The 204,965-nt window shown below is 48.4% G+C and overlaps 5 protein-coding genes, 2 long non-coding RNA genes and 1 other non-coding gene across 14 annotated transcripts; 5 read left to right on the forward strand and 3 right to left on the reverse strand.

Moving 5' to 3' along the window:
- Positions 1–4,852: 4,852 nt before the first annotated feature.
- On the forward strand, positions 4,853–64,460 carry CASTOR2 (cytosolic arginine sensor for mTORC1 subunit 2). The gene is made up of 9 exons (XM_036826114.1): positions 4,853–5,182; positions 41,291–41,361; positions 51,150–51,343; positions 52,033–52,165; positions 52,712–52,835; positions 53,565–53,675; positions 54,155–54,237; positions 58,503–58,597; positions 58,678–64,460. The coding sequence occupies exons 1-9, from the start codon at positions 5,070–5,072 to the stop codon at positions 58,741–58,743; spliced, it is 990 nt and encodes a 329-aa protein (XP_036682009.1). The 5' UTR covers positions 4,853–5,069; the 3' UTR covers positions 58,744–64,460.
- LOC118880918 (40S ribosomal protein S26-like) lies at positions 23,994–24,467 on the forward strand. Its single transcript, XM_036825114.1, has one exon. The coding sequence runs from the start codon at positions 23,994–23,996 to the stop codon at positions 24,465–24,467; it is 474 nt and encodes a 157-aa protein (XP_036681009.1).
- On the reverse strand, positions 60,574–106,559 carry RCC1L (RCC1 like). 3 transcript variants are annotated; one of them, XM_036826111.1, is made up of 11 exons: positions 106,192–106,559; positions 95,830–95,959; positions 91,647–91,775; positions 90,732–90,798; positions 90,137–90,188; positions 88,339–88,423; positions 85,630–85,811; positions 82,651–82,738; positions 81,636–81,809; positions 79,160–79,245; positions 60,574–65,041 (listed from the first exon to the last, which is right to left on the reverse strand). In XM_036826111.1, exons 1-11 carry the CDS (start codon positions 106,504–106,506, stop codon positions 65,003–65,005), a joined length of 1,347 nt encoding a protein of 448 aa, XP_036682006.1. In that variant the 5' UTR covers positions 106,507–106,559; the 3' UTR covers positions 60,574–65,002. The 3 variants fall into 3 exon arrangements, with proteins under 3 accessions (XP_036682006.1, XP_036682005.1, XP_036682008.1); XM_036826110.1 differs by lacking the exon at positions 60,574–65,041 and adding an exon at positions 72,312–73,112; XM_036826113.1 differs by lacking the exon at positions 60,574–65,041 and adding an exon at positions 76,257–76,297.
- On the forward strand, positions 73,074–77,582 carry LOC118881319. The gene is made up of 4 exons (XR_005016500.1): positions 73,074–73,195; positions 74,161–75,434; positions 76,691–77,161; positions 77,499–77,582. It is a non-coding gene; the product is annotated as an uncharacterized LOC118881319 (long non-coding RNA).
- Positions 106,560–107,775: 1,216 nt separating the features above from the next.
- LOC118881758 lies at positions 107,776–118,715 on the reverse strand. 2 transcript variants are annotated; one of them, XR_005016599.1, is made up of 4 exons: positions 118,442–118,715; positions 115,829–115,960; positions 112,108–112,192; positions 107,776–108,052 (listed from the first exon to the last, which is right to left on the reverse strand). It is a non-coding gene; the product is annotated as an uncharacterized LOC118881758 (long non-coding RNA). The 2 variants fall into 2 exon arrangements; XR_005016597.1 differs by lacking the exon at positions 107,776–108,052 and adding an exon at positions 109,944–110,175 and having other exon boundaries at positions 118,442–118,710.
- Positions 118,716–119,647: 932 nt separating this feature from the next.
- On the forward strand, positions 119,648–175,382 carry LOC118881757 (general transcription factor II-I repeat domain-containing protein 2). Of its 3 annotated transcripts, XM_036826958.1 has the most exons (17): positions 119,648–120,028; positions 124,200–124,268; positions 128,007–128,110; positions 136,887–137,025; positions 147,197–147,316; positions 148,866–149,049; positions 149,200–149,228; positions 150,653–150,707; positions 151,021–151,064; positions 154,944–155,021; positions 163,993–164,049; positions 166,606–166,668; positions 167,969–168,046; positions 168,974–169,057; positions 170,599–170,782; positions 171,115–171,143; positions 173,263–175,382. In XM_036826958.1, exons 3-17 carry the CDS (start codon positions 128,012–128,014, stop codon positions 174,864–174,866), a joined length of 2,847 nt encoding a protein of 948 aa, XP_036682853.1. In that variant the 5' UTR covers positions 119,648–120,028; positions 124,200–124,268; positions 128,007–128,011; the 3' UTR covers positions 174,867–175,382. The 3 variants fall into 3 exon arrangements, with proteins under 3 accessions (XP_036682853.1, XP_036682854.1, XP_036682852.1); XM_036826957.1 differs by lacking the exon at positions 124,200–124,268 and having other exon boundaries at positions 119,650–120,028; positions 173,263–175,074; XM_036826959.1 differs by lacking the exons at positions 124,200–124,268; positions 168,974–169,057.
- On the forward strand, positions 131,327–131,399 carry TRNAE-UUC. Its single transcript has one exon. It is a non-coding gene; the product is annotated as a tRNA-Glu (tRNA).
- Positions 175,383–182,306: 6,924 nt separating the features above from the next.
- On the reverse strand, positions 182,307–196,916 carry NCF1 (neutrophil cytosolic factor 1). Of its 2 annotated transcripts, none has more exons than XM_036825986.1 (11): positions 196,817–196,916; positions 192,399–192,479; positions 189,787–189,862; positions 189,470–189,635; positions 188,380–188,435; positions 186,495–186,617; positions 185,885–185,992; positions 184,921–185,038; positions 183,502–183,606; positions 182,790–182,935; positions 182,307–182,577 (listed from the first exon to the last, which is right to left on the reverse strand). In XM_036825986.1, exons 1-11 carry the CDS (start codon positions 196,886–196,888, stop codon positions 182,450–182,452), a joined length of 1,179 nt encoding a protein of 392 aa, XP_036681881.1. In that variant the 5' UTR covers positions 196,889–196,916; the 3' UTR covers positions 182,307–182,449. The 2 variants fall into 2 exon arrangements, with proteins under 2 accessions (XP_036681881.1, XP_036681880.1); XM_036825985.1 differs by having other exon boundaries at positions 182,350–182,580; positions 196,817–196,912.
- Between the last annotated feature and the right edge of the window lie 8,049 nt (positions 196,917–204,965).

Raw genomic sequence — 204,965 nt, forward strand, 5'->3', positions numbered from 1 at the left:
CCACATTGGAGAGGGTGGGTCTAGGAGGCAGGAAGTCTCCTTCCCTTCACATTAAGACCATCTATGGAGGATCTGAGCTTGGTTTTCTTAAGAGAGCCATGGTCGCTGAAAGAGTTACAGGTGGTAGGGCCACAGCATAGAACAGCTACCTTGGCAACACGAGGAGGATGGAATGGACATTAGGAGGCCACTGTAACAATCTAGGACGTGGGAACATGATGGTCAAGGTGAAGAGACAGGCTGGGTTACAGAGGTGTGCAGTAAACAAAATCATTAAGACTTGGTGACTGATTAGATGGGGGAGTGGGGAAGCAAGAGGTATCAATTATCCTGACCAGGATAATTCCCTGGTCAGCTCTCCCCTGTCCCCCACCCCCTCATCACCACCACCAACCAGGGTGATTCTAGAATATTCCAATAATCTATTGCTATTTAAATGCAGTGGTTTAGAACAACAATAATTATTTTATTATTATCTCTCATGAGAGGCTGATTGGGCTCAGCTGAGCGGTTCTTGCTCAGGATCTCTCATTTGTGTCAGGTGAAGGCTTCTTCCCAGGTCTGGTGGTGATGCTGGCTGTCAGCTGAAACCTCAGCTGGGGCTGCTGGCTGGAATACTGCTATGGGCCAAACTGTGCCCACCACTCCTCAAAATTCATATGTTGAAGTCCTAACCCCCACTACCTCAGAATATGATTGTATTTGGCAATAGGGTCTTTAAAGAGGTAATTAAGTTAAAATGAGGTCATTAGGGTGGGCTCTAATCATTATTACTGGTGTCCTCATAAGAGGAGGAGATTAGGACACAGATACACACACAGAGAGAAGACCACGTGAGGACACAGGGAGAAGGTGGCCATCTACAAGCCAAGGAGAGGGGTTTCAGAAGGAACCAACCCTGCCAACACCTGGATCTCGAACTTCTAGCCCCCGGAATTGTGAGGCAGTAAGTTTCTGTTGTTTAATTCCCCAGTCTGTGTTACTTTGTTACGCAGCCCTAACAAACCAAAACAAATTTCCACTTGTGATCTGTCCACGTGGCCCATGCTTCCTCACAGCATGACAGAGGCGTTCAGAGAGTGAATGTCCCAAGAGGACCAGATGGAAACAGGATCAGCAGCTATGACCGAGTTTCAGAAGTCACAGGTGTTGTTTCCTCTGTGGTCACAGGCCTGCTCAGATTCAAGAGGAGGGAACATTGACCCACCTCTTGATGGGTTGATGATCAATGTCACGTTGCCAGGAGAGCACGCAGAATAAAAAATCTTGTTGCGACCATCTTGGAAATCACAACATGCCATATCAGGCTGGTAACTTTAGGGATTGGCGATGATGTCATCAACCAAGACAGAGACTACAGGAGGAAGAGGAAAAGGGCTGGGGTGCGTTAGATGATGAGGTAAGGTGTGAACAGGTTAGGCTGGTTAAGCCTGTGAACCTTTAGGTGGATGTCACCAACGACTAGGAAGTTAGATATGTGAGTCAGGGCCTCCGGAACATGTTCTGAGCTAGAACTGTCAATTTGCGGGCCCTCAAAATATTAGAAGCCAGAGACTGAGTCCACCCACAGAGTGAGAGAAGATGAGGGTTGAGGGAATGTATCAGCTAGGTATTTCTGCATAACAAACGATTCCAAATCTTAGTGGCTAAAAACAACTGCAGTTGACCCTTGAGCAAGGAGGGGATTAGGAATGATGACCCTCCTTGCAGTTGAAAATCTGTTTATAATTTATAGATGGCCCTCCATATACGTGGCTCCTCCATATCCACGGCTCCACAACCACAGATGCAACCAATCGTGGATCTTGCAGCACTCCATTATCCACTATCAAAAAAAACAGTGTTGGGCTTCCCTGGTGGCACAGTGGTTGAGAATCTGCCTGCCAATGCAGGGGACACGGGTTCGAGCCCTGGTCTGGGAAGATCCCACATGCCGCGGAGCAACTAGGCCCGTGAGCCACAACTACTGAACCTGCGCGTCTGGAGCTTGTGCTCTGCAACAAGAGAGGCCGCGACAATGAGAGGCCCACGCACCATAACGAAGAGCGGCCCCCGCTCGCCGCAACTAGAGAGAAAGCCCTCGCACAGAAACGAAGACCCAACACAGCCAAAACTAAATAAATAAATTAAAAAAAAAAAAAAACGTTGTATAAGTGGACCCGAGGAGTTTAAACCCACGTTGTTCAAGGGTCAGCTGTATTTATTATTCTTCTATAGGTTGGTTGGGTAGCTCCTCTTCTGGTTTCACCTGGCTCATTCATGGGGCTGCATTCATCTGGACAGTGAGCTAGAAGGTCCAAGACTCACATGTCTGGTTGACGCCAGCTGTCGGCAGGGGACAGGGCTCAGCTGGAACAGCTGGAACACTTGGGCCTCTCTTTCCATGTTAACTTTCACTTGGGCTTCTTTACAGCATAGTGGCCTCAGGGGAGCATCCAAGTGGGCAAGTCTCAATGCGCAGGACTTACCAAGTACATGTGCTACCAAGGTAAGACTTCATTGGCCAAAGAAATTCACACGGCCAAACCCAAAGTCAGTGTGGGATGGCTTACCAGGAGGCATGATTCACTGGCAGCCACTGCTGTAAAAATACACTATAGGCAGGAACACCAGGTGGGCCTCTGCTCATTTTAGGGTTGGGCGGAGGAGAAACCAAAGAGGGAAAACCAGAAGAACCAGGATAGGACCAGAAGAGTACAATGCTAAGGAATCAAGAGAGGAGTGAAATCCATGAGAACATGCCACGCCAGTACTTGCATGACCTTGAGAGTGAATGTCTCACCCTAGCCCCAGCCTGAAACCATCCTCTGGATTTGGCAACCTAGAGGTCAGTTTGCTCAACATCCCAACATTCATTTCAGGTGTCAGTGTCACAGAAATCTTAAGCACCAAATATAGCTCAGTGAAAGCAATTCTATAAATCCAACCAACATGGTCTAAATTTGCAAACTTTACAATAGTCTGGCTTGATTAACTAGAAGGCCCAGTGTTTTCAAATGTTTTTGACCAAGACGCACAAAAAGAAATACCTTTGCATAAAGATCCAGTGCATGCACGCACAGAGACGCACACACATGCCTGCGTGCCCACACGTACATGTGTGGCCAAAACGAAAGTTTCCTGGAACACAGAAAAGATAATAGTAACCTACCCATACTATGTGCAAAGCTCTGTGTAATTTTCTATTCAGTATTATTTATTTTTTAATGCTAGTCATGCCCTGCTAAATTGATTTCACCACCCACTCATGGGTCATGGCTTGCAGATTAAAAACTACTGACTTAGGCCATCCAAAGCAGAAGTCAGAAAACTGACCAAATCCTGCCTTTAGCCTTGTTTGTTTGGTTTCACCTGTTGGTTTTTTGGTTTTGGGGTTTTGTTTTAATAAATTTTATGCCTTCAGGTTGGCCACCCTTCTCCTGTACCATTTCCAACTGTCTGATACCCAGCTGCTTCACACATCTTCACACTTGCCTGGCCCCTGAATGCATTTCTTTTTGGGCCTTCTAGGCCTCTAGATGCTAAAGGAATAGATGTATGCATTTATGCATTCCATGAATACTGAATGCATGTCTCTCACCTGCCAGCCACATTTCAGGCACTGGGAATACAGCAGAGAACAGACAAAAACCACTGCCTTCATGGAGCTGAGATGCTAGAAGAGGGAGACAGACAAGCAAAACAAAAAAGAATATTCTTTATTAGATGGTGATAAATTCTTTAGTGAAAGTAACCCGGGAAGGGGGTCAACACGCTTTAAGAGCCACCAGATTGCAGGCTTCAAGGCCCTTTGTGGAAATGCGGTAGCCTGATGTGTCCCTACCTCACAGAGGTGGGCTGAGAGAGGAATGTGAGAGGGCATGACCAGAATCTTCCTCCAAGAGAGTTCTCAGACAGGCCCAGCAGGTAAACCTGACCCATCACGTCCCCAAATTACTCTGCCAACGAGCAGAGCACCAGTAACTTTAACCTAGAAAATTTCAAAATTCCAGTCAGCCATTAAGGGGGAGCCGTTGCGGGACGTAGTCACGGGCACACCGGCCCGGAGGTGGGAAGCCCTTCGGGTGTATTTCGTACTTTTCCCTAATTCTCAGTCCCCATCACCCTCTCTCCCGCCGGATAAACGGCCACCTCATTAGCTCTGCACACATGACCCTCTCGACCGGACTCCTGGTGACTGCGCCTGCCTTATCTCTTGCCTCTCCTCCCTCACATTTTCCGCTCCAACAAAGCCAAACACAGCACCGTGGGGGCTTTCACGCTTCTGTGCCTTTGGACACGCTGTTCCTTCTGCCTGGAAGACTGCTGGCCTCCAACCCCGCGTGTCCCCTCCCCCTCCTCAGCGAGCTCCCGTTCATCCCTCAGAACCCAGCCTGGATGTCCCCTCCTCCAGGAAACCCCCCAAGGCCCCATCTCTGTCCCCCGCACCCCTCTCTGTTTTGCTTCTCTGCACTGTAATTACCGGTTTCTCCAAATCTCTCCCCTCCCAGACTCAGGTCTCCTCCAGCGCGCGAGTTCTGTGGGCGACTAGCTTTGCGCCCAAAAGCGCCTAGTCCCGAGCTCTGAGGGACAGAGCTTGCACTCAGGCTCAGGCTGGCTCGAAAGGCCCCCGTTTCTGCCCTCCGCCTCCCCGTGGGCCTGCGGGGACCCGCGCTCCAGCATTTTCCCCAAGCGCATCGGGCGGGCCCCTAGGGCGGCCGCCCAGCCCCTGACATCAGCGGTCGCCGGCGCCCGGGCCGCGCGACTACAAGTCCCGGCACGCCCCGCGGCGGCCGCGCATGCCCAGCGGGCCGGCGTTTGAGTGGCAAGTTGTTTGTTACAGCGAACACCAGCTGCTCTCCGCGCCGGGCGCCGCGCGCTGCTGCTCCGCCAGCGCTGCCGCCCTCGCCCGCCGCCCGCGGCCCCTTGCGGCTTGGCGGGCCTCCCCTTTGTCCGCCCCGGCCCGCCCGGCGCCGAGCTCCCGGTCACCGGGCCGGCTGCCCGCGGCGCTTGGTGCCGGCTGGGCGTGCAGGGGGCGGGGGCCGCGGCTCGCCCCCCGCGGATGAGCTGCCGCGGAGCGCGGGCGGACGATGGAACTCCACATACTGGAGCACCGGCTGCAAGTTGCCAGCGTCGCCAAGGAGAGTATCCCGCTCTTCACCTACGGCCTGATCAAACTTGCCTTCTTGTCCTCCAAGACCAGGTGAGCGCGCGGGGACGCGGCGCCGGCCGGGGAGAGACAAAGAGGCGCACCCGGGCGGCTGTCCTCGCCGCCGCGGCTCGGAAAACAACTTCGAGCCCCGGGGAGCGCCCCCGCCCCGCCCCCGCCGCATCGCTCGTCTTGTGTTTGACAAAGCCACCCAAAATGCCCTCCAACGGGGTCCTTCCCCCCCGACCCTCCCTACAAGATGCACCCCTGCCGCTGTCTCCCCCACCCTAGCCCCCTCCCATCCTCTCCCCGAGATCCAGAGGGCTGGGGAGGCAGCTGTGACGAATCCGCTAATGAATGAATGAACGAACGAATGAATGAATGAAAAACAGGTGTGGAGACGCGGCAGTGTAAAAAACAAACTAACGCCCCCCCATCCCCCAATCCCTCTGTTGGGCCGGCCCCCGTCGCCTGGGCGGGGGAAGGGATTCTGCTGAGCGCGGCTACCCAGAGCAGAAAATCATAAAATCATTAGTGGGTGTTTATCTCAAGGTGCCTACGAGGATTGCGGACGGCGCGGGCGGCTGGGGCAGGGCAGAGGAGGGGGCTGCGGGTGAGGGTCGCTGTGGTTCTTTCTCCTCTGGGTCCGGGAAGGTTTGGGGGGGGGGCGGGGGGGGCGGTTGCCGAACCGTGGAAGAGGGAGGAGCAGGCGTGTTTATGGCTCTGCCTTGAGGCTGGGCTTGGATGCTGCAGGAGAAAAATAGTTGAAGGCCTTGGGAGGTTGAAAAAAAAAAAAAAAAAACAAGTTGGATTTTTCCCACTGCCGGTCAGGGTCTGACTTTTGTGAGCCCCGGTGGGTGCTTGGATTAGGGTGGTGTTTTTTTAAGGAGCCCTAGCCCAGTGGAGTGTGAGTGCAAGCTAGCCGCTGTAACTTAAATCCCTTGTTTGTCCACCATTGTGACTGTTGAAAGGGATGAAGTTGTTGCTGGCTGGGTTTTCCGGGCGTTGAGGCGGAGGTAGTTCTCCTTCTCTGCAAAATGAATGAATAAATTACAGGTCAAGGTTAATGTTAAAATGCCGGGCCCCTAGGCTACCCCCCCGCTTGGGTGCTGAGTTCAGGGGAGCTCCCGGGATGTGGGGAAATAATTCAGTCCGAGCCTCTTATCTGCCTGTTAAAGTTCTTCCCTGGAAATCTCACTTCGATGTGTGTGTGTGAGCGGGCAGCTCAGTCCCGCCATTGTTTGCGAGATGGAATGAGAGCCAGTGGCATCTTGTTTACTTTCTTCTCTGGCTGCTTGCTGGGGTCTGGAGGGTTGGAATCCGCACCTTCTCTGGGCCCTGGCTCCTTTGCTTGCAAAGGTAATTATTAAACAGGTCATTTGAAAACAAAAGCCAACAGCTCGGATTCTGAGCTTTCCCCCCACCCCCGTCCTCGCCCCCCACCCCAGCCCCGTCTGGTTGTTGACACCCACCCATTCTGCATCTACCTGCCCTCTGCTCCCCACCCCCTAGCCTTTCTTGAGATTCCAAGGCTGGAGTTAAGAGAAAATGGCCTTGTTTTTCCAACCCTTGGCCGTCAGCCCCAGGCAGCCCCCTGGCTGATTTCTCGGCTACCATTCAAACCACCGGGATGATGACTCAGGCTGCTGCTGTGCGGGGCCTGGGTGCTGGGAGGAGGGGGCATTTGGGGGCTTCTTAGAAAGGCAGCAGAGGGCCACTCCCTCTGCCCCTTTCCCTTTACGGAGGGATTGGCTCTCTTCCAGCCCCCAGCCCAGGGTCCAGTTTGGAGGACTCATAGATAGGCCTGTCCTGGGAGTGAGCCCCTGCTGACCTGTCTGACCACAGAAACCGCACCCCTCAGTGGGTCCCGCTTCTCCCACTCTTGCAAGAGGCAGCTGGTCTGAGGCCCAGGTGACCAGTCCAGTCTCAAGATGACTCAGAGGTCAAAGGTCATCTCCATGTGTGCAGGGTCTGGCCCTAGAAGGTGCTGAGCACATTTGTCAAATGGCCAAAGGCCTGCCTCCCCAGCACTCTGGGCCAGGACACTGGCTTCAGGTTGTGACTAGCCCCCTCACTGCCTGTGTGACCATGGCAAGGTCCCTTTCCTTCTCTGGCTCTGACTTTGTCCATCTGTAATGAAGACAGCACCACTTGGCCCCCTAGGTTTCACAGACCTGTTGTGTGTGTGTAGCATGGAATGATTGTGGGAATTGGCTTTTCCGCAAGTATAAGGGGTAGCGGGGTGTGGATATATTATTTAAGCAATTTTCAATGATCAGTCATCCAGGTAGAACTTTTGGTCCTTTTTTTGATTCTTCCATCAGTACCTGCCCCCAAGTGGTGGCCCATAGCCCTGTCATTTTTGTCACTGTGCCTTGTTTACAAGTTTTCAGTCACTCCCTGTAGGGGTGAATCCTCGGCATGGCATTTGAGACCCTTTGGGATCTGAAGCCAGAATTCTCATCTTTAGTCACTCTCTGGCAAATACTGTGTGACCCACAATTTACTTCCCTTCACACCTCCCTGCTTTAGTTCTCTCTCTCTCTCTCTCCCTGGGACCTCCTCCTCCCACCCCCCAGCAGTAAATTACTATTCAACCCTCAAGATCTAGTGCTATCACCCAAAACTTTCATGAACCCCTCTTCCCTCCACCCCCAGCAGGCTTAGTCACTTCCTCCCTCTCATGTCTACCTGGGTGGAGGCTTGGGGAGGGATGTGGCATCAGTAGATGCCCACTCCGTGTGCGGGTGCAGCTAGGTTCAAGAGATGCTGAGATACCCTGCCTCCTCCTCTTTGAAGCCCAGAGCCTGGTGGGAAAGGAAGAAGAGGCAATCACAATACAGCAGGGAAGGGAGTACCTAGGGGCTAGCAGAAGGATCTGGGGGACTGCCTGAGGGAGCCTGGGAGGCTTCCTGCAGGAGGTGGCACTGTATCTTAGGGCTTTAAAATAGGAATTAGCCAGATCCTGGTTCAGTATCCTGCATATGCCACGGTACAACTCTGTGAATTAGGTGGAATGAAGGAATCTGCAATGAAGGAATCTGAGGCTCAAATGTTAAGTGACTCATTCAAGGTCATGCTGTAAGTGGTAGAGCCCAGATTTGAATCAGCATCTTTCTGGCTCAAGCTTAGAGATTTGCTATTACAGGTTCAATGACACCCATATTCAACAGTTATGTCCAGCCCTTGTATTTGCAGCGTACTGTTCTAAAGCTTTAGGAGCACGGGATGGAACCTGTAGATCTTTCTGCATCCCTTCCGCCCTGCCTCTGTGGGCCTTATCTTCTGCCAGGAATGCGTGTCCCTCATCACTTCCCATCTAGACTTTCTACTTCCTCCCCTTAACCTTTCATCACTTCTGAACTTTTTTCCGTAACAGTATATCGTTTGCTTGTCTTATTCTCCCACCACCTAGATTATAAACCTTACTTTCAGGAAGCTTTTTGTGCACCTTTTTATCTTTTCCTTCTCCTCCCCACCCCACTTCCAGTACCAGAGATAATAGAGCTACCACTTATTTTACCATCTGTTCCAAAGAGATGAAGACACTGGGTTTGGAGAAGTAAAGTGGCCTGCTCAAGGTCACACAGCTGGGAAGAAACAGAATTGGGATTTGAACCAGGTCCTTTCTCTGCTGTGCTTAGCACACTGCTTTGTAGGTACTTAGTAACTGCCTATCTGATGGATGTCTGACTCGTGCAGAGTGACCCAGATTCCAGCCAGAGTCTTTTCTGAGCGCCTTGGGGGCTGGAAGAGGCTCGGCAGGCTGAATCACACCTGGAGAAACAAGGCCCAGTGCCCCTGCCCCAACTCTCGGGGTAGCATCTGAGTGTGGCTGGAATAGGGGGCAGAAGGCAGGCTGAGTGCACTTATTCTAGGCACAAAGCTGGAGGCGGAGATCCTGGCTGAGCAAAATCAAGGCTACCACAGAGCTTCGCCCTGTGATAGCCTGAGGTTCTGTAGCCTGGCCAAGGGCCGCCGCAGCCCACCATTCCAGTCTCATCTCACATGGCTCCCAGCCACAAAGATTATTTGCGTGCATACACACACGCTATAGTGTCTCTAGCCTCAGGCCTTTGTCTGTCTGCCTGGAATGTTGCTCTTTGCCCTACCCCCCTTGTCCACCTGCTCCTTCTTTTAGATTCCATTTTAGCCTCACCTCCTCCAGGAAGTCTTCCCTGAGAGCACAGCTGAGCTCAGATCCTTCCTCTGGTATGATGGGCTTAATCTCAAAAAGATGTAGTGTGACCAACCATGGAATATCAGCAGGCTCCTTTGGGCTGCAAATAAGCTGGCCCAAACAATAAGAAGTATGAACTTTGCGCGATGAGGTCATGAATCCGGCTGTTTGAGGGTTGGTAACTTAAAGGCTTGGTGATGTCATCAAGGGCCCGGTCTTTCTCTTTGGCTCTGTGGAATGGCTGAGGCAGCTCCAGGCATTATGGGCAGTCACAGGACGGGGTGGCGAGGACTCAGGGAAGCGAAAGGGCTGTTGCCTCCCAGGGTCTATGAGAAAACCTTTCTGGGAACACACCCCCTCATACGCAGACTCTCATCTCATTGGTCAGAACTAGGCACATGAGCATGCCTCCACCAGTCACAGTTACAGGAAATGAGACTATCATGAACTAATCAGGATCCACCACTGCAGCTGGGGCCGGCTGCCTGGAAGCTTGTGGCCACTGGGAGGTGGGGCTCCTTGGGGACCCCAATTTGCTGTCTGCAACCCCGGAAGGGAAAACTGGGAATAATTAATAAGTGTACGGTTAAAAACAACAATGACAACAATAATAGCTGACACTTGTAAAGCATTTACTACATTCCAGGCACTGTTCCAAGCACCATATATCTGTTAGTTCATTTAATCCTCACAGCAACCCTCTAAAGTTGGAGCTGGATTGTCCCCATTTTTCAGATGAGGAAACTGAGGACCTTGAGTGCCCAAGGACACACAAAAGTAGCAGAGCTGGGATTTGAACCCAGGAAGTGGGGTCGCAGAACCTGTCCTGAGACCACTCAGCCAGGTCTAAAATCACACCGGTTTGGACATCCACTCCCCAGGGGCCACTGAGAGTCCATGGCAATGAAGCGGGGGCAGGGGCAAGATCATTATCCTGAAATGCAAGTTCAGGTGACAGGAAGCTGCAGCACCCTCTTTTTTTGCCTGCGAAATGCTTGTATCCAGAAAGTCCATCTCATTTGATTGGCAAGAAAAAGCACCGAAGTGATATGCAGTAAGCACGTGCTCACAGAAACCCACACTGCCCACTTGGGCCGGACCCGCAGTCTGAAAGTCTCGGGTAGAGGCATTTACAGGAGAAAAGCTCAAAGTTGCAAAAAGTCCATCCAGAGTCCACTGTTTTCTTGAGTGCATGGGGCTGAAGCCACTGTTTGATTGCATTAGAGAAAGACAGGCTGGCAGGGGAGTTAGGGCCTGGGACCCGGCACCTGGGGTGAAATCCCAGCACCCCTACATCCTGGCGGTGTGACCTTGGGCAAGATGCTTGACCTCTCTGTGTGCTCAGTTTCTAAAACGGGTAGTGATCATGTCCACTGCCTAGGTTGTTGTGAGGACTTAGACAAACCATGACAAGCACTTCAAATAGAGCCTGGTCCACTGTAAACCCCAGTAAGCATTAGCTGAGAGAGAATATGCCCTTTAAGCTGGTCAGGGACAGTCTGCGGAGGCAGAGTTTGAAAAGCCCAGGGTTAGGAGATTTTTTTAAGGCTTCTTAATGCGCATACAATCACATTCTGATTTAGGAAGTGGAGATTCTGTCACTGCCCTCCAGGTACCTCGCCAAGGACGCCAGGCATTTAGGGCTCTGAAAGGGGCAGCCAAAATGCTGTAGCATCCCACAGCTGCAAGCAAGTAAGGCTTCCTAGAAGAGGTGGCACTGTGAGCTGAGTCTGGGTGGAATAGGGAAATGTCAGGAGGTAGAGGTGCTGGAGATGAAAGAAGACAGGCCGGGCAGGGAGCAGGAGGGGGTGGGCACAGATGGAGGAGGTGGGGAGAGCACAGGGTGAGCCCCAGAGCCAATTCCCACGCCCGCCTGGGGTATCCATGACCTGTTGCTGCCCCAGAGAAAGGGGCTGGCTCAGCCCCAGCTCCCAAGCACCAGGTATGGAAAGCACAGAGTTGTCCTTGGCCTGCCCCACATCCAACTGCTTAGCGAGGTCGCCCCCCTCACCCGAGCCCCCTGCTTCTGCCGGCGCCAGTCCTCCTCATCTCCCCCCTGAATTATCCAAACAGCTTTGCCACCAGTGCCGTCTGCCTCCAGGACAATGCAAATGGTTAGCACAGCCAGAGCCCTCTGGGCAGGAGGAACCACAGGAGCAAAGGCCTGGAGGCTGGAAAGAGAAAGGTGTATGCAGAGTGCAGGCTGGGACTTGTGGCCCGTGTGACCACAGCTTGGGGTTGGTGCAAATTGGTATGTTTTGTTCATGCAGAAACCCTGCAACGTGCACCTGCTGTGTGCAGGGCCCAGTGGAAGACACAAAAGGAGCTTTGGTCCAGTGGGAAGAAAAGGTGTGTTCTCTGCCAAAGGTAGAGGGTGAGAGGCCCAAAGACCCAGAAGGAGGGGACCCCTGGTACTGCGGGGGCTGCGTGGAGGCCCTGTGGCCTCACCAGAGGTGCTGCTGGGGTAGATGTCATCGTTCACTCTGAATCTCTGACTGTATCTCTGCCTTGCTCAAAACCGTTCTCAGGCTGCCCCCTGATCCTTATCTGACATTGTGAATATTCTTTGGTCTGACTTCTGTCCTCTCTGGCTTTGCCGCATCTCTCCACCACACATGCCCTAGTTTTAGAGTAACTGTGGTAGTTTTTAAATACCCCAAATTCTTTGACACTGTTCCCTTCAAAAGCTAGACCTCCCTTGCCTTTAAGTGTGGGGTCTGGATTAGTGACTTTCTTCTAATGAGCAGAAGAGAACAGAAGCAATACTGCGAGACTTCTGGGGCTAGGGCTTAAAAAGATAGCTTCTGCCTGGCACTGCTTTGCTCTGTCTCTCTCTTGCTCTGTGGGAAGCCAGCTGCCATGTTGTAAGGACACTCAAGCATCCCTGTGGAGAGGCCCACAGTGGAGTGGAACTGAGGCCTCCCACCAACAGCCAGCCTGTGAGTGGGTCACCTTGACCACAGATCCTCCTGCCCCAGGCAAGCCTTCCAATGACCGCAGCCCCAGCTAGCACCTGGGCTGCAACCTCATAAGAAACCCTCTGCCAGAAGTGCCCAGGTGTGCCATGCCCACATTCCTAGCCCATAGGAGCTGTGAGAGATACACAAGTTTGTTGTTTCAAGCGACTAGGTTTTCAGGTAATTTGTTATGCAGTGGATAACTGATACGGTGACTATGTAATTTATCATCCAAATGGGGACACTTCTGAGAATAACAGGGAGCACTAAAAATAATTACCCTGGACAACAGGGCAAACCAGAATGTGTGATCGCCCTAGCCAGCTTTCATCCAGCCAGATAGCTCTTGAAGCCACCCTGGGGCTGGGTAAGTGGCTTTCTGGGATCACCTGTGCCTCAGGGTATAGGGTGGGAGAGCTGGTCCCCCTCTGTCCTCACGCCAGGTGCATGTCCAGGCCTCCTCAGGACCAGTGCTCCACTGCACTAACTCATCTTCTGTTGCAAAGGACTGAGCTTGCACTTGCTGGCAAATGTTTATCTTATAACAGACCTCCGGTCTGAGGAACCAGCCCTGAATAAACCAGCCTAGTCCCACCGGTGCTGGAGCAGTCAGATTCTGGTTGTCCAAGACCCAGTGCTGTACCTTGGCACAAGCTGACAGGCCTACCAGCATCACCCCCAGCTGCCAGTTCCCCCAAACCTTTAGCCACTCAGTTTGTGGTGAGTGTGTTAAATTACACCTTCTAAGGGGAAGCTCACCTCTGGATGCCTTACACTCTTCCTTGCCTTAATTATAATACATTGGATGCACTCTGACCTCTGAGAGCTAGGCTTACAAGCTTGGGGTCTTATCTGCCCACCCATGTTCATGGCAGCATCATTCACAATAGCCAAAAGGTGGGAGCAACCCAAGTGCCCACAGACAAACGCACGGATAAGCAAAATGTGGTCTGTACATGTAATGAAGTATCATCCAGCCTTAAAAAGGAAGGAAATTGTGACACATGCTACAACATGGATGAGCCTTGAGGACATTACGCTGAGTGAAATAAGCCAGTCACAGAAAGACAAATAGTGTTTGATTCCACTTACATGAGGTACCTAGAGAAGTCAATTCATAGAGACAGAAAGTCGAGTGGTGGTTGCCAGGGGCTGGTGAGGGGGGGTGAGTGGGGACTTGTTATTCATTGAGTATAGAGTTTCAGTTTTGCAAGATGAAGAGTCCTGGAGATCAGTTACAAAACAATACGAATGCACTTACTACTGAAAAGTAAACTTTAAAATGATCAAGATGATAAGTTTGATAGCATGTATGTTTTACAGAAATTTGGGGGACAAAAGAAAAAGGTAGTAGCCTGGCGAGTGTGCAGAACCAAAGGGCATTGTGGTGGGTGAGTGGATGGCGGTGAGCCAGGGTAGCGTGGGCAGCAGAGTCAGACCGAGGGAAAGAGCTGGCACCCAGTGAGACAGCGGCTTGGAGCACGTCATGCATTAACTCACTTAATCCTCACAGTAACCCTTAGCACGTAGGTACATTTACTGGCCCCGTTTTGCAGATGGGGGAACTGAGACACTGACTTTGCTCAAGGTCACAAAACCAACAAGTGAAGAGTAGGGTTTTTTTTTTTAATAACAGCTTTATTGAGATATAATTCATGTACCATACAATTCACCCTCTTCAAGTGTACAACTCAGTAGCTTCTTGTGTATTCAGAGTTGTGCAGCCATCACCAGTGTCTAATTCCAAAACTCGTCCATCGTCACCCCAAAAGAAACCATAAGCAGACATTTCCTAGCCCCTGGCAGCACTAATCTGCTTTCTGTCTCTAGGGATTTGCCTGTTCTGGACATTTCCTATCAATGGCATCATACAATACGTGGTTCTTTGTGACTGGCTTCTTTCACGGAGCATCATGTTTTCAAGGTTCATCTGTGTTGTAGCCTGTGTGTCAATACGTCATTCCTTTTTATGATAGAATAGTATTCCATTGTATTGGATAGACCACATTTTGTTTATTCATCCATTGATGTATATTTGGATTGTTTCCACATTTTTGTTATCATAAAGATCACTGCTGTGAACATCTGTGTACAAGTGTTGGTGTGAATGTGTGTTTTCATCTCTCTTGGGTAGATCCCTAGGGATGGAAATGCTGGGTCACATGGTAGCTCTGTGTTTAACATTTTGAGGACCGGCCAGGCTGTTTCCCACAGCGGCTGCACCATTTGACATACCTGAGGAGTAGGGATTTGAACCCAGGGCCTCTGGCTGCAGAGTCCATGTTCATAAACCACCACACTAGCTTAGTATGGGTAGGAGCCTGGAGTCCCATACCGGTTGGGTGACCACAGTCTGGGCTACTGAACCTCTGGGAGACTCGGTGTCTTTGTGGGCGAACAGTATTATGGGGAAGGGATAGCCCAGGTTAAGCACCTGGCCACAGCAGGCTTTGCCCATGGTCCTCCTGGTACAGCGCTCACTGGAACTTGGTGTCACCTAAGCGGGTGCATCAGTGGAGGCAAGGAAGTGTGACATGTAGGTTCCTGTAGCTCTTGGGGTCCTTGAAGGGCCTGGGCAGCTGTCAGTGGAGAGGGGGCTCCCCAGCTGACCCAGCCTAGGCTGTGGCCGCCTGATCTGAGCCTAGGCTGCCAGGAGGTATATAGTTCTGGCAGGAAGGGAGAGGCGGGCAGTCAAGTCAGGCCTCCCTCCTCCTGCACAGGCCTCGGACCCTGGGCAGTACAAGGTGCATACGTTCAAGGTAGGGTTAGTTTTCCCTCCAAGGTGGGCCTCCTGGACTCTCCCCTGGACTTTCCTCTCCACCCTCAGGGCCTCTCCACCAGGCCTACCTTCCTTGAGCCCCTCCCCACCCCACGATTTACTCCCTTTCTTGAGCAGGAAAGGCAGTGGGTGGAAATTTGTTCTCAAAGTTCAATCTTTTTCCTTCAGAGTTCAAAAGTCACTGAGGCAGTGACTGATAGGATGGATTTAGAACAAACAAAGCTTTTAGCCTCGGCGAACTTTCTTGAGAGCCTACTACGTGCCAGGCTGCAGTGGGGTTTTCCATCCTTTTCCCTCACCAGGCTCCATAGGAAGGAGGGCTCCCAGCCGACGGTGGAGTCAGCGGCTCATAACTCACCCCAATTCACACAGCAGACACCTAGCAGACTGGGGTTCAGGCCTGTGCTAAGGCCCATTTCTCAGGGGGCGTACACACTTGTAAGAGTCAAGAAAACGTATTTTTAATCCAACGTCCACCACTTACCAGCTCTGTGACCTTGGACAAGTTGTTGAGAGCCTCAAAGGAGGCTCAGTTTCCCCATCTTTAAAATAGGCACCATGCTATCGAGCTCTTTGGGTTCCACTGAAGATTAAGTGGGAGATTTTACATCAAGGGCTTAGGCATCCGACCCACAGTGAGCTGATCATTCATATGAATCCAACGGATATTTTTTGAGGACCAAAGTGCCCTGGGCTGGACTGCACGCCTTGGCGAAGGGGTAGCGGTGGCCTCTGTCCCCACGGTGCTGATGGTCTGTTCTGCTTTGGAATTGTTGGAAGGGCTGAGCTGGTGGTTGCAGGATGGAATGACTAATTCTGATTTTTATTTGACCAGGGGTGTTTTTTTTAAATTGAGTGAGCTGTGGGGACTGACAGACTGGCCCAGGGGGCCGGGGATGGGGAGGCTAGCAGCAGAAGAGGAGTCTGCAGGCACGTGGGCCCGAGAACCTTTGTGGTTAGGCCGGCAGCCCGCTGTAAGGGCAGCTTGTCAGAACCAAGAGCGCCGGTGTCCTTTCAAAGGCATGAGCTCTCCGCTCCCAGCAAGGTCCTGGGAGCCCTTCTCAGATGGTGGCGATCGCGAGACCCCTCAGCGCCCACCTGTACTGCCGGCCTCGCTTGGGCACCAGCTGTGTTGTTAAAATGCCCCGTAAAAAATCAAACCATTGGAAGGTTGCCCTGAGTTAATGCCCCGAGGAGCGCTTGTTCTCAAAAGCCAGGACCCCTGAGTCCCCCTGCAGAATGAAGGTTCTTGCATCACCCCCACCCCTACCCCGCGCACACACCTCTGTCCCATGAGGGCAGGTGTCCTCTGCAGACTCGTCCCTTCACCCACCAAGGGCAGGGACCGGCCAAGGGGGATCCCCGTGGGAGCAGTTAGGTGCCTGTGAGGTCTGGAAGCCTGTGCCTCCAGCCTCCGAGGGCTTGTCTGCCACCCCAGGGGGAATCAAGCCCATGGGACGGTGGCTTGGGAAGGCAGAGGCTGCACCGTGGAGATGGTTCATTCTTGCTCTCTGGGGTTTCCTTACACCTAGCGTGGATTCTTGACCCTTGAGGCTTCCTTCATTTCCAACTTTAGTTCCCAAGTGTGTCTCGATACCCATTCTGTGCCACATGCTGGCCCTTTGAGGACTTGGACACCAACCCTGGACTCGTTGTAGACAGCACGGTGGGAAAGACAGCTCTCCAAGATCTTGATTACACTAATCTGGTGAGAGGAAAGTCCTCAAGGCTCGGGGGAGCTCGAGGTACAGGGGAGGAAGTACAGTTGAGTCCAGGTGGGTCGGGGAGGGCTTCCAAGAGAGGTGTCATTGAGCCAGGCTTGAAGCATTGAGGTAGAGCAGGGACTTCCAAGAAGGAGGCACAGCATGTGCAAAAGCACAGAGCCCTGGCCAGTGTGGCCCATGGTGAGCTGGAGCAGCGTGGGAGCTGGAGGGGATGGCCCTGTTATGAGGAGAGGGTGGGCTCTGTCCAGCCTCCTTGGTCAGGATCTGGTCACTGGTGTAATCCCAGGGCCGAAGAAGGCTCGTGGGAGAGGGGAGGGCAGGGCAGGTAAGGAAGAGGACAGCTGGGGGAAAAGGCCCAGAGAAATGGCCCAGTGGAAAAGGAAATGAGAGAGAATGTGGTGTGGGAAATCTAGGCTAGCGAAATGCCACTTCTGGGTGTATACCCGAAAGGATTGGAAGCAGGGTCTCAAATATTTGTACACCCATGTTCACAGCAGCATTATTCACAACAACAAAAACATGGAAGCAACCCAAGTATCCATTGACTGATGAATTGATAAGCAAAATGTGGTATATGCGTACAGTAGAATACTGTTCAGCCTTAAAAAGGAAGGAAATTCTGACACCTGCTACAACATGGATGAACCTTGGGGACTGAGTGGTATAAGCCAGTCACAAAGGATAAATACTGTACAAATTCATAGAGACAGAAAGTAGAATGGTGACGCACAGGGGCTGGTGATGGGGAGAATGGGGAGTTATTGTTTAATAGAGACAGAGTTTCAGTTTTACAAGACGAAAAGAGTTATGGGGACGGATGGTGGTGATGGTTGCACAACAATGTAAATGTAGTTAATACCACTGAGCTGTATACCTTAAAATCGTTAAGATGGTAAATTTTATGTGTATTTAATATAATAAAATGCATACTGAACAACAGACAACAAATCCAGGCTAGTGAGAATGAGAAGAAAGTTGAGAGGTGGAGGTGTTGCAGGGTGTTGGGGGGGGGGGGGTGTGTGGAGAGGATTGTCAGTGAGAGAGCATGAGTCTTGACGGATCTGAGTTTGAACCCTCACTGTGCCACCTGTATGAGTCAGCTTGAGCTGCAATAACAAAATACCACAGCCTGGGTGGCTTAAACAACAGAAGTTTATTTCTCAGTTTTGGAAGTTGGGAATCCAAGATCAGGATGCCAATAGATTCACTTCCTGGTGAGGGCTCTCTTCTTGGCTTGCAGATGGCCGCCTTCTCCCTGTGCCCTCACATGGTCTTTTTTCGGTGCATGTGCATGGACAGAGAAAGCAAGCGAGAGCTCTCTCTTCCTCTCTGAGGGCACTAACCCCATCACGGGGCCCCATCCTCATGACCTCATCCAAACCTAATCACCTCCCAGAGTCCCCACCTCCAAATACCATCCCATCGGGGGTTAGGCCTTCAACATATGAATTTGTGGAGGACACAGACATTCAGTCCATATGCCACATTTGGAGTCATTTCACTGCAGTAAGTCTCAGTTTTCACATCTGGAAAGTGCTGCTGAGCCCCTGGGGTCCTGTTGGAGCCTCATGTGCTCTTGTGCATCCAGTGCCTGGCCTCTAGGAGTTGCTCATCAGGCCTTGGCTGTCATCGGCTAGGCTTCCCTGAGCATCCATTGTCCATAACCCCTAGATGTCCCCAGATGGTCTGGGGCTCTGGGAGATGCTCATTTCCCTCCTTGCAGGCTGTGCTTTGGGCCTCTCTGACTGGGTCTGGTGCTGTGGTCTCTAAGCAGGAGGGTGAGCATAGACCAGGTCTCAGGAAGGCTTAGGGGGGCTGTTTGTCTTCACATTGAGGCTGGAGATCTTGGGATGCCTTCCCCATTCTTTGTTTACCCACCCCTGAAGGACCCAGGCTTACTGGGGGGGGGGGGGTGGCGGTGACCAAGCAGCTTCTAGCTGGTGAGAATGCAGAGTGCCAGGGTCTGCTTTAAGATGACAGGTCACCTGGCTTCTTAGGTGGGTCAGGGTCAGGCCCCCTCCCAAATAGAGGGTTGCAGGTGGGCAAGAGAGGCTGTACCCCAGCCTGGGAGAGGCAGGGAGCCCCATCATCCTCTGATTCTCCTCCATTCTGGCATCAGGCTATGTCTGGGCTGTCGCCTGGGTCCTGGGCAGGAAGGAGGAGAGGATTGTGACTGCCAGGGTCACAGCACAAGTCAACAGCAGGGCTGGGGTTTGATCCCCGGGATAGTCTGGCCCCCAACGCCATGCCGCTGGCCACGACACCCTCCTTCCTGCACCCTCTCAGTGCCCCCCGCTGGCACCCCACTCTTACCTGGCTCCCCTGCCTTGGCAGTCCACCTTGGCCCTATCGCCTCCTTGCCTCTGTTTTTTTTTCCTTTGTTTTTAATTTTTGGATAGATAGCAAATTCACAATTTATTAGAATTCCAAAGTTACACAAAGGTGCCCAGTAAAAGCTTCCTCCCACCCTTGTTCTTCAGCCAACCAATTCCCGCCCCCACAGACAAGGAGATCAGTGGGGATCTCGGTGATATTTCCTGTGTGTGCGTGTGTATATATATATATGTGTGTGTGTGTGTGTATGTGTATGCAAATACGCATATGTAGTATTTTCTCTCTCTTTTTTTGTTTTTTTTTTAACATAAATTGGTATTAAACCATGCTCAGTATTCCCATTCTGCACCGTGGTATTCTTCAGCTGAAGTTCGTCTTAGTGGTGATTCACATCCTTCATTTTAACTGTTGCACAGTTTCCCAAGGACGAGGTGACCATCATATCTTTAAACTTACTCCGCAGGTGGACCTTTGTTCCCAACCTTTTTTGTCATTATTTACAGTTAATGCCATAACACGTAACTTGGGGCACAGGCCTTATTTTGCACGCGTGAGAATATGCCTGCAGGAAAATGCCTAGAAGCAGAACCCGGGGTCAGAGCACGTGTGTTGGAAAAGTCCTCACGTAGTGCCTGCGGAAAGGGGTTCCTGTTGACATCCCTGTCTGGGTGTCCTGGGCCTGCTTCCCACCACCTCACCACCCAGTGTGTCATCAGACAGCCTGGTAGGTGAAGGACCCCTCTATGTCACCTTCCATTCTGGGGGTGCGTGTTTATGCACACACATGCCAGCCCTGAGGCATTTGCTTGTCTTCTTGTTTGGGACCCTCTGTCACCGTTCATCTTATTTCCCCCAGCCAGCTCACAGGCCCCCAGTGGGCTGTGGCAGGTCTTAAGCCTTTCACCTCCAGAGCAGCCAGCCTGTAGTCGGCCCACCATAGTTAAAGCCCTGATTTTATTTGCTCTCGTATCAGGGTATTTGCCCATCTCTGTGGCCAGCTCCCCCGCTGTCCCCCTCCATGTGCAGGTGAAGACATCTGTCTGCCAGGCCCTGGGGCCCAGGTAGCCACGCCCACACTCAAGCATCCCCAGTGTGCCCAGCCCTTGAAGCTGAGTCCACACCTCCAGGGGCTGCCCCCTCACAGGTCCAGAGCTCTCTCACCTCCACAAATGTTGGAAACTGGCCCAGGTCCCAGCACCCCCAGGCCTTTCCACCTTCCTGCCAGATTTAGCTGATGGGGAGGCTCCAGGCTCTGGGAGCAGCTGGGCCTGAGCAGTGCCCTCCCTGGGGCTTCACAGCTGTCCCAGAGGTAAAGTGTGCCAGACCCCATAAAGATACCCACCTGCCCCAGGGCGGTGGGTAGGCAGCTTGTGGCCCCTGTTGCCCTCAGAGAGCTCTGGAAGAGCCTTCTTGCCGCTGCCAAAGATGCAGCAAGAAGCTCACCCACCTCCTGTGCAGGTGGAGGATGCTGGCACCGCAGAGGCCCAGACCTACCCACTTACCAGTCACACGTAGCATGTTCTGCCCACTTAACTCACGGCCTTTGGTGGAGTGTTAGCCTTTCCAGGCCTCAGTTTCTTCATCTGCAAAATGGGGTGATAACTCTGACTTAGCCAGCTCATCAGAAATTCCTTTTAACATCATTATGTTCTGATTACTTTAACACCACTGTCTCCCTTACTTTCTCTCCCTCCACGACTTTGGCAAGTTGGATGTGGCCCTGGGATATAGGCCACAGCCAAGTGAGAATTTTAATAAAAGTGAAATATTTGGTCCAGAGCCCGTGGAAGGCCCTTGGGGCCTGGCCCTTCTCATTGTGGGGCAGGGCCACTAGACTGTCATTGAGCTGCTCCAGGCAGCTCAGAGAGGTAATGACAGGTACCAACCCAGCAAAAGAAAACGCCGCATCCCCCAGGAGAGGTTGGGTAGTAAGGAGCTGACAGTGGGTACCTGTGTTGATTTTCGGCCCATCCTGACTCTGGGAAGTTGGTGCCACCATCAGCCAGGAGTGCAGGACAACGCGACAGCTTGGACTGGGGCTTCCTTTGCAGGCATGTCTCAGCCATAGCTGGACCCCCAGGCCAGGCACACTTTGGAAGCAGCAGGGGCTGACGACCCCTGTCCAGTTAGTAAGCATAGCTCTGCTGCTGACTGAGCCTGCCCCAGTCTGGGACAGCTAGGGAGAGTAGACCAACCAGAGGGTTCTTTGCCCCAGGGCAGGCAGGTGCAGGGCTGGAGGCTGGCCACAAAGGGGTCCCTTCCAGCCCTCTCCTGCCCCAGCCTAAGGTCTGGGACGGCACCATTTGGGTGTAAGCGCTGCCCTCCCTGGTGGAGAATGTTAGCATACTGAATAGCTAGTTCTCGGCCACTCTGGGCTGGACCCAGCCTGACATCTTTAGTTCAGCTCTTTTATTTCATGGATTTGGAACTGAGTCCATAAAGGAGAGGACTTGCCAAGGCACGTGGCGGTCACACTGATCCCCCCAGGTGCAGACAGGCCCTGGGGAGCTAGGCTGCGGCTCAGCTCAGAGCCCCTTCCCTTCAGCTTGGGAACCATTCTGTACCGTTTCTCATGGGCTTATGTTCATTTCAGCCCTTTTCCCATCATCTCTGGTCATTTGTCTAGTTGTTTCACGAGTCTCTTCTCAGTAGCCGGCAGTGTCTTTAAGAGTATTGTGGACTGAATGTTTGTGTCCCCCCAGAACTCATATGCTAAAGCCCTAACCCCTAGTGAGAATGTATTTGGAGATGGGCCTTTAGGAAGTAATTAAAGTTAAAAGAGGTCATGACGGTGGGGCCCTGATCCAATAGGATTAGTGGCCTTAGGAGAAGAGGCACCAGAGAGCTCGCTTGCTTTCTCTCCACATGTGCACAGAAGGAAGGCCAGGCAAGGATGCAGCCTTCATCAAGCCAGGAGGGAGTCCCCTCCAGAAACACTGCCAGCACTCTGTTCTACTTCCATCCTCCAGAACTGTGAGAAAATAAACTTCTGTTGTTTAAGGCCCCCAGTGCTTTGTTCTGGCAGCCCTGGCTGTTGTTGCCCTATGTGTCCCCCATGCCACCCTAGCCCTCCTGGACCATTGAGATTGAGGACCAGTGGAAAGAGCCCCGGTGAGACTGTCCCAAAGCCTCAGTGTGCCCATCTTGGTAACGGGAGGGTGAAGAGAGAGGCAGGTAGGTCAGGTACTCATGGGCACAATAGCAGTTTTCCTGCCCTTTCTCCCTGGCTCAAGGTTGAGCTCATTAAAAGAGCTAAGTGTCGGGAATTCTGTGGTGGTCCAGTGGTTAGGACTGTGCGCTATCACCAGGTTCGATCCCTGGTCTGGGAACTAAGATCCTGCAAGCCGTGCAGCGTAACCAAAAAGAAAAAACCAAAAACAAACAAAAAAAAGAGCTAAATGTCAGTGCTAAACATTTTACCCCCTGAGCTAAGTGAACAACCGGGGGGCTTTTCCTGGGGGAAAGTAGTGGTAAACTCGAGACCCCGCCTCACGCCAGCAGCTAGTCCTTCACTCTTGAGGACCTCAGTGAGGTTCCGGACATCATGGAGACAGAGATGGAATCCGAACCTGGAATGGTCCCAGGGCCTGTGGCTTGGGGGGTTAACCGCAGCCGAATGACCTGGAGCTGCAGGCCACGGAGGCGACATGGGCATTGTTTCAGGTGGAGGCTGCTTGCTAATGAATGAGTGATGGGTAGATAAGTTCTAGAACTGTACTGTCCAAGTCGGTAGCCTCTAGTTCACATTTAATTAATATGAACTCTAGCTAAGTTCATATTAATTAAAATCAAGTAAGATTTTTTTTTTTAATTCAATTCTTTAGCCACACTAGCCTCATTTCATAGCACTCAGTAGCCACACGTGGCTGGTGGCTAACCCAACTGGACAACGCGGGTGTGTCTACATCATTCCAGGAAGCTCTCCTGGATAGCACTGTTCTAGGTTTGTTTGGACTCAGTAGAGAGAATGCCAGGTTCGTTTCAACGATGGCTGTCCTGACTTAGGGTTGGGCGGAGTGAGGTCACACCTGGCCGTATGTGCCACCCTTTGCAGGCATATGGTGGAGATACACCCCGTGGGCTCCTAGACAAAGCAGTCGGGTATGCTGTAGTGTGATGTGGTTGGACCTAGGCTGGCCTGGCCAGCAGGAATTGGCTCCATCCGGGGATTTCAGGGCTCCTTTCTGACATCCCGGCTGCTCCCACACTTAGCTCTGCTTCAACTTTCTGCTCCAGCGCCACCACCTCCAGGGTGCCCTCCCTGAGTCCCAGACCCCCAGCACTCCCCTGCTTGCCCTTCTCTGCTTATTCCCTGCATCCACCCCGCTTATGTAAACACATCATCACGTCTGCATCCCCAGCTAACGCAGCACTGGGCCCATGGAACTGCAGTGGACAGGGCAGCGGCTTGGCAAAGCTGGAGCCACGATCCTTCCCACGTAGGCCCTGTGTTCTGACTCTGGGAGTGACAAGGCGCCAGCCCAAAGTGCAGGGAGATGCAGGGCATGCCCAGGGTCACCCAGCTTGCTAGGAGTCGAGGCTGAACAGGCCCAGCTGGAGGTGCTGAAGCCCAGTTGGAGCAGGGAGCAGCTGAGATGCCCAGGTCAGCGTCCAGAGCCGGCAGATGGTCACAGGCCATCTTCTGCTTCATCTGGTTTACATTTCGCTTAACCTACTCCTGACCCCACCTCAGAGGCAGCCCAGGGAGCTCTAAGGGGTCCCAGGGGCCGTTAGCTCGGGACCCCGCCTCCTCACTCCAGACACCGATCCCATGAGTGGTCACACACACAGACACCCCTTCATCCAGGAAATTGACTGCCCCTAAATCCCAAGACATTTGAGAACTTCAGGGGGTCTAGGAAGGGAAAACTGGTGAATCTGTAGGCCAGACATGTTTTCTTTGGCCCACCCGGTGTGTTTTTTGAAAAGTACACCAACATTTAGCTCTCGCCTCCTCGCTTCCAAGACGACCAAGAAAAGAAGGAATAATGGTTATGCCAGAAAGGGCCGCGGCCACCTGCAGCCTATTCGCTGCACCAACTGTGCCCGACGCATGCCCGAGGATGAGGCCATTAAGAAGTTCGTCACTCGGAACATCGTAGAGGCCGCAGCCATCAGGGACATTTCCGAAGCGAGGGTTTTCTATGCCTATCTGCTTCCCAAGCTGTATGTGAAACTGCATTACTGCGTGAGTTGTGCCATTCACCGCAAGGTAGTCAGGAGTCGTTCTCGGGAAGCCCGGAAGGACCAAACACCTCCACCCCGATTTAGACCTGCTGGTGCTGCCCCACGACCTCCGCCAAAGCCCATGGAAGGAGCTAAGTCCTTAAAGACTGAAGAATACTGTCCCCTGGAAAGAAAATAAAGTAAAAAAAGTACACCAACATTTAAATATTGAGAGAGATCACCAAAATCTGGATTTCCAGCTTTTCTGGAAAAATTGGAAGATCTTGCAACCCAGGGCCCACGTGTGACAGTACATCGGAGCTGAGTGGCAGCTGCCCCTCTTTGGTAGGAAAGGAGCCCCCCCCCCCCCCCCCCGCCCCACAGGCAGCCTCAGTCCCTTCCATACCCTGGTGTCCCCCACCGCCCCACCTACACTGAGACCAGGTACCAGGCCCATTTGTCATTGTGCTGTTACTGGCCTGTTTCTTGGGTACAGAAAAATATGTCTCTACTATTCTGCCCCAAAAGTGCTAGGAAGAAAAAGAGGCCGAGAGAGCCATGGGCTTCTTGGTACAAGTGAAGAATGTTCCTGGGTATGGAATATGCAAAGCTTGTCTGACTTCTGGTTCTCTTCACCTGAGTATCTTGCACACCTTTGAGCTGTAACCCCCTGTGAAGGCATTTCCAAGCTCTTCCTTGATATCCTCCTCCCATCCTCCATCCACCCCCTTTGGTTTCTTGTCCCTGAAACCCCTGCAGAAACACATGTGCATCTGTGTCCGACTCCCTATCTTGGGGAGCTCGGCTGATACTGCTGACGTGGTAAAGATGGTAGCAGCTGAGCAGACCTCCTCTTGGGGCTCCTGACCGTCCTCCCAGGCTCCCAGCTGGAGGGACACAGGGGCCAGGGGTCTGATATGGCCAGGCTCACGGGCTTCGGTTTCTGGGTCCTGCATCCCCTGGGCGGCCCCCTGGTGGTCCACAGTGAATGGAGTATGAAGCCAGCTCCCCCCACCTAAGAGAAGATGGGACTCAAGCAGATACAGAGAGGCAGGCTCAGAGATAGAACAGCGAGATTGCCAGTGAGATGTGGGAACTGCTCTCCATGCAGCCAAAGTGAGCTGCTTAAGACATAGACCCTCAAACATTTCAAAGCCTTCTTTTTCCTTTTTTTTTTAATGGACCTCAGGTGCACAGAATGCAATTACTCATCATCCTTGTTCTGTGACATACTTATCGATCCTAGCTTTCAAGTCACGTTTGTTTATTGTTTGAATAAGAATACCCCCCACTGCGACCATGCCATGATGGTAACTGCTGTGCACCCACACTTACCTTTGCCTTGACTTTTACAAACAGTTTTGTCCTGTGTATACACCTGACAAGGGGATCTGGCTGTGTGTTTTCTGGGGCTTGCTTTTTTCCACTCAACGATGTATTACAAAGTATAGATGATATTCCATGTTTCCCTGGCTATACACAATTGGACCACAGCGCCGTAGAATATTTCTCTTCCGCGAGTTAGGGGTCTTTCCTTCTGGGGTCCGCTGCGTATGCTGCTTCCCCTGCCTGGATCTCATCCTCTCCGAGCCCTTCCCAGACACCCCATCCAAAGGAAACCCTCACAGCTGCTCTGTTTTAAAACCCCTCCTTGGGGACTTCCCTGGCGGTCCAGTGGTTAAGACTCAGAGGTTCCAATGCAGGGGTCGCGGGTTCGATCCCTGGTTGGGGAACTAAGATCCCACATGCCTCGGGGCGCGGCCAAAAAGTTTAAAAAAAAAAATTTTTTTTTTAAATAAATAAATAAAACGCTTCCTTGTTCCACAGCCCTTCCCGCAGTCAAACTACGGTAATGCTTTGTGTGCTTGTTTTTGCCTGGCCCCATGTCAGCAGGGTCCTTCCCCATCTCAGCAGATGCTTGACCGCTGTGCTATAGGACCCACCCCGTGGAGAGGGTGGGACTCAGCCATGCTTGGGTGGGCCGAGGTGTGCAAAGGAGTTCTTGGGGGCAAACTTGAGCTGCTTTTGTGGAATTACGGGAATTTGGGACAGAGGAAGCCAGCCAGGAAATCTTTTTTTAATAAGGATGTTTATAGCAGCTTTATTCATAATAGCCGAAAACTGGAAACAACCAAATGTCATCAACAAGAGAAGGGATAAATTAAAATATATTATAATACATTATAAATATATATAAACATACATATATATTCAGCAATAAAAGTGGCTACAAAGCGACATAAAGTAAAACAGATGAATCTCAAAAACAATACACTGAACAAAAGAAGCCGTACACACCGTATGATTTCATGGCTGTGAGGCACGCAAACCAGCAAATAATCTTTGATGATAGAAACTGGAACAGGGGTTGCCTCTGGGTGGTCTTAGGGATCTACAGGCAAGGGACAGAAGGCTTTCTGCAGTAATGGGAATGTTCAGTATCTTTTTTTTTTTTTAATTGGAGTATAGTTGATTTACAGTGTTGTGTTAGTTTCAGGTGTATGGCAAAGTGAATCAGTTATACATATACATATATCCACTCTTTTTTTATTTTAGATTCTTTTCTCATATAGGCCATTACAGAGTATTGAGTAGAGTTCCCTGTGCTATACAGCAGGTTCCTATTAGTTATCTATTTTTTATATATAGTAGGGTGTATGTCATTCCCAATCTCCCAGTTTTTCTCTCTTGATTGGGGTGGTGGCTAAATGGGAGTATACAATTGTCAAAACTTGTCTAACGGCACACCTAAAATCTGCACATTTCATTATGGTAAATTATGCCATAGTTCAGAAAAAGGCTTTGAGTAAAAAAAAAAAAAATTACCTGTAAGAAACTGTGCTCCAAGCCCAAGGTGACCTCATTAAAAACATTTCTCACCTAAAGCGATGAGTGCCATTGAGGAGCTGCTTGGTCCCGGCCCAGTGAGGGGGGGGAGGTGTCACCAAGGGGACTTTTTTTTTTTTTGGCAACACCACGTGGCATGCGGGATCTTAGTTCCCTGATCAGGGATCGAACCTGTGCCCCCTGCAGTGGAAGCGTGGAGTCTTAACCACTGGACCGCCAGAGAAGTCCCAGAAGGGATGTTGTAGAGTCCTTTTCCCCATCCATCTTCAGGTCACCTCCTCACTGCCTCTGCCCCCTCAAACCTTTGTTCTGAGGACCCTAGAGGTACACCCTGGCATGTGAGCCACGTAGAAAGGCAAGAACTTGAACCTTTGGCCTCCACCCAGCCTGCCCTCTGGGATTTTTCTTCTCTGGTAGTGAAGTAGCAGCCACGTGGGGCGTGCACAGATCTTATGCGTGTGGCTCTGTGAATTCCCACAGACTGACCACACCTGGGGAACCAGCTCCCAGGAAAAACCCATAGAGAACGTTCCCAGGATCCTGGAAGTCTCCCCGCTACCCCCTTCTGGTCACCACTCCCCTCTCCTGCCCTCTCACCCGACTTCTGTCGCCTCTGTGTGATTCTGCCCATTTTCGAAGCATTGTTGGTGCCCAAACTGGGACAGCCCAGGCAAACCAATAGGTCGTTCCCGTCTATCACCTCCCTGCTGGCATTGCGGTGAACGGGTATTATTGGAACCAGCTTAAACCCCCAGCCCTGGGTCCTGACATTCGGGGAGCAGTGGCGCTTCTGATTTAGGAAGCAGTGTGCTCCACGGGGTGTAACAGGTGTTCTCAGTCTTGTCTCGGAGGGTCCAGAAGTGCCATCCCCACAGCGGCCTGGGGGAGTCTGCAGGCGTAAAGATAGCAGAGCCGGGTGTGAGGCAGCCCAGGAGCAGCAAGCAGGGGCTCTGTAAATGGACACTGCCTTGCAGCTAGGCCCGCGCCCAGGGTGGTCCCCCCAGACCTTGGTGGCGGATGTGCCACGCTCAAGCCCCTGGTTAGGCAGCTTGCCAGCGACCTCTCCCGGCCAGGAAGGCCCAGGCATCCGGCAAGGGAGGCTGGCCCCCTGCCACTCTGGTTTTCCAACTTCAGCTGTACACCCACCCTCAGCAGGCCCCCAGGTACTTTTCAGGGTTCACCAGGTGAGTGCAATGTGTAGCCAAGGTTGAGAACCAGTGCTTTAAGCAAACAGCTGAGGTTTATGCAGCGTTTTAGCCCGTAAGCCCTGTTCCCGCTGTGCAAAGACGTGATGGTCCTACTGGGCTCCTTTCCTGCCACTTTCCCAGCTGGAGCAAATATCCCTGCGTCTCTGAAGGGCAGAATTAAGACTAGCTGGGTATCGGTTATTAAAGAGGCCACATTGATAGAGCTTTCTAGAAATAAGCTACCCCAGGATGGAATGAATTGCCGCGCAAAGTAGTGATCTCCCCCTCCCCAGGGGTATGCAAATAGAGGCTCGGTCTCTGGGATTCCCTTACCAAAGGAGGCAGCACACAGTGGCCTTCCCAGCCTGATTCTGTACCTCCCTGAGCTCCACCTTCCTGTCTGGGTGATTCCAGGAAGATCCGCATCCCCCGCCCTCACCCCCTCCCCCCACCCACCCCGGCCCCGGCCCATTGCAGTTTTAATGGGAAACGTGTGGTAAATGATTCCACCAATTAAACCAACCCTAGCAAATCTCTTCCCTCTGCTAATTTATCAGGTTCGTAAGTCTGAAATCTCAGCGTGGATCTGCTGGACGAGTTTACCTGGAAATGGCCCTCCTCCTCTCCCCCCTCTGTCTCCCCCTCCGTCTCCCGGTTGAAGGTCCGCAGGGCTCTGAGCGGCCCGGGCTCCTTGCCCAGGATGCCCAGGAGAGGCCCCTGTGAGGACCTCGCTCTGCTGGGTTCGGAATCCGAGAGTAAACAGATCGAGTGTCGGCCAGGCTGCCCGTAACAGGCAGCCGCAGCCGCTGAAAATGAGAACGTTCTCTGAGATGACTCAGCCTGCGGCCCCAGGGTCAGGGCAGCCCCAGGCCTTGGCTCTGCCCTGGTGGTCGGCTGTCGGCCACGCCCAAGGGGAACAGCAGTGGGTTTTTTTTTTTTTTTTTTTTTTTTGCTGTGTTGGGTCTTCGTTGCTGCACACGGGCTTTCTCTAGTTGCGGCGAGTGGGGGTTACTCTTCATTGTGGTGCGCGGGCTTCTCGTTGGGGTGGCCTCTCATTGTGGAGCACGGGCTCTAGGCCCGTGGGCTCTAGAGCACAGGCTCAGTAGTTGTGGCACATGGGTTTAGTTGCTCCGTGGCATGTGGTATCTTCCCAGCCCAGGGCTCGAACCCGTGTCCCCTGCACTGGCAGGCAGATTCTCAACCACTGCGCCACCAGGGAAGTCCCAGCAGTGGGTTTTTAGAGTCGACCGGTGTGTGATTCCGTTTTGTCCCATCAGGATGAGGGCACGCGCAGCAGCCTCGGTTGTCTGCCGGGTCACTGCCTTCAGTTTCCTTATCTGTCAAATGGGCATCAATACTTCCTGTCTTAGCGGGTGGATGTGAGAAATGAGTCTGAGACCAGTCCAGCCGGCATAGGCAGAGAAGTGTGAGTCTGAGGCTTGGGGAGAAAGCCTGGGCCACAGTGGCTGGGACCCTGGGAGGGAGAAAATTGGCAGGGAGGGTGTAATGTGAGAAGAGCATTGGGGAGGCTTGGAAGAGAAGACGCTGCAGGAAGCAAAAGGAGAGTGTCGATATTGGAAGACCCTGTTGTGGTCGGTATGAGCGTCCAGGCTGAGGCCTTGGCCCACCATGTAAGGTCCAGCCAAAAGGTCCGAGGACAGGAGGGCATGAGGGAAGAGGCCATCAGCTTTGGCTGGTGGAGGTCACTGTGAGCTGAGGGTTGAGGCAGGCCAACGGCAGTGGCTGGAGGGCTGGTGGTGGTGGTGGAGGGAAGAAGGTGATGGGCACGAGGGAGCCTTTTTTTAGGATGGAGGAAACTTGAGCCTGTTTGTCACCAAGACAAGGAAGCCAAGTATGAGATTCCTGAGGGAGAGGCGCCAGTGGGAACAGAGGCTTAAAGATAGGTTGCCACAGTGGTACTGTTTTTCTGAGGCCAGAGAAAGGGGATGAGATGGATGGAAAGGCAGAGATGTTTTGAGAGGGCGGCCTAAGTCTTAGGAACCTGGAAGTGGAGGTTGGAGTGCAGAGCGTGGGCACGGGGAGACGAGGGAGAGAGAGGGTTGAGCTGCTCCCAAGGGGGGTGGAGGGACAAGATCCAGGCCCTGGGGGATTTCCAAGCTGGAGCTCGGTGCTGATGGGGGGCCATCTAAGGATGGAGTCAGCCAAGGGGGCCACCCAGGACACCCTGCCCCCGAGCCAGCAGCAGACGGTACAGAATTGGAGGGGCCACAGGAGATGAGAGAGGCGCAGAGTGACCTGGGAGCTGAGGCATCTCAGAGTTGCCAGGCAACAGGATGGCAACTCCATCCAGGCAGTACCTCAGCGTGGTTCCAAAGTCTTATAATGGTGAATCTTCTAGGGACTGTTGGTTCCCAATTAATAGTGTCAGGGGCTTGGTGGGGCGGGGCTGGGGGGACGAGGACCACAGATTGCTTTAGGGTCAGGTCTTTTGATTATTGTTTTCAGCCTGCTGACCGAAACCTGTTTGCATCCTTGGAGGGTGTGTGAGGGTGTGTGTGTGTGTGTGAGGGTGTGTGTGTGTGAGGGTGTGTGTGTGTGTGAGGGTGTGTGTGTGTGAGGGTGTGTGTGTGTGTGTGTGTGTGTCCTCAGCTGCAGGAACAGGGGAGGTTGAATAAGCTTCCAGTTCCAGAGAAAACCAGGGGAACATCAGGGCCATTATCCGAACTGAAAGGAAAGAAGGAAACCAGTGCTGTTGGATCAGCCGTTGGTGCCTGGTGCTTTTATCTACAGAGGGACGTCGACCTCGAACCCTGGCCCCATGATCGGTGGGGTTATCCCCCTCTTTATGAGAGAGGACACAGGCTCAGGGGCTGCGTAAATGGCTAAGGCCACCAGGGCTTACCAAAGGGGAAAGGTGAGGGGGAGGGATAAATTAGGAGTGTGCGATTTACATATACACACTTATATATATAAAACCAACAAGGACCTGCTGTATAGCACAGAGAACTATACTTAATATCTTGTAATAACCTATAATGGAAGAGAATGTAAAAAAAAAAAAGTATATACATATATAGATGTATAATTGAATCACTTTGTTGTACACCTGAAACTAACACAACGTTGTAAATCAACTATACTCCAATATAAAATTTAATTTTTTTTTAAGTCTAAATGAAAAAAATTAAAAATAAGACCATCGGGGCTGGTGCTGTAACTGAGACCCAGAGCATTAGCCCTTTACACACAGCACCATCAGACTATTAAATAGAGACTGGACTGTGGGGACCAAGTTGGGGATCAAATATACATCTCTTGAGCCCAAGTGAGCCCCCAAATCACTGACCAGCCAAGACCAAATAGAATGACCCAAACGTGAGTGAGTTGTAGCCCTGGGACCAGTCCTGCCCGTTCATCCTAGGACTCTTGCCTGATTCTGGCTCCTGGACCCTTCTCAGACCACCTCCTCTGGATAGCTCTTTAGCTGCGGCATTTCCTGCACCTTTTTACAGCCTAGCAGCCTACCCTGGCTCCTGTTCCGTGGCTGGGTCCCTTCTGCCAGACCCCGGTCCCAATCACCTGCAGCCCCTCACCCTTGCACCAGTGACCTCAGCTCAGGTTCATAACCCTCACCCATCGTGTGTCTTTGCACGGCTCACCTTTATTCATTTAACTAACTAGCTAATGTTAATAGTGTAATCAGGACATGCAAAGCCAGAGCAAAAGTAGGATGGAGACAATACCCTCCGTGTAACCAGAGGTCTCCCCCGCGCATCCCCAAACCCCGGGTAACGGGTTCTTTATTCCCTGGCTTCCTTTATATGTAGTAACATTGCAACTCCATGGAGTCTTAAAGGTGTTGGGTTTTGTTGTTGTTGTTGTTTTTTCATTATAGCTGCTTTTAACTGTAAAAAGAATACCATGCTGGACATAACAGTTGGGGACTTATTTTTCCATCTACTATTATATTGCTGAGACTCATTCGGAGTTTTGCAAGTCCCTGCAGAGTGTTCATTTTGACTGTTGGGTAATATTCTTCTGTCATCATTTTCCTCCTCATCCAGTGATGGGAATCTGGGTTGCAGCCAGGTGTTTGTTACCAAGGACGGGCTGTTATCAATTTTCTCGTTCGTGTCTCCGGTTACCCAGGTTTAAGACAGTGGATAGCTTCCAGGAGAAGAGCTGAGTCATAGGGAATATGCCACAGGCCACACGTGCGCCCGGGCTGCCCCCCACCTTAGAGACCACACAGCACAGTGGTCCCAAGGTCATAGCTGTCTTAACCTAACTGAGCATCCGTTTTCCCGTCTATGAAATGGCAGTCATTAATTACACTCCATGTTCATTCAGTTAACACAGATGATGCACAGACCCTCTGTCCCATTCAAGGCATGGGGCATCTGGATGAGATAGACTCAGCTGTCTCCCAGGAGCAGGTATCTCACCAGCAGAGATAGACCGGGAAGCGAATCATCTCAGCACCTCAGTGGATGTGATCATTCGCTGGGGAGGGGATGGGCAGGTGAGGGTAAGCGTGCACTGGGACGGGGGGCTTTGGCCTGCCTGGGGGACCTGGGCTGGGTTTGTCGGCCGCTGCGCGAGACTTGACTGTCCTGCTGGTAAGGGTTGGGGTGGAGGCCGTGAGGAATGGGGAGATCCGAAGTCAGGCAGAGACCCAGAGCCCACTGCAAGACCAAACACTGCCTGGATAGGAATGCTGCCTCGGACATCCACTCGGTCCCCGGGCCAGCGCACTTCGTCAAGTGGCCACACATGCTTAGGCGGGGTCTTGAGCACGTCCACGTCTGTTCCACACCTCCTTAAATCCTAAATGACCCTGCAGGAGAGGTATCTTCAAACCTCTCTCACAGATAAGGAACCTGGCGTGATTTGAGGACCAGTAAGTTGTTCCAGCCTCATCTTGGATGGGTGGCAAAAACCAGGACGCCCATTTGGGCCTTTTTCCATCTCAGTCCCTCCCAAGGAAGAAAGGGAACCACCAGCCAGCGCCTCGTATATGCCCTGCACTTGGGAATATGTTCACGCAGCAAGAGGCTGCCCTTCCACAGACGGTGTTCCTAACCTGGCATGACCCTTTTGATGCCGCCCGTCTTCCTTCAGGATGACCATCCTGAAGGAAGAGCCATCCTGAAGTTCTCTGTGGCTTGTGCTTGGGCCTTTGGAGCAGGGCCAGGGAGCGCCACAGTCCCTCACCAACACAGGTCTCCATGGAGGAAAGGACCAAAGCAGTGGGTCCGGGCCAGATTCAGAGGCGAGTGAGTACATTCTGCCAGTTCAAGGCACCCCTTCTGCCCACTGACCTCTCTCCTGGTGCCGCTGATGAGAACGTGCCACAGAAGGCAATGGTTCCCTGCCTTGGCCTTGTGTTTCTCAGTGACCTCACCAGCCCCAATTTGTTGACTATTATTTCCTGGCCATAAATGGAGGCACGCCCACCACCACCGGCCTGGTCCAAGTCACCATCAGCTCTCACCAGCCTCCTTGAAGACGACGACTGGCCTCCTCACTGGTCTCTCGGCCCCACCCGGTCCTTACAGTGGCCACAGGCGTCATCCCTCCCCCATGACGTCCGACGTCACCACCTTTCATTCCGCTCCCCCACCACGTGGCCACTCTGGCCTCGGTCACTCCCAGCATGTACCCACAGCAGGGCTTTGGGACAGCAACACGCCCGCTCTTCCAGCTTCTACAGGTCTCGTAGGGACCTCCCCTGCTCTTTTTTTTTTTTTTTTTTATTGTGGACAAATGTACATAACACAAAATATACCGTTTTAACCATTTTTAAGTGTATATCTCAGTGGTATTAAATGCTCACATTCACATTGTTCTGCAGCCTTCACCACCATCACCATCCACTTCCAGAACTTTCCATCATCGCAAACTGAAATTCTGCACCCATTTAACAGTTGCTCCCCATTCCCCTACCCCCCAACCCCTGGCAGCCACTCCCTGCTCTGCTTTAAATTGCAAATCCACTTTTTTTTTTTTTTTTTTTAATTTATTTTTGGCTGCGTTGGGTCTTCATTGCTGTGCGCGGGCTTTCTCTAGTTGCGGTGAGCGGGGGCTACTCTTTGTTGCGGTGCGCGGGCTTCTCATTGGAGTGGCTTCTCTTGTTGCGGAGCACAGGCTCTAGGTGCGGGGGCTTCAGTAGTTGTGGCTCGTGGGCTCTAGAGTGCAGGATCAGTAATTGTGGCGCACGGGCTTAGTTGCTCTGCGGCCTGTGGGATCTTCCCGGACCAGGGCTCAAACCCGTGTCCCCTGCATTGGCAGGCGGATTCTTAACCACTGCGCCACCAGGGAAGTCCAAATCCACTTTTTTTATTGGCTGTGCAGCCACACCACCATCTGACTCACTATTTTATTTATCCAGCCCCCATGGAAATTCTAACTGTCCAGTTATTTAAGGTGTGTCTCCAGCACCTGAAGCAGTGCCTTAATACATTAAAGGCACTTAACAATTTGTGATGACTGAGTGATCTGGCCACTTTTGCCTGGGTCTCAGGGGCTTTATCTAGACCTTACCGATTCCTTTTGCCCTACCCAGCCCCTTTTTACAGTCCCGTCTGTGTGTGTCACTCTAGAATTTGCAAACACTGTTGCCCACGCTGTCCAATTCTCCTGGCCACCCAGGACATAAGCAGATTTTTTTCCATCTTAACAGAAAAAGACATTCTTCGGGATTGCCCTTCAAATCACAGAACGTGACGCAGGTTTTTTTTTCCTAACTAAAACTTGAAATGGCAGCTTCCACTTGTTAAAAGACAATAGAAATGAAATGTAAGTAACACGAAAGACCTATTGAAGACCCAGGAGAAGACCCAGATGAAAAAGCCACAGCTGGTTAAGAGAAGAAAGCCTGACACACACCCTCCGCCTGGTTGTCCTTTGGGAAGAAGAGCCCAGGAAGGCGGGAGGCCACCATGCCCGCCCCAAAGCGCGTCTGTCACTCGCTGTATATTGTTCAAGGCTCCTGTGCGCTGCTGCAGGAACGCATCGGCGGGGCTGGCAGAGGCAGGGGCGGGTGGTCCCCAAAAGTTGGTCAGACCCTGGCCCCTCCATCTCCTCACTGTGACACGCTGCAGAGGAAGATGTGGCTGAACCTCCCTCGTTGTAGACTGAGCGGGCTGCACTCGGTGAGAAACACGCGTGGGTTTCCAGGTGCTGAAATTCAAAATGGGCATTCAGAGGCCCTGCTGGAACAAAGGAATAACGGGTTGCAAATAGGTACCTGGAACATGCTGGAAGCCTGTTCTCAGTCCTGTTTGCAAGGCCTGTCAGGTGTGTGTGAAGGCTCTGCGCTCATTTCATAGCCCGGCTGACCAGGCTCTAATTGCAAAGGGCTGGACTTGTTCTGTGGCCAGGCAACAGGGGACCTCAGCAGGGTCTGGCTGACACAGGGCACATTGTGACCCCACAGAAAACAGGCCCAGTCCCAGATGGGGTCCGGCCCACAAAGCTAGCTCCCACCTCCCAAAGACCCCGGTCTTCTGCACAAAGAGACTCCACATAAAGCCAACTAATGCTGAGCCCTGACTATGTAAAGGGGTCTTTGTGGTGTCTGGGAAACAAGGAAGGGAGCGCAGGACAGCCTTGCAGGACCATCACCCAGCCAGCGGGTGAGTGGAGAAGGCGAGACGGATGCAGATAGGAGCTCCCGCCCGATGGTGATGAGTCAGGCCACCTCCCTGGCTCCCCCGATCTGGACAGTCCCTGTGCTCAGACGTGTCGAATGTCTGTGAAGATTCCTGAGGTCCCAGCGTGGCCTGTCAGGGAGCTGAGACCAGGGAACAGGTTTGGTGCTCCCAGATGCACTGAGAGTTTCAGGCTGAGTCAGTGTCTTCCATCATAAACCATCATCTCTTCACTGGCTACCTGGTGGGAGCTGGGCTCCTGGGAAGATGAATGGAGACTCTTCAGCCAAAGCTTGTTGCTTGGCGTCAACGTGTAAGAACCAGTGTTTCAAGGAATCAGAGACTCCGCGCTCCACAGAGCCTTGGAGGTGGCTTAATCCATCCTCTCCTTTGAGGCAGTATCACCGCTGCAGCCCACCTGCCTGGGGCTCAGCCCCTCAGACAACTGACATCTCACCACCTCCCAAGCCAGCCTGTTGGTCTCTGTAGCCCATTTGGCTTTAGAGCTTTTCTTACCGGGAATGCAAGCCAGCCTCCCCGTGGTCCCCCACTTCAGCTGCCTCTGTCCTCCAAGAAAGAAAAATAGCCAACATATTGAGTGCTTACCATAATCATGCTGGGCATTTATTCTTCAACAACAACCCTATGAAGGAGATATTAAATATTATCATCCTCATTGTACACATGAGAAAACCGAGGCACAGAGAGGTTAAGTAACTTGCCTAAGGTCACACAGCCATAAGCAGCAGCATTGCTTCCATCCCATGGCCCACAACAGCCACAGAAATTTAAAGATGGTGGCTGGAATCTTCCCCCAGGCTGAAGGGGGTTCAGTATAAAGTCCCCTCGCTTCCTCTGGGCATGCTCCGTGTGGGCCATGAGGATCTGAACAGACACAGACTTCCTGGTATGGCCTCCAGTACTATCCAGCACCCGTACTTTGTGCATAGAGCCCAAGTATGCATTGGCGCCCCCTGGACAGGGGACTTGGATGATTTTTTTTTTTAATTTATTTATTTATTTAGGCTGAGACTGCAGAGCACAGGCTCAGTAGTTGTGGCTCACAGGCTCTGGAGCACAGGCTCAGTAGTTGTGGTGCACAGGCTTAGTTGCTCCGCGGCATGTGGGATCCTTCCGGACCAGAGATCGAACCCATGTCGCCTGCATTGGCAGGCAGACTCTCAACCACTGCGCCACCAGGGAAGTCGGACTTGCATGACTCTTGGGGTATGTCCTGAGCCACAGTGAACCGGGGCTCTCCCCAGAGCTGCTGTTCCCCAGTCTCCCTACTTCATTGCCCAGGACTCTAGAGTTTTGTATCCTATCTGTCTGATTGCTCCAGCAGGACCTGCTGATCAGCCATCACACACAGTTGCACAGGTTGTGCACTGCCCAACTCTAAGGGCACTCTTTACACAGACTGTGCAATGAATGAGCCCTCCCCAGCAGAGTTGTGATGTACCACCTGCCCAGCTGCCTGGGCAGCAGATCTGTCTTGGGTTCTGATCAGAGCTAGTTGGGATTTTTGCCTGCCCTTGAAAAGCATTTTCCAAACAGACTCAGTGGTTCTGGGATCGTCTCTCCGTGCCTTGTCAGCCAGGCCCCTTGAGGTCCACCTTGCCATGGAGCTGACAGGGTTCCATGTGGCCTGTGCCCTCCCTGCCTGAGCCGGAGCTGGATGGAAACTAGTCCACCTTGAACCTGTCCCTCATGGCACAGAGGAATGAAGCAGCCCAGGGTTCACCACCCCCAGGTGCCAGATTGGGACTGGAACCCAGGTCTCTTGACCCCAGGATCTTGGTCCTCTTCCCGCTCTCCCAGGCTGCTTTCTCTAACCCTGTTGTTCATCCTGTTCCTAAGCACCATGCGGGCGTCTAGAGGGCAAACACTTCTCCTCCTCCCCGGTTTTCCTAACAGCACTCAGCAGCAGGCTGGGTAATTGCTGGGTTTTGGTCCTCTCTCCAGCTCCTTGTAGACAAAGTACAGAGAGGCCACAAACGCTGGGGCCCGGCATCTGGGGTGTGGATCTAGCCAGGGCTCATTAGAGAGCATGGAGTTGGGACTGGAGACTTGAGCGCCTCCCAGAGAGGGGGCAAGTCAAGGCAGTGCCACACAAGGGCAAGCAGTGTTTGCTCTGATTGGGACTTCTCTGGCTTTGGGGGTAGGTATGTGGCCACAGTTCACTCTTTTGCTCATCAGACTTTGAGTGTTGATTCTCTGTCCAGCCAGTGTCAGGTACAAGGTGTGTGTACAGAGAACCCACCGTCCCTGCCTGTGAGAGTTTATGGTCCACTGGGGGAAACAAGTATGACTTGTAATAGAGTGTGGAAAGCACTCAGGACCATCATGTGCAGTTGTACAGGTTGTACACAGCCCAACTCTAAGGGCATCTTTCACATACACTGTGAGATAAATGAACTGTCCCTTCAAGGTGTGATGCACCACCAAGTCCAGCTGTCCACAGTGGCTTTAAGATCCAGACAGGACCACCCCTGTGGTAGGAAGTGAGAGAGAGGAGGTGGTGGGGCCAATCAGAAAAGGTTTCACCCCAAAGAAGACGCTTAAACTGGGTCTTGAAGGATGAGCAGCACGTCTCCAGCCAAAGAAGAGGGAAGAGGGTGCCGGGAAGTGGAAAGAGTATTTGTCCACCTTTGGGGGCGTGAGTCAAGGAGGCAGGCAAGAGTGGGGGAGTGAGGCAAGGGGAGGCTTCTAGGCAAGTGCTCACGTGGAGGGGGTGATGGAGAGAGGGGAAAACAGATCTCAGAGCGACTTGGGAGGTAAGATGGGGTGAGCTCAGAGATGTGTAGGACTTGAGTGGGTAATATTAGGAGAGCAGGAGGCCTGCTTCCGAGTGTGGGGACCAGAGCAGTAGCTGCAGGTCCCTCCGACTGACTCGCCCTCCTGGAGGCCTGCCCACGCCAAGGTGCACATTCCGAGATGACAGCTGGCACTCGGCCCCTGGAGACGGGTCACATCAACAGCATAATCATACCCCATCGGCAGCAGAGGCCGATGTTGCCTTCTGCCGGTGTTTATGCCCTCCAGGGTCATTTATATGGTCTATTTCTGGAGCATCCCTCGCCACCGAGAGGGCACCGGGAGCAAGTACCACATCTGTTTGCCTTCTCAGGGCTCTCGGATGACTGGGTGGCCACTCCCCCCACCCAGGGAGTCCTTGCTTGTGGCAATCTGGTGATTGGCGGGGAGGTGGGGGGGGGGGCTTCTGAGGCTCTTTCTTAGCACACAGGGGTCCCCAAGGAGGAGCTAGGCCAGACCAGTGGTTGCCATTCACTAAGTGATAATTTGCCAATGTCCCCCAGCAGTTATAGATTTCATTTGTCCGGGCAGTAGTTGCAAATTGGATATGGGACAAGCAGGGACAGAGATGTAATTTGAAAACCAAAGAGCTGGAGGGAAATTGAAGAGTGTGGTGCTGCTGGTTGATCAGAGTGTCGTGGGGGGCGGGGGTGGGGGTGGGGGGGCGGGACGCCACCTCGTTTACAACTCTGGCGAAGCGTTTTCCTTGAAGTCGGGTTCACTGAGGTATAAGTCACATATACAGTAGAAGCCGCCCCTTTTAGGGTACAGTTCTTCGGGTTTTGACAAATGTATATCATCTTGTCACCACCACCGTCAAGAACCAAACACCTCCTTCACCCCAAAAGTTCCCCGGTGGCCCTCAAATGTCAGCCCCAACCCAGCCCCTGGGGAATCTGTTCTCCATCCTTACAGCGTAGCTTCTTCCAGAATGTCATATAAATGGCATCACGTAGCACGTCTCCTGTTGAGTCTGGCTTTAACTTAGCAAAATGCTCCTGAGATTCGTCCACATTGTTGCAAGAATCAGTAATTCAGTCCTTTTCACTGCTGACCAGTATTCCCTGGTGTGGATGTGCCACAGTTTACCCAGTTCTTTGGGTTGTTTCCAGTTCAGGGTGATTACAGATAAAGGCTGTAAACATTTGCATACCGGCCTTTGTGGGGCCGTATGTTTTCATTTCCCTTGACTAAATACCTAGGAGCAGGGTTGCCAGTGGTCATGTATGTTTCACCCTATAGGAACCTGACAAACCGTCTTCCAAACGGCTGGACCCTTTTGCAGTCCTACCAGTTCCAGCTGACCTCACTACTTGTGAAAATTTAAAGAATAAAGTGAAAAGGGTGCTGCGGGGCTTCTGTTGATAAGGCTTCAGTGTGGCAGGATGGCTGCCAGGAGAGGGGAACCAGGGGGAGAGAGATCCGCGGACATTCCGGCCACCCTCATCCCCGGCGACGCTGCATCCACTTCAGGATTCCTTTCCCATTTTAATCTTCGTCGAAGTGCTGTTCGGGCCCTCGCCAGGCTTACTCGTTGGGCCTCCTTCTGTCACGGCTTCCTGTGATGGATGGGTTTTACACATCGGGCATGGAGCCCTAGCTGAGCCCCATACTTGAGATCAGCGACACCAGATAAATCAATGACCGTGGGCAGTTTCCTGCACACCGCTGCCTGTGCATGTCGTCTCTCCCTACAGCTGCGCCTGGGGTGTTCTGGGGGCCAGTCTAGCTGGATGGGGGACAGGGAGACGGGCGTTGAGGGGGTGGTAAGCCCCTCAGCTGGAGACAGCCTCAAAGCCCAGGCCAAGGGCTGTCTGGACACAGAGCCCAGCATGTGTGCCAGGTGCCAAGAGCGTGCTCAGGGCTGAGGCCAGCAGGGATGAGATACAGACGGACAGAGTGATCGCCAGACCCTCCCTGGCCTTGGGAAATTGATGGTCCCATTTGTGGGAGGAAATGAGCAACTTACACCCCAGGCCAAGCGGTATTACCAAAGGCAGCATGTGGCAGTTCAGGGATCCGTGCCGCACGGTGGCACAGACAGCCACGCCCCTCTCTCCTGCAAGGGAGAAAAGTACCCTGAAGGCTGGGCTGTCGGTTGGGTGATGCGAATTAGGCCGTAAATGACAGTGGGAGCTCTCGAGTTGGTGAGGAGAGGGGCCAGGACCATGGGCGGGGGGGCACGACACAGCGACAGAGGCCTCAAGGTCACAATGTGTGTGGGGAGCGGGGGGCACGGAAAACACGGTTCATCTGCGTGAGCCCTGCCAGAGCTGCCCTTGGGCCTGTAGGGGACCCTGGAGGCTGGCCGGCTCAGGGGTCCTCAAAGATCGGGGGGTGCAAAGGAAACCATCAGCGTCCCTAGGCCTCTCTGAGTCGTCCTGAGTCAAAACTGAGGCAGTGGAGGGAGAAATAAGTAGCCCCCCAGCAGCCTGGGGCAGAACTCTGGGTAAACCGGGTCACAGCGATGGGAGAGGGGCCGGGGGAGTGGGGCGGGCGGCTGCCACAGGGTCTGCTGGGACTTACAGTACCCTGTGTCTGTCTGTCCGTCCACCCAGGTGCAAGTTCTTCAGTCTGACCGAGACCCCGGAGGATTACACCATCATTGTCGATGAGGAGGGCTTCCTGGGTAAGTGCTTCTCTCCCCAGGGGCTTGGCTGGACTGGGGCCGGCAGTCAGTGCCGGCTGCCCGCCCCCCCCCCTTATTTCTGTCCCCACCTGCTGGTGGCAGAGCTCCCTCCTCTCCCGTGTCCTGGCTGATCCCCTCCCTTTCTGCTCGCGAGACTTTTGCCCAGGAAAGGCCCCAGAGCCGAAAGGGGGCGGGGCTTCCCCAGCCAGGAGCTAAAGCAACCAGGAAGGCAGGGTGCATGCTCCCTGGGACTCCTGCCGCGAGGGAGGCGCTTTCAAAACATCTTCAGTCCTTGTTCGAACAGGAACGTGCCCCAGTCACCATCCTTTTATGATTTCCCTTTATCTTCCTTCCATCTTTTAAATTGAGATAGAATTCACGTACCAGAGAGTGCATCATTTTACAATGTACAGCAGTTCCGTGGTCTTTGATATTCCCAAGGTTGTGCAGCCGTCACCACTATCCGATTCCAGAACACTTCCATCTCCCCAGAAAGAAACTCTGTTCCCTCCTCCTCCACACCCTTTTAGTTTTATTATTGAAGTTCGTTATGTTTGTCCGGCTCTAAAGTAACAGTGAACGTTCATTGGTGGCGAGTGCTGACCGATACGTATTACTTGATGAGAAGGTGTCGTGCTTGTCCTGTGATTATCAGTGAGGAACTGAGAGTGGAGGCGGGGAGTCGTGTGTCCAGACTCACCAGCAAAGGAGCTGGACCCCCCGAGAGCTGGTGGTCATTCGGAACTGCTAAGTTAGAGTCTTCCTAATATGTAGAGAGGGCAACAAATCCAACAGTTTTTAAAACCCTAGCCCTACCCACAAGACAACTACTGGTCACTTTTTCGTGGTTTTCTTTCCAACTTTTCTCAGGCGGTCTGTCTAATTTATAGAAATGTTTTCACTTAACATAACAACAAAATATGCTGTGATATCACAGCCTTTCAACATCAGCCCTGGTTTCTTGCCCAGGCCCCTACGGTTGGAGTTGAAGTTGTTTTCATTGTCCTCCAATGAGAAATTTATAAACTCTGTCGGTGCGTAACATGTATTCTTATGCAGGTTGATTCCCAAAACGGAGTCTGAGAAATGGCATTGTGGAGTCAGGAGTTAACTGTTTTGTGGTTCTCGATGCGTATTGACCCTCTTTACTGGTGAGAAAGTGAAGCCCCAGGAAGCGACTTCCCAGCTACGCCCTGTTGTCCTCACATGCACGTGGTCTAGGGCACCAAGTCAGTATGGGGGGCTGGGCTCGGCGCCCCACATCCCACGGGCCGCCCATGCCTCCAAGGGGGGGCGGCTGTGTGGCCAGAGCAGGAATGGGGCAGACCCCACTGGAGACCCTGCCCCTTCGTCAAAGACACCTGTGTCGTCATTCATTCATTCATTCATTCATTCATCAGACATTTTCTTTTCTTTTTTTTAATATTTATTTATTCAGTTGTGCCAGGTCTTAGTCGCAGCGGGGGGGCTCCTCAGTTGCAGCAGGTGGGCTCCTTAGTTGTGGCTTGAGGGCTCCTTAGTTGTGGCATGCCAACTGTTAGTTGCCACATGCACGTGGGATCTAGTGCCCTGACCATTGGGAGCGTGGAGTCTTAGCCACTGCGCCACCAGGGAAGTCCCCCATCAGACATTTCCTGAGCACAGGAACCACAGACCAGAATTTTGCCTTAGCCACAACTCACATGAAGAATGTCTGCTCAGGCAACCCAAGCACATGTTTATTTTCTCATGGGCATTCAGGCCTTTCTGCAGAACTGCTGAGAATCAGGGCACCTCAGATGTAGAAGGAACACCCTCAGAGTGTCTATTCTCTGGGAAGGGATATTCTATCTAATCCACCTCCCCAGACCAGTGTCTCTGACTAACTCTCTACCTCTGAAGGCAGCAGGTAAGAAAACTCCTTGAGCAGGGAGAGCGGGAGGCTGCGGGACCTGGGGAGCCAGTTTTGCTGGTCCTGGAAGGCTGTGTTTGCAGGAATTGTCAGTAACCAGGGAGCCGTCCTTTGGCTGAGCTGAGTGTCGGGTTATTCTGAGCCAGCCCCTGGGGTTGGGGGGCAGGGGGCAGTATTTACTGAGCACCTGCTACGTGCCGGCATCTTGCTGAGCCCTGGAGATGTAGCCGGAATGAGAGACCCCACCTCCGACCCTGTGAGCCTCAGGGCCTGCCAGCTAATTCCACCATTAATAGTGGAGCTGCCATTGCGGTGGGTGCTGTGCAAGGAGGGTGTGGATGCTGAGAGAGCGAGTCACAGGGGACACCCCGCTGTGCAGGGGACCCCACGGGAGAGGCCCTCGAAATAGGAAGCAAGACCAGAGCTGAGTCTTGGACCTCCACGCCCACCCCTCCGCCAGTCAACATAGATTAACACATTTTACCAGCCCTGCCGGTGCTTCTGTCTGCAGACACTGTGCTAAACACTGGAAACGACTCTTATGGTCCTCACTTTATAGATGAAGAAGCTGAAGCACAGACATATGATGTGTAGCCTGCCCAAGGCCTCACCACTGGTGTCATTTATGCATGTTTCCATGGGCCAGACCCCGGACAGGGTAAGGCAGGGCAGACCAGGAGGTGTAAGGACCGAGCCTCAGCTCCTAAGGGACTTACAGACCCTGAGGTTCCCTGGAACCATAAACAATGGAGGCGAAGTCTCGCTCTGCCTCTCCCTGAACCTTTCTGAGTGGCTGGAATGGAGCCGGTGACAGAGGGGTCATCGGCTTACTCTTTAGTGCAGGGTAGGTAGGACGTGGGGAAGCAGGTTTAAATTATTAGCCCAGGAGGGGCCCAGCCGCTCTGTGACTTCTGAGTCAGGGTCTCGCTTCCAGGCCATGACTCCTGGTCAGCACGTCAGGCTACTTGGATATCCATCGTTACCAGAGAAAAAACTGTGTACATATATTTAAGTAGTAAGTATCTCTCGTGCTTACACTATGGAGCTACAGGGGAAAACCATACAAAGTAAGACTCCTGTTCCCCCTCCGCCACTCTTACTGTTAACTGGAGCCCAGCAGAGACATATCACCTCCTGGGATCATTCCAGTGGCCTGAAGGGTAAAGAGTGGAGACCCATTTTACAAGTGAGGAAACCGCTATTTACGTGCCCAGAGTCACTGTGAGTGACAGAGGGGGATTTGAAGCAGGAAATGCTTTCAGGGTGGTTCCAGCCGAAGTAAGGAGAAAGTGCTGCTGAGAAGTGGTGGTTCCCAGCAGACCAAGGTCAGGAGCAGCTGAGAAAAAGGGGGAAGGCCCAGGGCAGTCTGCCCTCAGAGGGCAGGATTTGGGGTGGGGTGGAGGCTGCAGTGAGAGGTAGCGATGCTGACTTCTACCCTCTCACCTCGCTTCTGGGGGGGTTCTCTCAGGAGACTCCTCTTCAGAAAGGGAGTCTGGTCTTGTGGCTGCCCCGGTGGGACCAGGGAGGGATGCTGGCTGTGTCACATGGTATGAAGGATGGTGCCCCGTCTCCCAGCTCTGCACATGTTGCTTCTCACCCAAAGGCTTCCCTTGGCCACTGTTAACATCAGCCAGGGTACATTGGTTATTGTTCGCCAACAGTTATCGCCAGTGTGAAGCTTTCATGGTTAGAAACCAGCAGCTGTCTGCAATTCACTTGTACGTAAGATGCTGGACCTTTCCTGGGAGGGAGGGGCGATTGTCAGTGACATTAACCAGACAGCTCCTTGTTCGTTGTGGAATTTTAGAGGTTCTTGGCTCAAATGGATGCTGTGTGTCTGTATGGCCAACAGAAGGGAGGTGCGTGTGTGTATTTTGAGCTTTTACATATTTAATGAGCACTTACTTTGTGCAATGCTAGGTGTTATCAGGGACCCAAAATAATAGGAGGAGCAGCGCCTGCCCTGACCTCTGGGTAGTGGGCAGAATCCCAAGTTTGCCGTTAGAGGGGCCCAGTGCACATCGGGGGGCCCCCCACCCGTCACAGTCCCCTTACGTGTGTCAGTGTGGTCTGTAGCACACTTGGGACTTGGAGCCGTGATTGGTCGAAAGACGGAGGGAGGAGGATGTCGAGAAGTAACTCCTGGCCTCACCCAGGGCTGAGAGGGGAAGACCCAGGTTCTATCCAGCCTCTGCTACCTTCTGGGCAAGTTGCTCCCTGACCTGGGGCCTCCGTGGCCTCATCCCTGACACAGGATCACCTCCTTCCCTCCCTCCCAGTTCCGTAAGGTGTGCGTGTGGCCATATGACGTGCATCAGGGAGTCACGTGCCACCTCCACTTTGCGTGTCCACCAGGGCAAACAGTGCAGGGCCCATCAGCACTCCCCGCATCTCCCGCCTAGCTCTGAGCTCCTAATTTACCAATTCAGTAATACCCCCAGCAGGGGTCCCCTCTGCACGAGGTCCAGGTCAGTGAAGGAGCTCGGATCCCAGTCGGGGCCAGTTCTTACTGCCCCCTGAGGCCGACCCTCCCTCCCGGTGAGCACTGATGGGGAATGATGCACACCTGCCTTTGGAGCGTCTCCCGCATTGTGTAAAATAACAGCCTGGCAGCTCAGCCTGGAGCTGAGATTACATCTCCCAGGATGGGAGGAGGGGTGGGCCTTGAGGATGGAGTGCCCACTGCAGGGAGGGCCGCTTCCCTGGAGAGTCCCCCGCATCATTCCCATGACACCCCAGCTCCCGCCTGCCCACCCCCTTCCCTCGGCCTCTCCAGGGCTGCCTCATGGCAAAGTCCTTCCCACGAGGTCTCCGCATTCTATACCCCCAGGTGTGGCTATTTCGCAGTGTTGACCTGTAGTGTATATGCTTCTTATCTTTTCATTCCACTCAGTATAATTTCCCAATATCAGATAGCCTTCAAAAGTGTGTTTTCCCGATACTCTTTATATTTTGACAGTTTTCAAACTTGCACAACCGTTGAGAGCCTACAGTTAACACCCCTGTTCCCTCCACCTGAAACTAGACTTGCCGGCTGGTCACCTTTGAGGACAACTGTTTTCACTTCTTGTCCATAAACGGTGCACACGTACATTTATTATCTAATGGACCACTTGAAACTAAGACCTCAGGACAGCTCACCCTGAATACCTGAGCCTGTATCAGCTAAGAATAAGAGCCCTCTCCTACTTACCACACCTACAGAATGAGACATTAATTGCATAATTAATACCTACCGTAAATTTTATATTCTGATTTCCTTCATGATTGGAAAATGTGTTTCATAGCTGGAAAACCTGTTTTTTAAACAGATGCATAGTATTCTGTCACAGATGAACTGTGGTTCGTCTACCCGGCCCTGGCATTGACTTTTTGGTAGCTCCCAGGTCTTTGTCTTAAATCCTTTTGGGTTGAACGTTCATACCCATAACTCTTTCTTTGTCCCATGTGTAACTACTCCTTTACAGTGAAATTGTACATTTTTAAACTCTTGATACATTTTTCCCCAACTTCTATCTAGAAACCAACAAAACTCCCAGCAGCAGCATTAGAACAGAAAGGCTCTGGCACTTGGCAAGCCCTCGGACGCCAGACACTTAGCTACACGCTTGATGGGGATTATCCCATTTAATCCTCCAAGCATCTTCTGGAGTCTATCCTGATTTCATCAGCCCAACATTTGAAAACTAAGAAACCAAGAGGTGGTGATTTTGCTCAGAGTCACACAGCCAGGATGCAACCCGCCCAGCTGACCCCAGGACTCTTGACCCTGCTGCAGGCAGGGTGGGAGAAGCCTGACAAACTCTGTGCAGAGGACGTGACCACTTAGCACAGGAAACCGCAGGTCCTGCAGCCGGAAACGGGGGACTCCTGGGGCGGTGGGGTGGGCTCCCAGCAACAGAGCTGCCGACTTGCTTTCTGGGAGGTGGCAAGCATCCTCAGCTCTGATAGGCTGTCTTTAGGGTCTTGGATGATAGGCAGTGACAGTATTTCTTTTTTTTTTTTTAAAGATTTATTGATTGATTGATTGATTGATTGCTATGTTGGGTCTTCGTTTCTGTGCGAGAGTTTTCTCTAGTTGCGGCAAGCGGGGGCCACTCTTCATTGCGGTGTGCGGGCCTCTCACTATCGTGGCCTCTCTTGTTGCGGAGCACAGGCTCCAGACACGCAGGCTCAGTAGCTGTGGCTCACGGGCCTAGTTGCTCCGCGGCATGTGGGATCTTCCCAGACCAGGGCTCGAACCCGTGTCCCCTGCATTAGCAGACAGATTCTCAACCACTGCACCACCAGGGAAGCCCCTGGGCAGTGACAGTACTAATAATCCCTTCCAGTCTTGGGATGTGTCTACCTTTCCTCTAGGGAAGAGCGCGCTGACTCCCTCCTGGCAGCTCCTGGCGGCCCAGCCCCGAAGCGGCACCTGGGGCACCCTGAGGCTTGGCCTGGGTGAGGATGGGACCAGGCAGGCCTTCCCTCTCCCCCAGAGTGTCAGGGCAGCATTTGGGGTCCCTGGGGCCAGAAGCAGTGAGCACTGTGGTCTCCAGCTGCTTTGCTGCTCTGACAAAGCTCACCCTTCTGGAAGCTTCAGAGAGGTGACCGCTGACCCAGGGCTGACCACCCTCTCAGTCCAGGCCTGCTGCTTGAAGCACCTCAGTGGGTTCCATCCAGACTGAGAGCTGGGACCGGCAGGCAGACCCACCCCCGCTCACCGGCCGCCCATACTCTGAGCAGCATTTGGATTGAGCTGAAATGCTCTGGGCAGTGGCAGCCTTCAGGCTGCCCGCCATCTCCCACCCGCCCACTTCGGCCCCCATTTCCAGTCGGCCTCAGGCCTGTCCAAACCCGCTGAGAGACTCCTCGGAGCAGAGCCTTGGTTACCCGAGCACCCCCTAAAAATGCACATACCCCGGCGCTTTGCGGACTTGGAGGGAATGGCCTTCCCCACTGTATCAGCAGCAGCTTCCCAGCGGCCTCCGCTGCAGAGGACGGAGCCAGGGTTAGAGTTTGTCACTGTCTGAGCCCAAAGCCTGTGTTCTTTGCCACCACCCTCACGTGCTCGCCGAGGACCCCGCTGCTAAAGATCAGGCCCCACTGGATTGTGGAGCTCAGGCGGGGGACAGAGGGCAGGCCTGAGGCTGGGGCAGCAGAGGCTCCACCTGCCGGGTGAAGGCCTTACAGGGCCAGTGGAACCACGGTGTCAGAATTGGGACATTGGAACCTCAGCTGCCCGGACCCCCACCCCCAGCTTTACAGTCCCGAAGCTAATCCCTGCAAGAGGGGTTTTCGCGACACCCCACCACGGGTTGGTGGCGGGGCGGGTCTGGACAGACGTGCCACGGTGCCAGAAGGAGGTGCCCTCCCCATTTACTGCATCGTGACCTTGAGCCAGTCAGCTTCCCTCTCTGGGCCTCAGTTTCCTATTCTGTGAAATGGGGCAGGGACTGACTCCTGAGCCAGGTCTATAAGCAAATGGACAGCGTTCTGCACTGCTGGACTAAGAATTCAGAGAAGTTGGCAGTGTCTGGGAATGACACTGGCTCCCCCAGGGCCCTCTGCCTGATCCTGGGAAGTCGGGTATAGGAGCGTGGGATGATGTCGAAGGCCACCCTCCACCTGGGGTCTGGCAGTGTGACCAAGCCCTGACCACAGAGACTGAGCTGGGGGTGGGGGGGGGGGACGGGGAGAGCAGAGAAGGTCGATGGGTGGGAACAGGGGCCTGGGCAGAGCAGAGGGCCAGGGACAGCCGCCTCGTCCCTCCTCATCCATTCTTTTGGAGCCTCCGTGTGCCAGGCGCTGAGAATAGCAGAAAACAAAGCCGACCGAGACAGCCGCCCCAGGGCGCTGGCATGCTAGTGAGGCCAGTTGTAGACTTGAACTAGCCACTCACCCCACACGGCCATGGGAATTTAAAGGAACCAAAATTAAGTACAACTTAAAATTGTATTTCTTCTGTAGCACTGACCACATTTCAAGTGCTCCGTAGCCACATGGGGTAAGTGGCTTTGGACAGCGTAGGTATAGACCATATCTATCATCCCAGAAAGCCCTCTGGGACAGTGCTGGTTCCCAGCGTCACGAGGACTTTGGCTTTTACTCCAGAGAACATGGAAAGCCACTGGGCAGTTTTGAGTTGTGAGGAGCTTGGAACAGGCAGGCAGAGGCAAGTTCACAAAAGCTGACATGGTCCTGATGTGTTAGCATGCAGTGATGGAAAGGACCCCTCCAGAATTTTCCTAAGAAGGCTTTTGGGGTTCTGCCCTAATGAAAAGTGAAATTTAAATTTTTTATTAAGTATATTTATTAATAGTTTATTTATTAGTATATTAAAATGGTGCTTCAGATGACGGACCATCAAGGCACCCTGGCCCTCAGTGGCTCCTGGGGCTGTCTTTGCTTAAGATGGCAGGGTTGGGGGCTCACAACACTGCCCCCAGGAAATCCCCTCCATGGCCAGTTCCAGACCCCTTAGAATTTCAGAATTGAACTGGGACGCTCAGTCCTGGGGAGCGTGTTTCCTCTGGCGGTCCTGGGGCTGAGAAGTCTCTCTTCTGACACCCCAGATGACAGGTGGAGAGACTAGATGTGGAAGCTTGAGATCAGGCTTTCCTCCTGCTCCCCCTCCCAAACCCCTTCTCTTCTCTGGGAAGCAGCCTACCTCTCCAGCCAGCCTGGCGGAGGACTGGCCCCTCTCAGCCAGCAGGGCCAATGGGCTCCGTAGGCTGTGGTTGCCATGACGACCTTAGCTGGGCAGGTAGGAGCCTGGGTGAGGCTTCTGGAGCCATCTTGCTGAGGCCAGCACAGCCCAGCCCAGCTTCCCTCGGGCAGCATCATGATCATCACAGCCCCCTTAACTCACCAGTGTCCGGGCCCCTCTTCTCATCGCCCCCCTTGTTGGGGACCTGGCCCTTCTTCCCATGTGGTGCCCAGCATAGAGCATAAGGGTCTGTTTATAAGTCAGATCTGGGTTTGAATCCTGGCTCTGTTATTCCCTGTCTAAGTGATCTTGGGTAAGTCACCAGCCCCTCAGAGCTCTGGTTTGTCACATGTATGGGGTGAAATAACAGTCCTCGTACGGGGTGGGTTTGAGCAGGTGACTGTGATGCGTGGAGAGTTCCATGTGCAACCTGTGCTCTGTTCTGTGGCCGCCCATCCGTGCAGCCGTGCACATGTGTGTACCATGTCCCGTGCACAGCCTCCCCTGGGAACTCTTTCTGCAGGACGGGGTGGAAGGGATGGTCTTTGTGAGTTAGTCAAGGAGACTGGGCGATCACTGCCGCTCCAAACCTCCCCCACCCTGCCCCTGCCAGTGCCCCCGCCCCCAGGATCCCCAGGCTCTCAGGAGGGACTTGGGTGACAGTCACTGCCCACTGGAAGGTGGCAACCTCAGGAGGCCTTCTGGAGCTGAATGTGCTTCCAGAGGAGCCTGAAGTACAGGTCTAATTGAAGCAGGGAGAAAAATCCCAGGCCCCCCACCCTGTCTTCTCCTGGCCTCCCCTCTACCCCCCAGCCCCTGGGAGATTCCTGGGAACCCAGTTTGAAAACCATGGGACCCGGTCCACCGGTATAAGGTCGTGATGGCAGCACCTGGTACCCAGAAAGGTAGTAAGAACCAGAAATAACAAAATTGTTACTGCTGAGTACTCATCACTTCACAGCAGGGGAAACTGAGGCCCAGCACAGCTAACCCCCTTGTTCCCATGGTCCCTGCCCTGCTGAGCTGCCCGGCACATCCAGAGTCCTCTGAGAGCCTTCCCTGCTCGGTCCTCCCAGGATGGGACCTTTAAGGACGATCCCGTCCTCCTTTGACAGATGAGGGCGCTGAGGCCCACAGGGCGGGCTGGCCGAGGTCACACAGCTGGGGCCCATCAGTCATAAGCCAGCCTTCTGTGTCCCCCTCCAGAGCTGCCCTCCTCGGAACACCTGAGTGTGGCGGACGCCACCTGGCTGGCCCTCAACGTGGTGTCGGGTGGCGGCAGCTTCTCCAGCTCCCAGCCCATCGGTGTGACCAAGATCGCCAAGTCGGTCATCGCCCCGCTGGCCGATCAGAACATCTCTGTGTTCATGCTGTCCACCTACCAGACGGACTTCATCCTGGTGAGCAAGCTGCAGCCCACGCCCAGGCAACATGGGCACCCCCTCGGATGTGGTCTGCAAAGTTTGTGCCTCTCCCCGCCCCATTTCGTGATCAGCTCAGAGAGAGGTCAAGGGTACCTTAGGGTCATCAGTCCAGTGTCAGCATGGCCCTGGCTGGGCTGTAGCCCCACCCACTGCCTGCCCTTTGCGTGGACCATGCTGGGTTTAAGCTGGAGGCCGGGAAGTGAGGGCTGGGGGCGTGTGTGGGTGGGATGCCCTCCTAGCTGGATGTCTGGCTCCCCCAATCCCATACCCCTCCCCTGGGGTGGCAAGTGTGTCTGGTCATGGAGCCAGCGGCATTTCCTGGCTACCGTGTTATTCATGCTCTTCTCCCATAGGGCGTGGCCACCCTGGAGAGTGTGGGCCTGGGAGGGGCAGGGACAGGTGTGGGCACCACACACAAGCGGGAGTGGGGGAGTGGACCTGCACCTCCTGGCCCTCGGCGCGGTGTCTTCTCCCCTCTGCATCCTCCCTGCTGCCCCTGGGGAGGCATGTGCCCCTGGTCCCAGGCTCCCGTCCCAGGACAGCGGGAGGCAAGGACAGGGGTAGCTCGTTCTGGGGACAGAATCTCAGAGTGAAGGGGCTGGTGACCCCAGGCCCACTCCATCCAGGGACCATGGTACACTCACTCTTTGACTCCCCGTCCCCAGGTGCGTGAGCGGGACCTGCCCTTCGTTACCCACACCTTGTCATCAGAGTTCACCATCCTGCGGGTCGTCAATGGCGAGACAGTGGCAGCCGAGAACCTCGGCATCACCAACGGCTTCGTGAAGCCCAAGATGGGTGAGTTGGGGGAGGGGGAGGGTTGTGCAGAGACCTCAAGAAATTACCAGGTCCTGCCCCAGGGCAGCCCCATTCTCAGAGCATCAGTTGAGGGCCGGGCATAACACGGTACAACAGTCCTGATCAGACTCTGTTCCCAAGGTCTAGCCAGGGCAGTGGCTGTGGATGCAGCCAGCAATGGCCAGAGGCCACTCCTGACCCAGTCCAGGCTATCAGGGCAGGCCTCCCAGAGGCAGTGACTCTCAAGCTGGAGCTTGGAGCACAAGTAGGAGCTAAGCCAGGTGGTGAAGGTTGGGAAGGGCGTTCCAGGCAGGCGGCGTGGCATGTGCAAAGGCCCGGGGGCCTGGGGGTGGGCCTGGAGGATCAGGAGAGCTGTAGGGGGTGCTGGAGGCTGGAGAAGCGACAGGGGCCAGGTCTTGCAGGGCCTGCAGCCGGCCTCCCCAGAGCAGCTGCCGGCTGACCCCACCCCTCTTCCCGGGCCCTCTCCTGCCCCACGATGCTCCTCTTCTCCCGGCCTCAGCACCCCTTGTCTTTGTGCTCTCACAGTCCAGAGACCCGTCATCCACCCTCTGTCCAGCCCGAGCAACAGGTTCTGTGTCACCAGCCTGGACCCTGACACACTGCCCGCTGTTGCTACACTCCTCATGGACGTCATGTTCTACTCCAACGGGTAGGGCCTCCTCGGGTGTGAGGGGCTGCAGGGTGGCCAAGGGGAGACACGGCTCTGTCTGGTAGCCCCAGTCTGAGGGGGGAGGCACAGACCTGCCCTGGGAGCTCGTTGGAGAAGCGAGACATGGCTGTACCCCAGATCCCCATTCTAAGAGGGGAGAATGGCGTTCCTTGGGAACCCCAAAACTTGGTGAAGCCCTAGGCCCACATGTGGATATAATAAACACCCCACTGTCACCTGAGCTCCTAGGGCAAGCCCAGTCACTTGAAGAGCTGGGAACTCAGGTTTTTTCATTTGGTGGACGACAGCTTTGCCTTTTTCCTCAGGGCAGATTGTAAGTTTGGGCCAACACCAAGTGGAGCGGGCCCAGGGCCCAGTGAGCTGACAGTGACCATAGGCTGTGCCCTGAGATGTGGGCCATCGCAGGGACAGAGAAGCCACCCCCAGGAAGGGCAAGTGTAGCCTGTGCCGAGGGCGGGATGGGTCTCCAGAAACGTGAAGTGTGGTGTTCATCTCTGTGAATGCCGTGGAGTCACCCACACCTCACAGATGCGGAGACCGATGAAGGTGGTGCCTCAGGGCCCCCCAGCAAGGCAGGATCAGAGCCACGACTTGGCCCGTGCTCTTCCCAACACCCCCAGACTGATGGGCGGGGCAGGGGGGCCTGGTGGGGCTTGGGGTGCAGCAGGGGGCCCCACTCCACCCCTCACCACCTGCCCCGGCCCACAGAGTGAAGGACCCCATGGCGGCCGGCGATGACTGTGGCCACATCCGCTTCTTCTCCTTCTCCCTCATCGAGGGCTACATCTCCCTGGTGATGGACGTGCAGACCCAGCAGAGGTGAGCCGGGCTCCGGCGTGGAGGCTTGTGATGGGCTTATCCACCCACTTGGTCCTAATAAGTCCCTACCCCAGCCCTTCACTGCAGGTGAGTGGCCCCGGCTTACAGATGACAGGCCACTCAGAGACAAAGGCCCCGGGTCATCCAGCGACATCCAGTGCTGTTTGCCCCTCACCCCCCCCCGACCCCCGTCTGCAGCTGGGGAGGGGTACCCTGACCAGCCTGAGCAAAGGGGGCAGCTGTTCCAAAGCCCAGTCCCAGCTTTGCCTTCCTGCTCCCCCTACCCACCCCCAGACGAGGAAGGTGCAGAGTGAGTGCACTGAGGGCTTGGGAGAGTCCTTGGGGCCCCTGAGCTCAGGCCAGACACCCCCTTGCTCTGGCCCTACATCAGTGCCCAAGGACAGGGAATGCTCCAGGGAGGGCTGGCAGAGGGAGCACCGTTAGTATCTGGGGATTAACATCGCTCGCTCCCTTTCAAGGTTTCCTAGTAATTTGTTGTTCACGAGTGCATCTGGAGAGCTCTGGAAGATGGTGCGGATTGGAGGACAGCCCCTAGGATTTGGTGAGCCCTGGGGGGCTGGGGCTGGCATTGCCGAGTGCCGTGCATCTGTACCCCCGGTATAGATGGGGAGACTGAGGTCCCCACAGCCCGCGCGGTCCCTTGACCAGTGAGTGACAGGAGGCACTGGCCTCAGAGGATGGAAGAGCAGCTTCAGCCAAAGCACTCTTCTCCGTCCCCCGCCCACTGAAAAATTAAAACCTGCTTATTATTAGAATAGTGGGAACATGATAAAAATAGAAGAGGAAAAAAAAAAATCTCTCCTTAGTCCCACTGTTGACAGGGAATGACTGTTGTCATTTTTAATGAGTTTTTTTTTTTTTAACACAATTGCCGAACAGCACAGTAAAACTCAGACATCCCAGCCCCTCACCCTTTTCCCTGTGTAACCACAGTGAGCTGATCCCCCAGGAGAAAATTCACAGGAATCCCCCAAGACTCAGTCTAGCTTCAGTTTCCACGATTGTCCAAACTGTCTTTGGTAGATGGTTTTTCCCATCAGCATATTCCAAGGGGCCACGGGTCTCAGACGCCTCGGTTAGAAGGGCCACACGGTACCGATTCTCCCGGCACTGAGTGTAGGCTGCTGGCCCCATTGTGATGACGGCAGCGAGCTTTGTCTTGATGAGACATGATTTCTTTGGGCTAGACTTGTCAGACCCAAGACCTTGAACCCGGAAGACACTCTTGGTAAATCACAGGACTTTTGTTTCGGGGAGCGCCCCTCAGCTGGCCCTGATGGGATCAGTAAACCCTGATTTCGCATAGACAGAGTGCAGAATGTTCCAGATAAAGCTCAGACTGCTCCAGGGGCCGTGGGGTCAGCCCCGGGGGCTCTGCTTCTGGGACGGGACATGAAGGTGGCAGGGCATTTTGACCTGAGGGCCGCAGGTCGGAGAGAGAGCCAGGCTCTGCCGCCTGCCTGTGGCTTTCTCTGGACAGGGTCGCAGCTGGACAGCACCCGGCAGGGCTGGACAGCGCCCCCTAACTCTGCTCACATCAAGGCCAGAGCCAGAGCCATCCCGGGGGCAGGACAGTGGGCTGCTTTCCGCGGTGCTGGGCAATGTACACTGAAGGCTCCTGGCCCAACCCTGGGCTCCGGCCTGTCTCTCGGGGCCACCTTCTCCACAGACCCCAGCACTCCTCCCACCCACATTTGCTGCCCAGTTTGGGGCCGTGGGGATGTGGAGACCCAGTAGCCTAGAGGCAAGTTCACCAGTGAACTTCTCCCATAGGAGAGGAGGCTCCCATAGAAGGAGGCTGAAGGAAACCAGGGTGACCTTGGGCAGGTTGCTTAATCTCTGAGCCTCAGTTTCCTAGTCTGTAAAACAAGGAGGATGGTAGATCCTGCTTCAGGGTGGTGCGAAGCCCTCCATGACGTGTCAGTTACACCGAGTGCTCAGCAAGCAGCAGTTGCTGTCACTATCACATGTAAGGACATGTAAGGCTTGGAGAGGGTTGAGGAAGGGAAGGCTTCCCGGAGGAGGTGGCTCCAGAGGTGACCGGTAGGTGTTAACCCGGCTGATGGGGAGGAGAGGGCAGCACCAGCAGAGGTGGGTGTGATGCAGCGGTGCCTCTCCACGGTAGAAACAGTGGAAAAGGGCCTCACCAGGTCATCACAGGCAAAGGGGCAGGCGTCACCGGAGACTCAGATGAGAAGCAGGAAGTTGTGCATATCAGTTTATCTTTTTTTTTTTTTTTTTAACTGAAGTATAGTTGATTTACAATGTTACGTTAATTTCTGCTGTACAGCAAAGTGATTCAGTTATAAATATATCTATATATATTCTTTTTCATATTCTTTTCCATTTTAGTTTATTACAGGATACTGAATATAGTTCCCTGTGCTCTACAGTAGGACCTTGTTGTTTATCCATTCTATATGTAATAGTTTGCATCTGCTAACCCGAACCTCCCACTCCATCCCTCCCCCACCCCCTCCCCCTTGGCAACCACAAGTCTGATCTCTATGTCTGAGAGTCTGTTTCTGTTTCGTAGATAAGTTCAATTTGTGTCATAGTTTAGATTCCACATGTAAGTGATATCATATGGTATTTCTCTTTCTTTTTCTGACTTACTTCACTTAGTATGATCATCTCTAGGTCCATCCATGTTGCTGCAAATGGCATTATTTCATTCTTTTTTATGGCTGAGTAGTAGTCCATTGTGTATATATGTACCACATCTTCTTTATCCATTCATCTTTATCCATTCATTTTGACATTCATCAAACGTCAGTGGACATTTAGGTTGTTTCCATGTCTTGGCTATTGTGAATAGTGCTGCTATGAACATTGTGGTGCATGTATCTTTTCGAATTATAGTTTTGTCTGGGTATATGCCCAGGAGTGGGATTGCTGGATCATATGGCAAACGTATTTTTAGTTTTTTGAGGAACCTCCGTACTGTTTTTCATAGTGGCTGCACCAACCATGTGGGAGGGTTCCCTTTTCTCCACACCCTCTCCAGCATTTGTTATTTGTGGATTTTTTTAGTGATGCCCATTCTGACCCGTGTGAGGTGATACCTCATTGTAGTTTTATTTGCATTTCTCTAATAATTAGTGATGCATATCAGCTTATCTTTTTATCCCCAGCTTTGGTTCAAAGTTTACCAAAATACACTCAGTATAATAATATTACAGAAAAAAGAAAGTCAGGTTGAAGGGAGAATCGAGGTGGGAGAGTAGATGAAACTTGAATCGTCTTACCATCTGCAGTTGCCCTGGGCTGTTTTGAGCGGCCTCACAGGCGGGCGACAGGGGACACAGTGTGTGAGAAGCAGCGCTGTGAATCTAGCAGGCAGCAGCTGGATCTACCTTCCCGGGATGTGGAGGGTTTTAGCGCCAGGCTAATAGCTATAAATAGCCCTGCAAGAAAAATAACTTGAGAATCTGAAAGATTCTAGACTGGCGAATTCCATATGTTTTAGACCACGGTTTGCAGGAAATATGTTTTCCATCACAGCCCAGCACACACATACACAAACAACTCTACGGTTTCACAAAACTGCGCTCGCTCTGGTGCTGAGCTGTTTGCCCTTTCCTTTTCTGTTGTCATTTTATAAAACCCTGGTTACCAGCCTTCTAAATTGACGTCCCAAATGGGTCACCACCCACGGTTTGAAAGGCACCATTCTAGACCCTAATCTCCTACCCGCCCCCCACCCTTTTACAGAACTGAAAATGAATGTGTCTGTAGCTAAAGAATCTTAGGACACAACCGGTCACCACGTAGCAGCACAGACGGTCACCAGAAGTGCAAGCACGAGGCCTGTACAGCCACCAAAGGGGCCCATGGGTCCAGCCAGGAGCCCCGGGAGACCAAGCAGAAAGCAGGAGCTTGAGAGACCTGCAGGGTCACATCTAGGTCCCAGTGTGGGCTGACAAGCAGAACCAGGGCCAGGGAGTGAAAGGACGCCAGGGAGGCTAGGAGTGGGGGAAGGGTGAAGCCCAGGTTGATGCCCAGGCTCTGGCCCCAGAATCCCATGGGGAGCTGGTGGCCAGATCTGGACTCTCCCACCCAATCAGGACAGCGCTGGGGAAATGCATCATCGCCAGAATCACAACAGTAGCTTTGAGGGGTTGTGCTGATGGAGAGAAGAGTGGTCCTCAGATCCTGGAGGTCTTCCTGTAGGAGGAAGCTTTGCATGGTGACTTCAAAGCGGGGAGGAGGGTGGAGGAGAGGGGAGAACCATCCCCAGGCAACCCCAAGGCCACCTTATTGGCTGAGGTTTGGAGGAGGCCAGAAAGCCACCGCTGTGGAGATCCAGAAGGAGAAGGAAATGACATTCCTCGTGATCAGATGCCTGACACTGCCTTTAGGACAGGCAGGGACCTTTACCCAGTGGGGACTCCGATGAGGAAACTGAGGCTCAGAGAGAGGAAGTGACTTGGCCACGTCATCTGGCTAGAAAAGAGCGACAAAAAAGAGGGCCTGAACCCACATCCTCTTAATCGCCACGCTACCTCCAGCTCTGTTTAGGGAACTCGCAAGATGGCCAGGGAGATGAGTCCAAACTACGAGGCACGGGAAACAGGCAGAGGGTGGTCACAGTTAGACAGAAGTGGCTTCTGTGGAGCCCTGAGGATGGAGAGCTCACTGCCGGCCAAAGAGATCGGAGAAGCCTGCTGGATGGAGGGGTGGGGAGTCTCTGGGAAGCTTGCGGGTACAGGGCGGGCACTGGCAGCGGAGGGAGAGGAGAGGCCAAGGCTGTGCTGGGTGGCCGGGTGGGAGGAGGCTGAACGTGGTCCCCACCTCTGTCCCCAGATGAGTGCGGCATCGTGGCCCAGATCTCCGAGCCCTTAGCTGCTGCTGACATCCCCGCCTACTACATCAGTACCTTCAAGTTCGACCACGCACTGGTGAGTGTCCGGCCCCGGCCCCCAGGCAGGGCAGGCCGGCTCCAGGGGCTCACGGGTGACTGCTTCCCACCCCCTCGCAGGTACCGGAAGAAAACATCAATGGCGTCATCAGCGCCCTGAAAGTCAGCCAAGCAGAGAAGCATTAGAAGGCCCTCTTCCGCTCCTCCCCGTCTGCCCCCCAGGCCTGGGCCCAGCCCCACCCTGAAGATTCTTCTCGCAGTATTTCTCAACAGACTGGAAAATCGGCCCCGGGGCCCCCAAGGAAGGGGTCCCTAGGACACGCCCCTGATGGCTGACCCCGCCAGGCCTGTGGCCCAAGCCAAGGCCTCCCCGTGCCCTCCTGCCTTCCTGGAGCCCCCAGACCCTCCAGAGAACCGCCCCCCCCCCCCGCCTCCTTCCCCCACCCCTGCCCCAGAAAATGATGTCTGAGGCCCAGGGAGCTTGTGAGCTGACCCACCTTCTCCTCCTGCCTCGCCCACGGCCGGGGGCAGACGCCAAAGGAAGCTGGCACCTTCTACAGGACACTGGGAGTACCGATTCTCGGGTCGTCTTGGGGGGCTGGCTGAGCAGGGCTGAGTTCATGGGGCCCCGGAAGGCCCTTGTGAGGGTAGGGGTTCTGGCCCCTGTGGTCACTGGTCTCTGGTTCCATTGGCTCTGGGCTGGTTCCTGCAGAGTAGAGGCCAGTGGGCCGCCCTCTGGTCGTGTGCTGGTGAGGCTCCAAGGGAGCACGGGTGGGGCCCTGAGCTGGGGGGGGACCCCAGTCCCCCAGAACCTGGCCTGCCAGCCACAGGGCCTGTGCCCCGACCCCCAGCAAGACTGCCAAAGGGGCCTGTCCAGACCCTCCCCACCACAAGCGCTCAGTCCCGGGGGGGAGGGGGGTTCCCAGGAGACCCACCAGCCTGGGGCACGAGCTCCTGTCCCCTCTGCTTTCCCTGGACCCTCCTGGGGCTGGCAGAGCCTCAGGTTCCCCTAAATGGGGGCAGCTCCAGCGTTCTGGGCCTGGGGTTTCTTAGGTCACCCCCACCTCCCCAGCAGTTAACTAGACCAGCACAGGGCTCCCCCGTTTTCCTGCCCCGCCCCGTCGCCCCACTTTTGGGGGAAAGTGGAAGGCCTCTGCCCCCAACTCACCTGCACACCCACCCCTCGGTCCAGGGACCGTGGCGTTCACGAGTACTTGACCTGGGAGGCAGCTTATCTGAGCCTTAATAGAGAAAACCGTACCTTGTTTTAGTTTCTTATTTAATGTATTTGCACCCAGGCTGCAGTTGGCAGTAGTTTCAGGGGATGGCCCGCTGAGTCTGTCGGGGCTCAGAGTGTGACATCGCTTGGTTGGCATCCTGTGTGGCTCCAGGGACAAGCTTGAGAATCGGGAGCTGCTTCCAGGGGTCTCGGCCCTCCCTTTGGGCAGAAAGCTGGGAGCAGAGGTCTGCTTGTACAGGGGTCCCTGGGGCATCCCCCCACGGAGCTGCCAAGGCAGAGTGGTTCTGAGCATCGGCGGGGGCCCGAGGGCCGCAGGGCGGTGGGCAGCCAGGTGGCAAGCCAGCCCCCTCGGAGAATGGGGTGACCCCCGTGCCTCCTCTCCAGCTGGGGGTGTTTTCCAAGCAAGCAGGACCTACCTGCAGGGTCCTCGTCGGTGCCCGGGCAGCAGCTGACACGTGCTGTCCCTGAGAAGCTCGCAGGAGAAGGGACATTCTCTTGGGCTGGTGAAGCCCCACCCACCCCCATTCTCTGTGCCGCGCGGGACCCTCTGAGCCACGGAAATCCACCAGGTGGGGAAGCTGTCCGTCTGGATCCTTGCAGATGTTCGGGGCCCAAGTACTGATTCGGAACCCACGTGTTTTTTTTTTTAAGTTAATTCATTTTGCACAAAACACCAAAACATGTCAATTGTTTGCTGGTTCCAAAACGGGGGTGTCCACGTGGGCAGGGCAGCACTTCACGCCCCGAGTCCCCTTACTGTCCTTGGAAGGCCTTGATTTTTCCGTGGCACGCCCTCCAGACCCCTTCCTGTCTGTCCCCCCCCTCACCGTGTCACTCCCCCGCCTCTCCTTCCTGCCGAGCAAGTGTGTCGTCCCCTTGACCCCCAGAAACGTGTGCTCCCTAGACCCCCTAGGACGTATATTGTACACACATATAAATACCTGTGTTTTATGTTGATATAGATATATACTGTAAATAGCATATATACTTGAGCAATATATATGTTAATATATACTGTGTGAGCGTGCACACGCGTGTGTGCGTGTGTGTGTGTGGGGGCGTGAGGGCTTCCGCCCCGCGGTGTCTGCCGTGCACACAGGCACGTTTTGAGCCACCATATATTTTTAATTCAAGTATATAGGCAATACGATTATTAGAGAAGCCGGCTGGCTGCCTTGGCCCTGACTTGAGAGAAAAACTAAACCAGCGGCCCGGGAACTGAGCTCCGGGGCGGGTGTTGAGGGTCCCTACCCCCTCCTCCCCGAGTCTCCCTTGAAAGCTGGATTCGGCCCCTTCCTGTAATCCCGTTGGCACGACCGAGGCCCCTGGACACCCTTATTTTATTGGGGGGACAGTGGCACAGAGGGAGGAGCAGCTGGGACAGGGCAGCCCCCTTGCCGGCGCTCTCAGCCCGAAGACCTGGGCCAGCTGGACGGGCGCCCTCCGGCTTTCCGTCCAGGCCTGCTCCCACAGCCCCATCACCTGATTTCTGTCGCTTTAGAAGCCTCAGGTTCTTTCCCCAGGTCGCCTCCTGGGGACTGGCCCCATCCGACTGAGAAGGGGACGGATGGATGCCCTTGACGTTGTTTCCGGGAGGGGCTGGTGCGAGGACGCGGCTCTCTGGGCTACACAGGTGTGTATCCAGCTGGCAGGGCGGGAGCCAACACCCTGAAAACCTGCCCCCTCTATTTCCCACACCCCCATCCTCCCGCCGTGTGCAGAGGCCGGCGCATCCTCGGTGCCTGTGTGTGCCCGTGAGTCAGCGGTTGGGTCTCCAGCAATCGGGGGGAAGAGGGAGTGGTCTCCCCGGTGGCTGGCTGCCCCCAGCCACCTCTGGCTTTGCTGTGCGCAGGGGTCCCCAGACCCCCAGAGAGGCGGCCTGAAGAGGGTGCCGTGTCAGGCTGAGGCACTCTAGGCTCTGGCTTGGGGGTGAGCGGGTGGCCCAGGAGCTGCCACCTGGGCTCCAGGTGTGTCTTTTGAGTCTGTGCTGGTCCCTGGTAAGAAAAGCTCAAACCATCTAAATGCTATGCTCGCTCTTCACCCGCCCCATCCCTGCACACTGCAGAGCGGCGAGAGGTTAAAGTAGGGAGAGCGAGGGAGACCGGGAGCCGTGATCACCCACTTCACCCCTGCCCCCAATTATAAAAATCTGCCTCTTTGGCTCAGCTCTCAACATGGGCGCCCCTGGTTCCTAAGAAACCCCATTCTCCCTCGGCCCTAGTCCTGACCCAGCAAAGAGTTGGGCAGTGCCCGCTCTGCACCTCTTTCCTCCACAGGGGTTTCCAGAGCCCCCCAGGAGGCGGGGCCTACACCACTGACCTCAGCCCAGGGCACCCATCCAAGCAGGAGAGGCACATAAGGCCTCCCTTCCCCAGGATTCTGGGGGTCCAGAACCCCCCAAGCACCAGCATTCTCCCCCTGCCATCAACTCCGGGCCACAGGCCCCTGGTGGGAAGGGAGGGACCGGGTGACCCGGAGCTGGCCGCTGTGGCCTCCCCATGCGGGCAGCATGGCCTCGGTGACCAGTGTGGTGTCCAGAAGATGCGTGGTCGGTTGGGGCTTGTCCCCTCTGTGGTGACAGAGGCTGCCACGGAGCTCAGGAGAGGAGGCTCGGGGGGGATAGGAAGGGCCAGGCCCCCACCCCCAAGCCAGCGGTACCATTTGCCTGATAATCAAAGATGAACCTGCCCACCCACCACCTGCCCCTTCTGGCCACACTTCCCAGCCACCCTGAGCCACCTTTCTGAGCCTCTGGATCTGGATGTGGGCACAAGCAGGGCCCTTCCCAGCCCCAGCTAAGAGAGGGGACCTTGGGGACCTTCCAGGTGGTAGCGCTACAGCCCTGTGCTAGGAATTTTTGATGCTCCTTCCTGAGTGAAAATTGTGGCAGGGGGGCGGGTAGGAAGGAAGCACCCCCGTGTATCCGTGGCCAACGTAAGCCATGGCTGGGGAGCAGCCTGCCGGGCGCTGCCGTTACGGCTGCCGAGAAGCGGAGTTGGTGGTTGGCTTGGCAGGCAGAGCTTGGGGGAGGACGACGGGGTCTCCCAGCGGTGGAAAGACAGGGGCTTGGGCTTTTCAGGTTTCCTGGGTACTGTGCCGAGGCAGGGGCTAGGCCTGGAGGGGGCAGTAGCCCTCTATTCAAGGAGGCCGCCTGGGAAGAGAGCCACCAAGATGGCGCATGTTGGTCAACCAAGATGGCAGACGGTGGTCAGCCCAGCAGAGGGTGGGCTTGGGAAGAGTGGACGGGACTTGTGAGGGGAGTTGAGCCCTGGTATAGCTGGATGCCTTTTCTCACATGCCAGCTCTTTTCCATTCTTTTCATTTTCAAATTAGAGGCAGCAAAAGGACCCTTTTCTGTAGACCGAGGGAGAGAGAAAGCTGCGGGCTGGGCTATGGCCTTTAGCTTTGAAACCACGCCCTCCTGGGAAGCCTGCTTTCTTGGGAGGGAAGGATGGGAGCTGTTGGCTGAGCCGGCCTGCTGTCCTTGGGGCTGAGGGCACCAGGATGGCCTGGAGTACAGGTAGAAGCCTGCGGCCTGGCCCGTGCTTTCGTGGGCAGCCTGGTGGGGAGGGAGCTTGTGGCTCTCGGTTCTCGGTGTGGGAGGCTGTGAGCGCGGCAAGTGCTGGGCGTCAGAGCAGTGTTCTGGGCAGGACCACACGTGTGTATACGCACACGTGAGCGTGAGCGTGCGCTGTGTCACGCACCCTAGTGTGGGCGCGAGCACACACGTGCAGAGCCCAGATCCGAGTGAAGGGACTGGCTCGTCCGGTGTTTCGAGGCCTGGGTACGTTCTTACCCCAGGGCCACATGTAGAGCTGAAGGGGTTCGGGCAGCAGACCTCGAACGCAAGGCAGCCCCGCCCCCCTTGACTTTGCTGAAACTGCTCTGCGGACGGTGGGGGCAGGGGTGTCCCTGCAGGGGCTGTGCTCCGCCCTGCAGCGGCCCGGAGGTCCGTGCAGCCAAGGGCTAGACCTGCTGGGCGGACTCCTCAGCGGCAGCCAGTCCTGAGGACAGTATTTACAGGGAGGGGTTCTGGGGGCTGGTGCCCCTCCGCCTGCTGGGGCTCGTCCATGAAGAGCATCCAACAAAGTTGGAAACCGGAGTGGAGGGCAGGGGGGGTGGGTGAAAAACTGGCCAAATTCAGGTCCCAAGGCAGAGGCCAAGCCCAGTGCATTTTCCTCTCCACTGCTTCAGTTTACCTGTTCAGAAAATGGTCCAGGAAGAGCTGGGCAGGGTTGGCTCCAAAACGGGGTGGGGAGGAGCTAACGGCAAACAAAACCCCAAGCCCTCCTCTTGCTCTTTGCCAAAATCATTTCCGTTATCCTGAGATGGGGGTGAGAGGATGTTGGCTGCACAGCAGGGCTCAGAGGGGCCTCTGCCCTGCCCAGGGTTTCGCCTTGGGGGTCTGGCCCTCCCCTGGCATGCCCCGGGTCACCAGCAGTAGCAGCGGCACTTGCATCTGTCCCAAGGTCTGGGCGAGGGGAGAACTGGGCAGCCCTGTACCCCAGGCCCTCACACTTTCTTTCTTTCTTGAAGAAACACAAAACCCTTGAGATTCATGTACTGTATGACGGAGAGAAAAAAAGTACCTAATGTTCCCCAAAAAAAGACAGTATATTTTGTACTTTGTAAAAGTGTTCATTAAAATGGAAGAAAAAAATGATGTTGGCTGACGGCTGTCTGATTTTGTGCTGATCCAGGGCTACGTCTCATCTCTCTCCCTTCTCCATACTGTGGGTGGGGGCACATAGGCCAGGAGCTGGGAGGAGACAAAGCAAGAATCTGAGGGAGGAAATAGCCCTGAGAGCGAGAGGGGCTGTATTAGTTACCCAGTGCTGTATAACAAGTTGCCCCAAAATGTAAGGCTTGAAATGATTATTTGTGTGTCCTGGTTTTGGTGGGTTAGGAATTTGGGAGCAGTTTGAGCAGCTTGGGCTCAGAGTCTCTCACGAGGCTGCAGGCATCTGAAGCTCGGCTGGGGCTAGAGGGTCTGTTTCCAAGGTGCTTAATCCACATGGCTGGCAAGGTGGGCCTGGCTGTCGGCAGGAAGCCTGTTCCTCTCCACGTGGGTCTCCGCTGCTTGAGTGCCCTCATCGTATGGTGCCTCACTTCTCCCAGAGCAAGGGATTCAAGGACCAAGGTAGGACCTACCTAAAAAAAAGTAGTTTTTCTTCTAGCTTCAGAATTCATGTACCATCATCTCCATCATATTCTATCGTCCTGCAGCCCAGCTCTGATTTGACCCTGGAGGAGACCACACAAGAGTGTGAAAACGAAGAAGTCAAGGTAACCTTGTGGGCCACTTTGGAAACTGGCTGCTACACTCACCATTCCTCCCCAGATCTGTGGCAGAGGTGGGCCTGGGGGACCGGGGACCCCTGGAGCAGGATAGGACCTTGGTGGTGGCAGGGGAAGGAACAGGGGCTGGAACCCTGCTGTGAATGTCACACCCCCAGGAAAGGTTTCTTGGTGCTGGAAGCCCAGGAGCTGATGCCTCCAGATAAGACACCCTGGGGGCAGGAGGGAGGGCACGGTGCTCGGCGCCCCTCCCGCAAGCGCTCTGGGGTTGAGCTCCTGCCCCCTTGGCAGGTGGATGCTGGGACTGCCCAGGCAAGAGGCCTGAGACCAGCAGGTCCTGGACCTTGGACGCCCTTCACCCTGCCCCTCTTTGATGTTTTCCATGGAGGGCAGGTGTGAGCAAGGCAGGGCTCTGCCTACATTGGGCTGCACCATCCCCTCACCCCTGCCTCACAGGAGAAGCAGCCCTGGAGATGGAAGGGAGGGAAAATGGGAGCTAAAGCACTCACTCACCACCCCGAGTCCAAGAAAGCTCTGGCTGCTGTGAAGGCTTTTCTTTCTGGGGTTTGCAGACTAAACACCCCCTCAACCCTTCACATATCGCACTGGAGCCACAACATGGGTGGGCACTCTTGATTGCCCAAAACAGTAGCAAAGGCCTCCTTTTCCCACCACTCACTCATGTTCACTGTCTCTAGGGTGGTGCCAGACCTTGTGCCAGGGGCTGGAGACCCAGATGACGCTGCCGTGGCCCCTGTGCCTGAGTTGCTCCAGGAGGTGTAAAGACGTGAAAACAGGCTCTCCCAGGGAGTGCAGTGCCAGGCTCCACCACAAGGGGATGCTGTGCCCTGGGGCCATGACCACTGTCCGGCAGTAGGAGGAACAAGAAGCCAGGACGTTAGGGTTGAGCTTGGTAAGGCAGCGGGACCCAAACAGAGGGAACAGCAAAGGCGCAGAGGGCCTAGACGGGAGCGTAGCTGGAATGGAGAAGCAAGGTGGGGGAGGGAGGAAATGGACGGGGCTGGTAGAAATGAGGCTGAAATGCAAGGTGGGTTCTCAGGCCACCTGGGGGCCTCACACTCTGCTACAGACCATGGGGAGCGACGGAGGACTTCACACAGGAGACCAAACTTTGCATCTGAATGGTGAGTCTGGGTTATTGAATATGGCTGATAGAAGGAGGAAAGGGGGCAGCCAGGATCCTGGCCTCATTTCTCAGGAGAGATGACCCTGGCCAACTCAAGGGCCTTTGCAGTGCAGTCAGGAATGGCGGGGGGCATCACAGATGGAGAGGACTGGCTGGCGTCCCACCTTCCGAACCATGCATGTGCCCTTGCCCCAGCCAGGGCGTAATTCCTTGTGGGAGCAGCTTTGGCTGCATCTTGGCAGGGTTCTTACCCCAGCACGTTAGACTCCCCTGGAGAGTGGGGAGAGTTACCTGTGCCAGGACTCCACCCCAAAGAGTCTGATTCTACTCATCTTGGCTTCAGTATAGTTTTTAAAGCTCCCCAACCCGCTCTTAAAAAAGTAATAAAAAGGGGACTTCCCTGGCAGCCCAGTGGTTAAAGACCCCATGCTTCCAATTAAGGGATGCAGGGGGTGAGGGTTCGATACCTGATCAGGGAACTAAGATCCCACATGCTGTGTGGTGTGGCAAAATATAAATAAATAAAAGTTTTTTTAAAAGTAATAAAAAGAATGCAGGGCCACAGAAGGAAAGAGCACACTCTGTAGTCACTTTGCCTCCCCTTGGTTTTATTCAGCTGGTGGAGAAGCAGGGGCTCATGATGGTGAAAACTAGCTCTCCAAAGGGAGTGTGGAATGAGATCGTGGTGATGGTTTTACCACACAGATAATAGGCTAAAACCACCGAATTGTACACTTCAAAATGGTTTTATGGTATACGACTCACATCTCAATTTTTTAAAAAAATGAATGTGGTAGAGAAGGCAACAGGTGTGAATGCATAGCAGGAAGGACGGCCAAGAAAATGTGAGTTATTCTAACATCCCTTGACGGTTAAAGAAAGTTCCTATAAACACAGTGGAGGGTAGCATAAAGGAGTAGGAAGACCACAGAGGTCTTTACCTTGCAAAAGTTGGTCTTGGAGCATCTCGTTTGAGATGTTTTCCAGGAGCTGTCCACCTGAGCTGGACCAGCGGGAAGCTCTGGCAGCCATCAGCTGGACCGCAGCCCATCGCCCCACACTGATAAGCACCGGGCACTGAGAGGGTCCTGAGTGGAGAGAGCTGAGGAGAAGTGAGCAGAGACCCCCTAACGGGCCTGTAGGTAGCAGCCCAAGTTGTATTCTGGGAAGTAGATAATCAGTGCCTAGGAACTCAGTATTACAGTGTGTTGTGGATTCCACAATACAGGTGTCAAAACTTAAAAATTTAAATGAAGGACCCAGCAATCCCAATCCGAGGTATCTACCCAAGGAAACTGAAAACATGTTCACCCAAAAACTTGTATGGGAATGTTCCCAAAAAATCAAACTCAGGGCTAATGTAAAACGTGTACATGAATGTTTTGGCATTATCCACAATAGCCCAAAAGTGGAACCAACCCAAATATCCATCAACCGATGAATGAATAAACAAAATGTATATCAAGAACAAAACCATCCCCAGATAATTCTGTTCCACAGCCGAGGTTGAGAAGGCCAGGGTTAAGGGGTAGAATCTGCCTCAAGGAATCCCAAAGTCCCCATGGAGAACACCGCCCCCCTTTGGCTGCTCTGTGGGGCAGTGGCCTCATCCTGCTTTCCTCCATTTGGAGGCCAGACCGATCAGGGGCAGTCAGCCCCAGTGTACCTGCTAGGATGATGCGTCCTTCTTATTGCCGCATCCCAAGCACTGGCAGGTCCTGGCATATGGACGGTGCTCCGGAGAATGTACCCCATCAGCCTCTGCTGCTTCTTCAACATTCCCCCCCCCGGAATGAAGGTCAACTGCAGCTATGGAACAGCTTACGGTCAGTTTTTGTCTCCAAGGGTAGACTCAAATGGGGCATTGTCTTTTTTCTTTTTTCCTAATTGAAGTATAGTTGATTTACAGTATTGTGTTAGTTTCAGGTGTACAGGGAAGTGATTAACTTGTATATGTTTTTTCAGATTATTTTCCATTATAGGTTATTGTAAGATACTGAGTATAGTTCCCTGTGTTATACAGTAAATCCTTGTTGCTTATCTATTTTATGTGTAGTAGTGTGTATCTGTTAATCCCATACTCCTAATTTATCCCTCCCTCCCCCCCTTTCCCCTTTGGTAACCATGAGTTTGTTCTCTATGTCTGTGAGTCTGCTTCTGTTTTGTATATAGATTCATTTGTATTATTTTTTAGATTCCACATATAAGTGATATCATACAGCTTTTGTCTTTCTCTGACTTATTTCACTTAGCGTAATACCCTCCAAGTCCATCCATGTTGTTGCAATATTTCATTCTTTTTTATGGCTGAGTAATATTCCATTGTGTGTGTGTGTGTGTGTTTGTATACACACCACATCTTCTTAAACCAATCATCTGTTGACAGACATTTGGGTCGTTTTCATGTCTGGGCTATTGTAAATAGTGCTGCTATGAACACTGGGGTGCATATATCTTTTCAAATTAGCGTTTTTGTTTTTTCTGGACATTTTCCCAGGAGTGGAGTGGAATTGCTGGATCATGTGGTAGTTCTACTTTTAGGTTTTTTTGTTTTTGTTTGTTTTTTGGGGGGGGGGGTTTGGGCTGCATTGCGTCTTCATTGCTGCGCATGGGCTTTCTCTAATTGTGGCAAGCTGGGGCTACTTTTCGTTGCGGTGCACAGGCTTCTCATTGCGGTGGCTTCTCTTGTTGCAGAGCATGGGCTTCTAGGCACACAAGCTTCAGTAGTTGTGGCGCATGGGCTCAGTAGTTGTGGCTTGCGGGCTCTAGAGCACAGGCTCAGTAGTTGTGGCACAAGGGCTCAGTTGCTCCACAGCATGTGGGGTCTTCCTGGACCAGGACTCAAACCCGTGTCCCCTGCATTGGCAGGCGGATTCCTAACCACTGCGCCACCAGGGAAGTCCCTACTTTTAGTTTTTTAAGGAACCTCCATACTGTTCCCCATAGTGGCTGCACCAATTTACATTCCTACCAACAGTGTACGAGGATTTCCTTTTTTCCACATCCTCTCCAGCGTTAATTATTTGTAGATATTTTGATGCTGGCCATTTTGACCGGGGTGAGATGATACCTTATTGTGGTTTTGATTGGCATTTCTTTAATAATTGGCTATGTTAAGCAGCTGTTCATGTGCCTGATGGCCATCTGTATGACTTCTTTGGAGAAACATCTATCTAGGTCTTCTCATTTTTTGATTGGGTTGTTTTTTGTTTTTTTTTTTTTTAATTGAGTTGTATGAGCTGTCTCTATATTTTAGCTATTAACACCGTCAGTCGCATCGTTTGCAAATATCTTCTCCCATTCCGTAGGCTTTTTGTTTTGTTGACGGTTTCCTTTGCTGTGCAAAAGCTTTCAAGTCTGATGAGGTCTCGTTTGTCCAACAGGGCATTTTCTGATGGGCATGGCTTCATGTCCTCTACTCTCCGGTCTCCTGGCACTTGTGCTGCCACCAGGCTACCAGAGCGATGGCAAGACTAAGCTACTCTCCAGCCCCGTGGGCCATCCTCGCCCCCACCAGCTACATCCCACCTGTTTGCCTCCCTGGCAAGACAGTGGACTCCTGGTTTGAGGAGGTGACCACGGTATCTGGATTTATCCTTCTAAATGTGACTGCTGAGCACGCACCTCAGTGTGGCCCCAAGTCTGAGAAAATACATCTTAGAAGGACTCCAAACACTGTCTCAGCTCAAGCGTAATCTGGCCGGCTGTTGCTCCAGGTTGAACAGCGAGGTTCGTGTGGAAGAAAGGCCGGGATTTCTTGATCGGTGCAATGTGAGTCTCTGGGGGTGGCTGGTAATGCGTCCTGGGAGAGAGAAGGGCAGGTATGGGGCTTTCGGGGGAGGGGATAAGTTCCTGGGGGTCAGTCCTGGGTTGGCGGGCGCTGGGACGATGGCTGTCTCACAGGGCCGGGCCTGTGCTGGGTGCTGCCCCCAAGGTCTGTCCGTACGTCACACCACACGAGGCAGCTGATCAGTTCTGATAAAAAGGAATGGCCCACGGGACAGTTTGAGTCACTGCTGTTGCTGGTCGGGAGGTGCTGGGGCCGGGCGTCACCCAGGAGAACAGTGTCGGTCTTCACAGACGCAGCCCGAGCTCTCGCTCCGGGCCTGGTTAGCTGGGCGCTCAGCCAGGCCGGCACCTGCTGGGCCCAGTCAGCACCGTTTCGACTGTGTGGTTCTCAGCATCCGACTGTCGCACAGAACGCAGCAAGCACCTGAGTGTTTGGGCACTTATTATGGGCAGCCGTCTATTCAAGGGACAAGCGTGGTCATGACAGGATTCCGAGCGTGTCAGGACTGACCTGACGAGAGTGGAGAGCCGCGTCTTCTATTAGCTGCTCGAAGGTTTTGCGCAGTGAGAGCCGTCCCTCCCGCACAGTCGTTATGTAATGGCAGCCTGCACGTCTGCCAGGGGCTCAGGGGACAGAAGGCGGAGACCCAAGTGCCTTGGAAGGGACTGTCCACTCTCCAAAACGGTGGTGGAGTCCCTGTGCCTTCTCAGGGCTCTGCACTGGCCCCAACATGTGTGAATGGACGGAGTCTGAGCGTGAGAAGAGCGATCACGTCGGAGGCGGCCCGTGGTCGCTTCACCCAGCGTGTCATCCACACACTCGATAACGCGAGGAGCCCAGAGCCTGAAGCACTGACCCTTCACAGGAACAAAATGAGAAATCGCAGCAGCTGAGCCAATGGTGTAGAAGGCCTCTGTGTTAAATGCTGGGACAGGCTGGGAACAACAGGACAAAAGCTGAGAAGGGACACGAGCACAGAGAACAGCCACGGGAAGGGCCTGGCAGATGCGCTCCAGCCGGGAACCCCTGTCGCCACAAAGGGCACAGACCCCACTGGGAGACACTGGGGTTTTGGGGGGTTTTTTAGATTTTTTTTTTATGTGGACCATTTTTAAAGTCTTCATTGACTTTGTTACAATGCTGCATGTGTTTTATGTTTTGGTTTTTTGGCCATGAGGCATGTGGGATCTTAGCTCCCCGACCAGGGATCGAACCTGCACCCCCTGCATTGGAAGGCGAAGTCTCAACCACTGGACTGCCAGGAAAGTCCCGACACTGGGTTTTAAGACAAATCCAAAGACGTCCCTTAATATACCCTGGGGGCTGTGTCCAAGGTGGAAGTAGTTACTGGATCTGAGTCATGGTTGCCACTTGAGGGAAGGAGGGGAGGCTAAAAACCATTCCCACCTTCGACGGAGACCCTCCATCACCACCATCCCCTACAGTCCCCGAACATCACTGGGGGACCCCGGCCTGCCCGTCGGGGACATCACCCTCCTCAAATCAGCATGTGCTTCAAGGCGTGGATCTCCCTGAGGGTGGATTACTGCCGTTCACCACTGGGGTGACATGGTCCTCGGCCCAACTAGAAGCTCCAGGAAGGAAAATGACAGATGGTTTTCAATTTCTGTTTCAAGTTTATGGAAAAACTTTGCTGTAATAAACATAAGAACTGGTCCCCCTACAGAGAAACGGAAGTGGTACGAGGCCAGGTGAGGGGTCCCAGGGCCGCTGCCCCAGACACTGCCTGCCCGGTTCGCGCTGCCTCAGGTCGCAGCGAGGATGTCGGGTCGGTGACGGCTCTGCTTTAAACCGCCGCCCCCGGCACCACCTGTCCCTCTCCGGCTTTTCCTCCACAGCCCATGCAACCACCTAATGCACTTTGCATTTTGCTTGATTGTCTGTTTTGTCTCCTCGAATGTGTCATGAGACCTGCTTACAGGGATTCTGTTTGCCACCACGTGACCCAGTGGGATCAACAGTACCCGACAAGTATGGGGTACAACAGTAGATGTTTGTTGAGTGAATGAATAAAAGATGGGGGATGTAGGCAAACCGTGAGAGCCTGCTTTGCAACATGACTGCCCAGTTGGTTTTATACTTCATCATTTTCTCCCAACTGCACTGCGGGAGCAGACTCTGGTCAGAAAACAGTTTTCAAGTGGGACTGTCTTCTAGAGTATTTTTCACTGGTTTCTAGTTGCCTCTTTACCAAAAGCCTTGTTTTTGAAAGCTAATCTCTAAATGATCAGGTTAAAATAAAAAGGCCTCTCCAGTTCTTAAAAACGAAAAAGCAGAAAATAGACTTTATTCCAAAAGAAAGAGATTTTTAAAAGACGTTTTTAAAGAAAAAGACAAGTTAACTACTAACGCAAATGTTTGTCACTGTTTCTGAATTTTCCTTCTCCGAGGCTAGTACTCCAGCCAAGCTTTCGCAGGATGTGTTCAGAGCCCTTGGCCCACAAGAATGTGGCCTCGCTCTTCCTCCCGAGGGGGCTTCTCAAGTCTTCCAAGCCAGGCAGTAAGAATGGTTACAAGGCTGCTGAGAGCCGTGGGCCCACAGGGTCCTGGGCTGGCGCCCACTGGCATTTCCAGGGAGAACCCCGGTGCGAGGGGTTTCGGCTGGTGTCCCAGCAGCAAGCAGGGACGGCTGAGCGGGCTAAGCTTTCCAAAGACCAGACGTGACACCAGAAGCTGCCGTGTGTTCCCCAGAAGGAGCCGAGGTGAGCAGATCATCCTCGCCCTGCCGGGGCCGCACACCCCTGGGGCTCGGCCGATAACGGCGGCATCTGTGCTGAGTGCAGCACGTCTCACCCTCGGCGGGGGGGGACCCCGTCCCGGCACCTCCAGTCACACCGCTCCGGGCCGCAGGGGAGCGCGGCACACCACACGGAGGGCCCCGACCCTCTCGGGCCCCATCCAGAGCCCCAGCGGCTGCCTCTGCTGCGCAGTCCAGGCGGTCCTGAGGCCAAGGCCTGGCTCGAGCGGGTCGGGCAGGAGGTTCAGATGAAGGACCTGGCCAGAGTCACCATGTGATCCACGCCACACGCCACATCCACAGGCTCCCCAGGCATCGTCACCTGAACAGACAAGACCCAGCACACCGTGAGGAGGGATGGCCTGGCGGTGGCCGAACAAGGGCCTGACCCTGGCTCTGCTCTGGGTAAGTGACCTAACCGCTCTGAGCCTCGGCTCCCTCACCTGGAAATGGGGTGCTTACGCCCACCCAGCAGGTCTGCTGGGAAGGGTAGATGCACCCACCGTGGGAAGGGCCATCCTGACTCCCCACCCAGACCAGGGCAACACCCCCCCGAGAGGCCGCTCTGGGCATACGCACGGACCCTGCATGCACCGTCCTGGGACGTGCACACCCCACAGAGGCCGTTCCCCATGTGTGACTCCCCAGAGGTCAACCTGCGCTCAAGCCAGCTGTTCAGTGACCCTTCCCAGGGGTCACCAGACAGCTCCCTGGAGCAGCTCCAGAAACCCTCCTGCCCTGCGCTGCCCTCAGGGTCCACTGTGGGAAGGAGGCCTCCCAGCCCAGTGTCTTCACCCGCTCTACCCGTCAGCTCCAGACCCAGGCAGGCTGCTCCCAGGTCCTGTGCACCCCGGAGGAGGGGTGTTTACTGCGTCTCAGAAGGTGCCAGAGGCCTGGCTGGCAGCCCTGCCGACACTGCCACCCACACTGCCACCACTTCTTCCCAGGCAGGCCCAGCCCTCCGGGTGGCGTGCACACAGCCTCGTGCGGGTGTGGAGGCTCCAGCCTGCGGGCCCGGAAGGTGACTCTCACTGTCCCACAGCTGGGCCGTGGAGACAGACCCCCCTCCCGCCAAACTCCATGGTGCCCACAACACAGGTGGGATCTCCAGGTGCACACAGCCACCCAGTTCTCCAGGAGAGGGGCACTTTGCTTTCTCCTCTTGTTGTATTATTATTATAAATGTTATTATTATTACTATTATTACTTTGAATAGGTGATAGCCACGTGGCTACGATAGAAAATGACATTCAGTAGAAAAGAAGAAAAGGTATTAAATACCTTTGGACGCCACCCTGTCATCATATGCCCTGCTCCCCACCTTCCCTCTGAACTGGAAACTACTTTTAACTGGTTTCTTGTCTTTCCAGAGATTCTAGACGCAGAAAGCTGGTGCGAGCGTAGTGTCTCCTCAGGGAGCAACTTCGAAGACGGCGCACCTGCACCTGCACCTCCCCCTCAGTCCCTGCCAGGACGCTGACGCTGCTCTTCTGACCGGACCCGAATCCTGCCGTCCCTCCCCAGTGGCAGCGCGCAGCGGGGCAGCGTGACAGCTGGAGAGGGATCTGTAACAGCCTGCGGAGTTTACTGAGCTTTGGAGGGAAAGGCCTCGTCCAGATGGCCTGCCCTAAAAGCCCAGAGGCAGCAACGTCAACCGTTCAGAGACAAGTCCATTAGGGTCTCCCGGCCACAAGGCAAACGGATGCTAGTAACCAAGTCGTGCTACTCACCCGTCCCTAAACAAACGCCTTCAGCAAAACCTGTTACAGAAATCACTGAACAAACATGCAGCGGTGCCCTCAGCTCATCGCAAAGGCCCAGAGCTGCAGAAAGCGTTCCAGGCTGGCCATAGAAGCAGAAGAAAACATGCTGCCTGGGCTGACCAGGCCAGGTGAGCTCCTAGCAACCTCCCCGGGCCACGAGAGCACCTTTATTGACCTTCCCCCAGGAAAGGGCCACTCTCCGTGCTGACCTGCGGCCGAGCTGTCACACTTAGGCACCTCTGTCCTTGTTCCCCAAGGGCTGTGACCATCAGAACCCAAAGCAGAGGGAGCCACCTCGCCTTGGCTGACTCGCCGGGGCGATGGTCGTGGCTGACGCCGGCCCCAGGAGCCTCCCTGGGGAGCAGCAGGTGGCTCCCAAGGCCCCAGCCCCCCCCCCCCCCGCCAACTGCCTCTCAGCGCAGCCTCTGAACTGAGTCCGAGAGAAGGCTGCCCTCAGCCACGTTTTATTTGTGGCCTCATCAGGGTTAAAAGGAGTTTCTATTCTAAACCAGTTTACACTCACATTGTTGCAAAGGCAAACAGTTCCAGAAAACGAACCATATTTGGCCTGAGTGACTCTGAAAAGTTTCAGCAGAATCAGTGTAGGAACAGCTCTCTGCACAAGGACAAGTTCCCAAGACACACACCCCCCAGGTGAAGGACAGAGGACGGCAGAGGAGGAGCGCTGGACCAGCTGTGATCCGGCCACCGGACTTGCCGTGTCCCCACTCAGCTGCACCCGAGATGCCCTGCCCGGCGCCCAGAAGCCAGGCCACACCCCGGAGGGGAGCCGCTCAGCCTGCGAGGAGGTCCAGCCCCTGCGGCGCGCCCTCCCCTGGGGCATCAGAATTGCCGGGGCCTGTGGCTCCTGAAGCAGCCAGGTAAGAAAGAGGCCCAGCAAGCAGAGGGTTCCCAGCTTGTGCTCCAACCCAAGCCCCACCAGAGAGGCGCACGGTGAGGGGGAAGCATAGTCTGCACTCAGAGCACCGAGTTCACGTCGCAGCCCACCCACTGCGCAGCCGGGAGACTGGGCCAGCGGCTTTGAATCCTGAAGTCAGTCAGTGTGCACGGGTGCAGGCTGGGGGGCAGCCCAACCTACACAGGCTGTTCTGAGGATAAGAGAGACGGTGCAAAGCACCGGCCCCCGGGACAGCTCCGGGCCCTGAGAATGGCGGTCATGTGTGATGGAAAGTGAGGGCATGGCCTGGGTGGGGGTAGGGCCGTTCGAAAGCTCTCCCCAGTGTCCTGTTCCCAGGCCCGCAGGGCTGCCATCGGGCAGAGGGTCCCCACCTCTGCCTCGCCCTCCCTCCACTGTGGGGACTCCAGGGGAGCCCAGCTCAGGCCCTCGCAGAGGAGGGGGACCATGGTGACATCTTAAAGTCAGAAATTCTGAGTCTCATTCTTGGCTCCGCCTTTTTTTAAAAATATATTTATTTATTTATTTATTTTTGGCTGCATCGGGTCTTTGTTGCTGTGCGCAGGCTTTTCTCTAGTTGTGGTGAGCGAGGGCTACTCTTCCTTGCGGTGTGCAGGCTTCTCATTGCAGTGGCTTCTCTTGTTGCGGAGCACGGGTTCTGGGCGCGTGGGTTTCAGTAGTTGTGGCACGTGAGCTCAGTAGTTGTGGCTCGTGGGCTCTAGAGCGCAGGCTCAGTAGTGGTGCACGGGCTCAGTAGTTGTGGCGCACGGGCTTAGTTGCTCCGCGGCATGTGGGATCTTCCCGGACCAGGGCTCAAACCCGTGTCCCCTGCATGGGCAGGCAGATTCTTAACCACTGAGCCACCAGGGAAGCCCTCCACGTCTTACTAGGTGTGTGACCTTAAAGGAATCACTGAACCTCCCTGAGCTCTGAGCATCAGTGTGGAGGAGGAAAACATCCTGGACAGCTTCCAGGAGGAGAGGTTTCAATCAGGTGACTCAGATGTCACTTCCTAGGCCTACGAATCATCAGAAAAGCCCAGGCTCTGTAAGTAAGTCTAAGAATAACTAGTTAATACCACTGTAGGAGCTACAAATGTGGCTTTACTCTTTTTTTTTCTTTCTTGGAATACTTTTTAAATGATGTAACATATCCCCTACTTAAGATTAATGAGAAAATAGTGTTTAAGGAATAAAAATCACCTGCAATTTTTTTTTTAAGTGAGACAGCAGAACAGACTGGAGAAAGGTCCAACTACCCAACAAGAGACTAACCTTTAAGGAATCCAACCTAGTTGATCGAAAACCTGGTTCCTGTCACCACCACTCTCCCAGAGCCCCAGCCTCGCATCTTGGAGCCGGCACGGACCTCAGCGCCATCCTCCCGACCAAAAGGTGACACATGGGTGAAGGAGCTCCACAGACACACAAGGGGAGACAATGGTGTGGGGCATGAAAGCAGCCGTCACGGGAACAGACCAGAGTGCCCTTTCCCTGATGGCATGGAGGCCGGGAACGACACTTCAGAGGGATGTTTAGCGCAGGGGTCCGGCTTGACCAACGGGGCATCCGCCCCAAGGCCTGCCACCCCACCACAGAGGCCAAGCCTGGCCCGGCCACTTGGACAACGAAAACGCTCTCAAACCTGATTTCACAGCTGATCTTCGCTCTAATTGGGAGGAAATGAAGGCAGGTGGGGAGCCCCTAGTCACAACGGTCATTCATTCAAAACCCACCTGCTTGGCCGTTTCCCCAGCTGCCCCTCAGAAGGAAGTCCCTTGCGGGGGTGGGGGGTGGGGGGTGTTAAAGAGAGGGCTGCGAGAAGCCCCCAAGAGAACGAGCAGGATTCTAACTGCTCCGTATTCCCTGAGCTGCCGGCCGAGGTCCACCCGCTTCCACGCCTTTCCTCACCCGGGCTGGGGTCCCCAGGGGACAAGCGGGTCAGCACCAGCCAGGCTGGGAACAACTCTGGGCCACAGTCATTTTTTTTCCAACAAGTTTAAAGTCTCCCTTTTGATGTGTTCTCTTAGAGAAAGCACTGGAGTCAGGGCCTGCCGAGCTCAGGGGAGCCAGCAGCCAAGGGGAGGGCTGAGAGAAAGAGCCCCTAAAATACCAAAGTAAGTGCCTCGAAACATTTTCTGTGGGTTTTTGACCGATAAATCCTTTCTTTTTCTTTCTTTTCTTTCCTCCTTTCTTTCTTTTCTTTCTTTCTTTCCTTTCCTTCTTTCTTTCCTTCTTTCTTCCCTCTCTCTCCCTCCCTCCCTCCTTCCTTTATGGCTGTGTTGGGTCTTCGTTGCTGCGCGTGACCTTTCTCTAGTTGCAGCAAGCGGGGGTTACTCTTCGTTGCGATGTGCAGGCTTCTCATTGTGGTGGCTTCCCTCATTGCGGAGCACGGGCTCTAGGCGCGTGGGCTCAGTAGTTGTGGCTCACGGGCTCTAGAGCACAGGCTCAGTAGTTGTGGCGCACGGGCTTAGTTGCTCCGCGGCATGCAGGATCTTCCCAGACCAGGTCTCGAACCCGTGTCCCCTGCACTGGCAGGCAGATTCTCAACCACTGCGCCACCAGGGAAGTCCCCCTTATTTTTTTTTTTAATTACACATTTCTTTTGCATTTTTACACATGTTTTTTTAAAAATGCTTTACACAACCTCAAAACACGTTAAAACCTAACTTTCGGGCTTCCCTGGTGGCACAGTGGTTGAGAATCTGCCTGCCAGTGCAGGGGACACGGGTTCGAGCCCTGGTCTGGGAAGATCCCACATGCCGTGGAGCAGCTGGGCCCGTGAGCCACAACTACTGAGCCTGCGCGTCTGGAGCCTGTGCTCTGCAACAAGAGAGGCTGCGATAGTGAGAGGCCCACGCACCGCAATGAAGAGTGGCCCCCGCTTGCTGCAACTAGAGAAAGCCCTCACACAGAAACGAAGAAGACCCAACACAGCCAAAAATAAACAAATAAATAAATTTAAAAAAAAAAAAAAAAACCTAACCTTCAAAGAAAACACTTAGGCACGTACACACACGCGAACACACGCAAGTGCACACACACAGGCGTGCACGCACACAAGCACCTGCTCCTCTACACAGAGGCTATCTCTGGAAGGGGACGATGAAACCAGAACCAGTGGCTGCCTCTGGGACAAGAGATGGGAGACTTATTTTTCATAATACATTTCGTACCACGTCCATATGTTCTGTATTCAAAAAAATAAATAGCCTTTTTTTTTTTTTGAAGAACTTAAAGAACTGACTTAGTAAACGACACTAAGATAAACTACAACTTAAGAAGGAACCCTCTTCCCCTTTAACTCTGAAATGAGCCTTTTGTGTAATTGCACCCTCCCCTCAGAAGAGCCTTCATGTTTCACTCTGAGGGCTGTGGTAAGGCACTCTGAACATTAAACATCCCGCTTTCTGTTAAATTCGCTGTAAAACATTCCTCTCCACGGGCCGCTGTAAACAGCTCCCAGCACGTCCACTTCTTCATCTCAACCCTCTCCCTCTCGGAGCCCCGAGGCACCGGCCTGCAGCTCACTGCTCCCTGAGGCACCCGTGTGCCCGAGGCCAGCCTCCGAGGAGGCTTCCTACAGGCACCACGGGGCTGGAAGCCCAGGCCCGGTGCTGGCCGGTCTGCTGCGTCAGGTGAGTCTGCCCTGCGGGCACGCCGCCCTCACGCCCACCCGGCCCAGCCTTACCCTCCACGGGAAGTACTGGTCTTCCAGGCGACCGATTCCCAGGCACCCTCGGACGTTCTTGCCCCACACAAAGAGCTCTCCTCTGTCTGCAAATAAAGAAAAACGGCTTGGTTGGGGCTTGAGGCCAAGAGCAAGTCTCCAAGAGGAGGAAGGGTCATGAGAATAGGCTTTCTAGAACCAGGTACAAAAAGATCAAAGTTAAACTTCAGTTTCTCCCAGGCATTAATGCTTTCTTCTAAGGGGACAAGTATACAGTACCATCCCCATACCAAAAACACGTCCCGGCCCAGATTCATGCTGGGTCCCTCTCACGGGAGATGAACACATGCCTGGAGGTGGGCCCAGGGGCTCCTGCACACGGCCCGCTCTGTGCGGCCCTTACACACACACCCTCACCGCCCAGTTATGTCCAACCGAACCCTGCCCTCCACAACTCCTGAAATCTCAGCATCCTCAAATCCTGGTCACGCCCTGACAGAGTGAGAAGTAGGACAATTTGTCATGTCTTGTCTGGGTCTCCACGTCTCAGGAGCATTTGGTCAAGTGACACACGGTGACAGGGCGCCTGTCTGGGCCGAGTCTACATCTGTGTGCTGGGAGCTGGGACAGCCCGGGGACTGACACGCATGTTCCTGTCCTCGCGGGGCTGGAGCTAGTTGAAGAGCGAAAATTAAACAAATTATTAAACCACCCAATGCATGTTTTCAAATTGTAAACAGTGCCATGAAGGAAAAGGACAGGCAGGGTGCTGTCGGGGCAGGCCAGGAGACTGAATCCACACTGGGGCTCTGGGAACGCCGGCTCCAGGATGGACCCTCAGACCGGGCAGGGCCCTCAGCGCAGACTTCCGTCCACACCAGCCTGGGGCACCCTCAGCACAGAGCCCCCATTTCCCAGCCCCCTCTGGCAGAAGGCTCTGGTCATGGGAAGAAGAAGGGAAGACATGGAGGAGCCGGGACTGAAACAACCGGCTGATTAAATACGGGACCTTCCGCGACGCGCTGGCAGAGCCCTCTGGTCTCGCTGCCGTCCTTGGTCTTCCACCTCACAGGTGTGTTTAACAGAACAATTCAGTCTGGCCCCCAGCACGTCAGCAGACCGCAGGGCAAACCAGAGGAGCCCAGGCTCTGAGGCGCCCTCTACCGAGGAACAGTCACTGGCACTGGAGGGCGGCTGTTGGGTCTTGGGGGAAACCTAGGTAGGATTTCATTTCAGTGTGACCCCAAATGGCCTCATGGCACGACAGCAGACAAAGCAATCTACCCTAGTCAAAGGCTTCGTACGGGTTTCCAAGTACGTGTACTTTGCACATAGTTTAAGCCTTAAACACTGGGGAAATAGGTTACTGTTACCTCCAGAATTCGCCCACACTGACTCTATCTGCTACATCAAAATAGCTTTAAAACGCCAATGTGACACACGCATTTGCAGATGAAGGTGGCTGACCCAGCGAGGGGGGCGTGAGGGGTCCTCCACGCCGGTCACCACTGCTGCCACCCAGCGCCTCAGCGCACAGACAACACTCCACGCACCGCCACAGCGGCCCACGCTGCAGCCGCCGCTGCTCAAGCCCCAAACCCTGAAACGCAGTGACTGAACAGTAGCGAGGACTCCGCAACAGACGGTGCTCGTCTGGAGCAGTCCTCACGTTAGCACGAGGCCAGGGAACCCAAACCGACTGTCCCGGCCCAGATGTTTCTAAAGGAAACAACAGCTTGCCGTGAGACAAGATGGTCTTTAAATTGCAAGGAAAAACTGAATTTACTTGAGAATCACAAAATGAAATTTAGTTCCTTCTTACTATTCAAGTCAACTCACGAGGAGCAAATTGAACCGACAGCCGCAGTGGTGGGATGAGAGCTGTAATCGAGAAGCGCAGACACGCGGGAGGTCTGCAGAGTAACTTTGTATGTCATGGCTTGGTAATTGGGCAACCCTCTGAGAAAACCTCCATTTCAGCCCCCCTTCGATCACTCCCCCCAGCACTGTGGAGAAACCAGGCACATCTACCCCCTCAAAACCACAGGACAGTCTTACAAATGTGCCTCTTGCCGCCCCACGCTCCTGGCTCGGATGAGGGTCGGGCTTGGCCAGGGACCGGGATGAAGCCCCCCACATTCACTTCCTGCTCACCCACCGCGGACGTACCAAACCTCCGCGGGTCTCCCCCAGCAGCCCAGCCCACTCGAGGGTCCCCTCTCCCACCACCAACTGCATCCGCTTGAGAAAAGTCACTGCAACGCCAGCCTAACCACAAACCAAATGAACTGAAAACAAACCTCCCGGGTGAAAAGGAGACACACATTAGACCACCTCAAGCCAAACAACTTCTGGATTGGCTGCTCTCTTTAAATATCCACACAAGGGCGCCACTCCGCTGGATGGATGGAAACTGAGAGCGGCCCAGGGTTTGGGGCTGAACCTGAGAGGGTGAAGCTCGGTAAGGCCTTGGGGCCACACGCGCTTGGTCACTTACTGGTGAGGGCGGCGAAGTGGTTGAGTCCACAGCGAATGCGGGAAACCTGGACTCCTGGGTTGAACTCCGTCAAGCCAAAGAGAGTGGGTGGAATCATTTCTGGAAGGGCAGTTTCCATGAGGTTTGGTCCTTTCCCAAGAATTCCATAGCCCCAGACGAAAACATGTCCTTCTCCTGGATTACAGTAAAAACAACGGTCAGGAAGTCAAACCAAGTGCAGCCCTCCCTCGCTAGAAATCTGAACCACACCACCAAGATGCATTATATCCACATGGACTTTTTTTTTTCCCCTCTTCTTGCTTGGCAAGAACATGTTGACATTTAAAATAACGTTTCTTTTCTCCTCTTTCAAATTCTTGCTTGTGGAGTATGTCTAGCCAGCTAACCAATCTCACAACACAAACGTCCTACATCTTGAGTGTGCTGGACGGGTTCACTCCATAAATCAGCCACAAACCCCACGTGAACACAGGAGAGCCTTAGAGGGGCAGCTTTTCCTAACAGCTCTACGTCTCACACGGATCAGAAGACCAAGCCAAGTACACACACAACTTCTGGCCAGATTCTAAAATTCGTAATGATCTTCAGGTCATAAAAAGTTTACTACTCATCAGTGGTGCCAGACGTTTAATCCCAGGGGCTTGGCTCCCAGTACCTGAACCCTAAGGCTCTTCTCCTGTGTGCCCGTGGCTCTTGGTACGGCCTCTCTGGAGAAGGCAGGCCTGGGGGCTTTGGCCCAGGCGTAGGGAGAGGGCGCAGTAGTGCATCCGCCACTCCAGAGGTTTGGATAGTTACTCAGCTCTACGCTGGCTGTTCGTCGACCTATAAGTCACGGCTGTTATCCTTCTGTCAAGAATGTCACCCTCACCCTCTATTAACTGAACTAAACTAACTAGATCTTCCCACAACCGTGCTCCCCGCACTGAAAACCACAGCCTGAATCCAGTGGACACCAACTCTTCCTCACCCAACCCACCCACAGCTTCGCAACCAACTGCCTGCAAGAGGGTCTCACCGTTTAATGCAGCACAGCCTGTCCCCCCACTCGCAGCCTGCTTCACCCGCCCGACTCCTGAGAAGGGCAAGCACCGGGGGACGTTCACCTGATCAAAGGAAGGGTCCACACTGTTAGGAAGACAAACCAGCGAGAACTTGGAAATACTGTTTCACGTACCGAGTAGATAAGCCCCAGTTCATTCATTCCCTCCCCATGTATCTCCTGAACGTCGTACACATGCTAAGCTTCTTCTGGGTGCTGGGAAGATGACAGGCAGCAGGAGAAGCAGTCCCGCTCTCAGACTGTAGTCCAATGGGGGAGGCAGATGTCAGCCAAAACTAACACAGGATGGATCTGTGCTGAATGCAACGAAGGAGAGCACAGGGGTCCCTGGCGTGAGTGTCAGGGAACCTGATCTGGTGTGCGGGGAGGAGCAATCAGGAGTAAGCGGGCCAGGGGAGAAGAGAAGGAAATCCCAAGGCAGCGAGATGGACGTGCAAAGGGAGCAAGGTGAGTGTGGCACGTTCAGGAGCTTAAACAAGGTCAGAGTGGCTGAAGCAGGGGGACAAGGGGGAGTATTTGTAAGAGGCCGGTGGGGAGAAGGGAAAGCAAATCACGCAGGGTGCTGTTGATCATGGTTAGGATTTGGTCTCTATCCTAAGCACAACAACGAGGCAGTAAGGGTTCCAAGTGGGAGAGGGACGTGATTTCTAGAGGGGAATGTGAGTGGACATGGGTAACAAGGGAGAAGGGCCAGGATGTCAGGATAAGCATGAATTCACTCCGGGATGTACTGAACTTGCAGTGCCTAGAGACGGCCAAGTGGCACTTCTGCTCAGAGTGACAGATGGGAGGGTCAGGGGTTGGTAGAACGAAGTGTGGCCAACTTAGCTGTCCAGCAGGATTTGGTCTTGGCACCCCTACTGAGGAATAACTTTGCAAGACAGATTTTAAGTGCTTCCGTGACAGCCATGAATCTTTTCAGAGTCACTTGCAAATGGAGACAGCTGGAGGGTAACAGTCCCTAAGATGACTCCAAAGGAACAAAGGGGCTTACTGACCCGAGACGGCGCGAGGCCGCTGGCCTGGCCTGGCGTCTGCTGCCTGGCTCTCACAGCTTCTCTACCCAACTGGGCTCTGGCACAGGCCCTCGGCAAAGGCTGAGAAACGCTCCAGCAAAGAGCCATTGCAAACGCACCACTGTTGTCACCGACAGGATGAGGCTCGGACCACGTAAAGATCATGGATGCGGTGGGCTGCTTCCGAAACAAATGACCCGTCTGTGCTAGTCACACCACGGATAATCTGCGCCCTTGTGTGTGGGGGTTAGGCCTAGTGCCTTGCTTCTAAAGAACAGAATTCCAGCACACGTGAGCGGAAGGCACTGCCAAGATGAACTTACAAAGCCCTGGCTTCCGTCTCACTGACGCGCTCTCTCGCCCTCTCACTGGCTCACTCGGCTGAAGCCACGCTGTGAACCGCGACTTGGAGAAGCCTGCATGGCAAGGAGCCCGGGAAGGCTTGGACGGCCACTGTGAGCTGGCCAAGCGCCAGCGAGGACCTGGGGCCCCAGGGCCAACAGTCCACGAGGACCTACACCCTGCTGCCAACCACCGGAACGGGCCCGGAGGCAGGGCCTTCCCAAGGTGAACCCCAAGGTGACACCAGCCTTTGAGAGACTCAGAGCCAGAGACCCAGCTAAGCCACCCCTAGGTTCCTGACCCACAGAAACGGTGAGACAATAAATGTGTGTTGTTTTAAGCCGCTCCGTGGTGGGGTCCTTTGTCATGCAGCACAGATAATGACGACATGACCCTGGCTCTGCCCTCACAGGAAGGCCGTGGGAGACACTGATCTCAGGCCTTGCTATCCAGAAGCCCAGTCCCTCTTCTAAACATTTTATTTGCTGTTTATCTTATGGAAACAATGAATCATTTCAACGACCACGTTTTCGTCTCCGTTTTGGCTACTAGAGAGCTCACAGCCAAAGCTGCAGCCACTTCTAGCTACTGTGTCAGACCACAGAGAATGAATTTTTTCATCCAATTAGCTATCTTTATCCGTCTATGCATATCTCTTTATCTATTAATATATATTTAAAACCCTTCTGTATGTTGTCAGAAGTTTGATGATATTAAGTCCTTATCACTTAGAGATACATGCTGATTTATGGATATGATGTCTTAGGATTTGCTTCAAAATAATGCAGGACAGAGAAGCAGATGGAATTACAGATGCAACGAGATTGGCCATTAGGTGTATGGGGCTTTTTGGAGAGCAGGGTGGGGAGGGTGAATGAAAATGTTCTGGAATTAGTGGGGACAGTTGCACAACCTTGAGAATATACTAAAAACCACTAAGTCACACAATTTAAAACAGTAAATTACCTATTTTTTTGAACGGGCCATTAATTGGTAATTGTTGAACATGGATGATGGATACAGAGATTAATTATGCAGTGAGGTCTACTTTTTGCTTACATTTGGAATTTTCCTTAATAAAACGTTTAAAACCCTACTGTTACTGTACTGACGGTGTGACAGGGAGAGGCCACCAGCAGGACTGCCAATGCCCTACTGCATGATCTAGGGGCCGCACAGGTGTCTTCATCAAGGTGCACACCTCAGATCTGTATATTCGGGGGTACACACACTAGATGGCAACAAGAGGCCGACTGTGACATCACAGGACCTTATGTAAACAGCCTCACATCCCTTTCAGAACAAGACAGGGCACACAGCCATACCTAAACTACTGCTCTAAACCAGGACTATCTCATCGAAGTATTGATAATGATGGCTTTTGCATCTAAGCTTTCTTTCCAGGCTCCAATGAGATCGCCAAGAACTCGGCCCCTTGAAGAGGCAGCCGTAGCACAGGTGAGGCCTACACGGCACCCTACACATCACCCCTTCGTGAAGGATCCCTTCTAAATATCCTTAACACTCTACTTCCAAACCCCCAGCCCCGGCTGCAGAGGACCTCGTGGGGTCGTACCTGTGTGGAGTCCGTGACCGAGGCCAGCTGCAGGTACTCGGAGTTCCCCCACCCGAAGAGGCTGCCATCGACCGACACAGCCAGGCAGCAGTCCCCGCAGGTGGCCACCTGGACCACGTTCACTCCGGCAAGGTCTCCAGCCAGCTTGGTGGGCGCGCTGGTGATATCGTAGTGACCCAGACCTGGAACAATGGAAAACTGTGTTACTTACTTTTAATTGTTTATTCTTTTAACAAACACTTGCATTGACCTACTATGTGTCAAACACAGTTTTAAGCACTTTGCAAACATCAACTCAAAATCCTAATCTGTTACTCTACATGCTGTACAACTTCCTTCTCCATGTTCTCTCAGAAGAGGGAAAAACATCATAGTAATTGTTTACTTTTAAAACCCTTGATGGGACTTCCCTGGTGTTCCAGTGGTTAAGACTCTGCGCTCCCAATGAAGGGGGCCGGGGTTCGATCCCTGGTCAGGGAACTAAGATCCCACATGCCACAACTAAAAGATCCCGCGTGCAGCAACGAAGATCCCTCGTGCCGCAACTAAGACCTGGCACAGCCTAAATAAATAAATAAATAGAATTTCAATAAATAAACAAACAAATAAATAAATAAAACCCTTGATATTTTCTAAGTCTGATTCAAGTTAGATACCTTTTCAGGATGAAACACCAACACACAATGAACCTATCAGGCCTTGTATATTACATACAGGCACACCTCGTTCTACTGCACTTCACAGATACTGCATTTTTTTTTACAAATTGAAGGTTTGTGGCAACCCTGTATTGTCAAATGATGATTGGCACTTGGGGGGCAGTATTTTTTAATTAAGATACGTACATTTTTTAGACACAATGCTATTGCACACTTAATAGACTACAGTGTAGTGTAAACATAACTTCCATATGCACTGGGAAACCAAAGTTACAACAAGCAATTCCTAATGCACTGCTGGGCTTGCTAGAACATAAAAGAAATCTCTAAGAGCCCATCCCACCTCAGCCCCCGCCCCACACCATCCCCCAACTACAACAAATCAAAACTGGCAAACTGGTGTGGTACACAGTGACCAGAGGAAAAGACGGGGCTTGCCAGGAGGACAAATGTCACCATCAGCACTGCAATGGAGAGTACCCCTGGGCAGCGGACCAAGGTAGAACCCTGAACCACAGACGCGTGCTTGCACCAGGCTTTCTCAAAGGGGCCCAAAGCAGTGTCAGACTGGCAGCACCCCTCGGCAACAGGCAAAACCCTGTTATTATGTACTCCATATATAATAAAAAAGATTTTTAAAAAGTAATTCAAAATGTTGAAGGGTTATGAAAGAAATAGGATGCTGAGATAGAAACTGCTTTAGACAGAATGGTCGGGGGAGCCTTCATTGAAGAGACAACCTGAAGCTGAGGCCTACAGGATGAAAAGGAGAGCATAAAAGAGCATTCTAGGCTACGGGAACAGCATGTGCAAAGGCACAGTGGCAGCACAGAGGAGGACAGGCTCCAGAACGGGCTGCAGGGGGCTCGTGGGGCTGGACTCAGCGCCTGGCAAGCAAGGGCAGTGAGGCCATGTGACAGTGGAGCTTCTGGAATGGCACCAGGAAACTGTTAACCACAGTTATCTCCAGCGAGTGGGACTTTCACTTTTCACCATATTCCTTGGTCTACGCTGTCAAAATGTATCAACAATTTCATTCTTTTCATAAAAAGCTGATTTTTAAAAGTTACCCACACCAAGATTTTAAAAAATAAAAAGAAGCTTCCACTTTATAGATAAAAAAATGCACATTTTAAAAACTGGCATTGTAATTAAATTAGGACACTTAAATTGACAATACTACTAGAGAGGTTATGATTAAATTGATACTTCTATACATTGCTGATGGCAATATAAACTAGTAAAACTTTTGGGAAGCAATTTAACAACACATTCTGAAAATAAAAATATTCGAATCCTTTCACCCACTCCTGGGAATTTATCTAGGGCAACAATCCAAATGAAAGAAAAAGCTAGATGTCTGTACATGACAAATGTCGTATCTCCAATAGCTACTGCACCCCCCAAAAAGTATGCCTCCTGACAACAGGGTAATGAATAATCACCTGATAAAATGATTAATTCACCTTATGGTACATTAGTTTGATGCTGTACGATACAAATATTAAAAACTGCAACTGAAAATTATACCAACATGGAAAAATGTTTCATGTAAATTTAATGATAAAACAAGGATAAAAAATCACACCTCTGCTATGATTACAATAAAAGATGTTCACATATGAGCAAGGACTTGGGAGAAAACACGAGTCAAGGAACAAAGATGATGTGATGAGGTAGCAGGATTATAGAGGATTTACACAAGATTTAAATCTTAAATTTAAGGTCCTCCCTTCAGACAAATATCAAACACAGAAAAATAAAATATACAAGGATGATAAAGCTTATCCCTCATTCCTCCCTCCCTTAATCACATTCTTCTCAAATGAGTTAAAATCGAGCTCCCTTTAGGTGGCATTTGTCTCTTAAAAGACTCAGACTTGTTGCGGGACTCTCCAATCCTCTATCCAATCCGGGGAGCCAGGGGTGAGGGGGATGGGAGGGGACACAAGAGAACAGCGTTCCCAGGAAGTGACAGGAGAGGGTAGAGTCGGATGAAGGCAGCTGCACCATCCCACAGGGAGGGGGGCGGGGGTGGAAGGGACGCTACCTGTTTGCCCATCCGCACCCCATCCACAAGAATACACTTCTCCTTTATCCGTCAGGAACAGACTGTGGTCCTGACCGCAGGCGACCTATCACACAAACAGAGGTGAGGTTGGTGAGAAGGAATCCTTGGAAGCCGGTGTCCTGGTCCAAGTGCCCAAAGCCGGGCACCACTCCCCACCGCTCCTGAGTGCCAAGGGGGCTGGGCCGGTAGGCTGTCCTGCTCTGCTCCACATCTGACTCTTTCTCATTCCAGCGCAGCCCAGCTTGTGTCTCCTACTCCCCTGAAACTGCTCTTGCTAAAAAAAAGAACAGTGCCAGGTGTCCTAAGGAGCAAAGCCGAGAGCTCCTCCACCCGATGCCACCTGAGGAACCGCTCCCTCCTCCATAAGCCTCTCCCCACCCCCCAACAGTGTCCCATCTTTGTCACTAGCTCAGTCTCCACTTCGGACCCTTCAGGGCTGGAATCCTCCGCTGAGGTCTGCCCTCTGCCCTCCTAGCTCTGCACACTTCCTGGGAGATGGCACCCACCCCCACGGCTTCTGCTGCCACCGCCACGCGGTCATCTCCAGTCTCAACCACTCTGCTGAGTCCCAGACCTACTGTGCTAACTGCCTAATGAAAAGCACCATTTAGCAAACATTCCTTACGCCAGGCACTGCGCTAAGTCAAAGACCAAGGCCACCCAGTAAGAAACCGAATCTCAGAGAAGTTTGGTAACTTGCCCCAAGTCACCCAGTTAACATGTGGACAAGCAGGGACTTGAACTCGCATCAAGGTGGCTCTGAAGCCTGGGCAAGATGCACACTGCACTCCACTGCCACCCTGAAAACAAATCCCCTCGCCACCTCCCCCTCACCTCCCCTGCTCCGGGACTCTGCCATCCGGGCCAAGGACATCAGCACCACCCATCTGCCTGTGGAGTCACACTTGGCTCCTTCTAGCTCCCTCCCTGCCCATCGAATCAAGCCTCGAATCTGGTCAATTCTCCTTATGTCTCCTCACCTGTCCCTTCTCCCCACAGCGTCCCACCTGGACTTCACCTCCTCCCTCAACTTTATTCCATGGCCAAAGTTATCTTCTCAAACAGATTGTGACTTGGCTGTCACTCGCCCTGCTTAGAACCTTTGGCAGCCCCTGACCACCAAGAGGACGCAGTCTAAACTCCTTAATGAGGTGAACAAGACCGCGCATCGTCCCCTCTCAACCCGTCTTCCAGCCGGTTCCACCCCGCCCCACCGCAGGCAGGCACACCACACTCCAGCCACGCTGCATGCTCTCGGCACCATCAAGCCTTCAGGCGGCTCCTTCTGCCATAACACCTTTCCTACCACCCACCCCGGTCCAGCTGGTCAGCTCCTCGGTTACCTCCTCCGTGACGCTGTCTCTCCTCCCACTCCACGCCTGGTAGACGTACCTGTTCTCCTTCTGGTGCTTTCGGTAGACACTCATTTACATATTTAAGCATTTAAGTATCTACCATATGCCAGGCACTGTACCCAAGCATGGGTACAAGATAAAGCAGCCTGGAACACACACAGTCCTCATATACTCTGAGACAGCTAGTTTTTATAACCTGCCTCTCCCACTAGAGTGTTACCCGCCCTCCCCAATTTTTACTAAACTTTGTATCCCCACAAGCTAGCGTAAATCCTGGCCTATAGTAGGCAGGCAATATTTACTACAATAATTTATTAATTCAGAAAATCCCCCTAACAATTTGCCATCACCTCACCCAACTTTCACCCTTTCAAAATCACCCCCCGGGGCGGGACCAGTGGTTCTCAGCCCACGTCTCTTACCTGGACCACCTGTCCATCGAAGTCCTGCATCCTATGGACTTTGTGACTTTCGCTACAGCCAGGAGCAATTTGGGGAGAACCAAAAGATATGGTCATGATAAGCACTGTGCGATTCTGGCCCCTCCCGTCACCCCAACTAGCAGCCTCCCCACACACATAGCAACGCTAGGGAAACTCTCAAGGTCAAATATAAGGAAGAGGTAGGTCTGGGCATGAAAGTAAAATGAAACAAAATCCTTTGGTGATTTTAATACGCTGCAGATTTCTGACTGGTGTTTAGACCTACCAGCGTAATGTGAGGAACTAGAGGGAAATTTTTTTAAAGACTAGAGGAATTTTTAAGTTAATCAATTTGGTGAAAATAACAAACAAAATCAAAGAAGTTCCACGCATCACAGTCAACGCTCACACGCCCTCCCTACCACCTGCACCGGAAAGATACTCTCCACAGCCTTCCAGTAAGTTCTCACTGCTCCTCTCCAGCATGAGGAACCTCGAGTTTTACTGCTCTGTGGGTCTATCACATCGTAATCACTCAGGGGGTGTTTAATGCTTGACACAATTTGGGGAAGGGGTAGTCCTTTCGGGAACTCACCTGTAAACTTCATTTTCGACCACTTTTCTTCCACACTGCCCGTAAGAATTGTTCCCCATGCTGAAGACTAAAGGATAACACCGCCAGTTAAATGCTCTGCAGGTTCACGGAGTCCTCAAATGTCAGGACTGGAGGGGGTCTCAGAAGTGGTCCTAGCCCGACCACTCACCCTAGCTGCCCCTTGGCTTCCTTCTCCAACATTCCCAGCCTCTGCAGGCACCCCCGCAGGTGTGCTGGGGTCCAGACTGCCCGCGAAGGCCTGGGCCACTGTTGCCGTGCCTTCCATCTCCCCTCCCGGGCCCTGGTTGCGCTTCTCAGGAATTCCACAGTGTGAGGCGAGCACACTCCGTGAAAGGCCTCAGCAGCCCCCATTCCCTGTACTTGTCACTGGGCTGCCCCCAATGCCAAGCCCCCTCTTTAAAGAGTTCCTAACACCACCTTCGCCTTTTCCTACAAAGCACACTTAGCCAAAAAAAATGAAATTTGAAAACGTTAGTCAAGCTGACCTTCCCCTGGAAACAACTGCTCTTCTGGAGAGCGCCGGGGTGAGCCAGGAGCCTGGACCGTGGAAGCCCCCCACCTGGAAGCAGTGTCAGCAAACAGGCTGCTTTCAGTACAAGGGAAAAAGCCGTCTACACACATGGTCAGCTTGGTGGCTCCATGGCTAAGGAGCAGGGGGCCAAAGTAAGGCTGCTTGCTGTGCGCCATCACACTTATAAATACCTGAGGTTTTCCAAGAACCACAGAGGGCAGAGAACACGGAAGAGTTAGCAAGGGCTGCCCAACACAGCTCTCCTGAAACCATCCTACCGACTTGCTTGGGAAATGCCAACAGCTTCACTAACTAGATGTGGCTCAACTGAACAAGCCAATTCAGGCCCAACAGCAGGAAAGCGGTCCCCACTCTCCCATCACCTCCTTCGCTGTCTGTCAGAACGAGAGAGTGGGCTCTGCCGCAGGAGACTTGCAGCACCTGCGTCTCCTGAGGTCTGTCCAGTGGCAGTGGGACGGGCGAGGGCTCCAAAACATACTCATATCCCCTCGCTGAAACGAAAAGGACAAGGTGCACATACATTACACTGCCTGAGAGAGTACATTAGTGGCAGAGCTAAGACGAGAACTCCAGCCCCACTCCCAGCCCTTGGCCTCCATCACATGTTGGGTTATTGAAAAGCACACTTATTAAAGAAATCCCTTCCCACGTCATTTAACACCTTCTGGATTTTTTTTTTCACACCCCCTGCAGTGGAAGGACGGAGTCGCAACCACTGGACCACCAGGAAAGTGCCACCTTCTGGATTTTTATGGAAAGGAAAAGTATTTTCTTCCTGCAATACCCACTAGAATTTCTAGTAAAGTGAAGAACAGCATATACAGTATGATACCACTTAGATTAAAAGGAAGTAAAAAGAATACATAGATGCATGTGCTTGCATATACATAAAATCTCTCTAGAAGGATATTCTGGAAACTGTTGACACAGGTTGTCTTCAGGGAGAAAAACTGTGTGGCTGGGAGGACAGAGGTGGAAAGCAGACTTTTCTCCATATATTCAACTGCGTCTTTAGGATTCTGAGGTATGCAAGTATGTTATCTATTCAAAAAAGAAAATTTTAATATTTAAATAAGCAAGAAAGGGAGAAAGTGTTTTAGAAGGCACTGTAAAGAGGAACATTATTGCTCTTCATAATCCTACTGAAGAAGCCAGAATGGTCTATATAGGGAATTCCTATGGTAGGTTTTAAACGATGAGCTTCGGAATATTTATAATGGAGGCTGGAGTTAACAAGAAGAACTGCAAACACACTGGCTCTCAACCCACTCCCCACTAATGACCCCTCTCTTTTCCCCTATGAACCTCCTGTTTAAAAACATTTTGTCCTGGAGACTTCCCTGGCGTTCCAGTGGTTAAGACTCCGTGCTTCCACCGCAGGGGGCGCAGGTTCGACCCCTGGTTGGGGAACTAAGATTCCTCATGCCACATGGCGCAGCCAAAAAATTTAAAAATTAAAAAAATGAAAACATTTTGTCTACCAAATATATGGCCTTATTATTATGCTTGCCTGTTAGTATTTTTAGTGACTGATATAATTTTCAAACAGAGCTTTTGATCAGCATGGAATAACAAATTTATCACAATAAGATGATGTAATTCTAAGCAAAACCAAAGACGCTGGACAATGCTGTTAGTGTATACAGACTTATTAGCTGCAAAAATATAGTACTTTAAAATACTAAAACCTTACATCTCCTATTACTATCTTCACTGACCCCCTAAGGGCCTGGGAAGCAGTAAATACATAAATTTAAAGGGAATCTGAAGTGTTACAGCTCCTTTTTAAAATAAATAAATAAGTAAATAAATGGAATCTGGCTCCACATCCAACTACCAATTGACAGGAAATACAGACGACAGAGGATCATGTTAAACAGCACCACAGGGATGCATTCAGCAAACTCCAGACTGGAAACTTCTACAGGATAATCAACATGATTTCTTCAATAAATAAATATCAAGCAGAAAAAGACTGACACAAACTCAAAAGTCTTTTAAAAGTCTTATCAACCAATTGCAATGTCCAGACCTTATCTGGACCTTGATTCAAATAAATTTTTTAAAATAAAATAAAAACCTAATGACATTCATGAGACAACTAGCAATTTAAACACTGGAGGGGAGTTCCCTGGTAGTCTAGTGGTTAGGATTTGGCACTTTCACTGCTGTAGCCCAGGTTCAATCCCTGGTTGGGTAACTGAGATCCTGCAAGCCGCGCAGCACAGCCAAAAAGAGAAAAAAGTTAAAAAGAAAAGAAAAGAAAAGAAACACTGGATATCTGATATTAAAAGATTATATTGGGACTTCCCTGGGGGCACAGTGGTTAAGAATCAGCCTGCCAATGCAGGGGACACGGGTTCAAGCCCTGGTCCAGGAAGATCCCACATGCTGCAGAGCAACTAAGCCCGTGCACCACAACTACTGAGCCCACGCGCCTAGGGCCCGTGCTCCGCAACAAGAGAAGCCACCACAATGAGAAGCCCTCACACCGCAACGAAGAGTAGCCCCCACCCGCCACAAACAGAGAAAGCCCGTGCGCAGCAACAAAGACCCAACACAGCCAAAAATAAATAAATAAATAAATTTATATAAAAAAAGAAAAAAATGGTCCACATAAAAAAAAACTTTAAAAAAAAATAAAAAGATTATTTTGTTATTTTTAGGTGTGATAATGATGTCGTTTATTTTTTTTAATAGTCCTTAATTTTTTTAGATATGTACTGAAATATTTAAGAAAAAATCAATAACGTTAAGATTTGCTTCAAATTTGTTGAGGGGGACAGTGGGGGAAATGAATAAAACATGACTGGCATGAGTTGATGATTGCTGCAGCTGATGGCAGTACATGGGATGCCTTATACTCTTCTGCCCATTTCTGTATATAATAAAAGGTGTAAAAAAATGTAATGTGGCGTCTTACACAGCGAACAAAGACTTCAATGCTAATTTATAGGGATGCCTTATACTCTTCTGCCCATTTCTGTATATAATAAAAGGTGTAAAAAAATGTAATGTGGCATCTTACACAGCGAACAAAGACTTCAATGCTAATTTATAGGGATGCCTTATACTCTTCTGCCCATTTCTGTATATAATAAAAGGTGTAAAAAAATGTAATGTGGCATGTTACACAGCGAACAAAGACTTCAATGCTAATTTATAGGGATGCCTTATACTCTTCTGCCCATTTCTGTATATAATAAAAGGTGTAAAAAAATGTAATGTGGCGTCTTACACAGCGAACAAAGACTTCAATGCTAATTTATAGGGATGCCTTATACTCTTCTGCCCATTTCTGTATATAATAAAAGGTATAAAAAAATGTAATGTGGCGTCTTACACAGCGAACAAAGACTTCAATGCTAATTTATAAAATACTGATACAAAATTAAGTGAAAAAAGGCAGAGAACAAAACATATGCTGTAATCAATTATATTTTTAACATATTTGCATATGAATGGGGAACAGGAAAAAATGGGGGGAAAAAAGTCTTGTCCAGTATATTTCTGGGTAATTTTCCCTTTATTTTTAAAAATGTTTCTTATCGTACTTATATTGATGGCTAGCATCTACTTTTTAAAATGTCATTATAAATCATTTCTAACATTTTTACAATTCAAGTTTCAAATATTTGGAATCAAACTTCCATCTTAAGGATTTCACTGAATTTTTTCCCTAGACCATATTCTAAGCACTGTAGAATATTTCAAGTGATCTCCAAGCTAGGAAAGAAAGGTCATCTCTTTGGGGCCAAAAAAGAACACCTTTACTGGGACTTCCCCGGTGGTGCAGTGGTTAAGACTCCACGCTCCCAATGCAGGGGGCTCAGGTTCGATCCCTGGTCAGGGAACTAGATCCCACATGCATGCCGCAACTAAAAGAGTTCACATGCCACAACTAAGGAGCCCTCAAGCCGCAACTAAGACCCGGCACAACCAAATAAATAAATAAGTAAAGTTAAATAAAAGAGAACACCTTTACTTACCAGCAAATGCCCCTCTGCCTAAAGGTTCAATGTTATTACCAAACAAGCTAAAAAATAATCCCATCTAGATGGTTTCAAACAACATCCCTTTAAAGACTCCATCTATTCTGTTGTTATGGTTTGGTTTATGAAATCATATTCTTAAAAATCAAAGGGTGGGGCTTCCCTGGTGGCGCAGTGGTTAAGAATCCGCCTGCCAATGCAGGGGACACGGGTTCAAGCCCTGGTTCAGGAAGATCCCACATGCCGCGGAGCAACTAAGCCCATGCGCCACAGCTACTGAGCCTGCGCTCCAGAGCCCGCAAGCCACAACTCCTGAAGCCCGGGTGCCTAGAGCCCGTGCTCTGCAACATGAGAAGCCACCGCAATGAGAAGCCCGCGCAACACAACGAAGAGCAGCCCCCACTCACCGCAACTAGAGAAAGCCCGCGCATAGCAACGAAGACCCAACACAGCCAAAAATAAATAAATAAGATAAATACATTAAAAAAAAAAAAACAAAGGGTGCTTTTTCAGACCAATCACAGCAGAGAGAAACCAAGGTGAGAACGCTCACTTTTATCTTTCCGGCTCCTGTGAAATCCAAGCTGAGAATCTTTGTTGAGCCCCATACCCCAAACTTTCGTAACATCCTTGGTTTTAGAGGACAGCAATGTGAATCCATAGCCACAGGCAGCAGATGAAATCTGAAAAAAAAATTCCCATAAAGCATTGACTGATTTATGACATCAAGTTTTCCCAGCAATAAATGACAGGTTGTTTATCCATTCCAAGAACACACACTATTACTATAGCAACTAACATTTACTGGACGTTTACTATGTGTTAAGGGTTTGATATGTACTATCTCGTTTAATCTTCATAATCACCCAATGGTCTAAGTATCAAATCATCCCCATTCACCAAGACACAGTCTCACAGAGTAGTTAAGTTGAAGACTACCTTATTTTGAATCTTGGCAAGACCGCAGGGTTTACAACTGGTAGACCCTTACCAGCTGTGTGACCTGAGATACACTGCTTAACTTCTGTGTCTGTTTCCCTCTATTTAAAACAGAGATAACAACAGTGTCTCTCTTATTGGGTAGCTGTGAGGACTAAATGAGTTAACATAGTTAAAATCCTTAAAGTAGGGACTTCCCTGGTGGTCCAATGGCTAAGACTCAGTGCTCCCAATGCAGAGGGCCCAGGTTCGAGCCCTGGTCAGAGAACTAGATCCCACATGCTGCAGTGAAGATCCCGCGTGCCGCAACTGAGACCCAGTGCAGCCAAATAGATAAATAAATACTTTTTTAAAAAACCTTAAATAGTACCTGACTTAATGTAAGAGCTATATAAAGTATTTATTATTATTGGTGGTGGTAGTAGTAGTATTTGGTAGTTAAGGAAATCAAGGCTCCTAGAAGATTAAGTAGCCTGCCTAATACAGTCTCACAGCTAGTAAGTGGAAGCTGTCTGATTGCAGAGTGCATGTTCTTAGCCCTTATGCTACACTGTTATACTCTCAAACCGCCACTGCCATGAAGAAGAATTAGTATTACAGCTACCGTGAATATAACACATTGACACGGCCAGTGTGTTTGCTGGGTGTTTTACCCACACTGTTATCAATCCCCACATTCACTGATCAGATGAGGAAACTGAGGCTTCAGTGGGGCTGGAAGCAAACCAAAGGCAGCCTGGTTTTAGAGTCAACTCCCTTTCCATAATACCCAGAGTGGCCTGAGGCAGTCCTGGTTTACACCTGATGTCCCAAGGTTCACTCTCAAGCAAATGATGACAAATTACATGGTCACCCTGATGATCCGCCACTATCTCTTGGTTGTTTACAGTTTACCAAAGGCCTATGTAGTCAGTCTCAGAGACTACATGTAAATCTAACCTAATCCTGATGAAAATGCCAGCTTTCCACTGATAATGAACAAACGTGAGGTTTTTCTTTTTTTTTTTTAACTCCAGCATTTCTTGAAGGAAGCGAGCTAAATACTTCTTTTAAACTTGATGACTTGTTTAATCAAGTCATCCAAAAGTTATATATCTCTCCTTCTGCCTTGTGACATTTTCCCTCGTAACATTCACATGGAAGGTACATAAATGTACACTTGTATTAGGAAACAAACAAACAACAAACAAAACCCCTCAGTTCTCCGGCCTTCTGGAATGGCTCCACCTCCACAGAAATGACCCAGTGGGGAGGGAGGAGCCAGTCCCTGACCAAACAGCAGGAAATATAAAAAAGTGAGTCCAAGACTGATGCCCAGCACACTACGATTATTGTCATCTGTTTACTCAACATTCAACAAATATTTGGGAAGCACCTACTGTATTATTAAATCTGCTAATATGTGAAAAGGCTTTGAACAATACCTGACACAGAGTCAGCATTAAGCAATGTTTTTTATAATATGCCACAAGGGGACTTTCCAACTATGGTGGTGCGAAGAGGTTAGCGAATCTCTCCCCAAACAACAAGTATAAAACTGGAGAAAACTGCAAAAAAACAAACCCACAACCATTTCAGGGCTCCAGAAGTCAATCAAAGGCAAATAAATCAAGAAGTTCCTCATGAAGGGCTGCTAGAACTACAGGCAAGAGTATCAGGGGTTTGTAGACCTCTTGTCCTGGGCTGCCCCATCTACCCCAGCTCGGTCAGCACAGAAGTTAGAAAAGGGCAGAGCCAGCCATGAAACCATCAGCTTTGTTGCCAGAAAGGACAAACTTAATTTGGCGTAGAGGGTGAAAAGTCACGTGCCACAGCAAACTCAGCAGGAAACAAACAAGGAAGATCCACAATTCAGCGAGCCTGAGGTTGCAATCCTGACTAGGGTATGAGGAGAGGCAGACCAGCCAGAAATTTAATGGGAAGATCCTAGAAATGAGAGAGCCATGGAAGGCTCTCCACACAAGCATGGCTGACTGAGAAACGGCACAAAGGAGCTCCCAGCGGAAAGAAAAGCTGAGGCAGACTTGAGATCAGGCTGAACTTTCAATGTGGTTCCCAAACCACACACAGAATCAAACACACAGGTGAAGGAGAGAAACCTTATAAGCTCAAGGTGTCTGAGCACAGCCTCTGCCCAAATCACTGGCTGACCACAAAGGTATGCAGATAAGGGGCAACCCTGAAGAAGCCTGGCTGAAAAAACAAAAAGGCAGTGCGGGGAGGGGAAGGGAGCTAGGACAGGGAACAAAACAAAAACCCCAAGCAAAGACACTGGTGTCAGTGGCCACGCAGAGCAGGGGAGACTGACTCCCTAAATTACAGAAAAGTTACCCCACCTACAAAAAAACAAAAACAAAGAACTCAAGGAAGATAATATCAGAATCCAAAGTTGTTATATCCAAGAGCCCAGTTTTCAGTAAACAAGTACAAGACATGCAAAGAAACAAGAAAGTGTGACCTATACTGAGGGAGGAAAGCAGCCAAGAGAAACTAAGTGGACCAAGATGTTGGATTTGTGAACTATTGTTTGAACTATCATTCAAAGAATATTTTAAAACCATATTTAAAGAACTAAAGAAAAATATGACAACAATGACCCAACAAATATGGAATCTGAATACAGAAATAAAAACATTAAAAGCCTAAATGGAAATTCTAGGGTTGTAAAGTATAATAACCAAATTTTAAAATTCACTATATAGGCTCAACAGCAGATTTGAGATGGCAGAAGAAAGAATCAGTTAGGTTGAAAAAAATATCAATAGAAATTATTCATTCTGAAGAACAGGAAAAAAAAGAAACATTGGAAAAAAAAAAGAACAGTGCCTCAGAGACCTGAAACATAACATCAGTATATTAGCACCTACATAACAGGAGTCCCAGAAGAGCAAGAGAGAAAGAAAGAGGCAGAAAAAAATACTCAAGTAATGGCAGAAAACTTACCAAATTTTATTTAAAAACCCATAAGTCTAACAGATTAAACTTGCTCAACAAATCACAGTTAAACTTTTGAAATACAAAGAGAAAATTTTGAAAGCATCAAAAGAAAATGGATTCATCAAGTACAAGGGAACAACAATAAGATTAACAGTTAACTTCTCATTAGAAACAAAGGAGACCAGAGTAGAAGGACACACTCAAAGTGCTGAAGGACAAAAACTGTCAACCAAGAATTCTATATCCAGCAAAACTATCGTTTAAAACAAATATGCAGATGAAATAAAGACATTCCCAAAGACTGAGAGAATTCACTGCTAGCAGACCTGCTTTAAGAAGTACTAAGAGGGCTTCCCTGGTGGTGCAGTGGTTAAGAATCCACCTGCCAATGCAGGGGACACGGGTTTGAGCCCTGGTCCGGGAAGATCCCACATGCTGCAGAGCAACTAAGCCCGTGAGCCACAACTACTGAGCCTGCACTCTAGAGTACTAAGAGAAGCCACCTCAATGAGAAGCCCGCGCACTGCAGCGAAGAGTAGCCCCCGCTCTCCGCAACTAGAGTAAAGCCCGCACACAGCAACGAAGACCCAATGCAGCCAAAAATAAATAAATAAAATAAATAAATTAAAAAAAAAAAAAACAGAACTACTAAGACATTCTTCTGGCTAAAAGGAAATGACAGCAGATGGTAACTAAAAGTCACAAGAAATGAAGAACATCAGTGGAAATAATTATAAAGATAAACATAAAACACTGCATAAACAAATCTTCTCTCTTTTCCCCTCTTAAATGATTTAAAAGAAAACTGCATAAAATAATAATTATAAAATTGTATTGTTGGGCTTAAAACATATAAAGATGTAATATATATCACAATAACCACACAAAGGAGAGAAGAGGAAATGGGGCTATGTTGCAACAAAGTTGCTATAGTCTTTCAGAATTAGGTCACTATTAACCTAAAATAGATTATGATAAATTATATATTATAATCCCAAGACCAACCACTAAAAAAACAAAAACTCAAAAAGCATATTAAAACACCTGACAAAGGAATTTAAAGGGTCCAACAGAAAAATACCTATTTAACACAAAAGAAGGCAGCAAAGGAAAAACCGACGAACAAAAAAGACATACAGAAACAAACAGCGAAATGGCAGATGCAATCCAACCATGTTAGTAATTAAATTAAAAGGACATGGTGCTTCCCTGGTGGCGCAGTGGTTAAGAATCCGCCTGCCAATGCAGAAGACACGGGTTCGATCCCCAGTCCGGGAAGATCCCACATGCCGCAGAGCAACTAAGCCCGTGCGCCACAACTACTGAGCCTGCGCTCTAGAGCCCGTGCGCCTAGAGCCCGTGCTCCACGAGAAGCCACCACAATGAGAAGCCTGCACACTGCAATGAAAAGTAGCCCCCGCTCACTGCAACTAGAGAAAGCCTGCGCGCAGCAACAAAGACCCAACACAGCCAAAAATAAAAAATTAATTAATTTAAAAAAAAAAGGACATGGATTGACAATCAAAAAATAGGCAGAAGCCCTAAACAGACATTTCTCCAAAGAAGACATACAGATGGCCAATGAGCACATAAAAAGATGCTCATCATCGCTAATTATTAGAGAAATGCTCATCGCTAATTACTAGAGAAATGCAAATTTAAACTATTGATACAATGAGGTCACACTGGTCAGAATGGCTATAGTTAAAGAGTCTACAAATAATAAATGTTGGAGAGGGTGTGGAGAAAAGGGAACCCTCTTATACTGTTGGTGGGAATGTAAATTGGTGCAGCCATTATGGAAAACAGTATGAAGGTTCCTCAAAAAAAAACTAAAAACAGAGTTGCCATATGATCCACCAATCCCACTCCTGGGCATATACCCAGACAAAACTATAATTTGAAAAGATACATGCACCCCTATGTTCATAGCAGCACTATTCACAATAGCCAAGACATGGAAACGACCTAAATGTCCATCGACAGATGAATGGATAAAGAAGATGTGGTAAATACACACAATGGAATATTCTCAGCCATAAAAAAAGAGTGAAATAATGCCATTTGCAGCAACATGGATGGACCCTGAGATTATCATACTAAGCAAAGTAAGTCGGAAAGAGAAAGACAAATACCACATGATATCACTTATATATGAACTCTAAAATATGACACAAATGAACTTATCTAGGAAAAACAAACAGACTCACAGACATAGAGAACCGATTTGTCGTTGCCAGTTGGGGGGTTGGGGAGGGAAGGAATGGGAGTTTAGGATTAGTAAATGCAAACTAGTATATACAGGATGAATAAACAACAAGGTCCTACTGTATAGCACAAGGAACTATATTCAATATCCTGTGATAAACCATAACCGAAAAAAGTATGAAAAAGAATATAGGGGCTTCCCTGGTGGCACAGTGGTTAAGATTCTGCCTGCCCTGCAGGGGACATGGGTTCGAGCCCTGGTCCAGGAAGATCCCACATGCCACGGAGCAACTAAGCCCGTGCGCCTCAACTACTGAGCCTGCGCTCTGTAGCCCGCGAGCCACAACTACTGAAGCCCATGCGCCTAGAGCCCGTGCTCCACAAGAGAAACCACCGCAGTGAGAAGTCCGCACACCGGGACGAAGAGCAGCCCCTGCTTGACACTAGAGAAAGCCTGCATGCAGCAACGAAGACAAACAACACAGCCAAAAATAAACAAAATAAATAAATTTATTTTTTTTAAAAAGGATATATATGTATAACTGAGCCACTTTGTGCTGTACAACAGTAATTAACACAACATTGTAAATCTATACTTCAATTAAAAAAATAAAGGACATGGATTTAGGGACATCAGTGAAAATGGTGGAGCAATAAGAACACTGGCAAACATTCTCAGAAACAATTTTCAGAACTCTGGAAATTAACCAAGGACTTAAAGCAATCTGGGGAACGTTTACTTAAGAAAAGCAGCTGAATCTCAGAACAGCAAGCTTTGCAGCATTTTAACTTGACCTATTCCCATCCACCTATTCTCAGCTCCTGAAAACCAACAGCTCACAATTATAGTGAAAACCAGCAGTCTGGAAGCCATTGGAGGAGGCAAAATGGGATTGGAGAAATTTCAAAGCCCCATTCCCAGGGAATTCTCATTTGATCTATCTAGTGGTTGCCTGTAAGACCCCAAGCACAAGGCTCTATTTATCTGATCTGACCCAGATATCATCCAGGGTAAACAGCCTTTTCCCCAGGGATGTTTGTTGAAAACTGTCAGAGACCAATGATGAACACTGCAGCTGCCTGGATACTGGTGGATAACAGCTGGGGCAAACAACAGGTTAACCAAGAAGCTATCAACCAACTTGACCTTGACATCTAGAACACTCCACCCAAACAAAAACAGAATACACATACAAACACACATGGAACATTCTCCAGGAGAGACCATATGCTAGGCTATAAAACAAAGTCACAATACATTTAAAAGGACTGAAATTAAAGTATGTTCTGTAACCACAACACAATTAAATTGGATATCAATGAAAAAAGAAATTAGGGAAAACAAATATTTGGAAATTAAACACTCCCAAATAACTCATGGGTCAAAGAAGTAATCACATAGGAAATCGAAAAATAAGGTGAATAAAGATCAAAATACAACATAACAGAATTTATGGACTGCAGCTAAACAGTGTTTAAAGAAAAAATTATAGCTATAAACACCTACAGTGGGCTTCCCTGGTGGCACAGTGGTTGAGAGTCTGCCTGAGTCTGCCTGCAGGGGACACGGGTTCGGGCCCTGGTCTGGGAAGATCCCACATGGCACGGAGCAACTGGGCCTGTGAGCCACAACTGCTGAGCCTGCGCGTCTGGAGCCTGTGCTCCGCGGCAGGAGAGGCCGCGATGGTGAGAGGCCCGCGCAACACGATGAGGAGTGGCCTCCGCTTGCCGCAGCTAGAGAAAGCCCTCGCACAGAAACGAAGACCCAACACAGCCAAAATAAATAAATAAATTAATTATTGTTTAAAAATACCCTATTAAAAAAAAAAAACCTACATTACAAAAGAAGACAGACCTCAACTACAGCCTAACCTTCCAGGAAAAGAAACTAGAAAAGAAAAGCAAACTAAACCCAAAGCAAGCACAGGAATAAAATTATAAAAATTCAACTGGAAATCAATGAAACAGAAAACAGGAAAACAATACCAAAAAATGAATTAAACTAAATGTTGGTTCTTTCAAAAGATTAACAAAGCTGACAAATCTTTAGCTAGACTGACCAAGGTAAAAAGAGAGAAAATATGAATTACCAAAATCAGCGATGAAAGAGGGGACATCACCAACCTACCAACCCTACAGAAATTTAGATTATAAGCGAATACTATCAACAACTTTATGGCAACGAATTAGATAACTGGCACAAAATGGACAAATTCTCAGAGAGACACAAAGTACCAAAGCTGACTCAAGAAGAAATAAAAAATTTAATATACCTGTAACAAGTTTTTAAATATTGAATTAGTAATAAAAACTCTTCCTATAAAGAAAAGCCCAGGTCCAGATGACTTACTTCACTGGTGAACTCTACCAAACATTAAAACAAAAAATAATACCAATTCTTTACAAACCTTTCCAGAAACTCATTTTATGAGGCCAGTAATACCCTGATACCATGACCAGACAAGGAGGACATCACAAGAAAAAAACAACAAAAAGTCCTTAACAAAATATTAGCAACCAAATCCAGCAATGTACAAAAGGGATTATTCACCACAATCGAGTGGAATTTATCCTAGGAATGCAAGGCTGGTTTAATATCCAAAGATCAGTTAACGTAATATATCCAATTAATAGAATTAAAGACAAAAAAATACATGATCACAGAAACAGACATAGAAAAAGTGTTTGACAAAAATCTAATCCCTAGTCATGATTTTTTTCAAAAAGAAAAAGAAAAGAAAAACTCTGAACAAAGCAGGACAAAAAGGGAACTTCCTCAACTTGACAAAAGGTATCTATTAAAAACTTATAGCTAATGTCATAATTAAAGATGAAAGACTGAATACTATCTCCCTAATATCAGGAACAAGGCAAGGATGTCACTTCAATTCACTGCTACACTGAAGGTTCTATCCAATGCAGTCAGGCAAGAAAAAGAAATCAAAAGTTTCAAATTGGAAATGAAGATGTAAAACTGTCTTTATTCACATACAACCATATGATCCTGTATGTATAAAACCCTAAGGAATACACGAAAATCTATATAACTAATAAGCAAGTTCAGTAAAGTCACAAAATATTAGGTCAATATACAAAAACCAATTGTATTACTATGTAAAAGCAATTAACACTCCAAAAATGAACTTAAGAATACAATTCTATTCAAAAGAACATCAAAAAGAAAAAAACACTTAGGAATAAATTTAAAACAAAAGACATGCAAGACTCGTATACTGAAAACTACAAAAACATAGTTGAAAGAAATTAAAGACCCAAGTAAATGGGGAGACATTTCATGTTTATAGATTGAAAGACTCAAAATTACTTAGATGGCATTTGTGCCCAAATTGATCTACAGATTCAGTGTAATCACTACCAAAATCTCAGCAGGTAGTTTTGCAGAAATTGACAAGCTAATACTAAAATTTGTATGGAAAAGCAAAAGACCCAGAAGAGCCAAAACTTAACATCTCCCAATTTAAAAACCAATTATAAAGCTACAGTAATCAAGAGAGTATAATTTTAGCATAAGGATAAACATATAGATCAATGGAACAGAACTGAGAGTTCAGAAATAAAGCCTTACATTTACCATCAACCGATTTTCACAAAGGTGCCGAGACTATTCAATAAAGGACAGTGTTTTCAACTAGTGATAGGACAATTGGATAGCCACATCCAAAAAGCCCCTTACCCCACACCATACACAAAAATCAATTCAAATGACTGTCTCATAGACATAAATATAAGAACTCAAACTATGAAGTTCCCAAATAAAAACAGAGGAAAATTATCTTTGTGATCTTGGGTTAGGCAAAGACTTCTTAGATATACCAAAAGCACAATCCACAGCAGAAAAACTCATCAACTGAACTTCATTAAAATCAAAAACTTTTTCTCTCCAAAGGACACTATTTAAAAAATAAAAAGAAAATCCATGGACTGGCAGAGAACATTTGCACATATCATATATGTGATAAAGTACCTATATCCAGAATACATAAATAACTCTCACAACTCAATATTAAGAAGTCAAACCCAACTTTTCATTCCTCTGGAGCTTAAATTCCCTGGCTCTCTCGATCTCCCCTTTTAGGGCAAAAGATCATTTGTTATCCTTGACAGAGAAGTCAGAAACCAAACTGGTCAAATCTGCTTCTTTTTCACCACCCACCAAGACGTCCACAACCACGCCAAGCAAGAACCTATCCTAAACATCCGTTTTCGCTTTTCTGGATGTTAGTTAGCTGCCGAGATAAGCCGCCCTCCGGTAGCTGTTCTTTGCTGCATCTTTTCAAATGTGAGTCAACTCAGGGGACTCCTGTGCAACCATTCCAGTGTGTTTAGACCTTTCATCCTTCCTCTCATTCCTGTTACTGCTCCAGTTAACATTTCCTTTCCGAATTGTTCACCGACTCCAGCCGGCCCACGCTTTTTCTGACCTTTTGAAGTCGGCTTTCCTAACAGCAGAACTTCTGGGGTCTGATTGGCCCGAAGGCGAATCCCAAAGTACGAACACCTGCCAGCTGGGGGGCCGTGGGCCTGTCTCATAACCTCTCCAAGCCTCCCTTTCCTCCCCCGTAACTGTGGCAACAACCCCGACTCCCGAATGACGCGAGCCGGGCGCAACACCTGGCACGTTTCGGCCACTCGGTACGTGCTGGCAGCGCCCTAACGCACTCCCCTCCGGCAGCCCGCTCGAGGGTCGTGCTCTCCGAAGTTTGGCCACCCAGCGTCGCCAACCTCTCCGAGAGGGCCGAGTGCCTCGGGAGGCGCGGCCGAGACCGGAGGGCAGCACGGAGGGAGGAAGGGAGGGAGCCGAAGTCCTCACCTTTTGGTCCAGCTCCAGGCGGTAGGGCACGGCCTGGATCCTGCGGCGCGGCCGCGAGCCGGCGCGGGGCTGGGGCCCGGAGCCGGGCAGCACGAAGGTGGGCACGCCCAGCGCCCCGGAGAAGCTGAAGCCCCACACGAAAATGCGGTCGGCGCGGGTCGCGCGCTCGCCCACGTACTGGAACACGGGCGCGTCCGCCTCGGCCTCCGCCGTCTCGCGCCGGCTCCGCGAGCGCCCGGGCGCCGTCCAGTGTCCGCGCCACAGCCCCGGCCCGCTCAGCCGGCGCCCCAACCGAGTCCCGGCCGCCAGCGCCATCCTCCGCTACACGCCTCTGCCGTTCCCGGGCGCCGCCATATTGGCGACCTTTGACCTCCCCCGGCGGAAGAGCCTGCGCCCACGTTTACTATTGGCTGAAAGCAAAGGCCTTGAGGGCAGCCAATGGCTCAGGGAGGCTGGAGGGCTGGGCTGGACTGGGCGGAGCCTGGTATCGCCCGTTCCTGAGTGACTCGACCTAGAGGACCCGTCCCGGCCCTACCGACTTAGTGCGCGACCTCTCTCCGAGCTCCGGCAGCCGGCCTGAACTCACTCGCCTTCCCGCAGAGCGCGCGTTTGCTGAGCACCTTCCCGGCTCTGGTGGGCGCTCTCATTTTGCAAAGGCCCTTTGCTTCTTGGTAATAAGCAGGAGTAAAATTTAAGAGGTTGCCCACTCTGCGCGACTCCAGCGTAGTGCTCTCCCCTATCCTCTGTCCCTCGACATTTTTTACCTGGCCCTGTTGCCTCTGTTCCCGCGCCCACGCCGCTCAGTCGGCGCTCCAGCCACAGCGAGCTCCCTGCTGTCTCCGACAGTGCATCCTCCTCCCAGCGTCACCTCGCCCCTCAGCCCATCACGCCACTTAAGGCAGGTGGCTCTACTTGTAATTTCTGAATCCCAGGGATGTTTCAGGCCTTCCTCTGCACACAGCGCCTTGAATGCCCTTCCCACTGCCCTCTTCTCCCTGCAGGTGTCTAGCAAACTCCTACTCGCCTTCTAACATCCAGCTGGAGCACCTCCTTTGAAGTTCCAGGAAGGCAAGAACTTCATTCAGATTGTCCTCACCAGTTTTGTACTAGAGCTTAGCATGCAGCCAGGAACAAGGCATGCCCTCATGAATGATTTGGGAGTCTGGGGACCTGGGTTCCTGTCCTGGCTCTGCTATGGACTTGTCCCGTGATGTTGGGAAGTTGTCTCCCTCCTCTGGATCTCACCTCTAAAATGAGAAGGTATTAAAAAAAAATCAATACATGAAAGGAATTTTTGAACTTCATGGCCTGTAGCATCTCTTGCAGCCCATTATGATCTATGACAGTCATTCCCGAATATTAGTCCCAAATGCTGAGGACAAACTGTCTCTTTTTCCCTCCTCTTGCTTCCTTTTCTCTCCTCTTTATATGCTCGATACCTGTATCAACTTTAATAATGTAATAGCCAGTATTTTGCCAGCAAAAGTGAGGTTATTTAGGAATAAGAAGAGAAACTGCAAATTGAGAAGTACAAACTATGACAGACTACAGGCAAATCCGGAGAACAACGAAAGGGAACTTGCTTTTATATGGAAAAGTGGGTAATTGGGAGGGGCTGTGATAACCAAAGAGTCCACTGGAGGAAGCTGGGAGTCCAAAGTATAGTGGCTTCTCATTGGTTGGGTAGAGGCATCTTCCTGTCCCAGATGTGGGCATTTGTCTCTTCCTGTTTGGAGTAATTGAAGACACATGGTGCGCTCCCCTACAGTCCTGTCCTGACTCCAATTTTAGCTGAGGTTCTTTAATTCCGCAAGGCCTCCGTGGGATTAGATAGGCAAGGATTTTATTAGGGAAAATATCTCTGTAAGAGAAAAAGGGGAAGGGAGGTGCTCAGAAAGCTGGGAGAGCCACCAGGCCACGATACAAGTCTGACTCTAAATGAGGGAGAGGGACTTCCCTGGTGGCGCAACGGTTAAGAATCCGCCTGCCAATGCAGAAGACACGGGTTCGATCCCCAGTCCAGGAAGATCCCACATGCCGCAGAGCAACTAAGCCCCTGTGCCACAACTACTGAGCCTGCGTTCTAGAGCCCGCGAGCCACAACTACTGAGCCCACGCATGTAGAGCCCGTGCTCCGCAACAAGAGAAGCCACCACAATGAGACCCCTGCGCACCGCAATGAAGAGTAGCCCCTGCTCGCCACAACTAGAGAAAGCCTGTGTGCAGCAACGAAGACCCAATGCAGCCAAAAATAAAGAAATAGATAAATTTGTAAATAAATAAATGAGGGAGAGGAAGAGGGAAGCCTGGGTAAAAGTGTCCTATGGCTGCTGTACAGTCCAAGGAAGACTTGGCAAGGTCACTGGGGAGTGCTGGAGCCCAAGATGACCGTCAGAGGAATCCATGCCTCCCAGGATCTGGTCTGCCCGAGTGTCTATTCCTGCCCCATTCAGTCACTGGGAGCAGTGCAAGGGAAGCATGACCTCACTGCACACAGAGGAGAGACTTCACAGCTTGGGTTAATCACATTCACTGCAGGTAGAGGCCTCTGAGGAGCGGTCTCACAGCGACCACGTCGTATCAGGCAGTTTTCCCCCACCACCCTCTGTGAAACAGCCCCACAGAAGGGTAAAACCTCAGCCACATCTCACCACAGAGCGGTAAAAACATGTTTCACAGAATGACTACAAAGCACATTCCAGGACAACAAAGTAATCTGAACTGGTCTTGATAGTACAATAAAACTGGATTCCTTCCAGGTGTGGAATTAATTCAAGAAACTCAGCTAAAATTGGAATCGGGACAGGCCTGTAGGGGGAGCGCTGGTGCCCCACCATGCATCTTCAATTACTCCAAACTGGAAGAGACAACTGCCTACATCTGGGACCGGAAAGTGCCGCTACTTTAGCAGCCCAACCAGTGATGACAACCACCAGCAGCCAGCTCCTGCAGCAGGCGGTGGCCAGTGGCCCAGAGCGGACGACAGCTTCCTCCAGCGGCCCCCTCGGGCACTGTCAGAGCCAAGTGCCTCCTAGGAAGCACCTCCCCATGGAAGACCTTCCTTGGCCCCCAAGAGAGTGGATTTCTGTCAAGTTCCAGAGTGCACATTTCCTGTGACCTTTGCTAGCAGGAAAGGTAGCTACCTCTCAGTGAGACCCCTGCCATTCAGTGAGCCATGGGTGAGCCTTTCCCAACGAGGTCTGGGTCTCAGCTCTGGGGGGTGGCCTCTTTCTGGGGTGGCCTGGCTCAGCCCTAGTGGCGGGGGCTCCTCCCTCTGTCTACCATTCCTGTATTCTTTAGAGTTCTCTTTACTTCATACCAGCCAAGCCCTTGTTATCATTAATAATTCTTCATATTAAGCCTTCTCTGTTCAAATCACAGGGTGGTTTCTGTCTCCTCACTGGACTTTGAGACACCAACTAACAAGCCACTAATTTCACTAAACCCATTTCTAACATTCATTAAGCTAATCAGCAACCCCTCCAGTGTTGATGGAAAGAGAGCTGCCTGGAGGCTCCTGGGAGCTGCCTCTGGTGCGTGGCTACTCCGATTAAATGCTAACTGACCACACCGGGAGTGTGTCTGGGAGCCCCCCCCCCCCGCCGCCCTCCCACACACGGAGGGGAGGGTGGTTAGAGCTGAGTGAGGCAGTGGACAGAGGTAGGAGATGAGGTTGGAAGGATGGAGGAAGAAGGGCAGCAGATCACCTTTGGCCTTTGGGCCATGGTAAAGTTTGGGGCTTTTACCTGAATTTGTGACTCTACAGATATGTACGGGAGCAGGTGCACCTAGGGTCCTCGGTCACCCCTCTCGTCCTTAGTCTGACGTCTCTGACATGGGAGGATGAGCAGTTCCACGCAAGCTCTGACTCTCTTCAAGCTTCTTGTCCCACGTGCACGCCAGGCATTTTAAAATTTCTACCAAAAACTCCACAGATGCCTCAGACACAGAAAGGAGCTCACAGGGCCCATACATGCATGCAATCTGGAAGAGAGGAGGAATTAACATCCTAGAGGCAAACGTCAACCAATGGGCTTAGGAGCCGAGGGATAAATGCCACCACTGAGGTCCATTCGGGGAGGCCCTCAGTGCACTTCTCAGGATCCTGGCAGAATTAGGACCCCATTGGCCACAGCGGCAGCCTCAATGGTGACCCTTACATCTGCTTTTCCTGCACGACTCTTGCCACTCCCTCTCTCCTCTTCCCTACGATCACCTGCCAAGTAAGCCACCAGGGAACAAGTCTTTATGTAAGGCTCTGTTTGGGGAAGAACACAAGCTAAAACAATTGGCACCTGAAGTGGGGTGGTGATAACCCCTGGCTTGCTGTAGCATCACGATTACTAAGGCTCTTTTTACTTGGGGTGAAGGGATGAGGTGCAGGTAGACTCAGAGCATTTGGTTAAGCTGTATCTCTATGATACGAATAGTATGGGGGTAATAGTAATTATAAGTTTGTGGAGTTGGCTGGCTTTGTTAACTGTGTAGGAAGCCTTGAAGAAAGAATGACAGGTTTAGATCAGCCAGCTGTTCACTTGGGGCATGCTGAGAAAACCAACAGGCCTCCTGTTGTTGCTGTTTAAAAAGATGATGCTGTTTAAAAAGACTTTCATCTCCTGCAGCCAAAAAGGAGCCAGGGGCCTGGGATTTCAGGGTGACAGAGCTGCAGAGGAGGCCGGATGGACAGCCTCGGCAGGTCTCCTAGGCTGAAGTCAAACCCCGATAGCAAAGGGGTGGGAACTTGAGACTGGGATGGGGCACTGGGACCGTGCACCTGAGAATATTACAACACAGACGCCGCCCCCAATCTAATTTCCAGTCCAGCAGAAACGGCCCCCTCTCTCTTGATATAGGGGAGCAGCCTCCCCTCGCTTAGATACCACGCTAAGACTCCAGCTGAGTAGATGCCTCACGAGATGACGCTTATCCTCCTCAAGGTGCAACCCACTTCACCTCATTGCTGCCAGACCGATATTCAGTCCAGTCTCAGCAGAACCTGAGTGAGAAAGAGCAGTCCCTATTTTAAGAGGAAACAGCTTACTCACTGATAGAATTGCAGTACTGGGCTCAGCAGGACTAGGGGAATATGTGTGGGTGCATGTGCACCTTTAGGGTGCTGGACCAGAAGCGCAGAATAAAAGAATGGATGGAGAGAGTTTGTTGACACCGGGCCAGCTCCTTCAGGATTTAACATCCTGGCAAGGAGCCAATTCTAATGCTGCTGGGATGGCTCTGTGAAGCTTACATATGACAACAGTATCAATAAATGAGGTGGAAATGCTGGAACTCCCTGGAAAAGAGTCAAAAGGCTCGGGGAGGTGGGAATGTTAAAGCGGATTAATCCACCCTGGGAGGGTCCAGAGGACTCTTCCGTCACTAAGGCAATAAGAGATAAGATGTACTGGTGAGGAAGCTCTAGCATCTTTGAGACGCTCGGAGTGCCTAGGCTAGGGTGACAGTGGCAGATGGTGCTCTAAAACTAGACTCCCAAAGACGATGGTAGCTTCCAGAGCAGCAGAGCCAGGCGGCTGGACTTTGCCGTCAGAAGCAAGGTGGGTGGACTTGGTAGAACAAGAGGCAAGGGCGGAATGGCAACTGTAGTGTCTGGCACCGGTGATCTGCGGCGTGGCTATCTGACCACGGTATTCCGAGGGATAAGATGGAAGGGCAGACAGCTAGGGTGCTCTCTTGCCTTGTATAACTGGAAAAAAATCTGGTGAGCAGAAAGCTGACATTGGTTAGTACAATGAAAATCAATCTCTCACCCGGTTTTAGGATCTAACCCAGTTCTCAGACCAGAGTCCAGCAATGATAGAGGAGGCTGGGTCCACTTGAGGAAGGACCCTGCAGAGCCACTCCAGTAGCATCAATAAATATTCTCTTTACCATTTCCCAAAGGCACCTGTGGTTACTTACCAGAGTTACCATCCACTGGAGGAACGAGAATCAGATCTCCCAAGAGCTGGATAGAGGGTCTGAGCTGACACGGACACCATAGGACCTGAAACACCAACAAGGCCCCAGTTAGAGTGAGGGCACATGGAGCCAGGTCCAAGTATGTCCCACAGGGGGTCAAATGTGTCCACACACCCACCCTGTGGCTATTTCCCTGGTTCCCAGTTACACAGTTGGGACAGACATTCTTAGCAGCTCACATTGGTTCCCTCACCCTGTCTTGACCCAGGAAGTATTAAAGGAGAAGACATACTGCATCCCAGGTGGAATTGTAGACCTGAGCACCAACTTCTAAGACGTGAAGGACTCAGAAGTGGTGGTTCCATCACGTCTCCATTTAGTTCACATGTTTGACTCCTGCAAACACCAGTTGGGTTATGGCAGACAACTGTAAACTACTATAAACTTAGCTAAGTGCTTAGTCCAATCATAGCTGCTGAGTCAGGGGTAGTATTTTACTGGAACAGATCAATATGGTTTCTGAACTTCCCAGGGGATACTGATCTGGTGAATGGGTTCTTTTCAATCCCAATGGTAAAGAGGATCAAAGGCAGTTTGCCTCTATATGGAAAAGACAATACTACTCATTAACTCTCCCTGCTCTCACTCCTGATACCTCCAAAATTCAGGTTCTGTGTACAAGACTTTGTCTTCAGCTCTGCTTTTACTGATAAAGCTGAGACATATACCGATAAAGGAGAATCATGTAAATATTATTGTATGAGGGTTCTCCCGAGAAATAGAACCAATAGGAAAATAGGAAACTCCTTATCTGCCATCTGCAAGCTGGAGACTCAGAAAAGCTGCTGGTGTAGTTCCAGTCAGAGGCCAAAGGCCTGAGAACCAGAGCAACAGTGGCGTTAAGTCCCAGTTCAAGGGCAGAGCAAGACGGATGTCCCAGGCCAAACAGGCAGAGAGAAAGAGAGAGAAAGAGAGAGAGAACATTCAATCGTCCTCTGCCTTTTTGTCCTATTGGGGCCCTCAATGGGCTGGATGAGGCCCACGGACATTGGGAAGGGCCATCTTCTGTACACAGGCCACCAATACAAATGCTCATCTCTTTTAGAAACACCATCACAGGCACACTCAGAAATGATGTTTAACCACCTCTGATTATTAATATAGTTATATATGTATGAAATGCATATAAATTTTCAACTGTTCTTTCATAAGCAGGACTGTCCTGTTATCTAGTGTATGGCCTCTCCGATTTTTTGGTTTTAAATATCTGTTCTTTTACAAAACTGGCAATGCTGGTATGTAGTAGGCTTTTTAAAAAATCTTTACTTGCCAGAATTAAAAAATTGATAACCCTATATGGGTTTCTTGAATTTCTAGAACATTTTTCTTTTAAGGGATATCTGAAAGAACCATTGGTTTGAGATTTCGGAACAAAAGGGCACAGTAAGAAACTCTGCAAATGTGAACCACAGCCACTGGGTGGCGATGCTTGCCCATCAATTTTGTGGCTCACACTAATGGAGAAACAGGATAAAACAGCCTAAAAGCCGGGTTTGGCGAAAGGAGACCTGGATTTACAGTCACAACTGGGCTTTTATATTTTACTATCAAAGCCTGGTTGGTTTTATATACTGGCTGTATGCTGGCAAGTATTTACATTTTTGTCCAAATTGCTATTCAGAAAAGATGGTTCTACAGCAAAATACCAGCTACCCCAAAGTATTAAAATGTCTGTGAACTGTTAGCCAAACTAAATCTTCCCCCGACCCATAAGGACATTTTCCTGTAGACGTTCTAATTTCTTTGTTACTTGGGTAGCTGATATGACAGTCCCTAGTTTAGGAAAGAGTGAACTTATTAGTCTTATATATTTTAATTTTTATTATTAACTTTTAATGATACAATTAATCTATGACTTTTACCTTTGTAGAAAAATTAATAAAACACTACACATGGCTAAGGTTAAAGGCTCCTTTAACCACAGCACCACATATACCATGGAAAACCATTATTTTATTTTTGTTAGGTGTGTTTTTAAAAACTGGGATAATATGTATTTCATTCTGCAACTTCATCTTTTCACTCAAAACTATATTGGAGATACCTTTTTTTTAAAATAAATTTATCTATTTATTTATTTTTGGCTGCGTTGGGTCTTCGTTGCTGTGTGCGGGCTTTTCTCTAGTTGCGGCGAGTGGGGGCTACTCTTAGTTGCGGTGCGTGGGCTTCTTATTGTGGTGGCTTCTCTTGTTGCAGAGCACGGGCTCTAGGCACGCGGGCTTCAGTAGTTGTAGCACACAGGCTCAGTAGTTGTGGCTCGCGGGCTCTAGAGCGCAGGCTCAGTAGTTGTGGCGCACAGCCTTACTTGCTCTGCGGCATGTGGGATCTTCCCGGACCAGGGCTCGAACCGGTGTCCCCTGCATTGGCAGGAGGATTCTTAACCACTGCGCCACCAGGGAAGCCCTGGAGATACTTTTACAACAGTTTGTTTGGACTTAACCCCATTCTTTTCCACTCTTGGATATTACTGTGAATAAACTACATCTTGTTTAACCATTCTCCTTTTTTGATGGACATTTGAGTTGTTTCTATTTTTTTCTATTACAGTGAATATTCTTGTATGTGTTCCTTTTGCACTTATTTAAGGGTATATCCTGGGTGGATATTGATAACCGGAACTGCTGGGTCATAGAAAATGCTCATTTAAAAAATTTAATAGATGTTTTTATCCTCTAAAAGTTGTGCTACAATAGTATATGGGTGGATACATTTTTCCATATACCAAACACCTGATACAAACTTTTAAAATGTCAATCTAATACCTAAAGCATATCTCATTATTGATTCACTTTGTATTCTGTAATCTCTAGGAAGGTTGAACATCTATGGTTACTAGCATTTCATGTTTCCTTCACTGAGAATTGTTTGTTTATTCATATTCTTGGCCACATTTCTATTGGGTTGTCTTATTAATTTATGAAAGTAATTGATATATTACGCATAGAAACCCTTATGTGTTGAAATATTTTATCCTTTTTTCTTAATTTATGGTGTCTTCTGTCCTACACAATTTTATTTTCTTGTAGTCAGTTTTACTAACTTTATCGTTTACAGCTTCTGCTTTCTGTGTCTTGTTTAGGAAAACTACTACCCAAGATAATCAGGATATTCTGTAATACTTGTAAGACACTTAATCTAATGTTTTTACTTTTTCTATGTAGATTTGGAGTTGATTTTTATGAGTGGTATGAAACAAGATTGTATATTTCTTGATATTTTTTCAAACAGACATCTGATTGTCCCCAAATTATTGGCTATTAACAGACTTTATCTGAAGATTTGAAATGTCATTTATAACATATGATAAATTTCCACATACATGGATCAATTTCTGAATTCAATTTTTGTTTCTACTGATTTATTCTCAAACTAATATGACAAGATTTCACCTGCTACAGCTTTATAATATGCTTTGATTTTTATTCAATCAAATCTCTCTTCTTTGTTCTTTTACAAAATTGCCTTTGCTATTCATAACATTTACCTTCAAATAAATTTTAAAATCATCTTGCCAAGTTGCATTTAAAAATCCCACTGGGATTTTTTTTATTGCAACTGCATTAAATTCATGAGCTAATTGAGAGAAATTAACTAGGAGAAATGACATTTTACAATCTTGAGTCTTCCTGTGGCACGTAAATGTGGTATACTCTAATATTACCATTGGTTTCAGCCATCTGCTTGATGAATTCAGCTCGCTGCTTCTGGGTAAATTCTTCTTTCAGTTTTCTGAGAAAAGGGATCTTCCAGCTTTCTAGGGCAGTAGTCTCCAAATTATTTTGATTACGTATCCCTATGGGTAAAATTTGTGAGCATGAAAAAATATATATAAATCATTTGCACATATTATTATACTAATATGTACTTTATGAAATATACAAAGAAATTATTTAAATAATGAGATAAAGATTAAATAAAAAATAATTTTTAAACAAATGTCTTATTTTGTTTTTTAAACTCTTTGCTCTCATTAAAAATAGTAGTGGTAGGAAAATACCAGTAGGTAAGATGATTTTTAGCAAAAACAATGTGACTACATATGTTTAATATAAAATAATTTTATTTTTCATGAAACAGGAATGTGAAGGGCTGGTTTTTTAATCAATATGGGGGTATAATTTATGTAAAATAAACTGCATTCATCCAAACTATAGTTTGAAGAATTTTGAAAAACGTATTCAGCTGTGTGAGCACCACCACAATTGAGATACAGCATAATTCCTTCCCCACCAAAATCATCCTCATGTCCTTTGCAGTCAATCCCTTTCTCCACCCCAGTACTAGGAAATTGACATGGTTTTTGCCACTATAAAATAGTTTGCCCTTTCTAGAATTATATACATGAACAATCATAAAATATGGGCTCTGATGTGTGTCTTCACTGACTAAGCATGATGAATTTGGAGATTCCACGTACCCGTAATTCGTTCTTTTTTACTGCTGAGTACCATTCCATTATATGGACGTACCACAATTTGTTTATTGATTCACCTGTTGATTGACATTTGGCCTTTTCCGTGCATTCATATATTATGAATAAAGCTGTTAAGAACATTTGTGTAGAAGTCTTTGTATTCACATATATTCCTTTTATCTTGAAAAAAAAGTTCATTGAGAATGTTTACATCTATGTTCATGAGGGATATTGGCCTGTGCCTTTCTCTTCTTGTGATGTCTTTGTGTGGTTCTGGTATCAAGGCAATGCTGTCCCCATAGAATGAGTCAGAATGTATCTCCTTCTCTTCAAGTTTTGGGAAGAGTTTGCGTAAATTTATTTTAACCTTAAATGTTCAGTAGAAATTACCAGTGAAGTCATCTGGGCCTGAAATTTTCTTTATGGGAAGATTTTTAACTAAATTTCCAATTCTTTTATAGATATAGAGCTATTCAAATTATCTATTTCCCTTGAGGAAGCTTTGGTAATTTGTGTCTTTCAAAGAATTTGTCCATTTCTCTTAAATTGGCAAATTTAGTGCCAAAAACTTGCTCATAATTCTCCCTCATTATCATGTATTTTGCTCGTTTATTTTTGAGTCATTTCAGGCAACAGGATAAATCCAATGCTTGTTACTTTATCTTGGCCAGAAGCCTAAGTCAGGACATTTACACTTAACTCTGAGATGGAGAGTTACTGGACAGTTTTGAGCAGAGGAGTGAAATGAGGTACAAATTACAGAATTCTCCAGCTTGTGGTGTTTTGGTGCTATGAATAGCCTGAGGAGGGTTAAGGGCAGAATCAGAGAGACAAATTAGGAGTCTACTGCAAAAGATGATGTTGGCTGGGACAATGTGGTGGTAGTGGTGATCACAAAGTGGTGGAGTCTTGGTCAAGTTAGAGCTGACTGGGTTGTCTGAAGGATAAGTGTGGGGTACGGGAGAAGTAAAGGATGCTTCCAAGGTTTGGGGCCTGAGTAACTGGCAGAATGCAGTTTCATTAATTGAGAAGGGGAAGACTGCAGGAGGAACTGGGGAGAGGGTGGGAAACGTTCTGCTTGAGACGCCTACTCATCCTCCAAGTGAGGATTTCAAAGTAGGCAGTTGGTTATATAGACTGGGATTGAGGGGAACGGTCTGGGCTGGAGATACATACTTGACAGTCATAACCGTATCAGTGGTATCTAAGGCCCTGAGACTGCATGAGGTTTTCTAAGGAATGAGAGCAGACAGGAAAGAGATCCAAGACTAAAGCCTAAGTTACTGCACTACGTAAAGGTTGGTGGGGGGGGGGGGGGGGGAAGAAGCACCTGCAACAGATTTAGAGAAGCAGTCAGAAAAGTAGGCAGAACAGCAGTCAAGTGTGGTGTCTTAGAAGCCCAGAAGAGTTTCAAAGAGGATGTAGTGATTGGTTGTCAAATGCTGATAGATCAAGTGATTCACAGACTGAAAAATGACTATAGCAATGTGGTGGTCATTTGTGACCTTGGAAAATAGTCTTAGTGGAGTTATGAGGGTTAATTGGAATGGGCTCAAAAGAGAATGAGAGAAATGAGAGCTAGTACATATACACAACTCTTCTTGCTGTCAATCAGTTGTTCTTTCAAACCAGAAGATGTGTATTTTGACATTTTTAACAAATGAGTCAAAACACTGAAACTCTTCATATAGAAGATTTTAAAGCAGATTAGAAAATTGTTTCCAGGTTAAGTTTTCAAGTATGAGAGTTTTGTACTCCCATTGTTTTGGGCAACAAAATTCAATCAATCCTTATTATTCACTAACTCCATATTTGTGAATTCACCTACAATTTACAGGTAAATTTAAAAGCAATACTCACTCTGCTTTCACCGATTAGCAGACACAGTAGAGTGGCAAAAAAAGTTGTTTTGCCTGCCGCGCACGTTCCCAGCTGAGGTAGAACAAGGTGACACCAGTCTCCCACTGTAAACAAGTGTCCTTTTCCTGGTCTATGTAATGCTACACTTCCCACATTTTGTGGGTTTTCTTTTTCTTCTTTTTTCTTTTTTTTTGATGATTTTGCTGTTTAAAATGGTCCTCAAACATAGCATTGTCTAGTATTCCCAAGCACAAGGCAGCGATGTGCCTTACGTAGAAAATACTTGTGTTAGCTAAGCTTCCTTCACACAAGAGTTACAGCGCTGTTGGCCATGAGTTCAACTAATGAATCAACAATATACATTAAATAAGGTGTCTTTAAACAGACACACACATAAAACAAGGTTATGTATTGATAGTTTTACCAAAATGTGAAGAGGCTGGCAGAAACCTAATCCTGTATTTCTCCTAGGAGCAGTATTCAGTTTTGCTCAGTGTTTGCTAAGAATTTATACATCATAACTCTTCCAAACAGAAGGAATCAACTATAACATAATGGAAATATTTTCAAACATCTCTTTTAAAAATGATGTCAAAAAAAGCAGGTACCATCTCAACTAACTGCTGGATGGTTATCTTTACCTTGAAATAACATCTTTTTTAGCAGCTTCTGCTAGGAAGCATATCTTTGTGAGCCACTTACAGAAAAAAATGTCAGCGAATCGTGACACTTGTCTTTTTGCAAAAGAAAATGTGTATTAGAACATAACTTCAAGACAGTAAAGAATGAGAACGCTGCCTTCAATTGCGTCTGAATATTCCTTTAAAACGAGAAACAAGGCAGCTATGTTTAATTGGAGCAATGGGTAAATGGTTTCTATTATCCTATTCTCCTTTTGGCATATATAAAATATGTAACTGTAACTTTGCTTAAACAACACTATAGTAATATTCGACTACTTGCTGGAGTGCCATCACCATCTGAGGGACAGCTCATGATTGGGTGGTTATGTCACTGACCCCCATCAAAAGGTGAGGACACGTTGTTACAGTAATATAACAAACAACTCATTGGCTTTAAGGCAGATTCACCAGTCACTGGAGTTGTGACCTCACCGCTTTAAAGGTACAAACTGCAATCATGCGAAACTATCAAATTAAGTAACAGCAAGAAAGTAGTCCACGTTCGGGGGCGGTGTCAGGGGTGAGACCAGACACGTGCAACCACTCATCTAAGGCTGAAGATGGACGAGCACGTCTGGCCTTGAACAGAGCGGGACTAAGGGACTTCCAACAAGCTCACTGTGAAGCTGAACTATTCCACGGCACCGGAAACGGCAACTCCCACTTGGGGCGCTGCGGACACACGAGTCTAGGCTGCCTTCCAGGAAGCCAAAAAAAAAAAAAAAAGGAAAAGAAAGAGAAAAAGAAGGGATAGTGGAGAGCAGGGCTTCGGCCGCCGCCCACACGCCGCGCCCTCGCCTCTTCGCGGTCGCGGCCGCCGCCCTCGGCCCCCGGGCCACTCCCAGGTGGCTCAGCCCTCGGACCCCGCGGCCGGCCGGGCGCTGCCCGCCGGCGGGGACCTCAGGTGCGTACCCCGCCCCCGCCGCAGCCGCCATTAAGAGCGGGTGCTTTGCTTGGAACTTTCTCGTCCCACGGGCCTGACGGAGGGGAGGCCTGGGGAGACCGCCCGCCCAGGCGCGCGGGCTGCAAGCACCCCCTTCGCCGCCAGCCCGACCGGCCCCCGAACCGGCGCCCGGCGGGCAAGGCCCAAGGAGTGGGGGTGGGGCGGGGAAGCCCTGGCGCGGGGGCAACGGTAGCACGCACGGAACGCGCATCCCTCTCCCTTCTGATTGGCTGAGCGGAGGCGGTGGGGGCGGGTGCTGCCGACTCTTGGGCTCTCTAAGGCCCGAGGTGCGTGAGGTCACGCTCTAGCTGGCGTACGTGGGGATACCGCGCTGCGTGCGGGCGCGCTTGATTGGTTAGTTGGGGGGGGCGGGTCAGACGCTGTTGCCTGGTAACTGCGCCCGGCTCCAGGGCGGAGGTGTCCCGACACCGCCCCTCCTGTCGCGCGCGTTGCCGAGTGGCGCGCGGTGTGGGGTTTGTTGTGGGTGTGGTCAGTGGGGTGGCCACCAGTGGCCGGTTTGTTGGCAGAAAACCGACCTAGAGGTCAGAAGAAGAGTCTCTGGTCCTAGACTACAGTCCCTCACGATTATGACTTAGCGATAAAGGAGAAAAAAGGCTTGCAGGGCTATATTCCCCGTGCTTCGAACCCAGGCTTTGCTGTTTAATAACAGCTTTATTGACATAACGCCATGAAATTCACCTTTGAAAGTGTATAATTCAGTGGGTTTTGTTTATTCACAGAGCTGTGCAACCATCACCAGTAATTCTAGAACGTTTTCATCACCCCCAAAGAAACCCCATATCCATTAGGCAGCCATTCCCCCTTCCCATCCCCGCCCTGGACACCGCCAATGTGCTTTGTATCCTTATGTCTCTGCCTATTCCAGGTATTTCCTAAGGATAGAATCATCAAAGGGAGTGTTTTGGATCTGGCTTCTTTCATTCCTTCTTATGGCTGAATAATAATTCATTGTATGGATATACCACATTTTCATTTTCCATCAATTGATGAATGTTTTTGGATTATTTCCACTTTTGGGCCATTATGAATACTGCTGTTGAACATCAGTGTTCAAGTTTTTGTGTGGACATTTGTTTTCAGCTCTTGGGTACATACCAAGGAATGGAATGGCTGAGCCAAAAATGCCACCGTTTAGTTTCCTGCTGGTAATTTGAAGTAAGCAGATGTCTAAATACGGAATTGGAAATTGGCAAATTGAATATTGCTCATAGCTGCAATGGAAGAGTTGAGCAGCCTTTTCTCTTCTTTTCTTCCACCTGGAGAGGAAGGCTTGATCTGTGTGACCGGCCACCTTGCCTTCAGTGGACACAGGGCTTGGCGCCAGGCTACTGCAGGTGTTAATCCATTTGGAGCGGGTCAACTTTCTTTCTGCCTTCCTGTTGTTTAGTGCCCGATGTTTGCTGCCCAGAGCTCTGGGTGTTTGCCCACACCTGCTGCCTGGAAGGTCTCTTCTCTTAATTCTCAGGCTGCAGAACTTGCTAACATGCTTTCAGTCTCATCCCCCAGGTTGTCGACTCAGAACCATTTCGGGGGGTTCTGGCTTTCATTTTGCCGTCATTACCTGCTATTCTGCTGTATCTATGCAGGTCTGTCTAACTCGAGACCACAGGATGTGGATTTTATTCACATAAAAATCACTTTGTTTCCCCCTTGTCTTTCCTGCCAGCAGTGTATGTTTTCACATAGCACGTGCTCATTACATGTTTTTTAATTTTAAACATTTGTTTGGCTAAACTAAAGTTCTTGATTATTTGTTAAGCTTTTTTTTTCCATTTAATTTGGCCGTGCTCCACGGCTTGTGGAGTCTTAGTTCCCCGACCAGGGACTGAACCTGTGGAGTCCTAACCACTGGACCCCCAGGGAATTCCCAAGCATTTAATTTTGACTTTTTTTTCATTTTTTGACATTGAAAATACATATTATATCTAGTTCTTTTCCATACTCCTTGGTCATTCCAGAAGAGTCCTGGTTGTCTTGAAATTTGTTATTATTCTTTTTTTAGGATATTTTTTCCCAGCTTGAGATATAATTGACATATAACACTGTATTAGTTTTAGGAGTACAACATAGTGATTTGACATATGTATGTATTGTGAAAGGACTTCCACAATAAGTTTAGTCAACATCCATCACATCACATAATTACAATTTTTTTTTCTTGTGGTAAGATCTACTCTCTAAGCAACTTTCAAATATGCAGTACAGTATTGTTAACTATAGTCACCATGCTGTACATTACATCCCCAGGACTAATTTATTTTATAACTGGGAGTTTGTACCTCTTGACCATTTCAATACATTTCTGTTGAATGCTGAATAGGTACACTTGCATTTGTAGTTTCCACTTACTGTAGGCCTGGGCTGAGTCAGGGAGAAGGTAGCACCTTGGGAACTTGCTAATTAAAATCAAGGCTTCAGGGACCTGAAAAATTAACCTTTGGAAAGGTAAATTTAGAAACAGTTTAAAAAATAAAGCAGGTGTCTATTTCAAGATTTCAGAGGTTTGATAAATGCAGTGGATGACATTCCAAAATTTAAGTGGTGGAAATGAATTCTAGAACAGGGATGGGCAAACTTTTTTTGTATAGGGTCAGATAATAAATATTTCCAGCTCTGAGGACATGTGGTCTCTGTCACATGCAACCCTGCCTTTGCAGGAAAGCAGTCAATGGACAAGATGCAAGCCAGTGAGTGTGGCTATGTTCCAATAAAACTTTATTTATAAAAATAGGTGGTAGTCTGGTTTTGATGTTTGCTTTTCATTAGTAAAATATAACATTGAAAAGGAGAGAAAGTCCTCAAAGTTTGCTGGGAAAACTGTGAGATTTGAGAGTTGTTTCAGTTTACATCTCCAGTTTTAAAAAAGCAGAAAGTTAAGCACTATATAAAATCTGTGATCTAAATGAACATAGCTGGTGCTTTAGATTTCAGTAGAGAAGTTAATCACCATATAGGCTTTGGGGGTTTGAACTCTGGTACAAGCTCTCATTGTCAAGGATTTTTAACTATTAGAATGCAACGATTTTGTTTCTCAGGGAAATGTCCTCGAGGTGGGAAACCACATGATTAGCTTATAACCATGGTTCATTAGTTTGGATGTGCTATTGACACATGGTGTGTTCTAAATCATAAAATGTAAAAGACAAAGTTCCTGCCTCCATCTGCTGTTAAGTAAAGGGGGTGCAAACAGAGCAATAATTACGAAACATACATTTTTTAAATTATTGCCAGTAGCACAGTTGACGCCAACCAGTAATAGCTTTTTTGAGTTCCACCTAGTTTCATTCTGCCTGTTATTTTATTCTCTGTTAAAGTTTTGGCATCACCGTCCTCTCGGAGATTACTGTGGTGTAATTACGGATTAGGTGCAAGCATAAGAGCCTGGAATACGCCAGTCCCTTAAGTGGGCTCAGATCTCTGGTGGCTGTCAGTGTGAGCATCTCACAGCACTGTGTCTGGTTCTACTGTTTAAACATGCGTATTTTTCATACATCATGGCCCCTACACTACATCATTGGATGATTAATGGAAGAAACAATGACCCATGTCAACACTGCAGGGAAAACTGGCTCCACAGGACTTAGCAAGAGGTCACAGAGAGGTCACGATGAATCCACTATTCATGTCATCAATATGAGAGTCACCATACTGTGGCTTTGAGGGTTCCAGTAGCTGCTAGGTGACCAGCCAAGTATGTGATAAGGCTTTAGAGAGACTGCAAAGTATTAAAGTTATGGCTAGACGACGTGAAATCTAAAGACATATCTATCGATGGCAAAATTCTAAGAGAAAAGGGAAACCATCACCAAAGAGGGGATGGACTTGTGATAGACAACACAGAGCCCGCTAGGGGTGGTTGACAGATTTCAGAACTACTTACCTGAAAAAATGTGTGGTGTCGGCAAAGTTGCATCTGCTGATAAAGAGCTAGAAAAGCCTCTCCACTAAACAATGAAAGAAATCATGGAAGAAAAATGTTCTCTCTGGGAAAGATATGTACTGCTTCCTCGGATAATACTGACCATGCTTGAATTTGCCTTTTGGTGTACCTACTTCCATTGTAAGACTCGACTCCGCTGAATGAGACATAGTCTTTTTTTTTTTTTAACAGTGTTTGAATTCGTTAACTCTGAAAGATAATGGTCAAGAATATATTTCTTCATCACAGTTTTAAAAAACAGTAAGGTATTAAAGAGCTTGGTTCCAGGTTTATCTTTAGAACAGTGCAAATTTACCCACGTGAGTCCTTTTTTAAAACAATATTTGCTTTATTTTAGATAAAAATTGAACACATGTTCACTATATTTAAAAGCTTATTTAAAAATCTTTGTGAGATTTCTGTAACTTCCAATGGGAAAATTATTTTAATATTTCAACAAGTAATGCAGCTGACACGTAAAGATAAAGAAAAGAAATTGGAGTGAAACTCTAGCTTCGCCAATAGATGTATTTTGTATAAATAAAAATTATTTCAAGTTGGACCTTTTAACATGAAGTAATTTAATCAGAATTCTTTTTTTTTTTTAATAAATTTATTTATTTATTTATTTTTGGCTGAGTTGGGTCTTTGTTGCTGCGCATGGGGGCTACTCTTCGTTGCGGTGCGCGGGCTTCTCATTGCGGTGGCTTCTCTTGTTGCAGAGCACGGGCTCTACGTGCGAGGGCTTCAGTAGTTGTGGCTCGCGGGCTCTAGAGTGCAGGGTCAGTAGTTGTGGCGCACGGGCTTAGTTGCTCCGCGGCATGTGGGATCTTCCCGGACTAGGGCTCGAACCCGTGTCCCCTGCATTGGCAGGCGGATTCTTAACCACTGCACCACCAGGGAAGCCCCCAATTCAGTGGTTTTTAATATATGCATGGAGTTGGGCAGTCATCACCACAGTCAATGTTAGAACATTTTCATCACCCTGAAAAGAAACCCTGTACCCTTTAGCTACCCCACCTCCCAGCCCTAAGCAACCACTAATCTACTTTCTGTCTCTATAGATTTCCCTATTCTGGACATTTCATATGCATAGACTCATGTAATATGTGGTTCCGTTGATTTTAAAACGAGGGGGCCCATAGCAGTTCAGAGGTGAAAGGAACCTTCATAGTAAGTGATTGATTTAGTCATAGAGGAGGAACCTGAGGGCCGCTGCCCACTGGGGTCCCAGAGCAGGTTGGTGGTCTGGGGAACCCACAACCTGGCTTTCCTGGCCCCTGCTTCTGTGAGGACCAGCCCATCATGCCTCATGCCCTGTAAGCTTGCATCACCAGCCTGACTTGGTGTGTCCTCTGGTGTTCGCTGTTAATGCCACTGTGTGATGGCAGTTTCTTTCTGGCAAAGGGAGCAGGAGAGGATGCAGTCACTGGGTTAGGGGTGCAGGGAATGTTCCATGAACAGCGTTGACTAAGGACTATCCAGGGAGGACTTCCCTGGTGATCCAGTGGCTAAGACTCTGCGCTCCCAATGCAGGGGGACCTGGGTTCGATCCCTGGTCAGGGAGCTAGATCCCACATGCCACAACTAAAGATTCCGCATGCTGCAACTAAAAAAAGATCCTGCATGTGGCAATGAAGATCCCGTGTGCCGCAACTAAGACCTGGCACAGCCAAATAAATAAATAAATATTTTTTTTAAAAAAGGGACTATCCAGGGAAATGACCTCTTGGGACAGGCAAAGAACAGTTAAGTGAATTTCTGTTGTAATCCAGATACAGCCGTTTCTAGAGAGTAGAAAGCCCCAAACGAAATGCATCCTTCCCCATCAAGCCTGATGGGACTCAGTCCCCTCCAGCGTTCTTACCATCAAAAAGTACTAGATGCTCTTGAAAAGTTCTGGTAATGAAATAGGACTTCTCCTCGCCTGTGGCATCCCCACGCGCTGTTGGTATGGTGTCCCTCCCATTTCTTAACACACACTGAATGTGATTGGCATAGCAGATCTACAGCAATTGAAGGTGAGAAGTGAAAACAACAGTAGGCAGGAAGTTGCCCTGCGTCTAGCTTTTCATGGACAAATCAACATGTTTGTAACCTGAGAATACATCTGCTCCTTTTTCTCTGTCTGGGATAATAAAGGGAAAATAAGAATTATGAATGAAAATATTCTGAGCTCCCAAAGAATCAGGATAGGGCATAATCTAAGTGAATAGTCTGGTAAGTGGCAAAAATAGCATGCCTTTGCTGTTTCATACTTTGTGATACCCATTTCTTCGGCCTGCTGTACTAAGTGATGATCATGGAATCTAGATGCTAGAGGAAAGAGTTTCTAAGACTTAACACGTGTCCTTGGTGGTGCTGCTTGCTGCTTTTTCTGACTCCAGCTCTATGGGAATAGACTTCTTGTTATGACAAACAACATTCACAAACTTCTATCTGTTCTCAAATATGGGTGTGATAACAAGAAGAGTGTCAAAGGCTTGATATTAAGATAATTATTTAAAAGCTTCAAATTGGGACTGCTCTGGCGGTCCAGTGGTTAGGACTCCGCGCTTCCACTGCAGGGGGCAGGGGTTCGATCCCTGGTCAGGGAACTAAGATCCTGCAAGCCTCGCAGCGTGCCTAAATAAATAAATATTTTTAAAAATAAATAAATAAAATAAAATCTTCAAATTGAAGTATATTTCTTCACCTGTTCATGCCCAGGTCTTGCCTGTTAATTTATGTTCCTGGTATGATGTCACACTCTCATGTTCTATTTCATAATAGGGAAAGTTATAAAAAAATGTTAAGTCAAACAATTTGCATCCTAATGGCTCTGTATGTGCTAGTCTACATTCTTTCTTTCTCAGGAAGACTTTAGCTCTAACTTAAGAGATCCTCAAGGATCCTCAAGTGTCTTCAGAAGATCTAGACAGATGAGTTGTTATATTTTTAGAATTCCTTTTCAGCCTGCTATATCCATCCAGATTGGCTAGGGTAGGCGATGGTTAAAAACACCACCAGATTTTGGTGCATTCAAGGAGCAAGGATTTATTCTTTGCGTGCACTAGAGGTCTCTTGTGATTGGCTGTGGGTCTGATCCACAGTTTCCTCAATCTGGAACCCAACCATATGGAACGTGGTGGATCCATTGCAGAGAAAGGAGTGTGGCAGGAACCTCTGCGTGGAAGTGATGTCATTTCCCTGACATCCTCGGCCAAGGCAAGGCACGCGGCCACATACCTTCAAGTGGGCAAGGAATCGAACCACGGGCTCTGAAAGAAACGTTTGCGAATATTTCTGAATAGCCTTATAGGACCACCGTACTTCACCCCCGTAGATCTTTAGGCTTCCTCCCAGATACATATTTATGTTGATCTGTTTATCTTTTGCTTACAAACATAATTAAGCCAGATATTGCAGGGGCAGGACACAATGACAAGTGCTTACATTGTATGCTCTAGTTCAAAGAACTCTTTTTATGGTGTTAGAGAAACTTTTTCAAAGAAACTTTTTAATGCTCACTTGATTTAGAGTTTGGGGAAAATTAGAATGAGCTTTCATGCAGAAGTCCTAGCCGGGAAAGGAAGGAAGGGATTTTCTCTTCCCATCTGTAATACACAAAGCCACTTCTCTCCTTTTCCTGTGTATGTGGACTAGAATGTGGTGCCAGGCATGGTCATGCTGAAATCTGACAAAACAACACTGGATCAGTAAAGGACCTTACCTTCCTTCCTCCTCGTCTGGGAAATAGTTAACATGCCTCTCTAGCATAATACCTGAATTTATTTTATGAGAAGGTGATATCTAGGTTTAGTGGAAAATACACTATGGAAAGTTAGCATTGCTCTACAGAGATCTTAGGCAAATCACTTACTGTCTCTAAGTGTTGGTTTCTTCAACTTTAAAGGAAGGGTTGAACTAGGTCACCTGTGAGGACCCTCACAGCTCTAAACGTGTTGAGCAGGACACTGAATTTCTACCACTCACTTTCCTAATACTTCTCTTTCCTAGGGATCATGGCCCAAGTAGCAATGTCCACCCTGCCCATCACAAATGAGGAGTCCTCGGAGAGCAGGATGGTGGTGACGTTCCTCGTGTCTGCCCTTGAGTCCATGGTGAGATGGCTTTGCAGTTCTATAAAATGTCACGTGGTTGGATCACTGCCGAACATCAGAACGGTGAAACACTTCACCGACATTTTTGATGTTCAGCTTCAGTGTTACATCCTATCTGTGTACACATATCCTTTTTTATAGGGGATGATGGGCTTGTCAGATAATTAAGAAATTTTTTTCTTACATTATGGATGGAATTGTATAAATGTAATCTCTCTAGATCTGAAAATTTAATGAAGGCACCTCCGTTACCTTGTTTGAGAATAATTTTTGTTTAAAGTCAAAGGTAAATTAATAATCCAGGGGCTTCCCTGGTGGTGCAGTAGTTGAGAATCTACCTGCCAATGCAGGGGACATGGGTTCAAGCCCTGGTGCAGGAGGATCCCACACGCCACGGAGCAACTAAGCCCGTGCGCCACAGCTACTGAAGCCCGCGTGCCACAACTACTGAAGCCCACGCACCTAGAGCCCGTGCTCCGCAACAAGAGAAGCCACCACAATGAGAAGCCCGCGCACCGCAACGAAGAGTAGCCCCCGCTCACCACAACGAAGACCCAACACAGCCAAAAATAAATAAATAAAATAAATTTTTTAAAAAATTAATAATCCATTGATATGCATCTATTTACATCCAAAGTGTAAAATTTACCTTGTGGGTGAAAATTTGAGGGGAGATTTACATAACCTCAAAGCATCTGATCACAAAATACGTATTGACTAAAAAAGGGAACATCAGTAACTTTATAAAAGTAGAGAAACCTGACAGCCACCCCCTTAATCAAGTGACCAAGGGGAACATCCGCAGTAATGGGACGGAGGGACCTCCCGAGCTGCCTGGTAGGGGGCACTGAGGAGGAGCAGTACCGCGTCTGTGGCATTCCTGCCTCTAAGGAGGACGCATAGGACAAACCCAGATTTAGGGACATCCTACAAAAATAACTGGGCTGGACTTCCATAAATGTCAGTCTCACGCAAGACAAAGATGGAGATCTGTCTGTTCCAGGTGGAAGGAGACTGGACAGCCAATAGAAAGTGCGACCCTGGATTGGATCCTGGACCAGAAAAAAATCTAGAGAGAGATTTACTTTTTCTATAAAGAACATTATTGGGTCAGTTGGCAAAATACCAAACACACAGGTAACTCACTCACATGCACACATGCCTACCTAGACCCATCATATTTAAACTGTAGAAAACCAACTATAAAGAGAAAATTTTAAAGCAATTTATAGTAAACTGAATAACGGCCCCCAAAGATGTCCTGTCCTCATCCCCAGAGCCTGTGAACGTTACCTTATTTGGCAAAAGGAAGTTTACAGATGTGACTAAGCTAAGGATCTTGAGATGGGAGATTATCCTAGATTATCTGAGGGTAAATAAAAATGTTAAAAAAAACAAACAAACCCTGGAATGAATTATTTTAAAAAGCATCAGATCTATTTGAAGAGAACTAGAAATATCTTACCCCAGAACTGACCACATTCCTTCTTTTGATAAATATTGATGAAGCAGCTCCTATATGTCAAGGTCTTCTAGGTGCTGGGGCCAGAAGACTTGAGAAGACAGATAAGGTCCCCCTCACATAGATTTCATGTTCTATTTAGGGAGACAGACAATAAACAAACTCTGTGTGTGTGTGTATTTGTATCAGTAAATATAATACATATAATATTATTTTAAAATGAGGGTCAGGGGGACTTCCCTGGTGGTCCAGTGGCTAAGACTCCGCATTCCCAATGCAGGGGGCCTGGGTTCGATCCCTGGTCAGGGAACTAGATCCCACACACATGCCGCAACTAAAGATCCCACATGCCGCAACTAAGACCTGGCACAGCCAAGTAAATAAATAAATATTTTTTTAAAAAATAGTTAATAAAACAAAGGTCAGAAAACAGAGGTTTAGGGGAGAGAACAGATGGTTAAGGGGGGTGGTGTGGGAGAAATTCTCTGGGCAGTTGCCCTTTATGCAAAGACCTAGATGAAGTGAGGAAGTGAGTCAGGCCAGTATCTGGGGCAGAGTGTTCAAAGCACCAAGAACAGCTTGTGCAAAGGCCCCACGGCAGGAACAAGTTTGGTGTTTTCAAGGAATATCAAGAAGTCCAGTAACACTGGAGCAGAGTGAGGAAAGAAGATGTGGCCAGAGGTCAAGTACAAGAGGCTGCGACTTCCCTTGCAGTCCAGTGGTTAAGACTCCGTGCTCCCAATGCCAGGGGTCACGGGCTCAGTCCCTGGTCAGGGGAACTAAAATCCCGCATGTCACACGGTACAGCCAAAAAAAAAAAGGCAGCTAGTAACCAGATCATATCAAGACTGGGACTTTTTCCCTCAGGTAGTGGGAAGGCATTGGAAGGTTTTGAGCAAAGGAGTGATGGCAGTGGCGGGGGGTGCTTGTGCAAACAGTCGATGACCATGGAACACGAGTGGAAGCAGGGAGACCAGTTTGCAGGCCGTGGTTCACGTGGGAGGTTTTGGTGGCCTGGACTAGGGTGGGAGTGGCGGAGATAAGAAGTGATGGGACCACAAAGATCTGATGAAGGTAGAGTTGCTAGGACTTACCGACGGATTGGATGTGAGCTATGACATTTTCTTGAGAAAATCACGTTTTGTGTGTGTGTGGTAGGATATATATATATACATGGCGTAAAATTTACCATCTTCACCATTTTTTTTTTAATTTATTTATTTATGGCTGTGTTGTGTCTTCGTTTCTGTGCGAGGGCTTTCTCTAGTTGCGGCAAGTGGGGGCCACTCTTCATCGCGGTGCGCGGGCCTCTCACTATTGCGGCCTCTCTTGTTGCGGAGCACAGGCTCCAGACGCGCAGGCTCAGTAATTGTGGCTCACGGGCCTAGTTGCTCCGCGGCATGTGGGATCTTCCCAGATCAGGGCTCGAACCCGTGTCGCCTGCATTGGCAGGCGGATTCTCAACCACTGCGCCACCAGGGAAGCCCCCCATCTTCACCATTTTTAAGTGTACAGTTCAGTGGCATTAAGTACATTCACACTGTTGTGTGACCCTCACCACTGCCCATCTCCAGAACTTTTTCATCTTCTTAAACTGAAACTCTGCAGTCATTAAACCGTTATTCTCACTCACCCCTTCCTCAAGCCTTCAGAAACCGAGATGTGTGTGTGTGTGTGTGTGTGTGTGTGTGTGTTTTAATAAAATGTTATCGTATTTAGGAATACTTTTACTATTTACAGAAAAGCTGGAGAATTCCCTGGTGGTCCAGTGGTTAGGACTCTGCACTTTCACTGCAGGGGGCCCAGGTTCGATCCCTGGTTGGGGAACTAAAGTCCCACAAGCCGCGTGGCCTGGCCAAAAACATAAATAAATAAATAAAAGAAAAGCTGTAAAGATCATACAGAGTCCCCACATACTCCTCACCCATAACTTACATAACTGTGGTACGTTATACGTAACTATGGGACATTTGCCGAAACTAATAGATCAATACCGTACATCACTATCAACCAACTCCAGACTTCACTCAAATTTCATCAGCTTGTCCACTGATGCCCTTTTTCTGCTCCAGGCTCCACCCTGTGATCCCACATGGCGTTTAGTCATCATGTCCTGTTAGGCTCCTCTGATCTGTGACAGTTTCTCAATCTCCTCTTATTTTTGATGACTTGGACAGTTCTGCAGAGTTCCGGTCAGGTATTTTATCAAATCTCCTTCCGTTTGGGTTTCTCTGATGTAGCCCTCCTGTTTAGACCAGGGTTATGGAGTTTTGGAAAGAAGACCGGAGAGGTGAGATGCCTCATCTTCTCGTCACATCGCCTCAGGGGTGCGTGGCATCAACATGTCACTGGTGGGGCTCACCTGGATCACTGGGTCAGGGTGGCGCCACGGTTCGCTTTGTGCGTCAACTTGCTGGTTGAAGAACATTTCTGGGTGTGTCTGTGAGGGTGTTTGGGGAAAAGATTAGCGTTTGAATTGGTGAGCTGTGTAAAGCAGGTGGCCCTCCCCAGCGTGGGTGGGCATCAGCCAATCCATTGAGGGCCTGAATAGAACAGAAAGACGGAAGGAGGCTGAGTTTGCTCTCCACCTGACTGCGTGAGCCGGGACGTCCATCTTCCCCGGCCCTCGCACTCCTGGTTCTCAGGCCTTCAGACTCGGGCTGGAATCTACATCAGGGGTCCCCAGCCCTCAGGCCTTTGAACAACACCACTGGCTTTCCTGGGTCTCCAACTTGAAGATGGTGGGACTTAGCTTCTGTTATCACGAGAGCCAATTCCTTATGATAAATCTCATTATATGTACACATGTAATCTCAGTGTTATATATATGTGTATATTACACATAATTATTTAACATTGTGATTGCATTTATATATATAAAATCTCCTGTTGGTTCTGTTTCTCGGTAGGACTCTAAGTAGTAAGTAAGTAGTGTCGGCCACGTTTCTCCATTGTCAAGTTACTATTTCTTTTCTTCTCCAAGTCCTGTTCTTGGGAATCAGGTCACTAAGGCCAGCCCACAAACAATGATTCTCGGTGCTCGTCATGGTCAGGTGATGTGGCCTTTCTCACAGGGCTGGAGGGAGTGTGAGCCCCTCTGAAATGCTATTTGTAATGTTTCAAGAAGCTTAAAAGAATTTATACCCTTTGAGTCAGGTATGCCACTGACATGATTCCAGCCCATGGAAATAAACGTGTACAGAAATGTTTACATCCTTGGAATTCTTTTTTTTTTTTTTGAGGTATAATTGACATACAACTCGGATGTTTATTGTAGTGTTATTTGTAATAGGAAAATAACTTCTGTAATGCTATGGTTAAACTATGGCATATACATAGGATAGAATATTATATATTCATTCAAAACTCACATTTTTCAGGATTATAAATGCTCAGAAATAATGAAAAGTGAATAAAGCAGAATGCCAACCTATATACAGTAGTATGTTTCTGATTTTGTTTTTTAAAATTGTGTGTACATATTTTAAAATGTGAATAGTGGGTAATTTTGGGTAATGGAATTAGAGGTGATTTCTTTTTTTGTGTACTTTTCTGTATCTGCTGAAATTATTGTAACAGCATATATCATAATGAGAAAAAAATGCTTTTAAAAAGATATTTTCTACCACTGATGACCTAAGTTAAGGCTAAAGATTGATAACTTCACCTAATACCAGATTCTGTACTTTAGATAAAGAGCTGAATTTCTGGTTCATTTGACACAGAGATAGATTTGCCGTGAAGTTAATGGAGCTTAAAAGCTTCTGGGTACCTCCCTTGCACTGGCCACTTCCATGGCCTTGAGGGATCCTAGCAACACATGCACATACGTTTTTGTAAACTTTGCTAAAGTGAGGTCTTTTAACCACATCAGTTAAGGTTGCTGTCTCCTATTCTGCCTTCCTCTTTCTGTCACAAGCCCTGTGTTAACTTCCTCTTGCTGCAATAACAAATTACACAAACTTAGAGGCTTTAAACATCACACATTTATCTGACAACTGTTCTGGAGTTCAGAAGGCAGAAAGTGGGTTTTACAGAGCTAAAATCAAGGTGTCAACAGGCTGTATTCCTTCTGGAGGCTCCCAGGGAGAAACTGTGCCTTGCCCTTTCCAGCTCCTTGGGCTGGAATTCCTTGACTTGTGGTTCCTTCCAGCAAGGGCACCAATGTGCCCTTGGATTCCCTTGTCATTCCCTTCTGCCTCCTTCTTTTTATACTAGGATCCTTGTGGTTTCATTAAGGGACCCCTGTGGCCCCACCCAGATAATCAAGATAATCTCATCTTGGGCTTCCCTGGTGGCGCAGTGGTTAAGAATCCACCTGCCAATGCAGGGGACACGTGTTTGAGCCCTGGTCCGGGAAGATCCCACATGCCACGGAGCCACTAAGCCCGTGAGCCACAACTACTGAGCCTGCACTCTAGAGCCTGCGAGCCACAACTACTGAGCCCACGTGCCACAACTACTGAAGCCCACGTGCCTAGAGCCCACGCTCCGCAACAAGAGAAGCCACTGCAATGAGAAGCCCACTCACAGCAACGAAGACCCAACGCAGCCAAAAATAAATAAATAAATAAATAAAATAAAAACCCAACTTTCATTTAAAAAAAAAAAAAAAGATAATCTCATCTCAAGATCCTAACTGTTGGGCTTCCCTGGTGGTGCAGTGGTTAACAATCTGCCTGCCAATGCAGGGGACACGTGTTTGAGCCCTGGTCCGGGAAGATCCCACATGCCACGGAGCCACTAAGCCCGTGCGCCACAACTACTGAGCCTGCACTCTAGAGCCCGTGAGCCACAACTACTGAGCCCGCGTGCCACAACTACTGAAGCCCACGTGCCTAGAGCCCACGCTCCGCAACAAGAGAAGCCACTGCAATGAGAAGCCCACTCACAGCAACGAAGAGTAGCCCGCGCACAGCAACGAAGACCCAACGCAGCCAAAAATAAATAAATAAATAAATAAAATAAAAAACCAACTTTCATTTAAAAAAAAAAAAAAAAGATAATCTCATCTCAAGATCCTAACTGTTGGGCTTCCCTGGTGGTGCAGTGGTTAACAATCTGCCTGCCAATGCAGGGGACACGGGTTCGAGCCCTGGTCCGGGAAGATCCCACATGCTGTGGAGCAACTAAGCCCGTGTGCCACAACTACTGAGTCTGCGCTCTAGAGCCTGCGAGCCACAACTACTGAGCCCATGTGCCACAACTACTGAAGCCCGCATGCCTAGAGCCCGTGCTCGGCAACAAGAGAAGCCACCGCAACGAGAAGCCTGCGCACTGTGATGAAGAGTAGCCCCCGCTCGCCGCAACTAGAGGAAGTCTGCACGCAGCAACGAAGACCCAACACAGCCAAAAATAAATAAAATAAAATAAAATAATTTATTAAAAAAAAAAAAAAAAAAAGATCCTAACTGTAATCACATCTGCAAAGTCCCTTTTGCCTGTAAGGTAACATAACAGGCTCTGGGGATTAGGACGTGGACATCTTTAGGGGCCATTATTCTGCCCCCCATAATCCACTGTGTCAGGTGATGTTTGAGTGGAGATGGGCATTTTGGGGGTCTCAAGAAGGGGAAACTGGGTTGGAGATTACATTTAGTTTTAGTTTAGTGGTAAGTATTATGTGGCTTGATGTTATTTCTGTGTCTGGGTAAATTATTGCTAGATGTCCTGGTATAGGAATGGTTTCCAGGAATAATCCGATGGTTGACTGTCAACTCTTCTGGTAACTCGACATCAAGGGACAAGACGCGAGGTCATATTGTGGTGTGAACATGTTCCCAACTCCAAAAGTATGTGGGTAGTAGAGGAGAAACAAGGTTTTAAATGTACAGAGCCAGAAGCTAGTCTGTGGGAAATTCTTCCAGTCATTAAATGGGTGTAATTGTCAACAGAGGATTTGTTTTTCATCGATGCGTTGTCAAAACAGAAGTTCCCTCTGGTGAGGAAGATACTCGGTAATGTAGCGTATTCAGTTATAAATACACCAAACATTCTTTTAAATTGTTGAAAGGAACTACACGAAGTAGAATTTATCAGAATTCTTGTCTGTAGGGGATCAACCTGTAGCACCACGAAGAACAGCAAGTGTGTCTGTGGTATGAATTTTCATGTTTCATTCATCCTTATCATCAATAATAAAAAGGTAATCAATCACGTTGGAGGAAATATTAAATTATCTCTATTCTCTCCATAGAAAATGATATTATGAAATTGTTGTCACAGGAAGAGGCAAAGAGTCTGCAGCCAAAGACGTAGGGAAAAAAGGCACATGAGACAGGCGTGTCAGGTGTCAGGCGGTCAAGATTCTGTACTCAGTTCCAACATGGGTGTTTTTCCCCACACTCACAAGCAATTCTTAGACACCAGCTGGGTGTCCTACCATTCACCTCAATCCTGACATTATTTACCTAGAGAGAGCTTCAGATTCCACAGGTTAAGGGCTCAGTCCTACAAGACTGTCTTCCCTCCCCCTCCCCCAACTTCAGATGCCATTGGCAAGCCCGCATCGTCACCTGTGCTTCTGACCAACCCGCTATAGATTGGAGGGTCCCACGTCCCCCTCCTCGGGTTCAATTAATTTGCTAGAGCTGCTCACAGAACTCAGAGAAACATTTGATTTACTAGATTACCGGTTTGTTATAAAAGGATATGTATAACTCAAGGACAGCAAGATGGGAGAGATGCGCAAGGCAAGGTGTGGGGAAAGGGGAACAGAGCTTCCATGCCCTCTCCAGGTGCACCACTCTCCCTAAATCTCCACTTGTTCATCAATCCTTTTGTCTTTTTGGGTTTTCCTCGAGGCTTCATTGCCTAGGGACGATGGATTAAACCACTGGCCATTGATTCAATCTCCAGCCCCTCTCCCCTCCCCAGAGGTCAGGGGGAAGTTCCCACCTTCTAATCACCTGGTTGGTTTTCCCGGCAGCCAGCCCCCATCCTTAGGCTGGTCCCAAAGTCACCTCATTAACAAAGCAAAAGACACCTTTATCTCGCTCTTAGAAAATTCCAAGGGTTTTAGGAGCTTTGTGTCAGAAACAGTGGAAGAAAACCAAATATACATTTCTTATTATAAATCACAAGCATCATCACAGGTACTGAATAAAAATCTTCTTCTTGTGGTTTTATGATGTTAATGGTATTTGCTTGATAAAATTTGTTTTGTTTTTTTTCTTGGTGGTTTTTCTCATTCTAAAGAAATATTTGTTTTGTACCTAATTTTGTATTTTTTTTCTTAAGGCAGACCTCTCAGGCCCCACAAAAATCCAGATCTGCCCCTGTAGATAACATTTCATTCTTTTTTTTCCATTTCAGTGTAAAGAACTGGCCAAGTCCAAGGCGGAAGTGGCCTGCATTGCAATGTATGAAGCAGACGTGTTTGTCGTTGGAACAGAGAAAGGACGTGCTTTTATCAATGCCAGAACGGATTTGCAGAAGGATTTTGCAAAATACTGTAGGTGTTAACAATTTTATCCTTTGTATTCGTAAATCTTAGAATATTGGCAGGCAAGACTTATGTATTGTTTTCTTCTAAGATATCATAAGCATTATTCTAAAAATGGTTCTGACACATCCCTTTGACTTAGCAAAACACTGAGTCCAAGAAACATGGTCAATGTATTTTACACTGTATCCTCAGCAGGGCCCTGATTTTGTAGAATACATTTGAGGAACATAGATGAAACTGTCTTTCATTCCTAAAATGAAACCAAATTGAAAAAAAATACTCTTATTTTACTCCTTCCCAAAGGAAAGGGAAAAACTCCTTCAAGGCCTATTCAGTTTTTCTTTCAGTTAATAACCATTATACTCCTTTGTCTTTTTTTTTTTCACTGTGGGACTTTCAGAGCCTTCAGTGTGCCAATATGTGTTACAAGGAGCATTAGTGAGCATCTGTGGTCATCTGTGAGCTAAACTAGTCTAGTGCATTAGTGAGCATATGTGGTCATCTGTGAGCTAAACTAGTCTAGTGTGTTAAAACCTACATGCTGTATAATGATTATCTCTACCACTGTAGGTCATCTGCCAGGTATTGAATTAGCAATTTTGTATTCCCTGGAACCAAGAAAGGAAAAAAAAAAAAAAAGTTTATCAGAGGGTATATTTGTGTGTGTGTGTGTGTGTGTGTGTGTGTGTGTGTGTGTGTACAGGGATATGGGTATAGATATATAGATGTCTCCAAGGGTTGGCAAAGGATGTATATATCCTCTCTCTATATGTATACAGTTGACCCTTGAACAACATGGGTTTGAACTGCACAGGTCCATATATATTTGGATTTTTTTCAATGGTAAATACTACAGTACTACAACATCTGTGGTTAGTTGAATCCACAAATGAGGAACCGTGGATACGGAGGAAACGTGGATACTGAAGGCCAACACTAAATTATACACAGATTTTCACCAGCACCCCTAACCCTCATGTTGTTCAAGGGCCAGCTGTATACCATTTTACTACAAAACAAACCTATATCTGTAGAAGATTTTATATATATATATATATATATATATATATATATATATATATATATATATAGGAGAGAGGATGATTGATTCGGATTGACTTTTAAGACCAAACTTAGGGTCTCTACTATCAAGAAGATTAAAAAAATGAAGCAATCTTTAAATAAGATGGTGAGTATGTAATTGATGAACAAGAAGGGTATGCTCAGATCAATGTCAGCTGCCAACTGGATTTCTAATCGTTGAAATTGAATCACAGATTTTTTTTAAATTTTCACAGTTGCATGCTAATTTTTCATATATAAGCCTATTCATATTTCTCTGAATATGATTTCTCTCTTTTTTCCTTGATAAATCTTGTAAGGCATTCATCTCTTTTAATTAAATTTCCAGTGAGGCAACTTTTGGCTTTGTGATTTTGTCTATTGTTTCTTTGTTTTCTTTGTCATTTATTTCTGCTCTTTATTATTTCCTTATTTAATTGAATTTAATTGCTTTTCTTTTCTAGCTTCTTGATTTGGTAGCTTAGGTCATTGAGTTTTAAAAAAATATTTAAAGTTATAACGTTTCCTTTAGGTTCTGCTTTAGCTGTAATCCTCAGACTTTGATATGTTGTGTTTTATTATGATTTTGTTCAAAGTATTTTCTAAGAACCCTAGTAATTTCTTTTTGACCCATGGTTACTGAGAAGCATGTTGCTTAATTTCCTAATATTTGGAAATTTGGGGGTTATTGATTCTAGTTAAATCCCATTGTGGTCCAAAAACATACTCTGTATGATTTTTTTTTTAATTTATTTTATTTATTCATGTTGGTTGCACCGGGTCTTAGTCGCGGCAGGCAGGCTCCTTAGTTGCGGCTCGCCGGCTCCTTAGTTGTGGCACGCGAACTGTTAGTGGCGGCATGCATGTGGGATCTAGTTCCCTGACCAGGGATCAAACCTGCGTCCCCTGCATTGGAAGGCGGATTCTTAACCACTGCACCACTGGGGAAGTCCCACTCTGTATGATTTTAATCCTTTTGAGTTTATCAAGACCTAATTTATCACTTAGCACATCATTTATGTTGGTGAATAGTCCATGTACAGTTGGAAAGAATTTAGATTCTGCAGTTAACAGACCAATTAGGTCAAGTTGTTAAATGTTATTCAGTTCATCTGTATCATTTCCAATTTTCACCTATTATTTTATCCATTATTGATAGAGGAGTGTTAAAATAGCCAGCTATATCGTATATTTATTCCTCCTTTTGGTTAGTACATTTTGCTTCACACATGTTGAAGATATGGATATGAATGTTATTAGATATAAATTTAGGATTGTAATGTTTTCCTGCTGAATTGACCCTTGTTTTCCTCACAAAACATTCCTCTTTGTTTCACTTATCCTCCTGATCTTGAAGTCTCCTTTGTCTTGTATTAATATAGCCTCACCAGCTTTCTTATGACTAATATTTGCATAGCACATCTTTTTCTATTCATTTACTTTCAGCTCTCTGTACTTTATATTTAAACTATGTCTCTTGTAAACGTGCAGTTAGGTCTTTTTTGTAAAAACCAGTCTGAAAATCTGACTCTTACTTGGATTGTTTCATCCATTTACATTTAACGTCATTATTTATATGGTTTAGTTTAAGGCTTCTATGTTGCTGTTTCTTTTCTATTCATCTCATATGTTCTTTGTTCCTTTGGGACTACTTTCCTGCGTTATTTTATTTTATTTCTTATTTATTTTTTTAATAAATTTATTTTATTTATTTATTTATTTTGGCTGCATTGGGTCCTCGTTGTTGCACGCCTGCTTTCTCTAGTTGTGGCCAGTGGGGGCTACTCTTCATTGTGGTGCGCAGGCTTCTCATTGCGGTGGCTTCTTTTGTTGTGGAGCACGGACTCTAGGCACGTGGGCTTCAGCAGTTGTGGCATGTGGACTCAGTAGCTGTGTCTCGCGGGCTCTAGAGCACAGGCTCAGTAGTCGTGGCACATGGGCTTAGTTGCTCTGCGGCATGTGGGATCTTCCCGGACCAGGGATCGAACCCGTGTCCCCTGCACTGGCAGGGGGATTCTTAACCACTGTGCCACCAGGGAAACCCCCTGTGTTATTTTAGATCGAGAAATTTTTTTGTATTATATTTTATCTACTCTATTGACATTTTAGCTCTTTTAGGTTTTTTTTTTTTTTTTTTTTTTTTTTGGTTATTCTTGGGATTACAATATGCCCTCCTAATTTGTCACAGTGAACCTAAAATTACTATTTTTCTACTACACCTACAATGTAAGAACCTTAAACAGTATAATTCTGTTTACTTCTGTTTAGCCCTAATATGTTATAAATCCTGCAACACCTTATGACGTTTGTTTTAAGCAATCACTTTCCAAAATTTTTTAAAATAATCTTTTTATTTACCTACATATGTACCACTTCTAATACCCTTTTTTCCTTCTTGTAGCTCTGGATTTCCATCTGGAATTATTTCCCTTCAGCCTGAAGAACTTTCTTTAGCATTTCTTTTAGTGTGGGTCTAATAGTAAGAAACCCTCTCTGATTTTGTTTATCAGAAAATGTATTTACCTTACCTTCATTTGTGTGTGTGTGTGTGTGTGTGTGTGTGTGTGGTTTAAAAAAAAACATAAAATTTACCATTAAACCATATTTATGTGTATGGTAGTTCAGTAGTGTTGAGTATATTCACATTGTTGTGAAACACATCCCCAGAACTCTTTCATCTTGCAAATCTGAAGCTCTATATCCACTAAATAAACAATTCCCTTTCCCCCACTACCTTGGCCCCTGATAACCACCATTCTTCTTTGTTTCTATGAATGTGACTATTTTACATACCTCATCTAAGTGGAATCATAGAGTATTTACACTATTACACCTGGCTTATTTCACTTTTGGCGTAACATCCTGAAGTTTCATCCATGTTATAGCATGGAACGGGATTAAGTCTGCCTTCAAACACCTCTAATGAGGGCTTCCCTGGTGGCGCAGTGGTTGAGAATCTGCCTGCCAATGCAGGGGACACGGGTTTGAGCCCTGGTCTGGGAAGATCCCACATGCCACGGAGCAACTGGGCCCGTGAGCCACAATTACTGAGCCTGCGTGTCTGGAGCCTGTGCTCTGCAACAAGAGAGGCTGCGATGGTGAGAGGCCCGCGCACCGCGATGAAGAGTGGTCCCCACTTGCCGCAACTAGAGAAAGCCCTCGCACAGAAACGAAGACTCAACACAGTCATAAATAAATAAATAAATAAATAAAAGAACGTGAATTTCTAAAAAAAAAAAAACACCTCTAATGAATTTTTCAGTTCAGTTATCGTGTTTTTCAGCCCCAGAAGTGCCGTTTGGTTTTTTTTATAGTTCCTCTTTGTCAGTACTCTCATTTTGTTCATGTATCATTTAGTTGTCTTTCTATACTCTCTTTTAGTGCATTGAGGATCTTTATTTTAAATTCTTTGTCAGGTAGTTCATGGATCTACATTTCTTTAGAATTGGTGTCTGGAGTTTTATTTTGTTCCTTTGAGTGGGCCTTGTTTCCCTGCTTCTCTGTATGCCTTGTAATTTTTTTTTTTTCCTGGGATTTAGGCATTTGAAAAGACAATCACCTCTCCCAGTCTTTGCTTACTGGCTCCGTGCGGGGAAGACCACCCATCAGCCCTGCTGGCTGTTCTAGAACCTCTCAAACCTTTTTGAATCTCTTTCGCCCCCTGGTGTCTTCCCATAGAACTGCAGCTCTGAGTTAAGTCAGTGCTGAGTCAGGCGAGATATAAATCAGTTCCTACAGTAACCCCCAGACAAGCCAGAATGTTGGACACACAGTCCACTCTTTTGTTTCCACCTCAAGGGAGAAGCCCCAGTCTGGGGGTTCCTTCGCAGCTGCTCTGCGCTATGCCACATAGAGGGAGAAGCATGAATAGGCACGGCAAATGCTGCGAACCTTCCTACCCCTGTGCTGAAATCTCTTCTTGGTTTTACAATGGCTGGGGTGCCATAGTTTCTCAGCCGGTCTGCAGAGTTCTCACAGAGGTGTTCTGGTCCGTCTATCGTTAATTTGGTGTATCTGTGGAGGAAGGAAGGCCCCTTGCCTCCTAGTCTGCCATCTTGCCAACATCATTCTCCTTGCTTTCGTTTTTGAATCATTTTTTTTTTGAAGTATAGTTGATTTACAATGTTATGTTAGTTTCAGGTGTACAGCAAAGTGATTCAGTTATACATATATTTATATATTCTTTTTCAGATTCTTTTCCATTATGGGTTATTACAAGATACTGAATATAGTTCCCTGTGCCATACAGTAGGTCCTTATTGTTTTTTGAAGACTGCTTTTACTCGATATGGAATCTGGCTTGAAATTTTTTTCCTCCAGCCCTTTTTTTTCTCTTTTGGCCGCATCGCGTGGCTTGCGGGATCTTAGTTCCCCAACTAGGGATTGAACCTGCGCCTTAAGCAGTGAAAGCATGGAGTCCTAACCACTGGACCGCCAGGGAATTCTCTTCCTCCAGCCCTTTAAAAGTTTCATTCCATTTCCTCCTGGTTGCCACTGTTTTAGATAACAAAGTCAGGTTAGAATTCTTATTTTTGTTCCCCTGAAGGTAATGTATCTTTTTCCCTAGCTCTGTCTCATCTTTGGTCTTCAGCAGTTTGGCCTATTTATAGCCTTCTTTGTTTTTACCCTACTTGGTCTGTGGAGCTTACTGAATCTGCATGTTGACGTCTTCATCAATGTTGGACATTTTTGGCCATTCATATCTCTTCAAATATTTATTCTGATTCTCTTCTTAATTTACACAGAGAAGGAAATTTGCTATTTAATGTCTTTCTTTTTTTTAATTTATCTTTGGCTGCACACGGGCTTTCTCTAGTTGCGGTGCGTGGGCTTCTCATTGCGGTGGCTTCTCTTGTCGTGGAGCACGGGCTCTAGGCGCACGGGTTTCAGTAGTTGCAGCACATGGGCTCTAGGGTGTGCGGGTTTCAGTGGTTGTGGCTCGTGGGCTCTAGAGCACAGGCTCAGTAGTTGTGGCGCATGGGCTTAGTTGCTCCACGGCACGTGGGATCTTCCAGGACCAGGGACTGAACCCATGTCCCCTGCATTGGCAGGCAGATTCTTAACCACTGTGCCATCAGGGAAGTCTGGCAGGTGGATTCTTAACCACTGCATCACCAGGGAAGTCCAGAAATTTGCTATTTATTGTCTCACAAGTCATTAAGGCTCTGTTCCTTCCCCCCCCCTTTTTCTTTTTGTATTCAAGTTTCAGATTGGATAGTTTCTATTGGCATTTCTTTGAGGACACTGATTCTTCCTTCTGCCATATCCAGGGTGCTGTTAAGTCCATCTGGTGAAATTTTCATTTCTGATTATTTTCCATTTCTAAAATTCCATTTTCTTTCTTCCTTTTCTGGTTAGCATTTTCATTTCTCTGTTGCAATTTCCCTTATATTCATTTGTTGTGTTCACCACCCCTATAAAAAGTCTTTCATGTATTTATAGCAGTTGTTTTAGTCCTTATCTGGTAATTTCAACATCTGGGTCATTTATGGTTCTACGTCTATAGATTTTTTTTTCCTGTCTTGGGCATGGGTCACATTTTCCTGCTTCCTCACATTCCTACTAATTTTAAATTTTATACTGGGTATTATGCATGATATGTTGTAAAAATCTGCTAAGTAAAATTGCATTTTGTTCTGGCAGGCAGTTAAGTTACTGGCAGGTCACCCTGCCCCCATGTGGATGAGAGCTGCCCTTGGCCCTAGAGCATCCCTCTTAGTCTCAGAAGGCGGCCCCTCCTCCTAAGATGTGCCCCTTAGTTTCACATGGTGTTAAACAAGCTTCTCGAACTCGGTGGATCTTGAATACCAAACCCTGTCTTTCTAGCACCACACAGCTGTTTAAATCTCTGCTCAGCAATTTACCTTCCAGATGTTGCTTTTCCTTAAAGCCTCACCCTGTGCTTGCACAGTTTGGAGATGAAGCAAGAATTTGAGGCAAGTTGCTATGATGATACTGGGTGTCCCACCTCTGTGACTCATTTTCTCCAGGATTTCCTCTTCAGTGTCTAACCACAATGGCAGTCCTGATATGTGACATAGGTTTCCTCGTTTCATTAAGACTGCTGCTTTTTGGTTAAGCTCTATTTCTCCCTGAGTCCCACAGGAAGTCAGGAGTTCCCATGGGGGAAAAGCCAGGTCAATGTGCAGCTCATTCCATATGTGTGCTTCCCTTCTTTCGAGGATAGCATTCCTTCCTGTTTTCGCCTGTTTCTGGTTGTTCTTCAGTGCTTTCAAGTAGTTGAGCTTCTCATTTTGTCCAGAGCTTATCATTCATTGTTCCTGGCAAATACACACTTCTCTGCCATCGCTGGAACAGTAATGCTGGGTGTCATTCTTGAATATGTGATGGTTATTTCTCTAGAAGTTGTCTTGGAAGTAAGGAAAAATTACCATGGAATTGCATCAAAAACACATTTACCTGCCTTCTGAAGTTAGAAACCAACTCCCTGCTGTATAAGCATTCACAAATTTAATCCTCAAAACAGAAGGAATTTAGAATCAACCTGGGTTAGGGTTATAAGTGCTTAATATTAAAGCAATAGAAAGTAAACCAGGGACTGGCGAGCTTTCTCTGTAACGGGAGTGATAGTAAATGTTTTAGTCTCTGGGTCATTACAGCCTCTGTTGCAGCCACTCACCTTGCTTTTGTAGCATGAAAGTAGAAGCAGGTGATATGGCGATGAATGCACCTGGTCAATAAAACTTTATTTACGTCACTGAAATGGGAATTTCGTGTTATTTTCTCAGGTCATGAAGTAAGTCCTTTTGAACTTATTTAACCATTTCAAAATATGAAAAACCACTCTTAGCTCACAGGTCATACAAGAAACGGGCCGCGGGCAGGGTGTGGCCCCAGGCTGTAGTTCACTGACCTCTGGAGTGAACCTGCAGGCAGTACTGTCAATTATTCTGTTTACCTCTTATTTTACCTGTGGGCCAAAATTGTTTGAATGACCAAACACACATAGGTTTTCACCTGCTTCCTTCTTTTAGCCTAATTGGTTCTGATATGTGAACATGCCTAGGAATTGCTTTGCAGAATTGTTTACACAAAACTATATATATCCTGTACTTCCTGGATGTCTGAGGGTTTTCAAGTATAATTCTGTCTGTGCACGATTTTTGCCTTACATTTGACCCTAGAACGTAACTCCATTGTACAAGCCTCTCTGGCCCAAGAAATCACTTTGACGGTTTTCAAGTTACTGCCTCTCTACTCCAAGTCCACCCTGCTTTGTCCTGCCTTGTGATACTGGAACTGGACCCTGTAAACATTTCTCCCTTGGCAGCTGGCCCAGGACCTACCTTGGAGGCTTTTTCAGGAGGTCCCTGGAGGAGGAAGACACTTCTCTTCCCATTTCCAGCGGGCTCTCACCTGCTTGTACCTGTAGCACGCGGTGACCAATTGCACTTGGGATTCCCAGGGGCACCCCTGCCGCACACAGCATCCAGTTGGCTCCCCTGCATCCTGGCCGGCTGCCCAGCAAGTCACACAGAAGTCCCAGAAAGTTCCAGAAGGAAGCTTCCCAGAGAAATCTCAGGGGCACCACACCCACAGGCAGTTTCCCAGGGAGTTAGTTCCGCCAGTGCCCGAGAGAGGGGCTTCCTAGAAAGTTCTGCTGGCGTCACCCCACGGGTGGTTTCCAGAGTTCTGCCACCACCCCAGGGAACAGCTTCCGTGCAACAGCGAATCTGGCGGCACCCCGGGGGCAACTTGCCAGTGGTTTCCACTAGCACCTCTAGAGGACAGGTTCCTGCTTGCCAGCCCCAGCTTGTGGCACCCCTGCGGGCTCTGCCCCCTCCCCAGAGAGGCCTGGATCTCAGCCTCGGGGGGACTCTCTTCCAGGATTAGTTGCTCCCTCAGCCCTTGTGGTAGTTGATACTCCTGCTGCCTGTTACTTGTGTGTTGTCTAGAGTTCTCATTACCCCTTAGCAGTTCATCCTTGTTACTACGATTCTTTTTTTTTTTTTTTTGGCTGCACCAAGTCTTAGTTGTAGCATGCAGGCTCTTAGTTACGGCACGTGGGATCTAGGTCCCTCACCAGGGATCGAACCAGGCCCCTCGCATTGGGAGCACAGAGTCTTAACCTTGGGACCACCAGAGAAGTCCCACTAATGATTCTTTTATTAAACTTTCCCTGTTCAAATTAATGTGTGGTTTCTGTGTCTTGACTAACCCTGATGAAAACAAACAAACAGTTTCAAAACTTTTGGAGTAGTAGCTGACCGGGGGGCTGGTCCCGAACCTGCCCAGTGCTGAGGGTCTTCCTACACAGTGACTGTCACTCGCAGACTGGATAGCAAATAATTTTCTTTCTTTTCTTTTCTTTTTTTTTTTTTGGCTGCCCTGCTCGGCCTGCGGGATCTTAGTTCCCCAACGAGGGATGGGACCCGAGTCCTCTGCAGTGGAAGTGCAGAGTCCTAACCACTGGACCGCCAGGGAATTCCCAGCAAACAATTTTCTGTTACCATTTCCTCTGAACTACTAATATTTCCTTGTATGTTGAATTATTTATTGTTTATCAATAGATTCATTTCAGAGATGATCACTATGTTATTTTATCCTGTTCATCATAAATAGCCTGTTCTTTGTTGTGTTGTTTTTTTTTTTCAATTAAAAGATCTTGTTTTGGACTTCCCTGGTAGCGCAGTGGTTAAGAATCCGCCTGCCAATGCAGGGGACACGGGTTCAAGCCCTGGTCCAGGAAGATCCCACATGTCCCAGAGCAGCTGGGCCTGTGCGCCACAACTACTGAGCCTGTGCTCTGGAGCCCGTGAGCCACAACTACTGAGCCCGCATGCCACAACTACTGAAGCCCGCGCGCCTAGAGCCCGTGCTCCGCAACAAGAGAAGCCACCACAGTGAGAAGCCCGCACACCGCAACAAAGAGTAGCCCCCGCTCGCTGCAACTAGAGAAAGCCCGCGCGCAGCAACAAAGACCCAACGCAGCCAAAAATAAATAAATAAATTTATTTAAAAAAAAAAAAAGATCTTGTTTTATGTCTATTCCTTTTTTTCTCCTTTTTCCTTTCAGTACCAGAAGCATGGACGTTAAGGAAACGTACAGTACAGATACTTGGATACTGACTTTGTACTGATCACTCGTTTACAGGCATTGCCGAAGGGCTGCAGGAGGTGAAACCCCCAGGCCCAGCCAACGGGATGCAGATTGATTCAGGAGAAACGGAAATACTCAGAAAAGCCGTCGAAGACTATTTCTGCTTTTGTTACGGTAAAGCTCACTTTAAGCATTAATTGTCTGAATAGTTCACTACAGAAGATGGTATTAGAAATCATTCTATTAGCGTGACTATTTAGACCGTCTCTAACGTTGGAAAAATCCACATTCACATCAAGGGAAGAGCCAGTTAAGTACCAGATCAAGTCTTCTTACGGAAGACCACTTGGTCTCTTCTGGTCCGTCGGAACCTCTGAATTCATTAGCCTTCAGTCTTTGCGGAGCCCCCTCCCCATGGCCATGCAGTTATTACAGACATTCATGGTTGGTTCACGCACCAGCCTCGTCCTCACTGGTCTCCCCACCTACCCACATCTTCCCACAGGCATGGAGACAGGGATTTTTTTTTTAATACCCACACAGCGCTTTAAAAAGCTAGATAACAAGGAAGTCTGCAGGTGTTGTACTTGTGATAGAAGCACCTTAGCATCTTAGGGCCTGGATCATCATTCCTAGACAGCTGCAAACATCTATGTGACCTGCAGGTCCCTGTGAGCATTTGGATTTGGGGGACTCCTCCGGCATAGGGGATCTTAGGGTCTCAGGCTACACCTGCATATGAGAAATGGAGCTCCAGCACCTCGGGGCTGGTCAGCCAGTGCAGAGAGACCGACACATCCCCAGGTGGACTCAGCTTTCTACAGGCAGGTTGGCCCAATCTGTACAGTGTGACACAGGAACAGTTCAGCTTTGGGCAGGGCTCTCATCCTCTTTGGCTGCAGCCTGAGTAACCTCAGGGTGTTCCCTGCAGCCCTGGGTGCACCAGGGTGAGCCCCCTGAATTGTGCAACCTCCAAGAGAATGGAGAAAAAGACCTATTATTTTCTTTCTTTTGGAAATAGATTATTTTTAGTTAATTAATTTACTTATTGAAATATAGTTGACTTACAATATTATATTAGTTTCAGGTGTACAACATAGTGATTCAATATTTTCTTTTTAATAAATTTATTTATTTTATTTATTTATTTTTGGCTGTGTTGGGTCTTCGTTGCTGCGCACGGGCTTTCTCTAGTTGTGAGTGGGAGCTACTCTTTGTTGCGGTGCGCAGGCTTCTCATTGCGGTGGCTTCTCTTGTTGCAGAGCACGGGCTCTAGGCGCACGGGCTTCAGTAGTTGTGGCACGCGGCCTCAGTAGTTATGGCTCGCGGGCTCTAGAGCGCAGGCTCAGTAGTTGTGGTGCACGGGCTTAGTTGCTCCGCGGCATGTGGGATCTTCCCGGACCAGGGCTCGAACCCGTGTCCCCTGCATTGGCAGGCGGATTCTTAACCACTGCGCCACCAGGGAAGCCCCTGTGATTCAATATTTTTATAGATTATGCAACCTATTATATTCTCTTATGTGAAGATTTAAAGGAAAACATTTTATACTTTTGGCCTTTTGGTCGGAAATTTTATTAACTTGAGATATAGAGGCATAGGACACTTTAGGCTTTTAATAAATTTCGGAACCAAATATCACCACCTGTGTTTATGACACTAAGTGAAATTGACTATCAGGGATTTACGCTCATATTGTTTAAAGACATCCTGCTGCTTCTTCTAGGCAAAGCCTTGGGGACGACAGCGATGGTGCCTGTTCCTTACGAGAAGATGCTGAGGGACCAGGCAGCCGTGGTGGTGCAGGGGCTCCCAGAAGGGGTCCCCTTTCAACACCCTGAGAACTATGACCTTGCAACCCTGAAGTGGATTTTGGAGAACAAGGCGGGGATTTCATTCCTTATCAACAGGTGATAGGCTCTACGCCCTCCTAACAGCTGATAAACTGACAGCTTAATTTCAGTTAGTTAATTCTGTCCCGTTTAGAAGTTGGTTATTCAGATGTTTAATCTGTCCGTCTTGTGTGTTCATGTCAGGTAACAGTATTGGTTTTCTTGCAGACCCTTCCTAGGTCCCGTGAATCAGCTAGGTAAGTGACAGCTTCTCATACTTGGTGACTGCCCTTGATTGCTAAACCAGTTCTGCTTTTCTTAATTAAAATGCAAGTTTGGCACATTCTAAAGCTTGTTTCTGCTTTGTCTTTCCTGCATTGAGGAGGCCACCTCTGATCCCGGGGCCAGGGGTTGTGGTGATGTTTGCAGGGACTACAGCTCAGGGAAACACACATACCCAGCCTGAGAGCCGAGACGCCACCCTCCCGCCAGCTCGCATGCCCTCAGAGGGCAGGAGATCTACCTTGTCCGTGTGCACAGGAGTGTGAGGAGGCTGGAGTGACTTCCTGGTCTTTGAGCACCAACCACGGGCCAGGCGTTGTGGGATTCAGGAGTGGTCCGGGCTGTGTGACCGTTCCCGTGCTTCTGAGATACATGGTCTGGGAGAAGGAAAGAGACTGTTCAGAGAACCAGGGGTGACCCGTGGAGGAAATCCCTGAGAGCCCCCGGAAGGGGTTAGAATTGTGTGGTCAGAAGAGCTCCCTGGAGGAGCTGGCCCCCAAGATAAGCAGGATCTCAGTAGCTTGGTTCCCCCAGGAAGCCCATTCCATGTGGTCAGGCAGAAAGTTATGTGCAGGGTGTTTGAGACCATGTTTGGGAAACCAGGACCCCATCATAAGCTCCTCAACTGATGAAGGGACCAAAAAAGGAAATAGTAATTTTACCAGGAGCATTTAGAGATCCATCTATGCCCACTTCCTTATTTTCTCAGATTATTATTCTGGATCATAGTTGGAAACCTTGGGCCATAGCTGTTCATGAAAGACCAGGTCTAAAGAGGGTGTTATGCTGAGCCTATATAGGTACAGAAGCCAGGCGGCAGGGGTGGGTGGAGGGTCCTACTGTCCACATGGCCTACCTCGGGGTACAGAGGGCAATGGGACACTCCTGTGCGTGGGCTACTCACGGAGCAAGTATTTCTGGAGCAGTTGCGAGTCCCTGGGGTCCCCCAGCTCACATTAAAGGAGGGGCTGGAGGGTGAGGGGTGGCAGCTGACCAGGTGACTGTTGTCCCAGGTGGCTTGTATTGTCCTTATAGAATCACGGTAATAGCTGCTGACACGTATTTTGTGATAGGCACTGTTCTAAGCACTTTGCATGTATTAATTAATCCTCACCCAACCACCATCTTGAGACGAGGAAACTGAGGCACGAGGAGGCTTAGTAACCTGCCGGAGGTCGCTCGGGCACAGGTCTGCTCCTTGGCCCCCATTGTGCCCACACAGATGGCCCAGGCCCCGGGGGCTGCTTTGAGTTGGTCTCTCCTCCGCTGCTATTCCATGATGACCTAGAGCCAGGAATTCTGTTCTCTTTGTATTCGCTTTCCCTGTATGTGCCTTTGAATGTTGTCATATTTCAAGGTGCAGACAGGGGCTAGCGTGTGTCTTTTTACTCACGCACAGGTGGGCCTGGGGTGGTAACAGATGCTGAGAGATCAGTGACATCACCAAGTGAAAGGTAAGGGAGAAATAAAAAATTAAGTCCACATCTAACCCAAATGTATTCGTTTTTAGGCTATGGAATGTCTTATTTTGTTACATATTCTTTATTCAAAAGGATGTTTGGGATTATAAGAATATATTCATTGACACCTTTAACTTTCTGAATAATTTGTTACAACATTAAAGTTGAGGTAGCTTTGCATTCAGTTTGATGGGGGGAGGGGAACCTATGATGGTGTGGAGATCTGGGGATTAGATTCAGTGTGTCCAGATGCCTTTGCGCAGTTCTCACCCTGCCCATCTTAACCAGCATTCCCTTCTCCTTTTAGCTGTGCCCCCGTCAATGTGAAGACTGAACCCATGGAAGATTCTGGTATGTACACTGATGCTTGTAGAATCAGGTGTTCAGCAGGTCATTATTTGACTCCTTTCTTTTGTTTTACTTAAAAATGGGACTTTCAGTAAACCAGGAATAGAGGGGAATTTCCTCAACTTGATAAAAAAAAATTTACAAAAAACCTACAGCTAATATCATATTTCATGCTGAGAAACTAGAATCTTTCCCACTAAGATCAGGAACAAGGCAAGGATGTACCATCTCATCACTCCCTTTCAACATCATACCGAAAGTCCTAGCTAATACAATAAGACAAGAAAAGGAAATATAAGGTATACGGATTGGGAATGACAAACTAAAACTGTCTTTAATTTGCAGATGATATATTGGTCCATATTTGGGTAGAAAATCCCAAAGAATCAACAAGATAATGGGGATAGGGCACTAATTAACCTCAACGGGGGCCTTATTTGCAGAATAATCATATTTTACTCAAATATCTAGAAAAAAAGCCTTCTAATTCAATAAATATTAGGTACTAAGATGTTATTAAGTAGATACATTTGTAGACAAAGTTATTATTTTAATTATATGGAAATTAGAACTTGACTGCTAAATGAGTAAAACGTCTTGAATACACATTTGGAATATGAATTTGATTTATGAATAAAGCAGTGTTTTTATTTTCGGACATAGCTTATTTTATTGCTTTCTTACACTCTGTCATTTCTAAATGTTCTACAATAGACATACATTACTATGACAAAGTATACTGGGAAAAAAAATCCCTCTTTGATGGTGAGAGTAGTTAACCCCCATCCCTGCTCTCCCATGCCTCAAAAAAAAAGAAATGGCGTTAGAAGGAAAAATGTTAAAGGTTAAAAATAGAAAAAAATTTTTTTAACTCAAATGTTTAATCAAGGGATGGAAAAATATTGAAAGCATTAGAAGCAGAAACGTTAGAAAACCTAAAATAAACAAGCACATAAAACTGAAACTCAAACCTCAAAAAGATAAAGATGAACACAAGCTGACTATACGGGGTAAAATGAGAAGTTAATAATGTTTAGAAAAGCAACGTAGAAATAAGAAATAAACAATTCCAAATGTAAAGTTAAAGTTAAATCTGAGATAATGTAAAAGAAAAATATTCAGTATTAAGAAAAGATGGAGAGAGAAGGCGAAGAGAGATGTTACCACCAGTGAAATGGAGGTCAGAGCACGAGCTTTGCTGAAGGTGTCAGGTGTGGTTTATGCTCAGCTGCCTCCCCAGTCCCTTGGGGCAGGAGTAGCCTGAATCCACCCTTGTCATACCCCAGGGTCACTCCTATCCACAGATAAACATGTGCTTGGTAGAAGCTCCACCTTAAATGTCAGCCTGAAAAATAAGAGTGCCTGTCCATTTTAGTTATTCTAGGTAAAACCAACACAAGTCAATGAAAAGGAGCCAAATATTTCAGCCAACAGAATTCAGCTGTGGCGTCTTCATCCCACTTACACATGACATGCCTTACACGCTTGCCCCTTTAATCTTAGCCTTGGGTGCGTTTCCAAGCTCAGATACATTCTGCCTGCATCTCTGTTGGTAACAGAGAATTTAAAACCCCCAAGCCACAGTCTCCTCTCAGAAACCGGGAAAACAAATGGGGTGGGAGTGAGGGGTTGTCAGCTGTCCCCGGGGGGGCCCTTTCAAGGATCCACAGCCCCACCACCTTCCCTTCCCTCCTCACCAGCTATTGGGTGGATGAGTGTCTCCCACCAGCCTTAAAATAGGCCTCTTTTGTTGAGGCCTCTCTTTGGAGATGTGATGCCCTATAAACAAGCTCCCTAATAATGTGACTTTCTACCATGGATTTCATGATACAAATTGCTTCCAGGTGCCTGCAGGCTTCTGTGAGCTGACCATCCATTGGCCTTATTTCCTTTGATGTTTGTGTAGCACTTGCTGCACAGAACGTTTAAATGGTTTTAACTTCTGAATTTCCCCCTCCCCCCTCATATTTTGAGGAAAGGCTGAAGCAATTCTGCATTCTGCACCGTCAAATCTGCTTTCAATTGCCTGCATTGAAAAGAAATTTTTCTTTGACAGCCCAGCTGTCACATATTTATCAAATGTTTGTACTTTAAAGTTTTACTATAAATTACAAAAGTTATACATGTTTTAAATAAAAATTCAGTGTAGTAAGTGGTAATAAGTAGTGTAATAAGTAGTAATAAGTAAAATTCCTCTTCACTCCTCCCCTCTCAAAGCTCCATCTCTCTTAAATCTCACTGCACCTCAAATTCCATCCCCATTTTAAGGGCAACAGCTCTTAACCAATTTGTGGAAATTCTTTCAGATCACTTACAAACATGTAAAGAGCTTTTTTCTTTTTTTTTTTTTTTTTTAATTTTATTTATTTATTTATGGCTGTGTTGGGTCTTCATTTCTGCACGAGGGCTCTCTCCAGTTGCGGCAAGCGGGGGCCACCCCTCATTGCGGTGCGCGGGCCTCTCACCATCGCGTCCTCTCCTGTTGCGGAGCACAGGCTCCAGACGCGCAGGCTCAGTAATTGTGGCTCACGGGCCCAGCCGCTCCGCGGCATGTGGGATCCTCCCAGACCAGAGCTCGAACCCGTGTGCCCTGCATTGGCAGGCAGACTCTCAACCACTGCGCCACCAGGGAAGCCCAGCTTTTTTCTTTTTTATGCACAAGTAGACCTCCATTTGTGAGCTCTCCTTTAATCTTTCCATCAGACTACCTTTCTGTCCCACTTCCGAGCAATTTCCTCAACTTAATCTTCCATTTCACTGATATGGCCATCAGCCGTGTCCATTCTGTTCCTCAGTTTAACAAATTTTTCTTTTGACAGTCACATTCGTTAATACCCAGTCTTACTATCCCTATGCCAACAGAGCTGTTAAAGGTTTTCAGACGACCTCCCCCACCACAACTTGTAAATTAATGCTGAACAGTGAAATCCCAAGCTTGTCACAATTTTTGTTTTTGCTTCTGTTAACTTTCACAGTTAAATTATATGTATACTTCAGTATCAGTTATCTATTGCAGTATAAAAGAGCACCCCTAGTGGCTTCAAACAATAATTTAGTCTTTCTTACAATTCTGTGTGTTGGCCAAGCCGTCCTTCTGGTCTGGGCTGGCCTCACTCCTGGGGCCGAGGCCTCAGCTGCCAGAGTTGGGCCTCCCTCTCCTCTTGGTCTCACATCCTCCAGGCTCATTCACATGGCAACTCTGTTCCAAAAACAGCAGACGCTGATGCACAAGCACTTTTCAAGCCTCTGCCTACATCCCACTGGCCAAAGCAAGTCACGTGGCTAGGCCCAGATTCAAAAGGTGGAGTAGTTTTCCACTTCTAGAAAATAGGAGTGGGAAAGTTACATTGCAAACAGGTGTATATACTGGGATGGAAGACATTTGTGGCCAATTTTTGCCATCTACTACACCTTTCCCTGATAAAGCCTTTTGGTTTAACCAATGTAGTTTCCCCAGGTTTTGAAATTCATTTTGTTGTAGTAAGTAAATTAAGATTATCTGTGCCAATTTGGGCCCCATTACAGCAGAATATTTGCAATATTTATATTGCATATAAATGCATGTACATATTCATCCATCTTGAAAGGGAAAATTTCCCCGAACCGGGAATTAGACTTCTTTCTCCTTCCCTTCTTTTCCTCCTTCCTTCCATCCATCTCTCCTCCCTTCCTTCTTTGCTTTATGTTGTTTTATTATTATTTTACATTTATATTTTTATATGGATAAACCATTTGTTCCTAGTGCATGAGCTACAAGTTCTTTTGCTGATTGCAGTGTTGCTGTGTTAATCCAAACAGAACCTGGAAGATATAATAGCCAGTCATATCTCGTTTGTGAGTCTAGCCTAACACATAATTTTATAATTTCCATTGCATTCAAAGGCATTTCACCGAAAGCAACAGTTATGTCAGTCAAGAAAGAATCAGAAGATCCTAATTACTATGAATATAGTATGCAAGGTAATATCATTTTATAATAATTTTCTTCTTTAGAAGTTATCTGTGATGGAAACTTTTAATTAGCACCCATCTGAGAAACAGGAAAAGAGTCGTAAAGATCCATGTACATTTACCCAGGATCTAGCACAGTGCCATTAGGGTAAACAATTTTATAGTCATAAAATAGATTGTATTAATATTTAGCCTGAATCCACATGATTCTAGGCATCTGTGAATGTAAAGACATTTCAGGCTGCGTTTTACTAGAGTTTGTCTATTAAATATTATTTTGTATGTTCTAAAATATTCCCGCCTTAATTCTCTTCTGTCCAGTCTGTCCCCTAGGTTGCTGAGAAAATAGTAAGTGTTAAAAGACATGGAGATGAGTTAAGAAATTCAAGTGCCTTTTCTTAATAGTTGTTTCATTGACAGCATACAAGTTCAACGGGGAGGAGACAATTGTTACCAAATACACAAACTTTCCAAACATGGCACAGGCGGGTGCTGTGTGCAGTTGGGTGGCTTGGTTCTCTACCCAAAGACCAAAATCCCGCTGGACCCCAGCGTGATGTCAGTTTGACGATATGGTACCATCATGTCGCTGTGACTGCCGTACGGTGTTCAGATTCTTTCTCCATCTTCCAGCTCCATTGGGAATGGAGACAGAGTGCAGGACGATTTGCAGTCACATCCTCAAACATTATCAGATCGGAAATGTTTCCTACAAAATCTTAACTTTGAAAATTTTTCTGCAGCATTACATAGCTCTGAAACTTTCACTAAAAAAATTGTTTCAAAAAATCTAAAGGCAGAGACCAGTGGAAGTTCTGTTGTAATTGCTCTGTCCTGGGCCAACCCCACCCCACCCCACCCCACCCTCGTCCGCCCCCGCCTGGCCTGTCCCTTGTGACCAGTCTCCTTCCCTCTGGGCAGAGGATCTCTTTTCAATCCATCCCACACACCCCACCCCAATCACATGCTCTTTGAAAACTGGGATCTCTCCCCCACTCACACTGCCTGTGGCTCCGCACCACCCGTAAAGTCCCAGTTTCCTTCCACGTTCCTCCTGCTCTTTCTGGTCTCCCCTCCTATTTCATCTGCCTCCGCAGCCATCACCCTCCCTGGGCTCTTCAGACACACAGCTCGGTCTGTGATTCCTTGAAAGTGCCCTGAATCCGCCTTCCACGGGGCTTTTATATAAGCTGATCCCTCCCTGTGACTCCCTTCCTGCCCTGCAGACCACTGAGGAGTTCCCCCGCTTCTTTCTGGGCACAGTCAGAATCTCAACTCCTGCAGGGAGCTTCCAGCGTTTAGTATGACCTGCCGTGTACTATCTATGCTTTTGCCAGGCCTCCCTCAGCTAGTGGCAGGAAACACAGCATCTTACTCCTGCCCTGGAGCCCCAAGCCCGGGCTTTCTACATACTGAGCACTCAGATGTGCTTGCTGAGTTGAATGTGACCCTCATGAAGAATCAGTGTCACATTTGTTTCTAAATTACTGTTGTTTTGAACAAACTACTTTTTTTTTAAATTTATTTATTTATTTATTTATTAGCACCGTTAATTATTATTTATTTATTTATTTATTTTTGGAGCTGTGTTGGGTCTTCGTTTCTGTGCGAGGGCTTTCTCTAGCTGCGGCAAGCGGGGGCCACTCTTCATCGCGGTGCGCGGGCCTCTCACTGTCGCGGCCTCTCTGAACAAACTACTTTTAATTAAATTACGTCTTAGCTCCCAAGAATATATTTTTGAACTTAAATGACCTTGGTGTTGATCAAATCGTGTACAGTCAGGGATAGGATACTTACAGATTCTGCTCCAAAAGTCATCAGTGGAATGAACAAGTTAGATGTACCTGCAATCGTTCTATTTTAATTTTTCAGAAAGAAGTACGTTATTTGAAGAAAAACATTTACGTTAAATGTGTGAATTTATAATCTTTCTCCTGCTTGGCTTGGAAATGACAGAACTATTCAAGAGATCTTTGTCGAACAGCTTCCTTCTTGATGCCAAAAAGTTCCAAGTTGCCTGACATCATGGACTATATTCCATAGCACTGAATGTTTTTGTAACCATTTAGGTTAAATACTCACATGCTGAAGTACTGATGTCTATATCCTTTAAGTAAGGGAGATATTTTTAAATCCAAAAAGACAATCAGTGTGACCTGCTCAGAATGGCGACTGGCCCTCGGGGAGCCCCCAGCGAACACGGCCCCACCAGTGCTCAGAAGCTACCCCCACCAGGACCCCATGATCCATCTGCAACACAGATCTCTCAGAAGACCTCCGACACACATTTACACGTGCACACATAACATCTTGGCCCACGGAAGTCCCATAGGTCTTTTACATGTGCAGGGACCCCATCTCCAGGGTCCCCAGAAATGAAGAATGCACAGTACAAGCTGTGCTGAGATATAGTGCACCCAGGCTTCCTTGATGCTGATGGATGTCAGAGCATCAGTACCATTCTATTTTCTTCCTGGCTGACTGCATGATATGGGAGAGAAGCCTTCCAGGCCCAAGGGAACACGGATACAAAAGCCCAAAATCAAGGAATTAACATAGTCTTTCTCGAATCACACCACTCCGACACTGACTCTTCTGCTTCCCTTTTTCACATTTAAATACCCCGTACATCGATTACATGGAGCCCAGCTGGATAATGCAAGATAATCTTTTCTGAAGGTTAGCAATGAGCACACTTAATCCCATCTGCAACCTAATTGCCCCTTGCCATGTTACATAATCTGTTCACAGGTTTTTGGATATCTTCGGGGCGGGGGGGGCGGGGGGCATTTGCCTATCGCAAACACTAAACAATTATATGCCAACAAATCGAGTAACCTAGATGAAATGGACAAACTACTGAAACTGACTAAGGATAAAACACAAAATTTGAATAGTCATATAACAAGAATTTGAATTAGTAATTCAAAAACTTCCTACAAACAAAAGCCCAGGACCAGATGCCTTCACTGGTGAATTCTACCAAGTGTTTAAAGTCCTTCATGGGACTTCCCTGGTGGCGCAGTGGTTAAGATTCCGCCTGCCAATGCAGGGGACACGGGTTCGATCCCTGGTCTGGGAAAATCCCATACACCGTGGAGCAAATAAGCCTGTGCACCACAACTACTGAGCCTGCGCTCTAGAGCCCGCGAGCCACAACTACTAAGCGTGCATGCCACAACTACTGAAGCCTGTGCGCCTAGAGCCCGTGCTCTGCAGCAAGAGAAGCCACCCCAATGAGAAGCCTGTGCACCGCAACAAAGAGTAGACCCTGCTCACCACAACTAGAGAAAGCCCGCACGCAGCAACGAAGACCCAACATAGCCAAAATAAATAAATAAATTTAAAAAAATAACAAATAAAAAAATAATAAAGTCCTTCACAAACTCTTACAAAAAATAGAGGAGGGAACACTTCTAAACTCATTCTGTTAGGCCAGTGTCATCCTGATACCAAAACCAGACAAAAACAACACAAGAAAACTACAGAAAAATATCGCTTATTCATAGACGTACAAGATTTTTCAATAAAATGCTAGCAAATGAATCCAGGAACATATAAAAAGGATTATACATCATGACTGTTGGGCTGCACCCCACAGGCCTGCAAGCCCTGTAGTTGCCCAGCCTCGAGACCAAAGAAAGCCCAGCGACAGAGACATCAGTGGCTTATTGGACAGGGGGATCTTACACATCTGAAGCAAAGTCCTGGAGCAACACCCCACCGTGCAGCAAACAGTAGGCAGCACGTAACAGTAACCTTCACTACTTGGAGGAGAAGGACGCTACCATTTATAGAGGGAATCAACATCACGTTGGCTCATCAGTAACCAGGAAACCAGCGCTGGGGCAGGGGGCAATCATGTAGGCGGTTACTAATTAAGCCCTATAATTAAAAGGATTGGGTAGTCATGTGAGTGAAGCAGGGACTGGTCGAGCTGGGGATGTACAGAGAACAGGAGAACAGCCATCTTGAATGGCCTGACCCTACAATGACCAAGTGGGATTGATCCTAGGAAGGAAAGATTAGTTCAACATATGGAAATCAATCAGTGGAATAACAACATAATGAATAAAGGACAAGACCCACACGATTATGCCCATCGATGTAGGAAAAAGGCATTTGACAAAATCTAATACCCTTTCGTGATTAAAAAAAAGAACACTCAAATTAGGAATCCAAGGGAACTTTCTCAACATAATTAAGAGCATCTACAGAAAACCTATATAACTCATGTCATACTTATAAGACTGAAGGCTTTCCCCCTAAGACCAGGAACAAGACAAGGACGTCTGTTCTTGCCACTTCTTTTCAACACTGTACTGGAGGTCCTAGGCAGGGCAATTAGGTAAGATAAAAAAAAGGCATCCAGATTGGAAAGGAAGATGTAAAACTATTTCTGTTTGCGGATGACATGATCTTGTATATAGAAAATCCCAAGGAATACACACACAAATTAGAGCTAATAAGTTTAGCAAGGTTGCAGGATACAAGGTCAATATACAAAAATCAGTTGTATATCCATATGTTAGCAATGAACAATCAAAAACTGAAATTTAAAAAAATTCCATTTACCACAGCATCAAAAAGAATGCAATACTTAGGAATAAATTTAACCAAAGAAGTGTAAGACTTGTACACTAAAAACTACACAACAGGGACTTTCCTGGTGGTCCAGTGGCTAAGACTCCATGCTCCCAATCCAGGGGGCCCGGGTTCAATCCCTGGTCAGGGAACTAGATCCCACATGCTGCAACTAAGAGTTCGCATGCCACAACTAAAGATCCCGCATGCCGCAACAAAGACCCAGCGCAGCCAAGTAAATAAATAAATATTTTTTTAAAAGTGGCTGCACTATTTTATAAAACAAACAAACAAACAAAAACAAAAAACTACAAAACAGTGTTGAAAGAAATTAAAGAAGAACTAAATAAATGGAAAGACATCCTGTGTTCATGGATTGGAAAACTTTCCTACGATTTATATGGAAATGCAAGGGACCCTGAAGAGCCAAAACAATCTTGAAAAAGAACAAAGTTGGAAGATGTGTACTTCCTGATTTCAAAACCTACTACAAAGCTGTCATTATCAGTATTCCGTGGTACTGGCATGAGGATAGACATATGAATCAATGGAATAGAATGGAGAGTACAGAAATAAACCAATATTTTTATAGTCAGTTGATTTTCAACAAGAGTGCCCAAGACTAGTCAATGGGGAAAGAATAGTCTTTTCAAAAAATGGTGCTGGAACAACTGGATATCCACCTGCAAAAAGATCAATTTGGACCTCTACCTCACACCATATAATAAAAGATGAACTCAGGACTTCCCTGGTGGCTCAGTGGTTGGGAATCCACCTGCCAATGCAGGGGACATGGGCTCGAGCCCTGGTCCAGGAAGATCCCACATGCTGCAGAGCAACTAAGCCCGTGTGCCAAAACTACTGAGCCGGTGCTCTAGAGCCCACGAGCCACAACTTCTGAAACCCAGGCGCCACAACTACTGAGGCCCGTGTGCCTAGAGCCTGTGCGCTGCAACAAAAGAGGCCACTGCAATGAGAAGCATGCGCACTGCAACAAAGAGTGGCCCCCGCTCGCCACAACTAGAGAAAGCCTGCATGCAGCAACGAGGACCCAACGCAGCCAAAAATAAATAAATAAATAAATAAATTTTTTTTTTTAAAAAGGCAGACAGTAGCAAGTGTTGGTGAAGATGCAGAGAAATTAGAATCCTCATACATTGCTGCTGGGAATGTAAAATGGTACCGCTCCTTTTCAGAATAGTTTGGCAGTTCCTCAAAATGCTAAATGAGAAGCATATGATCCAGTAATTCCACTCTTAGATATATATCCAATTCTACATTTTCCCAAGAGAAAATATATGTCCACACAAAAACTTATACATTATTCTTAATAGCCAAAAGGTGGACACAACCCAAGTATCCATAAGCTGATGAATGGAGAAACAAAATGTGGTCTATCCATACAACGGCATATTATTCAGCCATTAAAAATAATGAAGTACTGATACACACTGTAACATGAATGAACCTTGAATACATAATGCTGAGTGAAAGAAGCCAGACACAAAAAGGTACATATTGTATGATTCCATTTATATGAAATATCCAGAATAGGCAAATCCATAGAGACAGAAAGTCCATTAGTGGTTACAAAGTCTGAAGAGAGAAGGGAGTGAGGAATGACCCCCAGTGGGCACAGGGATTCTTTTGGGGGTGATGAAAATGTTCTAGAAATAATGATGATGGTTGTACTACTTTGTGAATATATGGAAAACCACTGAACTGTACACTTTAAAAGGATGAATTTTATGGTATGTGAATTATATCTCAGTTTTTAGAAAGCAAATTCAATGTAAGATTAGCCTGTATAATCTGTATAAATAATCTGTATAAAATAAAATTTGTGATTAATTTTGACTTTTGACTTGAAAGCACTGATTATCAGATCGCTTTGAACACATTTGATACCCATTCAGTACATAGGATTTTTGCTGTCAAAACTCTAGACCAGGAGTATTTTTGCTGTACCTGTGAATAAATTTACCTGAGAGCCCTTGTCCTCTTGGTAAATTGATACTGGTCATCTTATCACTCATTTCCTTTTTAAAAAATTATTATTGTGGGAATTCCCTGGCGGTCCAGTGGTTGGGACCCGGTGCTCTCACTGGCGAGGCCCTTCATTCGATCCCTGGTTAGGGAATGAAGATCCCGCAATCCATACGGCGCAGCCAAAAAAAAAAAAAAAAAATTATTGTGGTAGAATATATGTAACATAAAATTTGCAATTTTAACCATTTTTAAATGCACAGGTCAGTGACATCAAGTACATTCACAGTGTTGTGTGACCATTACCACCATCCATCTCCAGAACTTTTTCATCATCACAAACAGAAACTGTCCCCACTAAGCAATAACTCCCCATTCCCTTCCTCTTAGCCCCTGGCAACCCCCATTCTACTTTCTGTCTCTATGAATTTGCCTATTCTTGGTGCCTCATATAACGAATCAGACAGTATTTATCCTTTTGTGACTGGATTATTTCACTAGGTGTAATGTCTTCAAGTTTCTTACATGCTGTAGCAGGTGTCAGAATTTCGTTGCCATTCACTTATTTGTAATTTTGCCTTTTTTCTGTATGGAATGGCTATGAATCCATATCTCTAACCCAAATTTGATGATGAAATTTGTGCTCCAAAGCAGGTCCTTCAAAAAATGATTCTTCAAAAAATTCCTCATTTGAAGTATTTCAAAGGTCTGTTCCTCCATGCCCACTTTCCAGAGCATGTCAGTATTTTAAGTTTATCTACACTGAATTTACTGTGTGTGATATTTAGTTCTGGGGTTTTTTGTTTTGTTCTGTTTTTTTACTTTTTGGAATGGAAGAGGAGGAAAAGAAATGCATTGGCCTACTTGTAGGGCTTTTTTTTTTTTTTAATGTAAACTTGATCTTGCTTAGGCTTGAACCTAACACGATGCAATTTGTTTTTGTTTTTGTTTTTTTAAATTACCTCAACTTCTGTTTGGTAAAGTCATGTAATGAGATTCAACATGGGTGTGTGGCTTGCTTTTTGTATGTAAGTGATTTGATCTTTGTCACATTTGTGACTGTGTGTTACACAGCCTGACCAGTTTGATGATGCAACGTTGAAATTGCATCGTTTTCTAGAAATGAACCAAAGATGGCCTCTGTATATTGGCCCCTAGGTGGTTTATTTTTTCACAGCAGGATGAGACCTATCAACTCAAAATCCTGCCAGCCCCAAATTCCGGGTGCCTGTGTATGTGATACGCTGAGAAGGACACACCGTCATCTAGGCAGTGTTCTGGCTGAGAATGCAAGACCTGAGTCTTACCATGAGGAAACATCAGACAAACTCAAAATGAGGAACATTCTAGTGGGGAGGGGAACGGGGGGACGGAGGGGACTCAAATCTTCAGAAATGGCAATGCCATAAAAAACGAAGACAGACTATGGAACCATTCAAGATTAAAGGAGACGTGACAGCTAAAAACAAGACCTGACCCCCCAAACTGGATCCCGTACTGAAAGGGAAAGGCTATAATGAACATTTGGGCAACTGACAAAGTTGGAATATGAATGGTAGAATAGATAAAATTGTCTCACATGTTAAATTCTGTGAGTTTATAACTATAATGTGATGGTATAAGAGAATATCCCTATTCTAAGGAAATAGTCACGGAAGTGTTCAGAGATAAAGGTCCATAACGTATGTACCTTTCCCTCAAATGCTTCAGGAAAAAAAGTGTGTGTATATACATCTATCTCTCTATATAGATTGGGGACGGGGGGAGGGAGAGACAAAGATTACCAACAAACAGGGTAAATTGTTAACATCATGTTATCTGAGTAAAGGGTAGATGGATCTTCTTTGTACTATTTTATTTTTGCAACTTTTCTGTGTTTAAAACTATTTCCAAATATAAAGTTTTTTTTAAGAAAAGACATTTATGAGACAATTGAGGAAATTTGAACAATGCCTAGCTAAGAGATGATGATAAAGAATAATTGTTCATTTGTAGGGGTCATCGCAATATCATGGTAATGCTAAAGGAAGAGACTTTACTTATGTACTTGCCTGTAGTTATGCAGTGTTTGCACACTGAATTCTGGGATTTACTTTAAACTACCAGTGCAGGGTGGGGTGGGCACGGATAAAACGGGATGACGTGAGTTGATGACTGTTGGCGCTGAGGGATGGGCACATGGCTTCATGATGCCATCTCTCTGCTTTTCTGTATTTGAAATTTTTCCAAAGCACAGATAAAAACAAAAACAAAGGAAAAAACGTAAAGAAAGGATCGTTTGTGTGAATTTGATATTAGGGAGTCGAAGTATTGCATGTATATTCCTGTGCGGGTCTTGAATTATTTGCATTGTTTTTAAATGATTTCTTTTTTAAAATTTGTACTTCTGCCTTGTTTGCTTTCCTTTCAGAGAGCCATCATTCTTCTGCCAGCACTGAAGTAATAGAAATGGAATTACCAGTGGAAGGTTAGAAAAATGAGGCATTTTCTCTCTCTCTCTCTTTTTTTTTTTTTTTTTTTTAGTTTACAGTATTTTGAAGGGAATACACTCTTTTAAACACACATGTTTGAAAATACAGAAGACAACATGCCTTCTTAGAGAACTGGCCGAGTCCTCATTCTAAGATGTAGTATTAAGAACTCTGTCACTCTTACTCTTTTGATTTGTAAATGATTCTACTTTAAGTGCCTGGCTATAAAGGTTAAGTGGTAAGAAAACTTTGCCCTGATGCCATTTGTTACTTTATTTCATTTTGTCTTCTTGATGGGCATGCCAAAATCTTTTGAGCAAAGTTGAATAGAATTTTAGGAAATTCTTGAATTAGAGGTAGAACTTGATATATACTTCCCTCCATTCGTGTATAAATCCTGAGTATCATATTTAAGGCCTAAACTCTTAAAGTGGTTTATATAAGATAAAATTAATAAAGGAGATTTCCTCTGCAAACATAGAGGTATGAATGTCTTTTTCAGTTTACAGGCAAGTTGATCTTGTTTTTAGGGGTTGTACATCTGTCTCAGTACCAAAATGATTTGTGTTTTTCTTTTACATCAAAAACTTTCTCCAAGGAGCAGAGTTGCAGTCATTTTCGATAGCTTCCCTGATTTAGGGAGTCTGGAGTTTTTTGTTGTAGAGGATGGTTCCAACGGCCCCCTGAGCAATTTGTCTAAGTCTCTGACCTAGAAGAATTTTGGTAGATTTTGCCAGAGAACATACTATGATAGAGTCCAGTCTTAGAATTGTTCATTCACTCATAAAATTAGTCATTTTGAACTTCATTGCTTTAGAACCAAGAAGACAAGCGGACTCTGTCATTATTTAACTCCTGTTTATTTTTCTAAATTATGTGTTTTCATTGTGGTTAAAAAAAAACACATAACAGAAAATTTACCATCTTAACCACTGTGAAGTGTGCAGTTTGGTAGTGGTGAGTGTATTTACATTGTTGGGAAGAAGATCTCCAGAACTTTTCATCTTGCAAATCTATCCCCATTAAACAACAACTCCCCCATTTTCCCTCCTGGCAACCTCTATTCTACTTTCTGTCTCTATGAATTTGACTACTTTAGGTATCTCATATAAGCGGAATCCTACGGTATTTGCCTTTTTGTGACTGGCTTATTTCACTGAGCATAATGCTCTCAGGGTTCATCCATATTGTAGCGTGTGTCAGGATTCTTCCATTAATTTTTTGTTTCTTTTCGTTAACTCAATCTCTGACCTTCTCTGGATGTAAAGGAGGACAATTATTTTGAATTGAGTTTAAATCTATTCCTCCCTTATGTCATTTTACTTGCCTTTGTAAAAGCCTGTTAAGGTATTGTTTGGTCATTTTTTAAATGGATGGATAGTACAATATTTGGAAAGAAGAAGACCTGTGTAGGAGTCAGTTGTAGAACTGGTGCTGAATTAGAATCAGAAAGATTTCATGGGATGTTGGCCCTCGAAATAGTTCATTTCTAAACAGATTTTTTATTATCGTGATATAGTGGGAAGCCCATTTACAATAGAGCTGAATTTGTTTGATTTTTAAAACCTTTTTATTTTATGTCAGTCCTTTTATTTTTTTATTATTTATTTATTTATCTGGGGCAGGGAGGGGCCACACTGCATAGCCTGTGGGATCTCAGTTCCCCAACCAGAGATTGAACCCCAGGCCACGGCAGTGAGAGCCCAGAATTCTAACCACGAGGCCACCAGGGAACTCCCTAAAACCTTTTTATTTTAAAATAATTATAGATTCACAAGAAGCTGCAAGAATAGTACAGAGCAGTCCAATGTACCTTTACCTGTTTTTCCCCAAAGGTTACATCCTACGTAACAATAGTACAATATCAAAACAGTTTTGCATTCTAGTCTTTCTTCTTTTGCTAACAATTAATGTAAGATTGGACAAATCTTTCTAAAATGAGCTAGAGTTAGGCGAGATAAGCTAGCCAGGCTTTTGTCTATATGTAGAACTTAATGTATATGTCATAATTCTTATCCACCAGAAAACTCAAATAGGTATTTTAGGTACCTCATATAAGTGAAATCATGTGATATTTGCTTTTTTGTGACTGGCTTATTTCACTGAGCATGTATATGTCATGAACATTACATGCATCCATGTAATAATAGACCATGAATCACCTGGGGGCTGGTGGCAGGATAAGAAAGGAGCAAATGCCTTTTTTTAAATCCTAGTAATTCCCGATGACAACCAGAAAACACTATGACCAGATGTATTCCATTAGCTCAAATAGAAGGATATTCTGTGTCCATTACTGCGGGTAACTTCACATTATTTGATAATATCTGAAAGTTCCTTATCTCCTCTTATCCCTTATAAGATTATCCTTTATTACCCTATTATCCTTTTTAAAATTAAAATTACCTTTATGTTTATACCTCTATGTTTAGTAAATATAAAATGTATTTAAAATGCCAGGATAAGCGACTTTTTGGGTATGGGAGCAGTAAAATGTTGGAATGTGAGAATACATAAACAATGAATGTCATTTTAGAAATTTTTTTTTCAAGATTCTACTCAGCTTGTCCCTTCAGAAATGAGTGAGGACCCTGAAGCTGAGGTGAAAATTGAAGGTTGGTTGCCAAAAACCTTGCCACATTCGCACGGCTAAGTACAGTTTTCATTTTTTCTGAAAGGGGAAAGATTTAACTCAATGTGTGTGTACCTATGACCAGAGCAGCCCATATTCCCATCAGGTACCCAGTGCTCTAGGCTTGTCGGACAACAGAATTAGGCTGTGCAAATTAGCCCTGGCCAGAGTAGGGCCAAACTGTGCTTGGTCCAGTGAGGAAAGAATGAAGCCCGAAGGAGGGGAATGAAGTGGGGAGGGGGAAACTGAAAGGGGGAGGGGAGAGGGAAAGAATGAAGAGGGGGAGGATGAAGAGGGAGGGGGAAATGAAGGGGGCAGGGAGGGAAGAATGAAGGCGGGGAGAATGAAGGGGGGAGAGGAGAAGAATGATGGTGTGTCTCCTTGTGTCCCTTTGAGGTCTTGCTCTTCAGATGCAGAATCTCAAACACCCAAATGGTTGATCTTTCACAGAACACAGGGATTGAACTTTGAGTCCCTCAGAAAGGACTAGACAGGCTCATTTACATTTCTCATATAGAACTTAAGTGAGCGTTGTGTGTATCATTTGACCAGAAATCATGATAACGTCAACTGTGCTTTTACTATTTAACCCCATCTGAGCCTTTCCTTGACTGTCTGTTATCTCATTTCTCATAGGACATCTGCTTCCTAAGTGTCCTCTTGGACACATTCGTATGTCTTCTTTCCTATCCCCCACCTTTAAACTGAGAATAACAACAAAGGAAATTTTTTTTTCTTTTTTCTTTTTTTTTTTTGGCTGAGTGGCATGCAGGATCTTAGTTCCCTGACCAGGGATCCAACCCATGCCCCCTACACTGGGAGCTTAGAGTCTTAACCACTGGACTGTCAGGGAAGTCCCAGGAAATATATTTTTAAACACGCTTCTTTTTAAATCAAATTAGACTGACTGAAGTATCAGGGGCTAGGAACTAAATAAAAGCCCCGGTGCCCTTTCTCCTTTGACATCGACATTAAACTACAGAGACTCAAACATCAATTATTGCCAAGCCAGCTTGTTATTCTACAGCTAAATGTTCTCTGGAGTTTTAAAAATCTAGCCTGGCCTTCTTTTTTTTTTTTTGGCCACGCCTCCTGTCTTGCAGAATCTTAGTTCCCCAACCAGGGATTAAACCCAGGCCCTGGCAGTGAAAGCACCAAGTCCTAGTCACTGGACCGCCAGGGAATTCCCTAGTCTGGCCTTCTGATCAAAGTGGCAATTTGATAGTTTTAGAGGAGAAGTAACCTAATTTTCTATAAGTTCTAAATTTCATTTTCTGTTTAAGGAAACACCAATTCATCCAATATTACAAATTCTGCAGCAGGTGTTGAAGATCTTAACATCGTTCAGGTGACAATTCCAGGTATGGAATTCTATCTGACTTCATCATAATTTAGATTATGTTTTTCATTTTGTTATATTTTAACCACTTTATGACATGGGTTAGTCTCTTGGAGCTATTTTTTTGCTAAGTTCACCCTGTCAACTAAGGAAAGACAATTCAGGAATATAAAATATGACGCCAATTGCCACACACTGAATATCTTGCTATATCATACATTGTTTATCAGATATATTGCTTCTCACAGCCCTGCCCTGGTGCATTACCTGGAAAATACCCCTTAGGGCAGCCAGCTCCAAGCACTGGCTACCATTGGATTGGAACTGGCCACAGAGGTGAAATGTATTTGCTGCCCATCAATTAATCTTCTTTTCTGAATAGGTGTGTATAAAACATATCTGGAGAGATACAAAATAATCTAATAGCATAGATCCTCCAAAGAAGGAAACTTGAAAGCTAAGATAGGGATGGAAGAGAGACATTTCATGATTTACTGTTTTATATCATCTGAATTTTGAACCACATAATCGCTTTTAGTTATTCAAAATTAAATAGAATAAAAATTTCAAGTATTAAAAAATTTTCCCCCCTAATCCTAGCACATACATCTTATTCATTTTACTTGCTATGTTGCACTGGCTAGGATCTCTATTATAATGTTGAAGAGTAGGGGTGAAAGTGGACATCCTTATCTTGCATGATATTGAAAATGTTCTCTAAAGCAGTATGTCTTATATTTACATAGAGTCATAATTTGGAAAATTCTCTGTCATCTATAATGCCTTAAATTTACAAATTTCCAAAATGCTTAATTATTGCTAAAACTAAACTGAATGATAAGCCAGGTAAAGTGCTTTCACACGTGCTAACAGGTGTTTCCTCCAACAGCTTTTCTGGGGAGCAAATACATGAATAAACCTGGTTTGCTTGTTTTTTTAATTTTTTTAGATAATGAGAAGGAAAGATTATCAAGCATTGAAAAAATAAAACAACTAAGAGAACAAGTCAATGACCTCTTTAGCCGAAAATTTGGTACGTTTTTATATCGTTACATAACCAAATTTTATACATTTGAAATATTTCCTTCTAATTGATTACTTTATCTAAGAAATTGATCTTTCTGTGAAGGAGCTGTGATCAAAATTAGTGTGTATTTTTACTGAAGAAGAACTTTTACATGGAAACACTAATTTCATAATAATAATAGCTATCTTTTGGCCAATAGGCACATGAAAAGATGCTCAACATTGCTAATTATTAGAGAAATGCAAATCAAAACCACAGTGAGGTACCACCTCACACCAGTCAGAATGGCCATCATTAAAAAGTCTACAAATAATAAATGCTAGAGAGGGTGTGGAGAAAAGGGAACCTTTCTACATTGTTGGTGGGAATGTAAGTTGGTGCAGCCACTATGGAGGACAGTATGGGGGTTCCCTAGAAAACTAAAAATAGAATTACCATATGATCATGCAATCCCACTCCTGGGCAAATATCCAGACAAAACTATAATTCAAAAAGATATATGCACCCCTATGTTCATAGCACCACTATTCACAACAGCCAAGACATGGAAACAACCTAAATGTCCATCGACAGATGAATGGATAAAGAAGATGTGGTGTATATATATATATATATATATGTATAATGGAATACTACTCAGCCATAAGAAAGAATGAAATAATGCCATTTGCAGCAATATGGATGCAACTAGAGATTATCATACTAAGTGAAGTAAGTCAGAAAGAGAAAGACAAATACTATATGATATCACTTATGTGGAATCTAAAATATGACACAAATGAACCTATCTACGAAACAGAAACAGAATTACGGACATAGAGAACAGACTGATGGTTGCCAAGGGGGAGGGGGTTGGGGGAGTGATGGAGTGGGAGTTTGGGGTTAGCAGATGTAAGCTTTTATATATAGAATGGATTAACAAGGTCCTACTGTATAGCACAGAGAATTATATTCAATATCCTATGATAAACCATAATGGAAAAGAATATTAAAAAAAGAATGTATATATATGTATAACTGAATCACTTTGCTGTACAGCAGAAATTAACACGACATTGTAAATCAACTATACTTCAATAAAATAATTTTTTAAATAGCTATCTTTATCAAATCCTTATGTTGTATACCCAAAACTAATACAATGTTGTATGTCAATTATATCTCAATTAAAAATAAACTTAAAATATTTTTTAAATAATTATAATAGCTATCTTTCACTTACTGACTTTTTACCATAGCTGAGTATTGTTTTTAGTGTTTGACATGTGATTAATCATTTAATCCTCACAAAACCCTTTTCAGGTAGATACTATGATAATACCTATTTCATGGGTAGAGAAACAGTCTGCTACACTACCTGTTACCAATTTCAGAATCAATAAGATTATTCATACACCCTATAGCATGGCTGGAAAATAAAGTACTGGCTGACCACCAATGTTGTTACTTGATGCGATTAATTTTAAAATCTTGACATTAAAGATAAAGCACGGTTTGGGAAAAGCAAGTGACACACAACTGGTTTTACACTCTTTGTATCATCACAGGTGAAGCAATTGGAGTGGATTTCCCTGTGAAAGTTCCCTACAGGAAGATCACCTTCAACCCTGGCTGTGTGGTCATTGACGGCATGCCCCCGGGGGTGGTATTCAAAGCCCCTGGCTACCTGGAAATCAGCTCCATGAGAAGGATCTTGGATGCCGCAGAATTTATCAAATTCACAGTCATCAGGTACGTGAGAGTCCCCTGCCTGGTCAGGAGAATGAGCTGCAGATCGTAACTTGCTCGAGGTGGAGCAGCTGGGGGGCACAGGGATTCTCACCCCAGGACGTGGGCGGTGGGTCCCTGCAGTCAAGTGCTATGTCATGCTGCCTGTCACACTCAGTTCATCGTATTCTGCTTCTGGGAGCTGTGTGTCCTCGCTCCCGTTTCTTGGTGATCGTGGGCAGCCTGTTTTAGTTTAGCCTCGCACTGACACTCACAAAAGTTTGTCAAATAGAACTAAGTGGACAAGAGAGGAAAAGTGACCTCTGTTGCACTCACCAATGTCTCTTTCTCTTCAGACCACTTCCCGGCCTTGAACTCAGCAATGGTGAGTATCCTGGGGGAGAGAAGATGGTCCTAGCCCCTGCTGTGCCACGTGGGCTGTCTCAGTGGACACTCACCGCCAGAAAGAGCAAAGCATGCCGCTCTTTATGTGCATTTTGTTTTTCCTGCTTCTTTTAAAGTCCTTTAATTCTGTTGCTCAAGTTTTATTAGCCAGGCATATTTTTCTCATATAACAATTTGACGGAGCTTGCTGTGTGTGATGACATACCACATTCTTATTCAAGAGTCCTTTATGGGGTCGAGGTTGGGGGGGCAGCTCATATCATAATACTGAACTACTACTCTACCTTATTTGGTAAATAGTACCTGCCTGGCCACCCCAGTCCCACCACCAGGATCTCCCACCCCTGACCTCCCCACAGTTCAGAACCAACAGGGCCTGGCACAGCAGGGCTCCCAGAACCCCCTCCAGTTGACTTCTGTTCTGATTGGGCAATGTCCCCGCCACTCTGCTTGTTAAATATTTTTAATGTCTCCCCTAAAGTCCTTGCAAGCAAGTCAAAATCCTATTGGATATTAAAGCAGAAGGTGTAACTAACAAGGACCTCCTGTATAGCACAGGGAACTATAGTCATCTTGCAATAACCTATAATGGAAAAGAAGCTAAAAAAGAATATATATATATTTATTTATATATATATGCATATGTATATATAACTGAATCACTTTGCTGTACACCTGAAACTAACACAACATTGTAAATAAGTGTATTTCAATAAAATTTAAAAAAATAAAGTACCTATAGAAAGAAAAAAAAGCATAACATGTAACGATGTTCCTAAGAGTCATCTAGGGAACCTCCTCATTTAAATTTGGAAACTAAAGTGTTCTTTTAAAATGCACAAATATTATTCCTAAACTCCTCTGGTTGTTAAATAGCTTTTTACCTTTTTAATAGCTTTATTGTGGCATAAATTTACGTACCGTAAAATTCACTTGTGCAAACTGTACACAGTCCAGTGATTTTTAGTATATTTACGGAGTTGTGCAACTATCACCACAATCTAATATTAGAACATTTCCATTCCCCCACCTGAAAGATTCCTCCTACCCATTTCTGGTCATTTCCCATTCCCACCCCCAGCCCCAGGCAGCCACTAAATTGACTGCCTGTCTCCGCCTACATGTTCTTAAAGTGAATTTTTATACCTGTGTTCTCTCAAAGTAAAGCTCACCTGCATCGTGGCCCATTTCTTTACATTGAAAACAAGTAGGTTCTTTGAGGGTCTGTGGCTATCACCGGCGTCTTTTGGGACTCACAGCAGTTAAATCAGACGTCTTCTGTGCTCATTCCCTTCTCTGTTATTTCAAAGTTCTCTTGAAAATCAAATGAAAAAATATATGTTAAAATGCAGATACACTTTCAAATCATTCTCATTTAAACCAGATGGGCAAGCATAGGACTTGCTGAACCTCACCAAAGATGTCTTTCTTTTGGCTCATCTACCTTTTAATTTTATTTATTTATTGATTGATTGATTGATTGATTGATTGATTTTTGGCTGCATTGGGTCTGTGTTACTGCGCACGGGCTTTCTCTAGTTGCAGCGAGCGGGGGCTACTCTTTGTTGTGGTGCGGTGGCTTCTCTTGTTGCGGAGCACAGGCTCTAGGTGCGCGGGCTTCAGTAGTTGTGGCACGTGGGCTCAGTAGTTGTGGCACACGGCCTTAGTTGCCCCGCCGCGTGTGGGATCTTCCCGGACTAGGGCTCGAGCCCACGTGCCCCACACTGGCAGGCGGGCTCCCAACCACTGCACCACCAGGGAAGTCCCTTGGCTCATCTACCTTTCAAAAAAGGGAACTAGTGGCCGATATTGAAGAACCGGGGACTTTTTCATAAAAGTCCATTTCCAGGTTTTCTTTAGCAATCTGAAGATCTGGGCAGGCCAGGGCCATGCTCCCTCTGGCAGTCGTTTGCTTGCCCTGAGTGTCCCCCGTCCTCACCCCACACCTCTGCAGGGCTGGGGTGCTCTCCAGTTAACCACGCCCCCCCCCCCCGCCACCTTATCCCTTGCATTTGTCATCATGCTCTTGCTGGTGTTAGACTAACAGTCGATTTAAGAGAAAACTGAACTGTTTCTTGTCTCCATGTTTCTATCAAAAGTGGGAAAAAGAAAGATAGACCAAGAGGGCCGTGTATTTCAAGAAAAGTGGGAGAGAGCGTATTTCTTCGTGGAGGTGCAGAATATCCCTACATGTTTAATATGCAAACAGAGCATGTCTGTGTCCAAAGAATACAACCTGAGACGCCATTATCAAACCAACCACAGCAAGCACTATGACCAGTACACAGAGAAGATGCGTGACGAGAAGCTCCAGGAGCTGAAGAAAGGGCTCAGAAAGTATCTCTTAGGGTCATCAGACATCGTGTGTCCTGAGCAAAAACGAGTGCTTGCAAATGTGAGTCCAAGGGAAAACCCTGCCGTCCAGCCCATAGAAGACGTGGCTGGGAACTTATGGGAGAAATTACGTGAAAAAATCAGATCATTTGTGGCCTATTCTATTGCCATCGACGAGATCACAGATATAAATAACACCACCCAGTTGGCCATATTCATCCGGGGCGTTGATGAGAATTTTGATGTATCGGAAGAACTTTTGGATACGGTGCCCATGACGGGGACAAAATCTGGAAATGAGATCTTTTTGCGTGTTGAGAAAAGTCTTAAAAAGTTTAATATCGACTGGTCGAAATTAGTAAGCGTGGCCTCAACTGGCACTCCTGCGATGGTAGATGCCAACGACGGGCTGGTCACAAAACTCAAGTCCAAGGTGGCGATGGCTTGCAAGGGCTCAGATCTGAAGTCCGTTTGTTGCATTATTCACCCGGAATCGCTCTGTGCTCAAAAGTTAAAGATGGACCACATCATGAGCGTGGTAGTTAATGCCGTGAACTGGATCTGCTCCCGCGGACTGAACCACAGCGAGTTCACGACTTTGCTCTATGAGCTGGACAGCCAATACGGCAGCCTTCTGTACTACACGGAGATTAAGTGGCTCAGCCGCGGGCTGGTGCTGAAGAGGTTCTTTGAATCGTTGGAAGAAATTGACTCCTTCATGTCTTCCAGAGGCAAGCCCCTGCCTCAGCTGAGCTCTCAAGATTGGATCAAAGACTTGGCCTTCTTGGTGGACATGACTATGCATCTGAACACGTTGAACATCTCTCTCCAAGGGCATTCCCAAATCGTGACACAGATGTACGACTTGATTCGGGCGTTCTTGGCTAAACTGTGCCTCTGGGAGACTCATTTGGCCAGGAATAACCTGGCCCACTTTCCCACCCTGAAATCGGTTTCCAGAAATGAAAGCGATGGCCTGAACTACATTCCCAAAATCGTGGAGCTGAAGACGGAATTCCAGAAAAGGCTGTCCGATTTCAAACTCTACGAAAGTGAACTGACCCTGTTCAGCTCCCCTTTCTCCATGAAGATCGAGAGCGTCCAGGAAGCGCTCCAGATGGAGGTGATTGATCTGCAGTGCAACACGGTCCTGAAAACCAAATACGACAAGGTTGGAATACCAGAATTCTATAAATACCTCTGGAGCAGCTATCCCAAGTACAAAACCCACTGTGCCAAGATTCTCTCCATGTTTGGGAGTACCTACATTTGTGAACAGCTCTTTTCCATTATGAAACTGAGTAAAACTGAGTACTGCTCCCAGTTGAAGGACTCCCAGTGGGATTCTGTGCTCCACATCGCGACGTGATGAAGCACACTCCTGGGGGGGCAGGATCCCCTGGGCTGGAAGCCTAGAATCCTCTAGACCCGAGGGGTTGCAAGATGAGAAAATGAGTTATTAAATATATCTGGTTTTCCGCTTTTTCCCACTTTGACTCGGAAATATTATTTGCAGTTATCATACCTGTTTGTATGACATTTTATGTTTCCCCATAGCCCAGTAAAAATCAAGAAAGCTTTATTGTATTTCTAGTAGTTGACTCTTCTTACGCCTGGCCTGTTTCACTCACTCACATACTTGCTTGACCCTTGTGGGCATTGGGGCTGCATTCTGAAGTTTAAATCAGTCCACAGAGAAACGGAGAGACAGATGCATATATGCACTGGGGGTATATGTGCACACACATCTATCTCCCCGCCATTGGTGTGGAATTCCGTGTGACCTCACGTGTTTCCAAGTTGAAGGAGAATCAGTTAGAGACGTGTTCACATGCTGTGGTGTCCCTGCCTTAGCTGTCCCTGCCTCCACACGAACCTGAAAAGGTAGGACTTAAAATGGAAAATCCCAAAACAAATAACATAGGTTTTCAAAGCCTAAGTTGAGGTTTGGGGGCTGTCTTTTTTTTTTTTAACTTTTATTTTGAAATCATTTCAAATGTATAGAAAAGTTGCAGAAATGAAAGGAGCCTGAAGAACACTTAACGCCCTTTTGCCAGATTCTCATATTATTAACATTTTACCCCGTTTTATCATTTGTTTGCTTTCTCTCCCCCTCTCTGTCTCCCGTGTGTGTGTACATTGCCTGTGTGTATAAATGACTGTATGATTATCTGTAATAATGTATATAAACTTACGTGCATAGTTTCTTTCTGAACCATTTGAGGGAAAGTTGCTTACCTCATTTATCCCTAAATACTTTAGGGAGTATTTTCTAAGAAGAGGGTTTCTATAGCCATGATTTAGTTACCAACTCCAGTAAGTTGAACACTGATGCAATACTTTTGTCTGGTTTACCATTCATATTCCAGTTTTGTCAGTTGACCAAATAATGTCCTTTCCTTTATGGAATTTTTCCCCTGCAGGGTTGTCACTTAAAAACATATAGATGCACCTGAAACTAACATGACACTGTAAATTAACTATACTTCAATTGCAAAAAAAAAATCACACAAGGTAACAAAAATTTATCAACTCAAAAAAAAGCATATAGATATAGATGCAGATACAGATACAGGTATAGATATAAAGTTAGAGATATCTGTGTTCTTAGTATCTATTAGTTGCTGGAATTAGTGACCCAAAATTGTGAATACTTTCCAGATTTGGAGGAATTAATCTGATTAGGGTACAAAAAGGTTGAAGATCCTACCTGATGACCCATTCAGGAAGCAGTGGAGGAAAAGGCATTGATAGAAATGAAGGGAAGCTGCCAGGGGGAAAGACCAACCTCTAGGTGTTCACCTGGGCAGCGGACCCAGCCCCAGCTGGGGCCTGGATGTATGTCCTCAGACACAGGAATGACCCAACCTGGGCAGTTCCTGACCTTGGGAGGTTGACTGCAGGTCCAGCTGGGTCTGGCTGGCTCAGAGGCTCACTTCCTGGGAAGTGAATGAAGGATGGACTGGTTCACAGCGGAAGTCAGGGGAGGCCAGCTGCTGGTGTACCTGAGCAGATGTCGACTCTGAACACGAGAGGCGTGGTCCTGCAAACCCTGCGGGGAAAGACCAGCCCCCGCGTTTTTAGACAGGCAGCTGGGGCTCAGAGTGATTAAATGGCCTGCCTGAGGCCACACAGCCAGGAGAGGATTCAGACCCAGGTCCATGTGACTCCAAAGTCCATGTCCTTCTTCCTTTTCTAAGCAGCCACCATGCTTACGTGGAGACCTGGCAGGCCTCTGTCATAGAGCCCCCGCTCGTCATTGTCACATGTGGCTCCCGGGTGGTTAGCCCATCAGGTAACAGGGAGGTGACCGCAGCGTTCAGTCTGGGCTGCCTTCTGTTGGCTGGACCATTCATGGGGCTGTTCTGCTTTGATTCAACTCCCAGGGTTCCCAGGTTCCTTCTCTACCTGTAGCGTGTGCTGGGCCAAGTGGCTTGACCAGCATGGTCACTCGTATGACTGAGCCAAGACTGGGAGAAACCCACTTCCTCTTTTTTTTTTTTTTTTTTTTTTTTTAAATAAATTCTTACTTTTTTTTTTTTTTTTTATAGCTACTTTATTTATTTATTTATTTATTTTTGGCTGTGTTGGGTCTTCGGTTCGTGCGAGGGCTTTCTCCAGTTGCGGCAAGCGGGGGCCACTCTTCATCGCGGTGCGGGGACCGCTCTTCATCGCGGTGCGCGGGCCTTTCACTATCGCGGCCCCTCCCGTTGCGGGGCACAGGCTCCAGACGCGCAGGCTCAGCAGTTGTGGCTCACGGGCCCAGCTACTCCGTGGCATGTGGGATCTTCCCAGACCAGGGCTCAAACCCGTGTCCCCTGCATTAGCAGGCAGATTCTCAACCACTGCGCCACCAGGGAAGCCCCCCCCACTTCCTCTTATCTCTAAGCGACCAGCCTTGTCCAGCCTCATATGCTGCTTCCCACACAGGAAGAGAAGCTCTCCATGCCACCCATGGCCTTCGAGACAAGCTGCATCTTTCACGAGATTTGCAGCTCCAGTTTGCATCATGGTATCTTTGCATTTGGGGACAGACCCACCAGCAAAGACTTGGAGGCCATGGGCTAGCAGCAGTGCTGGAGTGGGTGGTGAATAATCGCTTTCTGGTACAACCTCCTAACTGAGCAGGCTCTCAGTGAATAATCAGAGGCGCCCCTCCCTATAGCTAAATTATAATTCTTTGTGTGCGTGATTAACTATTGTCCTTCACTGAATATTCACGGCTCTATTAGCCAAGACCCCCACTATGTCTCAGGGAGTGAAAACTGGGTAGACGTCTAAATTTCTGTGCCCATTCTGTGCCTTAGCAATGGCCCCAGGATGGCTATTTTCAATTGAATCTGGAATGAGAGATCAATTATACTCTCCTGTTTATATTTGCCAGTTTAAAAAAATGTTTATTCAATTTATATAAACTAAAATAAAGATAAAGAAATAAGTAAATAACAATTCACCCATTTCTTCCACCCTCGCCCACCCTCCACTTATTGCAACCACCAATCTGTTTAATGTATCCAAGAGCTTGCTTGTTTTTTGTTTCTTTCGTTGTCTTTTAGATTCCACATATAAGAGAGATAATACAGTATTTGTCTTTCTCTGTCTGACTTATTTCACTTAGCATAATGCCCTCAAAGTCCATCCATTTTGTTGCAAGTGGCAAGATTTTATTATTTTTTATGGCTGAATAATATTCCATTGTATATTTATGCCACAATTTCTTTATCTGGTCATCCATTGATGGTCACTTAGGTTGTTTCCATATCTTGGCTATTGTAAATGATGCTGCAATGAACATCAAGGTGCAGTTATCTTTAGTGTTTTCATTTTCTTCTCATAATACCCAGATTCTAATGGAATAACTGGATCATATGATAGTTCTATTTTTAATTGTTTTGAGGAAACTTCATACTGTTTTCTATAGTGGCTCAGCCAATTTACATTCCCACTAACAGTGCACAAGTCTTCCCTTTTCTCCATATCCTTGCCAACACATGTTATTTTTTTGTCTTTTTGATAATAGCCATTGTAACAGGTATGATTTGCTGTGTCATTGTGGTTTTGATTTGTATTTCCCTGAATGAATGATGTTCAGCATCTTTTCATGTATCCCTTGGCCATCTGTATGTCTTCTTTGGAGAAATGTCTATTCAGATCTTCTGTCCATTTTTTAATTGGATTGTTTGTTTTTGATATTGAGTTATATGAGTTCTTCATATATTTCGGATATTAACCTCTTATCAAATATATGATTTGCAGGTATTTTCTCTCATTCTATAGGCTGCCTTTTCATTTTGTTTATTGTTTATTTTGCTGTGCAGGAGCCTTTAGTTTGATGTAGTCCCACTTGTTTATTTTTGCATTTGTTGCTTTTGCTTTTGGTGCAGATTCAAAAACTCATCGCCAAGACCTATATCTAGGAGTTTACTGTCTATGTTTTCTTCTAGGAGCTTTATGTTTTCAGGTATTACACTTAAGTGGGTCATCAATGTTTGTGTATTGTGTAAGATAGTGTTCCGGTTTCATTCCTTTGCATGTGGCTGTCCAATTTTCCCAGACAGTATTTACTGAAGACTGTTCTGTCCCCATTACATATTCTTGGCTCCTTTGTTGTAAATTAATTGACCATATATGCATGAGTTTATTTCTGGGTTCTCTACTCTGTTCCATTGATGTATGCCTCTGTTTTAATGCCAATACCATACTGTTTTAATTACTATAGCTTTGTAACATAGTTTGAAATTGGGTTGTGTGATGCCTCAAGCTTTGTTCTTTTTCCTCAAGATTGCTTTGGCTATTTGGGGTCTTTTGTGGTTTCATACAAATTTTAGGATTGTTTGTACTATTTCTGTGAAAAATACCATTGGAATTTTGATAGGGATTACATTGAATCTGTATATTGCTTTGGGTAGTATGGATATTTTAACAAAATTAATTTTTACAATCCATGAGCACAGAATATCTTTCCATTTTTTGTGTCTTCTTCGATTTCTTTCATTAATGTCTCATAGTTTTCAATATACAGGTCTTTCACCTCCTTGGTTAAATTTATTCCTGGGTGTTTTATTCTTTTTGATGCAATTGTTAATGGGATTGTCTTCTGATAGTTTCTCACTCTGATAGTTCATTATAAGCATAAAGGAATGCAGGAGATGTTTGTGTTGATTTGGTATCCTCCAACTTTACTAAAGTTGTTTATTAGTACTAAGAGTTTTTAATGGAGTCTTTAGGGTTTTCTACATATATCATGTCATCTGCAAATAGTGACAGTTTTACTTCTTCCTTTCTAATTTGGATTTTTTTTTTCCCCTGATTGCTCTGGCTAAGACTTCCAATACTATGTTGAATAAAATTGGTGAGAGTGTGCAACCTTGTCTTGTTCCTGGTCTTAGAGGAAAAGCATTTAGCTTTTCACCATTGAGTGTGATGTTAGTTATGAGCTTGTCATATGTGGCCTTTACTATGTTGAGGTATGTTCCCTCTATACCCGCTTTGAGTGTTTTCATTCTAAATGGGTGTTGAATTTTGTCACATGCTTCTTCTGCATCTATTGAAATGATCATATGATTCTTACCCTTTGTTTTGTTAATGTGGTGTATCATTGACTGATTTGTGAATATTGAACCATCACTGCATGCCTGGAATAAATCCTACTTGATCATGGTGTGTTATCCTTTTAAGGTATTGTTGAATTCTGTTTGCTAATACTTTTTTGAAGATTTTTGCATCTATGGTAATCAGGGATACTGGCCTGCAATTTTCTTTTTTTGTGGCATCCTTGTCTGGTTTTGGTATCAGGGTAATGCTGGCCTCATAAAATATGAAAGAGTTCCCCTCATATTTTTTGGAAGAGTTTGAGAAGAATTTGAGAAGAATATTTGGTAGAATTCACCAGTGAAGCCATCTGGTCCTGGACTTTTGTTTTTGGGGACTTTTTTATTGCTGATTCAGTCTCCTTGCTAATAATCGGTCCATTCAGATTTTCTGTTTCATCACAATTCAGTCTTTGTAGGTTGTATGTTTCTAGCAATTTATCCATTTTTTTTCTTGGTTGTCCAATTTATCCATTTCTTCTAGTTTGGCATATAATTGTTCACAGTAGTCATTTATTTATTGATTGATTGATTTTGCAAGAATAGTAAACTTTTTTTTTAAATATATTTATTTATTTATTTACTTATTTTGGCTGTGTTGGGTCTTTTTTGCTGCACATGGGCTTTCTCTAGTTGCGGCGAGTGGGGGCTACTCTTCTTTGCGGTACACAGGCTTCTCATTGCAGTGGCTTCTCCTGTTGCAGGGCATGGGCTCTAGGTGCGCAGGCTTCACTAGTTGCAGCTCGCGGGCTCAGTAGTTGTGGCTCGCGGGCTTAGTTGCTCCGTGGCATGTGGGATCTTCCCAGACCAGGGCTTGAACCCGTGTCCCCTGCATTGGCAGGCAGATTCTTAACCACTGCGCCACCAGGGAAGTCCCCACAGTAGTCATTTATGATCCTTTGTATTTCTTTGGTATCAGTTGTAGCATCTCTTTTATTTCTGATTTTGAGTCCTCTCTCTTTTTTTCTTGCTGAGTCTAGCTAAAAGTTTGTCAGTTTTGTTTATCTTTTCTAAGAACCGGCTCTTAGTTTCATTGATCTTTTCTGTTCTTTTCAGTCTTTATTTCATTTATTTCTGCTCTAATTTTTGTTCCTTCCTTCCACCAACTTTGGGCTTCATTTGTTCTTCTTTTTCTAGTTCCTTGGGGTGTAGAGTTAGGTTGTTTGAGACTTTTCTTGTTTCTTAAGGTAAGCATTTATTGCTATGAACTTCCCTCTTGGAACTGCTTTTGCTACATCTCATAAATTTTGGTATGTTACATTTCCATTTTCATTTGTCTCAAGGTATTTTTTTTCTTGTTGTTGTTTCTCTTTTTGATTTCTTGTTTGACCCACTGGTTGTTCATAACTTGTTTAATCTCCACATGTTTGTGAGTCTTCCAGTTTTCTTCATGTAATTAATTTCTAGTTTCATACCATCGTGGCTAGAAAAAAATGCTTGATATAACTTTGATCCTCTTAAATTTGTTAAAATTTGTTTTGTGGCCTAACATGATTTATCTTGGAAAATCCTTATTGATTTTCTGTCTGTATGACCTATCCATTGATGTTAATGAGGTATTAAAGTTCCCTACTATTATTGTATTGCTGTCTATTCCTCCCTTTAGGTCTGTAAATATTTGCTTTATATATGTTAGTGCTCCTATGTTGGGTGCATAAATATTTACAAATGTTATACTCTCTTATTGGATTGACCCCTTTATTGTTATGTAATGCCATTGTCTCTTATTACAGTCTTTGTTACAAAGTCTACTCTATCTAAGTATAGCTATTCCAGCTGTCTTTCAGTTTCCATTTGCATGAAGTATCTTTTTCCACCCCTTCACTTTCACTTTGCGTTATGTCCTTACATCTAAGGTGTGTCTCCCTATACCTAAATTACATTTTTTTTGGTAATCAGGGTGCACACACAAGGTCACCTACAGCCCTGGCTCACCCCCCCTCCCAACTATGCACTGTGTCTACTCTTCTTCAGAACTCTTCTAAAGTGAGGCCAGAGTTCAAGTAGGCAGTCTATCAGACAAACAGTCAGAGGGCACTGGGGTTTCCTCTTGCACTTGGCCTTGTGCAAACTTGGTCTTGGGCAAGGCCAGGAAAGCATGCAACCGGACCTCCGTTCTTGCACCTTCCCCCAATAGAGCTCACAGCCTTCAGTCCTATTTCTAGAAATACCAGGGTTGTTGCCCAGCCCGCAGCGCGACTTCGCAAACCATCAGTCCACTCCAAGCAACATTTATTAAGGGTGGCGAATAGCTAGGTGGGGTGGGGCCAGGGGCTGCCACCTGCCGCCAAACCTCAGGCTCTATACATGTATATACAGGGATAGGGGCTGGAGGTGGGGAGAGCATCATGTGGGGGCGGCCTCAGACGGAGGAGGCCAGCTTCCGCTTGGTGCTCTCGCTGCAGCGGTGCAGGATGAGGTCTGCGCTGGGCCTCGGGGGCACGGCCGGCTGCGGCTTGGGGCGCTCGGTCTTGGGCGGCTCCTCCTCCTCTGCTGGTGGACAGGGCCAGCTGAGGCCCGCCCCGCCTGCTCGGCCCCACCTCTCTTCACTTTTCAGGCCCCACCCCTCAAGGCCCCGCCTCCATCACCTGGCCCCGCCCCAGGCCCCGCCTCTCAGCACCCTGGACGCTGGCCACATCCCTCCTCACCTCCGGCCCGCCCCCAGACTCAGGCCCTGCCCCCAGGCGCCCGTCCTCACTCACTCAGCGGGCTCCTTGGGCTCTGGGGCCCCGGCGGCGCCCGGCGGCGGCCCTGCTGCAAAAAACGGACACTGTTGCGCCGATAGGTGTCCTGGCTGAGGCGCTTCCGTGACTGCTGGTGGATGCTGTGCGCGTTGCGGATGGACGACCTGGGCACAGCAGGACAGGGGCTTTGGTCAGCGCCCCGCGTCCCTGCCCTCCCCGCGTCCCTGCCCGAGGGGACTCTCATGGTCACCCCTGGAGTCCAAAGACTAGCCCGGGGAGGTTGAGAGTGGGAAGGAGGCGGGCTGGGGGGTGGGGGGGGTCCAGCACAGCCTGGGCGGGGCATGAAGGCGACTGCCCCTCACCGACGCGGACCCCTGCCCTGACTCAGAGCCCAGGCCCATTTCCCACACCCCTCAGCAGCCTTCAGCCTACCCGCTCCCCAGGAAAGCCCTCCGAACTGCCGCAGCCCTCACGGGCCATCCCGAGGACTCTAGGCGTCGGAGCCGCCACCTCCATCTCACACCTCTGCTTTCCCGCCGCCCCTGCGCCAGCCCCAGCGTGTGGGAGGGGGCCTCCATCCAGTGAGGGTGCTGCCTACCCCGCCAGGCTGAGCGCCCCTCCCCTGCCCCAGCACTGCCTCTCCAGGGCCTGGACAGACAGACGGAAGCCGTGGTATACCCTCCTCAGCCCCGCCCAGCCCGCCCCCACTGCCCCGGGGACCCTTGCTCACCTGCGGGGCGGCGCTCCCCTCTTGATCCGGCTTTGGGCCTGGTCTGTGTCCTGCCCTGCCTGTTGCAGGTACATGGATGGGAAGTAACCTGTGACATCTTCTTTCCTGCGACAGAGGCAGCCCCTGAGGCCTGAGCAGCTGAAGGGGCGGGGCCTCAGACGTGGGGTCAAGGCTCCCTCTAAACAGTTGGGGGTCGAGGCAGCTGGGAGGTTGCAAACACGGCAGCCAACACCAGACCCTGCACCTGTGTGCCTCAGTTTCCTCATCAATGCGACACAGGACTTCCCAGTTGTGACAGTGGGAGGGGGAGGAAGTTAGCAGATCCATCTCCCCAGGGACAGGTGTTTGCTATAAAACATCTGCAATATTGTATGTCAGTTTTTTCTTTTATGGTGATTGCCTTCTGTGTCCTAAGAAACTTCGGCCTACCTCCAGGTCACCAAGTTCCCTTATGCTTTCTTCCAAAAGCGTCTTAGTTTTGGGTTTTGTGCTTGGTAAAATCTATGAAATGTCCCAAATAAAGGTGTATGGTGTGAGGCAGGGATCTAGGTTCATTTTGTTCCCTCATAGGGATATCCAGTTGTTCCAGCACCATTTGTTGAGAAGATTTTTCTTTCCATTCTCACTACTACATTTGGTAGTAAAAAAACAACAGCCTTTGCGTAATACAAACCTCACTCCATAAAACTCTGATTCTTCTTGGCTGGTGGGAGACTCACAAACATTGTCTCAGGGGTGCATGATGGGGGTTAACTGAGTTTGGGTCAAAAAACTAATTCACTTTGCTGTATAGCAGAAACTAACACAACACTGTAAAGCAACTATATGCCAATAAAAATTTAAAAATAAAAAATAAAGGTTGAGAAATCCTGCCTCAAAGTCCCCAGCCAAGGGCCACACTGATGGGGGGTGTTGTGGCCACAAGCTCACTGGGGTCACGGATGGGCCCTGTGACTCAGGGCTCTGAAATCGTGTGCAAGACCCTGGGATTCTGCTTTCCCCAGAACCAGGAAAACAAGTTAGTATTCCTACATTCACTTGGAGGAATAAACACATGGAAATTGCAATGAAGGATTTTAAAAGGAAAAGGGATGACAGGGTCTGCTCTAGCAGCTATCAAATATAATAATTAATACAATTAATTGTGTTGCTGGAGAATGAATAGATGGACTGGTCAGGGGATGTGACCCCAAGTCACAAAGGAAAGGTGTGCCCACTCAGACAAGGACACTGAACCCTGAGACACGGGCAGGCTGGGATTATCACGAGTTTGCTTCCAAAATGGAAACAGCCCAGAGAGAGGCAGTGGCCTACCCAGAGTCACACAGTCAAGTCGGCACTGAGCCTACGCAGGCCCAGCCCCAGGCCAGGCTGACTCTCAGAGCAGGTGCAGTGGGAGGGAGGGCACAGCTCTCCTACCTGATGACCCACCAGCCATCCAGGAGCTTATGAATGACCTCGATGGTTTCGCCCTGCTCCAAAGACATCTCGTCCTCCAATAGGGCAGTGTAGGCTTTGATGGTGACGTAGGGCTCACCTGGAGAGGGGAGGGGCAGAGTGTGAAGCCCCCCCCACCACGGGGCTCACCACCCCGCCCCTCCTCTCTGGGCCTGGGGCTTCCTCCAGCTGGAGCCCAGGACCTCTCTCCTCCAGCCCTCCCCCCTCCTCGTGGAGACACTCTGGACTTGTGCCCTCTGCCTACTCTACCCAGGGGAGCTCGCCCACTCCTACCCACCATCACCCACACCAGAGGCCAGGAGCGCCCATGACTGCAGAGACCTGGCTAGGAACCTGCACACGAGGAGTGGCTAGGCAGGAAGTGCGGAGGTAGAGCGCCCATCCGGTGGCACCTGAGCTACTCAACTCCAGTCCACTGTTGGCATGTGGGGCTGCAGGCCCAGTACACATGCCTTTCCCAACTTTTAAAGAGAAGTCATAAATCCACATAAAATCGTAAGATCTTTCTATTGCAAAATATGGGCAACGAATACTAAATTTTTTCAAACCCTACGTGGGACCCATCCAGCCCAGGGGCTGCCAGTTTTTCCATTCTAGTCAGCCATGATGCCCCCACCTACAGGCAGCCCTCCTTACTGAGCCTCAGTTTGGCTCATCATGCAGCTTCCCACTGGACCCGGCCCCAGGCTGGCAGCCACCTGGTGTCCCAGGCTGACCTTATCCCCCTCACCTCTATTCTACCTCCTGGTTCCCCCTGTCCTGACCAAGGGCACCACCTCCTACCCCACCTAGACCCAACCTAGGGTCTCAGCCCTGCCTCCCCTCCTGCCCAGCCCACAGTCATGCCTGACCCCAAAGCAGTCACTTCTGGCTCTTCAATCCTGCCCCTCCCTCCCAACCCTGAGGCCGAGGAGGGGAGGGGCACCTGCATAGTTGGGTTCTGGGTCTTCTGCCTCATCGGGACTGTCCAGGGGCTCCAAGTAGGACGCCGGGACCCAGCCGCGCTTTGTCTTCATTTGGCAGAACCACCAGCCTGTGCCAGGGATACGGGGCGGTAGGTCTGGGCGGGCCTGGAAGCCTCCCTCAGCCATCGGTGGGGGATGGGGGTGGGTGAGGGCACTCAGACACAGACACACAGGCGTCCAACACTCAGATTCAGAAATGTCACCTTCACCACACTCCACACCAAAATCACACATACCAGTACGCACAGGGTCACAGAACTACAGCTCAGAACCCACTTCACACACATGGTGAGAAGTTCACCTGTCCACCCGGATATAACCCCCAGAGATGCACAGTCACAGCCCAGAATGTGTGCAGATCCCCAGAGCTGCCCTGGGGCACACTCTCAGAGAGAGGGTGACCCACAGTGTGGGGAGAACAGTCAGGGCCCCTGAAAGAGCCAGAGCCCCCCGGTGGGCCAGGCGGGAAGGAGGCCTGGGGCTGCCTGGGGGGCATAGCCTTGGTGGGGGCCTGTAGCCGTGGGCCCAGGCACCAGGGGAGGGAGGTCCAGGCAGGGCGGGGAGGCTGACCACTCTGGCTCTTCTCCACGACATCCACCACGTCGCCTGTGGCCAGAGCCATCTCGGAGCCTGAGCTCTTCTCATAGTCAGCGATGGCGCGGTACGTCTGCAGGATGATGGGGCCCGTGATGTCTGGGTAGAGGGAGGGCAGGGTGAGTGGACATTGTGGGCGCCTCGTCCTGGCTCTCCCCTGTGGGCCCTGTGTAGGCCACCAGAACAGGCACTGGCATCCCATCCCCACCCAGCTGCAGACGGGCCAGGGGTAGATGCGCCCTGTATACTGGAAAGCAGCAAAGACCAACTAGTCTTCGCAGCCCTGCACTTATTGAGCACCTAGTGTGTTCCAGACACTGGTCACACACTTTACACACGGTCTCTTTCTCCTTTGATGTGGTTAGCGAGCAGCCCTTCTCAACTTCAAGGTGCACACAAATCACCCAGGGATCTTGCTGAAACATAGGTGCTGATTCTATAGGCCTCTGGTGGGACCTGAGAGGCTACGTGTCTAACCAGCCCCCAGGCAATACTGCTGCTGCCTGTTATGCGCTGAATTGTGTCCCCCCACCCCCAAATTCATACGTTGAAGCCCTAACCCCCAGTACCTTAGAATCTGAGTGTATTTGGAGATAAAACCTTCAAGGAGGTGATTAAGGTTAAATGAGGTCATAAGGGTGGGACCCTGATCCAACAGGACTGGTGTCCTTATAGGAAGAGGAAAAGACACCAGGGAGTTGCATGCACAGAGGAAAGGCCATGTGAGTACAAAGCAACAAGGCAGCCATCTGCAAGCCAAGGAGAGACGCCTCAGCTGAACCCAAACCTGCCCACACCTTGATCTCAGCCTTCCAGCCTCCAGAACTATGAGAAAATGCATTTCTTCTATTTAAGCCACCCACTCTATGACACTCTGTTATAGCAGCCTGACCTAAGACACTGCTGGTCACTGGACCACACTTTGAGTAGCCCAGAGTACTTGACCATGTGTCCCACCGACTGGCTGAAATCCTGCTCCACATTTAGTAGCTGTGTGTCCCTTGTCAAGAGTCTCAACTTGGGCTTCCCTGGTGGTGCAGTGGTTGAGAATCCGCCTGCCAATGCAGGGGACACGGGTTCGAGCCCTGGTCTGGGAAGATCCCACATGCCGCGGAGCAACTGGACCCGTGAGCCACAACTACTGAGCCTGTGCGTCTGGAGCCTGTGCTCCGCAACAAGAGAGGCCGCGATAGTGAGAGGCCTGCGCACTGCGATGAAGAGTGGCCCCCACTTGCCACAACTAGAGAAAACCCTCGCACAGAAACAAAGACCCAACACAGTCAAAAATAGATAAATAAATAAATAAATTTAAAAAAAAAAAGAAAAGATGACTACTATCTTAAAAAAAAAAAAAAAGAGTCTCAACTTAAATCAAGCCTCAGTGTGTCCAGTTGCAAAATGGGGAGAATAGCCCAGTTGTACCTATTTCATACTATTATAGAGATGATTCCATGAGTTAATACATGGAAAACATTTAAAATAGTGCCTGGCACAGGGTAAGTGCTCGATAAATGTTAGGTAGTGCTATTAACAATTATCGTGCAATAAAGACTAGATACTGTCATGCCCCTGAGTCACCCCTAAAGGCCACTTTTGCCCCTAAATCTGTTCATTCGTTCAGCCAGAACATCCTCTGGGTTGCTGGGAGCCAGGCTCTGTGCTGGGTGCTGCAGCCATGGAGGGGAGCTCCCTTCAGTGACCAGTGACCCTCAAAGACCCCAACTCTTCAGTGCAGCCACCAAGACCCTTCACAGCTGCTCTCACCTCCTGCTCTTTTCCCTGCACACACTGAGCTCAGGGTCCCTGATGGTGTCAGCAGTCCCTTAGGGTGACCCTCACTTGGCTGACCCCGGCCTCTCACCTGCAGCGTTACTCTTGCCATCTCTGGGCATCAGGTATGTCTCTGGCTTTTTCACCCTGCATCAGAGAACAGTCTGGGTTAGACGCCAGCTTCCCCTGGGGACAGCATGCTCCGGGCAGACCTACAGAAGAACTTCCCAAGAAAGTTCCCAGAAGGAACGTGGGAAATGGGGGCCTCCGCAGAGAGAAGGTAGCAACCGGACTGGGAGGACAGGGCTGTGAGGAAGACAGGATCTGCTCAGCCAGCCCGAGGAGGGGCCCCAGCCTCCTGCAGACCCAAAGGAGAAGGCTCGTGGGCCAGCTCCCTTCTGCTGGAGCCTCGAGAGGGAAGCCAACAGGGGTGGGCGCCCCCATCCTCCGGGGCCAATGGGAGCTGCCCTGCCCGGGACCGGGGATGTGTTCAAGGGTCCAGAAGCAGTGGCTGGAGCTCTGCTGTCTGTCTACGGCAGCCCTGTCCTCCAGGCCTCCCGCAGCACTCAGTACCAGGGAGGGACGGAGAGAGGGACCTTCCGCAGCACATTCCCACGAGATCTCATCAGCATCTCTGATGCTGTCCACGCAGGGCCCTGAGCACAGGAGACCCCTGGGGCGAGGGCAGGCAGAGAATGAGGTGACAAAGGATAGGCAGGGGCCTGAGAGAGGCTCAGGAAGGAACAGAGGCCACTGGCCCCCCACGTCCTCTCGGGGGCTCCACACTTCACAGTTTGTAAGCACTCTCCCCAGCACCCACTACTGCATCTGGCCCTCACCACCCGGTCACAGAAGGGGGAGTTCCTTTCAGAAGGCTCCAGGTCCCACGGCCAGGCAGTCTCAGAGTCAGGACAAGGACTTAGGACCTTAGACCCCCAGCCCACAGTGCCTCCCCCCGACCCCCAGCACCCTGAGGCTCAGAGGGGTCCAGGTAGAAACTTGGCAGGGATGCTGGGGGCATCCAGAGTTGGAATCCTGCCTCCTTGGCTTTCCCTGCTGTGTGACTTTGGGCAAGTCACTTCCCCTCTCTGAGCCTCAGGCTCCTCCTGTGTAACATGGGGAAAGTCCCACCCCCTCCAGGCAAGGGTCTGACCACCACCTTTCCTCCTCCCGCCACTCACTGGCTGTCCGTGGGGAGCTTGAGGTCGTCAGGGCGCACCTTGAAGAAGTTGAGGAGGTGGGGGCAGCGGGAGATCTTGCCAGGCAGGTTCATGAGCGAGTTGCAGTACTCAGTGAGGGTGCCCTGGCGGCTCTCGGCCACCCGCTGCCCATCAAACCACCGCGGGGCTGGGCGGACCAGGGAGGGGCACCAGAGGACCAGTGAGCACACTCGAGAGGTCAAGTCCGGAGAGGGTGGGAGTGGAGGGGGCAATCGGAGGGCAGGGGAGGGGAGCTGGGACAGGTGAGCCTGCCCAGGTGACTCAGCCCCGCTCCTCACCTGGCAGGTGGGGGATGATCCTGTTCTCTGGGGTGATGTCCCCCGCCTCGATAGGAAACATCTCCTTTAAGATTTTCTAGACAGAAAAGCAGACGTGAAGGAATCTGTTTTATTACAGCACTGTAAAACACAAAACTGGACATGACCTAAATACCCTTCCAATTGCTCAGGCTAGAAGCTCCTGGTGGCATCCTGGATTCTTCTTTCTCTTCCACCTCACATCCAATCCATCAGCAAATTCTTTTGGTTCTGCTCCCCAAGTCTACTCAGAATCTGATCCTTCTCACTACACTTGCTGCCACCACCCTGGTCAGAGCTTCCACTGGGTCTGGTTATTATAACCTTCTTAGGTCACTCACGCCTCCCCCTCCCTTGTCTGTCCTCAATCCAGCATCCAGAGGGATCCTCTGAAAACCTAAGTTGCATCCTATCCCTCCTCTGCTCAGAACCCTCCCTGCCTCTCAGCTCACTCAGAATGGAAGCCAAAGGCTCCACATTGGTCTACAAGGCGCCATGTGACCTGCCTCTGCCTGTCTTGCTCACCTCTCTTGCCACCACTCTCCCCTTGTTCACTCTGCTCCAGCCACCCTTGAATGCTCCAGGCCCACTCCTGCCCCAGGGCCTTTGCATGTGTGATTCCCATTCTTCCCCCACACAGATCAATAGCTCACTCTCTCTCTCTTTCTCCTTCTTCAAGTCCTTGCTCAGATATCTCCCACTTCAGTGAGGCCTCCTCCCTGACAACTGTCCTTCCTTGTCCCACTCTTCCCACCTCCCCTCCCTGCTTTATTTTTCTCTGTAATTCTAAGGACCATTTAACATACTATATAAGTTACTTATTTTTTTGTTTGTCTGTTATCTTGACTCCTCCACTAGAACATAAGGTCTATTAGGGTGGGCAAGGATTTGCATCTGTTTTTTATGCCTTTCAGCAGCATTTCCTTCTCACTAAGTATAATGTGCCTGGTACTTAGTTGGTGCTCAATAAATAGTGGTTGGATGAATGAATGAGTCGACCAATTAATAAAAGAAGCTAATCCTACAATGGAATAACCCAGAACAGTTTAAAGAGGTGAGATGAAGCCCCACAAAGTATCAGCATGGACTGGTCTCAAAAATGTAAGCTGGCGACAGTAATAAGATTGAGAAAGAGGCAAAAAGCACACTGATGGCATTTATATACACTACAGAAAATGCAGGCTCCACACTACTGCATGTTGTTTCTGTGCTGTGTGTGTGTGTGTGTGTGTGTGTGGCCACCCAGGGTAGGAACTAGGACGGGATATGAGATGAAGGGCGACTTCCACTGCTTTTGTAATGTTTTATCTCCTTTATCTTAAAAACGCCTTATCTTAAAAACACCTTAGGGCTTCCCTGGTGGCGCAGTGGTTAAGAACCCACCTGCCAATGCAGGGGACACGGGTTCGAGCTCTGGTCCGGGAAGATCCCACAAGCTGCAGAGCAACTAAGCCCGTGCGCCACAACTACTGAGCCCGTGCTCTAGAGCCCTCGAGCCACAACTACTGAGCTGGCGTGCCTAGAGCCCGTGCTCTGCAACAAGAGAAGCCACCGCAGTGAGAAGCCCGCGTACCGCAACGAAGAGTAGACCCCGTTCCCACAACTAGAGAAAGCCTGCGCAAAGCAATGAAGACCCAACGCAGCCAAAAATAAAATAAATTTTTAAAAAAACAAACAAAAAAACCGCCTTATAGCAAACGGCCCAGTGATATCAGCTGTGACTCCAGGTGCTGGGTGTACAAGGTTGGCTACAGTTTTCTTTGCATTTATCTGCATTTCACTTTAAATAATTCACACAAGAGAAGTGCAGGAACCTGCACGCTTCCTGAAGCCCCTTCCCTGGTTAAGGAGGGCCCTGCGTGTGGAGTGGGCCCTGGGGGAACCCATCTGGCTTTTGTGGCCCCTCCATCCACATGGCCCTGTCTTAGACCAGAACCCAGCATGTGTGCCCTGTGACCCCCGATGACCACCCCCAATTTTGTCCAACCAGCCACTGGTGTTGGGAACCCTGGGGGATTCTCTCATGTAAACCTTGGTGATAACAGGCACCCACAAAGCAAGAGGACCCGGTTTCTTGGGTGTCAGGATTATCCGCCCTCCTTCTAATCCACCAGGGGTCCTCATCAGGCCAGTGACAGTGAGTGAAAGAGCAAGCTCCTAGGATGACACCTGCGGTGGTGACACTGGCCAGGCTGTCCCCTGCAGGGACAGAGCAAGCAGGGCCCTTGAGACGGCCCCCTTGAGATCCTGTGGAATGGGTGCAGAGTTTCGGTTTGGGAAGACAGAAATATTCAGAAATGGGTGGTGGTGTTGGCTGTGTGACACTGTGAATGTACTTAATGCCACTGGCTTGTACACTTAAAATGGGTAAAGTGGTAAATGTATGTTATGCATATTTCACCAAAATAAAAATTGCTTTAGTGGTTTTTAAAGTTAAAAAAAATAATGTCCCCTTATCTGTGGGCTGGGAGGGGATGGGGGGACTCTGGGTTCCTCAGCTCCTGGTCAGCACCTGGGCTGCTCCCCTCCCCAAAGGGCAGAGCTGGGACTGGGTGTGGCATCCCCTCCCTGGAGCCCCAGCACAGGGCACTCACATGGAATTCGTAGATCTCAGTGAAGCGCCGGTAGACCACCTTCTCAGACAGGTCCTGCCACTTCACCAGGAACATGTAGACCTGGGGGGCGGTAGAGGTGGGGCATCTTGTTCAACCATACACCTGGGCAGCCCCCCACCCCATGGTGGAAGCCCACAGGACTGGGGGTGGGAGGGAGAATGCTCTTTGTGGTAACCTGGGCCATAGAAAGAGCAACAAGTTCAGGGGCCCCAGGGCAAGAGGGATGACTTCTCTCAAATTAACTCAAATTCATCTGTAAACTGGAGGTAAAAGTAGGACCTCACTGCTAGGGCTGGTATGAGAGTTAACAGAAGGTAAGATACAGAAAGGGCTGGCCTCAGACAACACAAGAACTCAGTAAGATGTTGTATGGTTCCATTTCTATGAAATGTCCAGGGATTTCCCTGGTGGTTCAGGGGTTGGGACCCTGCGCTTTCACTGCCAAGGTCCCAGGTTCAGTCCCTGGTCGGGGAACTGAGATCCCACAAGCCATCTGCGTGGCCACAAAAAAAAAAAAAAAAAAAAAAAATGTCCAAAAGAGACAAATCTATTGAGACAGAAAGTAAATTAGTTGTTGCCAGGGGCTGGGCAGGGTTGAGGGTAGGGGGACTAAGGCTTGACTGCTAACGGGTATGGGTGATGAAGAAAATCTTCTAAAATCAATTGTAGTGATGGTTGTGCAACTCTGTGAATATACTAAAAAACCACTGAATTGTACAATTCACATAGGTTAATCGTATGGTATGGGAATTATATCTCAAAAAAGCCATTATTTTAAAACAAACAAACAAGAAGAAAACAAAACAAAAAACCTCAGGAAGGAAAAACAGGCCTGCAAAAGTAGTTAGGAGAATACCACTCAGCCACAGAAAAGAACAAATTACTGATATTTGCAATCATGTGGCTGGATCTCAAAATCATTAAATTATGCTGAATGAAATAAGCCAGGCATGAAGGGCTACATATGATTCCATATCTATGACATTCTAGAGCAAGCACAACTAATTTAAGGTGGAAAAAACCTGGGGCTGGGGAGGAATGACTGGGGCGTGAGATGGGGTGATGGTCACGGTCTACATCTTGATGAGAGTTTGTGTTACGTAGGGAGATGTACTGTCCAATCTCAGCAAATGTATCTCTGAGATTTGTGGGTTTCATTTTACATAAATTTTACCTCAAAAGAGAAAAAAACTACAAAAAAATACTGAACTCTAGTTGTGATATGCATGCTGAAGTATTGGGTTGGCCAAAAAGTTCGTTTGGGTTTTTCTGTAAGGTCTTAAGGAAAAACCGGAATGAACTTTTTGGCCAACCCAACGTTTAGGACAAAGTGTACTGATGTTTGTAATTTGCCTTGAAATGCACCAAAAATAAGATAGATTGATGGGTGGATGGATGGATGGATGTATACATGATAAAGCAAGTACTACAGGAAATATTTAATGGTATAATCAAGATAGTAAGCATATGACTGGCTGGGTTTGTTTTGTTTTGTTTTTTAATTAATAATTTATTTATTTTTGGCTGTGTTGAGTCTTCATTGCTGTGCACAGGTTTTCTCTAGTTGTGGCGCATGGGGGCTACTCTTCGTTGCAGTGCACAGGCTTCTCATTGTGGTGGCTTCTCTTGTTGCGGAGCATGGGCTCTAGACGCGCGGGCTTCAGTAGTTGCAGCACACGGGCTCAGTAGTTGTGGCTTGTGGGCTCTAGAGTGCAGGCTCAGTTAGTTGTTGTGCACAGGCTTAGTTGCTCTGCAGCATGTGGGATCTTCCGGAACCAGGGCTTGAACCTGTATCCCCTGCATTGGCAGGCAGATTCTTAACTACTGCACCACCAGGGAAGTCCCTGGTTGGGTTTTTTGTTTGGTTTTGTTTTGCTGTAAAATTTTTTTCAACTTCGCTGTAATTTGAAATTTCTCAGAATAAAATCTTGGGGAATAAAAAGAATAGCTACCAATGGAGATGATAAAAATGTTCTAAAAATTAGATAGTTGTGATGGTTGAAGAACTTTAAATATACCAAAAACCATAGTGCACTTTAAATGGGTGAACTTGCTAATATTTTACATATTTAGAAGTAAAATTAAATCAACAAGGATTTTTTTAACTTTAAAGTTGGAAACAAACAGAAACAAATGAACTTAACTCTATATAAAATGGGTAATAACCTAAATATTAAAGGAAAATGGAAAAGAATCCAAGTAGCTTTTAGTTGCAGCACTTTCAGTATTCTCAGTCCAAAAGGACAAAAAGAACTGCAAAGAAAACTTAAATTTGACTTAATAGGTTAGTAGGTTTATTGTTAATAGTGGCGTGGGTGTAATTATTCTGAAACAAGTTTATGTGTATTTTAGAATTGAGCGGAAGAGTGAATATACTGATCTCGTTGGGAGCCAGGGTTCCTGCAGTGAGAGAAAGGAGCTACAAACATAAAGTGATGAGAAGCAAGGATGATATGAAATAGCTATTTCTGCCAGTCTGTCCACTGAAAAGGCAGTCATGAGCCATGACACCTTGGTGGCAATGAGCACACCTAGCTTCCAGATCTTGGGTTCTAATATCACTCCCACTAAAAAGAACCAGGGCTCTTTAGTGAAATGGTTGAGTCCAGGACTAGGGCTGGGAAAGTCCAAGTTAAGCTGGACCACTTTGTGCCATAAGAATATACCCAGGTGCCCTGTCTGCACCCCCCCCCCAAAAAAAAGAATGACAGGATATATTAAAAAAAAAAAAAAAAAAGTACAGAAGCCAGCCTGAAGGAGCTCCCAGTCACCAAATCTGGGACATTCTGAGCATCAAAATAAGTAATGATGGTATTGGATTATAACTCACTGAATAAAACAGGAATCTATGGAACCATACTGACATAAATAAGGAAGAAGGGAAGACACAGGAAAATGTTAATAAATGCAGAAGGACCAATAGAGTTGAAAAATCATTCTTTGGCAGTCATTATAGTAATTTGATTCAGGCAAGAGTCATACAGATACTATAAGGCACAGGATATTCACGTAGCTTTACATAACCTCCCCATAGTTTAGTTATTAATTACAAAGGGGAAAATAGTAACTTTACAGCAGAGAAACTTGGAGGACACCTCCAGGACTCAGTGATCAAAGTTAACATCACCAATAAAGGAAAAAATCAAAATCACCTGCCACCTGATAGGATCAATGAAAAGAACATATCAATACTTCTGGGGTATTCCTGCATTACCAAGATCTAACAAAATATCAGACACACCCAAATCGAGGGGTGTTCTGCAAAATAATTGGTCCCATCTCTTCAAAAAGTCAAAGTTGAGAAGGACAAAGACTGATTAAGACTGATCTGGGTTTAAAGACCACCAAAGAGACATGACAACTCAGATGCAACAGGTGATCCTGGATAGTTTTTGTTTGTTTGTTTGTTTTAATTTGTGTGATATTGGATTGGATCTTTGACCTGAAAAAATTTTCCTACGGAGGGACAAGAGGACAACTAGTAAAATCCGAATAAAGTCTGTGGGTTGCATGACAGTGTTTCATCAGTGTTAATTTCCTCATTTTGACACCTTTGGTTATGTAAAAGAACATCCTTGATTTTAAGAAATACACACCTGTAATATTTAGAGGTAAAGAAACACAGTGTCTCCAAATAACTCTCAAATGATTCAGAAAATGTATATTCAGAGAGAGAGAAAGCAGGAGGGACAAAGAAATGGAGGGGGAGAGACAGAGAGTGAGAGAAGGAGAGAGGAAATGTGGGTGAAGGAATATTGGAGTTATTGGTACTTTTTGGGACATTTCTGTAAATTTGAAATTATTTCAAAATTAAAAGTTAAAAAAGAAGGGTCTTGGCACATACACTAAAAGTGTCATACAAGTGCCAATTTACTAATTGGATCCCTCCCTGGCCTTCTTCTGGGTTTGGGGACCCCGTGATGGGGTGGCCATGTCTGGGCCTGAACTCCTCCAGCTCCCCCAGGGCAGGAGGGGGGACTCCTCTGGTCCCTGTGGTGGTGTCACCCTACAGGAGGGGTCACGACTCTAATGTAACTGATCGCCACCAGCGCGCCCTCCCGAGGATCCTTCCCAGAGGGGCCGCGGGGACACTTGCCGGGCGCGGAGAGGGGACGCCGGGCTGGGGCGGGAAGCAGGGCGTGGGGTGGGCGGGCGGGGGCCGGGGTCCTCGCACCGACGGCCCGGGTGGCGGCGCGCATCTTTTGAAGGGCGCACATCGACTGCGGCCCCGGCGGGCGGCCTGAGGCCCAGAGCCGGGGAGCCTTGGCCGCGACCCCGCGCCCTCACCCCTCGGCCGCCCGCGTCCCGGGCCGGGAGTCCCGGGGCTGCGCGGGGACCGGCACCTGCGCCCCGCCAGTCCTGTCCCCACGCGCAGGGCGCCTCAGGCCGGTACTCACGTAGTGCTGGCTGGGGACGAAGCGCTTCTCGAAGCCCAGGAGGGCGATGTGGCGAATGAAGGGGTCCCCCATGACTGGGCTGCGTGCGGCCACCTCTTCTCCGGGGCTCTGCGGGCTGGGACTTAAATAGGCTGGAAAAAGGAAGTCGCCTCTGTCGCGGCGGGGCCGCGGGCAGGTGGGGGCAGGGAGCGTGCAGATAGGGCTTTGCTTCTTCTTTCAGTTTCTGGGATTCCTCGGGTTCCCGTGGTGCGGACATGGGTGGCCCCACGCACGCAGTTGTGCGGGGACACGCCCGTCATTGTCCCCGCCGTGGCCCACAGGGCCCCGCAGGAGGGCTGCCCGACTCCCAGCTCTCTCCTCCTGGCTCCTCTGAGCCAGCCACGCTGGCCCCTCTGTTCCAGGTTCTCCCATCTCAGGGCTTTTGCACAAGCCATTCCACCTGGCTCATCTCCCACACACCTGTAACTCCCACCCTCATCTTCTACAGGTTTCTGCTCAAAGGGCACCTCCTCTGAGAGGCCTTCCTTGATATAAACTTCACATAAAATAGCAAAACTTCATGCAGACCCCACCCCTCTTTCCTGGTTTTTTTTTTTTCAGACCACTCATCACTATTTTTATTTTTACAATGTCTTTCCCTACCAGAATGTGAGCCCCGTGAGAGAAGGGTTTGGCCTGTTTTGACGAGGGCTCTGGCCCCAACCCCTAGAGCTGGTGCCTGGCACGCAGTGGGCCCTCTGTAAGTATTCGGATAGTAACTGCATCACTCACGAAGTGATTGATGGAACGAATCCTCCAGGCGAGCGTGTGCAAGCCTCAGGTGTACGTCCCGGGTGACTGTGGCTGAGAGCAGGGGCAGCGGGGCAGACTGAGTGAGAACCGCGTTCAAGTCCTGATCAAAGAATGGCCGCTCAGAGCCGGTGGTTTCCTCCTGAGTGAAAGGGGACTCCCAGCTCTGCTGGGAAGGGGGAGAAGGGGATTTGGGATGGAGGGGTGAGGAGGACAGCAGCTTGCTGGGGGAGAGGCTGGGGCCTCTCTCACTAAAGCCTGGGGTGCTTGGCCAGGTAGATGGGGGGCCTGGGGGGCTCAGAGGTTATAGAGCTGGTTCAAGGTCACGCAGCAAGTGGCCTTAGACCCAGGCAGTTTAGCTGCAGGCTCAGGTGGGCAGGGCCAGTTTGTGGCCCAGATCCCCAGATTCCAAGATGGAGAGATGACGGCAAAGGCCATCAGCACCGGGAACACTCTGAGAGCCAAAGGTCCCCCTGGACCACCAGGGGTGAGGGTTGGTCTCTGGCAGGGGATTTAATCTAGGAAGCGCGGCGTCCATTTCCTCTGCTCTGAAAGATCTGCTTGGCAGGTCCCCTCTGATTACTGCTGCTCCCCGATCACCCTGAGGTCACCAGCCCCAGGTGTGACCAGCCTTGCAAGTCCTTCCCCTGATCATTTCCGTTTACACATCTAGGATCTTCCTGCACAGAAGGATGATGCACTACTCAGCAATGGGCAGGAACTGCCGGACACAACACGGGTGAACCTTCCAGACACAATGCGCGGATAGAGAAGGCAGACACAAAGCACACCTTCTGCAGAATGCCATTGACACCAACCTCAAAAACTGCCCATGCCAGTCAGTGGGGTTGGAAGCCAGGGTGACCTCTGGCAAGGGGGTGGTGGGGGTGGGGGTGGGGCAGCAGTGAGTGGAGGGAAGTAGGAGGTGGCAGGTGATTTGCTCTGTTGATAAGGATGCGACTTCCACAAGTGCACTCATTTTCTGAAAATTAACCCAGCCCCAGGCACGTCAGTTTCATGCACGGCCCTTTTCTGTGGGTGTGTCATACCTCAAAAGAAAGTTGAAAGCAAAGAACAGATTGAGTGGGATCACATGATGGATGGCAGTCCTCACTTAATTCCACATCAGTAGCCCCTGCAGCACAAGGCCCTTGGCTCACGGCTGAGTGGCTGTCCTTTCATTACTCACTAAATGCCCCCTCCCTGAGGGACGCTCAGCTTGTCTCTGGTCTTCCCTGTCCCACGTGGTGCTGCCTTGCGGTCCCCACACAGAGGTCAGACTTGCAGCATTGGCTCACCTGGGAAGGGTAGAGGAAGTGGCTAGTGGGGCTGGCTGCAGTGGTACCCCCCCCCTCCAACAACCCCGGGTGCCGGGTCTGGTCGTGGCCCCGGCTCTTCCTTCCCTTCTTCTCAGCGGTCTTTCCACTCTTGCATAATTGCCTGGCCAGGCTGCCCTGTCCTGCAGACACCAGGCACAACTCAGCGGCCCAAGCCATCAGCTGCTACCTCTCCACTTCCCTCCTGTGGTCTCCCCAAACGTCCCCTTGCTCCTTACCGCGCCCAGGCAGAGTGCAGGCGTCCAAAGCATGAAGTGCTAAGAACTCGTGTTTACCTTGAAAGTCCCTCCGTAAGCAGGCTCATAGCCTTTTGTTGGGATGAGATAGATTTACTTGAATGCATGGATGAAACAAGTGAGTGACCAAATGCTTAATTTAAAAAAATGAACAAAACTGGAGTTAATTAATAAATAAAAGTTTGTTTTGGGGGGGGAGATACAAACAAAAATTTTAGAACTTTCAAATTGTGAAATTATAGAAAACTGCAGAAAAATGAAGTTTAACTAAACATAAAATTTTAGCTAACATTATAGATATCTCGTTATCCATCACCCAGGTATTAGATGAACACCAGAGCCCCAGAACCCCCCCCCGCCACTTCCCACTGAGTGCTAACAAAGGACTTAGCCTGGGTCAGGAGTGCTTTATATTTAGGATCACATCTTATCCTCACAATGAGACTATCAGGTAGGTACTGTTATTTCCCCCACTTTATAGATGGGAAAACTGAGGCACAGAGAGGTAAATAGGTTGCCACCACTGGTAAGCAAAAAGCTGGGTCTTGAACCTAGGCAGTCTGGACCCTGGACCCATGCTCTTTTTTTATTTTTGGCTGTGTTGGGTCTTTGTTGCTGTGCGCGGGCTTTCTCTAGTTGCGGCGAGCGGGGGTTACTCTTCATTGCAGGGCACAGGCTTCTTGTTGCAGTGGCTTCTCTTGTGGCAGAGCATGGGCTCTAGGTGCGCGGGCTTCAGTAGTTGTGGCGTGTGGGCTCAGTAGTTGTGGTGCATGGGCTTAGATGTTCTGCAGCATGTGGGATTTTCCCGGACCAGGGCTCAAACCTGTGTCCCCTGCATTGGCAGGCAGATTCTTAACCAATGCGCCACCAGGGAAGCCCTGGACCCACGCTCTTAACCATCGGCTCTTCTGAGTGAATGAATGACGACTGGGGTTCACGAAGGAGGAGCCAGACTGGGCAAACGCCCCAAAGAGGGAGATTCTCACAACAGGCCAGACTGGACGGGAAGCAGGGCTTCCCAGTCTGGCCCAAAGACCTTGGCCTCTCCAGATACCGCCTTCCCCAGATGGACGGGGCTGGGCAGTTCCTCAACCAGGAAATCCCCAAGGCTGGGCCTTGGAGACAGGCTACGTGGAGAAAGGTTTGGCCTGAGGGCCTGAGGCCCAGGCAGTGCCCTCTGGGATCTCCTGTCAGGCTTCCCAAGATGGGAACAAAGCAGCCCTCTGTACGGGACGTTCCTTCCCAAGTCTGAATTAAGCCCCTCCTGCTGATGCCCACGCTAGGCAGTTCCCGCCTGGTGCCTGGAGGAGGAGGAGGGGCCCCAGGGCCACTGCTGGCTGGCAGGCTGAGGGCTCCCTTGGCGGTGAGGCTGGCTGTGCGGGGCTCTGAGGGCAAGCAGGGGTCTGCGTGGAAATGCCGGCCGCTCACAACCTGCTTCCCAAGGGACCCTGAGCCTTCCTTTCTCAGCAAATCAGACCAGGAGCGGGCTCTGGCTGGGTCAGGGATGGACCTTGAGGCCTCATCAGAAGAGAACCGGGAGCCTGCACTCAGGATCGGGGCTTGGGACACACCCGCGCCACACGTGGGAATTCCTTCTCCCCTGGGCCTGATGACAGTGCTGTCCAGTCCCTAGGGACACAGGAGCGAGGGCTCCAGCGCTGGACATTCACAGGCATCAGACTGAGCCTTTGGTCTGTGGGAGGCCACGTACACGCCAACCGCTGGCTACGAGCACAGGGCCCGGAACCCAACCCACGCTGACCTCCTCCCGTACAGGGTCGTGTGCCCCTGGGCAAACTCCGAGCCTGTTTTTTCCTCTGTAAAATGGCATTAGCAACCGTACCTACTCCGTGGACTGTTGGGAGGATTTAGGGAGGTCCAAGGCGGTTTCTTGCCGTTTAAACCTGGCCTTTAAGGAGGGAAGTGTCACACGGATGAGAGCTGGCACTCCAGGCTGCTGGGGCAAACTGTGCAGGACTCAGACCCCAGAGCAGGCCTGTGCTCTCTGTGTCAGTGCGAGCGCAGCCCCTGGCCTGGCCCTGGGAGAGCTCGGCAGTGCCTGGGGCCGTGGGCGTGGGATGGGGACTTCCCAGACCAGGCTGGGGAGGACAGCGCTAAGGGCATGGACAGCTGTTTGTTCTGGGGGGCAGGGCTGGGGCTGTCCCCTCTGCACTCCAGCGTCTGGCAGGGGTCCTGACACCAAGAGGGCCCTTAACAAATACCAAACGGACAGAACTCTGCAAGCTGGTCCCACTCCAAAGCCAGGAGCTCAACGCTGGCCCCCAGGGACGGCCTGTGCCCGCCCTCCCGCCCCACTTCCTCCCTGGGGCATGATGTGTCACGTGGCGAGAGCTACTTGAAGCTCACCGACCAACCATCAAGGCTAAATCCAGCAGCATGCTGCCGCCTCAGGGGGCTTTGTGGTGATTTGTCTAGAGCTTGAAGCTAATTCCAGTAACGAGAACTCACGCCTAAATCCAGTCACCAGGGCTGGGTTGCCATTTCCCCATCTCCCCAGCTCGGACACAGTGCAGAGGAGCAAGCTGGCGGCGTGACGAAGTCCGTCTGGGACCTGCCCGGGGCTCGGTACCCCTGCTACTGCCCAGGGGGTGCAGAACAGTAAAGACACACAGGCCTGGGGTGAGGCGCTTGTCACCTGTAGACAGATGGTTTGCTTACAAAGGTTCCTGGCAGGGTCCCATCTTGCCTCAAGCACCAGGGGCAATGACGCCACTCCCCTGAGACAGAAAGCTCCTCTTCTGAAGGCCAACAAGAGCCAACACTTGCTATGGCTCTTTGACCACATGCCATAGGGTGCCTGCTCTGACCTTGCCTTGCTGGAAACCTGCACTTGCTGTCTTTCATTAGGGATTTTTCCTAGAGGATATATTGATAGATTGGTCGTTGTCAGGGAGAAGACAGTTTGTCTAAATTACAGAGCATGCAGATCTATAGATCCGTTCAGGATTTATCTGAATCTTCTTAGGGGCCTTGGAGGTGGGCTTTCTCTTCTGCTGCCTCTGGTTGGGGCTCGTTCAGTAAACGAGTCGGGGCTACTCGTTTACTGAAAACAAGCGGGAACAGTTCTCACTAGGTTCACCCAGGCACTGCCAAGCACATGGTCTTTGGTGAGGGTCATTATTGCTTTCTACAACTTGAGGCACTGTGGGTTTTAAACAGGCATCCTGAGATCAGGCATGAAGTTGATGCTACAAAAGGCCCATCAACCACCTGCTCTGGCTTCTGAGAAGGAAACCGGGCAGGAAACACTGTTACAAATGGGCATTGTATCATAGCTTGTTTTCAGTGCTACCTTTCCTGATACTTCCTCAAAATAAAACCACAAGGTACGGGGGGGTCGGGGGTAGGACAGGACAGGAGGGAGGTGACACACAAGACCACTGTTGACCAGAGTAGGGGAGCTGGGAAGACAAGGGGCTTTGCTGTTTTTCACCCAGTACCCGGGGTTACAAAGCCCCTCTGGAGCAGCAGCTAGGCCCACCCACTGTGACTTGTCAACGGGCCACCATACCCTGAGGAACTTGTGATTTCAACAACCTGCTACAAGCCGCTTTCGTATCTGCCTTTTGAGCCAAGAAAGTTGGCAGCCGTGAGGGGAAGTACAGAAAGCTACCCATCCCTTTAGTAGGTAGTGGAGTAAAACAGAACCCAAACTGCAGAGGTTGGAGAGCAACTCTACGGGGTCTAACCAGAAGGCTACACAGCCCCGCTTGTGCTCATCCTCCTGGACTCGGGGCTGAGTAAACAGGGACCTCAGAGACGGCCTCAGTTCCCCAGATCCCGTCTCCCTCTTCTCCCCTATCATAGGGAAACCGAGGCATCCCTGGGAGACCACCACGTCTTTCAAAATACATAGTCCAGAAAGTGGGGCTTCCACTTAGCAAGGTGAGACCAGACTGTGACAGTTACCTGTCCGCTAATGGTTAAGCCAACCAGGATCTTGAGTTTATTTAGACTGGGGCTTGGGGTGTGGAAACTGGAGAGGTCTGGTCTCTCAATCTCCCTCTCCAACGGACCTTTCCGGTTCCTGGTGGGGAGGAAAGAGAAAAGGCAGAAATGAAGCTAGAGGATGCTCACAGAGCCAGCCTACTTCAAAGGGGCACTGGCTGCCTGCCACAGTAGGCAGCTCTGTCCTGGCAACATTGGGCGCTACAGACCCGGGCCCAGTCTCGTCCCTCAGTCTCGGAGGTAAGACTGTGCCAGTGACCTGATTTCTTGTCTTTATTTCCTCATCTCTCAAGTCCCAAGGTGACCTGGGCATAGGGCGTGAATGCACAGTGAATAAGCCTAACCTCACTTCCTGCATCACAGATGATTCAGATCAATGAAAAGATAAAAAGATCTCTTAGGATGTGCTGCCTGCTCCACAGGGTAGGCTTACGTGCACTGCACAGTCTGAGCGGTGGCAGGCTGGGCAAATGCAGAGACTTCTCTCAGCACTGCCAACAGCCGTGGCCACAGCAGCTCTGCCACCTGCCCGAGGGCAGAGGCTGCCCCATGAACAGGGCTCAGCTCTCCCCGCCACCCAAGGCCCAGAGCTGGGCACGGGGTCGTTAGCACTTGGCCCAACTCCACCAAACGGGGTTTAACTCATACAATCCTGCGATGGACACATTTCTTTGGTTCTAGCGTTCTTCTCTCGGAAATTTACTTAAGATAACAGCTGTCCAGAAGCAGAGCTTGGATTTGCTCACAAGGCCTACGTTCCCAGTCATTCTGCTGCATTTCCTGGTAAAATAAGGCTTAACCATCAACTATCATGGAATCAGGACGTGTTCCAGAAACATATTAGAATTACTGATGAGACCTATGTGAACTGTCGTTTGTTTTTCAGTCCAGTCCTTACTGATCTAATGAAGACCTTGGTGGCCAAGTTTTAACACCCCTCACCCCCTGAAGAATCACGTTATTTTTATCAACTGTCTCATTTCTGAATGCACCACCTGTTCACTAACACAGGCGGTGGAAGGCTTGTCTTGTAGACGGTTCCTGGGCTCTGAATGAGCAAGCCAGGGCGACACTCCAGCCATTTTTAAACAAGCCCATGGTGCTGAAACCAGGGCTTATCTGACCATCGCAGGTAAGGAGGCAAATTGCTAAGGCAGTCACCTCGCCAGGAAACAATGCTGTCCTACGGAAGGCTTTACTGAGACACCCGACTGTGGGAAGCAGAGAGTTAATGAGGTGTGATAAAACGACAGTGAGTTAATAAATAAAAGTGACTTATTCCACCTCCAGGCTCTTCCACTCAAAGACAGATGCAGCAACAGCACCCCTTGCCTGAGGTTCCACATTTCTTAAGGGAACCAGTAAGCCTGTTTAGAGGAGAGGCAGAATGGGACAGGACAGCATTCTTAAACCTTTTGGGTATCACCACGGGGAGGACGCAGCACTGGTCCTGTGCTGTTGTCCACAGGACAGAAACGGATGCACTTGTTAGACGTTAAGAAACTTTATATTTAAAAAAAAAAAAAAAAAAAAAAGCAGCTTTCTAATAGTATATATAAAAACAAAAGACGTGTGTATGCATATATACAGAATTTTCATACTGGGTGTATACACTTACACTGGGAAACAGATCTCTTTGTAAGTCTGTGCTCCCACAAACTTTTTGTTAAAGAGTACGTGTACAAGCTTAACTCCTTTTAAAAGCAGCCTTTGGATGACTACGGTTCTCCAGTGGCTGGGATGGGAAGCGTGGGTGGAGGCAGCAAGGTTGTGTACACCTTAAGAACACAGTAAAGGAACCCTGAGATTCTACTGCAG

The sequence above is a fragment of the Balaenoptera musculus genome, chromosome 15, assembly GCF_009873245.2.
Source record: "Balaenoptera musculus isolate JJ_BM4_2016_0621 chromosome 15, mBalMus1.pri.v3, whole genome shotgun sequence".
Taxonomy (NCBI): domain Eukaryota; kingdom Metazoa; phylum Chordata; class Mammalia; order Artiodactyla; family Balaenopteridae; genus Balaenoptera; species Balaenoptera musculus.

Coding starts and splice junctions, on each gene's coding strand:
- CASTOR2 (XM_036826114.1), top strand. CDS start 5,070: ATGGAACTCCACATACTGGAGCACCGGCTGCAAGTTGCCAGCGTCGCC. Junction 5,183..41,290: donor TTCTTGTCCTCCAAGACCAG/GTGAGCGCGCGG, acceptor CCGTCCACCCAG/GTGCAAGTTCTTCAGTCTGA. Junction 58,598..58,677: donor TCAAGTTCGACCACGCACTG/GTGAGTGTCCGG, acceptor ACCCCCTCGCAG/GTACCGGAAGAAAACATCAA.
- LOC118880918 (XM_036825114.1), top strand. CDS start 23,994: ATGTTTTCTTTGGCCCACCCGGTGTGTTTTTTGAAAAGTACACCAACA.
- RCC1L (XM_036826110.1), bottom strand. CDS start 106,506: ATGGCGCTGGCGGCCGGGACTCGGTTGGGGCGCCGGCTGAGCGGGCCG. Junction 95,960..106,191: donor GCCTGGAGCTGGACCAAAAG/GTGAGGACTTCG, acceptor TTTTTTTTTCAG/ATTTCATCTGCTGCCTGTGG. Junction 88,424..90,136: donor TCGATGGACAGGTGGTCCAG/GTAAGAGACGTG, acceptor TTTGTGTGATAG/GTCGCCTGCGGTCAGGACCA.
- LOC118881757 (XM_036826958.1), top strand. CDS start 128,012: ATGGCCCAAGTAGCAATGTCCACCCTGCCCATCACAAATGAGGAGTCC. Junction 151,065..154,943: donor TGAACCCATGGAAGATTCTG/GTATGTACACTG, acceptor TTGCATTCAAAG/GCATTTCACCGAAAGCAACA. Junction 168,047..168,973: donor CGTTCAGGTGACAATTCCAG/GTATGGAATTCT, acceptor TAATTTTTTTAG/ATAATGAGAAGGAAAGATTA.
- NCF1 (XM_036825985.1), bottom strand. CDS start 196,888: ATGGGGGACCCCTTCATTCGCCACATCGCCCTCCTGGGCTTCGAGAAG. Junction 192,480..196,816: donor TCGTCCCCAGCCAGCACTAC/GTGAGTACCGGC, acceptor ACCGCCCCCCAG/GTCTACATGTTCCTGGTGAA. Junction 189,636..189,786: donor GATCATCCCCCACCTGCCAG/GTGAGGAGCGGG, acceptor TGGTCCGCCCAG/CCCCGCGGTGGTTTGATGGG.